The sequence below is a fragment of the Medicago truncatula genome, chromosome 8 (genome assembly GCF_003473485.1).
Source record: "Medicago truncatula cultivar Jemalong A17 chromosome 8, MtrunA17r5.0-ANR, whole genome shotgun sequence".
In the NCBI taxonomy this organism is placed as follows: domain Eukaryota; kingdom Viridiplantae; phylum Streptophyta; class Magnoliopsida; order Fabales; family Fabaceae; genus Medicago; species Medicago truncatula.
In genome coordinates, this window is record NC_053049.1 from 38,018,827 (window position 1) to 38,307,184 (window position 288,358).

Consider the following 288,358-nt stretch of genomic DNA (forward strand, 5'->3'; position numbering starts at 1 on the left):
TTGCCTCATGCGCCCCTGCACATGGGACAACATTACATGTTGCCTCATGGGAACAACTAGTAGTAGCTGTTTGCTTGTGTTTTCAACCTGTATTTGTTGGAAACCTCGTACTTTCACTCTCTTAAACTTTAAGTAATAATGCATTATAAATAGAGACCCTTGCATACTATTTTATTCATTTAGAAAGCTAGTGGTACAAGGCCATAGCATCAAGAGCTTAAAGGCAGAGGATCCCCAACCTCCTTTTGTTCTTCCTCTATAGTATGTTTTTATATTGTTTTGTAATGATGTATGTTGTCATGTGCAACTAAACCTCTTTGATTAGGGTCCACAATGAACTACTTCTTGTTAATAAAGTTTTTATTCAATTTATAATATAAAGTCTAATTCAATTCGTATACAGAGGCGGACCCAGGTGCAGCTGAGGGGGTGCACCTGTACACCCTGAGTTTTTACTACTTGCACCAATAATCCTACTTTTATGTTATTTGCACACCCTCAAATTTTTGCTTTGCACCTCCTCACCCAAGAGGCCAAGACTTAATCACACTCATGCGTCTCATTGAATGGTGACATTTGACTTTTAAATTTTAATGTTATTAATTTTATCATAAAAGGACTTTAATAATGTTATTTTCTTTGATATAGTAGACTTCCCATGAAGCCAAAACGCATAACATTGAAGTGATTTCCTAAGGCTTTTGACTCAATTACTCACGCCACATCAAATCAAATGCACTTGTTATTTCCTTGTAGATAAATAATATTCCCTCCATCTCAAAATAATTGAGTTATTTGAGAAGAAAAAAATTGTTCCAAATACACTCTAATTAATAATAAGCAATTCAACATATTATATTTTATATTTATGATAATGATGAATGCATTAGCACTTAACAAAGATATTCATCCATTTTTTCTTTTCTCTTTTTCACCACTACATTTTCTCTTAATATATGTGAAATAAACAAAAGACTTCGTTATTTTGAGACAAAAAGAGTATAATGTAAACAAAAAAAAAATCTTTCCACTCGCTAATTTCTTGTCATATTTTTACTCTTTATCTTTTGTATATAAAGATTATGATTATTATGTATGTATGTATAAATTATAATTTTAATAATTGATAAAGTTAAAATTTCGCACCCCCTGACTCGGGGTCTTGGATACGCCACTGTTCGTATATGTATGTTTTTATACTGTATCTTAGATGGAGGCAGTAAGATTGACAACCTGAATTTCATTGGAGCAAGATAATAGTGAATTACTTGGTTTCTAAATTAATTGAATCTAGGTATGAATTTAGGGCTATAACTCATCTTAAGGGAACCCCGCAATTGTAAATATTTAAATAGCGGGGATATTAAAATAAACTTCCACTAATTCATCAAAGGTAAGTTATAAACTAATAATTACTCAATTTAATTTCCCACAAAGATAAAGGAGATTCAAGAATTCCCTAATCACCGTTACACTTCTGAATCACAACAACATAATCTCACATTGGGTAGGACAATTAAAACTCTGCAACCACTCTAATCATTTTTTTATTTACTTTTCAAATAACTTCCGCTAATTATCGAATTAAACGACAAGCCACATGAAGACAATAACTTTACTACATTATTACTTGATACGATTTGGTGCATTGTCTATTAAAAAAATCCATCAATGATAGCGGAACAATTAAAATCAAACTACAGGCTTGAAAATATGTTTTTTTTTTTTTTTTTTTAAGAGTAGGCTTGAAAATATGTTATTACTTGCAAAAAGAATAAATACAAATTTTTTTATTTTAGTAGTGATGTAACTCTTTTTCCAATACCATCTTCATTCATTATAGCATTGTTACAATTGAAAATCCATATGTAAGAAACATCGTCTTGCTTCAAACTACCAGAGTATTACTTGTTTGATGCAGCATACTCCATCAGGGCATTTAGGTATTTTTGTGGTTTTAAAGAGCAATTTCAGAAGTGAAAATAACATTTGAGTCTTTCTCAAGCGTTGTAGTGAATAGTTGAGTTGGGACTCGATGGTATGAATTTCCCATTTAATTCTAAAACAATGGTAGACACTTTCAATGGTGGAAGCAAAATACTAACTCTATATTTGAGTTTAACCGAGGGCAAGCATATTGGGTCGTTTGTGAATTAGCACAAACAACCTCGTAAATACTAAGTGTTTTTATTTGCGTCCCACCATATATCATTGACTTATTATCTAATGAAATGCTATGAATTTATTTCCTTTAAAAAAATGGTCATGTTAACTTTTGCCCTTAGGGCACATGTTAAGCATTAATTTTATTCCTTTAATGGTAAAAATTTATTGAAAAATAATTAACATTAAACATTTTGAACAATAAATTAACACAATTTCCAACGAATAATTTTTATTAATAAAATTCTTAACATACACTCTAAAGACATAAGTTAACATTTCTCTTAACAAAAATTGAAACCTAAAAATGGTTCTAGGTTGACAAAACCATATGGAGCATAGATATCACATGTAGTGAATTTGAAGCGGCGCTATTAAAGTCTGTCCCCGCAGTATGCTGAGCGTCGTCATTAATAAATCACATACTCGTGAAACATGTGCTCAAATTAAATGAGAAAATAAATAACACAACACTCTTAACTAACACTTCGTTTTCCTTAATTTCTCTCTCTCTCCCACTTTTTAATATTCACCCCTATACTTTCATTTTTCTTGTGCTTTAATTTACGTGTTGCAAGTGCTTATAATATTCCACTCACACACTCAAATAAATCCATTCATACGTATTATATATAGTGTAGTACTAGTGATGTATCACTAACGCTTCTTAATACTTTCTCCGTCCACAACACTTCACTGTTTATTGTCTCTCCATAACTCTCTTGGAAGAAAGATGAAGAAGAAGAAGAATTTGAACTTGGAACTTCGTCTTTTTCCTCCTTCCATTTCTGATATTTGTCCCACGTAAGCATCTTCTTCACCTCTTATCTCTTTCTCTTTCTTTAATTCTTGTTTCAGTTAATGAAGTAATTCTTATTTAAATATGTGAAATAAAATTAACATGTAGTAGTATTTGGGACATACGTGGTTCTAACTTCTAATTAGGTTTTTGTTTTCTTTTGGTTTTATTTTTGTTTGTTCAATGAAGAATGAAAGAAGAAGAAGAAAGTGAGAGTCCACAAGAAGATCATCAGCAGCAGTACAGGCCATTGACCATTGTCTATGATGGCAAGATTTCTGTGACTGATGCTACTGAGATTCAGGTTTGTGTTTATGAAAGTTCAATTTCTGATTTTGAAAATAAAATAACTGAGATCTCTTCTTTTTTGTTTTTACTTTTTATAAAAATAATATTGTTTTATTTGCTAATCTTATGTAGTTCTTAAGGTACTATATCTCTACAAATTAATATCTATGTGAGCATGAAAAAAGTGAATAACTAATGATTAATGAACCATATCATGTAAAAATATTGCATATACTAGAAAAATAAAAAATACATATATAGCTAGCTTTGTATTTATTTTCTCTTAAAAAAAATGCATATGGTCTTATCACACATAAAGGTAGTGTAGCTAGATTTAGTTAGTGTTTATATGTGTATGGATGTATACAAGTGGTTAATAATTCATACAGCACTTAGATTTTCATCTCTCAATATGTTTTATTTTTAAGGAAAATGCTAGTACCTTTAAGTTATTTCCTTAAAAAAAAAGCACCTTTTAAGTTATTGTTTAAACATTCAAAATAGTAATTTTTATATTTAAAAAGGGAAATTTTAACCGGTGCCTCCGGGACATTGATTAAGGAATTATAAAAGGAAATGTTTTTTTTTCTTATGTAAATTGTGTATTTTTTACTTTTTGAAACTTGAAAAAGTATTACTTTTAATGCTAACTTTCTTCTTTCTAACTAATGTTTGGAGCACTGGTGGTTAACATGACCCAATTGTGTAATAATGACTTTTACATGTGTTTGATTTATATTTTTAAGACAATTTTTTTTTATTATAGATTCCTTAAACAATGTCCTTAGGGCATTTGTTAGCAAGTTTTTTTTTTTTTTTTTTTAATTTAAAAAATATGGTTGTTTAATCCTCTTGAAAGTGACCAAAAGTTTTTTGTGAGCAATCCGTTTTGGTTGTAGCTAGTTGATTTAGCGGTGATTACCTCAATCAAACTTTCATTCAAACTCTCTCAATCATCTCCGTTTATCTTCTCTCTTTTAATCAAGAGAGAAATAAAGAGATTGATTTTATAAAATAAAATAAAGAGATTAAGAAAATACCGAAGGAGAGTTTGATTAAGAGGATCCAGTATTGTCATTGCATATATGTGAGTTGCTACTAGCTAGCTAACTACCACTTCCCCCCTCATTTTGCATAAACTTTATTTTCTATTTTGATAAATTTGATTAATTTATTATAAAATGTGTAACAATGCACTCCCCCTACTAGTGTTAAATATAACCAAATATTTTTTTTTTAACTAAATATAAATTCTCACTATATTTAATGATGTCTATTCTAAATTACCTTTCAATTAATTTTATTATTATTTTTAAATGACTCTTCAATCATCATAAAACTAATTTTTATGAAGAACACATTTGAGAATGCATTTAGATTTTCTATAAAATCCACAATATTAATTATATAACTAAAATTTTAAATTAAGTAGTTGCAAAGTTAATTTTTACTAGTACTAATAATCAAGACCAAAGATTATATGATGAATGTCTACCCTAAAAGACAAGTGAGAGAAAAACTACAAATTTAGTAATAAAGGGAAAATTCCTTATAATGAAAATAACAAATTGGTGATTGTTAAGCAATTCCAAGACAAACGAAAGATATAAAAAAAATCAGTACGCGGTCTACATCTGAACTGTCCTTCTGAATGAATGAAAGCTGGCCAAATTTCCAAATGCATTGCATACCCATTTGTTGACTCCAAAATTTGGGCACAACTATATATATATCCATGTTTTTTGATTTTTTTTCTTTCTTTATCAAGAAAGAGCTTTTCTTTTTCAACTCACCTTAATATAAATAATATATTAAAATAATAGCATCATCATCATTTAGTTAGGACTAGGAGGCACGTAGCTAGACCCACTATTTATTATAGCTATTCAATTTTCACGTGCCATATTGTGTCACTCAAGAGATTCCCTATCGTCAATAATAGTTTGAATTAAAATTGGAATTAAGTAGTTGGGTAATATAATGTGAATTATATATATATATTGCAGGCCAGGTCCATTTTAATGCTTGCAAAAAAAGAAATGGTGAGGACACCAACTGGATCATCATCAGAGCCATCTTCACCATCAGTGTTTAATTTGTATAGCCCTAGTACTTCTCTTTCCATGCAAAAATCGTTGCAGAGGTTTCTCCAAAAGAGGAAGAATCGGATTCAAGAAGCATCCCCTTACCATCTTAAGATAAATCAGCAGAATTAATTAATTAATCAAAAACTACAAATTAAAATTTTGCTTTTGTTGTGTTAGATCACCTATATACTAGTAGTATATCTTTCAACAAAAGGTCTATGTCAAGTTTTTCAACTGCTTGTAAATTAAGTAGCATTTGTTAATCATACATCCTCGTGGACATGCTGTGAAATCTGCACAACTTTTGCCTATTGTTTTAAGGTTTTAATATTTAATCAAAGAAATTCTACGGTTCTGTCCAAGAAAAATTGTGAAATATTGAAATCAAGAGTTAAATAGACTAAAAAATAATAGCAACTAGAGTCAATAGAGATGAATATGGTTGGTAAAATGTTAGCTCATACTTGTAATTAAGGGTATGAGTTCAACATGACTTTTAAATATGGTTCAAGAAATAACTCTACCAATCCAAGAATTTTAGAACATCTTAAAGTAGATCAAGTATATCTTCATTGATGTACCACAATCTTGTGACATACTATTTTTTTTATTCCTATCTCTTCTATGATAGTAATTGTACGTGTATGTATTATGTGAGAATAGTACAATGAGTACTTAAAAACATAACCCACAACTCGGATTACGTGAAGTATCCCTAGACTTGGAGCATCGAGCTTCATAGGTTAAGGCAGCTGTTTCTTTCTTACTTCCATATCTCAAAAAAAATAAAATCCGTTGCTTCCATCCATTAGAAGTAATCCTATTTGAGGTTTGTCAGACACTAGAGGTTGATACATTTCATTTCTCAGTCGAAACAAAACCCTGTTGGTTCCATATCTCTGTTTCTATATAGTTTCGTTTCCTTCATTTTTGAGTTCTTAGTAAGCAAGACATGCATGATCCATTTATTCTTCCAATTTTTACTTCATTTTCCTTCATTCTTACTCTTTTTATTTGTAGTTTTTAAGTTGGAAGCAACAGGTTGATGAAGCGTAGATTTTGGGCCTCAAATCTCATATATGCATTTCAGAAAGAAGTTTATTTATAATAATGAAGAAAAAAAAGTAGCAGTTTCTTATGAATCATTCTTGCTTATTATGCAAAACAAATTTTTCTATTGGAGCATGAGATAAGAACAAAGGTTACTATATACTAGAACAATCTCTCATAACTAGGAGCAATTCTCGGGCGGTCCCACTCCGTGACAATATGGTCTCGAGTTATATCTCCTTGATGCTATACATCATTACTTTCACAACACAATTTATCATGTGAAAATTACATATAAAAATAAAAACATCACTAAATTCCATGTGAAAGAATCCCTACCCCACAATTTTATCTGAGTGTGTAACGGAGCCAAAAACAGAACAGAGTGGGGTTTACACATGGTGACAAATGATGAGTCCGCACATCAAATGTTAAATATGTCAAAAAATGAGGAATCTTTGAATTTGGTCGGAAAATCATGGCTCTTGATCTACTTGATCTCTCAATTATTATCATACAATATAAAATATAATGTATTGTAACATCTTAGATAATAAAACTGTAAGTATCTACAAAAATATTTGAAATGTTGAGGCGCATATTCAAATTTAATTTTCACTTCACAACTTTAGTGGATCCATTTTGAAGAACAATGATCCATTTTAATATAACAAAATTTTAAATATATATTTTTTACTATTTTTTATTAACAATTTCGTTAACATATATTTTTAAACCCTATTATAAAATATGAAACAATCCAAAATAAAATTAAAATATGTGAAAAATTATGAAAGTCGATAAAGTATGATTATTTAAAAGTGAATTTTATACTCTAAATTATAAATAATAACAAAATATTTAAATTTAATTATCGTTCACATTTAAATTATAAAGAAATGAATTTATTTTTCTTAAATGATAGTTCAAAGTTAGTATATATCATAAAAATATTTATTTATGTTAAAATAGATTAAAGTGTAGGACATATTTAATTATTAAGGGAGGGGATTGCAATTCAAGCATCTCAAAGGGGTGGGGAGTATAAATTTTACTTTTCAAGGGAGGGAAGTGTATATTTTAACATAAGAGGGGAGGGGAGTGTAATTCAAACATCTATTAGAGGAGGGGAGTGTAATTCAAGCATCTCTTAAAAAAGGGGAGTGTAATTTACTCAAAATATAATCGTGCACAATAGTCGTTACGATATAACAATAACATTATTTACTATACTAAAAAAACTAAACAAATCTTGGCTTTGTTCAATTACCAACTATTCAAAACATTTTTTTTTTATTATATAAATTAGTGTCTCCTAGTAACTAATTCATCCTCTTTCTCCCCCAATTACCACCATCCATAAATATATGACTTTTAGGTATGGGGTTTATTCAAAGATTCAACCAATTCAAGTAGGACATTTTTGGCAGTGTTTGGCATCGGGTTTACCAATGGCTCGGTGTCTCTTTCATTTCTCCAAATGATAGTCGCGACCATTCTCATCAATTTGGTCACATGGCTGGGTTACCGAGAGCTACACATTCTTTCTTCAAAGTTATATGGCATGCTTGCGTTTGGACACTTTGGAAGGAACGAAACAACATAATTTTGAAAAACAAAGCATGGGATTTGTCTCAATTATTAGACGATGTAAAGTTTGTTGCATAGGCTAACTTCAGCTTTCAGTTATAATGACTGGTAGCGGCACCCTTTAACTTGTATGGGTGTTATGGAGTAGTTTCTATTCATCTTTGTAGATGTGTTCTATTTGGTAACAGATACTGGACTTGTATTTCTTTTGAGGAGCGTTTCTCTTAGCACACCTTATGCAAGATGAATCGTTCTTGGTGATTATTAATTTTTTTGGTTTCTTAAAAAAAAAAAAAAAAAAAGGTAGGACATGTACATCTGTGCGTATGTCCCACGACCTTGTTTGACAATTTTTATGCTCTTCATCTTTCTACGATATGTGTGTCTGCGTATTCATGAAGTATCTCATATTTTTCCGAAAATTCTTAAGATCATGGTACTTCTACAATACATATCTGCCGGTATCAGCAGAATATCGGTATCAATATGTATTTGATACAAATACTTCCCTAATTTTAGAGTATACGACTTCATAGGTCAAGAGTAGCTGTTTCTTTTTTCCATTATCTATGTTTCTGTAGTTTCATTTTTTTAGTTCTTCTTATTAAGCAAGACATGCAAGACCCATCTGTTCTTCCATTTTAACTTTATTTTTCAGATTTTCAAAGGTGTAAAGCTTAGATCTTACTCTTTTCTAATTTTATTTGGATTCAATGTGTTGGAAGCAACAAGTTGATGAAATGGGTTGCTCTTGAACTAAGGTGGGAGGAACCAGAATCCCCCTTCTAACTTTGTTCATTTGTAGCTGTACATTGTTTAGAAAATATCTTATATTTTTGTTAAAATTTATGGTAGAATAAATTTAAAGTGAAGTCTCATAAGTACATCCTAGATAGATATCTATGAATTATGAGACCTTTCCCACCATAGACAACCATTCTGTCTGCGGCTTCGTTTCTATCACACCTAACCTGCAAGAGGCTATTATATATCTAGTTTGCATTCCTTCCCTAATACTCTAAATTCCTTTGTTACAGACTACAAAAATTAAAAAAGGAAAATCAGTTCAATCTTTTTTGTGCTAATGTTGATGAACAAAACTAGATTAAGAATTTGTATTTCTTGTGAGTTGAAGCAGAGATATCATAGACTTTGTTTAACAAAATTAGAAGATAAAATAGTTGATGACAAATAACTAGTCAACAATAAATAATCGAAATGATTGCTGAAATTTTGTTATTTGGCGTCACATCTAATAATAACATCCGGTTATGAGAAGTTTCTAATGACTTAAAAAGTAGAAGTATCTTATGGATCACTCATGACTTATTATGCAAAATAAAGTTTCCTATTGAAGCACCAGACAAGAACAAAGTTTATTCTAAATTCCTATTAACATCCGGTTCATGATGCGTGTTTTCTTCTCAGGTGGCTCCAGCCATTTAGGAGAACAATCTCATAACCTGGGAGCAACTCTTTGGCGGTCCAACTCTGTGACAACATGGGCACGCGATATCTCCTTGAGTGAACGGCAACCGCATAGTGCCATAGTTAGTTCAAACTCATCACGAAGTATCTGAAGCACTTTCCTTACACCAGCTTCACCATCAGCAGCCAATGAGAACACCACAGGTCTTCCAATCTGATCGATCATATTTCAGATCAGAGGTAAATATATAAACACAATCAATGTTGGGCTAGCTTTAGGCCCATGTCGGATAAACAACTTAATTTTGCGCTTATCATTTTTCCTCTAATGAAATACTTGTAAACCACATCTCTGATTAATTTGATTATTTAGCATTTTCTTAAGCCCCTGGTCTTTAGTCCAAATTGGCTATAAGCTGGTCTTCAGTGATAAGACATTTTATACATTTACCTTTTCGTTGAATTTGGAAATGATAAATCTAAATGATGGAATATGCTTTAGTATGAAAATAGGGCCATATGCATCATTTTATATCTCTAACTTAAGTTTGATTTTCTATGATGGTTGTAAGTTGTATAGAATCATGTACTTACAAATACACCAGATGCTCCGAGAGCTAGTGCTTTAAAAACATCTGTCCCTCGACGGACTCCACCATCCAGAAAAACAGGAATTTTTCCATCTGCGGCTTTCACAACCTATTCAAGACAAGCAACAAAAACCTAAATAAAATCCATTCAATAGTTAAAAGTAAAATGTGACATTAATAAAGTAGCATTTTCCACATCTCTAAGAGATTAATAAAGATGGGAAAAACTAGTAACAACAATATTTCCAATATGTTAATTATTTTTAGAGAAAACATTATTCACTAGGATCATAAAGTGAAGAGGAAAAGAAGCAGTGGTTTAGACATATATATGAGTAAGGAAACAAGGCAATGAAAATGAATGGTGAAAGTTTTAATGCTGTGATGATAATGAGTAAGAAAGATTCACAATATTAAAGCTTTAAAGTTTTAAATTTTAAATGCAAAATACTTGATTAATTAAAAATAAACAAAAAATAGACAATATTTAAGTTCCACAGTCAAGAAAGAGGAAATGAGGACCTAATACACTTTGAAGAAGAGATTTGTTTCTATTCGAAGTAAAAAAGGGTAAAACCAATTGCTATAAAACAGTCGTTGTGGTAGGATCCGGGCAAGAGTTTCAATTTAAATTAATATGAAAATTTTGTGGAGGTGTTTAGTTAAGATGATGTACCTCTTCTAAAGCCATAATAGTTGCAGGGACATAGTCAAGTTGGCGAGCACCATGATTGGAAACGATGATTCCAGCAGCTCCAGCTTGTATAGCTAATTTTGCTGCATTATCAGCATAAGAATGTTGAATTATATTCAAGATTGTAAAAACATTCCTAACAAATATCAAATGGACATGAAGCATTAGAGTGTTTGTGTTTAATAGGCTTACTATCTTCAGAAGTAAGTACACCCTTCACTAAAATTGGCAACGAAGTGATTGTTTGAAGCCATTTCAGATCCTGCAATAAGGTTTACCATTGTATTAATTAATCACTTCCATATGCAAAATACTGACACAGGCAAGGATATCATATATATATATATACATGTGAAGTATCCAAGTCACCTTCCAGTTGAGTGACCGGTCAATTTCACCAGAAACATAAGAGGCTAGACCAGAATCATCAGTCTGCAAGGTGATTACAAAAGTAAATCACGACAGTAACAACAATAACAAGACTATCAGTAATGGAAAAAGCCATCTGATTTCTGAATTTCATACTAATCACAAACCTTATCAAGCTTTCCAAGTTCCAACCCTTCAAAGTTTTTCAACACAAGGTGCGATGGCATTGTAAATCTGTATAAGAAGATTTATCAGTTCAATTATGTTGATCTATGTAAAGTTTTGTAGAAAGGCTATTGCTGTTGAAATTTTCAAATGATTCTCAACCTGTTTTTAATATCAGCCTCCCTGCGACCAAGAATTGGAGTGTCCACAGTAAGCGCAATTGCCTTGAAACCGGCAGATTCAGCTCTTTTCACAAGCTGAGCAACTACATTTCTGTCTTTAATCACCTAAGAGAAGATAAGAAAAGAACAACAATAGATTAAGTTATAAAACAAGATAGTTGACAAGGTTAGATAATCATATCATTGCTTGAGTAACTGTAGCAAGAGAATAAAATTATGGTATTAATTATTAAAGGAAGTGTGCAGAATTGTTCTATAAGGCTATTTAGTCAATGAAAAAGAATTGCCTTATCAAACCTTATGATCTTTGCTGGTATAAATTGCAGGAAAAATGAAAACAACAAATTTTCCAGTGGAAGGAAGTGAGAAGGAATCAAGTCTTAATTTGCCACCACGTTAAAACATTCTTACAAGTGCAATGATAAGACTATACGACAAATAAAAAATTCATGTTACAAATAAAATCCTGTTATAAACATCACAGGAATTGTTTGTGTATTCAATGAAGAGACATTGTGACAAACACATGAATTGGAAAAGGCAATATACTCACATAGAGTTGGAAAAAGAAATGAGCGCAATATACTCACATAGAGTTGGAAAAAGCGAACCCCAGGTCCTGTTGAAGCAACCTCCTCAACACTGGAAGTAGCCCATGAGGATAGTGTCTGTTACAATAACATCAATACAACAATCATCCAGAAGCTAATTAGGCCTAACAAGTGCATTGGGATTAAAACAAAAGCGGAAAACAAATATGATGGAAACCAAACCATGATTGTGCCAGCTGCTGATGCTGCCCTAGCAGTAGCATATTCTCCTACGCAAAATTGCAGTAAACATAAATAGTTTTCAATTGGGAAAAAAGTTAAGAAACAAGAATTTCTATATGATAAACAGTTGGAACTCTGTATGGGAATACAATACATAATCTATAGTTAGCATTATGATAGTACTGTGATTGTATATAACAACAACAATATAACACAGGATGCAATGCCAATATCATCCTTATAATGTAACACAGACCAACGAGTTCAATAATCGATGACATTGTACCTTCAGGGTGAGCCATCTTTTGCATGGCTGTAGGAGCAATCATGATAGGCATCGATATATTAAAGCCTAATACAGTTGTTGTCAAATCGATCTTGCTTACATCCCTAAGAATTCGCGGCCTGAACCTGTTTTCACAAAACACAAATATTGAAAAAGGGTTTCAACAGAACAAACAAATGAAAATCAAATAAAAGAAGTTTGTAGGGAGATTACAGAATCCTGGAGAATGCATTTCGGTTCTCTTGCAAAGTCCATTGATCTTCTGCCCCTGATACAAAGTAGTCGTAAACCATCTTCGGCAATTTTTGCTTGGCAATTGCCTCATACTCATTCACATTAGTTATCAAATCCATCTTCCTAAGGTCAATAAAACAGAATGATTAAATAACATGAATTCATTCATACCACTTCTCTCCAAAACCAAAGACACTACGTAAAAAATCATTATACCAACAGTGTATATCAATTAATTCACAAAAAAAAAAAAAAAAAAAAAAAAAAAATCACTACATAACTTCAATTATCATTTATGAAACAACACAGAGTGGTATATTTTATGAAAAAATAAATAAAAAATGAAAGAAAAGTTATAATTTCATGTAAACTAACTTCAAGTTTAAATGTGAAACCCCAATTTCTGGTATTTTTCAGATTGATGAGTATTTGCAGAAACAGAAGCAGTTCTAATATGATACAAGACTATGATCCAATATAAATATATGCATACTGTTTAGAGCTACAAATAACGTGGAATTAAGCAAGAAGAATAAAACGCAAATAAAAGTTATAATTTCACGCACCTTTGGATTGAAGAGGATGAGAAGAAAAAATGTTGAGAAAAAGTAAAACAAGAAGTCTGAGAGTGTAACAGAGGCAAAAACAAAACAGAGTTGGAATTATTATATAATAGTGACAAAATGATGAGTCATTATCAGCAGATCAAACGTGAAATATATCATACTAATTATGTCTCTCTCATCTAATTATCCCTCAATTATTGTACAATATCTATAGTTTATAAATTCTTATTAATCTATTAAACTAATATCTTTTTTTGGTAAATATTAACAAATTTCTTTTTTCCTTCAAAAAAAAAAAACAAATTTCTTAATAATTGGCCTTTCTCATATTCTGAAAGTAAATCAATAAGAATTTGTCATTTAACTCAGTTAGTAAGGACAATACATAAAATATGCAATTCAATAATAATAAATAATCAGTGTAAAATTAATTTACACCGATGATCCATCGCTTATTTTCTCATAGTTTAAAAATTACATTTTTATATATACATTTTTCTTTATAGAAAGAAAAAAAACTATATTCAATATTTAGGGCTAGAGACAATGAACCAATTTAAAGTATGGAAGATTTTAAGATTCAAAAATCTCCTTTGAATTGGAACCTTTGAATCCAAAAATCTCCTTTGAGCTAAAATTACTTCTTCTTTATGGGTATAAATCACTTTAACAAATGGCATACAAATTTAAAAAATATTATATATTATAAAAAATATAATACGTATTATTAGTTTATTTACAAAATGTTGTATAGTACTTAATTTGTCTACTATTTATCTTTCTCGTACTTAATTTGTATCCATCGATCAACTTAGTCCTTTTTTTTTTTGAAATAGTCAAACCCTCCCTCAATTTTCTTCACATTTATCAAATGAATCCCTCCATTAAATCTAGATGTTAGACACGGTGACGTACAATGTTAAACGAAGACATGTCTGCCCGCGTCACCTCCCGTACAAACATGGAATATTTTGATGGCAAAATTTGATTGCAGTAAAAAAATCATCTTCAAACCCAAAGATAATTAATTCAATTCAATAGAATAATGCTAGCAACATGGACTTCACCCTCTTTTGTACCAAAAGAAAAATAATGTGTGTTAAAGTGTTACAAACACTCCTTATTTGAGTTGTTCCAGAAATCATGCCAAAAAAAAGATTGTAAAGTACGAATCAAAGATTCAATTCATATATTATGTAAAAACATGAGTTTGAACATTGCCAACTTAAGTTGGAGATGTCCAGGTAAATTGTATGAAACAAAGAAAGTATAATAATGTCACTTTGGATAACGTAGTTATTCGACCAAATATGATATGATACAATTGATAGTAGATAATTGTCCTAAAATAACAATTGATACTAGATAATCAAATCTCTGAAGTATGTGATTAACAAATTCATCATAAGTTCGGTGTATGGATGAATGTCAATTGAGAAAATGTAAGTCTCTTAAACTGATCTCAACTCTGTTACAATCAATTTCTTGATGAGTACCCCTACTCATGCTCCAACACTAAAAAGTACAGATCTCACAACCTTGGAGAAATTCTTGGGCGATCCCACTCTGTGACAACATGGTCACGAGTTATGTCCTTAACCGAACGGCAACCACAAAGTGCCATGGTTCTTTCAAGCTCATCATGAAGCATCTCAAATACTTTCCTTACACCAGCTTCACCGTCAGCAGCCAATGAGAACACCACTGGTCTTCCAATCTGATATATTGCATAAATGTTAGGCTAGTTGTGTAACACAGTTATTGGCGCCGGTTGCCCGATAAATTAATGGCCAATATTGTTAATTGTTTTAGTAACTAGATATTTACAGTAAGGAATTCAGGTTCATCAAATTTTCATATACTTACAAATACACCAGCTGCTCCAAGAGCCAATGCCTTAAAGACATCTGTCCCTCGACGAACTCCACCATCCATAAAAACGGGGACTCTTCCTTCTGCAGCTTGAACAACCTACTCAAGATAATGCAATTATTATTAGTAAGGAAAAAAGGCAATGAAAAAAAAATATTGGAATGATTCAACAATATAGCAGCTTGAAATTTTAATGCATCATACAAAATTAGCTAAAGTTAAACCAAGAATGATAGCACTAGAGACCTAAATCAGACCTCTTCCAAAGCCATAATAGTTGCAGGGACATAGTCAAGTTGGCGAGCACCGTGGTTGGAAACAATTATTCCAGCAACTCCAGCTTGTACAGCTAACCTAGCTATATTATAAGAATATTGTGAAATTAAATTCAAGTTTGATAAAAATAATTCTAACAAAGATCAAATTAATAAGGTAGCATAGCATCATAATACATGATTTAATTGGAACACACTCTCAGTTAAAAAGTTTGTATATATACTTTCAATATAGAAAGTTTTTATTAATCGTTGGATCATTAAATATGTTTGTATTTAGTTATAACTATCTTGAAAGTTACATATAGGATCGATATTGATTTATTGACAATGTAATCAGTGTTACACTAACTGTGTATCAAAATTAAATATCACAATGTAGTATATGTTTGATGAGCTTACTATCTTCAGCAGTAAGTACGCCTTTCACTATGATTGGCAATGAGGTGATAGTTTGAAGCCATTTTACATCCTGTTACAAGGTTCACCATAGTATATTGTGAGTTTGTGAATTCCACATTTAATTTCACGGATTAGAAAATCATATATGTGAAAGTTCTATATATTATAACATCACCTTCCAGGTGAGTGATTGATCATATAAGCCATTAACAGCAGAGGTGTGACTTGAGCCTTCACTCTGCAAGATTAAATCCAATTTCTCAAATAGTAAATAACAACGGTAACAAGATTAAGATTACAAAAACAACAACAACAAAATATTTGATCTAAAATTATCATACTTATCACACACCTTACTCAACTTTTCAAGATTCATGTCTTCAAAATTCTTCATTTTCACGTATGATGGCAATGTAAATCTGGACAAAACTTTATAAATATTGTTCAAAACTATTGAAGGAAATTATATTTTTAAAATAGAAGACTTATTCAAATGAAATTTTTCAATGATTGTTAACCTGTTTTTTATGTCAGCTTCCTTGTGACCAAGAACAGGAGAATCTGCAGTGAGAACAATTGCCTTGAAACCAGCATTTTCAGCTCTTCTAACAAGTTGAGTAACCATATTTCTGTCTTTAAACAACTGAGTGAAAAAAAATAACAAACAAAATAACGTGTTCAACAAGGAAGAGACAAGTGACACCAAACATTGAAAACAAAATCATAAAAACAAGAAATACGAGCAATATACTCACATAGATTTGGAGGAAACGAATGCCAGGTCCGGTTGAAGCAACCTCCTCAACACTAAAAGTAGCCCATGAGGATAGTGTCTGTCACAAAGTACAAACTTATGAAAATGAATCTCCCAGGTATACTTGAGAGTAGATTATTAATAAATATGATAGAAATCGAACCATGATTGTGCCTGATGCTGATGCTGCTCTAGCAGTAGCGCATTCTCCTGCATAAAAATTGCATGATTTGTTTTAATATAGAAGTGTTTTTATATTGTACTAAAAAAATTCAATGTCAAACACAAAGAATCAACGACTTCTTTATTACATAACAACAATAGCAAAATACATGAAGCAATGGCATTATCTTAAACAAATGAGTTTGATAGCAATTACACCTTCAGGGTGAGCCAACTTTTGCACGCCTGTAGGAGCAATCATGATAGGCATTGATATTTTGAAGCCTAATACCGTAGTTGTCAAGTTTATCTTGCTTACATCCATAAGAATACGAGGTCTGAACCTGTTTTTGGTAAACACAAATATTGAAAGAAGGGATTCAGTTTAACAGAACACACAAGAAAAATAATTTGTAGGAAATTAAGTAGATTACAAAATCCTTGAGAATGCATTTCGGTTCTCTTTCAAAGTCCACTGATCTTCTGCTCCCGATGCAAAGTAGTCATAAAACATCTTGGACAGTTTTTCCTTTGCAATAGCTTCATAATCGGTAACATTTGTTATATTCATCTTAATAGTTACTTTTCTTTAGGGGGTTGGATAGCTCAACTGGTTTGAGTCAATGGTTAAGGATCAGGAGAGCCCTGATGAAGGAGAAAAAAATATTAATCTAACAACTTATTACTGACTTTGACCGTTTCAAAATCAACAGTTACTTTTGGTTATGTATGTCCACATGATCTTCTAAAAGAAAGATCAAAATAGTTTACACATGACAACTAGATCATATATATTTCAAACTTCATTAAATAATTTCAAATGAATGCATAATAAGTTTTTAGAATACCTAAGTAGATACTATAATTAGATTCCATAGCTATGAATTTCGGAGTTTATATATAACTTTGTGTTTTTGATCATTAATATCTTATGACAATAATCAACGGATGGATTAATGAAATTGTTATTTATAATGAGTTATTAAATGGAGTAATTCATCTCATAATTACTCTTGGAGTCAACAAATCACCACTCGTAGACTTGTGAAGGAAAACGGAAACAACACAACTAGCAGAGGAGGAACGAAACACCATACAAATAACTAGATAGAAGAACCAAAACTGAAAACAACTAACAACAGTTGATTCTTTAAAAAAAAAACTAACAATAGTTGATTATATTATGTGTAATAAACAAATGTGAAGCTCATTCTAGAGCACAATACCCTCAATTAAACTTCCTAAACTTATTAACCTCAAAACAGTACCACAAAGATAAACCGTGTGATCTTAGATGCGAAACTAAAAGAACAATGAATGAATGCTACAAAACAAAGAATACAAAAGTATGAACCAATAAATAAATGATAGTAAACAACTGAAATAGCAGCAGCTAAAAAGAAGAATGAAAATAACAACACAAATGTAAGATGAAAGGGAGATAGAACCTGTGACTTGGGCTGGTGAAGTAAGGAAGAAGATGGAACTAATTAAGATAATGAAGAAGAAAATATGATATAAAGAAAAAGTCAACAAAATTTGAGTATTATAGAAAAGAGACTAGAAGAAGTCAAGTAGAAAGTATAAATAAAGAAACTGAAAGTGACACTATTAGGTAGGATTAGTTATATATAAAAAGAGTTAGACAACCATATGTGGACCATCCATGAGGATAGTTTTTCCTTTTTTTCATTGGATATAAATTTCCACCTAGGTTGATGTCAAAATATTTCTGGCCAAAATATGATGTGATTTGTTTAATTGTTACATACAAATGATGAATCTCGTTTAATACACATTTTGTTGGTAAACCAGAGGTATTCTCCCACTCGTAAGTGCAGAGACTAATCACCTCAAGTAAAGTGATATCTATTTAAAACGTTGACCATTCCTAACAAATGTTTTTCCATACGCAACCGTCTGGGAATAAAGCTTGAACCAAATCTATATATTTACACTTGTTTCACACTAATTTTTTTAATGATTATAATGTTAAAATAAAATCCTGCCGATTTTTTTTTTTTTAATAATTTAATGGATAAAAAGTTATCTTTCATCTTATCGAAATTGATTTCCTTCAAGGAACCACCAAGCAATAAACTTGATTGTCTCTCCTAAAGAATCTCAACAAATATTCGATATGTGGTTGTTTGCTATATTGAGAGTGACTTCCCTTAGCAAATGAGTGACAAATATGATCAGTTTAGTGAATTTCTTTTTTGATAGAATGGTCCTTTTTTTAGAAGTTTCATGAATTTACATGTTAGCTGAAATTATTTTGCAAATACTTCAGGTTACTAGAGCATCATTTATTTTGACAGAATGGTCAAGCTAGCCATGTTTCAAGAGTTTACCAAATTGGATCATGTGCAAAGAGATAAGTCTGGTTAGAAATATATACTCTATAATGAACTACATGCAATTAAACGAGAGATAATAAGAAAGTGTCATTAATTATAAATTCATATAGTATATCAGTTTCTTGATGAGTAACTCCTCCTCAAGCTCCAACAGAAGCATAATCTCATAACCTTGGCGAAATTCTTGGGCGGTCCCACTCTGTGACAACATGGTCGCGAGTTATGTCCTTAAGTGAACGGCAACCACATAGTGCCATGGTTATTTCAAGCTCATTATGAAGCATTTTAAGTACTTTTCTTACACCAGCTTCGCCATCAGCTGCCAGTGAGAACACCACTGGTCTTCCAATCTAACAAGTGACAAGATGAAAAGTAAATATTTGGATATATCAGTTGGAAACAGGTAATCTAATTGGACAGTAGTAAACTAATTAGATTTTTTTTTTTAAAATTATGACGGTAATCTAATTTGGAAACAGGTTTCCTGCTGTAACTGTGCGACACCGCTACTGACTTTGACGTCCGATCTAAATCAATCGTCCAGATTGTTTATTCTTTTTTTAGTAAATGAGTAATCTACTAATCTTAATCTTTTGATCTCAAATCAATAACTTGATTACTTAGTGTGATGACATACGACTATTTTGGCATAAAATTCAGACCTTAATATACTTACAAATACACCAGATGCTCCAAGAGCCAATGCTTTAAAAATATCTGTCCCTCGGCGGACTCCACCATCTATAAAAATAGGAACTCTTCCTTCTGCAGCTTGCACAACCTATTCAAAGTAATATATTGAAAAAGGAAATCATTGTACAGGTCCAACAAATGGAAATAAAAAAAAAATTCAATTATTAGGAAACGATGCAATGAAAAAGAAACCTTACAATGATTCAAAGTATAGCAGATTAAAATATTAATGCATCATAGAAAAATAACTAAAATTGCATCAAGAGTGATAGCATTGGAGACCTAAATCAGACCTCTTCCAAAGCCATAATAGTTGCAGGGACATAGTCAAGTTGGCGAGCACCGTGATTGGAAACAATGACTCCAGCAGCCCCAGCTTGTATAGCTAACCTAGCTACATTATTAGCATAGTTGTGGAATTAAATTTAGGATTGATAAAACAATTCTAACAAAGATCAGATGGATAAGGAAAGCATAGCAACAAAATATAAGATTTAATTGGTATGCACTATCAATGTAAAAAGTTTTTAAACTGTCATTCAAACCATTTTGAAAGCGACATACAATTAGTTGTGATTGATTGACAATGTAAAAAGATTTACACTAACAGTGGATCAAAATTAAACTTTTGAATGTATCCGTTTGATAAGCTTACTATCTTCAGCAGTAAGTACACCCTTCACTAAGATTGGCAATGAAGTGATTGTTTGAAGCCATCTTACATCCTGTTACAATGTTGTCAATAGTATATATTAAGACTACATTCAATGTCACATATTAGAAAATCATATATACGAAAGATCTATATATAATTATTTCACCTTCCAAGTGAGTGATTGGTCATATAGGCCATTGACAACAGATGTATGACCAGAGTCTTTAGTCTGCAAGGTTGTATCCAATTTTCCAAATAGTAAATAGCAAGATTTACAATATTAAGATGAAAATAACAGATACACCATACGATTTTTATATTAATCACACACCTTATCCAACTTTTCAAGATCCATGCCTTCAAAATTCTTCACTCTCACGTTTGATGGCAATGTAAATCTGTAGAAAAGCCCATTAAACAAATCCGGAAAATATATTTTTAAAATAGAAGACTTGATAATTCAACTGAAATTTCCCAATGATTACTAACCTGTTTTTTATGCCAGCCTCTCTACGACCAATAACTGGAGAGTCTGCAGTAAGGACAATTGCCTTGAAACCAGCATTTTCGGCTCTTCTCACAAGCTGAGTAACCAAATTTCTGTCTTTAAACAGCTGAGAGAAGAAATTAACAAATAAATTAGGTTATAACACTAATAAATTAAAATTTGAAAATTTAGAAAATCAAATTAATACTAGTGTGACTGAAGCAAGGAGAATAATATTTTGTTATTAAAGGAACTTATAAAAAAAATGAAGAGGAAATTATTGCATAAAAGTCAAAAGTTACGTAGTGGAAGGAAAAAGAAATGTTTTGTCAAACTATTATAATGGTAATAATCGAATATGAATTCCCTGCAATCGCACAATCACTCGGTTTGAATACCCTGCATTCACATTCTGACTTTATATTTTGAACTCAAATTACCAAAGGCGGAATGTGAATCGTCTAATCTTGATCCTATGGTCCCAATCGTGTCATTGTGTTAAATGTGTGATCCATTGACAGCAGGAAATCAGGATATGTAAAAATCACAGTTAAATAAATACAAACAATGAATTTCCATGAGGCAGTATCAATGAAGCATCAACACAACTACGGAAATTAGACACGGCAGAGGCACTGAAGCGTGGACGTTGGTGATAATTTGAGAAAAAAGAAGTGATTGGACAAAGTCACATGGTCAGTGTCATATCAGCGTCGGATACTGGACACGTCTTTAACCTGAAGTGTTGATGCTACATAAGATAGATAGTATGCAGGAACCAAGACTTAATTTGCCAACTTATTAAATCATTACTACAATTGGAACCCAAAAACTACATGAAATTCATACTACATCAAAAGTGAATTCATTATTTAAACTAAGTTGCTTGGAATGTTCTGTGTTCAAGGACTAGACAAGTGACACACCTCTTAGAAAATAAATCATGAAGGCAAATACTCACGTAGAGTTGGAGACAACGAATGCCAGGTCCGGTTGAAGCAACCTCCTCAATACTGGAAGTAGCCCATGAGGGTAGTGTCTGTCACAAAATTATGAAAATGAATCTCCCACGTAGTAAATACAACGGCTTTAATTTTAATACACTGTCAACAAATAACAACCAATCATATATGTTACTTTAGAAGTAGTTATAGTTAAAGTCAGAATTTTTTTAGAATCTAAAATAATTGATGTAAAAATTATTTACACTTATGTGTATATAAATTAAAGCCAAATACAATATTAACAAATCTTTTTTCACACTGAACCAAACCATGATTGTATCAGCTGCAGAAGCTGCTCTAGCAGTAGCATATTCTCCTGTAGATAAATTGCATTAATTGTTTTAATTTACAAGTTTTTTCTATAGGGGCTTCAACAGAACACACAAGATTAAGTTAAAGGGAAGATGAAGATAAAATAAAATAAGTTAGTAGATTACAGAATTCTTGAGAACGCGTTTCGGTTCTCTTTCAATGTCCACTGATCCAATGCCCCTGATGCATAGTAGTCATAAACCATCTTTGACAACTTTTCCTTTGCAATTGCTTCATACTCGTTCACATTTGTTATATTCATGATCTTCTTAGTAGTTAAGTTGCTTTATTATGTTATGTCCAGAGGATCTTCTGAAAGTTATATTAATATGTACAATTATTCAGAAACTTGAATTCAAACCAAATCAATTCCAAGTTCAAAAATGCTGAGCAACATCTATGAATACAGTACTACTAGATCATATATACTTATGAAAATAGAACGGAAATCCGTACAACTAACATTGGAGGAACAAAATAACTTGACACATAAGTTGTGTGTTATGGACACAAACACGGACATGTCAACACCATTAATAATTTAAGAATATGGAATTGATTGAATATACCATATGTATCGAGTTCGACATTGACCAACCCGTGTCGGACACTGAACACGCTTTAATCTAGCACATGACTAATGAAGTAAAAAAAACATAGTACAACTAAGAATTGATTGTGTTATGTGTAATAAACACATATGAAGGGCATTTTAGAACATAGTATAACGTGTGATTAGGATTCTGTTATTAGAGATAAAGTTGAGTAATACTTGGTCAAGAGTTAGCTATCCACCATAAAAAAATGCTATCATTCAATGACTAATTCGAGGGGTAACCTTGGCGCAACTGGTAAAGTTGTTGTCATGTGACTGTAAGGGGCTGCGTACAATACACCAAATGGTGGGACCCCTTCCCGGACCCTGCGTATGCGGGAGCTTCAGTGCACCGGGTTGTCCTTTTATTCAATGACTAATTCAGGATTCGTCAATCTGGTATCTTTTTGTTGAGTTATAGATGAGCATTTGCACAAATAGGACCAACTCTAATTAACTCCCTCAAACTCTAACAAGTAAGCTAGGACTAGATTATAAGCAATAAAGTGTGTGATATTACATGCAAAACTGAAGGAACTATGGATTAAGACTACAAAACAAAGAATACAGAAATATGATCCAATAAATAAATGATAGTATACAACTGAAAATAACACCTGATAAGAAGAAGAATAATGAAAATAACAACACAAATGTAAGATAAAGGGGAGAGAGAAGAGAACTTGTAATTTGGGCTGGTGAGGTAAGGAAGAAGATGGAACTAATTAAGAGAATGAAGAAGAAAATATGATCCAAAGAAAAACGTCAACAAAATCTGAGTATTATAGAAAAGAGACTTGTGTTGTGTATGATTGGTTCTACTTCTAGAGAGGTCAAAATTGATTCTAGAGGTGTAGAATTGATTCCGACATATTTAATTGTTTTATAAGTAGAATTGATTTTGTCTCCAGAATAGACTCTACTTGAAGCTAAGATTTCTAACTTTTGATTCCATAATTGATTTTTACAAACAAATCTATAGATTAACTCACTTTTACATCATTGATTCAAACACAAATACCTCAACACTTTAAGTCAAAATCAATTTTAAATCAATTCACTGAAAAATCAATTTTACAAAAGTAGTCAAAAGTATAAATTGAACGTGAAAGTGACACTATTAGGTAGGATTAGTTATATAAAAAGAGTGAGACAACCACATGTGGACCATCCATGAGGATGTTTTTTCTGTTTTTTATTGGATACACATTCCCACGTGTGTTGTCAACAGTTTTGTGGCCAAAATATGATGTGATTTGTTTTGTTGTTACATACAAATGATGATATGGTTTTTCATTTTTATAGAAGAAATTTTAAAAATATAAATATTTGCACTTATTTCCTACTAAATAAATATTTTAGTGATTATACTGCTAGAAATAAAATAGTGGATAAAAAGTTTTGTTTTGTAACTCATGATTCATCTTTTCGAAATTGATTTTCGTTCAAGGAATCGCCTAGCAATAAACGTGACAGTCTCTACCAAAGAGTCTCAACAAAGTATTCTGTTACATGAATATAAGGGAACAACAGAGGAGCTTATTTATTTAATCAATCCAAGCCAATACAAAATTGAAAGAACAGAAAAGACAGAGGCAATATGTTACATGCAGTTTAGTATGCTGAATTTTCCCCTTCACTTTCAATCAGTAGAAGAAATTTGGAAATCTAGTGATAGGTACTCTAATCATCAAAGCAAGCTGGTGGTAAATTCTGCAATTATTTACATTATGAATGCTATTTGGTTTGCAAGAAATCAAATTAGATTAAAAAACAAGAACATCCCTTGGAAAAGTTCCATTGCCTCTATTACTGCTTTTGTATCCTTGGCAGGTAACATCTCAAAAGCTGTCTCAAAAACAAGCTATTTATTTAAGGGAACAACAGAGGAGTTTATTTATTTAATCAATCCATGCCAATACAAAATCGAAAGAACAAAAATACGGCAATATGTTACATGGATCCATTCCCGCATTCCATGCATAACTGTCACACATAACCAGAACTGTCCTAATTAAAACATAATCTATAACAGTCCTATTTCAATAATCAGGAAACCGACGCACTTACATTGGTCTCCTACGATATTTTTTATAAATGATTGGTCTAACATATTAGAATAGAATTAAATTTATATAATATATCAGTTTCTTGATGAGTACCCCTACTCATGCTCCACCAATATAAATTATAGATCTCACAACCTTGGAGAAATTCTTGGGCGATCCCACTCTGTGACAACATGGTCACGAGTTATGTCTTTAAGTGAACGGCAACCACATAGTGCCATGTTTATTTCAAGCTCATTGTGAAGCATTTTAAGTACATTTCTTACACCAGCTTCACCATCAGCAGCCAATGAGAACACCACAGGTCTTCCAATCTGATATATTGCATAAATGTGAGGCTAGTTAGAATTTTTTTATACTCCTTTAATAATTAAATACTAGTAAACAACATCAACGATAAGATTATTAAAAAAATTATGAAGGTAATCCATTTTAGAAAGAAAAATATCTGTACAATAATTGTGTGACGCAGTTATTGGCTTCTGTTTCCCGATTAAAATTAATGGCCGAAATTGTTAATTACATTAGTAAATAGATAATTTGAGTTGTTTAATATCAAATCAATGGCTAAGATTGATTACTATGTAATGTGCACATGTGTGTGCTATTACTATTGTAGGGAATTCAAGTCCATCAATTTTTCTTATACTTACAAATACACCAGATGCTCCAAGAGCCAATGCCTTAAAGACATCTGTCCCTCGACGGACTCCACCATCCATAAAAACGGGGACTCTTCCTTCTGCAGCTTGGACAACCTATTTAAAGTAATACAGTGAAAAATAAATTATTCTGCAGGGCCATCAAATGGAAACAAAAAAAATGCATTTGTTATTAGTACGGAAACAAATTAATGAAGAAAAAGAAAATTCGAATGATTCAAAATATAGAAACTTGTAATTTTAATGCATCATATAAAATTAGCTAAAATTAAACCAAGAATGATAGCACTAGAGACCTAAATCAGACCTCTTCCAAAGCCATAATAGTTGCCGGGACAAAGTCAAGTTGGCGACCACCGTGATTGGAAACGATGATTCCAGCAACTCCAGCTTGCATAGCTAACCTAGCTATATTATAAGAATATTGTGAAACTAAATTCAAGATTGATAAAAATAATTCAAACAAAGATCAAATTAATAAGGCAGCATAGCAACATACAGGATTTAAATGGAACACGCTCTCAGTTATAATCATTGGATCATTAAATATGTTTGCCTTTGGTTATAACTATCTTGAAAGTAACATATAGGATTGATATTGATTTATTGACAATGTAATCAGTGTTACACTAACTGTGTATCAAAATTAAATATCACAATGTAGTATATGTTTGATGAGCTTACTATCTTCAGCAGTAAGTACGCCTTTCACTATGATTGGCAATGAGGTGATTGTTTGAAGCCATTTTACATCCTGTTACAAGGTTCGCCATAGTATATTGTGAGTTTGTGACTTCCACATTCAATTTCACGGATTAGAAAATCATATTTGTCAAAGTTCTTGATATTATAATGTTACCTTCCAGGTGAGTGATTGGTCACATTGGCCGTTAACAGCAGAATTGTCACCAGAGTGCTGCAAAATATTTGATCCAAAATTTCTCAAATAGTAAATAACAACGGTAACAACATTAACGTGACAAAAACAACAAATTATTTAATCCAAAATTTTCATACTTATTACACACCTTAGCCAACTTTTCAAGATCCATGTCTTCAAAATTCTTCATTCTCATGTATGATGGCAATGTAAATCTGAACAAGACTCCATCAAAATTGTTCAAAACTATTGTAGGACATTATATTATTAAAATTGGAGACTTATCAATTCAACTGAAATTTTTCGATGATTGTCAACCTGCTTTTTAATATAGCCTCCTTACGACCAAGAACTGGAGAATCTGCTGTGAGGACAATTGCCTTGAAACCAGCATTTTCAGCTCTTCTAATAAGTTGAGTAACCATACTTCTGTCTTTCAACAGCTGAGAGAAGAAAATAACATAAAAAAATGGTTATAACACTATATGAAAACTTAGTTGATCAAAACAATCTAGAATAATGATTTGTTATTATAAGAACTTAGGAAGAGGAAATTATTGCATAAGAGCAATGAATTACTTATTACTTGGTGGAAGCAAAAGAAATATTTTGTAAAACTATTATAATGATAAAAATTAAATTTGAAATTCCTGAATTCAGATCACTCATTTTTCGATCTGAATTCTGAACCGTCATATCAAAATTGAAGTACTCACATTCTAACTAGAGTTGCTAGATGGACCCACAAAACATAATAGGAAAAATTTGATAAATCGGCCAGATCGCGAGGACCCCCTTGCATCTACTCATGTGGGGGAAAATGCCAGATCGCGAGGACTCTCACCGCAACCCAAAAATATACGATTACTTTTGGGCATATTTTTATAACTCAGTCTATGCTAACATATGGTCCTAGCAGACCAGCCCGTTAGACTGAGGAAAATTTGACACCTCTAGTTATCACTTTGTTTTTTCGAATACAATTTACTAAAGTTGGTAGCTAAATTCAAGCAGTGAATTTCCCTATCGCAGTATGAAGGAACCAGACCTTAATTTTCCAGTACATAACATGACTAGAAGTGGAACCCAACAAATTATACGAAATTCATATAAAATCATGTGTTCAGCAAGGAAGAGACAAGTGACACATATCATAGAAAATAAAATCATGAAAAGAAGAAATAAGGACAATATGCTAACATAGATTTGGAGGAAACGAATGCCAGGTCCGGTTGAAGCCACCTCCTCAACACTTGAAGTAGCCCATGAGGATAGTGTCTGTCACAAAATACAAACTTATGAAAATGAATCTCCCAGGTATACTTGAGTAGATTATTAATAAATATGGTAGAAATCAAACCATGATTGTGCCAGCTGCCGATGCTGCTCTAGCAGTAGCGTATTCTCCTGCACAAAAATTGCACAATTTGTTTCAATTTATGTTTCTATATTATAGTAAAAAAATTCATAGTCAAACACAGGAAGAATAAAGGACTTCTTTATTAACAAAAAGTACATAACAATAGCAAAATACAGGATGCAATGGCAATATCTTAATCAAATGAATTTGGTGAACAATTACAATTTACACCTTCAGGGTGAGCCATCTTTTGCGCGGCTGTAGGAGAAATCATGATAGGCATTGATATATTGAGGCCTAATACTGTTGTTCTCAAGTCTATCTTGCTTACATCGATAAGAATTCGTGGTCTGAACCTGTTTTTGGTAAACACAAATATTGAAAGAAGGGCTTCAATTTAATTAACAAAACACACAAGGTTGAAAGGAAGATGAAACTCAGAGAAAAATAATTTGTAGGAAATTAAGTAGATTACAGAATCCTTGAGAATGCATTCCGGTTCTCTTTCAAAGTCCACTGATCTTCTGCTCCTGTTGCAAAGTAGTCATAAAACTGCTTGGACAATTTTTCCTTTGCAATTGCTTCATACTCATTCACATTTGTAACATTCATCTTAATTAAACTTCTTCAGTTTATTAACTTCAAAACTTTATCCACAGAGATCAACTGAGTGATCTTGGATGCAACACTGAATGAATACTGCAAAACAAAGAATACAAAAGTATGATCCAATAAATAAATGATAGTATGCAACTGAAAGTAACACCATGTAAGAAGAATGAAATTAACTACACAAATATAAGATGAAGGGGAGAGAGAAGAGAACCTGTGATTTGAGCTGGTGAAGTAAGGAACAAGATGGAACCAATTTAAGAGAATGAAGAAGAAAATATGATATAAAGAAAAATATCTACAAAATTTGAGCATTATAGAAAAGAGACTATAATTGATTTTGTTTACAACTCAAGTTAGGATTTTTACCTTTTAATTCTATAATTGATTTTTACACACAATTTTATAGTTTAATTCATGTTTATACGAATATATGCAAATACAAATTATTTTATTTTCAACTCACTTTTAGTCATTACCAATTTTTCAATCATTGTCGCCCCAAATCAAAAAGAAAAATAATATTTGTACATCTATTTCATGATAATTTTAATAACAACCTTATTTTTCTCTTTTATTGATCTAAAACGGTGGAGAGAGAAAAGAAAAAAAGAAAAGATAAAAACATCATATATGAATATGAGAAACACTTTAAAAAGTCTAACGCGAAAGTGACACCAGCTCGGACTGGTTATATAAAAGAGGAGTGATATTTATACAATTCATTTTAAACAACTTTTAAGACAACCACTTTTCCTCTCTTCTTATTGGATAAAAAGAATAGAGAGAGAAAGAAGAAGAGATAGAATAAAAAGAGTGAGCCAACGTTTGTGACTTGTTTCCCTAAAAAAAAAAAAAAACGTTGTGACCTGGGACCATACAAGAGGACCGTTTTCGCTGTTTTTCATTGGATACAAAGTCCCACGTGGCCAAAATATGATGTGCTATGTTTACTATGTTAAGAGTTGTGTTATTTAAATATCCATATATGTGACAACTTTTGTGACAACCAAAATTTTACAAAGAAAATGAGGTATTGGCACAAAAACCAAAGCAATAGAGAAAGAAAGTAAAAAGATAACGTGAGTATGGGAGAGAAAGTTGTCATAAAAATTGTAAAAAATGGCTCTTCAAATATCATTTTTCTAAAAAAAAAAAGGGTGTCGGTGATATGGTTTTTAGTTTTTACAGAAGACTAGTAAAATACTCATAATTTTGCAAGGATTTCGTATCATTCTGATAATTATATAAAAAATAACTACATGATTAATTTTGTCAAATGTTTAAAAATATTAAATGAAAATTATTAATATTAATGTAATATCTCAGTTAAATATTTTTCTCTTATATATACAAAAATCTATTAAATAGTTGAATTGCATCGGTTGTGGATTTTATTTGCTTATATGCGAAAACAAATTTTTATGTACATAATTTGATAAATGTTAAAAATGGGGTTGGTGTGGGAGGTGGGAGATGGTTTGATTGTAATGTTGGACGTGAGGTAGGAGATGGTGCACAGACTCTATTTTGGTGGGATCTTTGGATTGACGGGTTAGTTTTGAAGTATAGTTTCAGTCACCTTTTTGATCTTGTTACTAATAAAATGACAACGGTGGCTGAAATGTATTCACTTGGGTGGGGGGTTGAGGGTGTAGCTTGGCAGTGGCGGCGTCGTTTGTTAGCTTGGGAGGAGGAGAAGGTGCGGGAATGTTGTGATATTTTATATAATATTGTTTTGCAGCCTACTCATCCTGAAAGGTGGATTTGGCACTTACATGCCTCCAACAGTTATAATGTCACAAGTGCTTATAACCATTTGTTGACATCAACCAGCAACAACTTGGCGATTACTCACATCACTGAAATTTGGAACAAGGAAGTGCCCCTGAAAATCAGTCTTTTCGCTTGGCGCTTGTTATGTGATAGATTACCAACAACGGACAATCTAATCAAAAGACACATTTTACATCTGAATGCTCAGTTATGCGTGGGGGGATGCAGTACAATAGAAGATGCAAAGCACTTATTCCTCTCTTGTGAATTTTTTGGCAAACTTTGGTATGGTATCTCTCACTGGCTTGGTTACAACATAGTGTTTCCTGAAAATGTGTCAGACCATTTATATCAATTTGGCACCTTTAGCGGTTTTCTAACAGGAAACACTCAGCTCTTAATCTTATTTGGCTATCTTGTGTGTTGGTGATTTGGCTTGAAAGGAATGCCCGGATCTTTCACCAAAAAGAAGCTTCTTTTAATCAATTGTTAGATAAAGTTAAGCTTCAGTCTTACTGGTGGCTGAAAGCAAATCGTCCTAGTTTTGCTTTCTCCTACCATTCGTGGTGGTTGAATCTTTTACCTTGCTTGGTAATATTTTTGTAACAGGGTAGCTTTCTTTTTTGAGCTTGTTTTTGGCTCCCTGTTTTTTTATATTACTTGTAATTGACTCTTTTAGTTGGGGTTTTGGCATTCCTTATACTGAAATCTCCAAGCTTTCAGTAATTTAATCCATTTTAGCTTCTAAAAAAAAAAAATTTAAACATGGATATTAGAAGAATAGAGTGGGGAATCTGCTGACCATTACCATGACTGTTTATTCCTGGCATGTCTCATTGGTTAAGGAATTAGAAAAATAGATAAAAAAAAAATAATCATATGGAGTGGGGATGTTTCTAAAAGAAAGATGGTTACAGTTGCTTTGAGGAAAGTCTGTTCTGATTATGATGAAGGAGGTTTGGGTCTTAAATCTCTTATTTGTTTGAATGAAGCCACAAATTTGAAACTTTGTTGGGACCTCCTTAACTCTGATGAACAATGGGCCACCCTGCTAAGAATGAGAGTACTTAGAGGTTCTAGTTGCATCTCATCATGTGTTTTCTTCAAAATTCTGGAGTGGTATAAAAGCTGAATATCAAAATGTGATGAATAATTCAAACTGGCTCATTGGTAATAGTCAGCAGGTGAACTTTTGGACAGATTCTTAGTGTGGGGAAGATCTTGCTTATCAGTATCAAGTCCCTGATACTCTTTTCAATTTGTTACCTCCTAAGGTCAGTAATTATATTAATAACGTTCAATGGAACATTGCAGAGGAACTGAATATATTTTTTCCAAATCTGAGAAACCTTGCATCTCAAGTTATCTTGCCCATCACTGAAACACCTGATATGTTAGTCTGGAAGCATACTGCAAATGGGGAGTTGCCCTTAAAGGAAGCCTATAATTTCAAAAAGAAAAGCCTTGTGAAGCTCCCTTGGACTAAATCAATGGCCAAGCCAAAACAAACACAAAATAACAATACTGCAGACTATCTAAATCCCTTAGGATAACTCGAGGCACTGCAACAACTACCACAAAAGGATTATGCGAAAAAGGTCTAGAACCAATCCTATACGCAGAAAGCAAAGTCAAGTCGAGTCTCTAACCACCAATCCAAGAGACAGATTCCAACCAAAATTTTGTCCAAATGAGAGCCACAACTATCCCTATAGCAAACAAAGCAGCCCAAAGTTTACCTTCATGCTACAGCACTAAAGGTATTACCCTTTTTGGACCTTGTAGTAATCATTGAATTGTTTCCTGTGAAGTTTTTGGGGTTACTTTTCTTCTTCAGTCTTCCTTTCTCTGCTTAGTGAAGTTATCAAAGTCTGAATTAACACTTAGATACAAGGTAGGATATGGAGCAACATCATCAGCATGATCAGAGAGAGAATCTTCCTCCTCCTCCACCTCATCACCCCAAAACCTTTTCAAAATTTGCACACTTTTATCAATTGCATTACATCATTAGAGATGCAAGTTCCTGCTTTCCCAGGAATATCATTGATTCTCTTGTCATGGGAGATAAAACATGTGTACTGTCCCATTGCCTCAAAACAGAAGGAGCAACCACTTTACTGGAGGATACAAGAGATGTGCCATAGAGGTAGAACTAGAAGCTAAACTGGGGAAAGACATTCTCCCAGTGTCAGAAAAAGTTTCTTGCTGACTAGTCTCATGTATCACAGGTTGTGGGGGTTTTGCAACCTTAGCAGGTGCCTTTAACCCTGTGTCAGATACTAAACTGTAATATTTGGTGTTGGTTGTTTAGTATGCTGAATTTTCCCCTTCACTTTCAATCAGTAGAAGAAATTTGGAAAACTAGTGATAGATAATCTAATCATCAAAGCAAGCTGGTGGTCAATTCTGCAATTATTTACATTATGAATGCTATTTGGTTTGCAAGAAATCAAATTAGATTAAAAAACAAGAACATCCCTTGGAAAAGTTCCATTGCCTCTATTACTGCTTTTGTATCCTTGGCAGGTAACATCTCAAAAGCTGTCTCAAAAACAAGCTATTTATTCGGGAACAACAGAGGAGTTTATTTATTTAATCAATCCATGCCAATACAAAATCGAAAGAACAAAAATACGGAAATATGTTACATGGATCCATTCCCACTTTCCATGCATAACTGTCAGACATAACCAGAACTGTCCTAATTAAAACATAATCTACAACTGCCCTATTTCAGTAATCAGGAAACCGACCCACTTACATAGGTCTCCGAAAATATTGTTTATAAATGATTGCTCTAATATATTAGCATAGAATTAAATATATATAATATATCAGTTTCTTGATGAGTACCCCTACTCATGCTCCAACAATAAAAAGTACAGATCTCACAACCTTGGAGAAATTCTTGGGCGATCCCACTCTGTGACAACATGGTCACGAGTTATGTCCTTAAGTGAACAGCAACCACAAAGTGCCATGGTTATTTCAAGCTCATCATGAAGCATTTTAAGTACTTTTCTTACACCAGCTTCACCATCAGCCGCCAATGAGAACACCACAGGTCTGCCAATCTGATATAATGCAGAAATGTGAGGCTAGTTAGAATTTTATTATACTCCCTTTAATAATTAAAACAGTAGTGAATGACATCACTGATAATATTATAAAAAAAATTATGAAGGTAATCCAATTTAGAAAGAAAAAAAATCTGTACAATAATTGTGTGACGCAGTTATTGGCTTCAGTTGCCCGATTTAAATTAATGGCCAAAATTGTTAATTGCTTTAGTAAATAGATAATTTGAGTTGTTTAATCTCAAATCAATAGCTAAGATTGATTACTATGTAGTGTGCACATGTGTGTGCTATTACTATTGTAGGGAATTCAAGTCCATCAATTTTTCATATACTTACAAATACACCAGATGCTCCAAGAGCCAATGCCTTAAAGACATCTGTCCCTCGGCGGACTCCACCATCCATAAAGACGGGGACTCTTCCTTCTGCAGCTTGGACAACCTATTTAAAGCAATACATTGAAAAATAAATTATTCTGCAAGGCCATCAAAAAAAATATTGGAATGATTCAAAATATAGCAGCTTGTAATTTTAATGCATCATACAAAATTAGCTAAAATTAAACCAAGAATGATAGCACTAGAGACCTAAATCAGACCTCTTCCAAAGCCATAATTGTTGCCGGGACATAGTCAAGTTGGCGACCACCGTGGTTGGAAACGATGATTCCAGCAACTCCAGCTTGTATAGCTAACCTAGCTGCATTATTAGAATATTGTGAAATTAAATTCAAGATTGATAAAAATAATTCTAACAAAGATCAAATTGATAAGGAAGCATAACATCATAATATAGGATTTAATTGGAACACACTCAGTTAAAGAGTTTGTATGCTTTTTTTTAGAGGAAAAAGAATTTGTATGTTGTCAATGTAAAAAAAAATTAGTGTCAATCAATTAGAATTGTTGGGTCATTAAATATGTTTAATTTTAGTTCTAACTATCTTGAAAGTCACATATAGAATTGGTATTGATTTATTGACGGTGTAATCAGTTTTACACCGACAGTATATCAAAATTAAATATCATAATATATCTGTTTGATAAGCTTACTATCTTCCGCAGTAAGTACGCCTTTCACTATGATTGGCAATGAGGTGATAGTTTGAAGCCATTTTACATCCTGTTACAAGGTTCGCCATAGTATATATTGTGACTTCCACATTCAATTTTAAGGATTTGAAAAACATATATTTGAAAGTTCTATACAATATAACATCACCTTCCAAGTGAGTGATTTGTCATATAGGCCATTTACAGCAGACGTATGGGCAGAGTGCTGCAAAATATTTGATCCAAAATTTCTCAAATAGTAAATAACAACAGTAACAACATTAAAATGACAAAAACAACAAATTATTTTATCCAAAACTTTCATACATATTACACACCTTAACCAACTTTTCAAGATCCAGGCCTTCAAAATTCTTCATTCTTACGTATGATGGCAGTGTAAATCTGAACAAGACTCCATCAAAATTGTTCAAAACTATTGTAGGACATTATATTATTAAAATAGAAGACTTATCAATTCAACTGAAATTTTTCGATGATTGTCAACCTGTTTTTTATGTGAGCCTCCTTACGACCAAGAACTGGAGAATCTACTGTGAGGACAATTGCCTTGAAACCAGCATTTTTTGCTCTTCTAACAAGTTGAGTAACCATATTTCTGTCTTTAAACAACTGCGGGAAGAAAATAACAAACAAAATAATGTGTTCAACAAGGAAGCGACAAGTGACACACAACATTGAAAATAAAATCATAAAAACAAGAAATAAGGGCAATATACTCACATATATTTGGAGGAAACGAATGCCAGGTCCGGTTGAAGCAACCTCCTCAACACTTGAAGTAGCCCATGAGGATAGTGTCTGTCACAAAGTACAAACTTATGAAAATGAATCTCCCAGGTATACTTGAGTAGATAATTAATGAATATGGTAGAAATCAAACCATGATTGTGCCAGCTGCTGATGCTGCTCTAGCAGTAGCGTATTCACCTGGACGAAATATTAGTTTATGTTTCTATATTATACTAAAAGAGTTCATAGTCAAGTACAGCGAATAAAGGACTTCTTTATTAACAAAAAGTACATAACAACAAAAGCAAAATACAGGTTGCAATGGCAATATCTTAATCAAATGAATTTGGTGGCCAATTGCAATTTACACCTTCAGGGTGAGCCAACTTTTGGCCGGCTGTAGGAGCAATCATGATAGGCATTGATATTTTGAGGCCTAATACAGTTGTTGTCAAATCTATCTTGCTTACATCCCTAAGAATCCGCGGCCTGAACCTGTTTTTGGTAACCACAAATATTGAAAGAAGAGTTTCAATTTAACAGAACACACAAGGTTAAAGGTCAAATAAAAAAAGTTTGTTGGAAATTGAGTAAATTACAAAATCCTTGAGAATGCATTTCGGTTCTCTTTCAAAGTCCACTGATCTTCTGCTCCTGATGCAAAGTAGTCATAAAACATCTTGGACAATTTTTCCTTTGCAATTGCTTCATACTCATTCACATTTGTAACATTCATCTTAATTAAACTTCCTAAGTTTATTAACTTCAAAACTTTAGCCACAGAGATAATCTGAGTGATCTTAGATGCAACACTGAAGGAACAATGAATGAATGCTACAAAACAAAGAATACAAAAGTATAAACCAGTAAATAAATGATAGTATGCAACTGAAAGTAACACCATGTAAGAAGAAGAGTGAAATTAACAACACAAATGTAAAGAGTAAAATGAAGGGGGGGGAGAAGAGAACCTGTGACTTGGGCTGGTGAAGCAAGGAACAAGATGGAACTAATTAAGAGAATTAAGAAGATAATATGATATAAAGAAAAATGTCAACAAAATTTGAGTATTATAGAAAAGAGACTATAATTGATTTCGTCTTTGGATTCTAATTGAAGTTAGGATTTGTACATTTTGATTCTATAATTGATTTTTACACACAAGTTTATAGTTTAACTCACGTTTACATGAATATATCCAAACAAAAATCATTTTACTTTCAACTCACTCTTAATGGACCAATTTTACAAAATCAATGATTGTCGCTCCAAAACAAAAAATAGATCGTAAAAAGTCAAGTGCTGAAAAACACGCGAAAGTGACACCAGCTAGGACTAGTTATATAAAAATAGTGAGGCAACGTTGTGACTTGTTTTATTGCTGTTTTTGCTGTTTTTCATTGCATACTAATTCCCACGTCTGTTGTCAACAGTTTTCTGGCCAAAATATGATGTAACTTGTTTAGTTGTTACACTTATTTCCTACTAAATATTTTAGTGATTATACTCTAGAAATAAAATCCTGGTGTAAAAAAGTTAATGGAATCGTCCTTTTATTGAAGTTTTATTAATTTACATGTTAGCTGAAATTTGTTTTGCAAATACTTCAAGTTAGACTATAGCATCAATTTAATTTGATAGAATGATCCTTTTTTTTAAATAATATAATGATTTTAACATTATATAAATTCTTATTGAGTGGGAATCCACTTATTGTAACAACAAATATTATGTAGCATGAGATAATATTTAGGAAAGTATTATGTTAGAAATGGTATCTAATATTGGAAAATATAGAAGAAAAACAGAACTATTTGTTTAAACAATCCACAAAATGGAAAGAACAGAAAAACAAAAAGGCTGTATGCTACACAGATTCCCTTTCAAGTTTTGGAAAGCTTGAATCCTTCCCTCCCAATCTTTAATCCAAATAACAAACTATGTTCCTTTTTCCCATAACTCCCCTATTTAATACACGAATACATAATATTACTAGGGTCTCCTATGATATTGTTTATTAATCACTGGTCTAACATATTATTATAGAATTAAATGGCTATAGTAAATCAGTTTCTGGATGAGTAACCCCTCCTCAGCTGCAACACTATAGACTGGTATCTCATAACCTCGGAGCAATTCTAGGACGGTCCCACTCTGTTACAACATGATCGCGAGTTATGTCCTTAAGTGAACGGCAACCACATAGTGCCATGGTTATTTCAAGCTCATCATGAAGCATCTCAAATACTTTTCTTACACCAGCCTCACCGTCAGCAGCCAATGCGTACACCACAGGTCTTCCAATCTGATATATTCGAGATGAAAAGTAAATCTATAATACAGGAAAAATTTGCAGCAAAGGTACTTTAAGGTAGTTTATTCTACGAAATTAATCCTTCAAGTTTTTTAATTTCTCAAATTAATCCTTTAAAATGTCATTCCGATCGCAATTTTTTAATTAATTTTTTATTAAAAAACTTGAAATTTGGAACTAGTTATATATTATCTCCCTTTAACAAAACGCAAATAAACCACATTACAATTAGATTATTTAAATTGTTCATCATGATAGTCAAATTTTCATATATACTTACAAATACACCAGCTGCTCCAAGAGCCAGTGCTTTAAAAACATCTGTCCCACGGCGGACTCCACCATCCATAAAAACAGGAATTTTTCCTTCTGCAGCTTGTACAACCTATTCAAGGTAAAAAATTGGAAAAAGAAATTATTCTATTAGACCAACAGATGGAAACAAAAAAAGCAATTATTATTAGTAAGGAAACAAGACAATGAAAAATAAATCTTGGAATGGTTCAAGATATAGCAGCTTGAAGTTTTAATGTGTTGAGATAAATAGAGTTAGTTAAGGTAGTTAGAGTTGGTTAAATGTTAGTTAGAGAGAACTATAGTTAGTTACAAGTAGTTAGGATAATTGAGGTCTATAAAAGGACCAACATGTACTCTCTCATTAATCTTTTTCAATACAATTCATAATGAATTCTAACGGTTTTCCCTATGTTTCTTCCTATCATTCATACTTCTCCTATGAAGCTAATCTCAATCTCATCGATCCTATTATTTCTGATATAATGCATCATACAATTTAGCTAAAACTAAACCATGAAAATAGCACTAGAGGCCTAAATCAGACCTCTTCCAAAGCCATAATAGTAGCAGAGACATAGTCAAGTTGGCGAGCACCGTGGTTGGAAACAATGACTCCAGCAGCTCCAGCTTGTATAGCTAACCTAGCTACATAATTAGCATCAGATTAGGTTCTGGAATTAAATTCAAGATTGATAAAAAAAAAAAAATATATATATATATATATATATATATATATATATATATATTCAAACGAAGATCAAAGGATAAAGAAGCATAGCTTCATAATATATATCTGTTAAATAAGCTTACTATCTTCAGCGGTAAGTACACCCTTGAGTATGATTGGCAATGAGGTTATTGTTTGAAGCCATTTTACATCCTGTTTACAAGGTTTGCTATGAATATATTATGACTTCTACATTCAATGTCAGGTACTAGGAAACCATATCTGTGTGTGTGTGTGTGTGTGTGTTTTTGTGTGCGTGAAAGATCTATATATCATTATATCACCTTCCAGTTGAGTGATCGGTCATATATGCCATTAATAACGGAGGCGGGACTAGAGTCTTTATTCTGCAAGGTTATATCCAATTTCCAAAATGTTAAATAGCATCATTAAGGTGACAATAGCATAAAAAGTCATCTGGTTTGAAATTTTCATACTAATCACACACCCTGTCAAGACCCATGCCTTCATAGTTCTTCAATCTCACGTATGGCGGAAATGTAAATCTGAACAAAACTTCATCAAAATATTCAGGAAAATTTAATTTTATAATAGAGAGACTAATCAATTAAACTGAAAATTTTCCAATGATATTCAACCTGTTTTTTATGTTAGCCTCCCTGCGACCAAAAACTGCAGAGTCTGCGGTAAGAACAATTGCCTTGAAACCAGCATTTTCAGCTCTTCTCACAAGTTGAGTAGCCACATTTCTGTCTTTAAACATCTGAGAGAAGAAAATTCAACAACAAATTCTGTTACAACACAAATAGTTGAAAATTTAGATAATCAAAAGTCAAAACTACTACTTGTGTGACTGTAGCAAGGTGAATAATATATTGTTATTAAAATGATGGCAAAAACCCTCCCACGGTCCTTTATCTTATTTTATTGTGACAAATTAGTCTTTTATCTTCTTCTTTTCTCCAAATAGGTTATTTAACATTCGTAACGTTAATTAGTTCATATCATTAATTTTAGGCAAATTGTTCCTGCAATTCTTTAAGTTATTTTATTGTAACGAAACTGTCTTTATGTTTTTGTTTCTCCAAATTGGTCTTTCAACTTTCATAAAGTTAAATTAACAAGGTTGACCAGTTCTATATTTCATTATAGATGATTTTGTTTGTCAATTTGGAATTTGGATGTTTTGTTTGACCAGCAGACATACGTCTCAGCTCTATGGTGTTGTCAAGGACTTTGGTTATGGTTATAAAAAATATGGGCTCAAGTCTCAGTCGGTGTGTTGATCTCAACAGAAATGTGTTTTCTACAATATGGTATTTGGGTAAGATGAAAAAAGAATTATGAGCGAAGAAACGCCTGAGCTATATAAGGAAGAAGAAGAACATTGCATTCTTCCTGGAATATTGCATTCATTGCATTCTTCCCTTCATTTTTTATTTTTTATTTTTATTTAAAAAAAACTGATTTATTTATACTAACATCCACATAATCATTGTAATGGCTACATTTGCATTTTAACAAAAATTCTTAAAAAGACCAATGCTGTTAATGTTAGCAAAGTTTTTTTTCCTACCAAAATGTTGTGAAAGTTAAGCTACCTATTTGGGGGGGAAATGAAGGGACCAAAATCAGACTACTCACATTCTATCTTTGCATTTTGAACTCAATTCACCAAAGATGGAATGTGGGTCGTCCACACTTGATCCGATGGTCCAAATTGCACAATTGTATTAAATGTGTGATTCATTGACAGCAGGAAAAAAGGACCCTTAAAAATAACAGGTAACTAAATGCAAGCAGTGAATTTCCCAGTGGAAGCATGCAGGAGCCAACCTTAATTTGCAAATTCATTATAGCATTATTACTATAACTGTAACTCAAAAAACAATATGAAGTTCATATATCAAAACTGAATTCCTGACTGATTTAAACTAAGTTATGTTTACTCATCAAGAAAATGTCGGTTTGTTCAACAAGGAGACAAGTGAAGTAGTGAACACACTTCACAGAAAATAAAATCATGAAAAGAAGAAATTAGAGCAATGTGCTCACATATAGTTGGAGGAAACGAATGCCAGGTCCTGTTGAAGCAACCTCCTCAACACTAAAAGTAGCCCCTGTGGCTAGTGTCTGTCACAAACTTGTGAAAATGAATCTCCCAGATTGTAAAAAAATACAACAATAACAAACTTTAAAACACTGAGTTAGATTCATGGTAAATCATGTACATTGAAAACCATTTAAATCTAAATCATTTTTTTATGTAGTTTTCTAAATAACGCCTCATACTACTCCATGTTCATTGTTCACCCACTTTACTTGAATTCTAACCATACATTACATCGCTTGACAAGTAAAAAAAGTACAATAAAAGGAAACATGTAAGTAGGCGTATACCATTTTCCATTAGAGTAAAATAAAGTAAAAGATAAAAAGAAGATATACTTCTTGATTTGGAATTAAACTAGAGTAGAGAATAAATATGATGGAAGTAGGCGTATACCATGATGGTGCCAGCTGCCGATGCTGCTCTAGCAGTAGCGCATTCTCCTGCATAAAAATTGCACGATTGGTTTTAATTTACAAGTTTTACTATATTGTAGTAAGCAAAAAATAAACTTCAATGTCAGAAGACTGGATGCAATGTCAATACCTTCAAGGTGAGCCATCTGATGCTGGCCTGTAGGAGCAACCATGATAGGCATTGATATTTTGGAGCCGAATACAGTTGTCGTCAAATCTATCTTGCTTACATCAATAAGAATTCGCGGCCTAAATCTGTTTTCAGCAAACATACAAGGATAAATTAAATAGCAGATGAAAATCAAATAAAAGAAGTTTGTACGTCGATTACAGAATCCTTGAAAATGCATTTCGGTTCTCTTTCAAAGTCCATTCATCCTCTGCCCCGGATGCATAGTGGTCGAAAATCATCTTCGGCACCTTTTGCTTCGCAATTGCTTCATACTCGCTAACATTTGTTATAACCATCTTCTTATCTTAATAGTTACTTAGTCTTTATTATTATTTCCACAGGATGTTCTGAAAGTAAGATTAAAATGTGAAATTATTCAACAACATGAATTTTAACCAAATGAATTCCAAAACTAAAAATAGTAACATATGAAGCTTAATTTTTGTAGAACCTGTGGTATTGAGTGGTGAAGTAAGGAACAAGATAAGAATGAAGAAAATATGATATGATGAAAAAAGTACACAAAATCTAAGTATATAATAGAATATATAGATAGAGAAACTACACTGACATTGGGATAAATACCATTATGGAAATGTTAACCCCGGCCACTGCTTAAGAATTTTAAATGATAATTTTTTTATAAAAGTTAGGGTTATCAATGTATTGTAAATTGAAAACGTTTATCTTTTAAAAGAATAATTACTTAATTTATCATGCTTAAAAAGTGTCAGAGACACTCTTTAACGAGACCCATAGCATTACGTCAAAAAATTCAATAAGAAAAACAGCTAATTAGCATTTATTCATTGGATAGAAATTTCTGTGGACCATGTTGTCAACAAGTTTCTGGCCAAATTTGGACCGCATTGTCTCATTCTTTTGTTCACGTAATTAGTACAATTATTTTGGGGTTAATGATTGCATGACAAAGATGTACGAAAGCCCCAAAACAATTTTGAGATTCATTGTATCTTTGATGGGTAATTTGGGTGTTGGAATTTTAGGACTCTTATGAAAAATCATCACATTCAGGTTATACTCTCATCTTATTTTAGGGTTCCTAGGAGTATATTTATATTTAATTTTTAAGATACAATCATCACATTCACATTTTGGGGTATTTTTGAAAAGATACACATCGTTTGTTACATTTGTTTCAATATTTTTAAATTTATTCTTATCTATTTGTTACATGTGTTATTTGTATTGAAAATTGAGAGTATTTTTTGAAGAAAAAAAAATCCAACTCAAAAGTGTTGAGAGGGATTATTTTCTTTATATACTAGTGTTGTACCCGCACGCACGGGTTGCGCCGTTGGCGCATGTTTTTTTTTGCCAATGTTTATAATTTAATTTGGGAGTTTTTTAAAAAAGCTAATTTTTTTTAAAAATAATTTTCTTTGGCAGTAATTCTATTTTGTTTTTGAATAAGTAAGATTTAGCTAACGTATAATTATCATAAATTCATATAAATGGTAGCTTAGTGAGGAAGTAATAGGAAGCAATGTTCCCATCGTAAGTTTTGACAAAAGTAGATGGGAGGTATTATAAAATATATTTCCGATTCAACATGGTACTTAGAATTAAGTAAGATTAGTAGTATTGGATAGATGATTTTAAATAGGTAGATTTATGGTAACACAAAGTAAAATGCAACTTCATTAATGAACATATTCAAATGTGGATTACACCACTTGCAGATGCACAGGTTGTACCATTGGCGCATTTTTTTTCATCATTGTATAAATTAGATTAATGGAATAATAATTTCGGTAAATAAGAATGTATAAGGACTTTGGACTATCACCTTAAAAAAGAGGGACTTTGGACTATTTTAATTTTTATTATAGATTAAGAATATAGAAGATGAACTTTTTGGAAATTGAATATATAAATTTAGGACATGATCCTCTTAAAAGCATGGATCCTACCACTATATCCATTGTTGAAAATTTAAAGCAAATAATTTATTTTATATATATATCAACGACAGAAGATACTCTACATGCATTTTAGTTAAAGAAGGTTTAATATTTGTCTAATATTTTTTTTTTTGAAGAGGCAAAAATGAAGCATATATTAACAATAAAAGCTTCGTTCCTTCCGCACAAGGAGTGCTAGAAGGAAGCGAGCATAATTACAATAGAATTCAGTCAAGGGCTCAATACCAACAGAAAAACAACTACCCTATACCCAAACACGGTAACGGGCAAGCAAACCAATTATGAACCCCTAACTCATGAACAACGTTAGCTGCCTTCAGCCACCAGAAAGAATGGTTTTGAACCTGTACAAACAACTGGTAAATAGTATTTTCTGTATTGTTGAACTGCCTGTTATTACGCTCAGTCCACAACACCCACACACAAGCCAACCATAACAATTGCATAAAAGAACGTTTTTTAGCCGCATGACCTAACAGATAAGAAAACTGAACAAAGTGGTCAACAACATCGAAAGGGTCGACCCCAGAGACTCCAATCCAAGCTCGGACATACTGCCATAAGTTTCTAAAAATAGGGCAGGAAACAAATAAATGTTGAACTGTCTCCACCATCCCACAACCAGACACACACAGATGCGCATCCTGAACCATGATCCCACGAACCGCCAAGTTAATCTTAGTTGGCAACCGATTCCGAAGAAGCCTCCACGCAAGAATAGAAACCTTTAGCGGAACATTTTTGTGCCACACCAAATTGGAAGCCTCATCGACAGTAGAATTACCACCTGTAGTCAACATATCATAAACAGAACAGACAGAATATTTTCCGGAATTGTCAAGTCTCCATTTCCAAGCATCAAATTGAGAGGCCTGCAAAGTAACGTTAGCAAGCAACCTAGAACACTCCACTATTAAAGCCTCCTCCCAATCCCATAAACTCCTCCGTCACTTCCACGCTTCACCACCCTCCGCCCACCCCAACATAAACATTTCCTCCACCGTGCTAAATTTATTGACAGATAAATCAAATAAGCGTCTAAACCGTACCGACAATGTAAAACCACCTAACTACGGATCAGTCCAAAAATAAGTATTTCTACCATTCCCCAACACTTTGGAGACGCAGCTACTAAACCATTCACCGTCCACTCCCCCACCACCATCACGCACGCGTTGAAGGTCGCGCCACCAACCTGAAGCCCTCCGCCCTCCATCCTTCAAAACACCACCCTCCTCACCGTAACGGGCCACTAACACCCTATACCACAACCCCTCTCTATCAACTAACATTCTCCAACATCACTTCCCTAGAAGAGCCAGATTAAATTCACCCATACTTCTCACCCCCAATCCTCCCTCCTCGTTTCTAACACAAATAAACATTGTTATACTAATATCATTATTATTTAATATATTGATGACAAATAATACTTTATCAATGACTTCTCAACAAAAATTATTTTATCAATGACAATTTATATCATGTATCAAAGTTAATATTCTCAATGACAACTTATCTCATGCATTTAAGTTATTTCTAAAATTTTATAAGTGATGTCTTGTCTCATTTATTTGCCCAAAAAAAAACTTGTTTTCTGTATTAGATTTAATTTAACCAGTAACAACTTCTCTTGAGTATTTTAATTCTTTTTTAAATTGTAGTCAATGATTTGTAGAAAATTATTTTATCAATAACCACTCAACAAAAAATATTTTATCAGTGACAACTTGTCTCTTTTATCAAAGTTAATTTCATTTGTGACAACTTATCGCGTATATTTGAGTTATTTTTAAGATTTTATAGGTGACAACTTGTTTAGCGTATTTGCTTCTAAAATAAACTTGTCTTCTATATGAAATTTAACTTTATTAGTGACAACTGATCACTTTTTTCATGCATTTTAGTTAAAGAGAGTTTAATATCGTTGTATAATAAAAGTTATAGTATAAATAATCAGTGAAAGAAGATATTCTATGTAACGCCCTATTTTATTATTTATTTATTTTATTGAGTTTAGATGTCTTTTTATAATTTAGTCGATTTATTTTGATGAGTGATATTTTGTTATGTTATATGTTGGTATTTATTAGTATAATATATTATGTTATTTGGTGTGGAAATATTATGTTATGTGGTGTAGGAATATATATGTTATTTGGTGTAGAAATATATATGTTATCTGGTGTAGAAATATATTTGTTATTTGATGTGGAAATATTATGTTATTTGGTGTAGAAATGTATATGTTATTTGGTGTAGAAATATATATGTTATCTGGTGTATAAATATATTTCTTATTTGGTGTAGAAATATATATGTTATAGAAATATATTTGTTATAGAGATATATTTGTTATTTGTTATAGAAATATTTTATATTATATATATATTAGAATAGAATATTGAGACTTGGATGGCAGATTTGGAAATAAGATAAAATAAGTAGGTTAAGGATTTATATAAATGGGGAGAGTTAGAATTAGAAAATAAGGATTAAGTGAAACCTATTTTGGAGAAAAAGTGAGAAAACCAAGAGAAGAGAGAAGTCAGAGAAGAGAAGAATCTTGTGAGAAGAGGAGCAATCTTGTAGAGTTCGATCGATTAACCTAAAATAAGGGTGGGACTAACTTTCTCTAATTCTAAGTTGTATAATTCTGAAATTGAGTTTAGCATGTTGTAGGTTGTAGTTATGGGAATTTGAGAATTAGGTTTTGAAGTTGTAATTGGTTGTTAATAGAGTAGAAAATCCGTTGAATTTGTGTAGAATTGATGTTCAGATCATGGGTTATTTTTAGTGCAATGTTTTATATGGTTTCGAGTGCCTTAACATGTATAGAAATGGTTAGACAAGTTTTTGGATCAAATTTGGGCATAAGGAAGTTAAAATTGGGATTTTGGAGTGAAAAGTGGGTTTTTCCCGAGTTGCTCTCTGACAGCACGTCCTGTTTCGTGTTCTTGCGTCCTTTGGTGTAAACATGAAAGTTGTAGATAATTGAGTTAACTTTCCAGTGGCTTTGGTTTGACGTGAAAATGATTTATGGTTCTTGAGATATAATGAAAATACTCCAAAGAGGTCTAGTGAAATTTTATGAAAATTCAGCATAACCATTTCTAAATTAATCCAAAACTTAAGGAATAATTCCAAACCTCAAAACTAGAAGTACTATGAGTTCAATTAGGGTGTTTAAGAGTATTTAACTTATGTTGTGATGGATCTAATTTGGTTTGACGTGAATATCTTTGTTGGATAATTTGAAACGCATATATTATGTGAATGTTGTTGTTGAATAATTTGAGTTACATATATTTATGTGGAAAAGGTATGATATAGAAAATAATGTTGTTATACCATTCAAGTTGTTATTATTAATGATGTTATGTTGTGAAGTTGTTGTATGTTGTTGTCTCTGCTGTATTGATTATTAAATCATTAAGTTGCATATGTTGGTCAAGTTGTTAAAGTTGTAAGTTGTTGTCAATGTCGTTAAAGTTGTTGTCGATGTCGTTGAAGTTGTTGGTTGTCGTTGCATTAGTTGTTGAGTCCATGCATACTCATTTACGTTGAGGGTTTGATGCCCTGTGAGCTTTTGCTCTTTAAGTTGAGGGTTTGATGCCCTAGGAGTGTATTTATGCTCAATATGTTGGGGGCTTGATGCCCTGGATTGGTACCACATGCATGATTAAGAAGTCGAAGTTGCATTGTCGAGTCAAAGTCGTTGTTGATGAGTTGTTAAGTTGTTGATGAGTTGTTATCCATGAGTTGTTGAGTTGTCTTCTATCCACGTGTTGTTAATGAAGTGCTTATGAAGATTATATTATGTTGTTTATGATATTGATTATGATGTTGTTATATTGTTTATGATATTGATTATGATGTTATGATGTTGTTTATGATGTGTTGTTTATGTTGTTATAAGATGATATGTTGTTTATGTTGTTATAAGATGGTGTTTATGATGTGTTGTCTATGTTGTTATAAGATGGTGTTTATGATGTATCGTTTATGTTGTTATAAGATGATGTTTATGATGTGAATATTATGTCGTTATATGATGATGTTTATGATTTGATTATTATGTGCTATATGATGTTGTATATAATGAGATGAATATGAAGTTAATGATGATTAGAAGTTTGTTGAGTTATTAATGAAGTATTATAAGAAGAGTTATGTTATTAATTGATGAAGTTTAAGTTGTTAAATGTTTTTGATGAATTATATGCTTATTATTATTGAATGTGAAATCACACCCCCTTCTGCTTGGAAATGTTGCCCTCACAATTGGATAACTTGCAGGTAACCAAGAATAGTTGCGGTCGTGAGTGGATTCTCTCAAGTGTGTCTTAGGTGCTCTGATACGTAACAGGATGGAAATTTTGTTGTTGCTTTCTGTTCCTTACGTATTATTTTATGAAGTTTTATGAACATGTCGTTGGAATAATTTTATGAGATTTTACCTTGAGGCCTTTGTGTCAAGGTTGTTTTAAACGTTGAAATAATTTCCGCTGCAATAAGATTTAATTTGATGATTGAGATAATTAGTAATTTTATTATATTCAGATTTGAAAGAAGTGTAGCATCCTATTTAGTTGTTCTACTTTGATTTATGCAAAAAAATTTAAGTTGGGAAAACGGGGTGTTACATTCTACATTGAATCTTATTTAATAAATCGATAAAAAATATTATTTTATCAATGACCACTCAACAAAAATTATTTTATTAGTAACCGCTTGTCTCTTTTATTAGAGTTAATTCTATTTGTGACAACTTATCATTTACATTTGAGTTATTTCTAAGATTTTATAAGTGACAATTTGTTTAGCGTATTTGATCCTAAAAAAAATTAATAATCTTATGAAATTTAATTTTAGTAGTGATAACTTATCACTTTTTTATGCATTTTAGTTAAAGAGAGTTTAATATCGTTGTATAATAAAAGTTTATCAGAGTTAATTTCATTTGTGACAACTTATTCCGTACATTTGAGCTATTTCTAAGATTTTATAAGTGACAACTTGGCTTTCTTATCAGAATTAATTTTATTTGTGACAACTTATGTTATACATTTTAAAGTATTTTTGAAAAGATACATATCATGTTTGTTACATTTGTTTCAATAAGAGTATCTCTCTACCTCCATATACAAAATAGGTAATGTCAAATAACAGCTCAAAAGTCATCTCATTATGTTTGGACAAACACAAACTTCTCCACAAACATTTAGGCTTTGTTCGGTAAAAATAAGCTATAAGTTAGCTGATAGCTGATAAGCTAGCTGATAGCTGAAAAGCTAACTGATAGCTGATGACTGATTGCTGATAGCTGAAAAGCTTGCTTATTAAAAATAATGTGTTTGGTAAAATTTGCTGTTGAAGTGGCTGATAAGTATAAAATGACTTTTTTTTTTTTTAATATACATATAGACACACACATTTTTTTTGTAATGTATTTATTTTTTAATATTTTTAATTATAGTTAAATATGTTTTTGGTCCCTATAAATATTCAAACTTTTGGTCTTAGTCTCCATAAAAAAATTCTTCGACCTTTAATCCTAAAAAAATATTCACCGACAATTTTGATCTCTGCTTTATGAATCCCAAAAATAAGAGAAAGGTGGAAACAAAATGTGAGTTAGAATATATAAAATTTTACAACATACAATAGACTAGTTATTTTTCCTTTAAAAAAAAAAAGGCTAGTTATTTTTTGTATGGTGTACGGCAAATTAGTTATAGCAAAATACAAAGCATTTTCTTAAAAAAATACATATATATATATATATATATATATATATATATAAAGTGCTCCTTAAAAAAAGCAACGTGGCATTTTTTTTAAGAAAAAAATGGGGCGGTTATAAAGACTAACATAGGTAGTTGTTTAATTAAAAAAATAATTAATTTAAATTAATAGGGTTAAAGTTGGAAGAAAATATAAAAAGCTATCAGCTATAAGCTAAAAAGCTACTTGAAATAGCTTTTTAAAAAACGCTATAAGCTCATGAAAAAAGCTTCTTACCAAACACGCCACGTTTTCATCTAACGAGCTTATAAGCCAATCCAACAAGCTATAAACTAACTTTTTTGTGTTACCAAATACGGCCTTAGCTTCTGCATCTCAATTTTTTCAAAAATTCTCATGTGTAACTAGTGTGATATCATGCATGTTTTAGGAGTTTCATGCATGTTTTAGTTGATATCATTGACAAATCTCATAATCCGCCACTTTTCAACACCACTTGTTAAAACCCACACTATCTTAGATTGCACGTGTTGATATAATAAGGGTAGAGAAAATGGTTTTGGTTGCCATCAAAGTGACCAACTTCTTTATACTTGGGTTGCTTTTTTACAGGAGTATAATAATAACTCAGCGTGAGTTAACTCACGCAGCCTGACTTAAGTCACGCATAAAATACAATGTGCGTTAGTTAAGTCACGCAACGTGACTTAACTAACGCAGGGGTAATTTGGGCAAGGCTGCAGGGCGCGAGCGAAATGTGCTGGGGGGAAGAGCAGAAATCCATTTCCAGGGCCAGGGCTGAAAATGGATCTTAATGTTAACATTGGATTAACCTTCACTCAAATAGAATGGGGAAACGAGCGTAAGCATATTTTGTCTGTCATCTCTCCGGATAAATCTGTGTCCATCACCGGCTCTGCTGTGACTAGTAAACCCTACGAGATGAGTGTAATTAATAAAATATTCTAAGTAATTTTTTTTACAAAATATATTTTTTTCTTTTTGAAAGAACTAAAATTAATATTTGAAGTGTTAATAAAATGTGTTGTTAATGACCAACATCCCATTTCATGGTAAATTTGTATAAAAGTTGATTCGATAGGAAGTTGAATTCTTATATTGTCATCGTAAGAAAATTTAGCTCAGTTCATAAGAACAATGCATGACGAGGTCTCGAGTTCAAAATAAAAAATAAAACATAAAAAAAATCAGTTTTTATTCAACAAAAACCAAAGAACTCCTAGTGATAACCCAATGAATAATGGAAGCAATAACAAAGTTTTGTGATGAAGCTATTGTGCTAAGAACCCTAAACTTGATTAAGAAATCAACAAGATTGTGTCATTTTCTCCAACTCCACTCTCTGTTCCTCAAATCCTCCCTTGATCATAACTCTAACATCATCTCCCATTTCATCTTACCAGCTTCCTCCATTTCACTCTCTTACGCCAATTCCTTCTTCCATTCCTTACCCATCACCCCTCCACTCTTCGCTTGGAACACCATAATCAGAGCTTTCTCTAACACCCCAACTCCATTTCATTCTCTTTACCTCTTTCGCCAACTTCAAAGTTCCCATTTTTCACCAAACAATTTTACGTACCCTTTTGTAATCAAGGCGTGTGCTCGCTTTTCGTCGATTTATCATGGTGGGATGATTCATTCTTTGACGATTAAGACGGGTTTTTGTTCCGATTGTTATATTGGTAATGCCCTTTTGAGGTTTTATGCTGATTGTGGGGAAATTGGGTTTGCACGTATGGTGTTTGATGAAATGTTTGATAGGGATGTTGTTTCTTGGAGCTCGATGATTGGTGCGTATGTTTGTTCCAAGACTCCTTTAGAGGCGTTTAATGTGTTTCAAGAGATGAGGGTGGCTGATGAAAAGCCGAATTATGTGACGTTGGTTAGTTTGCTTTCGGCTTGTACTAAAACGATCAATTTGTGTGCTGGTGTGTCCGTTCATTCATATATTATAAGGAATCATATTGAAATGGGTGTTGAGTTGGGGACTGCTTTGTTTGAGATGTATGCAAAATGTGGGCAGATTGATAAAGCACTTTTGGTTTTTGATTTGATGCCTGAAAAGAATTTGCAGTCGTGCACTATCATGATATCTGCTCTTGCAAATCATAGCCGTGAAAACGATGCTATTTCTCTGTTCAACCGAATGGAGGATATGGGTTTGAAACCTGATAGTTTGTCGTTTTCGGCGATTCTATCTGCCTGCAGCCATATGGGACTTGTTTATGAGGGGAAAATGTATTTTGATAAGATGGTGAGATTGTACAACATAAAGCCAACTGTTGAGCATTATGGATGCATGGTTGACTTGTTAGGAAGAGCTGGCTTGCTTCAAGAAGCTTATGATATCATAAAGAATATGCCGGTAGAGCCTAATGCTGTCATAGTGAGGAGTTTTCTGGGTGCTTGTAGGAATCATGGGTGGGTTCCTAATTTGGATGATGATCTAATGTCTAAACTGGAGTCTGAATTGGGGGCAAACTATGTGCTAGCTGCAAATCTTTTTTCGGACCGTTCTTCTTGGAAGGATGCTAATGAGTTGAGGTTGGTGATGAAGCGGAAAGGGTTGAAGAAAGTTCCTGGTTGTAGTTGGTTGGAGGTGCAAAATTGATATCCAAAATGTAAGATATTGGTGCAGAGAATAAACTATGGGTTATGAAATTATGAATCAATCATCTTGCTACATACTCCCTATATTCATTCATTGAATTATTGATTGCAAGCAGATGCACACACAGCCATCGACGGTTAGCTGTTAGAACAGGAGTTAGGACTGACCATAAATTGTAAATGTAGACGAGTTAAACTTAGGGATTAAGCTTGTTCTTTCCAAGTAATTCTTGTTCATGTTAAATCTACAAGTTTTGTTTAAATGGCATTTGAAGAGACAAGACGAAGCAGTTCTCCCTGAATTCGCTGACTTCGTCGCCAAAATTGCGCGAAGCCACAGAGATGTAAATTAATACGAGACATGTTAGTTAAGAAATAATTAATGCAGTTAAAAATTCAAAAAATATCATAATTAAACAAAACAGAGCACATAAAATGAGATAGATGAGGTAATCTACATATCAATAATTGATATTTATTTCAACAAAAATTATTATTTTTTAAATATATAATGGATAATGGATTTTACATTAAATTAAATTTTCAGAGTGAGAATCCACTCACTACTATAGTTACTTTTTTTTTTCTTCCGAAAGTAACTATAGTTTACTTTTTTTTTTTTTTTTTTTTTTTCTAAAATATGGTTTTAGTCTCTGCAAATATGTCTCGTTTTGGTTTTAGTTCCTATGAAAAAGAAAAATTATTTTTAGTCCCTGTAAAATTTTTTGTTTTTGAAAATAGTCCCTTTGTTTTTTAAAATAGTCCCCAGGGACTATTTTAAAAAACAAAAAATTTTGCAGGGACCTTTTTTAAAAAAATTCGTTCAGTTATAATGTGTCACGTATGCAAATCATCACAGAAGTGGGGCCAGGGACTATTTTCAAAAACAAAAAATTTTAATGGGACCAAAAACAAAAACAAAAATTCACAGAGACTAAAATCAAAACGAAGCATATTTGCAGGGACTAAAACCATATTTTAGTTTTTTTTTTTTGAAAGTACTAAATTCGTTGCATACATTTGATTTCATAAATTTAATCGAAAAATTATAGATGTTTGTTCTCTAGATTAAGCTAGCCATGTTTGAAGTGTTTACCAAATCCTAGCGCTGTAATGACTAATGAGCCAAGTCTAGTTTCAAACTTCTATAGTAATCTACACTACATTTATAGTATAACACAAAAAATTCTACACTGCATGCAATGAATAAAGATCCAGTTACTGGTGGATGGTATTCATGGCTTATGTAACAACAATTTTAAAACATGATATAATAACAAGAATGTGATATTGTAATTAAAATTAAATTGCTATAGTTTTTTTTTTTTTTACTCACGTATATTAGTTTCTTGATGAGGACCACTCCTCATGCTCCGACACTATAGAGGGATATCTCATAACCTAGGAGCAATTCTAGGACGGTCCAACTTTGTCACAACATGGTCACGAGTTATCTCCTTGATTGAACGACAACCACATAGTGCCATGGTTATTTCAAGCTCATCATGAAGCATTTTAAGTACTTTTCTTACACCGGCTTCACCATCAGCAGCCAATGAGAACACCACTGGTCTTCCAATCTAACAAGTTACAAGATGAAAAGTAAATATATAAATATATTGATATATCATCTCTTTTTAATAACACACTAAATCACATCACTAATTAGATTTGGCTTAATTGCACTTTTCCTCCCTATAGTTTGTCAATTGTGCGATTTTGCACCTCATAGTTTTAAACGAGCGATTTTGCTCCCTATAGTTTTCCCCCTTTCTGATTTTATGGTCCTCATGACATTCAGTGCTGATGTGTCTGTTTTTTATCAATTAATGTGTGTCATGTGTGTAATTCCATTTTTAAAAAAATAAAAAAAATGGTATTTTTCAGATTTTGAGAGAAGGGGGCACGTGATATTTCTTCATAAAATCTGAAAAATCACGTGTCCCCTTCTCTCAAAATCTGAAAAATACAATTTTTTTTATTTTTTTAAAAATGGAATTACACACGTGGCGCACATTAATTGATAAAAAACAGACACATCAACACTAAATGTCATGGGGGCCATAAAATCATAAAGGGGGAAAACTATATGGGACAAAATCGCTCGTTTAAAACTATGGGGTGCAAAATCGCACAATTGGCAAACTATAGGGGGCAAAATCGCTCGTTTAAAAGAATGCCAAACTCTACAATGTATCAGTCTGCAGTGAGTACAATTGCCTTAAAACCAGCACTTTCAGCTCTTCTCACAAGTTGAATAACCACATTTCTGTCTTTGAACACCTAGGAGTAGAAAATATATCAGCAATAAATTAGGTTATAACACTAATAATTGAAAACTTAGATGATTAAATTAGTACGTATTTGTGTAATTTTCGCAAGGAAAGTAATATTTTGTGATTGAAAGAATTTGCAAAGAGGAAATTATTGCATAAAAGCCTTAAGCTACTAATTGGAAGGAAAAGAAATGTTTTGCCAAACTATTATTATAACAAAAAGCCTTATCTTCTTCATTTTCTTCCAAATAAACTCTTGTATAAATAGAGTCACTTGTATTCATTATTGATAACATGTTGATCAATGAAGAATATAAGGGACTCTATTTATACATAAAGTTGGTTAATGATAAATGACACGTCATAGAAAATAAAATCATGAAAAGAGTAATTGAAGGCACTATACCAACATAGAGTTGGAGGAAACGAATGCCAGGTCCTGTTGAAGCAACCTACTCAATGCTGGAAGTAGACCATGAGGATAGTGTCTGTCACAAACTTATGAAAATGAACCTCCTATGTATTAAATGCAACAATAACAGAATCTTTTCTGCAGTAAATGAGATTCATGATAAATCATGTCCATTGACAAACCATCTAACTATCTATAACTTTTTTAATGATTCCAATTTTACATATAATTTTCTAAATAACACTTGAATTCTGAACATACATCTGCCAAAAAGTAAAGTATATTATAAACTACAAGGAATTAGTATACTTCTTGCTTTGGAATTAAACTAGAGTCAAACACAAATATGGTGGAAATCAAACCATGATGGTGCCAGCTGCTGATGCTGCTTTAGCAGTGGCATATTCTCCTGCACAAAAGTTGCATGATTTATTTTACTTTAAAACAATATTTCTACATCACAGTAAAGAAAAAAACTTCAATGTCAAACACATAAAGAATCAAAGGCTTCTGTATTAAGAAAAAGTGCATCAATAGCAAAATACTACATAGATGCTATGACAATATCTTAATATAACATAAACCGTTGAGTTCAATGACATACCTTCGGGATGTGCCATTTTTTGGAAGGCTGTTGGAGCAATCATGATAGGCATTGATATTTTGAGGCCTAATACAGTTGTTGTTAAATCTATCTCGCTTACATCCCTAAGAATCCGTGGCCTGAACCTATTTTTCAGATAAATATATATAGATAGTGAAACGAGGGCTTGAATTCAATAGAACACTTAAAGGGAAGATGAAGATCAATTAAAAGAAGTTTGTAGATTACAGAATCCTTGAGAATGAATCTCGATTTGCTTTCAAAGTCCACTGATCCTCTGCCCCTGATGCAAAGTACTCATATATCATCTTTGGCAACTTTTCCTTTGCAATTGCTTCATACTCATTCACATTTGTTATATTCATGATCTTCTTAATAGGTAAGTTTTTATTATGTTATCTCCACAGGATATTCTGAAATTAAGATTAAAATGCACAATTATTTAACACCATCAATTCAAACTAAATCAGTTCCAAATCCAAAAATGCTAAGCAACATCTATGAATATTATGTTAACTCATCAGTTATGTGTTACTGACGCAAACATGAGTACCAAACATGACACACACATTGACATCGGTAATAATTTGAGAAAATGGAATGTAAGTTGTAACCGTATGTGTCGCTGTCTGACAAGTAAGTTACGTGTGAGTGTCATGTTTGGAACAAAACCTGGCAAGACAAAGAATGGAATTAACACAAATGTATTATGAAAGGGAGACAGAACCTGTGATTTGGGATGCTGAAGTGAAGAAAAAGATTGAACTAATAAGGAAAATCAAGTAAATATGATATGTAGAAAGAAGAAAAAAAGTCAACTAAAAATGAGTATATAGAAAATAGATTAAGAAATCTAGTGAAAGTATAGATAAATAAACTGAAAGTGACACTAATAAAATTGTCTATATATGGATTCTTCTTCTTGAGTCTTGGGTTAGACCTCAAACATTTAAATGAATTAATTTTATAAAATTAATTTGATTGAGTTTAAAGTGAAGTGATTTATATTTGGATATTTCAAATCTAAATGAAATTTTCATGTGAAATTTTTTCCAATCTAATGCCAAAGTTACTTTTAGTCCATACAAGAATTTTCCCAATCTAATGTGGACAGAAACATACATACAGCACTTGTATAATTATTTTATTTTATCTTTTACGTTGAAGTTAAAAATCTCAAAAGTAAATTATAAAGTCACAAGAGTTGTACTCGGGAACCTTGAGCTTGTTCTACCTGCTATATATTATATTATATTGATAACAAAATACAAGCTATATATGATACAACATTGTCCAATTACTCGCAAGGATTACAACTTAATGAACTTAGAAACTCAAACTTCACAAAAAAAAAAAAAAACTAATTAATTAGCACTTATATCTTTTTACAACAATTAAATTGGATGTTTTAACAACACATGATCGTTTAGATGAGATGATGCGAATCTTTTTTATTTTAACCAAGATCTTGGATTTAAATCCAACGTTAAAACCCTTAAGGAGAGTTTGTCGTCCATTTATGCCGCACTTGCGTATGGAGGATACTCGATTTAAAAAAAAAAAAAGGTAAGATGTTTTAACAAAGCAATCATGGAAACATTATCTATACTCATTCAAATGCACCATAAACTCACGGTTAAACATCTAATTTGTTTACATGGTTTTCAATGGTATTGTGGTCCATATTCACCAGGGTAATTTTATTCATAATCACATGCCTTCACATGGGAAAGTGCATCCATGTAATACATAGACTGTTTGTTAATTTTATGTATTTGGTGAGTTCATGAATAAACTAAAAATTGTTTATCAACATTTCAAATACTTATAAAATGTACTAGTATGTTATAACATATTTTTTTAGGTATATACATTAAACATAAAAAAGAATCTTGGACCACATAAGGTCAGGTTTTGTAACACACGTATGAAGATGTGAGATATGATTTGCCCCATTATCCAAGAATCCACCCAACCCCCCAAAAAAGTAAAAAGAAAACACATAATTGTATTGTATCTGTTGATGTCATAAACCATATGATCCACAAATCCATGAAATGTACTCAAATAAAATACAAAAATGACAGCTACCTATATTGTACATAAGCAAGTAATTTCTCCATAGAGAGTCCACTCCCTAGTACTGTGCTTTAGTTTCTGAGCCACTTTGCAATCATTCACATTCACTCTTCCCAATCTCATTCATGGCTTCTTCAAAATGGTCATCATCTTCAGGTTTCAGCTTCTCAGAAAACTGGCTTGTGATGGTAGCCATTACCCTCATTTGTGGAATTTTTTGTTACATAATCTATGATGCAATAATGGCTACTGCATCAGAGTTGCTGCAACGTTTGCTGGTAATTTCTCCACTGCTATTAATCATCATTGTTCATTGGCTTTCCACTGGTAGCCAGTTAAACTTTCCCATGCCAGGATCTGAACCAGGTGCTATCCATAGAGCTGGTGGTTCTCCTTGGGGTGTTGCCTTTGTTCTTTTGTTGCTTTTCTTTCTTATTTCCTACCAACCTTCTCTGCATGACCTTATTTCTTAGCATATGTGTGCTGCTATGATGTATTCTACTGTATGTTTGGATTGTGGCGACTTTGGTAGAATCGCGTGATTTTGCTAAATTCGTCGTGAATCTAAACATGCATTAAGCTAAGCTTAGAAAATGAAGTGCATGTCACTAGACATGAGATGTAGGGGTTGTTGGAGTTATATTATCAGCTTCTTGTACCTCATAATGAAGTTGTTTCTTACAAACTTTTATGAAATGAGATCATAATCAGCTAGATTTGGGCTGTGAACTTGCAGTGTTATACTATGAGGAAATCAAATTGCAATGGCATAATAGCAGTCTTAAACATCAAAAATTGGTCGTAAATTGGATTGTCAAGTAATTTGATTACACGCACGCATTAACTGATTTTGGTCGTCTGATCTCAAATCAACTGTGAAAATTATTTAAAAATGATTTGATGAAGGCATAATGTGAGCTGACTAATCTCAAATTGATCTGACTTTACTCATGTGTTAATGTTCATCTGTTCATATAAAATTATGATATTGTAAGAGTAAAATATCATATTTCTCATTTTCGTAAGGCTTGTATGAATATAATACTATTCCGGTCTTTATTTGATTTTGTTGTTCTGATTTGCTGAGAAGTTGTTAATATAATATTTTTTGAGTTTGATGCATACAAACAAAAGTAAAACTTAATAAAGTTTTTTTTGCTTCAGTTTACTGGTTCTTCTTTCCTAGTGGCCACTAGTGTCACTCTCATATAACCATATAACCATTTTACAATCGTTTCGTATCCCTTAAAATTACCAAGTCCAGTTTTTCCTATTGAGGTCACACTTCAACCTTTATCATGGGCAGGACAATCAACAAGTTTGATACAGTTTCTAGATAGTTTGATATCTTGGCCACATTATTATGAACACGATCTTGACCATCATTGTTGGAAAAGTCCCTCAAATTTTAGGCTAAAATCAAATTTAGGTGAAAGCTAGTATATCTTGTTTTTTGCTAGCTCAACTGTGTGTCAATGCCAGCACTTTACTAGCTAGTGTTTCTCTTATTCAGTATTGTTTATATCTTTTTAACTTTTAAATTGACTAGCTGGTAAAAATCAATTATTTTTCCCCCATGTGAAATACAGCAGCCATCAGTTGGAAAACATTGAAGATACTATAACTGATCAGTGATAGTTGAAACTTTTCTAGTCTTATTTGCTCTAAAGATTACAATTTTCAACACCTCAAAACTAAGAAACCACAGTTCCAAAAAATATAGTTAGCATTGCATAATTTACATCCACAATTCATAACTCTCAATTCCTTCAAATTGCTTCTAAATGGTAAAAAAAAATGCTTGTTATGTTGACCTTGCGAATAACAAGACAGTCAAATTAAATGTCAATGCCAAACTGGTCCATCAAGATCCTCAAACACACTGCATTGTAAATGAACTTTGACCTCAAGTATGACATACAGCCGACCTTGGTTTAAGTTCCATACCAAAACATTTGGCACTCACTGTGGAGCACACCTTTTAGTTATGACAGCGAACCTTTATCAAAGAAGAGGAGGTTTCGTTCTTGAGGCAAATGTTTCTGCAACCAGCAGAGGGAATGCTATCGTTGCATCACAATGTACCTGGTTTAGTGAAATAAAAAGACATAGTTTTAAGGGATATAGTACGGCAAAAGTTTAGAGTATTCTGTAAAGAAAACAAGTAGCGAAAGTATATAGGATGTACCTTAACAGTTTTAGCAGATCCTCGTATTTTCCCCCATGAAACAGCCTCATCTGGACGAGCTCCAGAATCACTTCCATCAAATTCTTGTGCAGTATTAATAAAAACTGCATAGTCTGCACCATTGCGCATCATATTGGCATTGCAAATGTGATGTTTTGGAAGGCCGCCTCCTAAAATAATCATGCCCGTCTTGCTAGGATTTGCATGTACAGCTTCACCATTCATGGCCCTTATATCTGTTGCATTGCCAATTATTTTAGTAATGATTCCAATTGTTTCAAAATCATCCATGCAGTAGAGTAAAAAAAGAATGGAGTAAAAACCTTGCACTATGTCCACAATCAGACCAGGGTTGTGGAAGGAATGGAAGTACAGCATGTCACCCAATGAGCCATCGGTTAATCCTGGACAATAAACTGGAATATTGTTCTGCAAAACACCAAAAAAATATCAATGGTGTTATATTATGTGCAATTTTCTGATACTCCAGTTATTAAGTAAATAAGAAAATCGATACAAATAACCATGTTGCATTCTGTATGTAACACAATGCAAGATATCTAGAAAATTAACAGCATAACTATCGAAAAAGAAACTAGTGTAAAGATTTGAATCAGAAATGAAGTAGAGAACAATATATTTTGCTGAAAATCTAAACTTGATATCATTCTTGCCTTATATGCCCAGTAAAGGTAGGAGTTTTCATTGTTGATCTCTTTTCCCAATCGAGCTATTAACTTAGACGGTGTCCACAGCACTTTCTGCCAAATAAAATGAAGTGACAGGGAAAAAAGTTTAGTGAAAACTAAAAAAGAACCTTCTTTTTCCAGCAGAATAGATGTATTCAAATATAATTAGCATGACCATAATAATTAAACAATATATTTTTTTTATTAATTTTCAATATCTTATACCAAACAAAATACAAATATTAAACTAAAAGTATATTATTTATAACTTATAATATTACACCAGAACAATCAGGATCAAAACCAATTATTAGAAACCATACCTCAACAAGAACATAATGCATAAAACACTATTAGCTCCCTACCAAAATATAGCAAGTGAACACTATTCCTCAACAAAATGCACTACTTATATCAGAAGTCAGAACAAATGCCAGTCACACTATACAAATACCAGCCTGCATCATCATTTTTCAGATGATAATCCCCACTGCCACACACCATACAACACTAGTTTGATCTCTCCTCAGTACCATGGTGTCGTTGGATTCAATTTTAGTTTCTACGATTACCACTCAAAACATGCTTATTAAGATTATGTTACTATGTTATATTCTTGCCTGCTGCAATTGAAATGCCAAGACCAAATCTACCGCTATTCCACAAACTACTTCCCCACAACGAAAACCTTATATACCTCTCGACCATTGTTTCCATGCCAATATATAAACAATTAAATCAGGGACACCGACCAACCTGTAGAAGCTATTTCCTGCCAGATAGCCATATATCTCTTCACTTCCAAGTTGCAACCACACCTTAGTGTCTAAATGTACCAGCCCAACTATTATTATGTGGATACTGGATACTATACTACACTTTCGACCACAGTCACCCAGGCAGCAACCATAAGTCATTTGTTCGTAATTTTACTCAACCTTTCTCTGCCGGTAATTCCTTTCCTACAAATGTACTGTCTACTTTTTTAAGTCCAACATTGTTTAAAAGAGAGAGCTAGACTTTCTACAATAAATCAAGACTTTTATGGTGAACAAAATACTTCATGAAGTTCCACATTGCTTAAAGGAGATAACTAGTTGAAGACTTTCTACTATAAATTAAGATTTTCAAGGTGGTAATCAAAGGAAAAGTTTTAAAATTTAGAGCAGATTTTTGCGTTTTTTTTTTTAAAAAAAGGTCCAACCCTCAAACCACCAGTACTCGGAGTCTTCCGGATCAGACATGGGTCTGGTTCCCAGTCAAACCATCCGGTTTTGATTACCTTCACAAAAACTGAACCACGTAATAATTTTTGTAATGAAGGAAAAGTAAAAAATAAAATACCTCTTCCTTTTGCTCCTTCAACATTTGATCAAAAATAGGAATAATCCAGTCCTCAAATTTGCAATAATTGTCATTAGGGACCAATAAATTACCGATTCGATTCAATCCTTTTGAGCGAAGATAAGCTCCAGGCAAAGAGAACTCTCCTTTATATGTTGGTGCAAGGCACTTTATAAGATCTTCTTCAATACCACCTGTAGTTGTAACAACTACATGAACCTGTAGAACAGATGCAACAAAAATAATAAGACTACCATGTCATTCACAAAATTTAAAAAAAAAAAAAAAATCACTTGGTTTAGCGAGTTTTCAATTCAATTAATATAAGCTATATCACAAAAAAAAAAAAAAAATAGTAATAATAATAATATAAGCTATATCACAGCTTCATCAAAACCACCAGGATCTTCAAATACATCTAGTAAAAGGAAATTGCAATAGGCAATCTCACATTACAATCTTTTCATGCTCGACCTAATATACTATACTTGGTGTAACACCTAAGCTAGGAAGGAACCATCACCCATATACCTTTATACATGTATATACTAGCTCATAGTCATGCATGATCTTGTTTATCATATTTCAACACACGCACGCAGAGTTGATTAAAACTAGAAAATTTTATAATTACATCACTATGAAAATTAGTGGGTAAGAAGAAACTGAATTTGTTTAGCGAATCTTGTTCTTCCCTAAGTGACAAGCAGCATATAAGAAATTCAAGGAAATTAGCTTAGTGACAGTGTCAAGTCGCTTGGCGATTAAGCATGGTGAAAAACTAGATGAAATCAGCCGAGCCATGGTGAAAAACTGAGCAAACACAGCGAAATACAGCACAAATACAGACAGCGAAAATCAGAAATTTCAACTCTTCGCACATTAAGGCGGCCATTTTCACTACATAACTAACCCCCTGACTTGATATTGAATAAATTTAAAGTTCAACATTAAAGTTTGAACATGTAAACCCCATTTGAGATTATCCAACAGGACTCACATATTCCAAAATTAACCCGAAGCTTCCCCGGCTTCCATGTTCTTAGTTGGTGGTGACACTGCGACATTTTAGATTTTTTTTATTTTTTTTAAAAGGAAAAGATACATTCATATAATAATCACAACCCAAAGCATAAGGCATATATGAGAAAAATTACAATATTCAACAAGATTTCATCAAGTGCAGCCAAACCAAAATAAAAGCCTATATAGCATAAGACATATGACATAAAGACTTGCTTACCTTGAATATCACAGATTTTAACTAACACAAGCCACTAGACCTATATAAAACACAAAAGCCCCTATGCAATCAAAACAAGGCAAAGATATCCACAGTAGCAAATTCTATAATTATGATGCTAAAACATTCGCAGCCATCAGTTCCTCATGGATAAAATATTGAATTCAGCACTAAAGACCTAATCTGAAGAAAGATATTAACAGTTTTTGCTCCACACCACCTCCTATATTCGTCTTTTTTTAAAACGGTCGATGTTAGTAATTAGTTGTTAGATTAGTATTTTTCTCCTTCACCCAGATTTAAACTCAGTACCTCTAACTCATTTAACCCTTAGTTCAAACTAGTTGAGTTACTCAACCCCCAAACAGTCCAATGGATTCAAGAGCAATCAGCTTAGTGTGAAATTAAAAACTTTTGTCAGTGGCCATTTAGATAAGCAAATACATAATCAGAATGAGAATGAGTAAATGACAAATTAAACCAAAAAAATACACTCACCATGTGATGCTGACAAAGGTAACGAACAACATCTCTAACACCAGAAGAGATAAGATTAGAAGTGAAACCCAAAAACACTTTACATGAAACAGATTTCCTATACTCCAAATCCTTCTTATCTTCATCACAATCCTCATCAATAGGTTCATCAACCAACCTCCAATCTAGCTTCAACCCATGTTCCCAAAAACCACAAAGGAAAAAACTTTATAAGCAAAAAGTCAAATCAATATAAAAACAAAGATGGGTTAGTATAAAATAGAAAAAATACCATTTGATTAACGACTTTAACAGCATCACCAAAGTTAGAAGCTTGAAAACCAGTGGTGAGCATTGATTTGAGAAGCTGTTGATAATCGACGCCACGGTTGAAATCATAACCCTCGATTTGAAGACACTTTCCTGCGAGGTTTTCGGATTCTTTGAAGACAGTGGAGTGAACTGAGGACATAATTGTATCATCTTCTTGCTTTGTTTCACTCATTCTCGTACTCTTCGTTTTCTCTTTCACGGTCTCCAGACAGAAACACGACAAAAAACAAGACTTCAATGACTCAAAAGGAAAACAAAAACTTATGATAATTAGTAAGAAGAAGAAACAACGAAGCCTCCCACGTTTGTCACGGGTTGAAAACAAAACGGTTCGAACCGTTAGTAATGTCACAAAAGCGGTTCGAACCGGTGCAACTTGGATCCGGTCGGACCGTTTGTTATAGAGAATAAGAATGAAGAAGGAGATGGCGATTTGCTCCAGAAGAAGAAGGTTTGTGCAAGGAATTGGAGAAGGGTTAACACAAATAAAAATCAAAAATTTACTGGTCTGTTAAACCTAGAGTAGGGTTTAATTTTATCGGACTTTTTCTCATGGGCCAATAGTAAATAAATTACCGAGATTTTTTCGGTTAAATATGTTTTTGTCAATATAAATATTTCAATTTTTCGTCTTAATCTTTGTAAAAAAATTCTTCAACTTTTAATCTCTCAAAATTTTTTAAATCTTCGTAGAAATTTACGTGAATGATTTATGTGATATAAACATACAATCTAACAGTCAAATTTAAAAAATATACATCAAATAAAACGTTATTGAGCGATGTAACATTAGTGTAACTTGATCCTCCTATATACATATATAAGCATGTATGTATATGCCATGTGCTCCAAATTATTTTTGCATGTATTTCAATGGAACACACACACACACCAATGGATGTCTTAACTTAAAAGATTAGGTGACTCTTAAGGACTGCAATGGCAGGGTTTTAGACGTGCGTTTTTCTAAAAGCTAGAAAGTTATGCTTTGCAATTTTCATGTTTAAAGTGCATTGAGAAGTGGAAATGAGCCTCCAAAAGCTAATGCAAACACCCACTAAAAAATTGAAACATACATGATTTTGCCTAGCAAGCTGAAAGTGAGCAAGTTAAAGAGTTTGAAAAGAGAAACATGACAAACTCATAAAGCGATCCAGGAGTCAATTGTGACCAAGTTCGAAAGTTTGAGAACTTTTGCATAGAACAATTTGCTAAGTGAATCATAAGGCGGTATAATGACTCAGTACTGAGCTTGCAAAAATCCAACAATGAAGAACGCACCAAATTCACATCCAAACATATTATTGAGAAGAGAAAACACACGAGAACGAGGTTGAGCTTAGGAGCTTTAAGGTGGATGCATATCTTGTGGATTTAAGCCATATATGCAAACTTCGTCTTTTCTACTTATCTTGTTGGAAGTTACTTTGACTACGTGAAGTCGAGTTTCTCGTTATGATGTGAGTAAGGGTAGTTTGTTATGATTCTAATGTAATTACTTGATCTGACTGGTTACATATAAATTTTGTTTTGTTATATCAATGAGTTTATTCGCGCACTTACTGATTTTCCGATGTTAAACTCTAAAATTGATTATTTGATTTAGAAAGTGATAGACGTATACATTTTTTTTTATCTAAGGGACATGAAATAGATTCATTTGTAGATGTTAGTTGCGAGATATGAGGATAAGTTTACTATCATAGACTACTATCGAAACTTAATATTATAATATTCTTTAAATGAAAGAGACATCATAAGTTAATAAGTACGATGAATCTCATATTATATGAAGATGTGGCTATAGATGGCATCATAATCACTATTAGAAGGGTATGCTAATGAAACCAATGTATGACACACACCTTTAAGTGGAACTAATTTCTAAAATATGAGATCCACCATGATTTAAGCCAATTAAAAAATGAGAGTTGAAGAGAGTGTTAAAAAGAGTGTTGCTAACACTACTATTGTTCATAATTTATATGTATTGGTGCAATAAAAAGAACAGAAAACGCAGCGAATGTTAGTTCATATGATCAATTTCCACTCTTGTTAACCCAATTAAAATATGTTGGTAAAAAAACCCAATTAAAAAATACCACGCGTAAAAGAGAATTATATAATTCAATTTGGTCGAGCGGGATGACAAATAAATAAATAAAAAGGTAAAATTGAGGGGTACACAAATATAAAACTTGGAAGAGAAAAATTTACCCACCCCCCCCCCCCCCGGTTACCAAAAGAAAAACGGTTTTTATTTTAATTGAAAAGAAGAGAAAAAAGAAAAGAAAAGAGTACAAAGGTCCCATTTGGATTGATTAGTTTTTGGGTCTTGCTAACCATTGTCTTCAGGGTAATGGTTAAGGTAATCAAGATTAGTAGTTTTATATTGGAAACAACAATTTATTAACTTTTTACAAGTTGATTTGACTACTTTTTATCATTTTCCAACACAAAATTTCTATTTTTGTTCCTTTATCCAATGTCCCAAGGGCAATGGTTAGCATTTTCCTTAATTTTTTAGTTTATGCAAAACACCTTGTGCAAATAAGTAAGGTTTTATATAATATTCATAAGCTTGTCAATGTAGTTTATGACAAAATAGATTATGAAGATACATTTTTCGTTAGCGAGAACTTATGAATTAACAAAAATTTATTTATTTGCATAATTTTTTTTTTATAAGCTACAAAAATAAGCCAAGCCAAACAGGCCCAGAGTAAAGGTGGACCAGAAATTTTCCACCAAGGAAAAAAGACAAGGACCTGATTAGGGTTTTAAGCGGGGCTATTGTTCTTTGTTACCATCATCAGGTATATTCAAAATCATGTTCATCTTATACTCGCGTTTTTTTGCTTATGCATTCACTCTTAAGTTGTTTTCATAAGCTATCTTTGAGAACTTATTAAAATAAGCTGAAAACGGCTTATGAACGTGTTATAAACTGTCTTCATAAGTTCTCCTAAACACTCTCACAAGGTGAAATTATAGCTTTAATAAGTTTATTAGAGACAAACAAATATATCTTTCTTTGTATATGTATGTGTTTGAGTATTTTTGTTTTGATTTCAGGAATTGTGCAAAATGGTTGAGACTGGAAAACGATACAGTTCACATCGAGACCACGGCAAGGATTAATATTAAGTTATGTGAGATCTATCATTAACTTCTGATATCTTGCTATGCACTAGTATTAAGATCCGACAATGGGTTAAAAATCTATGTCTGACACTTTCTAAATCAAAAGTTTAATTTTGAAGTTTCACATGAAAAAAACATTAAGAACATAAATAACTTATAAATACAACAAAAATATCTCTATATTGAAGAAAAAAGGTTGAAAGATTATATATTCGCAAGAGACCATTGTCGACACCCTGTGAAGCCCCGATACTTCAAAATGGATGACGTACCGTATCCCCTGCGTATCCTGCACCGATACCTGCCCGATACTTCCCGATACGTATCCGGAGAGTATCCAAATATTAAATTTTATTTTTTAAAAAAATAATTATCCGATACTTTCCGATACATCCCGATACGCACGGATACTTGTGTTTTTTTATATTATTTTGATTTCTGTTTTTTTTTTTGTGTGTAAAAAATAAGAATAAATTACTATAATATATATACATTTTCTTTATCTTTCTTTGGTGCCCGTACGACCCACACCACACCACACAACCAATTGCATCTTTCCCTTTCTCTTAATTGTCAATATTATATTTATATTAATGTGCTACGAGCATGGTTTCTTGTGTTTGTTAATATACTTGCATATTAAAAAAATGGTTATAATTATATAGTACATTTAATTATATAATTTTTTTTATTAACGTATCCCAGCCGTATCGTATCTTGATTTTTGAAATTTTTCCGTATCGGCGTATCGGTGCAGTGTCGTATCCGTATCGTATCTCGTATCCGGGCTTCACAGTCGACACCACATTAATGCAATTTGGTCAAAATACAAGTGAGGTGGTAAATTAAAAAAAGGTAAAATTAAGAGGTCAAAATTGTTTTTTTCTTTTTCATTTTTAAGAGCAAAATTTCTTCATTTTTTGTTTTTTTTAGGTAATCTAGTGATTAAAACTCACCTATTTTAAGGTGAATAAGTGGGATGTTCGGAGTTCGACCCCAATCCCTACATATAACAGCATGCATGTTCCTGTCAACTGAGTTATGCTCAAAGAGACAAAATTTCTTCATTTTAAACCTATGTTTTATAAGTAAAAGTAAAACCAAACTCCTTAAAAAACAAAAGAAAAGGTAAAGCAAAAGGTACACTTAGAAAATCAAAATTGCAATAATCACTTAAAACACAAAAAAAAAAAAAAAAAAAAAAAGTTTTAATTGAAAAGAAAAAATAAAAACGAGAAAATATACAAAGTAAAGACGGAGGAGAATCTTTTCACCAAGAAAAGAAAAAGAGAGAACCTGATTAGTGATTAGGGTTCTGTTAAGGGAAGGATTAGGATTTTTTTGCGGTTTACTGTTTTCTATTAGCATCATCATCAGGTACATTCAAATTCACGTTCATCCTATTCTCGCATTTTTCTGCTTATGCTTATGCTTATGCTTATGCATTCAGTCTCACTTCAGTTCTACTGTTTTCTAATTTTAGGTTTATTATGAGTATACATGTTTCTATTTATCTGTATTAATTTTCCTACTTTCATAAGTTATACTTGTCTTGATTAATTTGGCTTAATATGTATCTGAGTATTTTTGTTTTGCTATTAGGAGTGAGTTCTGTGAAATTTTGTAAAATGGTTCAGACTGGAAAACGATACAATTCACATCGAGACCGCGACCGCGACGGGGACAGACAGAATCAAAAGAGACGTGTGAGCGACAAAAACAATAATCAGGGCAACGATGAATTGATTGTTTATAGGATACTATGTCCTGTTGAAGTTATCGGCAGCGTTATTGGTAAGAACGGTAAAGTGATAAATTCGATAAGACAGGAAACCAGGGCAAAAGTCAAGGTTGTGGATCCATTTCCCGGTGCAAAGGATCGTGTTATAACAATTTACTGTTATGTTAAGGAGAAGAAAGATATTGAAATCGACGATGAGTTCGATGATGTTAGAAAACCTTTATGTGCTGCTCAAGATGCTCTTTTCAAGGTTCATGTGGCTATATTGAATTCCATTGATGCTCTTGGAGATTCTGATAATAAGAATAATAATAAACGAAAGGATAAAGATGAATGTCAGATTCTTGTTCCGTCAAGTCAGTCTGCAAATATTATTGGTAAGGCCGGGGCTACCATTAAAAAGCTGAGAAGTAAGACCAGAGCAAATGTCAAGGTTACTGCCAAGGATGCTGCTGACCCATCACACTCATGTGCCATGAATTTTGATAATTTTGTCTCGGTTAGTATATTCAATGTTATCAACTTACTGTGGAATGATTTATTGCATCGGTTCATACCTTCTCTGAAACTATAAGATGTACAGTACTTTCCTATTGTTGAAACATGTCTTTTTCTAACAAGTAAATAAATGCTCTATATTCATAGAAGCAGCAAGTAACTTTGAAACCTGGAATAAATGCATTAACATGCAAGGTTAAAATTACTTATTTTTTAAAATTCTATCTGATCCTAAAATCCCGAATCATATTCACATTTAAGCACCATGCTGTCATGTGTTTTACATTGGTCGCTGGTTCTCATATTTTTCTCACTAGGCATGATTCATGTATCAAGTATTAGAAAATAGTAAAATTCATTAGACAGAGATCATCGTGGAAGCATTGTTTCTGCTCGAGAATGAAATTTTTCTTGCTAGTCATGATTCATCTATCAAGTATTAGAAAATAATAAATACACAAAAATTCATTAGACATAGTGATCATAGTGGAAGCATCTTTTGCATGCTGGAGTTATTGTTTTCCTTAAACAAAATTGTAAATCAAATTTGATATGAATGTGTAATTCATTTTTCATAGTATCTTAGAAAATTCTGCAATTTCTATATCTTTTTCTAATCATATTTTTACTCTCTCTTTTTTGGCATTTTAAAACAATTTCTTTTGCAGTGAACTTTTTTTATCTTACTATATTCTTGCTTTATTTTTGAGTAGATCACTGGTGAATCAGAAGCAGTTAAAAGAGCACTATTTGCAGTTTCTTCTATCATGTACAAGTTTGGTCCCAAGGAGGACATCTCTCTTGACACAAATGTACCAGAAACCCAACCCAGTATTATCATTCCCTCGGAAGTTACATATTTTCCGCCCGGTGGACTGTATCAGCCTTCCGATCCTATAATCTCGTCTGCACATGTTCCTCAATTTTTAGGCGCAACAAATGCACAAGATCTGCATGGATATGCTGATGCAGGAAATACTTGGCCTCTGTACTCATCCGCCCTTCCAGTAATGTCTGGTGTTGGTGCTACTCTGTCTGAGGAGTTAATTATTAGAATGTTATGTCCATCTGACAGGATTGGGCGTGTCATTGGAAAGGGAGGGAGTACAATTAAAAGTATAAGGCAGGCAAGTGATGCTCGTATTGATGTTGATGATTCCAAGGCTAATTACAACGAGTGTTTGATCATCATAACTGCAACAGAGGTGCACTGTCTTCCATTTTTATTTATAAACTCAATAATTGCTGGAGATGTTACTGTTTGTAGCGTTTGTGATATATTATAGTGTGTGTTTGATTAGTTTATTTGCTTGTGAAAGTTAATAAAAAGTAGGCTGTAGCTAGCCAGAGCTTTGCACTAAAAAACATTTTTGAGTGAAAATATCAGGTCTATCGTAAATATCTTGACGAGGTTGCCACTAACTAGTTTGTTGAACTCTTAATTTATTTTCATGGACAAACTATTATTTTATTAAGTGATGAGTTTCAGGGGATGACTATATATCGTTATTAATTAAAACAGGTTAAATCCATGGTTGGAGATATTTTGTAGTTTTTATTACTTGTTAGGCATTACTAGTCGATCACTTCGTGCTAAGTGGCAAGTGCCAGCAGTTCCATAGCCTTGAAACTACAGACATTAATACTCATTTAGGAAGCCTACACTGATAGGATCCACTTGTTAGAAAGAAACAAGAAGACAAAAAAAACAAAGGGCCTTTTAAGAAAATATAATCAGAACAAGAATTTTACTCGTTTTCCCTGGGGTGGGAGAGAGGGGAATTCCATGATGTTACTCAGTTAAAGCTAAAATATGTTGTTTTCATTGTGTTTGCATTTTGAGAATAGTGATTGAGTACTCTTTGAGGTGGTAGTCAAAGTATGTAGTTTCTTTATCACTCTTCATGCTTGAAGTATTCTTCCTTTTCTCCCTCTTAGTCTTGAGCCTATATACGGTTAATTTCAACCAGTGGAGGTGTACTAAACTTCTCTCTTTTTTGTTTTTGACAAGAGGTGTACTAGACTTTTAACAAGTAATGTTAGAACTATAATAATATTGTTTAACACGTAAAGTTCTTCTAATAATTGCTTTTCATAATTAGTTTTATGCCTGATTTTCTAGTTTGTGTACAATGCTGTTCTCAGTTATTCATGCTCTGGTTAAGATTATCCTTTTCCTGGTATATATTGATTATTTAGTCTTATTTTATCATCTAGCGGAAAATGTTCACGTGTTTTATGCATTTTGTAGTCGCCGAGTGATTTGAAGTCCATGGCAGTTGAAGCTGTTCTGCTGATACTAGGGAAGATAAGTGAAGAAGATGATACCTCGGTGTCAATTCGGCTTCTAGTTCCATCAAAAGTGATAGGTTGTATTATTGGTAAAAGTGGCTCAGTCATAAATGAAATTCGGAAGATAACTGGGGCTGATATTCAAATTTTTAGAAGTGATAAGCCAAAAGGTGCAGATGTCAGTGATGAGCTTGTTGAGGTTTGGATGATAAGCCAAAAAATCTTCATCGCTTTTCTTCTTTCATCAGTATTTATTCAGTAATGCTATTTGGTATTGAAGTTCTTGTACAGAAAGTTGTTGTGAATGTTCGGTAACCAATCATAGTTAGAGGAAAAAAGCAATGTTGAGAAGCAAATTAGGGACTACTGAATCACGAATCATTTCACGAAAACCCATTTCATTTTACACATCTGATATTTATTTTATTTAATATTATTTTTTAGGTGGGTGGTGCCATTGGTTGTGTAAGAGATGCACTAATCCAGATTATCTTAAGACTCAGAGACGATGCATTGAGAGAAAAGGACATTGGCCATAATCCTTCTACAGGCGGTGAATCCTTCTACTCTAGCAGCGCTGGTCTTTCATTCCCATCTATGCTGCCTTCTATTTCTTCTATTTCTGCTCCACTGGTTTATGATCAGAGGGCTGAAGGTGCAACTGGCCTAGGCATGCTTGCTTCAAGCAGTCTGTATGGATATGGATCTTTGCCAGTATGTCTCTTTCTCTTTTGGTGTGCTATATGGTTGTTTTGTAACTAGTCCTTAATCTTTATGATGCTTTTCTTGCAGGCATAACATGGTCTGTTTTTTCTTTTTATTAATCTTATTTATTTATGTTGGTTTTCTGTCTTGAAGTTCTAGGATTATTCAATATATTATATACGGAGAAGGAAAGTATTTTTACCTATTTCATGTTAAATTTCCCTGTCAATGTTATTAATGGTGGATGACAATTTATGGTGGCAAGCCAAAAATATGCAATAACTGGATGGCTGATGGCTTTGCAGCCTCTGTTTGACATATACAAATATTCAGTATTTGTAGAGCTGTTCCTTTGAAAAAATGGTTTATTAGAGCTGTTGCTTTTATTCAGTATTTCTATTCTCGAGGTTCTGCTCGGAGCATCTTTTCTCTAGTACAAAATGCTTATAGATGCTTATAGTTATAACAACATATCTATATCCTGTTTTGTTTCAAATTGTTTCTATGTTACTGATATCTTCTTTTGTTTGATTCTATGTAGACGGGGGAAGATGGCTATGGATCTATATCTTCATATGCTTCCAATCTTTATGGAAAGTTAGTATATATTTTTTATAAAAATTATTTAAATTTAAATACTTAAAAACTGATTTAGTGTGTGACTGGATTGAAGTGCACATCATTAGTTTTGGTTGAACATGACATCAGTAAAAGTTGGTTTGCAAAGAAGTGATTCTTGTTTGGATACCTTTATCTTATAAGAGATACTTTTGGTCATAAACATTTTCAATCCCACATAAAAGCAGCCCTCTCGTTTCCACTAATTCTATGACACACTTGCCAGCTGGCATTTTCTCAACATTTTGTATTGTGGATGAAATCCGGTTTGAATCCTGTAAACATGGGTTTGGGCCCAACCTAACATGCACAATCCTTAAGTTTTTCTCCTTAATTTAATAATAAATGCTCCAATGTTAAATTGTTTGAACTTGTGTTTTTGTTGTACCTTTATCAGGCAGAGATTGTCTCCCGCATCAATTCTGGATATGCTGATTCCTGCTAATGCTGTTGGTAAAGTGTTGGGTAGAGGAGGGGCCAATGTAGCCAATATCAGGAAGGTTGGTTCACACAATCTTGAATTTATCAATCGTTTATTCTATTACAAGAATAATTCATTTCTTTTTTAATTTGTCTATACTTATAATGAGACACTAATTTATTTACTCTCTCATACCCTAATACGTGTATGCAAAATTTGCTTCATTTGACACTTAATGGGTTCTTTTATTAATGCCAGATTTCAGGAGCAACAGTAGAGATTTCTGACACCAGATCTGGCCGTGGTGATCGTATTGCCCAAATATCCGGCACACCTGAACAGAAACGTGCAGCTGAAAACTTAATCCAGGCATTTATTATGTCCACCTGAATTTTTGAAGTTTTTTCTGGGGCAGTTTTGAAGGTGATAAGTTTAATTCTTGAAGCATGTCCGTATTCATCTCCTTAGTTCCGTTAAGTTAGTCTGTTGGTCTTGGAGAGACAATATTCTCTAGGGTTCTTCATCTTGGATCCTGCTTCTTCCATATCAGCGGTTAACATGATTGTGCTTGATAATCCATTTCTGGTTTTGTATGTAGGAATAATAGTTCCGTTCCCTTTTATTTTCAATATCTACTCTCATCTATGTTTTATCTTAGAAATCTGGGATCTGTCTGTCCTTTCGTAATGTTTGTCTATGACTACTGTGGAGTCATCTCTATCTCCATACATTATTTTCAGAGGAAAACCATGAAACAGTTTTATTTTGTTTCTGGTGGCTCACTCTCTTATGCTCCTTTCTTGCTGAAAATATCTGCCATACTAATGCAAATGAGATGCTGAGTCTCTAGTAATCTCCATTGTCTAGTATCCTTGGTTATGCAAGTAGTTTGGTCAAAACAGGGAAGTTGCATGGTGAATCTGAAGAATTTCAGAATGCTCTCAATCATTTTCTTCCCCATGATTCTATTTCTGTATCTTGCAATTCTGTCATGTCACAATGGTATTTGCAACTAAATATAGCCATGTCCTTGTTATCTCACCAAGTGCATATACGTATAAAAATGCTTTAGGGCAGATCGTATTTTGTCAAATAAAAGAAATCCGGTTAGACAGAGACGATAAATATAGAGATGTAGGAGGATACAGCGTCTTCCTCTTCTTTGGTGTATGAGAAAACATAAAAGGTCACAAAAGTACAATGAATCGCCGTTGTCAATGTCATTTGATCATTGACTATCGGATGGACGAATGGTATCCTATGTCTTATCCAAAAATGTCCCTGAAACATGAGAGACTTCTTGCAATTTTTTTTTGCCATATAGCACACTACTCATACTTTTATCTGAAAAATTTATTTCGTAACTTGTGTACTTGTTTTCACTTCTTACCTGTCTTGTCATGGACACCACTTGGCTCTCAAAGGAATACTTGGTTCCTGCTACATTTTTTAGGGGTAAGACCAAAAGGTATATCCACCATGAGTGTGATATTCTGTCTGGTCGGCCTTTGCCACAAGGTGTTTACAGAGGCTTTTGATTTATGAGCCCTTACAATTGGGATAGTCCCCTCACATGGAACTCAGTTTGACAGCTGAACCATGTGCCTCACAATGCCCAGCTTTCTCATTATTGTAGTAATTTCTTCCAATATGATTCAAAATTGCTTCATTTGATTCCATAACTATAAAGGATGACTCTTTAATTCATTTAAGGATCACTATCTTTACTCCCAACCCAACTAATTTTGGGTTAGAATTAATGACTTTTCGTGACCTGGTCAATATGCTGTTCTATTTTCAGAGATTCACCCAAGTAAAACTAAAATCTGTTTGCATTAGCCTGGGTTTATTCATATATCGCTTTCTGTATAAAATGTCTAATTCTAGGATGCATTAGTTAATCTTATTTGAGCTACATTTCTCTCGCATCCATACTGTTATCTTCTAGTGGAACATTGTCTCATCCAGGTTACTTGTTGACTTGTTTAAACTTCAGTGTGCTCAAAACTCCCATTCTCCTTTTAAATGTGATGGAGTTCGTTTTATCTTTCTTTCCACAATATTCAACTAAGCAGATATTCATCTTTCATACTCATTTAAAAAACATTCCGATCTGTTAAAGGTTATGCTACTATGCTTGTAGACCAATTCTCTCGGGTTAGTTCGCTAGATTTTCAAACAGTATATTTTCCCACTCTTAATTCTATATTCATTATTATCCATTATTTTTTCTCGAGCTTTCTGCTGTCATTCGTATCAGTAAGAATGTCTGGTTCAATTTGAGTTTGGTCATTTGGCTGATGGTTTAGTTGATATAATTAGTAGATTGAGATTATGCAAACAAACATTTAGAATTGGAGATGAATCTGTCTATTATTTCTGCAAGAGTCGGAAGGAATTTAGGGTAGAAGCTACTTGAAGCTAATGTTAGAAATGCACTTGTTAGTTCTTAATAATTTTTTTTTGGATTGAAGTTGGTTCTTAATATTGTATGTAAACTTATTACTCTCATCTTGCACAGTGAGTCGAGTATGTAGACATTGTACATACAGCTTCATGACTGTTATGTCATGTCATTCATACATTGATTCATATATTCATATAATAGATACACAAATAAACCATAATTCATAATTGGTTTCATATCTCCTTATTAGTATTTGCGTGGTACAGCAATCCTTTGGGTTTTGCATGCATTTCTTTATGGTAAAATGCTCAGTGTTGATTTAAGGCTAGTCCGTTAAATTCAACTGTTCCAAGCAAATTATTTTACATAATTATCTATATTATGATTTAAATTTGCAATATTGATTTTTAAGTTAACCAAATAAACACATTGATGTGTATTTATCTAATATTCCAGCCATCAAGAAATGATAATCAAATACATCCAATTGAATTAATGTTGTGAACTGCATCTTATTTTGAATAAGTACTCAAAGTGGCATCAATGTACATATAGATTTAGTTTAAATTTTGCTATTACTTGATTTATATTTAAAAAGTAAGTATATAATTTTTTTTATTATGCCAGTATTAATATTTACTTACTCTGATAAATAAAATGTGTTTCTTGTGAATCGCAACGAACGGTGTTTGTGTGGTATTTTGGCTGTTTTGGTTTGTACTTTTTCAGGATGGTTAATAGGTTTGTTTGATTAGATTTAGACCAGTGCTAAGAACACACATGAACTACCGTTGGATGAGAATTGTTTTATGCGTTCCGTGGATTGCTCCACCTGTGAAATAAGCTGATATTGAGTTATGCTCCAATCCAAAAAATGCCCACTAGGTCGTAACTCTTGATAGGTTTTGTGGGATCGAGATTTACAACGTTATAAATCCGAGGGGCTTGAGCAATTCACGAGACACACAACAATTCTCCTGTTGGATATCATAATTCTCGATAGGTTTTGTGTGATCGAGGTTTACGATGTGATAAATCTGAGGGGCTTGAGCAATTCATGAGACACAGAACAATTCTCTCGTTGGATATTATCTTAATGCACATGTTAAATTGTAATCAAAGTACAACTAGATGTGTGATTTTATTGATTCAAACCCTTGCCACAAACAATATTACTCGATGCAGTTCTCGATAAGATGAACTAATAAGTGAATAAAAAGTGATTGTCAATGTGCCACCATGTCCTTTTCAGTTAGAAGTCCTGTTTTAGAACCTTCCCCTTCTCAACCTCCCTTTCACAGCACTTAACCATTTTAGTGTTTAGAATGAAATATTTTTGTGGTGTTGGACCATTTTTACTAATGAAATATGATTGAGGGATATGTTTTGAGGACAAATTTAACAATTACGAAAAATGAGTTTATGAAAAGTGGAAAACCAATGCAGACGGCAACTATGCCTTATCAAGTTATCACCATCACCTTTTTTATTTATTACGTACACGAAACTTGATGTGGATGGAATGAAATCCTTTGTAATAAAAAATGCCAAAGGGATCCAAATCTATCCAGATAATATTATAATAATTCAAGGAAAAAAGCAGTCATTATGTTATCCAGATAATACTTTATTATTTGATTAAAATTAATAATTATAAACAATGTAATTGTGGGTTTGTTTTTCTACACACATGTGTATTAAAAGTGAAGACCCACTTAACTACCTTGCTCTGTCATTTTTCTTTTATGAGCAAACCTTAGGCAAGCGGGCAACAAGCTGCGCCGCTAGACCTTTTTGGATTGCAAAATCAATCCTCGTAAACACAATATTTATGAACTTAGGAGACATGACATTGCTATGCGTGACCTTTTGAACTCTATGCAGAAGGTCAACAACCTATGGTGCTAGGAAACCGAAAGTGTCAAAAGCAAATGAAATAAAAGCATGTTGATTGTCAGAACACGCTTTCTCGTGTTTGGCCACCTTACTTGACGCAGCTTTAAGGGTTCTCTGTCCTACAATAAAAGGCCCGACACCTAATCCCACAAGTGGTGAAACCTCAATCAAGTCTACACATACATGTTTTTCACCTATCCATCCGTACACCATAACATCCACAGGCCTTAGTGTTGATCTTCTTTCTATCAGGTCAGTCAGAAAGTTCACTGACGCCTCCTTCTTCAGTGATACTCCTGCCTGTCTGAATAAAATAAATAGATTTTATCAAGTAAGTTAAGGTTTTGTTTGGAGGATTAAATCATAGTTTACATTTGATATATCTTGCAGTAGTAAAGTAATATACAACCTTTATTAAAATCTTGTCCTGTTCCGGCAAAGTTCCTTCCCGGCAGTGGCAGATGGGTCGCCACTTGCAGGTATGGCACAATTTTCAAGCTTATCAGGATGACTCAAAAAATTTCCATTATCGTAAACAGACAAATTTTTGTAAGACTATATAGTAAGATAAATGAAAGTTAAATGTATTAGGGAAAAAAAGTTAAATATGTCTAGAAATTCGATTCAATTCATTTTATTACGCAATAAAAAAAGTAGTGACTTTTTTGAGGGGAAAAAGTAGTGACTTGCTAATATTTTTTTGGTATATAAAAAAACAAAGAAAAGAGAAAGAAAAAAAGAAAAAAAAAACTAAACTACTACTTTAAAAACTGCACGTATCAGCGAGAAGAAAGTCTTTTAAAGTAATTTGCTAATATATATAGCAACTTTGATATTAACTATTGCCTAAAAACCGTAAAAATTCATGTGATGTATTATTAAAATTTACTCTTTTTTAAGGAAAGATTTTTTTTTGAGAAAAGGGAAATAAAATTTACTTTAAAAAGTTAAGCATATAAACTACTAACTAAAATTGTAAGTTTATATGACGCACATATACTTTCAATACTTTTATCACAATTTTTTTGGGTGCAAGTTTATATATACTTTTTTTGAAGGAGTTTATATATACATTTTTATAAGCTGAGTATTTTTTTTTAGTGTTCGAGGTTCAAACCTTAAATCTTGTATATATTATGCATTGTCCTTATCAATTGAACTAAGTTCACGAATACTATAAACTAGTATTTGAAATAACATTTAATATATTTTCATTAGCAAAAAAAAATTATATACTCTATTGTAATTCTTAATTAGTTTTTATTTTTTTATTTTTTATATTTCTTTTGGTTTTAACCTTCGATTTTTCAAAAAAATAAAAAAGGTAAGTAAAACATAATAAAAAATTGCTCCAATTATTAATCGAGTTCTCCTAAACAATTTATTGTTTGATGGAGTTATTAACCACTTAAACTCAATTGTTTGGTTATTTGGTTTTTTATATTAACAATTATTTGTATTTTTAGTAAAAGTAATATATTTTTTTCAAATAGTTGAAATCCCTAAAAAAAAAGTTAATCATTCAATAAAATTAAATGGATTAAAGATAATATTTGTTTACATTTACGTAAAAAAAAGAAAGATAATATTTGATTACACAATCAACTAATTCATCTAGTTTTTCTTTGATCCAACTTTTCTGTCTCTGTGTCATTCCCTCTCCTTATTACACATTCATTCGTATATACCTGCCAACTTTGATTTACATCATCATTTACACATAACATCAATCAAAACATACAATTCTGAGAACAGAATTTCACAAAATTTATCCATCAATGGCATCAACAAGACAAGTACAGTGTTTGATGCGAAGATTTTACAGAGGAAGCCGAACTTATGGTGTTGCCACACAACCAAACGCTTCTTCATCTTCCCAAACAATCATCGACAAAGAATTTCAACACAGTGCCCACAAGTATATATCTTTCTCTTCTTTTGTTCTGTTCTGTTCTTAAAGACAACATTTTTATTTCTGGGTCTCTCTTTTTCTTTTCTTTTCTTTTCATAATCTTCTCATTCATCACGTTAAACTAATTCACCTTCATAATTATGTTTAACTAATCATGTGTTTTTTAAATCAATCCATTGGGTTGTTTGAATTGTAAGCTAACTTACAAATACACTCTATTTTCTTTGTTTTGTGAGTATTGAAATAATCTTTTCTGTTTGATTTGCAGTTACCATCCACTTCCTATTGTATTTGCTCATGCAAAGGGATCAGCTGTGTGGGATCCAGAGGGAAACAAATATATTGATTTTTTATCTGGCTACTCTGCAGTTAATCAGGTATAAATTCAATGGATCTTGGTAATCGCCAAGGCTTTATGTAGCTCCCACAATTTAGACTGACATGACACTGACGCATGTTGTTACATTCCATTTTCTCTAATTATTACTACTTGTGTCAGCATGTCTGTATCCGTGCTTCGTAAGAATTTTTCTAAATAATAATAGTTCCCAGATGAATGAAGATGGTTTCTATACACTTTTCGATTTCCTTTGTGAAGTGGAGTTTATTGTTGTGGCCAAATCCCGTTTACCAATGCTACTGCTTTTCCTTTTTTCATTCCTTAATTTTTCGGAAAAGGTGATTGCGTGAAATTTGAAATGACTCAAGTGTATGTCATTTTGCTTCAGGGACATTGTCATCCTAAAATTCTGAAAGCTTTAAAAGATCAGGCGGACAGGCTGACGGTGAGCTCACGAGCTTTCTACAATGATCGTTTTCCGGTGTTTGCTGAGTATTTGACAGCCTTGTTTGGTTATGATATGGTACTTCCTATGAATACTGGTGCTGAAGGTGTGGAAACCGCATTGAAGTTAGCAAGAAAGTGGGGTTATGACAAGAAAAAAATTCCCAACGATGAGGTATAACTATGAGAATCATGTGTTAATTGTTGTAATTTCTTGATATTTTGTTTTTTTCATGATTGTCTGGTGAAACTAAGTATTCGTTTGATAGGACCAGTGATATTTATTCAGTCATCGTTATTTGATTTTTATGAAATAGCTTGTATGCAAACATTTTCTATTCTATGAGCACATAGATCTGTTATTTATCATCTGACTTTTTTTTGCTAATGGACACTTGTTGCAGGCTCTTATTGTTTCATGTTGTGGCTGCTTCAATGGTCGTACATTGGGTGTCATATCTATGAGTTGTGATAATGAAGCTACCCGTGGTTTTGGTCCTTTAATACCAGGCCATCTTAAAGTTGATTTTGGTGATGCAGAAGCCCTCGAGAAAATTTTCAAAGGTTCTGAATTATATCATGCACCTTTTTTTTGCTTATCATTATAATTATCTTTTGCTTAGCATGACATATATTTGATATATACTAATTGAATTTTCTCCCTGATGAACTGCAGAAAAAGGAGACCGCATAGCTGCATTTATTTTAGAACCTATCCAAGGGGAAGCTGGGGTATGTTTTGTTAGAATGCTTATTTGATTAGTCTGGCAAACATTCAATATGTTCCTTTGTATGTTTTGTTAGAATGCTTATTTGATTAGTCTGGCAACATTCAATATGTTTCTTTGTATGTTTTGTTAGAATGCTTATTTGATTAGTCTGGCAAACATTCAATATGTTCCTTTGTATGTTTTGTTAGAATGCTTATTTGATTAGTCTGGCAAACATTCAATATGTTCCTTTGTATGTTTTGTTAGAATGCTTATTTGATTAGTCTGGCAACATTCAATATGTTTCTTTGTATGATGTACCATATATAACTCGTTGTCTAGCGTTTTAAAAGCTTGTCACTTGTTTTATTTGTATTCCTTGACCATGTGGGAGTACTGTTTTTGTATTCCGGTGTTACTTTCATTGTATGTTTTGATCCATTTATGCAGTATAATAGTTTGCTTGCAAGAATGTAAATATGATGTATGATGCGAGTCATGATGATACACTGTGACAGTCCATATTTCACCGGTTTTCATTCATAATCTAATTTAATGATTGTCACTTAAGTCATCCATCAAACTAATTTTTTTAATTGTTTTTTCAACATTAATATTATGAAAATTGTGAATTCTATTTTGCATCTTCAGATCTATCTTTCTTTATACTTGCATATTTCATCCAGTAGAATGGCCCTCAAATTATGCAGTCACTTTTTATTATGTTTTACTTTTCTAAACATATCATCTTTTCCACATTTTTTGATATAAACGTTATTATTTGTTTAAAGGTGAAAATCCCCCCAGATGGTTATTTAAAAGCTGTTAGAGATCTTTGCTCCAAATATAACGTGTTGATGATTGCTGATGAAATACAAACTGGATTAGCAAGAACAGGGAAAATGTTGGCTTGTGAGTGGGAAGAAGTTCGTCCGGATGTAGTGGTTAGTGTTCACCTTTACCTTTTATATATTCTATATCTCTTTATTCATCCCTTGTAATTCGCTAAAAACATCATCCTGTCGTCACACGCTTAGTAAAATATGTTGCAACTCATTGCAAATTTATTATGCATCCTTTTAATAATGTTTTTCATTATATCAATAATCAGTCATGCGTAATTGATTCCAAAAGATACCTTACTTCCTTTAACCATATCATATGATTCTTTGCGATGCTTGTACTTTTGTGTTGGTAAAACAGAGAATATTATGGTTGGATTGGTTTCTCTGTAATTTTAATAATAAAAAGTTGCTTCATGACAGAGAAGCTTTAAGATACAGACTTTTAGCCATATTATATCTAGTTTTTCCTTCTATTCCTGCGAACATGTATTAGAAACTTGTCTGAGTCTTAGTCAATGGAATTTTTTGATATTGCCATTTGCAAGTATGCAGTTAGGTAGATGCATTTAACTAGGTACCACTGGATAGACCTGACCATCCAGCTTATGTGTGTTTTTTTATGATAAAGAGAAACTTATGGTCTTTGCTGCCATCTCCCTTTTTCTTTTTTTATTTTGTAACCTTTCTCTGAGGTGTAGTTTCCTTTTGATTCAGGTTCTAGGGAAAGCATTGGGTGGAGGAATTATACCGGTTAGCGCAGTTCTTGCAGACAAAGAAGTGATGCTTTGTATAAAACCTGGACAGCATGGAAGGTTTAATTTCTTATAACTTTTTTAAATACTCCATTCGTTTATTGTTTTCTTGTCAATAGTTGTCAAACATAGAAGGTTCTGCTGAGCATCTGTTTCCGCCCTTAAACCCCTTGATTGGTCTTATGGCGTGAGTGAAGAAACAAAACTCCACCTTCTGTTGGAATCAGAAGTCTTACAATATTTAGTTTGTTTTGTTTCCTCCCTTAAACCCCTTGTTTTGTTTCTTAGTTCCATTCCGGTTGATTTGATTAAGTTGAAAGGTTTCAAAAAGGTGTGCTCATTATGAAATAGATTTGTGAATCCTCATATCCATGGCGGTTTGCATGTCTTGATTTAACCTTGTAATGGTTATTTATTTTTAAAAAATTCATCCTATGGGAACTAGTGAAATTGCACTCATCACTTTTGCATTGATTTCTTTTTATGTAACTAGCCGATAATTTCATTTATTAAAATGAAATTAATTGTTTATTAAAGAAGGAAGTGAATACTTGTAGTGCTAAAGCTTTTTTTTCTCTGTTACTTTTCACAGTACTTTTGGTGGAAATCCATTGGCCAGTGCAGTTGCCATTGCCTCACTTGAAGTGATCAAAGAAGAGAGACTTGCTGAGAGGTATTAAATGCATTGCAAAATCTTATAATGTCAACAATATACTTGTTATAATACAGATTTGAATGAATTTATTTCCTTAGGCAACATCTGCATGTGGAATAAAAGCTTTATACTATGCAGTACTAAGTTAGTGTGATATATTGATTTGGTTCATTTATTCTGACTTTGTACCACTCTCTTTAAGATATCGATGCGAAAAGTATGCAACTGATGTCTTAGTATTGGACAGATCTACCAAATTGGGAGGTGAGCTTCTCGGTCTGCTGGAGAAGATTCAGAAACAATACCCGGACCATGTGAAGGAGGTGCGGGGAAGAGGGCTGTTCATTGGAGTTGAGCTTAACAGCGAAAGTTTGTCCCCTGTATCAGGCTTTGAATTAAGTGAAAAATTGAAGGATAGAGGAGTTCTTGCCAAGTCAACACATGACACAATTATTCGCTTCACTCCCCCACTGTGCATAAGGTAAGAAAGTGATGGAAACCATTTAAGCAACGTCTTAAGTTGAGTTCACATGCACACTAAGGATATTGCCTATTTGTAACTTTCACTATTGCCTCATTTATATTTATTCATCATTATAGCGTTGAGTACTTAAAGTTATGCGTCTTGGAAAACCTTGTTTTCATTTTTCACTAAAAGCATAATTATGAAGAGTGGTTTATCATATTCAGATTTTAGAACAAAGATTTGATTAATGTGAATGGTAGAAGACTAGATAAAAGAAGTAATGCTTCTGGCAAATTTGTGTCATCCTTTTTGTCCTTCCAAAGGATTAGGTTTCTTGTGTATTGCAAGTGTCGCTAATATTTTGTTTTAGGATTTGACATAAAATTAATCCTTGCAGTGCGGATGAGATCCAACAAGGTTCTAAGGCCCTTGCTGATGTGCTGGAAATTGATCTACCAATGTTGAAAAAGATGAAGCCAAAAGATGCTGCTCCTCCAGCTGGCCCTAGTGCATGTGATCGTTGTGGTCGAGTCGTGTATGGTTAACCAGATAATGAATGACTGGCCTATGAATTTTATAAACCTTATATTTTACTTTTGTTTGGAAAAGGATATCTTATCGATTCACAAATGTTATTTTATTCAAGAACAGAAAGAAACGTGTAAAAATGACCATATCATATTTATGAAATTGAAAAATGTCACTAGGTCCTTGAGATCACTTATTCCCAGTGTTGTCTATTTCTCACCAGATCACATAATTTTTTATTTTATTTTTTAATTTAGTTCATACTATGAGCTGAGTAGTGCTTAACAGGGTGTGTAAATCACAGTACGAATGAATGCCACATTTACAACAGTTTAAAATATGTTGTTCTTGGTTAAATAGAGCAATGTTGCTCAAAGTTATATTGTCATTCAATTATTGTTTTTTTTTTGTCCTTGTACTTGTCATTTGATTTAAGTCTTTCAACTGAATTTAGTGTTTGTTTCATCCTATTCATATGTTTTGTGGGATCCATTTCCATAAACAGTTCCATTTCGTACTGTTATAAAACTGTTACTTTGCACTCAAACTTAACATCAATGGATTTTGTGAATTAACATTAGTGGGGACCAAACATGCATGTCTATTATTGGTTCTATAATGTTATCATCTATAGGTAGGAGGTTATTGTTTCCCCACCACAGTGTCATGTGATGAAGTACGTTTCAGCTCAAACTTAGATTCAGATTGCACCACAACTTTATGATAAAAACATTTGATGCAACTAATTCAATGAGAATTTTTTGTCAAAAAACCATTGACCCAATGTCTTCTTTTGGGTGATTATTTACCACTTATTCTTTTTGTCAAAAACAAAAATACTTCTTACTACTTCACAATCGTTGAATTTGAATTTATTACTTTGATGTTACACGCTCAACTCAAACTGAGCTAGCATATAAAGTGTTCTTTATCTTTATTCCATTTAAAAGATGAAATGATTTGTTGTTATGCCCATTATGTGTAAGAATGCAGCTGCTGCTACCTCCACTCCCACATTATGTCAACCACATCTTCACATTTTTAAATATATAAATAAATACCCCTCTCACTCTGTCCTACAAATCATCCAAACACCTTCATCTTTTTTTGCTGTTGCATTTTTCCAACTTTTTAGAAAATAATTTCGTAATTTTTTTTTAATCTTCTAGACCAATGTTCACCTGCAGTGCCGGAACGTTTCTCTTTAAGTCCCCGTAATATCTCTAATGTCCCTTAAATATACATGCGGTAGATAATATTGGATGTACGCTTTTAAAAAAATGTACATTTGGTTTTAAGGGGCTCTAAAAACATTGGGGGCGCAAATAGAAACGCCCACAGAGCTGTTGGGTCGTGGTTATCACAGACTGGGGCCTCAAGGCCACCTATGTATCAAAGGCAAAGGTAGTTGATTGCCCTTTAGGCACCAAGTGATTTCTCACAAGCATCTCCTTAACCGTAGTTAATAACCGTTCAATAATTTTTAAATAGGTTAAATCAATTTAAATTTTAAAAAGGTTAGATAGATAATTAACTACCGTTTGACACTTTCTAGGCGCTTAAAGAATAATTTTCATTCAATTGCATTTTCTTTACTATTTTCATTTTTATGCAATCATATGCTTTTGCTAATACTCGTTAAGCAGCTAGAAATAGAATTATCACCTCTCAATAAAAAAAATAGGTGGTTTTTAGGTTTGGTTCAGATATGTGGTGCTCAAGTCCCTTTCAATGCTTGGGCATCGCTTAATGGTTTGTATTGATTGTTTGTATGACTTTGTGTTTATAAAATAATTCTCTTTGGCACACCTTGTGCTAGACAAGTTGCTTTTGGTGTTTAATATATATTCCATTTTTTATTGTTCAAAAAAAATAAAAAAAAAATAGAATTATCATCAAATTTAAAGAAAGGGTCGTATTTTCAATATACTAACATTTAAGTGGGTGTGCTCAAGTTGTTAAATGTTAATAAAACAAATTTGATCTAGCAAAACCAATTATTAGTTAGATTTTATTTACCTTTTAACCAATCTTCGAATTACAAACCCTTATTTTATGGAAACCAAGGGTTAAAAACAAACAAAAAAAAAAAACTTCAAATCATTTTTTCCTAAGGTACAAATTTGGGTTGATGTGTGTTACTAGCAGAATGAAGTGCCACTAGGGAGCAAATACAACGATACACTAATTATAGTAACTTTTAACTAAAAGTAAGACACTTTGTCTCGGATTTTTTTTTTTCATTCAAAAAGTGATAAATAACTAATTATTAACTTTTAACCAATCAATTTGTGCATATAACTAATGAGTACTATAATTTTTGCTAAAGCGAAACTAAAACTATAATCTTTTCCGTACTGGTTTATGACAAGATTGCTTGTTCAACCTCTTGAATTGATGAAACTTCGAATAATAGATACAAAAAGTGGTACCATTCAATGCTTAGAAACCTCTCAATTATTTAAGTTTTTTTCTCAATAAGTTTCCTCTATCAAAATTAATCTTATTCAAATCTATTCAAGAATTTTTTTTTATCATCCACTGTAATAATAATCGTAAGATTGTAGATTCAACACTATTTTAAGTTCACTCAAAAACAAACCCTGATAAAAAATTATGTTAAGGGATCAATTCGGCTTGGCCGAACTTGAGCAAGTGACTCAACCAGTTGAATTGGGACTTGATTCTCTCATGTGAATGAAAGGTAGGATGACCTTTAAATATTGGAAATAGAAAGATAAGATGTTTTAGGGTGTGAAATATCACACATGAGAAAACATAGAAGATTTAGCTTCTTCCGGTGGACACAAAGCTCTTTTCCCAGCTTATGTAGTAGTGTTGTGCTACTGGACTTTAAAAATGAGGGAAAAAGTAAATTCAGATGTCAAATTAAGTAGCTTTTACATTTCTCCAAAACACAATGATCTTTGCACACATACATAAATAAATAAATATATTTAATTGTATCCAAAAATACTGAATCAAATTGAATGACTTGAAAATGATCCCAACCAACACTTGATGCCAACAGCTAGCATATATATCTCAACTGCTTTGGTGAAGGCAAGCTTGAATTGGAACACATCTTGCTGCTAGTACTCCATTTTTCGAAAGTCCTACATTGAAGGACACGAAAAACAAAACAAAAATCACATTAAAAACATACTATATCTTTTGTTTAATAATTGTAATATGTACAAGTAAATTCCATTAAGCAATTCCAAGATGCTATATAAGCATAATAATATTTGCCCTAGCATGGTAGTAAGATGGAGCTGCAAAGCAGGAACTAGTATTGAAATTCTCAAATTAACTTGAGCAACAGTAATATAATCACTGTATAAATTGTTGACCTGTTTATGGTAACCAACCTTACAAGATTTCAGTACTATATACAATACTTATATATATTCTACAAAATAAAACTTGCATTCATTAACCATTTGGTCTGCCACTTGGCAATTAGATCCTTGAAATAGGGCATGATGCATTGGGAGGAACTAAGTTGTGAGTGGAGCAATAATAAATGGTAAGCAAAAATGGTTACTCCTCCAACCCTAAGTATAAATAACATAGATGCTATATTCTTGTATAAAGTGTGCCACAGCCAAAGTAATAAAAATCAATTTCCTTCACTCATTTCTTTCTCACTAAACAGTCTACAGTTCTTTGACTTATTTCTATTAAAAATTTAACTTGGTTTTTAGCAGTCATTCTCCATATTTTCTGTTACATTGATCTAGCACCATTCTGCTCAATATTTAAATTGTATACCTCACGTTTTACCAAAAAACAAATAAAAAAAAAATTGTATACCTCACTTTAAAATAGTCCACTATAGATTTTAAAGAATTATCTACAATTCTACACTGATTTTGTCAATCTTTCTTGAATGAAACAGGTGGTGAACACAACAAAAATGACAGCAAGGATATATACAAACATAACACATTCATCTAGCTTTTCAATTTTTTCCACTTTACAACAACCGCAGTAAATTATGATACCATATAGATCCATGGTGTGGCAGAGTATCAGGTATTCCAGGAGAATGTAAACACAACTAGAAAAAATTGAAGAGTACTAATCATGAAATTTGCCATTCAAAATAAACTACAAAATACCACTTAATCTAAAAGAAAAGAGCCATTATTATATATATTTGAAAAATAAAGGTTTGCTTCATAATACTTTTCATAAGGGTGTCTTTGGATGTGAAGACAAACTAAGAGGTAGAAAAAGCGTGAGAAATATCCAAAAATTAGTTTAGATTTGATTTATTGTTCCGTAAAAAAGAAACATAAAAGAAATAGAGAAGTAAGAAATATTGATTGCTTTAAAAGTACAGAAACATCTCTAATTTTAAAACTTATACAAAAATAAGTATATAAACAAATGATTCAAGGGATCAATTTATTCTTAAAATATGTTTTATCTTCGGTTGATGATAAATGTTTGAAAAAAATAATTTTTTAAGAAATTTTATAACTAAAAACATATCAACAATGACTTTAATTATTATAGGTTTGAAAAACAAATGGGGAAGGGATTTATTATTAGCAGTGGTGACACTAATAATCTTTTTACAATAATGTAGTATGGGATTTAAACATTAGGACTGATCCAAAGACTAAGCATTTCAAATTAGGGTTTTAGACCTCAAAATTTTAGATATAAAAAAGCCTAAAAAATTTAATTAAATTATGGTCAAGATGAGAACCTCATATCCTCCTGATTCATATTTGAGCCTTGGACTCACCAAAACTTTTTTTTTATTTTAGTTTTAAAGCTCTCTAAATTTTTTAGACCTCTTAATATTTTGGGTTGGCCGTGTTAAATACGTCCATTGAAATTACAAAATCAAATTCTTGCCACAATTTTTTTTAAAGGTCTTGCTACAAAGTTGGAACCTCATGAATATTCAATTATATTAATTTCATCATATATTATTAAAGGTTTATATAATATTTAATTATATCATCAATAAAAAGTGATTAGTCAGTGATTAAACTCTACGTTTTCACAATACAAACTCTAAATTACTCGGTTCAATGATATAAAAACTCTTGTAAAAAATGAAATTGATATAAAACTCTAAACATGGATTTATCATCAAGCTTAAAATACAGTTAACCATGGCTCTAAAGCATTTCAAGTCTATGAAGGTACGTAGATTTTATGGACTTCTTTTTTTTTAAAAAAAAATCTATAAAATCTATGTTCGCTTTGTATATAGGTTGGTTACACAATTCAAAGATGGAGTTCAAAATATCACTCACAAGTCACAATCCCAAGGTTCCCATTTTTATTTTAATTATATATATTTTTTTTTATAAAATACAATGCCATCAACATGGTTCAAAGAAAATCTCATTTCTAGTTGCTAACTCCTTCCCATGCAATAAAAAATGTAATTTTTTTACCTTTCCCAATACTGGCTTCTCAAGAGAACCAAGTTACAAACCTAAATGCCCCCAAATAAAGAAGTTTAAATTTTGCATTCTGAATTTATTAAATCCTGCTGTGCATAAATAATTAAATGGAAAAATATCTTTCTATTAATTATTCATCTCATAATTGTAATACAAAAGAAAAAAAATAATTAATATATTTCATTACTTTTGTTACAATTTTCAAATTTTGAAACCAATCATGATGCCACTTTTTTTTTTAAAATAGAATTTAATTTGTATCTACTGACATTGTAATTTTTTTTCACACATGCATTCATATAAATACCTATTTGAATATATGCTTTGATAGGACACATACATAAAAAGTTTTTCGTGCTTAGAAAAAATCTCTATATAATAATCTCAAAATGTATTTACATGTAACTTATACCATATAAACACAAGTCACTATAAAACAAAAAATTTATTGAAGTCATCATAACAAAAAATGTTACTCCTACTATGTAAAATAAATACAATAGTATCGCTTTCAATTATTAAATGGGCTAGCTGGCTAGTTTGAGAGACTGTTTCTCTCCATGCGTGAGTGTCAGTAGTGAAATGTATGTTTTACTACGTGCATGGACCTTTCAAACATAGTGAAAAATCCCCTAACCAAACCAACCCCATGGCCATGACCCATCCATGTATGGTACTCCTAGCTATAGCCTAATAACTAGGCTCACACTATTTTTCCCTAGCTTACAGAACCTGACAATTAATAAGCAATTCAGGGTCATGTCATGTGGGTGCACAGAGGTTATAAACAAACAAGCGGGAAAATAAATAACAAATTGGGATTGTAAAGTAAATTTAGACATTCATTTTGGCCCAAATTAAAGTCAGTTTAATTAACATTACCCTAGTGAGTGAGTAACACATGGTTATGTATTTATGTCACACAAAATAATAAAAGCTGACATGCTATTTAGGAGGGAACCAATAAGAGCACAAATAAGGAGACAACCAGCCGATACATCCCTATTCACGGCAACCCATGCAGCAGAAGGATGAATGAATCAAATGGAATCAAATCAAAATCAAAATCAAAATCAAACAAAAAGACATCACTAAATACATAATTTTATGACCAATCCCCAACTTGTCTTTTATTTATCATTCATTACCTAGATACAACAAACCATTCACTCTTTGTTATGGTATTGCACAAAATAAACAGTACTATAGTACATCCAAAAATATTCAAATCAAGACAAGCACAATTATAATTGTAAAATTCAAAATATTTAATAATGTCACTTCATGGTTTACCAAAGGCAAGGCATGTACATTGGGGAAGAAATCAAACCAACAAAAAACAATGCAATGTGGTCAAACAATAACATTACTAGAAAAACAAATCATCTAGTACCAGTTCTTCTTCCGGTTTATAAGAGAAAGTTAGATCAACAGAAGTTGATGTATTTAGTTTAAATTCTGAACCAAATACAACAACTGTAATTGACACGATTTTCTCTTGTAAACAAGACTAAAACGAATATTTCACAAGTATACATCAACAAAAAAAAATTAGGCTAAAAATTAAGAAATGACAAGTAATAATAAAGAGAGAAAAATTGTTTTTATGACGTACCTGCTAGAAGAAAATGGAGGAAAAGTGAAACTCTTCAGTTTTTGGGTTTCCCTTTCTGATCTGAATAGAGCTGCAAGCTGCTACCATCAAAAACAGATGAAATCAGATGGTGTTGAATCTGGTGATGGTGATGATGATTATTCTCCATTGTAGGAGCAGCTGAAGGTGAAGCTGAAGCAGGAGAAGAAGAAGCAGAAGCACCTCCTCCACCTCCTCCCATGAAAAAAGGTAGATTGTTGGATCCATCTAAAGGTGAAACTGCAAACCTTTGAAGATGAGACAAAAGAGACGGTGAATTGGACTGAAGGGTCCCCCTATTATAACCAGCAAGGCCCGAAGAGATTGTGAAATTCAGATTATAATCATTGTTGTTCCCGCTTGGTTGAGTAGAAGAAGAAGTAACCACATTTTGCATCATATGATCTGGTATGAATGAAAATGGATGCTGCAAATGATGCTGATGCTGATCTTGAGAATGATTCTCACCACTAGTACTGAATGGTGAAACTGAATTAGACATTGTCATTGATTGATGATCATGAAGTGAATGTCCTAATAGATGATGATGATGATGTGCCCTTGATGATGAAGATCCTGGAAATACTTGACTAAAGTAATGATCCATTGGTGCTGAAGAATTCCATTGCTGCTGCTGCTGCTGTTGCTGTCTAGCTTTGTTGAAAAAACTAGGTTCTTCAGCTGACCCTCTTGGACTATTTGTGGTAGTAACAGTATTGTTGATTCCACAAGTAAGTAGTTCAGTGAATGAAGCTGTTTGAGAAATGGAAGAGGTCACATTGTTGTGATGCTGTTGATGAGTATTGTGAGATTCATGATTAATCTCTTTGTCCTTCTCCTTAGCAGTTCTTTCTCTTGCTCTTTCTCTAGCTTTGACACGGCTCACACGAACATCAGATCTTGAAAGAGACAAACCAGAACCTTTACTTGTCTCAGAAGTGCTACTACAACCAGATTTAGACAAAGAAAGATTCTGACTTTGATAATTGTTTTCACCATTCTCAACAACCATTTCAGAATCATGAACTGAATCAACACCTTGTTCACTTGGCTGATTATTACTATTATTATTATTATTATTATTATTATTATTATTATTAGGTGTATCACCAGAGAATAATGAGTTGTTGAGTGAAGGTAGTTCTGAAATAGCATCAGAAGCTGATTTTATCAACCATTCAACAGCTTTACTTGGTTGGTCATAACCAAGTCTATCTTGAAGATCATAAAACTGAATAGCTGTTGTAACAGAAAGCCTAACCCTTCTATCTCTTAAACCCTTTGAAGTCATTACTTTACTATGCCTATCTTTTCCACCAGAAGCTCTTGAAACCCTTATAATTCTTGAAGAATGATGCCAATTATTGAACCTGTTAAGATTTGCACTTCCATCACATCCTCCTCCACCTCTTCTAATGATATCTCTTCCATGATTTTCTTCCTCATTTTCAACTCTTGGGAATTTATGTTGGGCTTGAATCTCATCCTCCTCCATACCACAATCATGCCTTTGCAAAAACAAACCAACTTGGTCTAACTTCACTTTATTATTTATCTCAATCTTAACTTAAATTTCTCTCTGGTTGTGCAGTGCAGAGAGAGAGAGAGAGAGAGAGAGAGTGTGTGTTTGTGTGTGGGGTTAGCTAGGTATATGTCCTTTGCATTGATGATGATGAAAATTCAGAGACTGTTTTGGCTGTGTAGTGATAAAAAGGCCTTTTTTACTCTCTGATATATCACGGTCCAAGTCAGGAGGCCCTTCTTTAGCTTTATGCAGTTTTGCAGAACAAAACCCTTTCAAAAGCAAAACCTCTTCTCTTCCTGCAAAACTCAAAACCAACCACACCATTAAGGCTTAAGCAAACCAACTCAAAATAATTACTTTCTATCATCATTAAAAAAATACTCAAAATTAAATTGCATTAAATTTTCAAAACAAAATTAAAATACACTGTGTAATGTATTGTCTACATTCTTTCTTTAACAGTACACATCATATAAGATCTGATTAGTAGCTCATAGCATAGCATAGCATAGAGCCTCAAAAAACCTATATATTTTATGAAAAGCTAAAAACCTTGTAGAGCCCTACATATATATGTACCATGGATCTGAACCATTCAGCTTTGTTTTTAAGCTAAAAAAGCAGCAAAATTTGCATAAGGGTATCCGATCTAAGCCAAACCCTTTTATAGCTTCTGCTAGTATAGTATTTATAGCATAGCATATACATTAGAAAGCAAACTATAATACAGCTACAAATTAACATTTTTTTTTTTAATGAAACACTATTGCTCAAATAAATAAAATGATTAAAAAAATGTTGAAGGGTAGGTCATTACTAAGAACAATGTTTGGTCGGAGTTTTGTGACAGGTGTTGAGATGTTAACAAAAGACAGAAAAGAAACCCAGTTGTTGTTGATTACTCAACAACTGCAGTGTCCCTTAAACTCAAACAGCTCACAGATCTGTGCACTTGTGCTTCCATTGAAACAAAATACAAAATCTTAAAATGAGATGTTCCAATATTTGTTATTATTATTTTTTTCAGATCAAGTAATACCCCACTAAGCCAACAAAAGAACCCATCAATATAAAATTCACAAGAAGCTTCATTGTTACAAAAATCAAAGAAAAAGATGAAAGTGGCTTCATGTGATAGGTACGTAGGAAGTGAATTAAAGACAAAAATATGAGATAAGACCTTATTCTTTGCTGCTGATTTTCATGAATTGTTGAGATGGTCTTTCCTTGTTTGAGTGTGTAAAATGGTACCTTGAAATGCAAAATAAGATCATAAAATTATTGTTTTTTCTTTTTGTTTTTGTTGTCTCTTTCTTTGAAACTTCAACACAATACCTCAAATCAACTTAACATATTTTTTTGAGTTTGATTACAGCTTACAGATTTTTTTTTTGTTTCTTGAACATGTAAACTATGCTTAGAGAGAGAAAGAAAGTGATGTACACAACACAAAACAAAAATGTTTGTTCTAGGGCTGGTAGTTTGGTGGGTGAGAAATAGAAAGAAAATGAAGAAAGAAAAAAAAACCAAGAATTGTGTGATTTGTGACAGGTAGAGAGAAACAAGTAAAAGAGTTATTAAGAAGGAGAAGGATTGTAGTTGAAGTTGAAGTTGATTGTCCTCGCCATTGGAACAATGAACGAGCTTATCGGAAAAGACCAGACACGGTGCTGTTTGTAACCTCCTCTCCTTAATATTTGTCCCTCCTTTCTCTTATATTTACTTCAATACCTTATCTATCTATAGATAGTACAATCAATCAATTATTATTATATAACAAACTTTATAAAAACCAAATTAATAAATATATCAAGGAAAATAATTTAATTTGTATATATAGTGAAAATAAAATTATTTTACACTTGCATTCAATGGTATGTTGTCACACCCTTTAATGTAGATGCAACTTATAATACACAAACTATGTCAAAATCCAATGTGAATTTCGCGAACATCTAGTGGTACGACGAATCTTGGACTCGAAAATCACGGGTTTGAGTTTCGTGATTTGGAGAAAAATAAATGTAAATACATTTATAAATGTCGTTGAGGCTGAAGTTTTTTTTTAACTCGTACTAAAGCATATCTCCTCACACTAAGCACATAACTTATGTAAATACATTTGTAAATGTCGTTACAGTTTATTTTAGGCTAAATTGCATTTTTGGTCCCTTAACTATTTAAGTAGTATCGCTTTGGTCCCTTAATTAAAATTCGATTTATTTTGGTCCTTTAACTTCTATTTGTTATACATTTTGGTCATTTCCGTTAGTTTTATTCAAAAAAGTTAGGTTTTCTTCATCTTCTTCTCCTCTTTTTCTTCTTCATATCATCTCTGTCAAGCTTCAACAACAAAAATCCTAGAAAAATTCCAGAAGAAAATAAAGAAAACCTAACGTTTTTGAATTAAAACTAACAGAAAGGACCAAAATGTGTAACGAAGAGAAGTTAAGGGATCAAAATAAATTGAATTTTAATTAAGGGACCAAAGTGATACTATCTAAATAGTTAAAGGGCCAAAAATGCAATTTAGCCTTTATTTTACCTCAAACTAAAGCACATCTCCTCACCCTAAGCACATAACTTGCCATCCAATAGCATGAATATATATATATATATATATATATATATATATATATATATATATATATATATATATATATATATATAAATGGAGAGAGAGTTATGAACCCTCTCTTACTTACACTCTCTCTTACGCCAACTCTCTTATTAGGTATAATCCATGTGGAGTAGCACATATTGAAAATAGATCTCACATAAAGTGATGAGATCGACATCGATTTCATCCAACAAGAGAGTGAGTGTTAAAGAGAATGCTATAATGAAAGTGTTCCTAACATTTATATATATTGTTTAATTTTAATTAAAAAGTGTGGACACAACTTAAAAGTCAAGAGTGTTAAACAAACACCCCTAACATCATCAAAATTAACAAGAATAAGTTAAGAAAACTATGATCGAGGCTAATTCCATAACAACTACTATTGATGATTCTTTTTTCTCACTATGATCGAGGGTAACTCCATAACATCATCGAAAATAACGAGAATAAATTAAGAAAACTATGATCTGGGGATAACTCCATAAAAATTACGATCGAGGATTTTTTTCACTATGATCGAGGATAACTCCATAACGTCATAAAAAATAACAAGAATCAATTAGGAAAACTATTATCGAGGATAACTCCATAAAAACTACAAACGAGGATTTTTTCTCTCGCTTTGATCGAGGTTAACTCCATAACATCATCGAAAATAACAAGAATAAATTAGGAAAACTATGATCGAGGATTTTTTTTTTCCACTATGATCCATGATAACTCCATAACATTATCAAAAATAACAAAAATAAATTAGGAAAACTATGATCGAGGATAACTCTATAAAAAGAAGAGGAGTACCTCATATTATGAAGAAGATTTGCACAATAATTATCTTCTCTAAAAACACAAGGGATAGAAAATTAGGATGGATGAAGATGGAGAGTTTTAGAAATTAGGGTTCATGGTTCCCCAATCTAATTCTCTTCCTTTTTATAATTTAATTAATTCATTTTTTAATAATTAATCAATTAATTTTTAATATGTATACAATCAACTATTTCAATTAATGACATGAAAAATGAATAAGCCAACACACTCATGTCATGTCACTGCCACATCGTTAATGGGAATGAGAAATCTCTAAAATTGTTAGGGGACTTGAAAAAACCCAAAAAATATAAAATAGGAGGACAGAAATAGTGGTTTTAAAAGTAGGGGGACTAGAATTCCGATTAAGTTAAAATAAGGGGATTTATTGGGTGTAAGCGGTTCGGACTAAACCAACGAAACCGAAAGTCCAAACCGAACCAAATCGAAAAAATATCCGACCTTGTTTGGTTCGGTTTGAAACCGATCCGAACCAATCAAAACCTTTCTAGTTTGGTTTAGTTCGTGATTTTTCATTTCGAGATCCGTGAAACCAATGAATCAATCCGATGATAACCCCACTCCTTATTTTACTAATATTATCCGGGAACTTCTATGGTACACTCACAATTTTGAGTGTACCGGTACTCTTGTTTCACAAAATATATAAATTAACGATCAATTTAATGAAATAAAAAGGTATTTGTCAATATTTATATTTTATAAAACATCATTTCATAAGAAAAATCATCATTTCATTGTTTATAAGGATCATATTAAAAAATTTACATTTTGTCATAAAAAATAATCAATATTCATTGTTATGAGTAATAAAAATTCTTAAAAATTAAATTTTATTTCGTCGAAGCTTTTGGTAAATAAAATTTAATTCTCTTAGTTGTCAATGATAGAAAATAATTATTTTTCTTCAAAAAAACAACTAATTTATTATTAATTTTACGACTTGGTGTACCGATACACCCAAATTTATTGGGTGTACCATAGAATTTGCCATATTATCCTACCTCACACAAACTTATGATTAATCCCAAAATTAAAGTCCAACATAAAATACTTTTTAATTCATTCACTTTCTCTCATCGTTATCTTCATCTCATCTCATCAGTCAGACTCTTTTTCATTTCTACTAAAAAATAAACCCTAGCCATCAATCACACCAAATCAATTGTTCATCACCATCGGCCACCGCTGCAATCGTTTATCTCTTGGTTAGTTTTTATCATGTTTATGCCATTGATTTGTTATTTTGACTATGTTTAAATTTTAGGATGTGCTTTTTGGAATTTTTGTGTTTGTCGATGAATGATGCATGTATGTATCATGGATGATTGAAATATTTAAGTTTGATGAAGTTGTTTTTGAAGAATGATGGGTGAATGAATTTTGATTCATATGTATGAAATATTGATTAAGGTTAGTTATGAAAAGTTGTTTGAAAAATAGAAAACATGAAAAACAAAATATGAAATACAATTATACAAAGTTCTATGAAATATTTTTGTGAGAATATGAATTTCTTTTTAATTGTATTATTAAACAAACCGATCAACCGAACTGAACCAAACTGATTAGTTTGGTTCGATTCCTTTTTGAAACAGTGAAAACCGAACCAATCCGAATCGATGAAGATTTCATCGGTACAGACATTTTTTTGATTGAAAACCAATTCAAACCAAACTGTTACACCCTTGGGATTAAAAGTGCATTTAAGCCTAAAATATAATAAAACACGGAGAGAGTTATATTCAACGGAGAAGTCCATAATTCTTTTTTTTTTTGATAAAAAAGTCCATAATTCTGCCCAAACTACATTAATAGATCTCAAAGGAGTCAAACCTTTCCCCAAACGGCCATTAGAATCACGACTTCTAACAAAAAATTAGGCACGGTTTGGTTTTAATTTATATCACTGTTTATTTTGAAATTGATTCATGTAATTTGTGGACTAGTTGATTTCAGTCCATCAAATACAAATGACACTGATATTTTCTAGACTTCCAATCCAATGTTTGTTTATAAATATTTGAGACGAAAAAATTGAAGACCTTAGGGGCCTGTTTGATTATGTTTTAGTTTTTAGTTTTTAAATACTATTTTGAAAATCAATTTTTAACAACTCTTTTTAAAAATAAAAAAACACAGAAAAAGCTGTTTGGTTTATATTAGTTTTAAATGTTATAAAAATTATTTTTTTATTTACTAGATTGCCATTAATGAAAATTAATCACTTTTCCGTATTTTTCTATTTTGAAAAGAAATGAGAATTGGAGAACTGAAAAGCAAAACGGCATATACTAGTTTTCGGTTTTCAGTTTTAAAAACAACAATTTCTAAAACAGTTTTTAAAAAAAGTTTATCAAACAACTTTTCAAATTTTTGAATTTTAAAAAATAAAAAACTGTTTTTGGAAAGCGAATCAAACAGACCATTACTTCTTTTTTCTTATCTTTCTAATTTTTTACAAAAAAATTTATACTACTACGTGAAACAAGTTATATGAATTTGTTATCCATTCTACTTCTATTCAATTTAATTTAACCATTTACTATTATGATTGTAAATAACTGCTATTGTGAGAGAACTCTACCCACTACCCACATATGTACGTACATATATATTGGACACATTTGAGGTGTTAACAGTTAAGTTATCATGATTTCTTCAAAAAAAAAAAGTTAAGTTATCATAAATTTTTCATGTTACATGTTACGGTCCCCTCTTATTATAAATTTGGTCCATTGTTCAAATAAGGGGTTGTATTTCCGGCTTTCCGCGTATAAGATTTTGTTAAAAAATGATACCGAGCCTTTCATTAACCACATGTCACCATTTGAGTAAATATTTTGAATTGTTGGTGAGATTGACGAAATAGTATTGACCACGTAATTTTGTTAAAATTATGTATGTTTTGTCAAAGTTATAGTAGTGTATATATCGGGATTTTGACAAACTCATCGTTATTTTAAACATGAATGTCTTGTTTATACAAGCACATTATAAGAAAAATATATATTTTTTTTCTTTCGATAAGCATTATATAATTAAATGCTATTAGGTAGGTAATTATCTTATGAATGTCCTTCAGAGAATAGGTTATGGTGTGTAATAAAACTATAAAATAGTTGGCTCTAGTGTTGGATTATGAGAGGAGTTAGGGGGACCGTCTACATCGAGGCTAGAACAACCACTCAAGTAAGAGAGACATCACATTCTTACCCAAAACCTTAAGACAATGGGTTTATGAGTCCTCTTACTTATAAGGTGTTCAACCTTTACTATTTTATCCGATGTAGGACATATAACTCACACTTACAAACCAACATCTAGTGGGTTTTTAATAAAGCTCAATTTCTAAACCCCGCATCACAATAGTTTTGTTGTTACTACTTGCACTTGAAGAAGTTGCATAACAATTTCCATACTTTCGAATAAGGGTCCTTTAATTAGATTAATTAATTATATATCTATGGAGAACGTTAACTATATCAATGTCCCTGAGATATTGGTTAAGCAAACAAAACAAATAAGATTTCGTAAAAAAATTGTGCAATAATTATTTGATCAAAAATATAACTTATATTTTTAAAATAAAATTTATTATTTATGAATTCCTTAAGAAATGTGTCTCTCCGATTAACAAGAGCTTATATTTATTTAGATGTAATTATCATGATTCTTCTAGCATGGTCGATACTCTGACGCATGAATTTATAAAAGGACTGGCTGCATTAATCAAACACTTTCCTTACAATTAATTAAAGATAAAGGGACCCTCCTAAACGAAATACGTCCAAAAATTAACGCCAATTGAAATTAATAGTACATAGATTTTAGGTATGTATTCATTCTCCTTCCTTAAGCAAGCCAAAGATTAGAACAATTATATTTGACAAATTAACCAGAGGTAACACGGTTGATAGGGAATTATATGTAATAAACACATATGTAGAGAGGAACATATGTCAGAAGAATATGGCTAATTTGGCTATTGGGATGGTATGCCCATAATCCACGAAAAATATAAACGTTTTATAAAATTTAATCATAGCTACTTAAAATATTACATATTATCAAATATCAACATGCGTATACATATATATAGATTTAATCGAAAAATATTCCAACAATTTGAATGAAGATGAAAATGATAGTAAATTTTGTCAAAAAATTAAAATATGAAAAGGATAGTACTGTAATCATCAAAGGTAGAACGTAAAAAAAAGCTTATTATTCGATCCCCAGTCCCACCACCAAAATGTGGGAGTTCAGAACTAACCAGGCTACTAGAATTAAACACTTTTTTAAGAAAGAAAAAAAGTTGTTTAGTTTAGGGTTTTATAATCTTCACGATGCTTCATGATACTTTAGTTTAAAATTAATAAAGCCCATATTTGAGCATTTATGAATTAATTAATGGGGAAAGGGTGTAGTTGTCCGTACGATCAATGATGTTATCTTCTCTTTCTTTGAGTGTCATGTGGAAAGTTGTATGTAGTTGCAGGAACACAACTTGATGGGCCATCTGGATTGCAGCAAAAATCCACTAGCTATCTATGATAGATAACTTTGCTGGCACCAGAAAAACAATTGGAGATAGACCAACCATTTGTAGTACAATTTGTACAAGAACAAATAACCGAGATTGTAGTACAAATGGGGTTACTTTGGTGATTATTTTTTACTCTTATTAGACATGACATTATTTTGAAAAAGTTAAATTAGTTAATCGAAATTGATATAGGAGAGAATCGAAATTGAGATTTTAAAAGAAGTAAATTTTAAAGTATCATGTCGACACTACCAAATCAACATAAGTAAGTTCAATATTAGATTAAACATTAATTTGGATTTTGAAACAAATTTTTCCGCTTCTAAAATCTTTATAATTATAATCCTCAAGTTATATTTTGTCAACCTTTTTTTTAGATAGGCAAAATGATAAAATCATTGTAAATAAACTCACACATAAATATGAAGGTGTTGGGGTTCGAACTCCGATCATAGTGTCCGACCTAACAATTTCAGCATTTTATCAGTTGAGTTAGAATTTGTAGACTTTGTCGACGCTTTTAATCTCCAAATTACATCGCATACTTCTTTTTTGGTTAAAATATGGTTTTAGTCCTTGCAAATATGCCTCGTTTTTGGTTTTAGTCCATGTAAAAAAAAAATTGTTTTTGGTCCCTGCAAAATTTTTTGTTTTTGAAAATAGTCCCTGGTTGTTTTTGAAAATAGTCCCTCCAGGGACTATTTTCAAAAACAAAAAATTTTGCAGGACCTTTTTAAAAAACAAAATATTTTGCAGGGATAAAAAACTACAAAATAGGTTCAGTCATCATGTGCCACGTATGCAAATCATCACAAAAATGGGGTCAGAGACTATTTTAAAAAACAAAAAATTTTGCAGGGATCAAAAACAATTTTTTTTTTTACATGAACTAAAACCAAAACGAGGCACATTTGCAGGGACTAAAATTATATTTTAGTTTTTTTTTTTTTTTTAAGAGATTACATGGCATACTGATTGCATGCATCACTCACAAAATTATCATTCATGGTTTTTAAGGTATTTGATTCATTCAATGTTTGAGATTTTTTAACTCAAAACTTCCAATTTTTAAATTATAAATAATAAATTAGTAAAAATATGTGTTAATAAATTAGAAAGCTTCCATGTCATTAAAAAAATTACATGGCAAGTGTCATGTGGACTTATGCTTGCCACATAGGTTGATATTTAACATTAGAGACTAAAATTTTGATGGAAAATAATTTGGAAATTAAAGTCGATGAACTTTTTTGTAGGAACAAAAAATAAAAGTTAGTTTCTTAAAAAAAAGAAGAAGTAATTTTATATGAGTTAAAAACATATTTAACACTTCGTATTAATATTATCAGCATGCTTAAGTAGTTTCACATGAAGGTTGAGAATGAATCGAGTAGAATCGAACTCGTTCTACTCCAATTCGGTAAGAATTAATTCAATTTAAAATGCGATATAGTTGATACAATTTAATTCAATTGATTAGGTTTAATTCGTTTCTTCCAATCATATTAAAAAGTTTTTTTTCTTTTCAAAAACGTCAAAATATTCTGTAGAGTTTGATTGTGCGGTTGAACGTGATCATTGTGATAGGGTAGAATTACAAGGATGAAGTTTTTGGATGAAGGGTTTTGTGACACGCTCGAGAAAAGGTACTGTAGAAGTGGAGCATTGGCACGTGTCAATGTTATAGATCTTTGCGTTGGGTGCTGAGTTCTTGAGTCAGTTGCACGTGTCACGGTCTTCGTGCACCTCTCTCTCTCTCAGATCAGATGATACTACTTACTAGTATCATATCATCACACCCCATTGCATTGCACCTCCTCTAGGATCACTCACAAATCCATTTCCTTTTTGTTTAATTGCATATTTATTTTGTTGGTAATATTCATGTATTTTTCTCATGCAAATACATGTTAAAACGAAGAGATGACAAACTAGGTCGGACATTCAAGTATTTGAAATACTCATGTCGTCGAATTTGCAACATCGACGATGCCAAAGTTAATAACTGAATATACATTTGCTTAAAGTTAATTTTTCAATCTGAATCAAATAAACACAACACTAAGACGTGAAATAAAAAATACATTGCACAAAAACGGAAAATCAAAACAAACAAAGTCATGCAAAGACGACGAAATTACATAAACAAATGAAAGAAGATTAAAACTATGAGGTAATCACTTGCTTAACTGATTAAAGAATAAAAAACAATTCGGATAGAATTCACCCTTGTCAAGGTGAATAAGTAGGGTGTCTGAGGGTCAAGTAGCCTATCATTTAGTGGATGATACCGTGATGCTCCCTCTTTAGATATATAGCATTGCTTTTTATTTAATTAAATTTAAATTTTGAGATTTAACTCGATCACTTAGTTAAATATAACTTTTTATTGCTAAACAAATTTTAAATTTTTAAATATATAATTTTTGGAAATCTCTCACAGCTTTCCAAGTGATACTTGATAAACTATATAATATGAAATTACGAATGATAGTGGTGCCATAAAATTTTATGAAATTATTGGAGATTCCATCCAACCCACGTTGAATCCATCATGTTAGATAGAAAGCCAGCATATATGAGACCCTGGCAGAAGACATAAATTTATTCTTTGGTTTTTAATAGATTTGTAAACAAATACCAATATTGAACTAATTAAGTATTGTAACAAAAAAAATAGGTATTATGAAATTTGAGTCCCTTAAGCCGATAAAAAATTGATTGGGAGGGACGTATCACACCTTATATGTTTCATCGTTTGAGATTAGTCAATGTTATATAGAATAATAATAAAAAAAAATAAAAAGTTTTGTAAACTCTATATATATAGGCATTTTTACTTAATAAATTTATAATTCCCTAAAAAAAAATTATAAAGTGATTTGCCTAAAAAAAGTTATAAAGTGATTAAGTTTTTGTATAACTTGGTATGAACAATGTGTTGGTCTGAAAAGGCTGAAATTATTATCTCCACCTGTTTGACTTATATTATATATATTAGTAATCCCTAAGCTTCATAAAATAGGTGCTATACCACTTTAGGTTAAAAAAATCAGAGACATGTACATATATTAATGCAGATTCCACATGACTCAAATCTTTGATGAATTTAGTTATAAAGTATAATACAGTTTGCTCAAGTTATTCCAACAGGATCAACAAATATGATATGCATTCCTTCTAATAATGGTTCAGATTTTGGCACAAATATGCTCCCTTTTATGGCATTCACAGATCATGACCTATACTAAAGCTGTTTAGCCTTTGTTTATTTAGCTACGTACAATAAAATCACATGATTTTCGTTTGTTTAATTACAAAGCCTCACCTTTGCCATGTTTGCAACTTTGCATTAAACCTTAATATATTGAACATAACCAGAGCCTAGGATTATAGAGGAACCTTATAAGGTGTATAGGGCACTGCCCCAACCCGCATGACATTAAATATATGATATAGTGCGTGTCGAGTTGAGACTATACTATTATTTATAGTTCTATCAAAAAATATAATTATTTATTGAGCCATATAAAAAGTATTATTATTTATCGTAAGAAATAACAACTTTTAATTTAGTAATTGTACTATAATGGATGGTTTAGAATGCCTTATAAATGTGAGGTTATGGGTTCGAACCCGGATCACGACGTCCGGCCTTGCAATTTCGATATTTGTCAGTTGAGCTAGGACTTCTAGATCCTACAATGTTTGTTTTAATCTTTATACTTTGATGAACTAAATCAAATATTTTACATATTACACATGGACACCATTTAATATCAATAAATTTCAGAAGAACTAAAATAAAGGAACAAAGACAAAGCTTCTTAAAAAAAAAAGGAACAAAGACAAAAAATAAAATGTCGTATATTTACAATGAATAAAAAATAAAACAAATAAATACTTTAATAGGGGCTAAAATCAATTTTCTGGACATGGTCCCAAAAATATATCAGTTTTTACGTTTAATATCTCTATAATATTTGTTTGTTATTATGATGATGATTGTACATAACTTTTATTGTGAGAGTGAGTTACCTGCTTCCCATATATATGTTCATATATTCGAACCATTTGTGGTGCTAGCAGTTAAGTTATCATAAATTTTCCACGTTATATATAATGGTCCCCTCTTATAAATTTGGGACAGTATTCAAAGAAGGTTTGTATTTACGGCTTTCCGCTTATAAGTTTTTGTTAAAAAATTAATGACACTGTCTACCCAGAAACAAGGTTTTTTTTTCTTTCTTTCTAGGCTGCTGAGTTTTAATGTTTGAAGATGGATGAATGTTGATGAAGGTGAGGTTGAAGATGATGAAGAAGAGGAAGAAAGAAGATGAAGAAATGAAAATAAAATCAATAGTTTAAATTACGAAAAGTATCGAATGATCCTCATCAAGCAGACCGGTAAGATAAAATAGATCTGTGTAATTCAATGATCCTCTTTGAAAAAAGAATCGAACAATTTATATTACGAAAATTAATAGGGTCTATGATAAACCACTTTTAAAGTTTGTTCTACCTTAGACATTTTGAGTTAAAATTAACAAAATAGGTCAAAATTGACTGATGGAGTTAAAACTAAAGGACCCGTGTGGATGTTTTAAGAGTTATAAAACGAAAATGAAACTTATAAAATAATAATATAAAGTGGGACTTACATTTTTTTAATATTAAAAAATTAAAATGTATTAATATAAAGTTATTGATAGTTGATTAGTGAATCTCATTTAAAAAATTTGTATGAGATGCTGAGTTTAAGAGATTGAGTGCTTATTAAATATTACTATTAAAAATTTATAATTGTGCGATCAATTTAAATACTAAAAAATAAGTGTCTTTATCGTGGATGCTCTAATAGATAATTATCCTATCAATGTCCTTCATAAAGTAGGATATGGAGTACACAATGAGCGCAGCATAAATGAAATTAAATTACGAAACAGCTAGCTCCGATGGGTTTAATAAAATAATAAAGCTCAATTTCTTAAGATGGAAACAATATTCTCTTCGTGTTTTGGAGGTGTGGTTAACCCAATTCTCATCCTTTTTTTTTGGTTGCTTATATCAATTTCTTATCCTTAATAAGGCCAAAATAACATAATTTATATTTGACCAACAATGTATTGATTTAAGTGATAAGAGACCAGGATCTCTTAAATGATAGTCAGGAGTTTGATTCCTAGTTCATGCATATGTAAAAAATCTGGCTGAAAGAAGAGAACTCACATTGCATGCCCCATTGATTTCTTGATAGAAATTAGTCATTGTTAAGTGGTGATGGAAACTTCCTACCAATATCATAATATTAAAAAAAACTTATATTTGTCAAGCAACAATCTTAAATAAGACAAATATTAGATATAGTTTGATATAATGTTTCCACCGTTTTCTACTAAAAAAGAATCACATATAGTTTGAATATTTTTTCTGTATGTTGAATTTAATATTTTTAAACAATTTTGTTCAACTGTTTTTTCTTTTATATAAATTTGTTAAACTTTTACCCCTTTCATTCGATATTAAATAGTTTAGTTAAACATTTCATAAAGATAAAAGAAAACATATAAGTAAAAAAGAGAATAATATTTATTAAATTATCCTGATCAAGTATTACTCTATAAATCTATTTCATTATTCAGTAGTGCTGAATAGTACAAGACGAATGCCCATGAGCGGAATTTGAGGACATCAAGCGATGGAAAGGAAAACATGGGGTGAGAGAATATAATTAGTTAATGGAAATAAAAATATCCAAGGGTGGTAATAGCTTCGTGGGCTTCTCGTGCATGGTTTCTGTCGTCAAATAAAGCATTTTCCTTCATTATTACAATAAATGCAAAATTGAAGATATTAATTTGAAAATGATGAAAATAATATTAAATAGGGGATACAACCGGAGAAAAAAAAACTAATATTATATTGAAAATTGAAAAAGAAGTTTTTTTAGACCTTAGATAGAGGCCATCTGAAACTCACATAAAAACAATGTGATCCCAACAGGTAATTTCTCTCCTTGATTAGGGAAATAATTGTGTTGTCATGTGGGGGAAAGAGTATGAAATGCTGAATCAAGAAATTCATTTGTGTAAAACTCTCACACTGAGTTTTCATGTAAGTAACCATTCATTTCAAATGTATAGTACTTGGTCGTTGCCTTTAGAAAGAACATATTCACTTGGGCTAACATCTTTTCCCATTTGAAGTTAGATGTTACACAATCTCATTGTTTAAACATTCTGTTAGTTAGTTGTCTATTTTGCTAGAAAATTATGCTTCCCTTTGAGTTTAAGTGTACTGCGCACGCGCGCGCACACTACTATCTATTGATCAATAATTTTCTTTATTTAGTCCCCATGTATTAACTTTTTCATAGCCATGCATACAAATGTGTAGCAGTAAGTAAAATACTCTAGGGGGTAAAAATGCTAGCATAAGAAGCAAGCAAGGAGCCACTATAGAGTGTTTCATTATACTCTTGAATCTCACTAGCTGGTTGAGTACCATACTCAGCACCAAGAGATACAATCTGTAAAATTAAACCATTCTCAGTCACTTTGATTCCTCCGGGCAACATCGTACGTCTTGGGGATCCTGGTGGTCCTAAATAACTATTCACTGAAATCCAAAATTGGCCTCTTGAATTTCTCTTGATGTTATCTGGTCTTCCAGCAAGTAACATGAATAATTCTGATGAATTTGCTCTTGGTCCTTTCAGCCAAACTCTTTGAACTCTGTTTGATAGATATTCACTAACAAGTACAAATGAGCCATCTTTGCTTACTGCCACACCAGACGGCACTGCAAGATTGCTTAGCAACACCGTCGTTTGGTTTGTGCTTGGATCATATCTCAATAGGCTTCCTGAATTATCTCCACTGGTTATCAGTGTCTGGAAATCCCTACAAATAATCAAGTGAAATGCACATTTAGTATTGTAAGGCAGAATTGACATTTAGGTGCAAAAGATTACATTGTAAGTAGAAAAAACCATGCTTACTTGAGCTGGAAATTGGTGCTAGCTTCCGTAAAATAAACGATTCCAGTGTCGGAATCTACATCCAAACCATCAGCAAACTTAGTAGAATTGGCTTGTGCAGGTCCAACTAATTGAGTTACATTTGCTCCATCCGGACTAACCTTAACAAGACCATAATAAGCATCAGCTACGTATAAATCGCCCGTCTGATGATTGAAACTCAGCCCTAAAGGTCTTCCACATTTTGCTTGGACTGCTGAGAAATCTGCAAGCCCATCACAGATTGTCTTGTTCCTGAACCAAAATAAAAAAGGAATTCATTAACTAACTTTCATTTATAAATTTGTCACATTGTTTATTCAAAAACTACTACGATTTTTGAATCTAGCTAGCTAATAGTTGATGATTGATATATTTATTTACCTGTTTGGCGAAGTGAAAGCGTATTCCTTGAAACCTTCATTTGGACCAATATATTTAAAAATTCTTCCATCAGAGGAGCCAACATAAGGTCCTCCACCATTTCTATCAAATGCAAGTGACTCAGGACCCGTCACTGGTGATGGTAGCTGAAGCTTCTTCTGTAATATAGCTACTGATTGAGAACACAATATGAAGATAACAAGAGTTGTAGTGACAACCATTGCCATATTCAACATGATTGTTGATAAGAAGCTGGATCTTTGATTGATGTAACTTTGTAAGGTGTGAGTTTTAACTATGAACTCAGCAATATATATTCATAGGCATGGCATATTGGCATCATGCCATGCATGCAGTGTAATGGGTGGAAAATGTGATATACCAAACTCATCATTACTAACCTCATGAAAAGAACACACAAATTATGCAATGCATGCAAGACTTAACTTGTCAAAAGAAAAAACGTTCATAGTTTGTTACATCTTTTGATTGGTTTAATAGTTATGTCATCATGAACTTAGCATAACATGTGAAGACATGTGATCTTATTGGTGTTAATGATTCTTTTTTTTGGTGGTGCCGGGGTTTGAATCCCGGACCTTGCATATTTTTATGCATTGTTCATACAAACTGAACTAAGCTCACGAGGACCAATGCACGGTAATTTTGCTAATACAACTGTAATAGAAGAAATGTGGTCGATTTTGCAGTTTTGTTTGCAGATTCATTATCTCGTGAATTTGTGATTTGTGAAAACTCCTCTTCAAATGTAACATACTTAATGTGTACAAAAAGAATGGACTGGTATTGATTCTTTCTTAATGTGTATAAGCACATAGATTTATTTTATTTTATTTCTAAATCACATAGAATCGTCACGTCCCCGTGAATTTAATTCAGTTGATACGAACGTTGCATAAGTAAATGTAAGTTGCTAATATTTTTATGTGGGTGTAAATTAACATCTCTCCATATATATATATATATATATATATATATATATATATAGTAAGAACAAGTCAACATTAGTCGAAGTCTCAAGCAAGGCAATAAGTTAGCACCATTTCTTTTATTTTGGTGGCCGAGGGTCTTGGTTCCCTAATGAGAGTGACGGTGGACAAAGGGGTTTTCAAAGGTTCCATGGTGGAGGGGTAATTGTATTTCATCTTCAATATGCAAATGATACCCTTTTCAGTTGTAAACCTTGTGTGGAGAATCTGCGGTGTATTAAGGCGATCCTATGTTGGTTTGAATTGGTTTCCAAGTTAAGAGTCATTTTTTTCAAAAGTAAGCACTTTGGGGTTAACGTGGGGAGTCCTTTCTTGAAGTTGGCGGCTGATTTTTTGCATTGTAAAGTAAGTTCTCTCTAGTGGATGTTAATCATAGGAAGAAGTCTACATGGGATCCAATGGTGGAGGTGGCGGCGAATAGGTTAAAATCTTAGGTGACCGGGTAGTTTTGATTGATTGGTTTCAATTCTATCTCTCATATTTTACTTATCCTTCGGGGTGGGGCATCCTGTGGGAAGAAAATCCCTTGGGTGACAAAAACCCTTTGATAAACACAATGAGAGTTAAGGGGAATACAAAAAATGTTGAGGTACCAACTAGTTTTAAAACTTCAAACAAGTATCCATATAATCATAACTAAGACAAGGTTCATATGCGTAGAAAAAACGAGACAGTAGTTTTTCATATAGTAAGAAAATCACTAACAAACATCAAGCTCAAACTTTATGGCGTCAACACAGATAGAACAAACATAAACATCCTACAATCTTAAACAAGTACTATAAACTGAAGACATGCGTGTTAGAAATGTCCCTTGCGACAACTCTTTTACAGTTTTACTGTATTGGCAAAAAATTCAGCAGTATCTATCTGTCTTGGTTTTAAAGACAAAATTGTCTTCAACAAAAGCTCTAAAACTTAAGGTAGAATTATCCCCTACCGTGTAGTTTATGGCTTCTGATGTTCGGAACACAAGAAATTGAATAACTCAAACAAAGAGAATGACAGAACTGTATAATCAACAAAAAAGCCTTGATCTAGGTCAGATAAGTTACATTCTGCTACCAGAATGTATTTCAAAATCCCAAGAACCAGGTATGAAGCTCAAGGCGATTGAATAGTCACTCAACTAGCTGGGCATCTTGATTCCCAGATTGAATTAATGATAAACTCAAAATATCCAGGAGTCGATGGCAACCTATAAACAAAGTTAACATCAGTCCAACAAAATTTTGACGGAGATGATGCAGTAGTCAGGGAAGAGGGGTGAAAGATACAGAAGAGCAAAAAGCGTGGAAAAGTACAAAGCTGCATCATCACAGGCTGACCATAGGAAATAGTATAGGATGGGGACACTTACATTTGTTTAAAATAATCCTTACAAGAAACTTTCAATGTTGAGTTCTACAAAGGAGCAGGGATCAGGAATGTCGAAGTTGTTTAATACCTGAAAGAATACACACCAAGCAGAATAATTTGTACATGACTCCAACTACATACAAAGGCATTTGTTTCCAGAGATACAATCTACCCCACGGGAAAATTGATCTACCCACGGGAAAATTGAATACTTAAGAAAATGCCCCTTTGGTTATCATTTTAACTCATAAAAATTCCATTGCATGACTCAATTCAAGAAAATATACAGTTACCAGAATATATTATAAAAACAGGAATGCAAAATTATGTACCAAACAATTGGCCATATTAAATCAAGATGACACAATTTCAGTGATCACAAATACCTCTGGATGAACAATGCCAAAAGTCCCAACTTGCTTTCCCTTGTAAATAATTCTAGCTTGTCTACCAGCAAGAAACTCGGGTTCCTTCAGTACGAGTCGAGTTCATAATTTAGAAGTCAGAAGCAGAATAAGTGTTCCTAACAAAGGGAAGGATAAAATAAAAAACAGAGGGATCCTATGTAGTAATTAATATACACTTACATCTGACCGCTCAATATAATATCCTGATTTATCACCAGGTGAAACAAAGAAAATCCCATTCTTTTCCATTACTCTGTCCACCAAGCCATGAATTATCTGCATATCATCCATTGATAAATTTAAGTACAATGATCCAATTTATTATTCTCTCATCTAGGTAGAATGTATGCTAACCGTGAGAAGCAGCAATATTTATTTTGAATGACACTTTGTTAAATTATAGCAAGTGTAAATTAAATTCTAAGCTGTTTCGGATAAGAAAAATCTAGGTTCACTCATTCTTATCTATAATCAATCAAGTGGAGCTAGTGATGTATTCAACAAGCGAAAAACCAAATAAACTGCCATGAAGTCATCATAAACTATACCTCAAATCCTGCATTAGCACCACAGTATAGTGCAGCAAGTTGACGGAGATTTTTTGCACCAACATCATTGTCATCCAAAATAGCTATATCACCCACTTCAAAAATCTGAACCAAAAATTTTCAATTCATATTCATATAAGATTAAAAAATAGAAGAGTGAAAAAAAAAAAATGATAAATTGAATTATCTGATGCAGAGGTAGAGTTGATTAATTTTGTCTGACTGAAGTTTAAATCTTTCAAATTTGCACATGCTAACGTATTATCAGGTCATTGGATGAAGATAGCAGACTAGCCTTAGTTGTCGATTTCAGAAATAAAGGAAATTTAAGATAAATCAAAATCAACTGATTATACATTTGACAATAGACTTGCAGCGTAAGATACTGATAATATCACAATCTTTTTAAAAAGGAAGTTGGCACTGACCAATAATTAATATAAAGCAAAAAATAAGGACAATAAACATTATCCTTTGTAGCACTAGTCAAATTTGCAAACTTGATTTTGGCAAGGGGAATTGGAGAACAGGGAGACTTCTAACCAATAGCCAAATGCATGTTCATACATGAGGGATCATATAACCGTTTTTACTGTTTTTGGAAATGGAAGTCTCTAAAACGACTGACGGAGTAAAAGTCCTATTAGTCAAGCATGGCAGAGGAACATAACGATCGAAGAAAAAATGGCTCCTAAAATCAAGGGTCGTAGCATTGAAAGTGCATAGGCAGTTTTGCAGCCTCGCAACTATAAATTGGCATTTACAGATAACAGAACTGAAGTGTCCACACAATCACACCTTAAAACCATCTGAAATCAGGTTATTTTAACTTCTTTTTTTCCAGCCAACTCATCACTTTACTGTTTATTACAAATTTACAAGTCATTTAATGCTTCTTTCTTTGACTCGATGCTTAAGTTTAAGAATCTAATAAGGTTAATTTCTCCAATACAATACATGATTCATAAATATTACACTGAAAGGACATAAGTTATAACTAATGCAAAAGACCCCATACAATATAGTATCAATGGAACTGAGTTTTCATGGGAGTATCACACTTTCTAGAATATAATTACTGCATAGGATCATGATAACAGGATCTAAGACCAAACAGAATAAGTTAAGTAATACCTTTATGGGTTTTGGGTGATCCTTGTTGTGAGCAACAGTTTTCAAAATACCAGGCATAAGACTAGTCCGTACAGCCTGAATATATTAAGTAAAAATATAAATTTAAATTAAAGCAAAAAATTAAACTAAAAAGATCAAATATAAATTTGAACATGGAGAAAAACCACTACATCACTCATAAATACAATTATCCAGTTATATGCTCAACTTTTTTTCAAAAAAAAATTTAAGACTAAAAACAAATACAGATTAGATTATCAACAGATAGAATGGACTGCATCCTAAGTGCTCAGCAAGTGGGGATGGTTAAAAGCAATAAACACCATCAACATAGAGGGCCCACCAAAATGTCAGGTCAACACAAATGAGTAGACTGCAGATAAAATAGAAGTGTTTGATCCAGTTGAGAATGTCAATTTCAGATATTAATCCAAAACAGGAAAGTGGGAGCATAACCCATTCAGCAGTACTAATATAAAGGAAAACCATCAGATTTGACAAACTGATTGGTAGATGGTAGCCAGGATGAAGCAGCACAGCTGTCTTGTAATGTATTCCATGACAATTCTTTTTTTGTTTCTATTTTTTGGATGAAAAGTAGCATGAACAGTGTTTCTAGGGGAAAACACTTTTATACATTTGTATACTTTATACAACAGATCATGAAAATAAAGGACGAGTGACTCCACCAAATCAAACATTAAAAAAAAGAAATATTAACAAAAATAAAAGCTATTGAAAGAGATATGTAAAAGAAACAGTGAATACTATTAGTAGTTTATCCAGCAACTGGAATAACAACCTCAAGAGAATAATGCAAAAAGATCAATACAGAAAGAAAAAAAAAAACCATTTTAAGAGATTATGTAGTTATTGCAATTAAAAGAGTTTAAGTGTATGAACCTCGAAGTCTGAAGACCTAGGGTTTCCAATGATAACCGCTTTGGATTTATCATCTTTGCGGTTTAGCATGGAAAAGTTTTCTTTCTTGGAGCAGAGTATGAAGGTCAAAACCTCCGTGAACCCGACCATTGCAACCTGAAAAATAATTGGCAATCAAAGGATTCAGGTAACTAGGCACTTCATGAAATTAACGATATCATTCAAGAATATTTCAGGTAGTAATTTATTCTGTTGCATTAGTTTTAACAAACACCATAAACTGATTGGCGTATTTTAAAGAAATCAAAAGCATGCAACTTTAACATGCTTCAATTAAAGGAGACACAAGATCTATATTTTTCTTCTATACCTCTTTTCTGATAAGATCGCTCAGCTCCTGCAGAGGAAGTAGTGTCAAGGAAGCAGCTAATCTCTTAGACCCCTTATTATCGATTATTGCTTGATCCTTAATAGCATTGAATCCATAAGCTATGGCAACATCCTGCAGATAACAGAACCAGAAGAGGCCTTGTCTGTAAAACATATATGTAATAGATCCAATATGCATCTGTGAATGATTAAGCGTGCCACTGCCAGTACCTCCATAACATCACATGGATGAAGAACATCACTTCTAGTAGGAGGTACAGATACAATAAAGTTGCACTGTTTATTGTGAGATGTAGATTGCTTAGCATGCAATTGCATCCGGTTTAAGAACTTGGTAACCTGAAAAAATTGGGAAAATTATGGCACAAGAATTAAAATATTAATTTCAGTTTCTATCAGAAAGCATAATCATTGAATCTTTCATTAAAGACAATACACTGCCCATAAAAAGCCTAGCAAAATAGAACTGAAGGTAATAGTGAACATCTGAAGAACTCAACCATAGAAGTAAAAAGGCCAAACAAAGGAATACGTAGTCACCCTGTATTATGTACAGATCTTTTAAAAATATTTTTTTCTTGATTGTTTGCAAACCTTTAGTTCAAGAAATAAATTAACAGGTAAAAAAATTTCATGCTGTAAATTAAAATCTGGAAAGAACAGCAGGAGAACACTCTTTTATTTAAAAAAAATAAAATGACTGTCAAATATGAAATGCAGAAAGATTAATTGTAGGAAGAAAAGTGACACACACACACACACACTACTGTGAACAAAACCCCAAAAAAGTTAATAATCTAGACTAGAGTCATAACTCACTAATAAGGATAACAAAGATGATCCAACAAATACTGAACATGTATAATAAGTATGATCACCAATTGTAAATATAATTTATAATGGAAAAGATCAATGTATGCCTGAAGTCAAATTAATGCTGATAGAAAGCTTACAAGCAGTCAATATGAAGGAACGTACTTCCCAATAAATTTTTAAGAAATAATTACCTCTTCTGCCTCTAATGATACTCCGACCAATCCAGTAATGTAAGATAGAGAAACTTCCATATTGTAGACGGATAAATCAGGGTATATGTGAGATTTTCCATCAGAAGAAATCACTTTGACAGGTTCAATGACAAACTTATTTTCACAATATTCCGCGAAGGCTGTTACCTAAGAAATCAGATAATAGTTGTCGTAATCCAAAATATTGTAACACCATGAAAAGGTAAACAAAAAAAGTCAGCAAAATTCACAGCTCTACCATTGTATTTAGAACAATTTTTGCCTTTGTCAGATCAGTAGCAGTGCATTCAATAAATATGTTCTTTGTCTCCAGAGTGATGGCTGAATGCGCACCATTGATAATTGGGGGTAAAGATAAAACAGTTCTGTCAAAAATTCTTAGCATATCAATAACTGAATTCGCAACAACATTACTGAAAATTAAAGGCCACATGTCACAATTTTCCATTTACAAAAAAGTGCAATTAACAGAAAATAAAGGGGAAATAATTAAAAGCATTGCTACAAATTAACCAGACCAAAATTCAGTGGAAAAACATCTCATTGAAGAATATTTGACAAGTCTTTTCAGTTTATGCATCTGTAAATGAAATGACTACAATTCACGTGTTAGTTTGTCATGAGTAAAAAATTCAAATGTACAAACGTAGTTAACTTTTTCGTTGTAGAAATTTATTACATCTTTGCAAAACATACAATGAGTATATTATATGCTTTAAATCTGAAATATTTAAAATAAATTAGAATTTCAACCGATAGGGTGTCTTACAAAAGTGACATTTTATTAGAGAGGAGAAATAATACAACTAGTGGAAGACGAGGATCCCCACTAACGAAAACAAACGAAACAAATTGGCCCAATCCTCAGGCACTGACTGTGCAAACATGGCTTCATATTAAAGGTAAATCCAAAAAGTCATATTTCTTGTATAGAAACATCATAGTCTCTGCTTTCATAGAAGAAGTAACTCAATCACCTCTGAATTTTCAGTGAAAAATCTCAAGGCGTGAAATCAACCCCTCTACCGTACACATCAATAAGAAGTAGAACAAAAGTATGCACAAAGACACAGTTCCTCCCAAAGAAAAGAAGGTACCCTAGGCCTTGTTAGATAATAGACAGATTTGAGTCACCGCCAATGCCGCTATCTTCTAATGCCAAGCAACACCAAAACTAAAAAAATCATATGCAACCAATGGCAATAGGATTTTAGAATAACTAGCATGATTTGTTCTTGTTTAGAAATTAAAAACATAGAACGTGTTTGAAAATAAATTATTAATCACCATGCCATAAATTTTATAATTATACTTTGTTCATACATCCTGAACATTATTTAACAGTCTATAGAATCATAACAAGCATTTACACACCAATGTCTTTTTGTAACATCCATTCACAATAATATTATTAGTTTAGTGTAATGTAAATTAGCATGCAGCCATGCATTCCCATCCGTAAGCAACAATCATAGTACAAATAATAACCATAATATGCTTAAATACAAACAAAGCTTTGTGGTAAACTAGTATTACCAGAATGAGAGCTAAATGATTTCAAAGTTTTGCAAATTTAAAAATGAGGAAACAATGAAAATATAATACCTCTTACTATCATATATAACTGGATAAACAGGAGAGTCCTCAATTATATGCAAGAATTTCTTCAGTTTCAAATCTGACTGTCAAAATTAAATCAAAAAAGTATTCAGACACATCTCAAAGGAAGTATGTCCAAACAGAAAAACAGAATAAATGAACACTTTGTTGGGTGCACTAAAATGACTCATAAGCTTACTCGTGCTAGGTTCATAACAACTTATACTATATATAAAGCAAGGAAACAATGTTCAAAAAACTCACTTTGTAAAACTCCATGAGCTCATCAGCCCTGAAGCTCTTTTCCTGCCATGCCAAGAACAGAGGAACGAAAATCATTAAATGTTTGATTTACAGCTTGATTAATAAATTCATAGACCAATTTTTTTTTCTTTCTAATGTGATTTCAAACATATGCTTTAATAGAAAATGAATGCCCCAGATAAAGTTACCTGTTTAAGAGGCGTAAAGTTAATACTCAAAGGTGGTAAAGCCTGGCAAAAGAAAAAACATGAGAGAAAACATTATGTTGATGACCTAGAGAACAAGATATCATCAAATTCGTAAGAAAATGGCAATTAACTATTAAGATCTCTCTTGGTTAAACTGCCTTAAAAGAATTCAAATACGGGGCTCCTGAGTTTGAAAGAAATCAACCTCGTAGGTAAAAGGACCTTCCAGTTTATCCAGATCATGAGTGCCAATGGCAACAAGAGTTCTTCGCCTGAAACAGAATGAAAACAAATTGAACAATCATTCTTAAAGTGCAGTGATATGAGATTACAAAAACATATAAAAATAAACTAATGAAATGATATACATATATACAATATAAACAAAAATTCAGCTCAGAGTACAGAAATAACCTTTTATGCACTAAAACTTATGTATGATATCAAAAACTCAATAAGGAGAAAATAAAGGCACGCATGACAGCATTCAAACTCACAAGGCTATTTTAGTTTGAAGAATCTAGAGAGAATGCAACAGAGAGAAAGGTGGAGACAAAATTTAGGTGATATATTTGTTTTACAGAAAATTACCCAAACATATGAATTCTGCTAAACTAATTTATACAGCTACAACGGCTTGCTTTGCAAGCTATTCAATCCACAGACACTTACAACTGTTGTAACACTACAAAATTATCCTTCACTAGAAGTCTGCTACGGAAGCATATTTGACTAAAGATGGCTCTAAAATGCTTAAGTAAACAGATAGGAGCAAGTACATCACTGATATGAGAAACAGGTAATGTGCAGCATAAAACAAATAAAGTGGCGATTCAAATCACATTACCGACAAATATTTTGGTGAAGCTTGTCTTGGAGATCAATAAAGCTGTTGTATCTCGCTTTATCAAAAGTTAAACCTCTTAATACAGCACATACAACATACGGACGAATTAGAGATGTCTGCAATGAGACAAAAGAAACAATTCATTTTCCACTTAACAAAGGCTTGTACTAAAAAATTGTGTATATGCACAGCATGCCTACCTCTGGCTTTACATGTATTTTATGCATTGCATCCTTACTAATGTCAGCCAATTTGTAAGTAGGGATTTCCTGGAACCCACAGAAAACTCGGAGGGCTTGAGCCAATCCTTCAAGGCAGAGTAAGTCATATCTGAGCAAAAAGTAAACAGCAATTCAGCGTGACATTTTGCTTTAAAGAAAACTAACACTTTTTCCACATATGATTTCAAAACAGTGACAATGTGTGATGATTTGCTTCAAATGGTTACATAATTAAGTGAGTTATTGCTTTGAGAAAATGATGTACCACATCATTCATAATGAGTATTCCAACTTTGTTTTCCAACAATATGATAGGAACCTCAAGGATCCTACCAATGAACTAACAAAAGAAGAAAAAAATAGTGAATAAAGAAAATAGGGTGGTTTATTGATACGAACGAAAATAGTAAAATAGTAGAAGAGAGATTCTCTAACTACTCCCAGAGCAAAGCTCCGACACAACTCAGAGAGGAATCCTACTCTGGCCCTGAACAGAAAACTCAATCTGTCATACTCTAAACTCCTAAGAATTCCCCTTTATATACAAATAAAGAGAACATTCTAGTATTTAATTCTAATGGGCCTCTTATTATTAAATCCTAAATCCTAATCCTAATGGGCCACTTACTAATAATTACTTAAAACTAACTAACTAACTACTAATTACTTAAAACACCCTCTCATACTAGGTCCTAACACAATAGGGAAGCAAGCACTATCACATCCATTCCAATTTAACCAAGTATCAAGTTTGAATTTTTATCGTCAATATCCACTGATGTACTCAAAAGCTTATTTCAAATACAATATAGATTACGAATCCCAAATCAAAGTAAAAAATTAAGAGGATAACCAAAAAACTTAAACATTAAAAATCTAGATTAGAGTTGCAACATTTACTCAATCATCATGTCATTAACACATTTTGTTGATTCACATCACATCTATAACACAAACAGAGAATATAGGTTTAAATATGATTTTAGTCTATGCAATTATAAGGATTTTGGTATAAGTTCCCGCAAGTTTTTTTGTTTGGGTTCAGTCCTCAGTTGTTTTTGGGTCCCTCACGTCACCTTGATGGGCCACGTGGCTTGATTATATTGCGACACGTATGACTTCAGGGACTAAAAACAAGTGTTTTAGAACTTGCAAGGACGGAACCCAAACAAAAACACTTACTCTACAAGACTAAAACCATAAAAACGGTATAATTGCAGGGACTATAATGATAGGGGGTGGGTACCTATTAGCAGGAATTTCAATTTTATAGATAACTTCTTCATCCTCATCAGCTTCTTCTTGTTCTAAATGCTTCTCTTTTCTTACAATTGCTTTTTCTGTAGTCTAATATAAAATGATAGTGTATTAATTAATTAACGAGATTATGATGATAATTAGTTGGAAATTAAAAGGGAAAGTAACTTACAACATCGTCAAGCTCAATTCCAAAACTGAAGCATAGGTCTTCAAATTCCTCTTGTGCTGGAGAAATGGAAATTCATGAAAATAATTGAAGAATGATATTAGAGATTGATTGAAAGGAGAAGAAATGGAAGGTGACTTACTGTAAGTTTTTCCTAGAGCTGCAAACAGACGATCCCGCCCTACACTCACGGTAGGCATGCTGTAAGATCTTCTCAAAATCGCGACTTCTTAAACAACTTATGGGATGAAATGAAACAAGTTAGCTAAACCCAACCCAAGTTTTGTGTTACTTTTTTTTTGTTTGTTTTGGAGGGGATGTTTTAGGTTTTTATATTGGGCATTATTTTTCTTGTTTTTTTAATGACGATTGGGAATCGATCAGGCCGGTCTACAGAGACCTATGGCCTGGCCTGTTTAAGTCTGATCTGGCCTGACCTATTTATTAAAAAGGTTAGGTTTAGGCTTTTTAAAAAGCCTATTTAAGTAAATAGGTCAGGCTTAGGCTATCAAAAAAGCCTATGAAGCCTAATAGGCCGGCCTATTTATGCATGTTAGGCTTCATAGTGGACTTTTTAAATAGGCTTTAAAACTTTATAGTGAAATAGACTTTTAAGGCCTTATAGTAGTGATAGACAAGTCTTACACTGAAATAGACTTTGAGGCCTATTAAGCCTATTTAAAAGTAGATAAAATGAAATGTTTAGTGACTTTAATAGTAATTAGGCTTGTAAATAGGCTTTCAGGCCAGGCCAGGCTAGGCCAAAAAAATAGGCCTATGAAAGACCATAGGCCAGACTCAGGCCTGCAAATTTTTTCGTAAGCCAGACTCAGGTCTATCAAAGCCTGGCCTGACCTATTCCTAACCCTATCAACCAACACATCATAGGGCTCCCCTCAAAAATAAATAAATCATAGGGCTCCAAGGATGTCAATGGGGCGGGGTTGGGACAAGGAATATTTTTCGTCCTTGTGTTCCACCATTCAAATTGTTCCCCGTCATGGAAGTTGAGAAACGATACTCATTCTCATTTCTGCATTATATTTGGGTTTTTTTTTTTCCCTCATTCCTTTCTTCATGCGCGCAATTTCTTTATGAGATCCACATTTATGGATAATATTAACATCCCTACACATTGACATAAATTCTAACATGATTTAACTATAAAATTATCATAAGAAAGCTAACATCACACATTAGACTTAATAAAGTCTAACTTAAGACGTGAAAGAAAAATTGAGATTTTTTACACTTCATATTTTTAAAGAGTTGATATCCAAAATTTGATCCAAACTAACTACATAAAAATCAGGTCTGGGTTTGATCGTTTTTTTAAGTCATCTAAACTGAACCGAAGCACAGTCCTTTAAATATTTTGTTTGAATGATTTTTTTGTCTCACAACCAATCCAAACCAAACCGTATCGCTTATGAAAATGTTGGGGAGATACAATTCTAAAAGAGTAAATCGTCAAATACCCCCTCGAAATTGCAGGTTTCATCAATTACCCCCCCGAAATTAACAAAACGTCACTTACCCTCCCGAAATTGCATAACAATGGTCAATTTCGTCCAACCGTCCATTTCTGCCGTTTGAATGGTGACGTGGCTGTTAACTGACCAAATGGCACATCCACGTGAGACACTTGATTAAGACACGTCATAGGGGGGTTTTGCCTAGTTTTGATTTATTTTATTTTTTAAGTTTTTTTTATTTGCAACGGTAACTTCTTCTTTGTTATATACATAACCATAATTTCCTCATTCTTCTCCATCTCAATTCAGTTTCTTCCTGCTAAATCGTTTGAAAATGATGGGTGGTGGATTTGGATATACAAATCAAAGGAAAATGAAAGAAACAAAAAGTTCTCATTCCATGGGTGAAAGCATGAACCTTATTACCCTAAAATGTCACTGTGAACGAGTATCTGTGGTTAGGGTTGCTGGAACTGAATATAATTTTGGTAGAGAATTTTTCTCATGCCCATTTCCAAAGGCAATTGAACCCTAATTTTAGTTTTTCCATTTTTTCCCAAATTCGTTCCCTTTCTGTAATTTTAGGGATTTACCCCATTATTATATCCAAATTTGAGGTTTATTAAGTTGTTGGGTAATTTTGATATGTTGGGTAACTTTGATTTTGATTTTTAGGATCATAAGTACAATTGTAATTTTTTTGTATGGGTTGATGTGGTTGAGGCTTTGGGGCTGCTTAATGGGACACTTGATCAAGATGTCTGGAAGGTTGGACTGTTGGATTAATTCATCAACGCATGGAAAATCATCTGGATTTTGATTTTGTTCTGGACCTTCTTGCCTTGCTTGAGACTCTTGACCAGATACATCTTTTGGCTCTAAATCAACTCTTGTTTGAGTTCGTGTTTGAACTTCCTTAACAAGTCCTTCGACAAATTCCATGTCAGCATTCTTCACCGGCTCTTTGGATACTTTACATGCACTTGTCTGAGTTTCAGCCAACATCATTGCTTCTTCAATCTCTTTCCTTTCAGCTTCAGTGATATGCTCCACCTCTACACCCTCCATAACATAATGTGTAACGTATACGTCAACACAATTTCCATTTAGCTTTGCAGCGTCAACCATGTTGATAACGTTACTATCAACGGACAATGGCCTCAACCCCAAATCATAATCTTCACCAAATTCTTTCCTCATCCACTGCATACCCTCAACATTTCCATAATTAGCACACTCCACAACCATTTTTTTAAGATGTATGCAAACGAGGTCTGGGTCTACATCCCACACATGTCTTCATTTCCCTGTATATTCACGATTACCTCTTCCATTTCTTACAAACCTCCCTCCATGATACATGATAAGTGATATGTCCCGATTCATACTATACATCCAGAAAAATAACATTCAATCAGAATAATAACAGCTTAACCCTAAAAAAACAAACATCTAATAAACATGCAAAATCAAAGAAATTAATAACATTCAAATGCTATAATATCACATATAAACAATAATAGGATGATTAAAATGGTAAAAGATATCATTTCCATATCAACCTTATTTGTAAAAAAAATCTAATCTTTAACATGCAAACTCATTCAAACGGTAAGATTAAGATATAAAACAGTAAGATTTTCACCATTTTGGTAGGTTTTTTTAAAGCAAAAATAGAGCAACAAAGTTTAGAACTTATGAGAAGTGTACCTTTCGTACGTGTTGCCTTACGGTGATAGAATGACGACGGTGACACGAGCAAGAACAAACGCGAGCAAAAGCAGTTTTACACGACGGTGACAAGCATAACGGCGACGATTACGTTGGTTCTGGTGACTTTTGGTGTACACGGTTGAAAGGGAGAGAAAAGGACAACGTTATTTTGGAACTGCAAGGGTTTTGTTATTTTGGAACTGCAAGGGTGAAATTAGTGATGTAATTGGGGGAAAATAATAAAAAAGTATTAAAAGTAACTTTTCACATTAAGTCATTTACCCCCCCTGCGAGCAAGTAGTGACACGTCAGCATCAAATAGCCACATCATCATCTTTAACGGAACAACTTAACAGAAAGACGAAATTGACTGACGTTATGTAATTTCGGTGGGTAATTGACGTTTTGTGAATTGCGGGAGGTAATTGACGAAACCTGCAATTTCGGGAGGTATTTGACTATTTACTCATTCTAAAAAGAAAAATGAAAGTAACTATATATAGTAATTTTGTCTCAAGAATCATATATTCAAATGTTTAGAAGTTTAAAAATTGCTATTTTCAATATTAAATCTCTACTTTTAATAGAATCCGCCAAGCTTGAGACTTGGGAGACCGTAAAACCTCTTTCATCGAAGCAAGAGAGAAATGGGGGGTGACTTGGTGCTGGAAGAGAAGGAGAGGAAGAAGATATTGCTTGCACCAGCTTCCATTGCTTAACCTCTTGCTGCAAACAAGCTTTTCAAGAAAACCCTCAAGCTTGTAAAAAGAGGTAGGTATATATCTAACCTCTTTGTATAATAGGACCTTGCAACTGCAGGAGCAACAAAGAGGCCTAAATGTTGTGTTTTAGTGATGACCAGGCCTTCAAAAGGTGAACTATCTCAAGATGTACAAGAAAACAATAGAGAAAAAGATGAATGTGCGTTTGAGATGATAATATTGACGAAATGAATTATACTAACCATCACTTCTTTAGAATTTAAAAGAGTACTCGGCGGTTGGCTATCATTCTGCCAATATTGTCATCTCAAACATACAATTGATTTTTTTTTCTCTCATTTTTTTAAACTTATAACATATTATTTACCCTTAGAATTTAAAAATTCTAAAGGAGAGTAATGGATTTAAATTTATTCTAAAGGTAAATTTTTCTGAACAATATTGGATTAAAATTTACATAATTACAAAAAATTTAGTTCCTAAAGGTAAATTTGTTGATAAAAAAGTCCAACCAAAAAGCATATGTTAGTTAACTTGAAGTACACGGTATAAATAAATGAAAGAAGAACATAGAGCAATATGTTGGATTCAACTTGGTATATATGAAATGGGGTATACACGTACATATATAATGGCCTTGTTCAATTTATTTATTTTTCGATGACATATATAGGACTCGTCTCGAGCTTAACTTATGAACTAGGTTTGTTCCCAAGATCGAAACCAAGTTTTCTTTCTTCAAGTAATTTTTCCATCTCCTCCATAGGAACTCCCTTAGTTTCTGGTACAAAAATAATAACAAAAACAATGGCCATACAACTAATTACTCCAAAAGCCAGGAATGTCCATGCAGTCCCAAGAAGTTCTATGACAGATAAAAAGGATTGAGAAACAATGAGGTTAGAGACCCACACTGTTGTTGATGCTATTCCTCCACATATTCCTCTATACCTTAAAGGGTATATTTCAGAGTTGATAACCCATGGAACAGTTCCCATTCCTGGTGAAAAGAATATTATGTAGACTGCTAAACCAACTATTGCCAACCATCCTATTTTGCTTGGACATCCTTGTGTGTACCAATCCCTATGTTGTGATGCGCAACGCTCCTTAGACGCGTCATCTTGGATTAAGCATGCCCCTGGTTTTAGCTGCAAAACCAACATTTGATACAAGATTATGTATAAAAGCTCTTAACAACAATGAATATATAAGAGCATAATAAATTTAAACTACTTTGTTTACCCTATCGGTGGAAGCACAGAAGCCACAATTTGATTCATCTTTAAGACAAGTCATACAATCCCATTTAGCAGGGTCAATAGCTTTAGAGTAACCAGGGCAAGTGGAATTGAAGTTAGCAGTTTCAGTTGGACTAATAAGTGGTGAGGTAATCGCAGTCTGATGAAAAACAACGGTAAGAAGAATTAGCGATCCTACAACTCCTGTCAAACTTATTAAAGCGAGTTTCTTTCTCCCGCTTTTTTCAATCAAGTACATGCTTAAAATGGAACCAAATGCATTTAGTCCAGATGTTATGAGTGACAGAAGAAGTGCCGTTTGATTGGATGCAAAACCGGCTAACTGAATAATGGCTGGACTGTAGTACATGACAGTGTTGATTCCAACAAATTGTTGGAAAATTGCAAGTCCCATTCCTGCATATAAACCTCTCCTTACAGCTTTGGTTTTCATCATTTGTACTATTGTTATGTTGTTTGAAAATTCTGCTTCCTTAATTTCCTTTTCAGTTGATTCACTTAAAACTTTGATCTCAGCTTCAACTTCCTCAGGTGGATAAATCTTCTTCAAAATTGCTATACTTTCCTCTTTCCTTCCCTATTACATATTGGCAAAACCAATCATAATGTATAAATTTTCGCTATTATCAAAGATGAAATAAAGTTAAATTGTTTTCATATTTGTTTTATCATACAGAGCTTAATGAGTGGAAAGCACTTATGTACGTGTCATAAACCATTTTTATAAATTAGCACTTATGTACGATAAGTTTATATAAACTATGGATAAGTTAGTCTATAAGCACCTTAATAAGGAAAACAAAATCTTAGAAAATTGATGATGATGATGATGATGAATGAGCACTAACCTTTCGGTATAGCCAACGTGGTGATTCTGGGAGTGAAAACATAAGTGCAAGTTGTACAACAGCTGGTACTGCGGCTATTCCTAACATCCATCTCCATGTTCCAGGCAGCTGATAATAGAAAGAAAAAAAAAAGTAACTCAGATTCTAACCTTTCAAATTTGACGGAATCATTGGAAATTCTGAGGAAATTAGAATTTTATTCTCTTCATTTTTAAAAAGTTGAGGGATCAATTGCATAATATGCATAATAACATCGATTTACAAAATTTTAAAATCTCAAGGACCAATTTACAAATTTGAAAATTTGTTATGTGGTGATATACATATTTTGGTGGGAAAATGTGCATATATAATGTAAAAACTAACAACTATAGGTGAAAGAAATAAAAAAAGTTCAAACATCCATAAGAACATGAATGTATTTTATTTTTTTATATCAAAAATGCTATTTGGACACTTTGACAAAATACATTTTTGTGATTAATTCAGTTGTGAAATTGATGAACGACATATTTCAATTTTGTGCTATAAAAATTCTTTTTTATAAGAAAAAAATAATTACCCTTCGCCTTGTAAATACGGTGAACAATACACAAGTATTGTATTTGTGTCTAGGATTTGCGTCCAAATAGCATTCTTGGTTTTGTATATAGAGGTTGTTGAATTAATCAGTTACCCTGGACAGTCCCAAATTGATGATGTAGGAAAGAAATTGTCCACCAGTGATAAGGAAACTATTGAGACTAACAAGAGCGCCTCTAACTTTAGTTGGAGAAGCCTCAGAAATATAAAGAGGGGATGCCATTGATGCCATTCCAACACCAAGACCAACAAAAACTCTACCAACAATTAGAATTGTTGGGTTAGGTGCAATAGCCATGATTACTGATCCAGCAAAGAATAGTCCATCTGCATAAAGGATTGTAATTTTCCTTCCAAACCGATCATTCATCCATCCACCACCTGAAGCTCCTATAATTGCACCAGCAATTGCTGTACTCACTATTGCTTCCTGTTTCACCATAGTAATATATTTTTATTAACATCAAGTTTTAAAGTAAAACATTAGAACCTATTATGCCCGGCTACATTAAAATTGGAGAAGTATTTGTATTGTATCAGATACCGATATTATTCGGGTACGTGTTGTTGTGTATCCCAAACTTATCAACTTTTTAAGTATTTTATCAGATACATATGAGATATATACGCAGTAATGTATTCTAAAAAATATGAGAAAAATTTATGGGACATTAGTGAAGATGTCGAACCATATATTTTTCAGCATGGTTTTTAAACCATGCACACCCGATGATGTTGAACTTCTTGAATTGTGTCTTGTTGAACCTGATTTAGGCCATGTTGTATCATGAATTTCAAAAAAAAAGAATTATGGCAACATGTTCATATTGTATCATACCCGCGCCACGCATACTATATATGCATTCGGGATTCATATTAGAACTATAGTATAGGTTGTGTGCTACATGCATTACCTGCAACCAAGTTTTTCTCTCCACTTCCTTAAAGTCATCTCTGATATACAAAAGTGCACCAGATATCACACCTGCAATAATATCCATAAATGGTCAAAAACTCAAAAATGAAAACAAATTAGAGAAATGAGAAAAAGAACATTATGGTATGATAATTTACCAGTGTCATAGCCAAAGAGAAGACCACCAATCCCTGCGGTGAATGCAAGTTGAAGGATATATGGATTTTTCTTTGAAAGAGCCAAACATTCTACGAATGCGGATTTATCAACCTCTGCAACTGCCCCCTCCATGTTGTTGTCTTGTTTTTTACAACGATTAAGAAAACGTACTTGTTTATACTTCTATACTTATGATACAAAACAATATCGATGCCCATATATATATATAGAAAAAGCCAACTCAAAACAACGTTTGTGCATGAAAATTGAACATAAGCAGAGAATCACAAATCCAGAGAAAATCTTGGAGAATAAATTACAGGAAATCACAGAGACAAAAATAGAAAAGGTGCGACTAATAAGGAAAATTTTGTAAAGTTGTGATTTGTCATCTCTTAACAACCAAACATGCATTCATTTCGGAACTATCTAGAATATCATTTAAGTAATTAAATTCTGAAAAAAAAATGTATGGTTGCTTGGAGCATATTTCTATAAAAAAATTTAGGTCTTCACAATTTGCACAAAAATTGATTAATTGATCGAATCAATGACTAAATAAATTGATGATCTTTTTAGGACTATAATATTTGGTAAATTAGAGGACCAAATTGTGTCGACTTGTACAATTTTGAAGACTAAAATGACGGGTGGTGCTTACCACTTTGTTTACATACAAAAGAAAAGATAATAATTCACTTAAATTTATACGTGTCAAATTTTTTTTCCCTATGAAATTGATTAATTTTGGGCCTCCTGTTAGACCCAACCACATATTCTAATATGATATCAGAGCATCCTCGAGGATCAGTTGGGTTATTTGTTATCAGGTTTCTGTTATCATCGTCAATCATTTATATCCACGCACCAAGGCCAATAATGTTGGACGCAAAGGGGTGTTATGAGAAAATCTCAAGTCCCACGGTAGAAAATATGACTCTTGATAATATTGTACATTGAGAGGTATATGTCACCTTACAAGCTATATTGAAATGAATTAGGCCCAATATAAAAAATCCTACAATAGTATTAGAGTCTTTCGAAGGTTCGTAGGACCACCTGCTATTAGGATTTCGTTATCGGACTACCAACCATTTATATAATTATATCTACACACTAAACTCAATAATGATGGACGTGAAAGAGTGTTAAAAAGTCTCACATTGAATTAGATATAACTTAAATATGTGTTTATAAATAGGTACAATCTCACTTTTACAAGTTGGTTTTATAGAGTTGTATTAAACCAAACCACATATTCTAATAGTTCTATTTCAATCTTCATTGATTCCTTTTCCTCAGGAAGTCTCTGTGTTTGATTTGTATAGTGTAATTTTGGAGGGTAATTGCACGGGTATCAAGTAAAGTGTAAAATAAGAGTGAGTAAACACCAAGCAAGAATCCTTGCCATCATTGTGAATGAACGTGAATAAAGAATATTGAAAACAAAAAGACAAAACGATTAGATATTTGAGATGTGAAACAGTGAAAGCTCTAATTTACCAAATGTTGAGTAGCATAATTTTATATTCACAATTCATTCCACTTATTTTTTAAGCTGGTAATCCAAAAAAGCATAAAGTCAAAACACTAAAAATATGAAAACATTATTAATGCAGATCCTAAGAAAATAGTCATAAACCTTAAAACTAACATAAACTAACTCAACCCTTCTGGGAGGCGATTCTCTTATTCCAAAACTTGAATTGCAGAGTCCTTTGTTCAAGCATCTTCTCCACTTCCTCAATTGGAACACCTTTGGTTTCTGGTACGAAAACGAGGACAAAGAAAATTGCTATGACAGCAACAATTCCAAACAACATGAATGTCCATGCAACTCCAATAGCTTGTGTGAGAGATAAAAAGGATTGAGAAACAATAAGGTTTGAGATCCAAACACTTGTTGAAGCCATTCCTCCACAGACTCCTCTATACCTTAAGGGGTAAATCTCAGAGTTTATGACCCATGGAACAGTCCCCATTCCAGGTGAAAAGAACAGTATATAGAGAGCCAATCCAATCAGTGCAAGCCAACCCAATTTGCTAGGACATCCTTGTGTATACCATGATCTGTGTCCTTTTTGACATTGGTTCTTTGTCATGTCATTTGAGATCAAGCATGCACCTGGTAACAGCTGCATATATAATACTATTGATTAGCTTTAAAACAAAAATACTGAAGCTGGTTTTTCATGATTGAGTAATGATTACCAACAAAATCCTACTTTATGATATTCATATAAGAAAAATACATAGTACTTCCTCCGGTCCTATTTACAAGAGAAAGTTGACTTTTTAGATACATTGAATAATGTATGTATCTAGTCAATAACCTAAACCAAATACATAAATTATTTAATGTATCTAAAAAGTAAATTGTTTCTTGTAAATAGGACCGGAGGGAGTATTATAAATGTCCTACCATAGAATAGAATGTCCAGAAAAAATGGATCTCAATCAAAAGATAAATTATTAAGGTAAATAATAAATATATAACCTGTTTGGTTAAACAACTTGATTAAGCAATTATAGCATACATTCTTATCATGATTATTTATAAGTTCTTTCTATAACAAAAGATAAAATCCAATCTAATTGTTTTCATATAAGCTATCATGCAAAGTTTATGGAAATAAGTTAAAAATGGCCTATGGAAAGAGGAAGATTGCATATTTACCTTGTTAGAGTCGGATGCACAAAATCCACATTTTGGTGAAGCCTTTAAACACGTTGTGCAGTCCCATCCGCCACGAGAAGGAGTAAAAGCAGGACAAGTGTTGTTGAAACGATAAGTTTCTATTTCACTTATCATTGGAGAATGAGTTTCCGTTTGTCGAAAAGTGACAGTAAGAAGCACAAGTGATAAGACAACTCCAAACAAACTAATCAAAGCTAGCTTCTTTCTCCCGGTTTTATCGATGAAATATATGCTTATAAGCGAACCAAACGCATTCAACCCAGCAGTGATAAGAGACAGAAGCATTGCGGTTTGATTAGATGCAAAACCAGCTAGCTGAACAATAGTTGGGCTGAAGTACATTACGGTATTGATTCCTACAAATTGTTGGAATATTTGAAGGCCCATTCCTGCATACAAACCTCTTCTCACACTTGTAGTTTTTAAAAGTGTGATCATACTTATCTTTTCTGAAGATTCAGCTTCCTTCAATTCCATTGCAACTGATTCCTGTAAAGCCTGAATTTCAGCATCAACTTCTTCTGCTGGGTAAATCTTTCTCAGAATTGCTTTTCCTTCCTCCTCTCTACCCTGTAAAGACAAAACCAACATTGTTATTTAACGCAAAATTCTGTCACATGGTGGTTGTAGCATCGCTAAAACACTGTTTTGTAGCGGATTTGAACAAACTATTGATTGACAACATTGGACAAAACAATGTAGTTTCTCACAAAATGATAAATCACAAATTAAATAAGTCTACAATATAGATGATTTAACTAACCTTTCGAAACAACCAACGAGGTGATTCTGGCAGCCAAAACATTAGTAGCAATTGTAGTATAGCAGGTAATGCTGCTACACCAAGCATCCACCTCCATGTTCCAGGTGCCTGAACAAATCAATAATCAATAATGTTAAGGCAGATAGAAGATTATGAAATGAAATATTTAATGAATGAATCACAAATTTAGTAAAATAAAAAATGCATGGATCATACAAATTTTTAGATGATAATAATAAAATTTCAAAACAATCTTGTAATTAGAAATTCTTAATCACAAAAGTTCTTTCACGACAATTTCAACCTAAAAGGACTTTCCTATTTTAAAATTTTATAATTATGTCGATCATTTTAAAGCTTCATCAATAAAAGTGTCATGATTAACTTATTTTTTTTTTACAAGGCACAAACAACATGATTTCGATATAAGGAGAAAGAAACAAAAATCATGATCTAATATAATAGTTTTCATACCTTAGTGAAGGCCAAGTTGATGAGATAGGAGAGGAATTGTCCCCCAGTGATGAGAAAACTGTTGAGACTTACAAGGGCACCTCTCACTTTAGCAGGCGAAGCTTCTGAAATGTACAGTGGAGAAGCCATTGAAGCCATTCCAACACCAAGTCCGACAAAAACACGGCCCACGATGAGAATAGCAGGGCTGGTTGCAGCAGCCATGATAGCAGACCCTATAAAAAAGAGGGTATCTGCAATCATAATTGATCTTTTCCTTCCGAATCGATCATTAATCCAGCCACCAACTGCAGCACCTATTACTGCTCCAGCAAGTGCAGTACTCACTATAGCTGACTGTCAAATTGAAAAATTTAATCATTATTATCACATTTACAATTGTATTTCAACATGCATGATTCTACCTAAACATAGATTATATCATGTATGCATTCAATTCAAACCATGCCAATGATGAAAATATCCTATGCATGGAACTTGAAAGAAGATCAAACTTAAAATGTTCTTTATTGTACAAATTATAAATTTGTAAAACATGCTTGTTACTACTGATCACAAACCTTACTTTTTCTTAACTTTTCTAATATATTTAACCATTCCACAATGTTTTGTACTATCAATTTGCAAAAGGTACCTCTTACTAATCACGAAAAGAAAAGTCTACTTTCTTTTTTCACCTTATGGTTTTTATAAAAGAGCAAAAACTACTACCTTCTAATACAAGTTACACCTCACGTGCAGTTTATTTTTAAAAAATTAACTATACTAAATTATTTGGAATTTTTAAATATGTTTATGATCTAAACAAAATTGTAATTGAGTCTATTAACTTAGAAGTAATTTGTAATTAGGTCTTGTTAAAAGTTTAGAGATCAAGCTACACATAAGATATTTTTTCTTTTATAAAAAAAACATCTATAAAAATGATTTTGATAGCTACTATCTTCATGTTTTGAGTAAAAAAATCTTCTTATTTTAAACCATTTTTTAATTCTTTTTTAGATTATCTTTATTTGAAAGACGATAACAAATGGATAAAAAAATTCTAAGTAAAAGTGATTTTCTCCTTTAAACAAAAGAATATAAAAGTGATTTTTCTCCGTGTCAAACAAACCTTTACTCCATGTGCCAGTGAAATCTATGGTTTAAAGAGAAAAAAGAAGAAGGAAAAAAAAAAAACGAAATAGAATAACAATCAAGTAGTAGTTGCATTTTTTCAATATGATTCTCTCATTCATTTCTCCTACGTATATTCTTAGAGACATACTTACTTATTACAAATACAATTAAAAAATGTTTTAAGTACACAAACATAAATGAAAAAAAAAATTAAAAGAAAAAACAATTGAACTTTATGACTTAATTCTTTATCAATTTTTTTTTTATATGTGTCCAATTAAGATTTGATTTATTTCCAACTAGGTATCTCCTCTATGATATTACTTTTTCGTTATTATTTGTATCCATCCAAGTTAATATAGTAGGCCACGGGTCCATGTGATAAAGTGCTTGCTATACTATGAATAGATTGATAACGATGCAGCTTGAGATTAATATGTTAGAATTTAGGGAAATAACATGTGTCAATTTATCTGGCATGTTATTGTCTTCAAACCCAAAGGAAGAAAAACCGAAAAACTGATTTTATATTTATCTATTTATCGCAGAAATCAAAAATAATTTTTTAATAATCTTAATAAATAGTTCAAAAATGTAGGAGATATTAAAGTAAAATAAAAATAACTAAAAACTGATTTTGTTTTGATAAAAACATAAAACAGAATTACCCAAATTAAAGAATAAAAACAACAAATATCCCTAAAAATATTCCGGATTATTCGATATTTAGTTAGGAAGTATTATCCAATAAATAAAAGAGAATCTTCGCATGTTAATCTTTTTAATTAAAATTTTCCGTAACGGTCTTCCCATGATCACCGATAAACAAGAAAAGAAGATAAAGATGATCAATATTTTTACTAAACCGACTATTAAAATTTAATTCCAAAAAAATGGTATAGAAAAATTGAACTTGTTTAACAAAAGAGAGAACCATTAGGTTTTTGTTGTTGTTGTACAGAGTGTTAAACAGAAACGTACGTACATAGAAATTAAATTAAAACACATATAAAGAATACACATTCATATCATATGAAAGAAATTCACCTGAAGCCAAACTTTGGTATCAACAGCTTTGAAATCATCTCTGATGTACAAAAGAGCCCCAGATATGACACCTGCATGTTACAAAACAACCAACAAAAACGAGTAAAATTAATTATCAACCCATCATAAATAGTAATATAATTAATTAATGAGAAATTAATATCAATAATAGTAATGAGTATCCTGTGTCAAGGAGACAAAAACAAAACAAAACAAAACAAAACATGTTACATAGACTAATTACCAGTGTCGTAGCCAAAGAGAAGGCCACCAATACCAGCAGAAAAAGCAAGACGAAGGACATAAGGATTTTTCCATGAAAGGGAAAGACATTCTCTAAAAGCTGAGATATCAGGCTTATGTACTCCACCTTCCATTGTAAAAAGAGGTTGGTTGAGGTGGTGGTGGTGGTGAATTAGTTCTTTGGAAATTGAGAAACAAACCACCGTTTGGAAGAGAGAGTATATACAAAATATTTATATATATAATGAGAGAGCGATGAATGATTTCCACAAAGTCAGAGAAAACAAAGTGATACTAATGTTGAGAGATTGGGGTCATATTTATAATAGTAGAACAACACAATTTGTTTCACTCTAACCGTTTTTTCCGGAGGAAATCAAGCCAACTTAAATATATTTTGTTTGAAAGGGATTCCAATTAAATATTCTTTTCTAGTTTTATCATCCATATTTTTTTATTGTATTTCATAGTAAGTATACATATTTTGTTGTATTTATCGTATTGTAAAATATAAATTTTAATCCAGAAGTTTTAGCTCAACTGGTAAAATGCCGAAATTGTTAGGCCGGATGCCATGACCGAGGTTCGAACCCCGGTACCTCTACTTGTGTGTGTGAGTTTATAATGGTTTTGTCATTTCGTCTATCTACCAAAAAAAATATATATAAAAATTTTAATCCCCTAAAAAATATAAATTTTATTAAATTTATTTTATTCCTAAAAAAAGTTAAATTTCAATTTCAATGTCAATTAAATTTACTACAAAATTTTAATTATAAATTTCATAGTAAGTATACATATTATGTATTTGAAAATAAAAATAGTCACACTACATTAAATTTGATTTTGAAGATAGTTACGTATATTCAAAATTTAATCATATCAACTTCATCATATATCACCATAAATATTTGTTTTCGCACATATATATATATAACAGAAAATAAACTCCATAATATGTGTGACTCAACTAGTTAACAAATTTTTATATATATAACAGAAAAATATTTAATAAAAATATTATATTAATACTCATAATTTTTATTCGGTCAGCCAAGGTTATAGATGGTTGGATCAAAATTTTAATCAACACGTGGTGCCCAATACTACCTGAAGTTGGATTTGGCGGCTACAAATTACCGACAATCTGCGGCATTTTTGTTGGCTAGTGATGCATGGCAGTTGCTCCAATACTTATTGTCATAGATGTGGTGTTGCTCTCAAGAGTGATTTGCATATTCTACGGGATTGCCCTAGAGCAATGTCTATTTGAAAGGATGTTTATCCTATCAGTCCTAACAATTTTTACATGCAGGATTGTCAGCTTTGGTTTAAACATCATGCTACAATGAAGGCAGGTACCAAGTTCATAGTAACTTGTTTTGAGATTTGGAGAAATAGAAATGAACATATTTTCCAAAATATGCAGAAAGATACTTGGTATTTTGTCAATAACATAATCTCTTATCATGCCTCTATGGTTTACGCTCTTGGTACCATTAGTAAGCATCACATGGTCCGCCAGGTTCGTTGGAATCTCCCTCCTGAAGGCTATATTAAGATCAATGTAGATGGGTTCTTCTTTTGGAAATCTCGGTAATGCAGGTTTTGGAGGTCTCTTGAGAAACGATATGGGAATTTGGATTCAAGGATTTTCTGGTTCTTGTGGTCGAACATCTAATTTACTAGCTGAACTTTCAGCTATTTGGAAAGGACTTCAACTCGCAGGGGACCTTGGGTATCGATTTATCATCATGGAATCTGACTCTCGGACATCTTTAGATCTTATTTCGGATACTGATCATAATGACTTTTTATCCTCTTGCAAACTTGCTTTCTCTCATTAGGAAGCTCTCTTCTCTTCCTTGGTCGGTTTCCTTTAATCATATTTTGAGAAGACAATGAATGTGCTGACTGGTTGGCCAAATTTGGTGCTAAAAATGTTGATTCCTTGAAGATATGGATGTCTTCTCCACCTCAGCTAAATATCTCTCTGCTTGCGGATGCCTATGGGATATTTAGACAGCGTTTTGCTTAGTTTTATTTTTTTTTTTTAATTTTCCCCTTGATCAAAAACAAAATACTAATAATTTTTATTTAACATCTACAAACATTCTACAATATTAACAATCTAATTATTTTTTATATTTTTTTTTTGAGGTGTCCGGTGTACGAACCTCAGACCTTATATATATTATATATTGTTCTTAGCAACTGAGCTAACTCACATGGACTATTTTTTATATAACTATCACAATGTTACGTCGAGTCTTTTACTAGTTTAAAATTGAAATTTGAATAAGAATTGAGTTGGTAAAGGTATTTCTGTCCAGAATAAGGTCCGACCATAGATAAGGATAATTAAATTTTGAGTTGTCCTTGTATAATAAAATAAATATTTATTTTAATAATATTTGTTGGATTATGATGTTATTGGTATGAAACTTCCATCTTTTTTTTTGGCACACATGAAAGACCTTTTAATATCTTAAGACCCCTACTTAGGTCACAAGCTTGCGTTATCAAGCTCGACGAAACTTTCATTTCTATTAGTCACCGGAGCCCATAAAAAACTATGAGGCATGTTCTCCCCTTTCAACTTTTATTTCAATAGTATTATCATTGTTATAACAAATTTTATGTATAAAAAAAAATAAAAAAATAATCTCTTGTCATTAAAAAAAAATCCAAATTTTATTTCAATATTCATGTTGTATGTTTTTAAATTTGAAAAAGAGTTTTTTCAACAAAGATAATTTTGTAGGTAAAAAATGTCTAACTCAAATTGATAGTTATTCGGGGTACATTTACCCAAAAAAAATGTTTGTCTAAAATTAATTATCCTTATCATTTTTTTACGACTAAAATTAATTTTCAGTTTATTGGATTGAGTGTGTATTTCAGTCGCCTTGTGCTCCCTTTGATCTCAGAAAAATAAAGGCATCAAAACTGAGTAGCTCATTTGATTTTTCTTTCATATGTACTTTATTTAATGGGTTTTTAATAAAAAAATTAATTTTAATAATAAGAAAATCTGAAATACCCCACTTGTCACATTTATAAGCAATTATTCCCTTTTCAAATTTATTAAATAATTGATGTATTGAACTATATTATAGTCCAGATACATCAATTATTTAATTATTTTTTTTGAAGAATTATTCAATAAACTTAAAAAGGCAATATTTGCTAATAAATGTGACCGGAAAGAATAATTGAACTTCAGAATTTTATTATTCTTATATTGTCAAAATAAATAAATCGCACAAATTTAGCTCATCCATCAAATGCTGATATGGCATTAAGACTAATGTAAAAGGATAAACAAGGTACAATCAAGCCTACTAAAATGTATAACGATATTCATATACAACTTTATATGTGTGTATTTATCTTCTCTAATATATATCCTTTTTTTGTTCGAAATAATGGTCTTAGCTTCAATTCTCATGACCGGTATGCTTGAAAGCGTCATCTACTTGCAGTTGTTTGTTTGTGATGAGTGAATCTGTTTTTGTGTTGGCAGTTGTACACAATTTTGCTGGATAGTGCTCGTGTTGTGTGTGCATTTTTCCTATTCTTTTAAACTAGTGATGTTGTAGTTGTAGTTGTACTGTATCTAATACCCGTTTGGGTTGATTGCTACATTTTGTTGTGGTTTTGACGAGGTCGGGTATATGTTCCTCAATATTTTGTATTCTCTTTCATTTTTGTTTAATATACTTCGGGTGTTGCAAGAGGTTTCTCGCTCTCCCATTTGCTTAAAAAGATATTTCATTTTTTTTTTTATTTTCATTTAGGATACTACTCTCTTCGATAAGTGTCATTTTAGAATAGTACACTCAATTTGAGGATGTGAATTTTTAGAGTTTTTTTAGTGTCATTTTGGATTAGTAACATAGAAGTAGCGAAGTGGATTTTTGATGTTTTTTTCTTAGTATACTCTCATTTTTTTTAACACACTTTTTTATTCAATATATTTGATTTCATATATTTCTTCCGTAACAAACAATTGATATAAACTCACTTGGGTTGGCCTAATGGTATTGACTTGGAATCTGGGTTGGCCTAAAACAAAAAACTACACACTCTCTCCCCAATAATTTTATGGTCATACTATATCTCTTCCATAACAAACAATTGTCAATAGTCTAAATATTGTTACACTATTTAGACTCTAAACGGTGTAACAGTTTTTTAAATAATTGTAAAGCAAAATAAAATAAAAATTATTTCAATTTCACATTAATTAAAATTTAACTTTGTTCTTCACTTTAGCAAAATAAGCAAAGTTTAACTCCCCTGCAACTCCTTTAATCAACATGTAGGCTTCATCTATGTCTTTGTTGACATATATTTGAATGTTGAGAATACTCCTTTATAAAATTTAAATATTGGTGGAGAAACATCATTTACAAATCAACATATATTTGAATGTCTTTTATTTTTTCCATTAGAATCGTTCTTTTATTATCAACTTGAAATTTTTAACAAATTTATTGAATTCCAACTCTTCATATATCTATTTCTATAGGTGACAAAATTCTGTTTAAAAAAAAAAACTTAAATTTTCTAAATACATGCCATTAATTAGTTTTATAGAAAAGGCATTCTAGATAAACTTATTTCAACTTCATCCTAACTTTTTAAAATAGTTCATTCTAGATAAAATTATCTCACTCTTTGGAAAGAGTATAACAGCAGAACAATTGATATTTGCTTGGGCTCGTAATCCATAATAACTAGTTATTTTTCGTTACATTTGTTTATGGGGGCATGAATGTTTGTGCAACTTCATTGTCATATGAAGATGCTTAGGAAGGACTATTCAGTGAAATAATGCGCAAGTTGCATGCTCACATGCTCTTCCATTCGATATGTTTTGCCATATATGGAAATCTGGCTAGCATTAGCTTAATTTTAAGCTCGTTCTTTGAAAATGTGATATTGACCTATATTATTTTCAAATGCAAAGTATATTTCGAAAAAAAATCTATGACCTAGTTTATAAAGTAATTAAGAAGAATAAGAAATTGTCTTAGAAACGTTTCTTATGAAAATTTGATGGACCTAGTTTATGTTGTTATGATATTCTTAAAATTAAAAATATATTAATCATAAACGTTAATTTACCATTATCTAAAAATTACTCTTTCAAAAGTGAAAGATTTATTCATTTTCCCTTTATATTTATCAATTTTTTCCTATATTTCCACCCCAAAGTCCTCCACTCTCTCGTCCCCTCCACATATTTTAAAAAAAAAAACAAGGAAACCGTCAATATGTGTCATGAACACTTATATGTTAAATGTTAAGAACCAAATATAGTAAAGTTATTTTAAAACTTATGTAGCCAACATTTTAAAAATGTAAATTAATACTATTTTCACAAAAATTACTTTTTTTTTTCTTTAACAAGTTTCCGTACACTAATTAGCATGAATCTTTTCCTAAAGCTTGATGCAAAGTTGTGGGGTTAATGTGTGACCTTTGAAAACTTTGAGTCCATATATGAAGGTTCATTACATGTTCTATGTTTAATTAAATGCCTTTAAGAGAGAGAGAGAGAGAGAGAGAGAGAGAGAGAGAGAGAGAGAGAGAGAGAGAGAGAGAGAGAGAGAGAGAGAGAGAGAGAGAGAGAGAGAGAGAGAGAGAGAGAGAGAGAGAGAGAGAGAGAGAGAGAGAGAGAGAGAGAGAGAGAGAGAGAGAGAGAGAGAGAGAGAGAGAATGTCCTTCTTTAAAGAGAAAGATGGGAAAAAAAAGTGGACCGAATTTCATCCACTTTGGCTCTATCACTCACTCCTGTTCAAAAGGATCTGGCAAGGGGCACCATTCAATAATGAAGATACCCTTTGTAGGTAGTTTTCTTTGAAAGTGGATAGCTTCAATAATTTGGTTGTGTTCTATCATAAAATTGATAAACGAACAAACGCCCAACTTCACACATTATTATAATATTCGAAACCATCCAATCTTCAAGTTGACTATAATTAATTGAATTTGTTTCATGATATTTTTTTCCGTTCGAGATTCATTGAACGACCAAACCCCGAACATAGTCACAACGTCGATGACCAACATTGAGTTACGAATTGTGGATGAATGGGCTGTCTACAAAAAGTATTATGACATTCAAATTGTTCCGGATCACTATGTCAAGACACTTATGAATTTGACCTTAGTGAGCTTACATGAACCTCCTAAAAGCTCCATGCGCATTGATACACACATCACGGTTAGGTCCACACGTTCTATTATGACCCACAACGAATTTTTCCACCAAATCACCTCAACTCTATATAAGAGGATTTCATTTAAGAGAAACATTCATCCTTACATCACTCTCCAACTTAGACCACTCGCTAATTTGAGTTTTAAAATACTTGCAGATACATCACTCTCGACGAAAACGTCACACCTCGTCCTTCTTTACACTTTCTACATTCAAATTAGCTGTAGAGTACTCTAAAGCACAATATTAATATCTGACGAATAAAATTAATATTAGACACAAAATAACAAATTATAAATTTATTTAAATAATTAACCACTACTCACCTTTAAGGCTTTGTTAGTATTTCCCTAACAAGCTTGTCACTCGAGAGACTTACTATATATGTTTACTTCTAAGGTTTTGCTTTGCTTTATTTTGTGCTAGTTCCATTAGATCGAGCGTTGGTCCCTTTCATGTATACATGATCATACGTAACGATAATACTACAAATATTATTCGAAATAATAATTATACCTAAAAGTTACAATAATGCAAGCCCTTTCAGTGGCTTTATAAAGGTCAACGGGAAGTACTTTTGACTAAAAGCACTATCAATTTTCGCTAAATACAACTTCAATTATAAAAGGCTAAAGAGATCAAGTTTGATGAGGGAGCAGATTCAAATTTACAAAATTACACTTCTCTATATTCGATGTGTAAGTTAAATAATAATCATTTGCATGGTAGCAACAATCGGCAGTTTTTATTACCGTGTTCTTTTATTATCAAATTAAATAGTCAAGTGACGAAATTCACACGATCTAAACGATAAGAATTGAAGAATTATGAGTTTGAACACACGTCACATTTTATCCAATATTCCTGCAACTTTTTACACATGAGTTGTAATTGCAACACAATTCTATATATGAACTCTTAACATGAGAGAAATAAGTCTTTAATTAGGCGTTGGTTAGTGTTTTTGTCCCATCAATAAACTATGATATTTTATTGTAAGCTTTGGATATATATACAGCAGTTCCGGGTAGAATTCATATTTATGTGTCATGCGTAACCTATTTAGTAGTTAGTGGTTCAAAGTCGTGAAACTATTACATGTGAGGATGCAAAAAAATTCGCAAGCGGATACAATCCGCAGCTGACATGGAACATGTAGCTTAACATATATATACTCATGAATTAAACAAATGAATATTTCAAGTACCTGCAGTTACTAGGTATACTAGGTACGAAGGCAGAAGTAAAGATTTTTGTACCTGCGAACATCGTTAGTAAGCTAGTAAAATTATCAAAATGTCACACTATTCGTATAAATATTACATACATGGAAGAAACATTAACCTAATTTGTGTTTACCGTTTATCAATAATATAGTTGACAAAGTAATAGGATAATATATATTGACCAAAAAAAAAAAGGTAATAGGATAATATTCTTTCTGGTTATTATTAAAAAACAATAAAAGGTTGTTGCAATATGAGAGAAGAAGGGAACATGATTTATTTGTTATTATTATGTATTTTTATTAAACAAATATTTATTTTTTAATTTAAAATCTCAACCATTGGATATTTTTTTGCCACATGTCTTGCATCCAAACCCTAAATGGAGCATAACCGAACTCATATAATATATATATTCATCATAAATTTTTATAAAGTCTTTTTTTTTTTTACATTTTTAAAAAAATTATAATTTTTTTAAAGAAAGTCTGTTCATTTAACTTTTAATTTACAATATGTTTTTTTTAACCTAACCAAGAGTAAGGTCTGTCGTAGATAATCTAACGAAGGAAAGTATGAAGAGAAAACAATGTAAAAAAGATAGAGAAAAGGACTGCGAGAAGAAATTTAAAATTTATTAAGGAATTGGACTCTTTTTTCTTTTGAAAGGATTAAGGAATTGGACTTGTAATTTAGTATTTTATATATACTGCTTGTAAAATATTTTTAAAATTTACAATTCATTAGTTTATGAATTCAAAAGAATGTGAAGCTGTTCCATCCGTTGAAATAATTAAATAGCTAAGAAGTAGAGTTTAATAGCAATTCTTGTTGCATTGGTTTTGCCAAGATGACCTAAATTTCAGTTCCGTGTCTCCATCTCCATCAAGAACTGCCTTCAATAATTAATTCACCATGGTTCCACGTTCTTTCTCCATGTCCCTTTTCCAAATATATCGAGCATGTAGAAAGAATCAATCCTAAGAAAGTGATATTTAGCTTTATCATAGAAGTAACAAATTGTTGAAAAAAAGAAATTATCGATGCATGCATGCATACCAAGAACAAGATTGAAATAAAGTGTGAGAATTATATTCTTCTTTTGTTTTTGTTTAATACATACATTGTATTAAAGATTTTATTTGTCTTCTTGCTAAAGCACGTACATTCATAATTAGATTGATATAGCTGATCCTTTTATGGTATGCATTATTTATTCTTTATTGGTATGAATGGAATTCAGACAAAGATTTCAGATTATATCATCATCACATGTTGTAGGTATGGGAACCATTTTATTAGTATTTGATATTAGTTTGACAAAACTATAATATAGTTTGTGGGCTGAAATTTTGTTGGGACTCACATGAGGGTACTTTCTTCTCCATTTCGAAAATAAGACCATTACATTTTCCATCTTATGAATTTCTCGGATGCCCTATTTAAATTCTAAAATCTGAAATATTTCAATATGTTTTATGGGGTTTTTATGCAGTTCGGATTCTAAAATCCGAAATCCAAACTGCATAGAGCGCGTGAGAAGTACATAGGGTGGAAAAAGAAACAGCGTGGAAATAAATAACCGAAAAAACTACCAAGTTTTGCACAATTTTATTGCACACTTTCTTACAATTTGTGTGTACTTTCAATTGAAATACTATATACAATGTTGAACAAACATTCCACATTTTACTATTTCAAGACCTTTGTATGAACAAATATAGTTCTTTGATAACATTCCAACATAAAACATTATTTATGTAACACAATTAACTTAAATTAACTTAAATTGACTAAGTCTTCTGTGTCAACACTTCACCAGAATCAGAACTTCTCTGCCAAAACTTAAAGTTTAGAGATCTTCTTTCAAGCATATTCTCCACCTCTTCCATAGGAAGCCCTTTAGTTTCTGGTACAAAGATAATAACAAAGACAATGGCAGCAACAGTGATGAAGATAAATATCATAAATGTCCATGAAACTCCAATAGCTTCTGTCAATGATAGAAAGGATTGAGCAACAATAAGATTTGAGACCCAATTGGATGTGGATGCCATTCCTCCACATATTCCTCTATATCTTAAAGGGTAAATCTCAGAGTTAACCACCCATGGCACAGTTCCCATCCCAGGTGAAAAAAATATGATATAAAGTGCAAGACCTATTATTGCAAGCCATCCATATTTACTAGGACACCCCCTTGTGTACCATAGTCTATGCTCTTTATGACACTCATCTTTTGTGGTGTCATTGGAAATTAAACATGCTCCAGGTAGTAGCTGCATAAAATTGTGCCTGTAGTGTTATAATAATAAAAAGACAATGTCCTTGATTGGCTAGCCTTCGTAATCCAATTCACCTAAATTTTTGTTTATTAAGAAAATATTATAATGTAATTCTGATTTGGTTTAGAAACCTTGTTACATTTGATGTGGAATTACACCAATGAAGTTGGAAAACAAAAGTTGTAACAAGGTTTCTGATCCAAATTAGCAATGTGATTCCGCGTCATTAATGAATATGAAATACTTCAAAAATAAGTCTCAAACTAGGATGAGGGGAAAAATCCTGAAACTTGTGAAACAAGGAACTAAAAAAATCCTTGATAGAGAAATTGCAGGGGAGACTAAAATCTTGTTTCAGTTAAAATAGAGGACCAAGAGTACATTTAAGCCTAAGAAAGAGAACTAAGTTGATAGGATAACGTTACCTTATTAGCTCCAGAAGCACAAAAGCCACAATCTGGAGAAGCCTTAAGGCACTTCATACAATCCCATCCACCGGGGTTTAGAGAAGTACTGTAATCAGTGCAAGTATTGTTGAAGTGGGAGGTTTCGATTGCGCTAATCATCGGCGAGTGAGTCGAACTCTCATGGAACACAACAGTCAAAACAACAAGGGACAAAACAACACCAGACAAACTGAACAACAAAAGTTTTTTCCTTCCTGTCTTATCTATAAAGTATATGCTCAAAATTGATCCAAATGCATTCAAGCCAGATGTGACCAATGACAGAAGAAGTGCTGTTTGATTGGATGCAAAACCAGCTAACTGAATAATGGCTGGACTATAGTACATGACAGTGTTGATCCCTACAAACTGTTGGAATATTTGAAGTCCCATTCCTGCATATAAACCTCTTCTCACTGTTTTAGTTTTCAGCATTTTGATTATGCTCGCTTTATCAGAAGATTCTGATTCTTTGATTTCTAGTTCAACTGATTCCTTCAAAGTATTAATTTCAGCTTCAGCTTCTTCGGGTGAATAAATCCTTCTTAATAGTGCTTTAGCTTCTTCTTCTTTTCCCTTTCGAAACAACCAACGCGGCGATTCAGGGAGCATAATCATCAGTGTGAATTGTAATAGAGCCGGTACTGCTGCTACTCCTAACATCCACCTCCATGTTCCTGGTACCTGAATAAATTACCATAACATACTAGTTTGGAATGTGAATAAATCACTTCTCTGATTCTCTATACATTTATCAGAATAAACACAACAAATTTAACGTACTATATAAGCTTAAATATGACTAGCAACAATGCAAACCAAATTGCAGTACTAAAAGCAGAAATCTCAATATTCACAAAGACTAAACACATCACATGTTGTATTATGAACAAAAAACTGTAAAAAAATGTTGAGTTTGTGAAACAAAGTTGCTCACTTTTGTGAAGGCCAAGTTGATGAGGTAGGAGAGAAACTGTCCCCCAGTGATAAGAAATCCATTGAGACTAACTAAGGCACCTCTTACTCTAGTTGGAGAAGCTTCTGAGATGTATAACGGAGAAGCCATTGAAGCCATTCCAACACCAAGACCAACAAAAACTCGACCGAGAATGAGAATAGATGGACTCATTGCAGAAGCCATTATTGCTGAACCAATAAAAAAGAGTGTGTCTGCAATTAAAATCGCTTTTTTCCTTCCGAATCGGTCGTTAATCCATCCACCAACTGCAGCACCTATGATTGCTCCAGCAAGGGCCATACTCACTATTGCTTCCTGTATTATTTACATTTTTTGTGGTGCATTTAGCAAACAAGTTTGAAGTTTTTGAATATTTTGTGTCACTCATTGATTGTAAGTATAGAAATAGTTTTTGTTATATGTTTGAAAATTAAAACAGGTAACTGGTTATAGTAATTAGTAAGTCACTTGTTCAAAAAAGTAGTTAGTAAGTCACTATTATTTGCAATCTTCTTTAACATACTAACATTGATTTGCGAATGTTCATGAGGCCATTAAGATCTTTTTTCTTTCATAGGAAAAAAACAAAAATTAAAATCAACACAAAAAGTTTGGTTAAACAACAATATTCTTGACATGTAAATTTAATTTAAAAATCACACAAATACACGCAAAACTAAATCGGTGACTACATAAAAAAAATCTTAATAAAAGATAAAGAATATTAATTTTTGTACCAAAAAAAAAAAATTACTGGTACTTACAGCATTCCGTAATATTATATTTTTTTTTACTGGCACATACAGCATTCCAATCATATGTTAAATTATAGAAGTACGCTGGGTTTAGGAGGACTACACCACACACAATTAGTTGGCGAATATTTGGTACTATTCCAAACACTTATCCTATTATCCTAGTCGTAAGTGAATATATGAAGGATAATAAAAGAAAAATATTTTCAAATAAAAATTATATGGTTAGACTACGCTCTGCACTACACAATGTTATGTTCTTCTGTGTTGTTTTTGAAGGAGAACTTCATTATTTATTGCGGTGTTATCTCATTCGATTGATTAGTATTTACAGTTGTGTGTAGAGGATATTCGATTCACACAAAAAAAATCAAATAGATGTCGGTCTACATACAAAAGCATGTGATATTTTTTATTCCACTATTTATTTTGGAGAAATGATAATTATACAAGTATTTTGTGACAACTCTTTATTATTTTTGACTAATAAAAAAATAGATATTCTCAAAGATTATCACAAAAAAGTTGTACAAACATCCTTTCGGAGATTTCTATTCCCCTGTTAGATTGAAGCCATTCCAACACCAAGGCTAACAAAAACTCGACCAACACAAAAGTAAATTATCTATATTAAAAAATATATATATTTAGTGAATTTCATGTGATTGGATAAGAACTTAACACATTTTATAATTATTTTTCATTCTACCGAAAACATCGTTTTCGTCCAGATGTGAAGAGTTAGCATAAAAACAAAGTAGTTATTAAAAAAGAGTATATGATAGAAGTTCAAGTATGTGAATATTATTATATTCTTTCTTTGATGCAACCCTATCTTTTGTGTGCAAGTTGATTTGTAATTTGTTAACCTTAACCTTAATGATTGTTAGGGACATTTCTGCCCAATAAGAATGAGCAAGTTCCAACTTTGTAAAGATAAAAGGAGCTGGAGGTCCTCGTTCCATAGAGAGAGACTCACATAAGAACATACAAATATTTTGTACTTTCAAATATATTGAAATTATTTTCTTTCAAAAAAAAATATTGAAATTATTAAAACTTGTTCTATCTCTTTCATGTAATATGATATTGTTATTTTAATTTTTCTATAATATCAAATATATATCAAAATATAGACCATCTCTCTAAAGTTATCGTCTCTAAAGTTATTATCGTCTCCAAATTATTGCAAAAACACACACTCAATGATGTTAGGGGTATTTCTGTCCAATAAGAATGAACAAGTTTTTGGTGTAAAATACTAAAATGTTAAATAGAGTTAGAGGTCTCCGTTCAAGAGAGATAGATATAGATAAGATATTAATATATATAAAAAAAAAAATTGTTATCAAAAGATATTTAAATTATTTAAAGTCGGTTCATATAGTTTTGTTAACGAGTAACCTGGGACATTCTTTAAGCATTTTAAATTAAAAAATTATTCTTTAAAATAGTCAATTGTTAAATTTTCATTTTATACATAAAATAAACAACTTTTTATAAAAAAAAAAAAAGTTATCATTTAAGACCATTAAAAAAGCGCTCGTTAACATTTCTTTGTTTAAACAAAAATCTTATGTTTTTTTATATAGAAGTGGAGATGATTTCAATGAGGCAAAGAAAAAAACATTTGTTTCTTGCTAGTTTAGATGATAATGATGGAAATGAAGAGTAAGTAAGTACCTGAAGCCATGTCTTTCTATCTACTTCTTTGAAATCATCTCTGATATATAATAGTGCCCCAGATATGACTCCTACATAAATGAAAAAACTTAAAATAAAACCAAAGACAGAGGAAAACAGAGTAATAATATGTGGAAAAAAACACTAACTAACCAGTGTCATAGCCAAAGAGAAGGCCACCAATACCAGCAGAGAAAGCAAGTCGTAAGACATAAGGATTTTTCCATGAAAGAGACAGACATTCTCTAAAAGCAGAGATATCAGCCTCTGGTACACCACCTTCCATCTTGTTTAATTAATTTTAGTAAAATTGTTGAAGTTGGTGATTGATGAATGAATTAGGGAAGCAGAGAAAAGTGTTATGAGAGTAACATTTATAGAGGGAATTGGTTTAGATAGTGGCGCAACTAGCAATCAATCCTATAGGCTCTTTCTCAATTTTCTAATGGATATACTGTCCTTATATTAGACTCTATTTTAAAATATTATATATATTATCCTTAAAAAAAATTATATATATTAATATATCCTATCTACAAAATTTACAAAGTGGATATAAATATTTGGTGTCACTTTTTTCTTCTTTCAATTTACTATGTAAACTACTTTATTTATAACCAGACACCATTTTTCTATTTTATTAATTGTATGTTTATTTTATCATATAATATTATACAAATATTATAATTAGAATAGTTTAAATGAAGAGTACAACTGAAAGATAAAAAATAGTCCAAAACCATGTATCTCTTTTATAAATAAAATGTGAAAATTATTCTTTTTTATTTAATTAAATAATCAAATTTAGGTAGCGTGTGAATTATCCGACTATTGAGGATATGTGACGTCTTAAATTTAATTACGTGCAACCTCCTCACATACAACCTCCTCATAATGTGACTCCATGCTCGTAGCTACTTCGGTTAGTGGTGCTACAAACATGGAACACCCATGCTCATAGCTACTTAAGTTAGTGGCGCTACAAACATGAACATGAGTAAAATGTCAAATTGTCAAGTTCTGTTAAGTCTTGCGTGATTCTTACATCCAAAGACCTTTGTAGACCTAGCAAGATTCGACTAACTCACATTTAATTGACGATGGGGTATTGGATATCGTTTTTACAGTGGTCGCTTTCGTGAAGGGGTCTGTTTTAGGTGGTGACGTGTATTTTGGTGGGTGTTGTCATAAGGGTATTTTTAAGGTGTTTATTTTCGGGTGTTCCGGCTATATACGGCGTCTTTTGTTTGTATTCTTAATTTCACCGATCTTTGTTCGTCTTGAGCAGTGATCTAGTTGTTTAATAATATTTGCTGTTAAAAAAAGCAAAGAAGTTATGAACTCACATTACCTTCAATTCAAATATTTGCCTATTTCAGATAGCAAGTCACTTATTTTAAAATGTAAACACAATTATAAAGAGTGTAATTATTACTACCATTTAAAACTCCTTACTTATCTTCAGTTCGAAATTTGAATTACCACAACCTTTTTTCCTATAAAGTCTTAATTATATAGTGTAGTTTGAGATTGGGAATAGTTGTGGATCATCAAAAAACAAAACGACTGAGCGAAATTCAAAAGCATCGCGTCTCTTATAAAACATGATTTTAAAAACTAATACAAATTCTTTAAAATTCATTATACTAAACTTTCATGGTTTGATAAAAACAAAATATAATGAAGTGAACAAAAGTTATAAAGTTGAAGCTGCCGACTTGAAATCAGAAAAAACCAATATATACGAAAATTAAACGACAAACAACATCCTTGGACTTTGATAGAAAAGAAACCACAGTCCAAAATAGCCACCCTAGCTTTGACAGAAAATCATTTTCCGTAATAAAAAGAGTATATATCTTTGGCAGTGCATGTGTATAATGGATCATTCATTCATTACATTAAAAAATGGATCATTCAACTTTGAAGCCTAGCGTTTGTTTTGACATGATTTCTAATTGTCTTTACTTTTGAAAGCGACGTGGTTGAAAGAGAAGGAAAAATGACATACATGTGTTGATTTCAAATGAATTACAAAATTTCTTATAAAGAAACTTAAAAAATAATTTATGATTGTTAAGGACAAAATTTTAACAACAAATAAGGTTACATGTGATTCAATTCAAATAAGGTTGTTTTATATGTATATACTTTTAATCGAAGTGAAAAGCTCAATAAAAAATTAATATAAACCTTCTATTTTAGGGTTCCTATACGAAAGAAAACCCATCTTTTGCTCAACAAACTCTCTCTTTCTCCCTACCATTTTCGAAACCCTAAAAAAACAAATCCAAAGGTGATTTTAATGTACCTAACTCCTAAATTAGAAAAATGCGCACCCCTTTTCTTTTTCCATCCTCCATAACATGCCAAATTAAAAAAATTCACATAATTGATACAGGAAACCAAATTAACATGTCCTCAACTCAATACAATATTATTTCAATGTCACATGACTTATGTTAAAAAAAATGGATATAGAGATAGAAGAGCTTGAGATAATTTCACGTTCATTAAGAATTCCAAACAACTCATCAATAGAAAGAAGAGATTTAGATATCAATGACAACTTACATTACATAAGTTTAAAGGACATTATGTGCAATACATCAACAAGATGTTTATTGTATGAAGGAAATGTTTTTGACTCGGACATTGCTATCAAGAACGGATTGGTTAAGCGTGCAGCTTCGGTTTACTTACAATCTACACGGCGCTATTAGGAAATGTTTTGCCTGTTTTTCAGTTTCTTAATCACATTAGGAGGTTTCATTCATTGCCATGAAATTTGGTAAAGGAAATGCTCTATTTGATCATAAAATAATTTCTAGGGCTTGACCCTTTGAAGTTAAGATGACATTGTATATAACATAACATTATAATTATAATATGATAATCATAATTAGCGATATAATTTTTTTGTAAATAGTTGATATATATTGCGTCGAGCAATACGCAAGGTACATATAATAATCAACCTGCATACATACAGTGCATATATACTCCCTCCACTTTATATTTATCTATACACAAATTATTTTTCCTCATCTAAAATATTGAGTTATGGGTTACATCTCCTGATATTTTTGAGATAAATTTGAGTTGTTCTGTCACCTCCGGTTATGATTCATAACGGGGAAGAACTGTTGTATCGTGGGAGGATATGCGCTTATGAGGCGGATAAAATCCTCAAGGAGAGTGACAATGTCACGCCTCAGGTTACTTAACAGTGTGTTGTTTTGCAGGTTTCCTCTAATTTAATTTGTGAAGATTTTGATGGAGCTGTATCAACGACTAAATTCGATAAGTTTCTTGAGCCTTATTTTACTTTATTATTAGTCATAAGTTTCTTATTTGTGATAAATTCCACATCTAAATTCTACAACAAAGACAAACAAACAAGTATTTTTAAAATTGGGTTGTTGAATTTGGAAGGAAGAAAAAAGACTATATATGGACCATTATTCTTTAATGTTAGAGAATGCATTTGCAATTTTTTAAATTTAAGGATTAACATGAAACATTTGTTCAATTCTCGGGCATCAATTTGTTTTTTGTATATATAGGATGTGCAACATCCCAACAAACGTAGTTCAATTGATATGGATATCTTGTTGTAGGACTCCATTTGTGCACCCTTAAGATGGGACTGCCACTAACATTGGTCAATCTAATTGTAACACATAAGTCAATTCAACTATTATCTCTCGTTATTTCACATATTTTTATGTTTAAAAAAAATTATTGTCATGTGTCACACTTGAATTGACGAATGTCATATGACATTATGTTACAAAAGTGCAATCCCTCATTTTATATGCAGGGAGCGATGTTCGAACGTCGGATTCCCCACTTATTCACCTTAAAGGTGAATTTATAGTCATTAGATCACTTAAAAAAAATAGAATGTGTCATGATTAAAAAGAGAAAAACAATGGAAAACAAGTCTTATAACACATACTTATGAATAAGGGTCTTGTTAATAAGAGTATATTAGAAAGTTATAAAGTAAAATAAATGAAAATTTTAAGTAGAAAAAGTCATTTTCTGAAGTTTTATGGTGTTGAATGTGATACACTATTTCTGAGATATATATATATATATTTTAGATTTCTTAACAAATCATTTATGACACTTATTAGCATTTTCTTATAATTAATTATGAAGAAGAATTTCCAATTCTATTAATTATGTTCCCCATAATTTAAATTAATAAATAAATAGTAAAAAAATTAATATTATTTTTCAATTTATTTAATATATATGTGTATCCGTTTAATCGCCCTTTATTGTTCAAAATGAATTGTTTCATTTTTGTAATTTTCGAATTGTTCCAAAATTGTATAAATTGAATTAATTAAATTCAATTTTTCTCGTTCTATCTCAAAACAACCATTCACTTGAACCTATTTTCTTCTATTTTTTTTCTTAAAGAAGCTAAATTAATCTACCCAAATTAACACCGAGAAATCGAGCTTGAAACATTGAGAAGAAACATACTTCGAGACCTCAAATCAATATCATCATACCAACTCAAATGGGTTCAAGGATGAGTGTTTTAATATTCATTCTCACCCCTCCTATCATTTATATTCCCCACATGCACCACTTTTGTTAAATACATATCACACTTTAATTACGTACAATTTCATTTTAATATTAGAAAAAATAAAAAAAATACTCCTAATTAATTTTTATTTATTGATGTTGAACATTGTTTTTAACTGATGTTGACTTTCTCATTTCATAAAGAAAAAAAAAATTGATGTTGATTTTCTTATAATAAAAAATGGCTTAATACATACTTTGCTCCCTCAATTTATTTTTTAATTTCATTTTGATCCCTTAAATAAACGGAGGTAAAGTTATGGGACCAAATTGAGACGGTTTAAAGTTATGGGACGAAAATGAAATTCAAAAATAAGTATACCTTCCAATAATTTTTTTTTTTTTACATTTGACTCATTAGAAGAAAAAAAAATTGTTATAGTATAATATACCATCCGATTTTGGGAGAAAGAAGTGGTGGTAATTTGAAGTTCGATTAATAGATAGGAAAGTCTAATCAATAATTATTCTACTCAATAATTAAATTTAGATTCTTGTTATATAGATTTTGGAATATATTTCTTTTGTATATGTTAATTTCATTATTATTGTTATTATTATTATTATTATTATTATTATTATTATTATTATTATTATTATTATTATTATTATTATTAATGTTAAATTTTGTTTTTAATTGAAATTATTTTGATTTAGATTAAAATTATAGGTATAGATATTAAAATTATTTTTATTAGGCTTAATACATGATTTGGTCCCTCAACTTATTTTTGAATTTCATTTTGATCCCTTAACTTTAAACCGTCTCAATTTGGTCCCATAATTTTACCTCCGTTCACCTAAGTGGTCCTTTCGGTTAGTTTTTTTAACAGGAGGGACCACTTAGGTAAACGAAGGTAAAGTTATGGGACCAAATTGAGACGGTTTAAAGTTAAGGGACCAAAATGAAATTCAAAAATAAGTTGAGGGACCAAAACATGTATTAAGCCATAAAAAATTAAGTGTATGAGAATAACGTTCCAGACTAAGACGGTAGTATATTAATGAAGGGGGCTGCTAACTTGCACCCACTTAAAAACACTAAGGTGTAAGTTAGCAAACTACACCGACTTGTTATTTACCAAAAACCACATTTGTCATTGTCTAAATCAATTATAAATAGAAGGGTAATTTAGTAGTTTCAAAAACATTACCTAACCGTTTTTAGCTATAAACCATTGTCCCAGGTATAACAAATTCTATCTACCGTTGTCGTCGAATTAAGGTTACTTTTTCTTGTCTTTTGTTTGTCTTGATAAAACCACTGAAAGCATTTTTTTTTTATGAAAAATCAATTTTCACTTGTGTATTAATTAATAAAATGTTCCAAAAAAAAAATGTTACTTGATTAATAGTTATCAACAGGAGTTTTGTTTTGGACATTAATCATAAACTATTTTTATTTTGTTTCTAGTTAATGCACTGATGGTGTTTATGCATGCCAATGTCTACTAAAAAAAAAAAAAAAAAGTAATCGGAATCCTTAAAAACAAGTAATCCAAACTCCCTGCAAATCTGCCGAAAAAATAGGAGAATATATATTTTCTTAAGCTAGTTACAAAACTGTCTTTCTATTTAAAATTAATTAGAAGAATATAAACAAAAGAGTATTTTAGTAATATAAATGGATGTTACTTGCTAATTTGCACCAAAATATTTTTAAATAGGTGTGAGTTTTTATTTTTTAAGGAAAATAGGTGTGAGTTGACAACCCCCTTTAATCAATACTTATAAATATATTTATATTTACCTTCCTCCTAAAACATAAGTGGAAGTAACCAAAAAAAACATAAGTGGAACTATAAACCAAAACTTCGATATTCAACATCTATCTTTTTTCAATTAAATCAAACATATGGAAGTATGTGGACTTTTTTTTGCACCATTTAGCATATTGGTGTTACATTTATGGGTCCCACATACAACACTTTTGTTAAATACAACTCTCGCTTTAATTGCCTACAATTTCATTTTAATATTAGAAAAAAATATATATATATCCAACAGATACCACATCTTCTTTCTATCATATCACTATTTATCATAACTATCACAACACTTTATTTATCTCTATCTCTCTCAAAATGTATACACCTCTAGAGGTGTACACCAAACATTTTCTATAGCAAAGAGCCAATAAATTTTATAATTTGTAGATCTTAATTAATCCAATATTTCAAAATTTAGATAACTATTATTTAATAAATTATTGTTGAGCTGACCATGACGATATATAAATATTGATGAGACCCGTTTTTTTTTTTTTAAAATCTTTATGATATGTTAGGTTAGAAAGATTGAATATTTATTAACTAATTATATTAAAAAATTTATAAAATGAGTAATATGTACATGTGAAATTTACTTTAAGTTTTAATCGTCATTGTGAATGTTGTTATAATGGAAATACAAATGCCAAGCAATATTGATACAATTTTACTAAAACAGTATTCATGCTCTTTGTAATTTTGAATAATAAAAAAAAATAAAGCAACTTAAAAATTTTACTATGGCATTTTTTTTCATCAAATAAAGTTTAGTTGAGTTGAGCTTCGGCGTTCACTAGGGTCAGATCACAAAATTCAAAGACCGCTTGCAAATATATTTAAAAGTCACCTACCAATGAAATCCTCACAAGGACAACGAGAGTTGAACTACGGCATTGCAAATGTGTCAATTTCTTTTCAACTGAATCAACCCTTCATCAATACTAACAATTATGTTAAGAAAATAATTACAATAATTTAAGAATTTTATCCTTCATGATATTTTTTTATTTTAAAAAACTAAATTTATTCCATGATAAATTTGAAGCCTTTGGAAATTATTTACACACAAAATAATATTTACTTTATTGCATGAACGCCCTATATATACCCCCTCTCTTTAGTCATCTCTTTGTATCTAATCATTTGTAACAATATGGATATTGAGTCTTCATCAATTTCATCCACAACACCATTAAAGAACATGACTCCTCGAGAGATGGTCACCCACCTTGCCTCCTCTAATGTCGTCGTTGTGTTTAGCTCCACCGACTGCTGTTTTTCCACCGTCGCCAAGAACCTCCTCTTCAGCCTTGCTGTAGGCCCCACTGTCATTGAGCTTGATCGGCACGCTTCCGGCTCCGCCATTCTTGCTGCCCTCTACCAGCTTTCTGGTGACACCCGCCAGCCACTCCCTGCTGTCTTTGTCTGCGGAAAGTTTCTTGGTGGTGTGGAGATCTTGTTGGCCAAACACATCAATGGTGCACTCATTCATCTTCTTAAGGAAGCTAGAGCTCTTTGGCTTTGATTAATTTAATTTTATTTATGTGATAAGCTATGCTACATTATTATTTAGGATTTCAGGCAATTAGCATATATGATATATATTTATATATGTAGTTGTGATTGTGTCGATAATGCATGTTACAAAGATTTCAGAGAGAACTGGGTATTTTGACAAAAGCATATATGCATGGTATAATTGTTGAATTATATTAGTCCCGATTTACTTTTAATGCTTATTTGATTGTATAAATAATTAATTAAGGGTATCTAGTTTAGTCTTAGATTTCTTCTAATACTTAACCCAAAAATGTTCATCCTTACAACTTTTGGAGTTGGATTATTTGTCTCCACTTTCAAATTTTTGCTTTTAGTCGGAGTTATTAGAACACATTTGAAGATCTAAGACAAATTGTAATATGAGGCATTTTGAAAAATATAATAGTACTATTTTATTAAATTTACTAAATTTTGTTGAAGTTTTACTTTTTAGGTGTTTTGAAATACAAAATCATTTATTAAATTAGTTAATGGAATTTTTTAATATTACTTTTTAATTGAAAGTATAGTCAATCGATTTAATATTTGTTTGGAAACTATTAATTTTAGATAAGATTTTATTAATTTTAGTTTAGAAAATTGTAGAATATGAGGTTTTTATTAAATTTTAGAAAATTTTAGATAAGATTTTATTTAGATATGCTTTTAACCCATGAATCAGCCTTGATTTTTATGATATATTAAAATTGAGAACAACTGGTAGTACTAATGGACGATCTTATGTATTTGCATAGTATATTTGTTTTTCTTCATAAAGAAATTGCATAACAGATACTATGAATTAATATATAAACACACACATTATGTATATCGTAAAAAAATTTAACATCTTTTCTATTTGTTTTTGGGATACAAATGAGAAAAAAATGTCCGGTCGCCGGAGTGAGAGGTTTAGTTTGGCCGGAGAAAAGCCATGAAATTGGCATGCAGCTAATATTGGTCCATATATATAAGAGGGAGAAATGTGTACAAAATTTTCTAAAAAGATTTAACAAGGTTGTATTTTTAAGTTGGATTCGAATTCATGCCATTTGTTATGTTAGAAAAATATCTTACTATCTCATTCAAAATTTCTTGAGTGTGAGTGTGTGACAATTAATGAGTAATGATTGGAATAATTAATTATTTGTGTGTACATTGTATGTGATGAACATATGAAGGACATGACATGTTTGGTTACCGTATAAAATATGCATATCATGCCATGCGGATTGCAAAGAAAAACCGTTTGGCCTACTCGGGGAGTATCTGTTTTGCTTTTTGTTCTGTTATAAGTCAAAGACTGCACAATGACCTCATAGCATGTTAAAATAACATGCCTCACAACAAAATACATAATCTTTCTCTAAGATCCATACTTAAAATTCATCAAAGAGACACAAAACTAGCTTATATGTCGTATATATTTGAAAAATAACTATATTAATGAAAAATGTATATTTAAGTATTGGTGTAGAAAATGGAAGAATAAACTAAAAACACAGAAAACTGTATTAATAGTTTAATACTACAATTTTATCTCAGAGACAAATTATTTGGCATGAAAAACATGTAGACTACTAATAACAATTTTATTTCCTATGTTTGTCCTCATTCGATTTTGAAATCATCATTGTAATAATTTCATGTTTAATGCTTTTTCTTTTTTGTGGTAAATCGTATACTACGTCATGAGTTGGATATGAAATTTGACAGATGACTCTACAATATTTCATTTCCCATAAATGGAACTAAACCATATAAACCCAATGAAATGCATGTTTGAGTAGCTTTGAGCAATTGTAACAATTAACTTCTTTTTAGGTAGAGATAGGTGGTATATATACTTAATTGATTTTAAGATTCAATTATAATAGTTTGTGATATGTTTGAATGATGGATATTCTTATTGAAGTGGAGAGGCAAATTTCTAAATGAAATAGTCAATGATTTTCACTAATTCGCAAATGCATCCCTAAAATTAAAATGTGTCAATCAAAATGGTTCTTCCCTTAACTTCTATCATCATATGTTGTGATCATTCACTTTAAAAAGAAAAACAATTTCTTACGCTCAAAATCCCTCAAAAATGGAAGAAAAAGAAAACCATAGTAAGGTAACATTTTCGGCAGTTAATTCTTTCTTATTCAATGGTTGCACTAACCCTGTTATTTCCAGTATACAATGTGACATTGTAATCAAAACTCAGCCACGCCAAAGCCTGGTTATAATCAACGGTTGAAACTTGAAAGTACTACCATAGCTAGCAACTGCTAAACATCGTTGTTGACCACCAACTATTGGATTGACCGTCAGAACTGGTCACCTCCCAATTGGGGACATCTACGTAATATCATCCCTTATTATAATAGTGTCGTCATCATTCCTTGTATTGTATTTATACTACTAGTAGTAGTACTACTACTCTTTTCCCACCTACTTTACTTTCCATCTTCATCTTCATCTTCATTCCTTAAAACTAGTAATTGATAACTCCATTTTTATTAATATCATCAATTTTAAAAATGTGTGTGTTATATCTCTCTTCAAAGCTATGGATCTTTTTTTTTTAAAATATTACGAGGGGGCCAAATTAATTTATCTTTTTTTTTTTTTGACAAATTAATTAATTTATTGAAGAGATTGAAAGTGTCAAAATAAAATGAAAATAAATTTAACAATCAATTGATAATGTTTTGATTTTATTGTTTCTACTAATATTTTACCCAAAAAAAACACTTATTTGAGATAGCAAAATATATATATTACTAGGGTGATCAAATAAAACTTTTACCTACTTATTAAAACAAAATATATTTTTTTCGACCAAAAAATAAAATAAAACAATTTTTTTGGGTAGCCGAAATCACCCCAATCCTATGCTCCTGACTATAATACTAAGAGACACACCTTCATTGCTATTGTTATTAAAACAAAAAACAAAAAACAAAAACATAAAACATAAAAAACAAACAAGCATAATTTCTTTTGAGACATAAAATGATCTTTTGAGAAATTTGAGTCCTTCATTCCAAAATCTCATTCACCTTTAACAAATAGGTGGCGACGGCCATAGAATGTTTTTCAGCGAAGATGCTGTGTATTTCTTTTCTCCGTAGAGCAGAGATAATAGTGACCATTCTTGTTGAGAATACAATTTCCAGTTATATCCTTTCAAGAATTATCAGGTGATCATTTTTCCTTATCTGTACATTTTTGTGGTGTCACTCAATTCTACATAGGCTATAATGTGAGATAGTGCTAACGTATCTCATTATAATTTATAATTTAGGTCACGATTTTTAACTATGGTTGTTAAATGATAACTTTGCACGATTATAATGCAATGCAATAGATTCATTGACCACACCTCTGTTAACCTTGTTTCTGTTAAAAATGAAAAATGAAAATACAATAATTTGATTGATTTATTTTAAGATTATCCGCCAACAGATCAAATTCACACAAAAGGAACACTTTCAAGAAAATCTCTCTACAGAAACTAATTGTGTGTTTGGATACACATTCCAGACAGAATTGTTGACCCAGCAGAAGGATTCAAACTTATTCAGCTGATATGCAAAGCTTTTATCCCGTTTTGCCAGTAATGCCAACATTATAGTAGGAATATAGGCATAACCTAATTATATGTCTAGCTGTAGTATAATTCTATAGAACTTGAGGCAGAGGCAGCATTTGATCAAATAAATTTTTAATTAGGATTTAATAATATTCATATCAAGTAATAACTTGGTCGAAATAAGAAAGTTACTTGAAATTCTACTTATAAAAAGTCCATAAATAGAAAATTTAATGTGACCACAGACAGACCAAAAGTTAATGAGATTTAACTATGGATCTTAACTGCCATATCCAAGAGTACATGATCCCCAAAGCACAGTATACAGAGATCAACATAAGGGGAAGAAATGCAAGCTTATCACCCAAAAGCAGAGGGTGTAAAACTTGGCCCCATATCTCTACAACTACAAGACCAACCAGATATATCTTCTCTATCAAGCCAATAACAAAACCATTATTCCTCACATCCGCACTTAAACTACCTTTAGATTCAAATTGGCCAGCTTTTTTCTTTGTGTGAGCAGTCGACACTCCTGTTTCGGCACTGTCGTAAAACTGTGCTGAAAAGCCAGACCACATCAAAATGGAGTGAAGAAGCAACAACAGAATTTTGATAGGATACTCCTGTGCCTCAAAGAGTAGCGGAAAAAGAGAATAGCAGGATACTGCACACACAACATATCCAAAAAAAATGATTACAGTATTGCTTCTGAAAAGTATTGCTTCTTGGTTTTCTTTAATCTTTTATTATGCTTGATCAATCTACTTTACAGACAAGTTCACTCCGATAGAGTTTTATCCAACTAATTATAAGTTATTATCAGGAATGCAAGATCAGAACCAACTCAAACTCAGACATTACAAAAAGAGATAGTAATTGACCCTCTTCACCAAGCAATCAATATCCCTGTGTGAAGTTCACTTTAATAAGATCATAAGGAAAGATGGTCACATAGCAACCAAATAATAGGAATCATCTGATAAAAGTTTAGTAGAAAGATGTCACAGAGCAACCCAAAAATAAAAATAAGAATCTAACCATAAAAATTGCCAAGTTAAGACTCCAAACTTTATTTTAATAATTTGGTTATGGACCTCATTTTCAATAAAATTATCAATGAAATTACCAATGGGAATAAGAAAGCTTAGGGCATAAATGACATGCTTTTGTTCATTTTACTTTCATATTAAAGAAAAAAAACTGAAGAAAAAGAAAACCTTATAAGTTAGCAAACAAATTAACGAGCATTAGCAGCATACCTATTGACAACAAAAAGTAATGCTTTGCATCCTCCGGGGTTTGTGCTGCAACAAAGGCGAGTGGAATTACAAAATGTAGTGATGCCTTCTCATGCACATGCCACCCAAAAAGAAAACCACAGGTATACGCATATGATATCCATCTAGTAATCTTTTGTGGCTGTGGATTCTTCCAAGCCTTGAAAAGACAAGGAGATAAGGCAAGCAGAACCATTATAAATGTCACGGATGGAGTGATCTGCATATTAGTTTACAAGAAAGTGAATATTTTAATGAAACATTTGAATGACAAAAAGCGAAGTGTTAAACCTTAAAACTAAACACAGACATTAACCAGTTATCAAGCTCAGTTGCAGATGTCAATTGAATACATCTGGGAAGTCGCAACAGCTGGCCAAAAATGTGTAAAATGTAAAAGATAATATTATGCATTCTACTGCCTATTATAACATAATATTTCCCAAATATCACTTTTTAACATAAGCCTGGTGTCCAATAGTTCTGCCTGTCATTTGAACATTTATATTTATAACGTCTCAATTTTGTTGGGGACAAAATTTAGAGTTTGCTCTTATATTTTTTTATCAATGTTTCTATTTTTGGTCAATATGAACAACCAATGATCAAGCTCAGTAACTAACAACAATTGAACAGCAACATCTCAGGTGTTGCAACGGCTAGCTTAGAGTACATAAAATGAACTAAAATTATGCGTTCAACTACCACCAATTATAATGTTTCACGAATGTTATACTTTGATGTTGAACTGTAGCTATTTTGAGTTACCAACTTTCAGCTGCGATGTGACAATTTACATTTATAAATCTATATTTCTATTCTTAGAAAATGAGATGAGGGTCAATCTGTAAATCAGTTATACTTTTCAACAAGATAAAAAAAATTCAATCTGTATGACATGGTCATGGTGCATGATTACAATCTTGAAGTGATTAAATATAACAACAGCGTTCTCCTAAAACTAATGAAAAGCAGGCAGCAAATAAGGCATTCAAATTATGTATTCTATTCTATTGCAAGAATGGGATCAGTTTAACATAGGTGATAATAATCCCTTGTGTGCTTTTTTCTCTATTTAGCAACTAACAAATTTATTCAGAGAACAGAAAAACATGAACGTAAAACTTACCCGAGGTAGAACGCTAAAAGGTGAGGAATCACCTACTAGCCCTGCAGTGAATGAAGCTGCTGGTGTCTGGATATTAAACCCAAGTTTTCTGGGTATAAAGGCGAGTCCTTTGTCTGACATGATATAGAACACCCAAAAATTCGGGGCCCAGTATGCATGGCAAAGCCCCCTGCCAAATGGAAACAATCGTTGTATGACTTGTTGTATCTGCAATTCATAATTTGAATGATCCAAAAAAATGAGTATATGAAATTATTCACTTTTACTCGGTGAAATGAAGTAATACAAGAATTTAACAAGGAGGGATAAATGTCATTCAATCACACATGAGCATGCAAAGTCGGTTGTTCACAATTGGAAAACTAGCGAAAAGATAGTATTACACTTTGTCATGTACTAATCTTATCTGGATACATAACTCCCAAGGTTATTTAATTTAGGTTTCTTGTTATGGCTAATTGGAAGTGCTTACAGTTATGATTTTACCCCAAACAACTTTCATATCTTCGAACATTTATTTCTGTGGTTAACAATCAAATGTTGGTTAGCAATCAAATGTTCTGTTATATCCCAATTCCCACACATTCACAAGAGACCTTAGTGAAAACTGCTGAACTTACAGGGTTCGAATGCGAAGTAAGTGACAAATAAATGGGAGAAAAATGGATAATGGTAATGAATATGTGATTGATTGGTTTCAATGTAATACAATAGCATAAACTAATATTCCTATTTATACTTGAAATCAGGTCAGGCACTAGTACTGCCAGTACAAACCCAGTCTTATTAATAGAATATGAATAATTGAGTAATAACATAGTATTTGAACATCAATAAGCCTTATTCCCATTGAGTAGGGCCTGTTTTGGCATGCCATAGTCTTGAATCATGTAACTACGGAGTGTCATGATGTAACTTAATGTTCCTTAACATTCATCCACCATATCATTTCCCATAGGGCTTCATTTTTAATTTCAAATTTTGCTCATCAGAACATGCAGAGGTTGTCGTACATACCCGACATCCACAAAACAAAGTATGGTAATCAAGAAAACCACTAAAATTCCTATAAAGCTTATTTCAGAAAATAGCCATCAATTTAGCGAACGTATTTACAAGCAAGGGGGAACAACATCAAATATGAGCACACCTAAAAATATTTACCTGTCCAAGGTGGAAAAACGGCCCGAATGCAGATGCAAACACCACTGCAACCAAACCTCCCATAATCAAGAGTCGACTAAAGCCTTTTACGATTCCACCCCAACAATAGTGCCTCAACAAATAAATAAAATACACAGGCGCTGCCACTGCAAATAAATGTTTAAAGCACAGAAGAACAGCAAAAACAAATCCACCTAACAAATCCCTTCCTTCCTCCAAATACGAAAGTGAAATCAACAAAATCCCAATGAGAAATCCATTGTATTGGAAATGCACATGGTCCACTATTAAAAGCATGGGTGACCAAATAACCAATGACCAAATCAACTTTTGCTTTCTCGAATCCAATTTCCTAGTAATTCTATAAACCCCGTAAAGAAGACACAAATCAGAAAGTATTACAGTAAATCTTTGGAAATAAACCACTGTATTGGAGCTATAATTCAAACCCTCCTGAAGGTGCACTATTTTAGGATCAACAAGATGAGCAAAAATGGATAGAAAGCGTTCGAAATATGCAAAGAATGGCGGGTAATCTAGAGTCCATGGACTGGTCTCGTCAAAGTACCACTGTGAAAGAGGGAGTGAATGTGTCAATGCCAGCCAATTGCGGTGCACCTCAAAGTCTGTACTACGGTAAGATGGAAAAAGGAGAACTTTTATACAGGCAGCTAACAGAAAAAACCACCAGAGAGTTGTTTTGGGGCTACTAGAGTCGTCGAGTTCTTTGAAGCTTAATTTCTCTTTTCCCATGCTGGAATGTTGTATCTCTCTTAATATAAGAGAAGATGTTGTGGAAATCCTATTAATGCCCCAGCCTGGTTAATTGACAAATCACCAAAGTAAGGGTAAAATCTGTCTTTAACTTACTTTATTCAACCAAATTACCACAATTAACTAAGATGATGTCATGTAACTACAAATAACTAATAGTTTAGTTCATTTGCTCTTCATAAAGCCATTTCCATTTGATGCCAACTAAATAAATCCGATTTTGGTTGACACGGAAAACGAAAAAAGTTTTCTTTTGTACAAAAATGTATAATCTAATGTCAGATCTACAATCAATTGGAGGCAAATTTTCAATTTCAAATTTCAAATACTCTTATATTGTCATTCACTACTCTTTCATAATTTAATACTCTCTCATTCTCTCTCTTTCTCTCTTTCAAAAAAAAAAAATCTCTCTCATTCTCTCAACTGTCTCTCCTCTCTCATTTTCCTTTTCCTCTTCTCTCTTTGACAACAAGAAGAACACGGCAGGTATAAGAATTCATTTTCCTAATATCATTAATTATTTCATTTGTTGTTGACCTTCATATCATGTATATTCAACAAAAACAGTCCTAACACAATTTTAAAATTATATCAACAACAAAAAAGCAAATATACAAAATATATTCATTTGTAAATAAAAAAAAAAAACTATGTTTTTAGTTAAACCACAACAAGTAAAGTAATAGCATAAAGTGAATTTTTTTTAGAAAGAAATGAATATTATTTGAGTCATATTACAAGAAAATCTAAGTGAAATTTTTGTTAAATCATAACAAGTAATAACAGAAAGTGAATATTGAAAGTGAAAAAAAAAAAAAAAATCTTTTGATTTGCAAATAAAAATTTTTTTTAAAAAAAAAAAAAAAAAAAAAAAAAAATCTGTTCTATCAAAGATTCATTGAAAAAACAGACTTTTTTTATCAGTAGCATCGGAACAAAAAAAGATTCATCTACAAAAAAAAAATTACATCTCTAGAAATAAAACAAAATCACATCCAATTTCATATTTGTATTGTTGTTGTTGCATGTAATGGAAACAAAATATGTAAAAATCTGGACAACATACAAGATTGGGATGAAAACACGTAAGCTCTTTCCCGGCGCGGTGGTTGCAAGCTCCGGGGTGGTGGTCACCGGCGAAGGTTGTCCGTTCCTGATATTTTTAAATGGGTTTTGTAGAGAAGATGGAGGGGACTCTTTTTATGGTGATGGATTTTCAAAAATGAAGATGGTGGAGCAATGTAACGACCGCCGGAGACACTGAAGGAGGGAGGAGGCGGCGGCTAGGGTTTATTTGAGAATGAGAGAGTTTTCCAGATTTCTTTGGTGAAGAGAGAGAAAATTAACTTTGAAATAAATACGGTGTGTGTGGAATAAAGTTAAATGACAGAAAATAAAATAAAAAGAAAATTATAAAAAATACTCTAGGTTTGTACGAGATAGAAAGGGGTAAAGGGGGTATCGACTTTTTTTATTGCAAAATTAGTGTAACATAATAAAAATAAAAATAAATAAATTCTTTAAAAAATATATAAAAAATAATAATAATAATTTCTTTATCAAATAATAAAAAAATAGTAGTAGTTTATTTAACCTCTAAAAATATAATTTAATAAATGTTATTTTACACACACATATATATATATATATATATAAGTTTATTTAACCTCTAACGACGTGTTTTTTTACAAGATCTAAAGACGTGTTGTTACATTAATTAATGAATATTAAAATTTAATTTTTTTTTATATTCATAAAAACATAACGTAAATATATTTCATTGTTACATAAAAATAATGGTAAAACATTGATCGTTTGATACATACAACATACCAAAGAGAGTAGTAGAAAAAGAGTGATGTGTATAGATTTGAAGTGAGACAGTAACTGACGATGTATAAATAGTTTAAGAGACAAGTTTTAAAAAAGATTGACAAAATATATCATACAAGGGTCAACTCATCACTTCAGAATTTTAAAATAATTCGCAAAAATTTTAAAAAATTATTATAAGACATGCTGATATAAATTTTAAAATAAGTATTGAACATATTTTGGTAGTGGTCGGAGTTTGAACCTCGGATCTTGGATATATTATGTATTATCCAAACCAACTGAGCTAAGCTCACGAAGACATAAGTATTGAACATATGATTTGTCATCACTGATATATATTATAAAATAATTATTATACACGAGACAAGAGATACACTAATATATATTATTAAACATTATTCTCCTTCCTTCAAAAAAACATTATTCTCTTTTTTTTTTTTTTCAAACCATAACGTAAGTGAAAAACTAACTTAAAAAATATAGTAGAATTATACACAGCATTTGTTATCATTGAGTACAAATTCAAAATAATTATAACACAAAGAGACAAGTTTTAGCCGATATGAATTTTAAGATAATTATTAACCACATGATATATATATATATATATATATATATATATATATATATATATATATATATTATAAAATATTTATTATACATATTTTTATTGTTAACTTAAAAAAAAACTTTAATAATTATTATTATGGCAAAATTGTCACTGATACAAATCTACTAACATCTAAATCTTATAACAATATCTAAAAAACGAAGTCCAGCAAAATAAATAAATTAGTCTACAGTTATCAGTGGAAATTAGTTATACATGACCATTATCTGTAATTAATTTTAAAAAAAAAATTAGAACATAATAAACAAGTTGTCGCTCGTATAAATTTCAAAATAATTATTAACCATGTGACATGTCATCACTTATATATATTTTTTTTTTAAGAAAATCACTTTTATATATTATAAAATATTTTCTTGAGGGATTATATTGTAAAATATTTATTATACACGAAATAAGTTGTCATTGTTAACTTTAAAAGTTATTATTATACATGGGCGAAGTCGTCACTAATATCTACTTTTGAAGGTCTACTTTTGAATGACTTCGATTATAAATGATTGATCTACAGTTTCAATACTTGTAAAACTTATTTATTAAAAAAATCTCAAATCCAAACCAGATCTGATACATATAGTCACTTATGGTGTTGTTTATGTTGTTGAATGCATAAAGTTGAGAAGAAATTACACAGATCTGATACTTATCTTTTAGTGTCTCTTATGTTGTTTTTGTTGATGTTGTTGCATGTATGAAGTTTGAGAAAAAATTGCACTCCATTGATGTAGTAGATGCAGATGAAGAAGTATTGTGCATATATTTAGGTGCTATAGTGACAATTTCAGTTAATAGGCAGTCAAAAACATGGTCTGAACTCTAAAGCATCCTAAACATTTGAGTTTTGAACTGAGTGATGGGGTCAAACGTGGTAAAAATTTACAATGAAACAACGAAAGTGTTAGACAACACAGATCTCAAAATTACTAATTTTCAAGATTCCTCCTTTTGCAAATATAATTTGATAGAAAGATAGAGGAGAAAGAGAGCTTCAATAGTATGCATTTCGTTTGGAAAAAGAAGGCTGGTCAGAGTAGTTAGTCGCCAGAAATAGGGTGGCAGCGGCTAGGGTTTCTAATGCGGGTGGAGAACACTTGAATGAGAGAGAGAGAATGAGAAGCTGAAATGAATATTTGGTTTATGATTTTCTTTGTTTTAGTGTTATAATTTGGGCTATTGGCTATTAATGGGCCGAAATTTAAAGAAGTCCGTCCTATTTTCTTTTAACTCATTTAAAAACTAAACTTTTTTTATCTCAATATTTTTTTTGAAAGTTCCTTTTAAAATTTTGACAAAAAAATAAATAAAAATTCTCTTTCAAATATATGGTATACGGGAGAGAGAGAAGTTGTTATCTTCTCTTTCAAAATTAATACCACTCAATTAATTTTTATTATATATTTAACTATTTAAAAATATTAAAATTATAAAAATAATATATTTAACTATTTAAATTTCAAAATTACTTTTCTCAAAAAAAAAAAAAATATTAAAACTATGGTTATACATGTGACTATTCACCAATATTTTTGCTCATGTTAGTTATTGATAAAAAAATTAAAACTATGGTCATACATGTGACTATTCACCAATAATATAATTTTAAAATGGTTATTATATATTGGACAAGTCGTCAGTCTCACAAATTTTTAAAACAAATATTATACATAGAAGAAGTTGTCATTGTTGAAAATTTAAAATAATTATTATATAATGGACAAGTCGTCACAAATAAAAATATAGAAATAATTATCATCACCGTTAAACACATACACGGGATTGTATTTATTAAATGTTCAAAATAAATACTAAGCTACATATTATAAAATAATTATTATACATGAGTCAGGTTGTTTTTGATAAAATAAAATAAAATAGTTATAACACAAAAGACAAATCGACGTTGATATAAATTTTAAAATCTTTATTTCACACTTGATAAGTGTTCAATGTTCAAATTTAATAATTATTTGACACAGGTCAAATCGACACTGATAAATTTTTTAGCATAATTGTTATAGACGATATAAGTTTTTTTTTAAGGATTATAGACAATGTCACTGTTGAAAATTTAAAAATCTATTATTATACACATGAGATGTTGTCAATAACATAAAATTAAAATAATTATAACGTACAATACAAGTAAACAATTATATAAATTTTAAACTAACTATTCTATATAGGACAAGTCGTCATGGATACAAATTTTTAAATAAATATTATACATAGGTAGAATTGTCCATGGTAAAAATTAAAAATAATTATTATGCACAGTACAAGTTGTAATATATATAGTCAAAATGTCATTGATATGTGAGACGTGTTAGGATTTCAGAATTTGAATAATAGAAAGAGAGTGATAATGTGTATAGAGTTGAAGTGTGGTAGTAGTGTGTGTGGTGTAGCGGAAATTTTAAAAACTATCACAAAAAGAAATTTACAATTAATTAATAAATGTACAGAATAAGTTGTCGTTGACTAACTAACTTTTATACACATAACCAATTGTTATTTATAAAAGACTGGTCTTTGCTAAAACGTTCATGCTATTTATAATATCACCTCACTTTAAATCTATAATGATATTGAACCCTCATAAATTAATATGCACGGGATAAATGAACATTGACTAAACTTTCAGAAAATAAAATAAAATACACGGGATAAATTATCATTGACTAAACTAACCTTGATTTACACAATAAGTTGTCCTTTATAAAAACTGTTCATGCTAAAACCTTTAAATTATTTATAACATCATCACCTCAATTCAATTCTACAACGATATTGAACACTTATCAACTAAAATGCACAGGATAAACAGAGATTGAATAAAATTTCGTAGAAAACTGAAATGCATCGGATAAGTGGTCATTGACTAAAATTTCAAAAGTAACATAAATGCACGAGAGAAGTTGTCGCTAACTAAACTAACTTTGATAAACAATATTTAGAAAAAATTGGTTTTGCTCAAATGTTCCTGTTGTTTATGATGCCACCTCACTTCAATTCTATAATGATATTGAACCCTCATAAACTAAAATGCACGGGAGAAACGAACATTGACTAAACTTTTAGTAAAAATAAAATATACGGGATAAATTATCATTGACTAAGCTAACCTTTATTTACACGACAAGTTGTCCTGTATAAAAGTTGTTCCTGTTAAAACGTTTAAACTATTTATAACATCATCACCTCAATTCAATTCTACAATGATATTGCACACTTATCAACTTAAATGCACAGGATAAACAGAGATTGGATAAAATTTCGTAGATAACTGAAATGCATCGGATAAGTGGTCATTGAGTAAAATTTCAAAAGTAACATAAATGGACGAGATAAGCTGTCACTAACTAAACAAACTATGATAACCAATATTTATAAAAAATTGGTCTTGCTAAAATGTTCCTGTTGTTTATAATGTCACCTCACTTAGATTCTATAATGATATTGACCCCTCATAAACTAAAATGCACGGGATAAATGAACATTGACTAAACTTTGAGAAAAATAAAATAAAATACACGGGATAAATTATCAATGACTAGACTAACCTTGATTTACACAATAAGTTGTCCTTTATAAAAACTGTTCCTGCTAAAATATTTAAACTATTTATAACATCATCACCTCAATTCAATTCTACAACGATATTGAACACTTATCAACTAAAATGCTCAAGATAAACAGAGATTGAATAAAATTTCGTAGATAGCTGAAATGCATCGGATAAGTGGTCATGGACTAAAATTTTAAAAGTAACATAAATGCACGAGACAAACTAAACTAACTTTGATAAACGATATTTATAAAAAATTGATTTTGCTAAAATGTTTCATGTCACCTCACTTCAATTCTATAATGATATTGAACCCTCATAAACTAAAATCCACGAGATAAATGAACATTGACTAATCTTTCAGAAAAAATAAAATACACAAGATATATTATCATTGACTAAATTAACTTTGATTTACACAACAAGTTGTCCTTTATAAAAATTGTTCATGCTAAAACATTTAAACTATTTATAATATCATCACCTCAATTCAATTATAAAATGATGTTAAACTATTTATAATATTACATGACAAGTTGTAATTTTTTTTTTTGAGCAAAAGTTGTAATATTATAATAAATTGTTGGATATTATTTTTAATATCTATAAAGACTTAAAATATACACACAATATCTCATTTTCCATTATATTCAAATATTATAACACTGTTTACGTTTCAAGTTTAACAAATTTAAATAAACTTATGTTATGTAAAAATTGTATTATATTTTAATGTGCATTATCATATTCTGGAAAATGTAACAATCATTATAGAGAAATAACTGCCCATCACATGTAAAGAAGTTATATTAACATTTTCAAAACCTAAAAAAAAATATTACATCAAATTTTTAAATAACAATATATAACAACCATTAAAAAGAAAATCAGACTGCTTTAAACAACAAACGGTTACTGTACCCGTGCGTCAGCACGGGTATGTTACTAGTTTAACGAAAAGTTAATGAAAAGTTAACCCAATTTGATCCTTCAGAATTTTCTCGGGCACGTCCCTGACAAAAATAAAACTCAAATTGATGTGAGATTTTCATACAGAGATAAATTAGTTCGTCATTCATTGTAACAGAAAGATAAATGTTATTTGCATAAAATAGTTAGGAAACATTGATTGAAATATGTAAAAGTAAGTAAATAACATGTATTGAGGATTGATTCATATTTATTAGTAACACAATTAGACCATTGATTCGCGCGCTACAGAAGAAAATGTGAAGGAATTCTTACAGTTTCTGGAGGCTGATGACCGACTCCGGCGAGATTTCCGGCGGTTAGTTGAGGTCAGACTGTGTCTCCGATCCAACTTTCCTATAGGAAAGGGCTGGCCATTAAACCCCAATTTAAACCCTGATTTAGAAGAGTCTCTGGCGACGGCGACGGCGAGGGAGGGCGATGGATGGCGACGGAAAGTTCTTTGAGGAGGAGAGAGAGGGAAGTGTATGAAAACTGAAAAATGATTCTTAGTTGAAAAATTTAATATTGGCGTAAAATTAAAAAATTTCAAGAAGGAAGGAAATTTCTATCTAGAAACTGAATTTTGAGTTTGTTTTTTCCATTCACCTCTATAAAAATATATAGAGGTTCTAAAAAGTTTTGGAGTATTCTTGTTGACACATTGCCATTAGCCTGAAAAACACTGGTAATTTATCCAAATGCTACTCGGTAGTTAACTGCCGAATTATGAAACCGGATGCAGTTAACTACGGAGGAAAACTTTGACAGTAAACTAGCGAGAAAAACTGAAAACTTCAGCAGTTAACTGCCGAGTAAACCTCAAACCTGTTTTTTTTTTTTTTTAACAAAAACCATAAATTGTCACTAATAATATTTATTGATTTTGAATGTTTCAATCATTATTTTGGTACGTTTCAAACAATTGCAGTATTATACTTATACGTATATATCTTAATAAGAATAACATTTATATCAATGTAAAAATTAAGCATTTGAAAATGGTTTTGCACATTACTTATATAAAATAATAATAAAAAATCGTTAAAATAATTGTGCACAACGATTTTTTTTAAGGTATAATATGTTGTTATATTTTCTACATTAAAATAATTGTGCACAAATATTTTTTTTTATTTAAGTAATTTTCAAAACAATATTCAAATGCTTAATTTTCAAAACAATAATTTTTACACTTATTGAAATTAATTACTAATAATTACAAATATAATTATTCTATCATTTGAAACGTTTTTGTTGCATTTTTTTTATTGAATCATCATTTTAGGTCCATTAACTACCGATTACAGATATTATTTGTAACACCCCGTTTTCCCAACGTGAAAATTTCATTTATTTAATCGGAGTAATTCACAAAAACGGAATGTCACACTTCTTTCCTTAAAAACATAAACCGAATAAATAACTATTTATCCTTTAAAATTCAATAACAAAATCTATAATACTTCGCAGCGGAATTTCTTCAATAACTAAAAACAGTCTTTGGCATTAAGGCCTCTTTATAATTATCTCATAAAAATCCATTCTAAAAACATAGTTATAAATCTTCAAAACAATACGTAAGGAATAGAAAGCAATAACAAAGTTCCCATCCCGTTACGTATCAGAGCACCTAAAGACACACATGAGAGCTAATCCACTCACAACAGCAACTTAAACTCGATCACCTGCAAGTTACTCATACGAAGAGCAACATTTTCAAGCAGAAGGGGTGAGATTTCACAAAACAATAATATCAAGCATATAATTCAATAATTATATTTAACAACACAATAACTTCATCTATTAGTAATAATAATTCTTCATGTATAATCCTTAATAGTCCAACCAACTTCTAATTATCATTTACTTCATATTCGCAACATTATAACATAATCATATAACACGTATTAACCAAATCATAACAACATAGATCATCCCATCATACTCATTCAACATAACATCTTAATCATAATTCATATACAACATAACAACATCTTAATCATAATTCATATACAACATAACAACATCATTAATTCGTAATAATACTTATTCATCAAACATCTCATTATCAATTCATGAATAAAAGACAACTTATTAATTTATCATAAACATCATAAAGTACACTTAACAACTCATAGATATCATCATGTAATCATCATCACTAATAACTTTAAAACAACACAATGTAATCAACATCTTACTATAATAATAATCATATATAACACAGCATAATCATCGCTTAATAATAATAATCATATACAATACAACATAAATCATCATCTTATAATGATATGAACAACACATATTAATCATCTTAATTATATAATAACAACATATACATCATCTCGTCATAATATAATAATATAACAACAACATATTCATCTTCATATAATAATATAACAACAACAACATATTCATCATCTTATAAAAATATAATCAACACATACTAACACCATAATCAACATCATAAATCTTCAACATAAACATCTTAAACATAATCATCTTAAACATCATAGCATCTTTGATAAACAATTACCAAGTAATCACAACATTCGATCATCATCAATAACATAACATAATATTCACTTAATAATAATTAATCATATATAGATCAACATATTCATCACTTAATAGTAACAATTATATACAACATCATAACAACTTAACAATATCATAATCAATATCTTGCACAACATAGCAACATAACAATATCATAACCAACATCTTAAACAACATAGCAACATAACAATATCATAATCAATATGTTAAACAACATAGCAACATAACAATATCATAATCAACATAGCAACATAACAATATCATAATCAATATGTTAAACAACATAGCAACATAATAATATCATAATCAATATGTTAAATAACATATAAGTAGAAGACAACTCGACAACTCATAGATGATAATTCATCGACGACTTAACAACTCATGGATGATAATTCATCAACAACGACCTTGACTCGACAAACGTGACAATGCAACTTAGACACTTATATGCATGTGGTACCAATCGTCATCATAAGTATTAATATACTTTCATCGTGCGGAGGACAAAGCTCCTAAACGTGGTGAGGACAAAGCTCAATGAAATGCTATGCATGGACTCTTAACAACAAAACACCGTAATCAACATATCATCATGCATCCAATAATTTGGAGTTAAACGTCATCATTTCATCATATATATATAGACATCATGCACTTAGTTAAATAACAGCAGTAGCACAGTCAAGTCACACAACAACAGAGAGATATCAATATATCAATTGCAATTCAATAACATCATAACATTTCATCATATCTTACATAATGTGTAATACATTAACTCATGCTCAATTAATATCAACATATCTTAAACAGCTTTACAGACTGCATTAAACGTCATCATTGGTCTCAATTACCATAAGGGGGTTCATAACAGCAACAGAAACAACACAAGCAATTCACAACATAACAATATTAATGCGAAGCATCAACAACTTAAACATCAAACATCTTCCACATAAGGCATATAAATATTTCACATAACCAACAACAGCAACATAGGCGACACATAAACATCTCAGGATATAACAATATCAAATGATAATCAACAACAACTCATGCAACTTAGTTAAATAACAATAGCAGCATAATCAGATCATATCAACAGCTTAATATCAATTCATTTTTCAATAACTTCCTGATCATTCAATAATAATTCAAGTAATGCAATCAATCAATAAATCACATTATAAACACTTAGCATTTCAATATAGCTTCACAATTCACAATCATTATCTTTAATAGGTCACACTATGTACCTAAAGTTCATTTCTAACCAATCCAAGCAACTCAAGTCTCACAATGCACTAAAACACTCAATTCTGGAAGTGCCCGCGAGGCGAGAGCATCTGCTCGCCATGGCGAGTATAAGCCAGATTCCCAACTAAGGTTGTTCCGGGTTCAATCTCATTCTAAATCATTCTCTAATCAATAGTAGGCACCTAAAGGTACTCAAAGGCATCTAAGGTTCAACTCAAAAGTCAAAAACTCATAATTCGACATGCTCTCTGGTCAAGCTCGCGAGGCGAGGGATACTACTCGCTATGGCGAGCTGCAACATGCAACTCGCGAGGTGTAACGCCCTAGTTATTTATTTAATTAATTTTAAACTATGTGGAGTATATATATATTTATATATGATGGTTTGGTGATTTATGTGGAGTATATGCATATGCTTATATTTATATGTGTGATTTTGGGTGATTTATATGGTATATTATTTTATTATATGGTTTATTTAATAATAATTAAAATAAGAATGAAATGGTAATTATTTTGGTGTTTGGGGAAATAATAGGAGTTATTAGAAGTTATGGGGAGTTAAGTATAATTAAAGGGAGTTACATTTTGGTGGGAGGTTAATACAGAGAAGTTGGAATTAGTTTTTACGTAGAAGCAGTTTTGGGAGAAAACAAGAGAAAACCAGGAGCAAGAGAGAAGAACCAGAGGAACCCTTTTTGCTGCACATTTCTTCTGCAAATTTAAGGTAAGGGTGGGGTTTACTTCAATGGTGTAGAATTTAAAGTCTGATTTTGAGTTTAACAGGTTTTGGTAAAAATTGGGGATTTTGGGTTTTATGATGAAATGGTAGTTTTGATGTTGTAAGCAGGAATTTGATGTTAGAAATAGGTTCTAAGTGCATACAGAAAGTTAATTTGCATCTGTAAACTGATTTGGGGAGTGATTGGAAGAAAAATGGGATTTTTGGGTAAAACCAGTTTTCTGCCCGTACAGAAGTTCATCGCTCGCCTCGCGAGCATCTGTGCTCGCCATGGCGAGTGAGCAACTTCATCGCTCGCCTCGCGAGCAATCCAACTCGCCATGGCGAGTAGCCCAGATTAAAACTTAATTTTTGAAAAGTTGTTATAAGATGTTTTGGGGATGGTTTAAGGTACCTAGATGATTTTAATGATGAATGGTGGAAGTTTTAGGTTAGAAAGATGAATAGGGAACTTAGAATTGGAGTTTGAGTGAGAAAATGTCACTTTTTCCCGAGAGCACCTGTTTTTCACTCGCCTCGAGTTCGCCTTGAACTCGCCATGGCGAGCTAGTGTTTTTGTGTACTCGCCGTGGCGAGCAGATGTGCTCGCGAGGCGAGCTAGTGCAGTTCCAGAGTGTTGTTTTGCTAGCTTGATTAGTAGTGGTTGGTGTTGTTGTATTTGAGTATGGTTGCGTATAATTATACATTATTGTGGTTGATTTGATTGCTGAATTGATGATTACTGATGATGAATGAAATGTATGCAAAGTATTGAATCATACATATTGTTTAAGTGGAGTCACATGGAGTTGCATTGCATGGTCAGTTGTATGTAGATATACACTAGTAGGTCCATTGCATATGCATAAAACAGCGGTGAGGGCTTCGGTCCTGGAGTACTAGTTGCTCAACAGCGGTGAGGGCTTCGGTCCTGATGAATGCTTTAACCATTCAAAAGCGGTGAGGGCCTCGGTCCTGATTGGTACCACATGCATAATGCATCTCATTCAGAAGTCTAAGATGGTGTCTTAGCAGTGGTCATGTCATTTGCATGAGTCTCGGTTGTTATTTCAGTTATTATCTGGTTGATATTGATGTTGGATATACATTCATATATATATATATATGTATTCATTGTGGTTCTGGTGTATTGTTGATGTTGTTGTGACTTGTGAATAATTATGGATATTTGCAAAATGATATATTTGAAGTTATAGGGTGTTAGATTCAATTGAAGATTTAATATCTATATTGTTGTTGTGAATCTCACCCCTTCTGCTTGAAAACGTTGCCCTTCCTATGGGTAACTTGCAGGTGATCCTGAGTAGTAGGTGGTGGCTCAAGAGTCGTGTCTAGGGCTCTGATACGTGGGATGGGAACTGTTATTTATATTCTTGTTGTTTCTTTTCCATGTATCGAATTTTGAATTTGTGATGAGGAGCCTTTATTGTCTTTTGAATAATGTTGTTGAATTAAGCTAAGGCCTTTAATGCCGTAGGATGTTGTTGGATTGAAAACTATTCCGCTGCTATGTTTTCATATTTTATCAAGTGGTTTGATTAAATAGTTTTATTTTCTATTTAACAATTTTGAAATTGCAATGTAGCATACCCGTTTGGTGAAATACTCTGATGATTATTGTTATTTATTTACTTTTGGGTAACGGGGTGTTACACGAGGCGAGGAAAGGTTGCTCGCGTGGCGAGCGATGAAGTTCATCCCTCGCCGTGGCGAGGATCATAGCTCGGGAGGCGAGCGATGAATGTCGCTACGGGCAGAAGTGCAGTTTTTCACAATTTTCATCAACTAACAAGGTTCTATGCCTAATTTCAATTCCAGAATTCATCATAATCATTATCTAAGGTCTATGGATAGTTTCTACATCTTTTTAACAAGTTTCCACCGTTTAATCATCAATTCTATCAATTTCACCTAATTTCCGATTCCTCTTAAACTCATCCTACATCATGTTAAATGTAACCGTTGATTCACATACTTAATAAAATTGCAAAGTTAGTCTCACCCTTACCTTAAAGTGAAGAAAATCGCAGCCCTCTAGGTCTTCTCCCTCTTCTCTTGGCTTTCTCTCCCTTTTCTCCAAAACTGGTCGTACGTACGTTATGTTTTTCTAAACTAGGTCTCTCCTATTTATATAAATCTTTAACCTACTTATTTTTCTCTTAAATCCAAATATTAATATTCTATTCTAATATATACTACTTATTTTTCTCTTAAATCCAAATATTAATATTCTATTCTAATATATACATATATATATATATATAATATTTCTATAACAATAATAAATAACAAATATATCTCTAAAACATATATATATATATATATATATATATATATATATATATATATATATTTTCATAACAAATGACATATATTTCTACAACAAATCATGTATATTTCTATAACGAATCATATATATTTCTAAACCAAATAACATATATACATTTTTAAATCAAATAACACATATTATATTTCTAAATCAAGTAGCATGTATATATATTTCTAAATCAAATAACATATATATATATATTTCTAAATCAAATACTACATATATTTCTAAATCAAATAACATATATATTATATTAATAAATATATAACATATATCATAACAAAATATCACTCATCAAAATAAATCATATAAATCACACAAATCATATAAGTATATTCTAAACTCATTTAAAATAATCAAATAATTAGAGAGGGCGTTACATTATTCATCACTCATATTTCTTCATTTATGACAACAAAATCATATGAATGAAATCAGAAAAATAATTATGTTTAATTGTTTAAAAGGATTAAAGAATTAAATTTAATTAAGGAAAATTTAGGTGTATTTCCTTATTTAATTTCAGGTTTGAAATTCCTCGGCAGTTAACTGCCGAAGTTTTCCTCGGTAGTTGACTGCAGTCGGTTCTTTAAAATTTTGACAGTTAACTGTCGAGGGGCGTTTGAGTAATTTACTCGTGTTTCTCAGCAAAACCAAATGTGTCAACAACAATACTCAAAGTTTTGTAGCATTCTTACTATTAATATGAGTAAAAATAAGATAGGTCGGACCGGATTTTGTATGCCTATTATCCATCATATACTCATTTTTTAGATTTTGTCTGGCCTTTTTAAAGGTTTGATGAAGCATAAAAGCTTATTTAAAAGTCTGTTTTACACTATAGTCTAACAATGTCTATAAGCATACTACTAAATAGATAAAACTCATGAAGGCCTAAACACACACAAATAGGTCTTCTACTAAATAACAAAATCTTAGAAAACCCTAATCACACTAATAAGTATGCTACTAAATAACCAAATCATATGAAGGCTTAGGTTTGAGAAAAAACTTCAACAATATCAATAATGGAACTATATTATAGATAAAATGCTTAATAAGCCGGCCAAACGGGCTTAATAGACTTTTTTGTAAGCTTTAGCCTCACCTATTTAATTAAATAGACTTCGTAAAAAAGTTTTAGTCTAACCTTTTTATTAAACGAGCTGGGTTGATCTAGGCTTTAAATAGGCTATGTCGTAGGCCCCTATCGTAGGCCTAACTTGTTCCCACCCCTACTCACTATGCCTCGATATATTTTGATTTTCAAACCAAAACATGGAAAATTGAAATTTTATTTTGAGTAAGCATATACTTATGGGTCAAGTTTCATTCCCTAATTTTTTTTTATCATGTTTATAACATCATAAGAACCTACACCGTTAAATTTTAAAGTTTTTAAACGAGAGAAAAATTAATTACGAATTGTTTAATAAATTCATAATTAAATTTTTATGTCGAGATTTTCCACTTTTTTATAGTTTTTTACGCTTTAAAAATTTGTAATTAATTCATCCTTGTCGAATTCTCATTTTATATGGAAAGTCATATTTTAACGTTTTAAACATGCATTTTGTCGAATTCTCATTTTGTAATTAATTCTGCTTAAATCTTATGTTTGATGCACCAAAGGGATATGATAAAATAAACCATTTTCCTATCCTATCTTGACTTTCCTTTGTAATTTCTATCATGAGTATAGGCTGGATTAGAAATTATGATTAGAAGATCATTCCTTATTTATTATCCTGATATTCTGTCATTTTTAAAATATTGTCATTTTTAAAAGAATGATGCTATATGGTACGACCCTATAATTACACGAAAGGTGCACGACAATGTTTTTTTTCCTTAATTTGCTTCCAATTCCATCATAAATGTGCTTTTGCTTTTTATATCTTAAATGAATAAAACAATACTTAGTCCTTAGATAGAGGTAACATGGCTCACCTCTCGGTGAAAAGTGGAATTTTTGGCATTTGAGTCAAAACTAGCACAGAGTTTATATAAACATATATATTATATCATAGGATTGATATGCATGGACTAGCACAACACTTTCACAACTTCACAAGAGATATGTATATGTTGGTACAACACTAGCACAACACTATCATAAAATAAAAGAGAAAAATATGTTGTCGTGCAACATGCACGAAAAATTATGTCGTGCTCTTAATCATTATCCTTTTTAAAATAATGATAGCATGTATTTTCTATTATAATTAATAATATGTCATTTTTATAATATTTAATTAATTATGAGAGCAATTTTTTCATTTAATTATAATGATATCATTTTTGTTATCATGTGCGCATCAAACACATGATAAGATTAATGTTATCATATCTTTATCATATCTCATCTCTATCTAACTTTATATCATATTTTGCCTCTATCATATCCTGACCATCAAACAGATCCTATGTCTGCAAACAAAAAAAAAAGGGTACATATTTTGATTCAAAATTAAAATTAAAATTTGTCTTCTTTCTATAATTGTATTCTTTGTTCTTATTATCATCGTATTATTAGTAACAGAAGGTTCAAACCTTAAAAAGTAGAAACTAACATAACTCAATAAAATTTATGTATATATAAAAAAAAATTGTTTTTGTTTTTTGAGGGGAAGTTGATAATCTTACATATATACAAAGAATTGATCACAAAATAATATGTATATATAGTTGAAATTTTATCAGGAGGATAAATTTGATTTAGATGAAGGAATCATGACACAAAATTAACTTTCAAACAAACTTTTTGAAATTTGATCGAGTGAGACGAATGATTCATTATTCATAGCATTTCAATTTCAATTAAGTATCACCTTATGGATTCTTGTTTGAGGTTTATTTCAAATTAGGAATCATTCCTTGGTTATTACCTAAAAGGTATTATTTTTTTTCTTACTTTCTTTTTCGGAGTTGAATATTGGCATATGATGCCAAAAAAAGAATAAAAAAAAAAAAAAAAAACACAAACAAACTAAATTGTTTCTGTTGATACCAAGAAATTTTTCATTCAATATGAATTAATCTAATTAGTAAGTACACATTTTCTCGGTGTGCAAAAGCACTAGCATATTCATAATAACATGTCATCAACTTAATTTAATTAAGCCACTAACATATCTGTACAACAAGAAGTATGAGACACAAGAAATGAAAGTGGGAACAAGAAACAACATCCTCTTTGGCATAATTTGGAAGCTCTCAGGTCCTTCTTCAATGATAGGCTCCAACCTTGGAAATTTAGAAGAACATTTTTTAGGGGTTCTGATGAGAGCAGGAGCTACCTCACCACAATTTTGGATACCTCTCATATTCATCTTCACCATCTTCCTTACCATATAATTAATCAATCTTAATCACAAATTGCAATTGACAAAACTAACCCTTGTTCCTTTGCCCTTTTTTTGATCAAAGGAACTCGATAAGCCTTAAAAAAATGTTGATTAAAGTTGTTATTGGGGTTGGCTCAATGCAAAAAGAGAAATGGAACCATATATTTATATATTTTGGGGCAGTGAATATTTTTAGTTGGTGAAGCCATGAGAGTCATTGGTTGAAATTTGTGACAACCCATTAATGTTTATTTTTTTACCTAACTTAGTGTTTGAAAATACCTTTGTTTGGACTGAAATAGATTTCACAGCAAAGCATTTTATGACCAATCTAGAAGCAGCATAAAAATAGCAAAATGACTTTAGGAAACATTCTTTTTTGTTTTTGTTTTGGTAGAAAGACTTAAGGAAACATTATATTATAAATATGGTGTGTACAACTCATTTTTCAGTTTGTCGTAAATATGCCAATCTATCGTTGTATATTTTCTCTGTCTCTATATCTAAACACCCTTTTATTAGAGACAAAGGGGATTTACATACAAGGACGGAGGGAATATTTAATTGGATTTATTTTACACGTCAACTTTACATGTGGAGTTTTATTTAATTTTTCCCACTGTTTTTTCTTTTTTGGCAGAAATATTCTGAATTTTCTTAATTATTACTATATCAAAGTAGTGTCGAAACGGTCACAGTAATATTTGTCTTCGCTTTTTTGTTGTGTTTAATCGCACATTTATTTTATCAAATCTACTCTTTATTTTTATTTTTATTTTGAAATGTATCACATTTAAATAAAAGTTTAACTCCGCCCAAAAAAAATTAACTAATATTTCACAACTTAAAATTATATCCTTTTGTTGCAGCCAATTTGGTTGCTTAATGAAATCTTGTTTACGTCAAAACAAAAACAAAAAACAAAAAAAACAAAAAAAAAAACTTAAAATTTGCTCAACATAGAATTCGATGAAAAATTACTCAACTCAAAATTTGACTCAAACCAAAAATATAAACGCAAATGTAGATATTCATGACACGAAAATTAAAACAATAGAAAGAGAGTAAGAACACAATAAAAGTTTGTCCATTGAACATAGCTCAGTTGTTAGGACAATGCATTATTATATGCAGGGGTCAGGATTCGAACTCCGGACACCCCTCTTGTTCAGCTTATAAGGTGAATTCTAGCCACTAGGCTACCCAACAAAAAAAAAAATTAAGAAAAAGATTTGTTTCAAAAGTTGTCGCAAAATAACCGTACAAATATCATCTATCATAAAGAAACATTGTTCATGTTATAGGAGAACACTCATCTGTCTAATTTAACTAACTATTACATTACATCTAATACGGGCAACAAAGTATATTACATTATCAAGTATATATGGTACTTGAATCGCATCGAGTAGTTTCACACTGTTCATGTTATAGACTATCTCGGTCGTTGATTTAAAATAATCAAACGGTTCATATTAGCCCGTCAATCATTTTAAATTATTTCAATCAAAGGACCTAGATTTGTAACAACACAGAAAATTCAAATCGCTATATACGTGCAAAGCTTTTTTGGATAACATCGAAATTAATTCAGATCGAGAATTAGAAAAAGCAAATTGAGTGAACATATCTAAGAACATTGAAAAATAACAATGCAGTATGAGTGTGTGTGTGTGTTTTTTTTTTGTTATTTTGGGAGTTATGCATCTTAATCCAAAATGACCATTGAAAACTTATGTTCAAAATCTTTATATAAAATTGAAAACTTATATTACACACAAATTATGTTCTCAATCACAATGCCATAATGGAAATTTTCAAGAAAGTATGTAAATTATTCCCTCCAAAATAATTTAAAGTGCTTTAAATTAATACGAATATAAATAATAATTATTTTTTGAAGTGTAATCATTTATATATTATTAGCTCAAAAAGTTTTGAAAGCTGTGTGCCTATGTATCCACCACCACAATGAATGTTGTGGCCAACTTCTACAAATGCCCTGAATGACACGCTATTTTTGGATAAAAATGAAGGAAGCTTTGGACTTTAGTTATGATAGCATTTTCTTTTCAATGGTTTTTGTCACTTCTACCGACACTAACAAGATAAATTGAACAGTTTTACATAAACATTTAATAAAAAGTCACTATATTGTTGTTTTGCTTTATGTCATCCCCAAGATATAATCTCATCATGTTTGAAATGAGGAGAGATTTCATGCATTGTGAGGATGAAATAAACACAAGTGGAAGAGTATTAAATGGCTACTACACTAAAATTTATCAATGAAAAGTATAAATTTGGAACTCAACGTACCAAACAAAAACCATATCCAAAAGGATATTATAATTTCCATCCAGGTTTTGACACATACCAAACACTGTCCCACATTAGAAACAAAGTCTTGTAAGTTAGTATGTCATCCCATTTAATAGCAAAAGCTGGAGGCGGCACTAAAAAATAAAAATTGATTTAATCCTCAAAGATTAAGACCCTTGACTCAATTTAAGCCTAGTTAATTACTTCTAGCCATCCTTTATAAATAGAACCATGTTCTTATGCTTCAAACACATCCTCAATACAAAACATTTTCATTCCTATCTATCTCTTAGCAATTACACCTTTTGTCCAATTCAACACTTGAAGTTAATTCACATTAAGAATGGCAAGTTCTCGCATTGCAAGGTTTTTCATGGAGGTGGCACCACCACAATATGTTTCTGTTATGAGGCATAGAGCATCAAATATGATGGAAACAATTACCGAAGAGGATAGGGAAATTAGCTCACATGATAGTCTAATCTCACTACCTAAAAGTTCATCTGTAATTTCAGCTTCATCTTCAGCATGTGCCTCTTCTACCAATGCAAGAGTTAATACTAGGTACTTTTTGAATGAAGTTCATAGAACACTCTCAAGTTTGAACAATTGAACCACTTTGAGGCATATAAAGCTGCTATATTTCTTTTTATTGTTCTTCTTCTCTTCTCTTTTATGTAATGATGTTATCATGTTCGACGTTTTATATGAACAAGGATAGTTAAGACTTGAGAATCTAATGTAACATTAGGAATTCATGTTCAATGTTTTGCTATGATGTACATAATTATTTTCTATCAATAAAAACTCAAATCTACCACAAGTTTTGGCATGCATAACAAATGTGTAATAGCATCTTTGTTACAAGATTTACCATTACCAAACCTATTTTCTAGGAAACCTTGTTTGTAGCAAATAAAATTTTGTTGTATAATTTCGTTGATCGTACCCGATGTATCTGGAATGAATACATGTATGACACTTATGTGACACTCTATTTTTTCTCATTACTTCATTGCGAGTAACACTTGTTTGTAGCTTTCTCATATATCAATTAACACTTGACATATTTAGGGTGTTCAAATTTTAAATTTTAAATGATTATGATGTTCAAATTCAAACATATATAAGTTAAAACTGCAAACTCATCCAAGAAAATCATAAACCGCACGATATCAAATATGATTATATGTGTTTGGATGTCCAACAATCAATCTAAAGTCAATTGGATCAAATTAAATCGGTTTCTTTTAATGAATCGTTTGAACCAAACTGAACCGCATACAGCGGCGAAGCTCGCACAATTTTTACGAGGGGGCCAAATATGAAGAATAAATAAAATATATTTTAAAACTAATATATTAAACTTAATTAATAAATAAAATAAATTTACAATAATTTTTACTTATATTTAATGAAACGACAACGAAGAAAATAAAAGTTAAACAATAATTATTTATAAAATTTGAGCTTTATAGAGTTGTAAGAACTTAAATTTATCCATAATTGACACTCAACTAAATATATTATCGATATTTGTACAATATCATCTCTCTTTAAACCAATAAAATTATTTGGAGTAGCCAAATAATATATTAATGGGATAGCTACATATAAACCTATACCAATTGTTCAAGTTTTTTTTCTTCTTATTTTGGGGTGGGCCAATGCTACCCCATGGCTATGAAGCCAATAGCCCCTGACCGCATATCATATATTTTTTTAGTATCAATTGTTTTTTTTTTTCTTTCTCAAATCCGATCGAAACTGCACCTTGAACACTCCTTCAAAAAAGATGACACATTCATATAGGAGAAGAATGGGAAAAAAACAGCACATGAAAAGAAACTCCCGTATTTCAATATATTTACCATTTAATTTACAACATTCTGATTAAATAACAAGAAACCAGTTCAATTACAAGTGTTTTCGATATATTGGAAAATTTGTCTGTACATACAAGTAATAATATCCTCAAAAAGACAATTTGGCATGTATGCGGTAGCATAACACAAATGTTCTTCTAAACACCAACAAATCAGTTTCTGCAATTTCTTAAGAGTATTGTGTACTATTAAAAATTTCGGAGTCTCCCACCGTTGATAAACATGGCTTCCTCCCTTAAATTATGTTTTGAATTGATGGAATATGGTGGAATAAAATGGGATAGAATGGTTTTCATTGTTTGGATTTTAAAAAAATGAATGGGATCCATCTCATCCCATTCTATCATTTCTTCACATCTTTCATTCCTCTCAATTTGGGAGGTATACGATGAAATGGAGCTTTTAATCTTATAATTAAGCTTTTCTTCCACTATTTATTTCATCATGTACTGAGGAGTGCTATTTAAAGGGAAAGAAAGTGTCCCAAATTAATCAAGAAAAAATATCCACCAATTAAAATGCTTGCTTTTGCACAATATATGGAAGGGAGAGAAAATGTCTAACATGATAGAGAAAATGAAAATGCACGTTCGGTACAATTTCAGGTAAGTGTTCCCACGAGATCCATCATTATTCAAAAAAAGAATTAAAGGGGTTCTTGAGGTTTCTCGCGTCTTCTTAAAATAAAATAAAACAATAATTTATTGGGGTGAAAATAAAGCAACTCCTCCTTTTAGTTGCTTGTATAATTCATGGGTTCAACTTCATTGAATTTTTAAGGAACCTCATTGAATTATTAGTGGGTGAAAATAACGAAGTAAATGATGGAAAATAAAATTTATGTAAACGATATATAATATAAAGTTTTAATGATTATAATTAAAGATAATATGTAGTCAAGGTTCAACTATTTCAATGATATAACTGTTATGATTCAATGCGTATTTAAAATATTTATATAAATTAAATTCGTAAGATATATAATATGTTTTATTTTTAGGCAAATTCTATGGTACACCTAACATTTTGAGTGTACCGGAACACCAAACATTAAATTAATAATTAAATTGATTGTTTTTTGAAGAAAAAATAATTATTTTCTATCATTGACAATTATAATAATTAAATCTTATTTACCAAAAGCGTCGGTGAAATAAAATTTACTTTTTTTGAATTTTTATTGCTCATAAAGAATATTGATTATTTTTTATGAGAAAATGTTAAAAATTTAATATAATTCATATAAACAATGAAATGATATTTTTTTTCTCATGAGATGGTGTTTTCTAAAATATAAATAATGACAAATAACAACTTATTTCATAAAATGATCATTAATTTAAAATTTTATGAAGGAGAGTATCGGTACACCTCAATTTGTGAGGTGTACTGTAGAAGTTCCCTTATTTTTATCTAACAATGTGTTTAAATAAGGGTAAAAAAAAGGAGTAAAAATTGTATAACTACTTCCATTTCGCTCACTTTTCAAATGATGATGAAATGAAAATGTTAGTCCTCTCAGTTTCACGTCCTTCATCCTCTTTCACTGTAGTCCGTTCTTTTAGGGTTAATAGTGTTTTTCACCCCTGTAATATATGTCATTTCCGGTTTTCGCCCCTATAAAATTTTCGGTTTGATTTGCACCCTCGTAAAATTTTTATTTTCCTGAAAACACCCCTAATAGGCCATTCAAAAACCAAAATTTCTTGAAAAAAAATTCTGAAAATGGCCTATTAGGGGTGTTTTCCGGAAAATAAAATTTTTACGAGGGTGCAAATCAAACCGAAAATTTTATAGGGACGAAAACTAAAAATGACATATATTACAGGGGTGAAAAACACTATTAACCCGTTCTTTTATGTTTCATCAATATAAATAGTGATGCCTGGTTTATGCACCAATTTGTTCTTAAAAAAAAAAAGACTTCTACGGTACATTTTATAGTACTTCTACTTTAAAAATTTATAATTTAACGATTATTTTATGAAATAAAGAGTTATCTATCAATATTTATATTTTAGAAAACATCATTTTTATAAGAAAAAACATCATTTTATTGTTTATAAGAATTATATTAAATTTTTAACATTCTCTCATAAAAAATAATTAATATTCTTTGTTATATGTAACAAAATTTCAAAAAAAGTAAATTTTATTTCGTCGACGTTTTTGGTAAATACGATTTAATTATTGTAATTGCCAACGATAGAAAACAGATCTTTTTCTTCAAAAAAACAACTCGTTTAATTATTAATTTAATAATTTGGTGTACCGGTAGACTCAAATTGTTGGATTACCATAGAATTTGTCCAAAAATATTATATATCAAGTTGGTACACCTGTATGATCATCTAAAAATGGTAGTCAGCACTCCTAGACCGTGGTTTTTTTTTTTGATAAATATTACTGGATTAATTGTTATTTTACTCTTTTTTTTTCTCTCCTTTCCACGACTTGTTTTTTTTTTTTTCAATGAAAAATATTAGTATGTTAATTTTTTTCTCTTCTTATTACGACTTGTATCTTAGACCTCAAACTCCTTAACATTTAATTCAAACTAGTTAATTGAGCAACCCAACCTCTCTAACAACAATATTGTATCTAACCAATAATCAATCACTATCTAATTTTCCATCTGAGTTGTCCTTCAGACTCTCCGAAAAGTAACTTAAGTACGATCTATCCGGTTTACAATTTCATATATTCTAGTTGCTGGATGAAAAATGTATGTTGATAGATGGATGGTAATATAGCATTTGGGTGACATTAGAGAGAAACATATAAAACAAGCACTTGAATGTTATATAAATAGAAATAGCGCAGCACTAGAAATAGGGTTTAGGGTTTCACACCTAACAATTTCAATGGAGAGGACAATGGAAAACACAATTAGCACCTTGGAGGAAATAACCAGAGAAGATGGAAAACTGTCGATGGAGTTGAGAGCGAAAGTGGATCGTTTCAAAGAGTTATTTGCTGAACTCAACATGATGAGCAAAATGCCATCTATGGAAAACACAATTAGCGATTTGGAGGAAGAGACTAGAGAACATGAAAAAATTTCATTAGACTTCAAAGCAGAACTGGATCGTGTCAAAGAATCACTTGTTAAACCCAACAATATCAACATACTCCATCTTTGGAAAACACAGTTAGCTCATTCGAGAAATTAGCCAAAAAACATATAAAATTGTTAATAAAATTGACACCGAAAGTGGACGGTTTAACAGAAAGGTTTGTTAAACTCAAAAACATCAACAAGGAGCAGCCACCACCACCACCACCACCGAGTGAAGCAAATTTCAGTACACTTCTTTTCTCTCATTCAATTCTTAATTTTTTCTTTCTTTCTTTCTTAATTTTATTTTATCTTTTTTTATATGTTATATTTTGTATAATTACAAACTCGTGAGCATTCACTTAATTACTTTATTATGTTTAGGTATTGTATATATTATATAATTACTAACTCATGAGCATTCCATTCATTTACTTTGTTAGGGTTTGTTTTGAAGCAAGCAAGAATCATTAAAAAGGGAAAGAGACACGTCAATGTTGGAAAAGATGGTTTGATAGACACACTAGAGATTCCATTAGATGGTAGTGTGAAAATTTTTGCTAAGGTAAGGCATTTGTACCATGCATATGTTCATGTTATGTATTTTGTATCTTTTTTAGAATATATATATATATATATATATAACTACGAGCGTCTTTGACTTTGTATGCAGGGTGACGACTGCAATTTTATAACCGATGAAGACTTAAAGAATGCGATTCTTTACTTGTCAGAACATTTAAAAGGACTTACTCTTGAACAAAATTGCAGACAATTTCCTGCACAAGGCCAAGATACTAGTGAATAGTGACCAAGAGTAGCACACTGGTTGTGAGAAATTTATTACAAAAATTGCAACAGTTATCAATTTGTTCTTTTAAACTTGAGCTTGGTTTTGTTATGCATTGTTTGAGTTGTCATTGTAACCATTAATTATTTATATAATATTCAAGTGCTTTTCTGATATGTTTCTCTCTAATGTCACCCAAGTGCTACCCCTATCACCATAAACATATATTTTTCATTCAGCAACTAGAATATATGAATTCGTTAACAGGATGGATCCTACAACTCGGATGAGAAGCTAGATAATGATTGGTTAGATATAGTATTGTTCTTAGGCACCAATTTAATTATTTGTTAGATATATTATTGTTTTTAGCGAGGTTGAGTAGCTCATTTGGTTTGAACTAAGTGTAAGGAATTTGAGGTCTAGGGTTCAAGTCATGACAAGAATAGAAAAAATTTAACATACTAATATTCATCATTAAAAAACGGTCTAGGAGTGCTAACTACTATTTTTAGATGATCTAATTATTAACTGGAGTATAAACTAAGGGAGGAAGCCAATTATCAACGGTGGGAAACTCCGAAATTTTTAATAGTACATAATAATATGAAGAAATTGCAGAAACCGCTTTGTTGATGTGTATAAGAACATTTGTGTTATACTATCGCATGCATGCCAATTTATCTTTTTGAGGATATTAATACTTATACAGATTTTTCCAGTATATCGAAAACACTTGTACAGATTTTTTCAGTATATCGAAAACACTTGTATTTGTATTGGTTTCTTGTTTTTTTTTTTTTTTTGCATTGGTTTCTTGTTATTTCATCAGAATGTTGTGAATCAAAGGATAAATATATTGAAATACTGGACGTGTTGTGAATCAAAGGATAAAATATATTGAAATACTGACATTAACTTTAAACTTTCTCTCTCTAAAAACTTTCTCTAAACTCTCTCTAATATAAAGAGAAATTATATTTGTAATATCATTTTGTAATAAGTTTTGAACAATTTCTCCTTCATACTCAAATGAGTGGTATAACATTTCGCTAAAAAAAAAAAAGAGTGGTATGACATGACATTGATAGTTATCTTTTTTAGTGTAACATGTTTTTAAAGTACTAGCTCATGTCCAATAAACTCTTTCTTTGCCTTAAAACAAATTAACTCTTTTATCATAACATATCGCTAAAAAAAAAATGAGTGGTATGACATGAAATTAATTATTATTTTTTTAGTTAATTAGTAATAAAACTGAATGAGACATGTAAATTTGATTCAACCAAAAAAAAAGAGTGTGTGTGAGGGCTTCCTAAAATCAATAGAACTAAGATCTATTTTCTTAATACACATCGCGTCCAAAAAAAGTTGTAAATTTGATTCAACCTCATAATTACCCATAAACTTACTATTGAAGAATTCCTAAAAAAAAAAAAAAAAAAAAAAACTTATTATTGAAGGAAAAGAATTGAACAATCTAATCGCCTCCAAAATTGTTAGATAGCCAATGAAAAGAATTGGAGAAATACGATTTTTTTCACAAAGGCAAAATGAATTCAAGAAATATAATTAAAAATATATACTTAAATTGAAACACTCACTATGAAGTACTACATGGCTTAAATTTGACAATATAACAATGAGAATGAGGGAAATGTTAATGAGTGATTTTGGAGTATTTGTTAAAAAATCTAAAAAAGCGAATTTACATTGAAACGAGCAAATGTCTTAAAAATAATTATTCGCATTATAAAAATAAGGATTAAATATGTTTTTAATCCCTATAAATATGACAACTTTTCATTTTAGTCCCTTTAAAAAAATTCTTCAACTTTTAGTCCCATAAAAGTTTTCCATCTTCATTTTTGGTCCCTCATTTAAAGTAAACTCATATGTAGAATTCATATTTTTTAAATAAAAAATTGCAAAAAAAATTATAATATTATAAGAATATCTTCCAAAAAAAATTAGAATTTTTTAACAAAACATGAATTAAATATGAATTTATATATTTTTCTCACGGTTAAAAATTCATATTTAATTTATGTTTTGTTAAAAAATTCTTTTTTTTGTTGAGATTTTTACAATATTCTACACATTTTTGCGCAATTTCATTAAAAATTACAAAATTTAACTTAAAAATAATGACAAAAAGTAGCGATTGAAAATTTTATAAAAGCTAAAAGTTGAAGAAATTTTTTAAAAGGATTAAAATGAAAAATTAGTATATTTATAGGGACTAAAAAAATATTTAACTCTAAAAACGAACATGTAATCGTAAATATCAGATGATATTTGCATTTGGTGGCTGACTCTCCTCTATGTCATCCACAGTACATCATCCCATCATGTTAAAGTCGGAAGATATTTCATCCATTGTGAGGATGAAATTAACACAAGTGGATGGAGTCAATAAGAGTACCTCCCCTACAACCAACTCAACTCAAATGTTACACTTGACAGTAACTTCCAACATTCATGTGAACATGTTTAACCAAATCTGAATCACCTTGAAAATAATCAAATTAAAGTCACTCAATTTAAGAGTAATAATATTTGTAACTGTTATTAATAATTTTTGTGATAATTTTTCTCTTTTTAATCGGTCAAAACAAAAGAGAAGAAAAAAGAAAGTACGAAAATAATATAAATTATTCAAAAAAAAATTAAAATGGTTTTATAAATATCATTCTCATCACCAAAACTCAACGGCCAAAATTTATGCAAATATACGTTTAGAAAACTTCCCTATAATTGCTGCAAAAAGATGAGGAAAAAATTATAATGATGTATAGTAGAAATTAACCCCATCAACGTCTAAGTCAATATCATTTCCTTATATGTAGAAACGTGGAAGAGTATTAAACGGCTACTACACTAAAATGTCCCAATGAAAAGTGTAAAATGGAACTTAATGTACCAAACAAAAACTATATCTTAGAGGATATTAGAATTTCCATCCAGGTGTTGACACGTACCAAATAGTTTGTCCCACAATAGAAATAAGTTTGTATCACATTTAATAGCAAAAGCTGGAGGCGGCACCAGCAAATAAAAACTGATTTGACCCTCAAAGATTAAGACACTTGACTCAATTTAAGCCTAGTTAATTACTTCTAGCCACCCTTTATAAATTGAACTATTCTTATGCTTCAAACACATCAAAATACAAAACGTTTTCAGCTCAATTTTCATTCTAATCTATCTCTTAGTGATTACACATTTTTCCGCAATTGAACACTTGAAATTAGTTCACATTAAGAATGGCAAGTTCTCGCGTTGCAAGGTTTTTCATGGAGGTGGCACCACCACAATATGTTTCTGTGATGAGGCATAGAACATCAAAGATGATGGAAACAATTGCTGAAGAGGATAGGGAAATTAACTCACAAGACAGTGTAATTTCACTACCTAAAACTTTGAGGCAAGCCAATAAAACAATGCAAGACAATCTTTGGTGGATGTTTCGATGAGTCATGTAAAGCTGCTATATTTCTTCTTCTTTTATCTTTTATGTAATGATATCTTGTTCAATATTTTATATGAACAAGGATAATTAAGACTTAAGAGCTTAGAGTAACATTAAGGATTCCTGCATCTGTATTTTGTTTTGATGTTAAGGCATGCGTATGAGTAAATGTCCTCTTTCTGCTTTGACAATCTAACAATATTACTTGTTGAAGTATTTATAATTTAAAAAATGTCAATCAATTATGGTGGTGCAAATATGTGGCGTGGGCACCAGATCCTTTTAACACATCATGATAATAAATATGAATCCATAAAAATCTAAGCAACACTGTAACACATCATGATAGTAAATATGAATCCATAAAAATCTAAGCAACACTGTAACACACCCTGGCCTCGAGTAAAACCAATTAAAGAAACAAAATTATGTGTGGATTATAGTCAGCCACACACACTTTAACATAGCAAAGGATGCACATTACTGGTGGTTGAAGACGGAACTCGTTTAAAAATTAAATTAGTATTGCATTGCACGTATATGGTTGGAATAAGTAGGACTGCTAAGGAGATAACCTCTTGTTTAAGCTGATTTAGAATCAACAACAGAATAATCATGTAATCATCACTTTGAAGGACATGTAATTATTTTTCATAAAGTCATGTATAGTTCATATTTAGTTGGAATACAACACCATTGAAAACGCTAAGAAACGGCTATCTCATACTGTCAGCATTTTTTGTCAGACAGATCCATAATTTCATATTTTTCATGGTCATAGTTAAAACAAAGCTAATAATTACATGCAAACTTAAGTGTATCTACACTAAAATGTGAAAAATATAATTAAAAAATAATCCTGCAGATTTGGATGAACACTTGTCATCGTTATTGATATATAATGGCATACATCTACCCCGTCAACAAAATAATCAACTAGTACAAAAGACCTCAAGAAATACAAGAAATGGAACACCACTGGGAATATTCCCTGATAACACGAGTTCAAGCCCTGAATACTTCAGTCTGTCATTTCCATTGTAGAACTTAGAACTCTCATTGTTAGTCGAATATTTCAAGGGATTACTTTGATGTTTTGAAGCTAACATGCTTTTCCCTTACGTGTTCGTGAATAAGCTGCTATTCCTATTAAATATATTTTTTCCTTTCACTGTGCTCAGCTAAGAAGATTCTAATTCTTGGGTTTCTTTCGTGTCTTCGAAATTATCTCCTTATATTTTGTCAGTGCTGCCAACAAAAATAAATAGAAATGACACTGACTTTATAAAACATCAAATCTAAACCCAAGACAACATAAAGGAAAATAACATCTAGAAGCGTCGAGTTAGTTCAAGTCCATACACGATATAATTTATCTTGTTTTAGAAATTTTCTCAAGCAGACAAATGTAGTGAACATGGAAAAAGGTGTGTAAGCATATACCCCTAAAATGCAATCAAAATATTTACCTGATTGGTAGGTAGTATCGAGTGCTTCAATTTGACTGGACGGAACAATATGGTCCAGACAAGAACCACCCTCAGCCTTTCCAATTAACTTCTTAAATCGTCGAACCTGGAATGGAATAAGATTTTACGAGTTCGGGAATGATTTAGGACAGAATATTTGTGATCTGTATAGTATTTGACAAATTATATAATTCACAGTCATTATAGAGAAATGGGACAGTTCCTATTGTGGAAAAAGATGGTGGAGTCTTGTCTAAGGACATGAATAGAGTAAGACTCGTAAAAAAACCAGTAAGGGGTGTTAACAGAGATAAATCAAATAGTTAGAAGCAAATGGATATAAAAAAAAAAGAAAAAAAAAAAAGGTCAAACAATCATGAGAGATTTAGAGGTAAAACCTAAATGGTCTATCTTTAGATTTTTAGATTTCATACATGATGGCGTTTTATGATACCAGTTAATTTTATATCATATATCCAATCTCACCTTAAGAGAAAAAGTTTAGTTGTTTTTAATATAACACCGCTGTCAACAGATTCTAACAGTGATAGCCAAGACTCAATTACAGAACGACAATTATTGAACAAAAACAATTAAATATAATTTTATTTTTTTACAAAGATAACAGATCATACATAACTTTATTAAGAAATTAAAAATAAAAACACAAATTGGTATAATTATAAATTCTAATGCTAAGGAAGCTGACAAGTTGAACAGACTCCGGATTGTGATTCATTTGGGCCCAAAACGTCACTGGTTTATTAAAGGAGAAAGAATGCAGTTTATTCAAGGAGAAATAAGAGGCATGTTTGCAGATCAATAAGACCAAGTTGAAAGTTCTACAGTGTTGTAATGAAGGAGATTCTCTTATTGTGTAATAAGAGGATACCAGGTTCCTATTAGAGACCCCCATTCAAAATTGCAGTAGTCATTCGCCTAATCTTATACTAGTATACAACTTTTATTAATAAATAAAATTTTAATGTAAAAATGGAAGAATTAAAGCTCAAATTATAGCTTCTTCTATTGGCTCTAGTGCGCTATGAAATGAGGATCTAGCATAAAACAAGGAACATGTTTGAGATGATAAAACTTCATACCTCATCTTCTGACATCAATGTGAAGCAACGCCCAGTCTGGACAGCTCTTGCAGTCCTGCCCGCCCGATGAACATAAGTTTTTATGAATTTGGGCACGTCATAATTAATGACATTTCTTACCCCTTCAACATCCATCTCACGAGTCAATGCATCAGAAGATAGAAGCACTTGAAACACCCCTTTACGGAATTCGTTCAATGTCTTGCTGCAGAAAATTAGCAACTTTTTTTCAGGTCAAGGACTAACCCTCGCATGTTCTGTTTACATTGGAAAATTATCACTTCTCTTTCAAAGTTTTCTTGGTAAATTAATTTGGTCAAAAGATATGCTGATCCAAACACACTAACCTCCAAGACCTGAAGTTCTTTGGGAACAAGTTTTGTATGTAATCTAAACAAGTGCACTTAGCATACATCGCTCGAAATATCTACTATTTATTATGTGTCAATAAAACTTACCTTCTTACACGTTGATGTTGTAAACTAGAATACTCCTTGATATCAATTCGCAGATCTTCAAAACAATTTAGCAATTGGCGGAGACGATGTGTTGAATCCACAGATTTTGTAAAAACCAGTCACTTTTCTTCTCCCAGGGATTTCAAAAGGGCAATTAAATATAAAGGCTTGACCTTTTTTTCACAAATCTACAAAAATATAAATCTAATTACAAGGTAGCTGCAGATTATAATTCATCCATTTTTAAATTAAAGAAAATGCAGATGTGTGTTGTCATTGTCTGTGTATATGCATATATGTAAGTGTGTATTATATAATATGCCAAATTAATAATTAATGGTGAAAGAAGAATCCAAGTATGCTCATCCCACCATCTATTAAATGGCAATTTGAGTGTGTTCAAACAATAAGACTATTTGACCGTGTTGCAAATAGTTCACTGTGGGTACTCATGATGAAGGTTTTTTCCATCTCATAAAACTATTTGCACGTAAGTATAATAGGATCGTGTCCACAGGAAGTTGCGTATTTCATAAGCATTTTTACAATATTTGTCACATTAAGTGTTTGAGTATAAATTATTTGTTTGTGTAAAACTATTTTCCTAATCGACATAAAAGTAAAATGAGAAGAGATAGGGCTATTCCGCTTGCGGTCAGAGACATCAACCAAGCGTAACAGCTGCAATCTCTCGATCGATTAACAGATTCTAGCTTTTTAAACTATATTATCACAATCACTCGACAATATCATTCGTGTCCAAATGATATCGTTATTTCTAAGGGATCTTTTAAACATCGATTTCCCAAACATTTAAACGATCACAAAGTCGATTGGATAGTTTAATCGACGATTTCCCAACCGATTAAATTACCCAAAAGCATTAAGTCCTAGATTAAAAGTGATTATCAAATATTAACATCAATGTGTAGAGTGATAACTTAAGATAGATTGTTATTCTATTTATAGATTCAAAATTATGTGTCCATATCATTTTGAATCTCAATAAACAATAAAAGCAAGAATAACAACAATATTGAATAAATAGGTAGAACCATATATTAAATGATCAAAAGATTACATAATAGCTTGTTTGAATACCTCAAAACTACAAGAGTAGATGTAGCTACATATGTCTATGATAGCTTTGCAAAGGATGAAGATTCCATGACAAGATCCATGATGTCTCAACAAATCTTGGCTTTAATCTACTCCTAACTACCTTGCTTTGTGTTTCTCTCTCTAGAAAAGCCCTAGTCTCTCTAAAAACCAGAAAAATGTGAAAGATAATGTAAAAGAATAGTTGGAAGAAGAAGAGAAAAATATTTATATGGGCCACTTCTACAAGATTTCGCTAATAGCTAACTATTTCGCTATTAGCGAAATGTGTGAAATATGCCTCTGCACCAATGGAGTTGCTCCACGTGTCCCTTATCCACTTGACTTTCCTGAAGTTCGCCTCCAACTTCCCTAATAGCAAAATTCCCTGTGAGTTTTTCGCCAATAGCGACTTTTTCGCTAATGGCGAGTTTCTTGAAGTTCTTCTTCCGACTTCGCCCCCAGCTTCGCTAATGGCGAAACTCTATGCCATTTTCACTAATAGCGACTTTCTTGTGAACTTCGGAAATTCTTGCTCCTTGCTTGTATTTTCCTGCACAAAAAGGGTAAAGTAAGACATGCAAAGCATAAATGGCATTTAGGCACATAATTGAAGCTTTTCTATCAATAATTTGTAAAACAACTCATCAAACGTGCCTAAACTAACACATGAATTAGATCATTTTGAGCACTTATCAGGTACGCTTAGATGACTTACTTATATATTGAATTCATAAAAATATAGCATAAAAAAAAGTTAAAAAACTACAAATAGTAGCATACTCGGGGGGGGGGGGGGGGTCGAGACTTGTTCATTTCTACACTTGGTACTCAACTGAGCTTCACAAATCTTTATGAACTGACAACATTTTTTTGAAATGACAGTGTTATATCCTGATGACTTTACTCAACAAGAGAAAACAATTTCTAATCTATGTCAAGAATTTGAAACAAAAAAAATAAATAGTTTACTTCTCATTTGGTTGACTCTTCCATATCAATTGCTGCAGGTGAGAGATCATTTTCAGGCATGGAGATTGTTTGGAAATAGGCCGGATAATGAACTTCTAGTTAATGGTTTGATTATTTGTATTAAGAGAAGAATTGATGAAAAGTGCGATACATTGATAAATTTCATGATATGAATGAACGATGTGCATGGCTTTAGGTAAACATTATGATGTATTTGACTATTATGATTTACAGAAAACTACATTGACCTCCCTTGAGGTCTCCCTTTTAAGTTACCGTCGTTAGTGCTCTGTCAACAAAAACTTAAGAAAGTCGCGGTGTTTCTACAACAAGCAGAAGTCACTTCCAGGTTCAAGTAGCATAGGAATTTGCTTCTTCCATGAAGACATAAAGACATAAACGTTGTTTCAGAACTATTGGCGGCGTGTCAATGCAAGTTGATGTGTGCCGCCGCTCCTCGCTGTCCAAATCAGAAGAGTCCTCTCCAAATCAATTTCACCACTGTCTATGTTCTAATAGAAATTTTTAAAACCTCTTCCCCTAATGTACTATTGAATTGCACTGCTATGTGATTTTAATAAATAGATGGAAAGTTGAAAAAGGTTTAAGATGTGTGCAGTGGCGGTGTAGTTTTTTCTTTTTGACAGAGCGGTGGAGTAGTTAGTCAAAGTGAATATGATAATGTACAATGGTCACACCGTTACACTGTAGCAGAGTTGTTGTACATGGTAGAAGGAAATCAGAATTGTTAAGAAAGAATTATACCATTGATGATATTTATTGAAGAGTAATAGAATATAAATTGTAGTTACGTAAACGGTATTATGATAATGATAGCATTAAAATACAGTGAAGTTAGTTAAAATTTGCTTATATTTATACCAGAAAACAAAATATGGATACTTATTGCTTATAATCGGAACGGAAGAGAGAATCTAATTAAAGTAAATGGCATTGAAAGCAGCCTAGCTACAGTATTTCTAAATATTAAACAAGACAAAAGACCCATGCGATGTCATACCAGTTTATAAGATTCCAAATTTTCTTCTGGGAGCCGATAACGCATTTGTCCAGCTTTCAATAATAAAGGGTGGTGCAAATTAAGCTGGATACTGAGTTAATGTCGCAGATAGAACCATCTTTGCCAGCCTGGGATAAGGCTTGTCCTTGAACCCCCTCTCAACTCCACTTCAGAAATAAATATCATATAGATAAATAAACATGTATATGTGCACTAATATAAAAAGTATGATTGGTATTAGACCTTCATTACTCTAAATGAAAATATAAAGGCAAAAATAACTATAAAAAGACTAACTAAAGATCCATTTGGGTTGCAAAACTATAATCTCATTACTGACAGTTCCAAAAGATTAAATCTAGAAATCAGAGACATGCTGTTACAATATTAGTGTTCCAAGTACTATTTTCAAGAATTCAATGGCCTATTGAGCTATTATTAATGCCACAATAAGAAGTATAAAAATTTAAAACCATAAAACTGGCTTTACATTATCAATACAGTTTGAATCTGTATAGACCGGCTTTGTTTAACATGCACAAACAGAATGGTCCAGCACCATGCACAAGTAACTTTTTCACCATCGGATCAAAAAGTCAAATCATTTCTCATTTAATTTAATGGTGGAATTTATTGATCCAATGGTAAAAACTAGCTTGTGCATGATGCAAGACTTGTCTCACTTATGCACCTTAGAATTGGCTGTATATACAATATAGCAATTTTACTATAATAAAATAATTTCTAGGTGTGGAACATAGAGGTGACATTTTAAATCACATCATTTGAAAGAATAACCAACAACTTGTGCATCATGGATAAGCTACCAATGGAGTATAGCTAGATCAGGCAGAAGAATAAAGCTTCGTGTTTGTTTTCCAACATGATCAGAATTCAGTGGCATTCGCTTCTATTAGTTAATCATGAAATGAATGTTTTAAAGACAAGTGAATAACGTTTGAACTCACCATCTTCTTCTGGTTCTTAATGCACTAGCAGAACAGGGGAAAAAAGAAGCAGACGGTAGGGAAAAACCATCATCATTAGATTGGATCAGTTCAAGCACAGTAGGCAACCATGATTGGTATGCCTCACGAAGCAATCAATCTGTTTCATCAACAACCTGACATTATTTCCCTCATTATCATATCATATACAATAATATATGAGAAATGATATTTGAACAACCATTTTCTGACAACTTTTGCAACAATTTTCTCTCTCATACTCACATTACTTTTTACTTTATCACTCTATTGTTTTGGGTTTCGTGCAATTACCAACTTTTTCTTTGTAAATTATGGTTGTCCCGAAAGTTGTTAACCAAATGGTTGATCAAATAACACTCCTCATAATATATCACTACCATAAAAAAGGAAAGGCTCAAACAAAAACAAACCAAATAAAATTGGTTTTTGTTTGGCCTATTAGGGGGTAAATCAAAACAAAAATATTTTACAAGGGGTGAATCAAAATAAAATTTTTACAGGGATGAAAATAAAAAATGACCTATATTACAGGGGATAAAGACCTATTATGTGATCGTTTTCTAAAAAAAAATAAAGAAATAGCAAAAAAATTAGGAAAGAAAATTGCAACAAATTTTTTTGCTCTAAAAAGTTGTCTAAGAGACTTAAAAACTTATATATCAAATATTAGATCGTTTTCTAAAAAACTAAAAAAAGATCAAAAAATTAGGAAGGACAATAATATGTTGATGTAGGCTATAGCGATAAAGTTTCTAAGAAAAATTACACTAACCACCCCTGAGGTTTATGTTAATATATCCCATCTCCCCTCTATTTGTTCACTTGACAACAACAACAACCCTTGTTGTTAAACTCTCGTTTACCTTATGTTGAAATTACATTTTATTTTTGACAAATTCCATCAAAATTACATGTTTTCTCTTTTAAACATTGATTCACAGCCCAAAAAAAAAAAAGATATATTTATAGCCCAGAAAAACATAGACATGGAAGAGGCCACAACAAGTTCAGGGATCACAATTTATTTTTAATTTCATTTTTTTAAGTCTTGAGGTTACCGGTATGCGTTTTATTGGATCAAGTTTCTCACAATTGGATGGATAATACTATAAACAATCATGGGGCTACATAATAACCCACGAATAATTGGAGTAAATTAGACCAAAAAAAACTATTTGTGAATTCCTTACTCATAAATTGCAACCCTAAGCGTGTGAATTCTTGTGTTTGTTTCAAGTTCATCTCAACAAAACCGTGAGAAACCTTGTTTCAATCAGTGGCATGTGGAGCAAGATAGTCTGAAAATGGTTGCAAAAAGAGAAGTGACACAGGAAAAGGGGATAGAGTTCGGTCATTGAAACAAATGATCATACAAAGCCAAATTCATGTCGATGCATAACAATATAAGATGTTGCTTTGATGGAATAATCACGGTGTTAACTTGTAAGGGATGCAGGTATCTATTTTAAGATATCTCATGGAGGTTTGTGTCAATTTTAAAACTAGAGGGGTGTTTATGTCGTTTGAAGAGGCTTCAGAGGAGGTCATTGTAATTTCTCCAAGATTCTATTGTTGTAGTGACATTAATATGGTGGCGGATTTTCTCTTTGCATATTTTTATTTTACTTCGGTTTTTACTTTAAAAAACCCATAACAGTAAAAAAAGGAAACAAGACTTGGTTTAAACCATCCTTTAAAAAAAAGACTTGGGTTTAATCACATGATTGTGTAATTCATTCGTTTGTTTGTCATGCTATATTATAGTTTTTTTGAAAAATTATTTGTGTCCATCCTTTATCCTTTATACACCTAGAGAGACATGAATAGAGAGAATGACATGATAGATGTGAGAAATAAGTTATGTGATGAGAGAGAGGGATAGAGAGGGAGAGGGAGAGGGAGAGGGAGAGAGAGAGAATTAAGTGTTTAATGAATGTAGAAAAACCAAACGGTACACATGTTGTAGTTTTTCTCTCTCGCAAAAGCAAGATAATATATTTTATCACTAGTCAAATGTTCAATACAAATGATAACGTTACAAAAAATACGAAGACTAACTAAATATATAAGTGATAACGTTACTAAAAAATATACAAGCAACCCTAATTGGACAATGAACAATTATATTGGTTTGTCTTAGTAGACTATGATTTGAAAATAAATGCCTACATCCATTAATTATAACACCGAAATTCAATTCCAACTCAAATTCCACATTTTTTATTTTATTAATTAATATTGGTTTTAAAAGAATCATTTGAGTCAATTATTTTTACATACTAATGACACTTTCTATATAACATTCTCTTTAACATTCACTCTTTTATTAAATGAAACTCAGATGAGATATCATCACTTTATATGAGACTAGTTTTCAAAGTGTGACATCCATATAATTTTTAACAAATAAAAAATGAACGTAAGAGAAAATGATAGAAAGAGAATGTCGTAAAAGTCATACGAAGTAGGCATGACAATAGGGCATGGTGGAGATGTGTTTTATATTCTCCGTCCCTATATCCGATTATCATATACTTATCCGTTACCCTACTCATATCCAACGGGGATGAGAAATTGAACCTCATCCCCGTCCCCGGACGGGTTCAGGTATCCCGCCCCATCCCGTCCCCACATTGAATAATTGTTTTTAATAAAAAAAATAGAAGTTTTTTTTGCAACCTTTAGAGAAATGTTGTAATGCGTTATCTAATAATATGCTCACTTTAACATTTGTTAGATTAATTGATTTCGTTGCTCCTTTAAATATCAATAGTAGTTTTTATATAATGACAATTATCAAACAAAATAACATACATATCAACATAAATGATTTTCTGCATTCAGGACGAGTCTGTGTATTGGTTTGGGGTGTGTACCTATATTCCTGTTACTCGTTCCATATCCGTATTTTAAAATCGTGGAAAACTTAAACTCATACTCAAACCCAATAAAAATGGAAAAATGAGTCTTTGTTGTCATGCCTAATACGCACTGAACTTACAAAAAATTGCTTTTCTGGTTTAAAAAAGAAAAAAATATTGCTTTCTAAAAACTACATGCACCATAGGTTTCGTAATCGCAGTGGGGGCCACGCGCTGACACTCGCTTTATATCGCTGTAGCTGCTATTCCACTCTTCCACTACGAAATTTCATTTGCTTCGAAATTTGTAGAGAGAGAAACAGAGAGAGAGAGAGAGAGTGATCATGAGGGAAGAGGTTATCAGCTCCGGCGGCACCGTTGATCCCACAACCGCTGCCAGGTACAATCTTCTCTCTCTCTCTCTCTCTCTCTCTCTCTCTCTCTCACTTCCGCTTAATTCTTGTCAAATTAGGGTTTCGTTTTGCTTCAATTTCTAGATTCACGCTACAATTGTTTTCAATTTTCTTTAATTCGATGGTGAAATGCTATGAGATTGTTGTCATTGTTAGCTTCTGCTTGAGAATTAGATCTAATTATGGAATAATTGTTTTATGCTGGTTGCGTTAAGTTGATATATGCGTTATGCACCACTTTATTGATACCGTTGTGCATTTATACTTACTATACAGTATTAGTTAATTTTCTGTGTATATCTATGTCTTTATATTGAATCAATCTTGTTTGAGGTGGTCCCTGAGGTTTCTATTTAGTGGTAAGAGTTTGACTTTATAACCTCGAGGAACAGAGTTCAAATCCTATGAGACAGTTATAAAATGGCTGTGCCACTGCTATTAATAATAATCTTGTTGGACATGATTGAGAAGTAGGTTTCACTTAAGTATCCTAGGTCGGTGGAACAACTTGATTGGTTTGTGCCATAATCACTTTGGTCGCTACCATTTTCCTCAACCCCTTTTGGATAACGTCACCCTCTTCTCATACACGAAGCCCTCCCATGGTATAGTTATTATTAGGAACTGTTTCGAGATTCCACATGAGAAAGTGGTGCTATTTATTGTTCTATAGACATGAACTAATGAAGCTTAAGTTCTTAACTGTCCTACCATATATTTCCTTTGGGAGCCTCACTTGTTTGACTTGCCGCACACCAAAGGCTAGATTCTTATCTATTCTGTCTTCTTGGTATAAAACAGAAAGTTTCTTAATATTGTTTATGAATCTGAACTTAATACATATGTGGTGATGTATGACTAGAGATGATCCTTTAAGGTATTTTTATTTAACATTCGATGTTGTTTTGTCTAGATGATAGTCATTTGACTAACGTTCTCAAATGACTGATGATTCATTCATTTTAGCAGTTCTGCTGGAGCATCCTCCCCAACTGTTCCAATGAATGTTGGCAGCATAGATGGGTCAAGTCATGGACAAGGCTCTAAAGCGGCTTCTTTATCATGTGTTGGTTCACAACCACCATGGACTTCGATAAGCACAAGTGTTGGTGGTTCTGCTTTTGGTTCATCACGATCTTCATGTAGGCCATGGGAAAGGGGTGATTTATTAAAGCGTCTGGCCACTTTTGCTCCTTTAAATTGGTCTGGGAAGCCTCAGGTTTGGACTGACCATGGTCTTATATAAATATTATCGTGCTCACAAACAGCTCTCACACACAGTTTCTCTTGTGATGGTATTTGTTTATGCTTGTCATTCATAAAACAAACTTAGTGTTATGCAATCTAAAGGATTCATTGTTATGTATGATATTTGTTTTGTCATGAATGGAATATTAGTCTTTTTACTTCATATTTCTTCCATTATGATTATTTTTTCCTATGAAGGGTTTATATTTATCTCGAGAATCCAGTCATATCACTGGGTGCTTTTATTATCTTCCGATGCTCTACCACCCCCATTAGGGGGCCTCACTATAACAAAAAAAGAAAAAGAGAATGGGGGCTAAATCTTTGTGGCATTGTGCAGTTCATTCGTTTCTTTGGTATATTTGGGTGGAGAGCAACTTACATGTTAAGATTGTCACTTGCCTTTGGTGTTGTGCTTTTGTATTTTCAAGAGTGGGGTGTTTCTGAATCTAATGTTTAGAGAGACTGGGAAGCCGCCACATATTTGATTCTTTCATGTCATATCTCTCTATTTCCGTGTTCTGTAGAATATCTTATACTCTCCCTACTTGTACTTCTCTCTTTATTTTGTAAATTTCTTCCATTATCAAATTGAAGGAAATTTGTCTTTTGTGATTCCTTTAGGCTGTTGAAAAAATAACAGATTCCTGGCACTCTAAGCTTTTGACTTTTTACGTGTATACGCAATGTGTTTTAGCCTGAAAAAGGGAAAAGAAATAAATTTTTGCTATTATTTATTTATCTGTAATTACTTTCTGGGAAAAATTATTTACTTTTGTGATTTTCTGAACAAAATCATAGTCAAGCTTTCAACAATAAAAGTGATGCGAGAATGTATTCTCTTATTTAAATTTCTTCCCTGCACATTATTCCTTGTTTTCAAGTTCTTTTTTCCATGAAACAGGTTTCATGGTCCAATTATTTTGCAGTAATTGAAAGTATAATATAAATCTCATTTGCAGTAATTGAAAATTTGGCAGTATGCACAATTATTTTGTCATGTTGTTTTCTCACTTATTTGTCTGAACTCTGAACAGAAATTCCTTTCAACATATCATATTCACATAAAATTAACGTCTGATAAATTATCTCGATTTGTGATGCATAAACTTATGTTGTGGAGTATGTGTAGATAATATGTTACATTTGCTAATTCCAATGTTCTAAGTAGATATGAGGCAGTCTCCAGAAATCTCATGTCCTTAATTTCGTCCAGGTCATCGATTCATTGGCTTGTGCTCAGAAAGGTTGGATGAATATTGGCGAGGACAAAATTGCCTGCGAGTCATGTGGTGCATGCCTGAGTTTTACATCATTGTTATCTTGGACAGTTGCTGAAGGTTAGTGCTTGCACATTTGCTATTTAAGTACTTTCAGCCATTCCATCGTGATTCCAAACTTCATCATTTCTCTAAAATGAGTGATTCCAAACTTCATCTTTTCTTTAAAATGAGGCATGTTAAAATAAATAGGATGTAGAATAATTACGAACATTTAAAACCATAGAAAGGCCTATTTAGCTGTTGTGTATATCGAACACATGCAGAAGTCAACTTGATGAGAAGAGGATCTTGGTATAAATTACAGGATGAAATTCATCAAACTAAAACAAAGGGCTTTACCTTTAAAGGAATACTGATATTAATTTTTAAGCGCTTCGAATATATAGAAACTCATTCCTTAATGAATTAAACGGAACATTGAAGTACTGTTGCCTATACAAGGTTCCTTTGGTCAAAAACAATTTAGGTTAATGCTTTTTATTATTTCTTTTCTATGAAAGTCAACTCAAGGTTTAAAACATATATTATAGTTCGTCAATATGTCTGAAATTATTTTACAGGATATGATCATTTGTTTTTTTTATTATTTTTCTCTGGTGTTCAGCTCATGTCATGTCTGTATCTAGGAAATATGATTTCTGATATGCAAAGTTACAGGGCTTCATTCTTACATTAACAAGTGTATCACCCTGTGTTACTTGTTCTGTATTTCTGTTTATCCATTTTCACGTCTTGGTGCATTATTTACCCACTGCCAGACTCCAGTTTCATTTTCCTGGTCTCTGATAGATTGTAAATATCTGAGTTGTGCATAAGATGGCTTTATAATCTGCATTTAAGCAATTTATGTTCACCTCCAAACCTCCAATTATTTAGTTTTTATGCATTTTATTTGAAACAGACAGATATAATCTTATTTTGAACCAGTTTGTCAAGAAATTTTTTATCCGATAAGTAAGATAAAGAAAATCTCTGTTGTTTTTTATGTTCATCATCTGTTTTAACTTATTTTTTTAATGTACTGGCCAAAGCTCAAGATGCCAGTGAATCCTTTGCCAGGCAGCTGGATTCCGGGCATAAAGCTAATTGCCCTTGGAAAGGAAACAGCTGCCCAGAAAGCCTCGTGCAGTTCCCTCCAACTTCTCAGTCTGCCTTAATTGGTGGGTACAAGGATAGATGTGATGGACTCTTACAATTTCACTATCTTCCTGTGGTAGCAATCTCTGCAATTGAGTTGATGCGTGTTTCTCGAGGCCCACAAATTGAACGCTTTCTATCACAGTCTCAAAATTTTATGTCAGGAACAGACTTTAAGCCTGAGAATATATCAGAGCTGGAAAGCTCACAGGATGAGGCATACTGCTCATTTACTCGTGTAAGACATTTTCACATTTTATTTATATTAGTAGTTTATATGATACATCTTTCGCTTTGCTACTTAATCATATGCTTATTTTCTCTACATGTATCTTCCTTTTGGCAGGCACAGAAGCTTATAAGTCTTTGTGGGTGGGAACCAAGATGGCTCTTGAATGTTCAAGATTGTGAAGAGCACTCTGCTCAATCTGAAAGAAATGGATATTCTTTTGGTCCAAGCAAGACTCAACTCCGTCTTGCTCAAGATCCAGGGCCAAAAGCAGTTTCTGCTTCTACTAAAATGGATCCCAGAAAGGGAAAGGAACCATTTAAAGAGTCCAGCCTTGAATATAGGTCACCTATGCTTGACTGCAGCTTATGTGGTGCTACAGTTAGAATTTTGGATTTTTTGACTGTTCCTCGTCCAAGTCGTTTTGCACCCAACAATATAGATAACCCCGATACCAGTAAAAAGATAGGATTAACCCGTGGAGGAAGTGCAGCTAGTGGAATCAATGGTTGGATTGCAGCTGATGATGCAGAGAAAGATCAGACTGAAGATCGTGATGAAGTTGCTACAACAAATGAGGGGAAATCGTTAGCAAACACAGATTTGGATTTAAATCTTACCATGGCTGGGGGTTTTCGTTGCACTCCTTTTGGCAGGACAGCAACATCTGAAAATATGCATGATGTAGACATGGGAAGGGATTTAATGATAGGTCAGCCTTCTGGGAGTGAGATTGGGGGTCGTGCAGCTTCATATGAATCACGAGGACCAAGCTCTCGTAAGAGAAATCTTGAAAAAGGTGGAAGCTCTGATGACAGGTTAGTTCTTAGGTCTCAGCAGCAGGCTGATAGTGTTGAAGGAACTGTCATCGACCGTGATGGTGATGAAGTTACTGATGGCGGACAATATTCAGCCGGTCCTTCAAAACGTGTTCGTGACTCTGATATTTTTGACACTTATTGTTCACCTCTTCAAAGAGATTCATCTGGTGCTGGTCCAAGCAATTCATTGGGCTTTGAGGGTTATGTTACTGGCAATCGAGTTTCTTCATTCCATCAAGGTAGTGACGGCTTAATAGGAATCCAATCTGCTAGAGATTCAGCCCGTGCATCATCTGTCATTGCAATGGACACAATATGTCATAGTGTGAATGACGATTCAATGGAAAGCGTTGAAAACTACCCGGGAGACCTTGAAGAGGTTCATTTGCCCTCCTCTAGCACCTATGGCAACGTTGACATGAACGAAACATCTGAGCTGAATAACAGCAATGCAGCTCAGCAAAGCACTTGTTTACAAACAGCTCCTGAAGTTGTCCGTGGTGAAGTGGGAGTTAGCAGTACAAACTACGGGGAAGAAAATTTTAATGCAGAAACTGTGACTGCTCAGGCTCGAGATGGATTTAGTCTTGGCATTAGTGGAGGAAGTGTTGGAATGTGTGCTAGTCATGAAGCTGAAATCCATGGGGCAGATGTATCTGTACACAGAACTAATAGTGTTGTTGGGGACATGGAACACCGAGTAGAAGATGCCGAAAATCAGGGACAGACCGGTGAATCTGTTCCGGATCCAGGTCTAATGGATGAGATCATCCCAGATGATATAAACAGAGAATATCCTGTTGGTGATAGCCAGGAGATGATGTCTCACTCTGCAGGAAGGGCAGACAGTGGTTCAAAAATTGGTTGTTCTACAAAGGCAGAATCTGTTGAAAGTGGTGAAAAGATTAGTCAAAACTGCAAACTTCCACCTGCTAACAATAGTCATCCATCCCAATCTTGCAATGCTAATATTTATTCAGATTGTGGAACTACAAAGGAAGAGATCATGAAGGATGGTAAATCATCTTTCACCAACAATTGTGCTCTAGTTGGGTCAGATTTTGCCACTGCAAATCGTATTGGTAAGCTCTATATTTTGACGATCTCGATCTTTTTATGTTGTTACCCTCTCTGTTAGTGCTCGAGAAGGTAGAATTTAGAATTTAAGAAGAATCACGAAGAAGAATTGAAGTGTCAGAAATAGTATGAAATATAAATTACCAAAGAAGTTCATTAGTGTCAGTGAAAGGCTACAAACTGACTTTGACAACTCTCATAACCACTAACTTCGGTTTCTCTTTTATAGTTAGGGTTTTATTTACTTCTTTTAGGCTTTTGCAATTTATCCCTTTAATTGCATATATTGCTCTCCTATTTTATACTGCTCGACCACTACTTCCAACTAAAACATGTAAAAACAATTTTAACATCAAAATTGTCCGAGACTTCCGATGCTTTGTGGCATTGAATGCAGGGTGATAAAATGCCAACAAAAGCATATGTGTTGTATGGTAAAGAAGTGGATGTTGTGGTAGTTAGGTGGAGTTGTGAGCTGATAAGAAATTGATGCATTAAAGAGAAAATAAGGGTATCACATATTGAGAAAGAAGCCCCATTAAGAGTTGGGCTAGCCATTACATATGAGCTACATTGTTGCTGGGCTATCATTGATTGGAAGCGTTGGGGGTTATAGTGTATTTGACGGAGGCAAAATATGTAGTTGGGCTATCGTTGATTGGAAGTGTTGGGGGGTTATAGTGTACTCCCTCCGGTCCTATTTACAAGTAACAATTTACTTTTTAGATACATTAAATAATTTATGTATTTGGTTTAGGTTCTTGACTAGATACATACATTATTCAATGTATCTAAAAGGTCAACTTTCTCTTGTAAATAGGACCGGAGGGAGTATTATATAAAGGGAAAATAAAAAGAATAAAGACTTGAATAATGGCCGTGCTTTGATATGATTGATGATTTTTAAGGATTGAGACGAAATCTTCATTTATTGTTGAACCTGAATCTGATTTTAAATCAAATAGGGAAACAAATCATAATAACTAAGAAATGTGAAAAAATAATTTTAGACATTCTAAAATAAGAAATAAGTAACTAATCCTGTAAGATAATCTAGGGTTAAGATAATATCAAGATATTATATGGTATTTTTGTATTATTGACCCGGACAAAGACAATTGTATGCAATATGGCGTTGAACTATTAATGTGGAACTTACAGTTACAGCTGTTCAGAAATAAATGTGGATTCCTTGATTTTGTAATTTCTGTCTAGGCTTCTGTTCTTTATTGGTTCCAGGGCCTTTTAGCTATTTTCTTATACTCTGTTCAGATTTTGATGGATGGGCCTCTCCCTGTCACACTTATCAATTGGTACATATTTTTCGTCAGAAAACCATTGACATTGTTTATTATTTAGGTCCTCCAAAAGGAGATAATAACTACGAAGAAGCTGTAGAATTTGATCCTATCGTATATCACAACCAGTATTGCCCTTGGGTAAATGGAAATGTTGCTGCTGCTGGCTGTCCTAGTTCTTTTCCAGGCACCGGTAGTGATGCAATTGCACTATGCGGTTGGCAGTTGACTTTAGATGCTTTGCAATCATTAGGGAATGCAATTCCAACAGTACAGTCTGAGTCTGCTGCATCTTTGTACAAGGTTGTCTGTCTTACTCCTAATTTTGTTTTTCCATCTTTTACCTAGCTATGAATTTATTTCATTGTGCTCAATAAATTGGAAGCTTGGTTTTCTTGTGCAAACTACTTTTTCATTGATATTATTGGTTACATCATTGTTTTTCATACATTACATGTCGAATTTGATTTTTGGATATACATAAGAAAAGAGGATAGAAGATCTAAATATTATTATTGTTACTAGTAAAAAATCGCTGAGGGTGTTTACAATATATGCATGCTGTATCAGATCTATCCTTATTAAGGAATGATAAGGTTAATATCTGATAAAATGTATACAAATCATATTTGTCCTAATTACATGAAACTGCTAAGAAAAATCTGTACAATAATAGAGTCATTTCACTAGGCTTGTTTACAAATATTGAGAGATTCATTTCACTACCCATAAAATTGTCTCTCCTGTGGATCATGCATGAATTGGCTACTCATTTTAATTGTATAAGCTATGTTTGGCCTAGTGGAGATTAGATATATTTGTTTTCCCGCAAGACTTAGATTCAGGGCCTTCAATTTTAGTTTTAGGCTCTGAGCATCACTTCCAATGGTGCACTAGTGAATTGACCACCCGACTTCCTTAAGAAGATCAAGGATCCACGTCCTTTAGGAGATAGAAAGATCTTGTTTGGAATTTAGTTGCTAACTTCTCTCTTAGAAGTTGTGCTCAACCTCATCACCTTCAATGATAATGTCATCTATGCAGACATGTTTTATAAAGAGAGTATCATCACCTTCAATGATAATATCATCTATGCAGACATGTTTTATAAAGAGAGTATCATCACCTAGGCCTGGCCTGTACGTCAAGGATACCATAGCCTAACTGAACCTCTAAAACCAAGCATAGAGACCCGGATAGATTGCATGAACCCATATAAGGCATTCCTTTATTTGCCGCATACCTTATTTCCTCCATTGTTGGAGTCATGAGTTCCACATATATCTCCTCCATGTCTCCAAGCCGAATTGCATGTTTAACATCAAATTGGTTTTAGTTCCAACCATAGAAGTTGTTGCCAAGGAGAAGATAATATTTATTTTTGTCACTGGACCAAATTTTTTCACATAGTTAATCTCATATATCTGACTGCGACCCTTTACAATTTGGTTTTCCTTATACTGGTCTAGAACACCATCAAACCAATATTACAGTGTATATCTATCTACAATCACCCTGCTATCTTCTCTGGCTTCTCAATCCCACATCAATTTCCCCCGACACTATCATCTTTTCATTCACGGAAACTACTATCTCTATGTCTGCCATGTGTTCAGAGTAAATTAATTCATTTATTGTGTATGTTTACACCTTATGTTGATTAATTTTCACGGGTTCATGTTTAATCACTTGAATCTCTTCAGCAGAATGATCCGCAAGCACCTCGTAAAAAGCTCCTACACAACCACTCCATGAGCAGAAGTCATGGTCAACTCTGAGATTTTGTTCCAGTATTCGGTGTTTCCATTTCTTTGTAAGCGGGTAATCTCATAGGTTAAAAAAGTTGATAAACAATGTGGTTTTGCTTTACATTTTTCAGCTTAAACTCTGCTATGCACCGCCTTCTCCAACTATTTTTTTGTTGTCCTAATGTTTTTGCAGGATTCTAGGTATATTTATCCACACTACATATGGTATTGTAGGCATATTTTGAAGTCTCTAGCCAGTGTTTGTAAGGTTGTAGCAGACATGTTGCTTTTCTCCTCCTTTGCAGAGCATAGAGATCTCTCCCATTAATCTATATAAGACTAGAGCTATTATCAAATAACTATTTGCGTCAAAGACCTGTAGTTTGAGCGTTGAATTGTAAATACTGAAAATGCCAGTTTTTTTAATTATAGAATTGCGATCAGGCCTTTGACCCTTTTCAATCAATGCGAGGAACGATCATTGGGAATTTTCTTATATATATTTCCCCATATTTGTTACAATAATAAAAGCTGTACATTTTACTGATGAGCCGGTTAAGAGCGATTTGGATTTCCTTCCGGATGCTGTAGCAAATCTACACCGCCTGATCCCAAATAGTTGAAAAAGTATAATTGGAACTGTACGATCTCAAATCAAAGATTAAGATCGTCTTATGTGTCAAACTGTGTGACTTGCTACTGCAGGTATTCCAATTCCGGTTAAGAGGATGTGAATACTCTCATCCACTTATCGACCGATGTGATTATGAATATCAAATTGAAATGAATTTGTAATTTATTTTAATGGAAATGAGTTTGTGATTTTTATTTGGGTATTCATAAGCGTCGTTGAATTTGTTACAAGAAAACTGACTGTTTTTCGGTCAGTTTAAAATCTAATGACTGTGATCCTGAACATGACTTTTGAGTACCCACTGTTCAGAGTAGTAAGTGGCATGAGAAACCTAATAGTTCATATCCACTGTTCAACGACACCTAATTATCTGCCCTAGGAAAAGTCAATTCTACAATACTCCCTTGAAGTGATATAAATTTAGTTCATATCCACTTCCATTTTTTATATTTATAATGAAAATAAATTCTTCCGTTCTGTTAAAGTTGTAAAAAAATAAGGGATGGTCCTAGAAAGTAGAACTGGAAATCAAACCACTATATGGGAGTTAACAAAGGAAGGTTTGGTAAAAAAAGACGAAGTGCAGATGTTCTATTTTTCTTTATAACACAAACTCTTCCTAATATGGTTAATGAGATGACATTACATGCAATAAAGGTTATATCATATGGTTCCAGAAGTATAGTACAAGCTAATTCTTGCTTCCGTCATATACAAATAAAATACTAAACCCAATCACATTATTTTATATTAACTGCCTAAAGAATAATACCCAGCCCACTAAAGCATCCAATAACTTAACTTTATAATACAAACATAGAACAAACAGTGAATCCATCAGAAACTATTTGTACAAAGGAGCTGATGTTTTCAAATCTCCAAATGTAGAGCCAGGTGTTTGTCCACAACTTTCACGACAAAACTGAGTCATCAATGACCGGTCAAAAGGAAACATCTTCTGAAATGAATGCAGCCCATGCATCCTGTTCATTCATTTTTACTTACTTTCAGCATTGACACTCATTCAGTTAAATTTAATTCAATAGCATGATATTTATTTATGTAAATTTACATACCTGAAGAATGGAGAAAGCCTGCTCTGCTACGTACTTGTGTAGGAGTGTTGCTCCTTTTTGTTGCAGTTTGTCTGGATGTAGGCATAACCTTGCTTTCTGATAAGTCCTCTTCACCTGTGATTTTTCCATTAGATTCACAAGAGGAATAGTGTGCCAGCCACTCTCAGGCCATAGAATCTGATAATGGAAACACACAACATGGGGTCAAATTTATTGTTATCTTATTAAGTTAAGAGGCATAAAATAAAATTAAAGAAAATTTCATTAATTATGAGTACCGAGAATTCAATAACAAAAAAAATCTTACATGATGTAGTGTTGAAAGCAGTAGCCGGATGTCGGTTTCTTTGCCAGATGACCACATTCTTATGTCTTCATCCAACTTTTCAGTTTGTGTCTGTTGTTTCTGCTGAAAAGAATAATAGAGATACCATTCTAAATCTTTCTTCTTAAGGAAAATCCAAATACAAACCATTGTCTTATATTAACAACGGGTAGAATCTTTAACTAGTTCAGAAAATATAATAGTTGAAATCACTTTCTATAATTTTTAGTTTCTTCTTAATCATAGCACATATTTCTTTATTACTCTAATTTGATTTAGTTTATGGATTGTGTTGATCAGACCCTTTGTCCAGGCATCATGCAAATAAGAATATATTCTGCCATTTATTATTAGTATTTCGAACTATTTTCATCAACTAGTAAAATGTCAATTTTTCTTTTCTTTCCCCAAGTTGGTAAAGCAACATCATATTTCAAACATTTATTTAAAAGAAAAAAAGAATCCGATTAAGATTTGTATCAGTTATTAGCAATATATAGTTTTACCTTAGGAGGTTGAACTTTTCCAATTCCATAATCATGGTATTCACTTGCATCAGGACTTCCTGCAACATATGATGAGTAACAAACATGAGATAAAAACATGAGGTAGCTTGCTTTTGTCTCTTTCGTCAACAAAATTTGTTAACCTTTGAGAATTTTTATCTGTGTAGCATCAACACTTCAGATCGAAGGTGTGTCCCGTATTTGACACTGACACAAGCAGTTACATTACATTAATTGATTTTCATTTTCTTAAACTATTACGAGTATCTATGTGTCTGTATTAGTGTTGTGTTCAGTGTTTGTGTGAGTGCTTCTTAATTTTTTACTATCAGTTAAGATAATCAATCACCTTGCATTTTAACAGTCTGTTCATTGCCATCATATCTCATTCTTGACTTTTCATCAGGGCTTCTTGATTGAAACTTCTCTTTGGCCCATGCAATTGCTTCATCGATGTCTGACGCTTCACAATCTTCCCTTCTGAGGCTGGAGTTAATTTCTATGACATAAGAGCTCATAACATCGTCATCATCGCTGTAATCATCATCACTTTCCCCATCATCATCCTGTTCTGTAATTTGTTCTGAAAGCACATGATCATAAACTGAACATTTAGACTCAGATGGGGAATTTAGCTCACAGTCATCGGCAAATACTTTGGCGCCTTGATATGAATCAGATCCAAGACTAGTAGTTGCCGGGGATGAGACTAATTTTGAGAATCCTTGAGGAGAGCTTTTGAAGTTTGTCTTGTATTCATTATCCTCGTGTTGAACTCCAAATGAATGATCATTGCATGAAAAAAATGACACCCCTTGTTTACTTGGATATTCCTCGGACACCATAGTTGATGAGTTCCATTTCAACGGGGCACTGGTTGGCCTATAGTAATCACAAGAAAAATATTAACATACTAACATTTGTCATTTAAAAACAACGGTTCTCCAACTTCATCAATCTCTGCTCCATCTAACATCTTAAACAGTTTGTATAAAGTAAAATACTATTAACACCACTCTGTTTAAAAGGGTATAAATGTCAATTAGCAACATATGAAAAAGAAAGCCGTTAACAGTACAGTACCTTAGCTTTGAAGCAAGAGGAGACAGTGGCACTTCTTCTCCCATTGTTGGCCGGCAAGGACTTAATTCCTCCGAACTCAGCGCAGACGATGAGTTCGCCTTTGACAGAGACCCTGACCGCTCTCTCGATTTCCGGTCATCATCCGACCCGAATATATCATTGAAAAATCCTTCGTTTTTCACCGGAATCCTGAACACAGGCAAGCTCAGGTCACACTTCTCTACCGGAGGTGTGAACTCCGGCATCCTGAAAATTCCTTCGTAAAGAGAGCCGGAGCTAGAGCATTTGTGAACGAGGAGGGATTTTGGTGGGCCTCCAAAGACATCGGAGTAGTCATCACTATCAACAGGCTCAGAATGGGAAAGGCCGGAGCTGGAGTCGGAGAAAATGGACCTGGTCCTCCGGTAAGATGGTCGATCTTGCACTGATCGCCGGCAAGGGTGACCAAACAATGCGCTCGTACTCCTTGACTTGTTCATTTCCGGCGAAGTTCAACGATGTTGTTGCCGGAATATTCGCCGGAGATTTAGCCTTTTATTTAAGTTTTTAGTTTTATATTGTTTGATATGGCGCGTAGACTAGTTATATAGAGGTAGTAGACTAGAGTTAGTTGAAAAACTTGAAAAGATCAAAACACAAAGGTGGAAAAGATAAAAAAGTTGTACAAAAAGAAGATTTGTGAAAATATTATTAATTGACTTTTAGTCTTTTCTTGCTCACAAATAATGAATCTATGATATTACTTTAAATCATTTTTATGTAAATAGATAAAAATTGTTTTTATTTATAAGTGTATTTGCAATATTTTTTTTAAAAAACGTATTTGTAAAGAAACCCATTTGTTAGCAAAAGAATAAAATCCATTTGTTAAGACAAAAAGGGTATTAATTTAGGTATGTATTTAGTTTAAAAAATATTTTTTTAATTTATACATTTACTTTGTAATAACAAACTGTATGATTTTGGCGTTTTTCTATCATCAAATGTTTGGAACCATTTGAAACTTGTGTTTTTGTGCTTCATATAAACATCTTCGAATAGATTTCAATCTTCTAACATTCCTTCCTTCTTATACATACTTTTTTTTTTTTTAAATTAAATCAATATGAATCTCATACTTTAAAAATGAATTTTTTATAAAATGGTGAAACTCAGAGTATTAGAAAGAAATTGATCTCTTCACTCCTTTTTCAATAATTATGCAAAAACAATCTAATTTTTTTTTGGATAGACATAAAAGTAAAAATGTACTCTTGTATCACTTTTAATTATAAAAAAAAATTGAGATGGAGAAAAATATTATTCGGGTATCGACGTCAATACTATTTTTACAAATGTTAATGAGAGTATTTTGTATTGTTGTTTTAAAAAATCTTCTTAAATTTGAGAGGTCTTAAGTTGAAGCTCTACTAATACATTTGAAAGAAAGTAAATGTAGGAGCATCATCCCCCACCTTAATTTTTATTAGCTTACAAAAACAAACTAATTTTAATTTATATTGTTAATGCACAGTATTTTACATGATAATGTGGCTCAATACTTTGAGGGGGAAACATACAAGTTGCAGCGATAAAAATGAGAAAACATATAAAAACAAAATGACAGTGTTGTAGTTACAGATAAAAACATATAGCTAAAACAAAAAATGATTTCATCTGCTAAATAGACTGTGTGATTTGTTCATATGCTACCATTATTTTTGCTTTTTTCCTAACGGTTAGTCGGTTAGTGATAATTGGAAGAAAATGCAATTGTGTGTGAAATTTTCTTTCCTTACCTGGAAAGTGTGGCACAGTACTAGTCTCATATGCTCGAATAGAAAGTCCCCACAGACAACATCATAAGGGGGGCTATGCTTTTCTTTTCTCTCTTTTGCACTATGCTTTTGATTTCATTCTTTTTTATTTTCTGGTGGGTCATGGAATTCTATGTGACCCTTTCGGTTGTCTTCATGCTACGAGTTTGTCAAACCGTGATTTTTTAGAATATGTAATGTAAATGAGAGAGAACATGACCATAGGTGAAATCACATAACATGATACCATGATTAAAAGTATTCTAAGATTGTCGTCATTAAATAATTGCTTTTAACCGTGGACAATATGTGTGGATGAACAAATAAAAGGTGGAGAAAAGTTTGCCAGTGAAGGATGATTGATACTTTTATTTTTATTGAAAAAATGATCGATACTCAAAAGGAAACAATGCATGCCTTATATTGATTTGTGATCAGAGCCCTTTACTTATTCCATTTTAGAGATTATAATCAATGCTTTTGGTTTTGAAGTGAAATACCACCAGCTAATTAAGCTAGTGGCCAAAATGATTATATGGTTTTGTATTTTTACTATAATTTTCATTCTTCTTTTGTTTGGATGTATAAATGATATCAATGTGTCTAAGAAGAGATGGACAGGATCCCCATCATGTATTCTTTTGTATTTTAACTTTTATATATATATATGAATATCGTGTGTCTTTTTTTTTCTTTCTCTGTGTGGTGGAAAATCATGCCTTTACATTAAAATATTAAATGTACCGTAAATATTCAATCTAAAATGAAATATAAACAAATAAGATATTTGAAAAGTTGAAGTATTTGAATTAAATTTTTAACCATATACATCGATTTTTCAAAAAAATTTTGCTTATATATTTTTTTTTTATCCTTCAAAAAAAAAAAATCTACCGCAATTGCTTATTTTAGGCCTTTGAAATTAAAATTTTAGGACATCTCATCGACAAATATGTTGTCACCAATAAAAACTTTCCAAGAACTAATGAATTCAATTGATCTTTCTGACCCCTCTAATCGATTGATGTTCAAATTTTAGGCAGCTCAATAGCGGTGAAGGACAGAGATAACAGTTACTTATAATTTTGATTAGAACACTTCATTACTACTGCAAAAAAGCATCCTCACTATATTACAACATATAAGATAGACTGACTAAGGTACCAATATTGTAATTTGTAATACAAATATTTTCAAATAAAGATAGATCAGAAATGTCAAATATGTTATTTGAACAACTATTTATAAGATAACTTATATGACAATCAAAGATATACAAATAAAAATAGATATTGACACACAAACCAAAACAATAAAGAGAGAAAGTGTAAAAACACAATATAAGTATATAAGATAAAGTTATCATAAAATAGTTGTACAAATATCATCTCTCGATACAAATATTTGAGTTGAAGACATGTTTCCAAAAGCTTTGAATACTAAGATTACAATGATATTACACTTAGTCAATTGCCAATTTAAATGGAAGTATTGACAATTTGTTTTTTTTCTTAAGTATTGACAATTTGTTAAAACTAAAAATAGTAAATCTACGAATAAATTCACAACATTCAACATTTTATTCTTCGCAAATTTCATTGATAAGAAACTACTTTCAATCGTTTTATAGTTACCTTACATAAAATCAAAATTAGCTTAAAAGTAAATATATCATTTGATACATAAAATCAAAGTTAACGGGGCACTGCCCCCAATCCACTTAAGATGCATGTATGTCCTGCGTAGATTCAATTTTTTGGTCAAGTAGTCTAGTGGTTAGAAAAATTCACTTTAAAGATGAATAAGTGGGATGTCTGGGATTCGAACTCCGCCCCCTGCACATATTGTGTATTATCCCTTATCAAATAAGTTAAGCTCATGGGTACGATTCAATTATAATTAAACTCACATCATATCATATTATTGGATTTAATTGAACTTATTTTTAAATTCAGATTTAAAATTCCATCGTATCAAAATTTATGATTGAATTAGAAGTATATAACCTATCCAGTCCCTTGTATATGATAGAACCTAGTAATAATTAGATATTCTAGAGTTTGGTTGGACATCGATATACCTTTTAAACAAATTTATTTAAATTTTATTTATTTTTAAATAAATTAATATCAAATATGACATGACATTAAATAATTATCATTTTCACACCTTGGTTGTACTTATATATCATATAATTAGAGCGAAAAATGCGTTTAAACCTATCATTTATTACTTGGGTAAAAAGATATCATTGCCATTTGCTAGTCTAGCCCTTTAGAAAACACGACCTTTAACGTTATGAACATTGCACATGATTCTTTTTTCTTGACTCTTTTGTACATGAAAAGTTTAATACCTTTAATCACACTGCATGCACCAAAAGCAATCAAAGCATGCGTTTCTCTTAATAAAAAAACAAATAAAACTTGCATTTCTCTACCATTGTCTTCCACCTTTCCTTGCATTATTTATTTCTCCTATCTTTTGTGATGGTTGACACTTCAACTTAATTAATTGTAACATGTTATCAAGGCTGGATGACAAACCAAACATTGCGAATCTCTTCAAAATATATCCCTACTTATCAACGTTCAAATTGATATAAAAATTTGCCATTCATGATCAATCACTAGCAAAAAAGTTTAGCAATCAACTACTCCCTCCGTTCCTTTTTAAGTATCGTTTTAGTGCAGATTTTTCGTTCCTATTTAACTGTCGTTTTAGTATTTTAAGGGCATGATTTGTCAATTATATTTATCTTTTTCAATAAAAATAGTTAATGTTATATATTTAAAAAATTAAAGTTTGTTTTTTTTAAACAAAGTTTGTTTCTTGTTATCTTAAAATTTAAATAAAATTTTGTTACCTATAATAATGATTCCATGAATAGTTAAAATTCTATAAATAAGACGAGTAGTTGTTAAAAATTTCAAGTGCAAAATAAAAGAACAGATCTGATAGGAAAATTAAATAATAGACTCCATGAATGTTCAAAAGAAAGAAAAAGTAGAAGACTCATTGGAACGGCTGATGGGAGGTGAAGATGGAGAAATACTTGAAGACTTGTTTGACAAGATAGAAGAACAATATTTAGAAAATTGACAATTGTTTGTTATGAGAGAGTGTAAAAAAAAGGAATTTGTTGGAGAAAAATATAGTAACTAACAAATATTTGTTATGAGAGAAAGATAATATATTAAACTTATTGGAAAGAGAAAATGTGTGCAAGAAAATAGGAATATATTGGTGGATTAAAACGAGGATAAAATAGAAAGAAAATGTGTAAAAATACACTTCATTATTTTTGTGTTAAAATTCTAAAACGACATTTAAAAAGGAAAGGAGGGAGTAGGTCACAGTCATGAGATTTGGCTCAAAGGGGAGTCAGGACTAAAGAATGAATTATATCTTCTTTAGTCTCTCAAACGGGTTTGTTAAAAGACTCCTTCATACACTACCAAAAAAAAAAGACTCCTTTATAAAATCTATTATGACTTAAATGACTAGGTATACACTCATTTATTAACATACAAGACCAATTTAAAACTCCAAATACTAAAAAGGCTAATCTAACATAATGTTAAACTTAAAGGAACTCATTACGTATTTATGGAATATAATTAAATAATTTTAAAAACCTATCATATATTTTGACAAGATTAAATAAGAAAATTTTGTGGTCCTTGGCCCTCTTTTTGTAAAAAATGATAAAGTTGTGCATAAGCACCAATAATGCCAGAAGCTCAAAACCCATTTGAGGCGCTTTATTTTTTTTATTTTTTTTAAAAAATATATGAATTGTTCTACCGAAAGAATCAACAAATCAGAAAAATAAAAATTAAAACGACAATGTAACCAAAAGAGTTTTGTTTTTGTTTGAGTAGACCAGAGATTAGGGTAAATTATTTTAGAGTTTTTCTCGTTATAGCTTTGTATGCTCATTGTATTCCCTAATTTACTTATGTTGTTTTTTCGATCACAAATTTTGGTGCTTGCATGCTTAGAAAATTCTTCTGATTACAATGCAAGCCTCATGTAGGTGATATTTTTGGTTCATTTTGATTTTAGTGATGGACTTTGATACGGAGGGAGGGATCGTCTCCCGTGACTTTTTTTTCATGTGTGATCCTGACCATCTATTAAAGAGGTGAGATAACATGTTTTAATATTAAAAAAGAAGATAGTGTAATTAATGATGAGATTTAATGATGGTAGAAAACAGGAGAGTTTTTCATTGGAGAGGATCCTCTCCTTAATACGGAGCAGTTGGTTTCACATATGTTTGGAATTTGGATGAATATGGAGTTTTGTAAAATCACATAAATACCGTGATTTTCTTACAGCCCTAAAATGTAGTTTTTACTTTTTACTAAGTTTGAGGTGACTTGTCAAAATTCTTGTCAATCATTTTTCACATTTGCAACAACTTGGAAAATAAGTTTCCTCATTTGGTTCAGCAGAAATGCAAAGAAGGATAAGAAGTACTAAGGTAACCCAATTTTGCTTTAACATTATTATTGCTGAAGATTACAATCAACCATTTTTTGCACTTGAATTCAATAAATGCAAAATAATAACACTAATTTTTTTTTTATGATTGCGTTTACGTTTTCATATTTTAATAAGAAAATACTAGTAAATAATTGTTAGATTAATAATTTCTCCTTCATCAAATTTAAATTCGGATTCTCCAACTCTTAACTCAAACCAACCAAGCTATCCAACCTTTTTTCATTTGATACTACTTTGTAGTAGGAGGGCTATTATGAGAATATATTATAAGAGGAGAAAGCATTCTCCCTTTTGATGTTGGCAAGTATTCATGATTGTGAAGCTCATCCACCTTGATCAATTGCTTTAGTCTTTCTGATGCATGTTTTGGTTTGTAAATGATTTAATTTCCTGATGGTTAAATGGTTTTATCTTTAATTTTACAGTGTGTTGAAACTGTAGAGAGGTCGAGTCCAAAACAGACCCTATTGATTGAAATAGAGATAACAATTTGATCCAATTAACCAACCCTCCATCCAATTATAAATTCATCAAGTTCATCCACTAAAAAATGAAGTAGAATTCACCCCATAATAATACTTTAAACAGACATCGTTATTCTGCATTTTTTTAACAATAAACTATTCAGGTTTACTTGTCAAAAAATAAACTATTCAGGTTCTTCTTAAAAAAAAAAAAAAAAAAGAGTATTCAAGTTAAAAAGAAAATTGATTTTTTTTATTGGTACGAAGTTTTCATGATTATTTGGTAGTGACTAATATCTATAAAAAAAAACATGTGGGACACACAAGATGAGTTTTTTTTTCTAACCGATTTTTTTCATATCAACAAGGAGTTGAAATCCTAACCACATGTTTAAAAGGATCAAATCCCTTACCGCACGCACCAACCCATTGTTGGGGGATTGAAAAAATATCTATTTATTGAAAATATTACAATGGATGAATATGGATGATATTTATATTTATTGAATGAGTTAGATCGAATATTTTTGTAAAAATAAATGAATTGATTGTTAACGGATTAGTATGTTTTAATCCATCAATTACCTACCATTTAAATCCAAATTTGAGAGAATGGTCTAGAAGGTACAATCGATTGATCCTAATAACAGTCCATGTAATTACAAATAAGATTAGAATGATAACAAAACAATAATACTTTTTTCTTTGTGATAACTTTTCAACCAAGGAAGTTCATTATCAATTCATTGTTGTAAGGAAATGATTTAATTTACAAACAAAATTCATAGTATATTCTGATTGAATCTTGAAAGCTGTATCCGAAGAACTTCTTAAATCTACACCTAATTTGAAGTAATTGGGTGGAAAACTACAATTGATAGTCAAGATTTTTGAGGTCTATTATGTCTGTTGACTGATTTTAAATGGCAAAAGCTGTGACTGTGACCTATTATTAGTATATTGCAATCCATGATGTCAACAAAAGTGAGCAAATTTGTGTTCATCTACCACAACCATGCAACTCGTGAACATGTTGGAAGTATATAAAGTTCTTTTTAATCAAGTTACAGGTTTGAAGTATCAACAGGTTTAGCCGTTAAGTAATATCCATCAGACACTTTTGTTTTAAGGACTCGAACATGAGACATTGCTTAAATGTGAACATATGTATTTATTTTTATTTTTGGGTACAATGAATATCATCATGTCAGCAACTTGAATGAGTCAATACACGTGATTATCCAATTTCAAGTCCTAAGTCAGTTTACATTTTATATTTTAGGTCGTTTACTTGCAAAACAAGATGGCCAATTGAACTAATACTCAAAGTCAAGATTTTGAACAATTCCACAAAGCAACCTTAGTACTGATGTCATGAAATATGTTATGCCTCATATGAGACAAAATAATATTTTTACATAAATAAATAGCACTGATGAGGAGAAGAAAAGTGGTAATTGAAGAAGAACAGTATACAAAAGAAGATCATGGTTACATGCTGCATAGATTTTAGCAACAAAGATTTGGAAATAAGCTTCTTTGTTTTCAAGCCTACTGTAGTAATTGTTGACCGTCTTATTCATGAAATCAAACAATTTTCCTCACGTGCTGAGAATCTTGGTTGTGTACAAAGCTCAATACTTAAGAGCATCCATGGAAATATGGTATATATTTCCATCTTTTATTTCTCTTGTTTTTCTTATATTTTGGTTCATAGCTAGTATTAAAAGAAATTGTACTCATACTAGATCATATGGTTTGGAGCATGGCAAAAACGGTCTTATGATGAAAAGGATAAATTGACAGCTGACCTTGTAAGTATGACCTCTGACTAATTGACATTTATCTGTTATATGATCACATTATTTTATCTCTTTTTTTCCTCTTACAGCTATCAATTCTAATACATGTAACAAGAATGGCTGTCTTGGTTGAACACTATTTCCTCAATGCATATGCTGGAGAATCAAGAGATGGTTCTTCAACTATAAATTTTAGTACAGGTGATATAATCTCCATGAACTCAATACTCACAAATATCAAAGACCTTAATGATTTGTGCTATGCAATCCTTGCAATATTTAGGTCACGTTTTTCCCAAATACAAGGTAAAAATTCAGGCCTTTGCTTGAAAGGCCAAAAGTTACCTAATGTTGTATGCATTCATGTGTGGAAGTCACTACAGTTTTGTTACTCATGGATTCTAAATCCAGATTATAGAAATTGGATGATTCCATATCTTGAACGTTTCTCCATTAACATGATGAAGTATGATATTTTTCGAGTAGTATATGTTAGTGGTGACAATATAGTTAATCTTCCTTATGATTATAATGTTCATGAGATGTTGGAAAATGAAGAAGAGAGTAGACATGGACATGTTATGCAGAACTGAGAATATCATTTATGCTACAAAGATTTGTATATTGTTGTATATTTTTCTTGTTAAATCGATTTATGGATATTGTGTTTGGAATGGCTTCAAATGGTACATGTGGCTGAAGGTCTAAGATGTATTTCGTCCTAATGTGACATTGTGAAATTACTATTTTTTTTATAAATACAAGCTTAATGGTTTACTTTCATTGGTACAAACAAACTAAGAAAAACTAAGGTAGTTCAAATACATTTTTCAACACAAACTTTATAGGAGAGAAAATGTTCAAACAATTTAGTTTTTTTTTTTTTTTTTCTTTTCAAACGATCTAGTTTCAAGACTTACACATTAAGAGTGGGGAAAAGAGGTATTGTGGATTCAAATTCACTCTCCAATACGTCGAATATTTTCACAACTTTTTATCATTCCGGTTGCACTTATGAGACATAATTACGACTTCTTTAAATAATGATTTTTCACACTTCAACTTTTATTTTTTAGAGGTACTTCAATATTTTTTTAAAAGCTCTCTTTTATCAACCTTGTTTATATAAATCTATAAATTTACAAGAATTTACTCGTTTCAATTGATAAGCCTCATAAGTTTGAGTTAACCTTTTTTTTTTCTTTTTGAAGGAAGTTTGAGTTAACCTAAACGGGTCTTAAACTCAAACTAGATATAACCATGAGGTCAATGGATATATTATATAGATTGACATTGACGGAGTAATTTACACTGACATCTATTGATACACAAGTAAGATGATGTTATAAAATAGTATATTCATAAATATTGAATGTTAATGTAAAGCTAGTATATGTGTAAACTATTACAAATATACTGGCTATATTAAAATTCAATAACCATTACATATTTTATTTTTGCTAAAATACGAAACTTTTTTAAAAAAAAATCCTAAACTAGATTTTTCATTTTCCCGAGAAGGGGTAAGCAAAAATTTGGGGTGGCAAAATGGATGGATGGATTGGATTGATAAAAAAAAAACTCATTAGTCCAATACAATCTACTTTTTTTTTTGTTGAAAAAAAATTTTGAATCCATCCATTATTAGATAGATTTTAATGGATGAATATCCATCTAATAAAATGTGTTTACTTTTAATTTGTTTTGCATTATTATTTTGTTAATAAATCAATGCAAAAAGTAAAAAATATTCAGCATAATATATGCCCAAAACAGTTTTTTATATCAAACCCAAAACATATTTTAAAACTAAATATATATTAATAGGTGGTGGTGCACAAGCGTTGACTGGTGGCCACCAACGTTGATCGCGCGTTGACCACGGCATACGGTGGATCATTAATTTGATTCTTACATCCATTTAAGTGGACATCGCTTGAACTGTTGCAAAAATAATTTCGGTGTTTCCATAATAAAATGTTTGAAAACATAAAAAAGTTGAAAATGAAGTAGTAGTTTTGAAATTAAAAAAATTAAATAAAATATCAAACTAAACACGTTTGCTCGTCTTTATCCTTTGAGCTAAATGGGCTTTCTTCCGAGCCAAATGTACATATTGAACCATAGATTAGACAATTGATTTTCTCACATACTCAATTGCTCTTCCACACTAGTAAAAGACTATTATATCTCCAGTGGCAATTAACTCCCAGTGGCTTCCCAACGTAAGAGCCGGCGACAGTTAACCGTCGTTGGGGGTATGATGGTCTTTTAATAGTATGGGTGAGCAGCACTAGTTTATGCTAGGTGAGAAAAGCAATTTTTCATAGTTTATGCTAGGTGGGCTGATGTTCAGAGGTGTTTTTTTGTTGTTGGGTTATTGTCTCCAACGACCTTTAATTTGAGTAGGGAATTTTCTTTTTGAGCCCTACCAACTGATCACACACCCTACCATTCGAATCCTAAAATCCGAAAAAATAAGTGATTTTAAATCTTTTCCGCACATTGGAAACCTAAATTCTGATATACTGTAGGGAGGGAGAGAACTGTGTGTGGATGAGTGGGGGTGCAAGATAGAAGAAGCGGTCTTAGAATTATTACTACCTTGATTGGGCCAAAGGAGAACCTAAAACAAAGGAATAATTGAACCATCACGGATGAATCATGCTAATATGTGCACTCTCACGGCACTTGTTAGGTAAGCAAAAAAAATTTTAAACATTCACTTGTTCAAAAAAATAATTTTTAAACATTCAAAAAAGTTGAATACATACATGTTTTGACACCATTTTCTATGATAATATTTTCATATTTCATTTCCTTAACAAGTGATATAAGGGCATTTTTAGCATTTTTATTGTTTGAATCTTGACTAACCTTGTCTTATTAGTTAGATATTTGGTGTCACTTAAATGCATTAAACGTTGGTGTACTTTATCGAAAGTCATTTTTCTCTCGAATACAAATGCTACTTATTATGAGATACACCCCCTGAAAAAATGAGACTTTATAGATCATAGGTATTACAATTATAGGATAGGATAGTTTTACCATATACATATACCATCTTATCTTAATGAATTAATGTTATCAACTATGGACTAATACTTAAAAATCGACCAAAATTCTATTGATGATTGACATATTTCAGCAAAAGTAGAAATTCCCAGTTTTCCTGATAGCGAACTTCAACTAATTTGTTACTACTTTTTTTTCTCAAATTGAATCAAGTCTCTTTCACAATCACATGACATGGAAATGAACATGAACTTCTACTTCTACATTCAGCGTCATTCATTATTATTCTTTTACGTAATTTTCAAGAAATAATTCATAATAAATTACCTACAAAAGTGGTCAACACTAGAAATTACCTCTAATTGTATATTTTGATGGCACTCGTGTTTTAATTTTAACCACACTTGTACATTTTGATAGACAAAACAATATGATTAGTTATACTCATTTTTATAAATATTATTTGAATAAAGTACATTGAGTGTGTGTTTGTATACACGGCCACAAAATGCACGGTGAGTAGAATCTCCAATTTGGAGCTTTACAAAAACAACATTGAGACTTGAGAAAAAATTGCCAAACATAAAACCAATTGAGCATTGAATAGAATTAAAACGACTTTAATCCCCAATAGACAATGATTTTACTTTACATCATCATCATGTTGAGGCAAGATAAAATAAACTAATTATCAATTTAGAGTTGAATCTTAGACCCGCCAAAATATTTATACCATTGAATTGAATCTTTCCAATCATTTTAACCCTTGGCTAATTTGATATATTGAAGCATTATAATCAAATGTCACACTTTTAAGGGCACCTTTTAGTTGGTAGCTTAATTGTCTTCATTCTCTTTTCATGAGCAAAATACTCCCTCCGTTCCTTTTTAAGTGTCACTTTTAGAGAAATTTTTTGTTTCTATTTAACTGTCACTTTCAAAGTTCAATGCAACATTAAATATTGTTTTACCAATATTGTCCTTAGTTATTTATTGCGGAGAGAGAAATATATGAAATGAGATATTAAATGAATAAGGTCATTATAGTAAAAGTATAGTTTATTGCATCAAAAATAGTATCAATTGTTGATATTCTTGGTTTGTGTAAAATGTCAAAATGTGACAATTAAAAAGGTACGGTGGAAGTAGTAAATAGTTGGGGTATCCTCCTAATCATGTCGTTTATATTTATGCTTTTGACTTCAAAGCCAACCCAAGAGAAAATCCTTATTACTTGACAAAAAGGGAATTAGTAAATTAAAGCACGAGGAAGCACTTTCCACATCTAAACTGCCTGATTTTTCAAAGATTAGGAAAAGAGAAGCAATCAAAGGGTCCCAAAATCACAAAGCTATTACTCCTTTTTCCTAGTCAAAATTCAACTTTTTAAAAAGGGCCCACAAAAAACTTAGTATTCTGTCTTGTGAAATCATTCCCGCAAAGGTCCCACGTGAATTTTTTCTTTTTCGGGACTTATACGGAATAAGGTGTACCGGTACTTCTACTTCAAAAATTTATAATTTAACGATTATTTTATAAAATAAAAAGTTATTTATTAATATTTATATTTTGAAAACATCGTTTTATAAGAAAAAAATATCATTTCATTGTTTATAAGAATTATATTATATTTTTAATATTTTCTGGTAAAAAATAATCAATCTTTTTTGTTATATGTAACAAAAATTCAAAAAAAGTAGATTTTATTTCGTCGACGTTTTTGGTAAATACGATTTAATTATTGTAATTGTCAATGATAGAAAACAGTTCTTTTTCTTCAAAAAAAACAACTCGTTTAATCATTAATTTAATAATTTGGTGTACCGGTACACTCAAATTGTTGGGTGTACCATAGAATTTGCCATTTATATATTATTTACTGTCAAATTTATAATTTCATTCTAATTCAGTTCAACACTTTTTATTTTTCTACAGGTCACGGGAGTATAGGATTCGACATTGAAACTAGTCGGAACAGAATTCGCTGAAAAAATTTGTGGTTGTTTATGGAAGATGGTGCATATTCGTCAATTTGAAAGAGTATGGGAGCGACAAAGAACTAAAAGGATGACCATCAAAAAATACATTTAACTATTTAGATTAAAAATTTTAAGATATTGAGTTTATGAGTTAAATCTTTTTTATATATATATTTCTTCCATTTAGCTCATTTTAAATTGATCTGAGACTAATCACCATTCATATTTGAATTTCAACGATACATGTTTAAATGTTAGTATCTCACAACACCATATTTAATCAATTACACCTTGATGATCTCGCTCCCTTATCCAACCGAACCCGACTCTTATATCATTTGTTGAGGAGTCAAGGTACATGCGAGCAACAACAAGTTAATGATAAAATCTCCTAAGACATCTCGACACCACATCTTTGTCTAAAGTTTTAAGACACCAAGTACATAGATGGCCTTTTATATGTCATTTGTTTAATTCCTTTTTAATTAGTCTATAATCATTCACATTTAAACTTTATCGATCTCCCTTTCAACGGTAAATTAGTCTCCATATTAATTACTATAGTTGCACCGCTGAGACGAATTAACGATGCAAATTATAAGACAACTACACAATAAAAAGACTTTCATACAAAGAGTATATTTGAGTCCACTACACTCACCACCTCACAAAGTTGCTACCCCCAATCAAGGTCGTTCCTACGAATTTGGAGGCTCGGCTCTGTAAGTGAAAATAGACCCGTAATAAAATAAAAATGTTTTTTTTAAAGAACAATGTTCTATTTAAACATTTTAAAAGATAAATACAATGTGTCGTATATATATATGATACACCCAAAGATGAAAATCACTACTGTATACATGAGGATCCTCATACCACCCTCCAAAAAAAACACTCACCTAACACCAAAAGTAAAATGGCTCGATTCTAATAGGCCTAGCACAAGACAACAGAAGAGGAAAAGGAAATCAAATCGGGGAAGAAGAAAAGGAAAGTCCGATGGAGTGATGGTGATGGAACGCGTGGTATCGGAGAGAAAGAGAATAATGAATTTTTGTTTTTAGTAGGGTAGTACTTAGTAGTTCTACTGGGCTATAATTTTTTTAAGCTCATACCATAGGGAGACACAGTTTCATTAAGTTCCTTGCACACCCCAAGGTCCGGTCCTGCCCCAAATTTTTATAAGTGAGCATTATTGTCAAGAATTTAGAAAATTGACGACAATATTGAGATTAAAACTATAAATTAAGTTTGTACCAAAAAAAAACTATAAATTAAGTGTTTTGTTTGTCAAAAAAAAAAAATTAAGTATTTTGGCAATGATTGTGCAGATTTTTTCACTATGAATGCATTCTTTAAACCTTTTACTATAATAATTTTTATGAATTATCTTATTTGTAATAATATCATGTAAAATTTAGATTCTTTTTCGTTTTTAATGGAAAAGAAGAAGATATCCAATCAAATAAATTCATTTTGGTGTTTTGAAAATTGGCCAGATATACAAATTCCAGTTAACACAGCTCTCAGACCATGTGCCAGAATCTAATGTGAGAAAACGACTTTGCCTTAGTTTTGAGATATTGCTGACAAGATTTGCTTTGCTTCACGATAAGTCACACTGTATAAGGAAAGGAAAGGAAAGATACTCAACGTACCATTCTCATCAAACCAAGTACGTACACCCCCAATCATAATATAGTCAAATTACAGTACACATTACACAGGAGTTGGCAATGGCAGAGAACGAAAACAAAAAATATATGAAACATTTTGATTTTGAAGACACATTATATGTCTTCTGTCTCAATTTTTAAATAAAATATAAATAAGGTGATATTATCAAAAAATTATACAAAGACAAAGGTATTTGGAGCAAAATTGCTATTTTTTTTAGTTGATTGTGGACGCAAAAATTAATCACTACTGTGAGAAAAATGAGAGAAACAAACAATACTTTCGTTTGAAAATTTTATAAGAACTAATAGTTGAAGAAAAATTTTATAGGACTAAAACGAAAAGTTTGTATATTTTAAGAACCAAAAACATTTTTTTTTGAGAGAATAAGGACCAAAAACATATTTAACCCTTCTTTTTATTTAGGGTTAATTAAGTTTTTGGTCCCTATAAATATCTGCACTTTTGTTTTTAGTCCCTATAAAAATAAATCACACTTTTTAGTCCCTACAAAATTTTCTGTTAGTGTTTTTAGTCCCTGTTAAATTAATGTTTAATTATGCTTAATCTTCTAAATTTTTGAAAGATTTTTTACATAAATGTTCATAACATCGTAAGACACTCTTTTGTAAAAATTTTTAGTTTTTTAACATGTAATGAATTAAATATGAATTTTTCTAAAAGTCAAATTTTCAAGATTATATTAATGAAAATTTGGACCTAATAATAAAATTTTAAGTTATTTTTTGCGGAGAGACTTTGTATAATATTCTAAGTAAGAATGTGAAAAATATGTTACAAATTTAAAAGTTTAAGCACAATTAAGCAAATTTTAATTTTACGAGGACTAAAAATATGTGTCGGTCCCTATTAAATTGAAATTTGTTTAATTATACTTAAAATTTTATATTTTTAAATGATTTTTAACAGACATGTTAAGAACATTATAATAATCTCTTTTATATAAAATTAGAATTTTTTAACATGTAATGAATTAAATATAATTTTTTTAAAACGCCAAAAATTCAAGATAAAACTAACAAAATTTGGACCTAAAAATAAAATTTTGAGCTAATTTATTGTGACGGAACCTTGTATAATGTTTTAAGCAAATATGTAAAAAATCATTAAAAAAATTTAAATTTTAAGCATAATTAAACAAATTTTAATTTAACAGGGACTAAAAACACTAACGGAAAATTTTGTAGGGACTAAAAAGTGTGATTTATTTGTATAGGGACTAAAAACAAAACTGCAGATATTTATAGGGACCAAAAACTAATTAACCCTTTTATTTATGGTTGATAACACACTTCTGGATGAAAAGAATAAGGGTTAGATTCTTTGAATTGTCCCTTTGAAAGGTTTTTTAGTTTTTGTTCTGTTTAAAAAAAAAAAAACTAAATGTCCCATTATGGATTGACTTAGTCTTGTATTGAAGTGAAATTCTCTCTATTTTTCTTAATTGTTTCATCTCAACCTTACATTAAATATTATCTTTTCTTTATAATATTATATATCTATTTATCTCTCAAGTTTAACAGCGTAATGTAACAATTAAGAAAAATGGAGAAAATTTCTCATATCAAAGTCATGATGTATTATTGTTGATTTTTTTTAAGAAGCTAAAATTATATTAGATTACCAAAGAGCCTAGACTTTTTAGCACAAGATGTGCCAAAAAAAGAGGACTAAGTCAAAAAGTTGCAAAGTGCAAAAAGGGACCATAAGGAGAAAGAAAGATACAAAATGAGCAATAACTTTCAAGCATAATTTTGGATTAAGCTACCAAGAATAGTAATCAGAAGAGAAAGTTAGATAATTCGTTTTCAACCACCAAAATGTCTAAAGGTTAATCTTGTCAAGCCGCTTAAATAAAGAGTGATCCGTATGCTTGAAAATTTGGTTGTTTCTTTCCCTCTAAAGTATCCAAATGCAAGATAACCAAAAGAGAAGTTGAGTTGACTGCTGCTGATGTTTAGAAAATTCTCCTAAATATCTAAACTGACGTAAATGATCGATAATGATAGCTGGACACACATGAACAAAATCAAACCATTGCAAAACCATATGCCAGATTTACATCCATTCAAATAGATGATTTTTATTTTTTTTAAGTGAGCTAAACAGATGGATAGCTTTAGCATTTCTTGTTAATTAATGTTTATTTTTCTCATTTTTTTACTCTATAGATGGAGTACAATGTTTAGTTTTAGTGTTCTCATTTTCAATCCAAATTAAATGATTAGGGAATATGTTTAGTTTTTATGTTTTATTCTTAGGCAAAAGTTACCCCTCTTGTTTTTCCTTCTAATCATTTTTTATTCTCTATTTTCAACAGGGGTTTATTCTCTATTTTTATCAACCCACCCCCACCCGCGCGGGCACATATATATTAATATAACAAAAAATAGTTAATTTAAGAAAATAAATTGAGAGAACTTAACTAATTTATTCTTTAGCCATTAATCACCTTTCATTCAACTTGTTTTAAAAGGTTCCACTTACGTGCCATTATGACGCACTATGGCAGGTTACATTAGCCAATCAGAGTGTGCCATGTGGCACGTCTCATTTAAATAAGCAAAAAAAAGTTGATTTAATGGAAAAATCTAGAAACAAAACAAAAATTTCAGCTGCCCTCCTCCCCCTTCCTCCTTGCGACAACTCGCCATCAACAAGTTTCAGTCGTCATCCATCATCATCAGCTTTTTGTCTATCGCTGTTCGCCGCCTCTGTCGACCGTTGATTCTCCATTCACTTTATGTTGGAGCAACTTAGGCTCAATTTGAGAGTTTTGAGACTAAGGGAAGGGAAGACTTGTAAAAAAAAAAAGAGGAAGAAATAGAAAAAAATGGAGAGTTATGGGAGGGGACGGCTTTTGGGGGTTTAATTTTATTCTTAATATAAAATCTCGCTAATTTAAGGGAACTAAACAATTGTATTGAAGGAGGAGTTTGGAGGGTTTTGAGGGGTTTATGTAAGTTTCCAGATTCAATCTATGTTATTGTAATACTTTCAAAATTGAAAATACATTAATCATAACTATTAATTTATCACTCTCTTTAAAAACACTATCAATTTTTTGAAAGGATTTCTCTATTTTCTCCACAACCCTCACCTTCCTGCCCCTCCAAACTCCCAAACAAAATCTTAGGGTCACACGACGAAGCAACTTAAGGCTCTGACTGAACAAAGTCCTGAGAGTGTTAACTCCATTGATTCATACGACGAATCTTCTGTCATGTTTGTTATTGAGTCTTCCTGTGCGACGACACTTCTGTTTATTAGAAAATGTTTATGATGCTCACTTGTGTGGTATAACTAATTTAAATACATGACATAACTTCATTTTATATTTTAAAAGAATTTTAATTTTTTAACACACTATTCTTGCCATGTTATTAATTAAAAAAAATGGTATTAAGTAGAATTCAACTTAGTACCCTTTTTATTTTACAAAATTCAACATAACATCTATCTATAGTAGTATTATCGTAGTACTGCAGCGGCGTGTAGGGTGGGAAACCTTTATAGGTCTCCTACCATGCATTACCTCTTTTTTTTTTTTTTTAACCTTCTGACATTTCCTAACCGTTAGATTGGTTAAACACACCATAGATCAAATACACTTGATTATCTTTTCATTTGTCTTCTTCCCTCTCAACTCTCATGAGCTTTTACCTTTCTCTGATATCCCTCTCTGTTTATTCTCCCTTTGCCAATTACACTATTTCTTTGTTCCTTATAATATGAACATCGGGTTTGATCCAGATTTTCCAACCATCTAAATATCCATTTTTTCCTTCATTATTCTACTCTTAATTGTTCAAAAAAGTAATACTCAGATCTGAAATAAATTTGGAAAAGAATGGTACTCAAATGCTAATCAATTTTCCTTCATTGTTCTACTCTTAATATTTCAAACAAGCCCAATAAATAAAATATTAAAACTTTCATATTCATCAAAGATAAAAAAAAATAAAATTGCAGATTTAATCAATTTTTTGACAATTCCTTTTAAATGATAATCAAATTGGAATTCAAATTCATCTTTCAATAATACCGATTTGGCTTTGTTTTGTTTTGATCGTTCAATAATTCCCTTTGGGGACATCCGAAGTTGAAAATGAAGTATTTTTTCTGCAAATTGAAATTAAATATAGCAGCAGATCTGTGTTCATGAAGTTTGAGAAGCAATCTCAAGTTATTTAAGTGAAATATAATTATGAGGAGCAAGCAACATGCAAGTACAAAAGGAGCAATTGGATTTATATTGTGATGGGGAAGGAGATGAAGATTTGGGTGTTCTTGTGGTTGCTGCAGTTGTTGTTGTTGGGTAAGAGAATGAATGATTCCGATAGAGAGGAGAGAGAGAATGGAAAAGTGAAAATAAGACGAAAAAAATATTCAGTGTTGATGGTGTAAGCTAAGAATCATGGAACTTTATTATCCAATGGTTAACATCTATTTTGCCAAAAAAAGAAAAAAGAATCAAGTCTCCTATGGTAGGAGACCTAAAGAGGTCGCCTACGAGTGGCGGAGCCACTCACAAGAGTGTGGGGGCTCCTACCTGCACAATTCTTTTAAAATGCATGGCTATTATATATCCATACTAGTAGCTTTGAGGTAATTTTAGGTAGTTAAAATTTAATTTGTTTGCTTACTACCAACACAACCCATGAAAGAACATCTCACCTATTTAATTTTGTCCCTCACAATCATTTGATGATAAATTTTGTAAAAAAAATCATTTGATGACAAGTATAATTAAATTTAAATTGTATATTTTGGATCATAATACTTTTACAATTGCAATTTTATTTTAGTTCAACAATCAATATAACATGGTAATGTAAGAAATAATTGTTGCTTTTCATTCTTCAAAAACATTCGTATATTTTTATAATTTAAAAAGTACTAAAGTATATTACAATGTATACATATATTCTTAAAAAATTATCATATTTTTTATATTATATATATGTCAAATATTGCCTCCACAATTTAAAATTTCTGGCTCCGCCACTGTCGCCTACCGTAGCCTTTGCCTAGTAGTGCATATATGTTTCAACAAAACACATCAATAAGGACTTGTGTCAATAAAACAAATAAAAATAAGGACCAAAATTGTGCACGAGCTTTATACAGAGCCATTTTCTGTATGCGTGTGTAGAAAGTGGTCAAACATGTACGCGTTCAATATATATGTCACATATACAAAACAAAAACGCATGAAAAGGAAGGCAAGATGGTCAAAACCTAATCTTGGTTGGGCATCAATGTTATACACGGGTATGGCAATACACCATGTGTCCGTTTTTATTTTTTTTAATTACTAAATAAGTTGAAGTGATGATTTTATGTGAACATAATCCACTTACTTTTTTATTCAAAAAATAGTGTGTTACAATATAATATAAGAGTAAATAGTCAATTTCCCTCCTGAAATTATAGGTTTCGTCAATTATCCCTCTGAAATTAACAAAACATCAATTACCCCTCTGAAATTGCATAACGTTAATCAATTTACCCCCTCCGTCAAATTTTTCTGTTAACTGTTTACAGTTATGATCAAATATCCCCTCTGAAATTTTACACTTACGTAAAAAATGCCCCCTAAACTTAAAAATTTATATTTTTTTTATCTTTGACTCAAAAGATATTAAAGACAAACAATTAACAATTATTGATCATATAAATATTTATGGAATGTATGTTTATGCAACTATTGGTCATATAAATCTTTATGGAATGTATATTACTCTCATGTGTTTTAAATATATACATATATAGAAGATTTTTTTTTACACAAGTTGGTAATTATGTTAGAGTATGCAGTCATAAAGTCACAAGTCTTTGATAATTGTGTGTTCATAAAGAAAATTCATAGGTTAATATATGCAGAAGGAAGAAGAAACAATGCTTAGGTTTGTGAATTTGTAACTTAATTAATGATATAATTTTTATAATGCAGGAAATGTCATATCTATTAGCTGCAACATGTTAAATAGATTATGTCATATACCTTCTGCATGAAGCCTGTATATTACATTGTACCACAAAGTTATGTGATAGATATCGATTTTCTGCTGCTATGGCATTCTTGTCTTGGTTTATTTCAACAGCTTGATATCTTTTTAATGTTTGGTTTTTAGTTTTACCTTCTTTGTAAAAAAATTATCTTGCTCCATGTTGATAAATATGAAATATGAATGAAAATGCTGCACATGACAAAACCATGATTTCTTTCGCATATATTCATTCATTTTCTTGTGAATAAATTTTTTATGACAATAGGTACAATATACTACTTGAAGAACTAAATGTATGATTTTTGGTAAGAAAAAAAATCTAAATTTTTAAGTTTATGGGGCATTTTGCACATAAGTGCAAAATTTCAGAGGGGGTATTTGATCATAACCGTAAACAGTTAACAGGAAAATTTAACAGAGGGGTAAATTGATTAATGTTATGCAATTTCAGGGGGATAATTAAAGTTTTGTTAATTTCAGAGGTGTAATTGACGAAACTTAGAATTTCAGGGGGAAATTGACTATTTATTCTATAATATAATGTATAATTTCGATATAATATTAGCATGGTTTCTGATTTGATTAGTGTGTTATAATGTATTTTGTTTTTTCAGAAAAGTTAACAATGATGAAGCATTTTTCTTGGGCTCCTAAAATGAGCAAATAATATTATATTTTTTGAGCTTTTGAATCATATGCATGGATAACATTAAATATGATTTCTTGATGAGGAGTAACATGGTAAATGTATATACTTTTTTAAGGCAAAAAATGGATATATGTTGTTGATGATCAAGGGGCATATATGAATTTATTATTTTTCATAGATTCATATTTTAACATGTCTCAATAACTAGGATAGTTTCTAGAACTTTTGAATGATATACAAAGAAATTTAAGAAAACGTGAGATCTTTGGATTATTTGACATGGAGGAAGGAAACCAAATTCAAAAGACACTAGCAATCTAGCGTGCGTGGTAATGGTATGGTCCCATAAAATAAAATGAAAATGGATTAGGTAATGACTGTGGTCAAAGAAGAAAGGGTGAAAGAAGGAGCAGTAGGAGTCCACATTATAGAATTCCAAACCCCTTCAGAGTGGTGTCTTTGGCTTCTGTGCAATATCTGACACTCTCTAAATAATTTCATATTCCCCACTCCTCCTCATATCAAATTAAATTAAATCAATTACATAAATTAAAATTATGAAGTATGCTTTGGTGGATGTGTTTGCAGAAGTATCTTTGACTGACCAACCAAGGAATATTTTCATACATCATATTTCACCTGTTTTGAAATAAACGTTGTTTAACTTTTTTTCCATGTAAATTCAGAAAATAAATGAATAAGTGAAAAAAATAAATTATTAGTTGTTCCCTCGATCTCTGATTATAATAAACTCTCTTTATAAAATGTTATCCCTAAACATAAACTCATGTAAATTGATTATTAGATAAATGGTCATGTTAATAAGTGTTTTCATGATATTTGTTAAATAAATTAAAATTGGTAGTTTTTTTTTGGGTTCAACATTTTTTTAATTTTTAAAAAAGTCAAATTCATTAATTTTTACCGTTTCACGGTACAATATATCTATGTTGTTTACTTAACCGATATTTTAAGATCACTTTTTAAAATATCTCTAATTTAAAAGATTTTAATATGCATTTTCGCTATAATTGAGCTTAAAGAAATATCATCATCTTTATATGTGTGAAAGTAATGTATTTTCTCCGGTCATTTTTATAAACAAAAAACAATATTTTAAGCTCATTCAATAATTAATCTAAATACATTATTCAATAAAGTTGAAAATTTGTTTTTTTACTTATAAATATGAAAAAAAACATAATTGACACTTGACGAGTACAATTTGGAGTATCAAAATCGAGTGTCCTTCAATTCAATATAAGAAAAATCACACAAACCAACCGCTGCTCTTAAAAATAATAGTCGTTTAAGATTTATGCATTAAAATAATTAATTATGTTGATTTCAATAATAAAACTAGTATTATTTACTAAAATATCGTTGTTATTTGTAGTTAGTGAAATAGTTAAGTTGGATGAAATTCAATAATAAATACTGCATTGATGTTATGAAGTGACAATTATTTTGCGTATAGAAAAAAAGCAAAAAAACCAATATTTTGAGACATAGAAAGTATATATAATTAGGGAGCTTCTACGGTACACCTCATAAATTGAGGTGTATCGATACTCTGCTTCATAAATTTATAAATTAAAGACCATTTTATGAAATAAGTTGTTATTTGTCATTATTTATATTTTAAAAAACACGATCTCATGAGAAAAAAAAACATCATTTCATTATTTATATGAATTATATTAAATTTTTAACATTTTCTCATAAAAAATAATCAATATTCTTCATTATGAGCAATAAAAATTCAAAAAAAGTAAATTTTATTTCATCGACGCTTTTGCTAAATAAGATTTAATTATTATAGTTGTCAATGATAGAAAATAATTATTTTTTCTTCAAAAAACAATTAATTTAATTATTAATTTAATGTTTGGTGTACAAGTACACTCAGAATGTTGGATGTACCATAGAATTTGCCATATAATTAATTTCTAATCCATAAAGCCCGGCGATTGTTGTCCACGACCACGAGGTAGGTTACGTGGAAAGAGTTTAATTATGTAATACCGAAAAGAGTTTATCCATTAATAATACTCTTACTATAAGATAGTTTAATTGATCTTATACATATAGCGTCAAAGTGTCTGTAAATATATATCCTCCAATTATCAACACGCATTCCACCACCGTACAAAACAACACTGATAGTCATCTTCTGATGAGGTACAATCAACTTCAATTAACAATAATTTTTTTCGTCTCCAATATTTTTTTTTTTAGGGTTAATTAAGTTTTTTGTCTCTATAAATATCTGCAGTTTTGTTTTTAGTCCCTATAAAAATAAATCACACTTTTTAGTCCCTACAAAATTTTCCGTTAATGTTTTTAGTCCCTGCTAAATTAAAATTTGTTTAATTAGGCTTAAAATTTTAAATTTTTTAATGATTTTTTACATACTTGTTTAAAACATTATAAAAGGTTCCGCCACAATAAATCAGCTCAAAATTTTATTTTTAGGTCCAAATTTTCGTTAGTTTTATCTTAATTTTTTGGCGTTTTAAAAAAATTATATTTAATTCATTACATGTTAAAAAATTCTAATTTTTTATGAAAGAGATTATTATAATGTTCTTAACATGTCTGTTAAAAATTATTTAAAAATATAAAAGTTTAAGTATAATTAAACAAATTTCAATTTAACAGGGACCAACACATACTTTTAGTTCTTGTAAAATTAAAATTTGTTTAATTGTGCTTAAACTTTTAAATTTGTAACATATATTTTTCACATACTTACTTAGAATATTATACAAAGTTCCTCCGCAAAAAAGTAACTTAAAATTTGATTATTAGGTCCAAATTTTCATTAATATAATCTTGAAAATTTGACTTTTAGAAAAATTCATATTTAATTCATTACATTTTAAAAAACTAAAATTTTTTACAAAAGAGTGTCTTACGATGTTATGAATATGTATATAAAAAATCTTTTAAAAATTTAGAAGTTTAAGCATAATTAAGCAGATTTTAATTTAACAGGGACTAAAAATACCAACAGAAAATTTTGTAGGAATTAAAAAGTGTGATTTATTTTTATAGGAACTAAAACAAAACTGCAGATATTTATAGGGACGAAAAACTTAATTTTAAAACCCCTCATGGACCAAATTATCATCTTTTTGTTTTAATTGTTTAATTAAGAAAAGCTTTTCCAACCGAGATTACCGGGATAATTTGTGGCCACCAAGACTTGGATGAGTGCTTTCATTTCACGTGTGTGTTTGAACTTTGAACGCCGACTAGGACTAATGTGTATTTATTACCAGCATTGCAAATAAGAAGATTATTACGCTATCTCATTTTAAGTAAGAACATTAATTATACAAATAAATTACATTTGAATGGGACCTAATGTCTTTGTTTTGAATTGACACTCCATATGTATATGCTGAAAATTTGTGTTCACTGGTATAAATCAAACGGTTAAATATTCATATATTTGTTAGCTTAAATCAATTAACATTTTTTTTAAGGAAATCAAATTGATAAACTTAATTTCCTAACATTTATAATTTTTTTCTTCAAAATTCAGTGTTAAAATTTTAATTTCACTGCTAACTACCCAAATAAAATACTTTTAGAATGAAATAATTGGATGATGCAAATTCCTAGTTTTTATAATTTTAAAGTATTCAAAATTTAAAATACCCGTTCAGTCGTTAAAGAAGACAGACAAAAGTAAGTAATGGATGCCATTACAGTATTTTATGTCTGTAGGTATTTTCTCTCCAAAAAAGGTACTGTAGGTATCTGTCTTTTTTCTTCGTCTTTTAATAAATAGTAATTGTTATTTGTGAAAAAATGTACCCTGGGTAAAATATTATTCCCTCGTTATTTATATGTGTCTCTTTTTGCACATGAACAGTTTTAAAGAAAATAATTATTTATTATATTATTAAAGAAATTATTTATTATATATACTATATTCATTTATCATCATGTTTTTTTATGGACCCTCATTTACTATTTTTCTGCTATTATTTGGAACTATTTTAATAAGTGAGTATTATTATTGTTAAAAAAAAACACTTTAAGTTATTGACAAGATAAAATATCAAATGATTTAAAATAAAAAAATATTTAAAATTATACAAATAATATGAGGAGGGAGTAACAAAATTTTCCCTCATTTTTTTTATTTCTTCCATTTTTACCTCATTATTAAAATTAGGCTTAAATATGTATTTCATCCTTGCAATTAAACGTCGTTTAAAAATTGGTCCATGTAATCGCTAATCCTTGCAAATTGTCGTTGCATTCTTTAATCATTTAAAACTTCATCCCTCAACCAAGTTAATCACTAATTATGAGTGTTTTTGCTGACGTGGCAAAACGACTATCCAAAATGGCCATGAAAAGACTATTTTACCCCCCTTATCTCAATGAAAATCATCACTCCTCGCATCATTCTCAAATCCCCAATTATCAAACCCTAACCAATTCCAGGATCATACCTTCAATTTCTCATTTTAACGGGAAAAATTTGGAAAAGAGATTCATCAAACTCGCCGAAATCTCGTCAATAAACATGTTTCGAGAAGAGCTCGTCGGAATCTCGCGTTAGGAGAGAAGAACTGGATATGGAATCTCGCCAGATCTAGAATTCGCGACGGTTGTTAGGAGATAAGAACTGTGACCATCTCTTCTCTTCTCTTCCGACAAACCCTAACCTCCAATCTCCGTCGCCATCGCCACCGTGACCATGCCGATGAATACACTCATCCACCATAAACACGTTTGATTGAATGTGTAGTTTGATTGAATGTGTTTGTGATTGTTATAGGAGATTACTAATTGCGATTATGCTAAAGGAGACATTGTTTATGTGCAGAATAATAAGATGAATCTTTACTGCAAGATTGGGGGAATGTTGATGATGGTTGGAATGTGGTTTCATGGACAACTGTGATTTCTGGGCTTGTAGCTTGTGGGAAATTGGATACTGCCAGGGAAGAATGTTTTTGAGAAGAGAGGATGTCGTTGAAGAATGTTGTGTCGTGCACTGCTCTTGTTGATATTTTCCAGATTATTGAACAATAGTTTCATATTAGAAGTTGTTAGGGTTAGAAGAGGTGATTTTGGATTGTGATTTATGTGTTTAGACAAGAAGAAGAAAAAAGAAATGAAAGAATACGGTGGAGAAGGGAAGAGGAGAGGAAAATAAGAGAAAATGGAAGGGTAGTTTTGTCATTTCCGTTTGGTCTCAGATGAAGAGGGGCATTTTTGTCCATTCCCATGCCCTGATGCTGAGTCAGTCAAGTGAAAACCAAATTAACAGCGCCACGTCAGCAATCAGATGACATGGCAGTGATTAACTTGGTCAAAGGACGAAATTTTAAATGATTAAAGAATGCAAGGGCAATTTGCAAGGATTAGCGAATACATGGATCAATTTTTAAACGACGTCTAATTGCAAGGATGCAATACATATTTAAGCCTTACAATTATAATGGGACAATTTCAATCGATCGTCTAGTTCAACTCACGATATTAATACTGTTACACTCAAGATTGTATGTGTTTGTCCATATTTCAACGCAAGATTCCTTCTTTATATGTGTAAGTTTTAAATTATGGTTATCACTTCATTTAAAATACAATTTAGATAGTTAAAAGTTACACCAGAAAATGTTTGTTGAACTAAAATGAGTTTTATACAATGCCTCTAAGGTTTTGATGATAACAAAGTATAAAAAACCAATTAGATATATTAATTAACATGTGTTCAAGAGTGCATGACTATATAATTAAATTCATAATATGAAATCAAGTTTTGGTTTTTAAGAACAAGATTTTGAGCACATTCGAGAGCATTTGAAATCCGCGAGAAGTTGAAGTTCTGAAACAGACTCTGAAGAGTACAAGCATTTGAAGGACTCGGACTCTAAAGACCAGAAGACTCTGATGAAGTGAAGCTTCTAAAGACTCAGACTCTAAAGGCCACGTCGGCATCAGAAGCCTTTGACTGGTTTTGTAGTCTTATGATGGAATATCACTGTCAAACTCTAATAGTACAATTTGTCTTCTTGTGACCACGTGCAGAAACAAACAAAGAACTTCAAAGGCAGTTGGAATGAAACAAATAATTCTTTTGAAGCAAATAAATTTCAAATGACCTTTTAAAGACATTAACCAAATCAAGAAACATTCAAATGTCTTTGACGAAGTTTCTCAAGGACTCAAATTCATGCACTGTCACTCTCCAACGTCTCTCAGATTTCTATTCCATACAAGGAGTGAAGACTTTAAGAACAATAACAACTCTCTAAACTTTTGCAAGTGTCCTCACTCTCAAAATCAAAAGCGCACAAACACTTAAAGAATTTCTTATAAACTTTCATATCTTAAAAATCCTTATGTTTAAAGTCGAATATGAATTGTATTGATTACACTTATGATATTATATCAAGTGTAAAACCTAAACAATATTTTATTTAGTTAAGTTAGATCGTAGAAGTCTCTTTCAATTATGATTGAGTAGAGAAAGTCTCTTTCTTATGTGATTGAACAATATAAATCTCTTGTTTGTGTGCTTGAGTATTTTAAATTTTTAAAGATTGTAGTGATAATCTCTTAAAAGTACTAGATAACTAGACTACGCTCAGTTTGTGAGAGAAACTAGTATAAAATGTTGTGTGTCATCTCTTTCTACGTGTCTAATTTTATCAACTCAATACTTAGGGTGTGTTTGGTTTGCAAAACCGCAAGTACTGGACAGAACAGTACAAGATAGAACAGTACAACATAAGGCAGCACAACACATGACAAATTTTTTATGGCATTGAATAATTTTTTGTTTTATACGATTTTTGAGGGACAAAATGCTATTTTGGTATTTTAGACAACTTGTACGTGGGACAAAAAGTTGTGCTGTGGTTTGGCGAGGGACAAAAATATGAGTTTTTGTCCTGTCCCTTGCCTCCAGTTTGTCCTGTACCTGAAAGAGTTTTACAAATCAAACACTGGACAACTAGAGTTGTTCTGTCATGTCCTTCATTTTTTAGCAAATCAAACGCACTCTTACTCTTTTTCTGACTAGCTTTACAAACACTAATTTATTTTATTTTTTTTATAAAAAATCAACACAATTCAACCTCCGCTATATGTTTTTTGAGTTAGGATTCTCTCTATTTATAAAAATAAACAAAAGAAGCAATTGAGAAAGAGATAGACATAAAAAATAATGGTGGATTCCTTCACTAATTAAGTTTCACCACCATTAATTACAAGATTCCCTTAATTATATTTTACTTTTTATGTATATTTCTCTAAATAGAACAAATAAAAAAAATTATAAATGAAGAGGATATTTACCCGGGTTTTTCTTGCCTTCGATGTTAACCAAATTTTGAACAGAAAAAATAGAAATTGGATGGGGTGATTCCTCGGCAGGAAGGGACAAAAGTGTGTCTGAAAAGGAAAATAGATGTTTTTTATGGACACAAAAGTGGGCCCCACCCCACAGTTATGATGACATGGCAAGATCACAGTTAGATACAACAATCATCCTTCTTCCCCTTAGTACAGTAGAAAACACAGTTGCATTCAACACAACACATTTTCTTCATTTCACCCAACACAACACAAACATAACACAAACACTTCTTCCTCTTCTTTCTTCAACTCTCTCTCTCTCTCTCTCTCTCTCACACACACACACACTCATGTGATGTTATTATTATTGTTGTAGTTGTTGTTATCATTCATTTAATAGTCAAAACTCATTACAAGTAAAGTTGCAATTGAACTCTTTCACCATCATCTTCTCTTTTGCATTATAGCTGCTACCTTCCAAATTAATTACACACAAACAGAAAGAGAAAGATCCAATGGAGTATGAGAGAATAGAGAAACCTCAGGTTTGTTACTAACATTCCTTTAGCTTGATTTCATCTTCTGGGCTGTTTCTTCCATTTTAGCTCATGCTTTTTACTTGTTAAAATTTGAATCTTTTTTCTCTTTTACAAACTGGGTTGCTCAAAAAATGCTCCTTTTTCCTCTCATAAATTTGTTATTATTATTTCTAAGTTCTAAACTTCAAATTTGGAAGTAAATGATCATCAACTTTGTTTCCCTATGAGCTCTGTTAAATTGATTCCTTGCAAGTGATTTTTTTTACTATTTCAAAAATTATACTTTTTGTTGCTTCCTTTACTTTTGTGGTCAATGGAAAGCTTAAATTTGTCATAATTAATTGTTTAGTGAGCGGGAAAAGAAGATGAAATTGAGAGAAGAATGTGATTCAATTGCTCTCATTTTTCTTATGAGGATGTGGGTTAAAATTTTGGGGGTGGGTAAGAGAGTACTCATGTGATATGTAAATGTATCTTTGTAACTTTGTTTTTGTATAGTGCTTTAAGTTGGATTTTACATTAAATCTGATAAAAATTTGTTCTAGATTATTTATGAATTATGAGGTTAAATATGGTGTGTGTTCTTTTTAAATGCAGACTGGAATAATTTCTCCCAGTAAACTGAGGATGAAGTTATTAGGGCCTAGGAAGAAGGATGGATCCAACAGTAACTCTTCTAGAACATCCCCTTCCAGGATTGAGGATCCTGAATTTGTCAATAGCCTACTTTCCTCTAACGACTACAACCTTGATTATGAAGGTTGGCTATTGCGATTGATTTATTTAGTAATGCATATCTTTGTAATACTAGCATTTTGGATTAAAGGCGTGTCTGGTGTCTGACATGTGTCTATGTTCGATACCGATACATGCGGTTACATCCAGTTATTCCACTTTCTCAAAGTGACAATGTTAGTTTATGTGGTTGTACTTCATAAATGCATAAACATTTTTACTATGTATTAGACAGCATTTATCCCGGACCGTGTTGTGTTTGTGTGTGTATGTGTTTGATTGTAGGATTTTGTATTCTTTTGGAACTAACTAAAACATATTCCTTCCAGTTACATCTCCAAGCTTAGAAGCTTTGTCATCAAAGCCATCGAGGGATGCAGTCCTGGACCTGAGACTAAAGGAGGCAATGCCTGGGGAAAATGGTGACACAGGACATGTAAAGATGCAGCATTTTCATAAGGTTGACACTGGAAGTTCGAGCACAATTCATCCGGTGAGGACAACAGAAGATGAAAATCTTGATTATGACAGTCAAGCTAGCTCATCTAGTTTCGAGTTTGACAAAGGAGAGAGACCAGTGAGCAATCATGTAAGTAGATCCCTGTTGAGACCTATTCCTTCTAAGTGGAATGATGCTGAGAAATGGATAATGAATAGGCAACATATACAAACTAGAAAGAACAGCATACAAAGCCAAGCAATTCGCTTGCCAACAAGTATGGCAAGGGTTATTCCAGAGTCCAGTAATTTTGATCATAAGCTCCCGACAAGCAAGGTTACAGAAACAAAACGAGTTGATTACTGTCAACCAACATCACATTCACATATGGCATTCGAGAAATTCTCTTTTGTTCCATCCGATGCTCATTCGGTATCTGGTCAAGCACATGGAAAACTATCTGTAGTGGAATCTTTTCCCCAAAGCAGAGATTTAATGGAAGTAAATGAAGCGGATTCATCTTGTACAACAAGTATCGATGACCAAACAGGTATGGCGAAGATCTCATTCTACCATATAATATTAACACGATTTACATATGAAAATCTAAGTGAGCCATTTAAATGTCATTCGTATGTGTAGATACTAGATACTAAGATTAACAAGTTCTAATGATGCAGCATTTCCCGGTATAAGATCTGTTGCCATGAGAGATATGGGAACTGAGATGACCCCATTGCCAAGTCAAGAACCTTCGCAGACAACCACTCCTGTTGGGTCGGCAACTCCAATTCGCAGCCCTACTTCATCAATGCCTTCAACTCCTAGGAGAGGTGCACCAGCTCCAACGCCTTTAGGCTACACAACCGATGAGGATCCACAGTTTCGAAATGAAAACAGCCGAAAGCAATTGTCCGAAGAAGAAATGAAGATAAAGACTAGGAGAGAGATTGCAGCCCTTGGTATGCAGCTTGGGAAAATGAATATTGCAGCGTGGGCAAGTAAAGATGACGAAGAAAGTAAAAAAGCTGGTCGCGACGCAGATACTCAAGAACAAGAAAGAATTGAATTTGAAAAACGTGCTGCTTTGTGGGAGGAAGCTGAAAAATCTAAACATACTGCAAGGTTTCTATTTACTCGCGTTACCTCTAGATAAAAGTAAACCTGATTTTTGAAATGTAATTATGACACACTAAAACTTGCAGATTAAAGCGTGAGGAAATCCAAATTCAAGCATGGGAAAGTCAGCAGAAGGCCAAATTAGAAGCCGAAATGAGAAGAACCGAGGTAGTTATACTTTTGCAGAGTCTATTGATTGGGAATAAAATTCTTGCATATTTTACAAGTGTGATTTAAAGAGATTATAAAGCATTATGAACTAAGGTCTAGTTTAGTTAGCTTTAACTTATGAAAGCTTTTCAAGTAAAATAAGTTTATTGCGCCGCCCTTATAAAAAAGTTCGTATAAATTTGGCATTGTTTATTGAAAAGTTAAATCAGAGAGCTTCTAAAAAAATTGAAGCTAAAGCTAATTTCAACTCATGCGAGTTGTTTAATATTTTCGCCGTTATTATATATATATTTTTTGTACAAGGCCGTTATTTCTACACTCTTTGAAGATCTCTTGTATTCAGTATAATATCAAATCCATATGGTTTTATTTCCATTATTTAATTGCAATATGAATTTCGAGATAGGCATGTAAAAAGTATTTATTTACTGCACAAGATTGTTACATTACACACTGATTGAAACTATATGTGAATATAGGCCAAAGTTGAGCAAATGAGAGCGCAGACACATGCAAAAATGGTGAAAAAGATTGCTATGGCAAGGCAAAGGTCAGACGAAAAGCGTGCACAAGCTGAAGCTAGAAAAAATAGAGAAGCAGAAAGAACTGCAGCTCAAGCAGAATACATACGCCAAACAGGGAAAATGCCCTATTCCAATTACATTATGTGTTGTGGCTGGCTGTGAGATATATGACATTGCGGGTAGCGGAAAATGCATCTCATTCCAAGATTGCTTATCTTATTACCTTGCAGGATAGGGTCGTAGAAAAATTGCATATCTTCATACCATAACCTTGTAATTTTCAAACACACCTGAGCGCAAGTTGCTTACATAATAGCGATTTATGAGTGACAATATTTTAAAGTTTGTATTTTTCATTTTTCAAGAGCTAAATGAATTGTTTGCTCTAATATAACATTGCTGTTAATATAAATGTACAAGGTAAACAAAGCCAATGTCCCAGAAATATGGTGTAAAAGACTGCAGGGACATTTTTATTGCCAAGGCACGAGTTGAAATCTGCAATTCCTCAATTATCAGTACTTGGTGGGTGTGACTTTTGCCCTAGATTCTTTGGAGTAAAAAAGTGAATGAAGTTGGTTGACTGATAATCAAGATTCAAAAACCTAAACATAACCAATACTTCATAATACAATCAACAATAATTATTTTTATTTTTGGAAACTCGGCATCCGGCGTAATGCCTTACTAATTCATGGGGCCAATTTCACACTCCTTTAACGGACGGCTCGATTGAAGCTAGAACAAAATCCTATATATGGACCGACCCAACATAAGAATGTTACAGCCACCTAGAGCATTCGAAGCTCAGACCTAAAGAGGACACTCTTAGATCTCAAGTCTAGATCACTATACCATACCATGTTGAGTTTGTTCTAATTAATTATTACATGTATAACTTCAAATCCCATTAAAAAAAAAAACTTGCTGCTGCGCCGTTTACATTACATTATTCATTAACAACAAATTAGGTGGGCTTGAATCTCAAAACTTTAGCAATGAAAAACGTTTTGACATGTAAGGAAAAAATAACTACTGCTTCAAACCCCAAGTAAGAATATGCTAGCTTCCATTTTTATGGTCAAGATGCTCACATTCCTTTTATTGACTAGTCATCAACCAACCTAAGTTATGGGCCAAATACAAGTTCCCACAACACAAGGCTGCAAAAGTGATTATTTTTGAAATATTATATGCCAAACAGCCACCAAAGGTTCAAATTCCTAATGAACTTGACTCTCTTCTAACCACGAGAATTGGAAAATGAAATCAAGTCTTCGAGGACCACAATCAGCTGCTCATTAGGACTTGGGACCTCCGCATGAATATTGCCATTGAAAATCACCTATATGCTCATTCATATCATGCAAGTATCATTGAGTCCTTCCCTAAAAAGTAACATCTACAATACTCTAAAAAAAATCTGTAGATGGAAATAAACCAAATAGTAGTATAACATAATTGATCTATATATTTTATGTTTTTTCATTTTTAATTTAGTCATGGATTTGGATGATTGCTTTAAGGTGCATCAAATATGATCATGTTTATTACTCTCTCCGTCCTAAATTACAAGTCTCTTTAAAGAAGGAAAAAAAGTCAAAAGATAAATTGCTTTACAATACCAACAAAAAATTAAATGTCATTTTCATATTATACAATTTAGACATGCAGCATGGCTGACCTGAAAAATAAATGAAAAGAAAAAATAACACACAGTAGCATCTCATTTTACATAAGTGTGATTCTATTTCATCAATCCAGCGGTGTATAAGAGCTTCCACAAGGACATTTAATCTATATAAATAGATTTACCAGACATTTTAGACCATCACGTCTACTATATGCAAAAAGAAATAGTAGCATTTTTAGACATCACGTTTACCCGACATCAAACAACATGGGGAAAACATAAAAGGAAGAAGTTTCCAACTAATAGTGCCAACTGCCAAGTGCAAACATGTATCTTAAACGACTCCATCAAGTTTCCTTCATTGGTCTCACTAATTTTTTGACAAAATTCAAGACCGTGTTTGTAATCCTAAGGCTATTCGAAAAAAGTTGGTTTTGCGCGGAAAAATAAAGTAGTGGATTTAATTCAATAATAATAAAGAGAGACCGGAAAGTAATTCTCGTCGACCGTTGTTACTCACAAAACAATATTTTTGTACTTAAAACGAGATTATTTTCTTCGCGGGAAAAGATTAAGTTAAAGATACCGATTACTCTTTTGCGTGGTATGAATTACAACTTCGAAGTCCTGTTTTGAAAAATAATCAATTCTTACTCGAAAAAAGTTATTTTTAGTAGAAAACCAATTTAAAGGTACTGTCGGCTTTCGCGCGCTCGTTACCGGATTTTAAGCGTTAGCTTTCGCGTGCACGTTTATAGTAATGTGCACGATATGGCAACGTTTTAAACAAACCAGGTGACAAAATGCTATAGTAGAGGGAGGAATGAGTCAAATATTTAAATAGATAAAGGAACATAGCTATAATCATGAAAGAAGCATCTCTGAATTCTGATATTTCTTGAGTTTAGGTTGCTCTGATCTGATCACAATGTTGGCGGCCCATTCAAAGAAAATAGTGCTGAAGAAGAAAAATTTGGAACAAACATTTCCCATTTAGGCCACTATTCACAAATAGCTGAGAAGTCTTTGGAAAGATTTACCTCTGTAATATCGGCTTTTAAATATACCTCCGGCCCTCGTGTCAGCGGTCTTCGTGTTCCTCTGAAAGATGTTTGCAACAGTCATAATAATAGGGTAATGTATTTCCGCTGGGATGCTGGATTGTTGTACCTTGGAGTTCATATCAATATCATGATTAGTGGCCGTATAAATACATGCTTATCATAGGCCTGCAGCCGTCGACTTGAGCCAATATGCATACATGCCAAAACCAACAAAGACTAGAAGAGTAGCTCCTGATATTCGCAACAACACTCACAATACTAGGTAAAGTATTTTGTGACCATCTATATACCTGTTTATCACAGGCCAAAAGCTGTGGACTTGAACCAATTTGCATATGTACCAAAACAAAGACTAGATGAATAGCTCATGGAAATTACTTCCAGTTGTTTAAGAAGAAATTTCCAGATTTGATTCTGGTACGTCATCCTTCGGGTGCCATTCTGCCCTAGCCAGGACCTGTACTGAGTCAATCCAACCACTAATTTACTTGGGATAGTTGTCTGGATTGAGTTTCATTATTTAACAGTTGAAGCTTTGGTCAGGCAATCCAAAGGAAGATTTCGTATCACCATGCTTAGCATTTTTCACATTTGATGCTAATTGAAAAATAGAAATATTAATTTTCTATCACTGTTTCATTTTTGGTGTTCAGCTAGTTTTTTTTATCATTTACAAATTATGCAACATGGCATTTACCTTCAGATTCATTACTTCTGCCTCCTTTTGATGGGGCGGAAGGTTGAGATAGCAGGTTAAATAGAATATTTATCTTCTGAAACATTTGAGAGGATTAGTTAGAAAACATAATCAATTTATAGGATTGGTAATTAATTGATTTATATTTTTAATATTTAACGTTTGATTATTCTTGTGGCCACCGTACCGCACTTGAGAAAACTTATTGCCTTATCAGGTAAAGCTTCGATTATCATTTTCATCCTAGCTTGCTTTCATTATTTTTTGACACAAAAAAAAAAAGGTTATAGAGAAATAAACGCAAATAATAATCACTACATAAACGCAAATAATAATCACTACAAGTTGTTAAAGAAAATTGATACAATTTTCTTGATTATCTATGTGCATGTTTGGCCAACAAAAGCACTTCAAAAGTACTACCTCTGTCCCTAATTATAGGGCCCTCTTGAAAAAATAACGGAAATTAAGATAATGAATATTTGTATTAAATATGTTTGTAATTTTATACTTTAAGAGAGAGAGAGAGTTGGTTTATGTTTTCAACATGCTATTTACAAGTAGGGACGGAGTTAATATGATTTCGTGACTAAATCCCACAAGGCAAAGTTAGAAGTTTTCACGAACCCTTTAATCACTTGAAATACGAAACCTTATGTTATTCAGGTAAGGGAAAGAGTTGAAACCTTTTGTTGGAGTTAAAGGAAAGGGTTGATAACAATAATAACTTTTCAAGGTTTACGTCCATGTGATGAGAGGGCAATGTCATAGTAAAAGGAAAGAGGTTTGGTAGAAACCTAAACAAAATCGTTAGCTACCAGTGAAGATATCTCAAACAAACCAAAAGGGTGTCTTAGCAGAAGCAAAGGAAGTCAAGGATGAGTTTAAAATTTGCAAACAAATTAACACAATAGTTGCCTAAACAAAAAGTATGAATGAATCTAAATTGCCAGAGGAAGATTTGCCAATCCCCCTAGGACAAAATAACATTACCTTTACCCTTTGAAACATTGGCTATCTTAGCAACAAACATATATATATGTCTAAGAATAACATTCTATGTTTTTAGATAGCCTTCGCACCAAGACATGCAATGACTTTCAAAACTATAAACACAACTTTGCCATCTGAACGGAAGCCAAAAATAAACTATGAGATTTTGCTCCCGTCTTCACTCCTAACTTTCAAAACATAAGCAAACAAATTATTAAACTTAACTATTTCAAACAAAACTATGGTGCTATTAATAAGATACTAAAATGCAATAAGCAAAAAATCTTAACAAGTCAAAAATCACTAGACACTAAAAATACATGTCCCAGCTGATTAATCACTAGACACTAAAGAGACATGTCCCAATTAATCAGCAACCGAGAAGTTTAACCTTAATACAAATTATGAACTTATTATCCTGAGTTTTATGGGCATACACTGTTCATGTTATATCCTTTTTGTTAGTTAGTATAATCGAACTTGTTCACATTATTAAGAGGTCTCTAAACTGCATATTAGCAGAAGTATGAAAATTTTCAATCACAATTGCAACTTAAAACAATGTGTACCATCCTATAAGCAATAAATATCACAGAAAATACCCAGAAAATTCGCAACTGCATACTACCATATTAACCATACCATCAATTAAGCTAAATCAACACAAAATGAATACCAAACATCTTCAAATCTCATAGCAACTCAAAAAAACAATCATAAATAAGTACCAATTACAAAAACATAATTCCAAGTCACAAAACCTAGGGTTTCTTTCAAGTTTCAAAAAGTAAAAACAGAACAAAACGATCGTTGCTGATCTAAAGATCTTGAACAGTCAAACCAGGAGGAAGAGATTGCTTCAACTTATCAGCTTTGTCAGTATCAAACACACAAAGTGTGTACAAATACTTTGAGCAACGAACCTTGAACTTCACCACATCCTTACTTCTCTTGATTTTCACTGATCGAGCGTCCTTTCTACGCGCCGTCAGAAGAAAATCCTTGATCTCGTGGATCTGCTTCGCCTGAAAAAACAGTACAATACATGAAATTCAAATACGCAAAATCATCGTTGTAGATCAGAATCCAATTAACGAAAGAAAGTGGGAAGTACCATTGATGTGGTTTCTTGTGGCTGCAAATAGGGTTTCTTCCTCGCCTCCTTGGAATAAGCTTCAGAAATGGTTGTTAGTTCTTATATAAACCCTACTCGTTAACTCGGGTACCCGATTTTGACCTAAAGCCCAAAATGTAATTCATATGGGCCAACTCGGCCCAGATCTGTTCATCATTTTATAAAAAAACAATTGCTCTTCTCCCATCTTTTTTGCTCGTTCCGCTGAAAAATACACTTGCGTAAGTTAACTCACGCTGAGAATACACCTACGTGAGTTAACTCATGCTCGCCTATTTTAACGGGAATGAGCAAAACCAGATGGGTGAGGAGCAGTATTCTAATAAAAAATTCCAAGGGTACTTTATAATTAAAAAAAAATATAGCAAATATGGTTTAACTCTATACCAACAAGAAAAGGTTAACTCCCTTCCAAAAAAAAAAACCTAAGTCTAGAAAATTTTTACTCAAGGAAAAAAACTCTCTAGATAATTTGATAACTTTTAAATAGATTCTTAACTATTTGTCAAAAAAATAAATAGATTATTATTTTTTTGTTAGGTAGTCTCGTGGCTAGAATTCACCTTATAAGGTGAATAAGTGGGGTGTCCGGGGTTCGAACCTTGACCCCTACATATAATAATGCATTATCCTACCAACTGAACTACGCTCACGGGACAGATTCTTTCGTGACACTATTATAATAGAATGACCTGATTACAAAAATATATATTAAATTAGAGACTTTTTTTTTTTGAAAAAGTTAAATTAACCCACCTAAATTAAATCATAGACCTTATTGCAATACTTTTTGGTTTATGAAACTGTTTAAAAATACCTAAATAGTTTATGGATCTTTAAATTAATTAAACCAATAAAATTGTAAAATTTATAAGATAAAAAGACATAATTTGTTAAGGAAACCCAAAACAATTGATCAGTATTTGTTAATTTATTTGTAATTTATAGGTTTAAATAATTTTTTTGCTAGTATTAAATAATTTTATTTTAGTGTTTTTTTTGTTGTTGCTGGTTTTAAACCCAAAAACAACCCACACAATAGTTTTATTGGGATTTTTTTTTGTGGTGTCCAGGGGTTCGAACGTCAGACCTTACATATATTATGCATTGTCCTCACAAACTCACGGGACAATTTTATTGGGATTTGATAATATTAAAATGGATAGACTAATTTTATTTTAGTTTTATTAAATTTTGGTTTTAGTAAGGGGGTTAACTAGCTCAACTAGTTTGAGACTACGTTGCACAAACACTTTTGATTGAAGGCGTGTCATGATGTGCGACACGTGACGTGTCTGATATCGACACTTATGATTACATTAAATTATGTCATTTTTTCAAAATTTTATCGGTGTCGTGTGTTCGTATCAGTGTCGTGTTCGATATCCATTTCTAGGTCTGTCGAAGTCCTGGTTCAAACCTAGATAAAGGAGAGAAAACTAATCAAACAACTATTTTCAAACATATATCATGAAAAAAAATGTGCAGAAATTTATTTTAATAATCATTGTTATAGTAATCATGTGTAATTTTATTCAAGTGAAACTGAGATCTAACTTGAAGGTAGTTGACATCATTTTTGTCGATTGAAGCATATGCAATGGGTGCGTGTTAGGATTCTCACATCGAGTAGATCAAAATACTTGATGTGATACTTAAGGCATGAGGCTCTCCCACCTATTGGACTAGTCTTTTGGATTCCTTTAGACATATTCTTTAAAAAAAAAGGAAGTTTTTTGACATATATTTTTGTCCAAAGATTTAAGTGAGTTTTGGTTTGTTGCTAAGGCAGTTTTATAACATTATCTAATATCAAATTTAACAACGGATTTCTTACCTATAGGTATATTATTTTTAATCAAATGGGAGACAAATAAAGAACCAAACAAAACTAAGCTCTCAAGAAACTAACTCACATTGCATCAGCAAGAAGAGTTGAAGAAAGTTGAGTAGAACAAGATTGAAAATGACAACAACCTGCATAGAAAAGACATCATGCTTAGCAAACCAATCCGCACAAGCATTCCCTTCACGAAGAATGTGTGAGTAAAACTAAGATTTCAATCGTAAGATAAGCACCTCTTGATATTGGAAACCAACGGTGCACATGGGCGACTCAAGGGGTGGTCATCCTCCAAAAAAGCAACGTCGGCTGAGAGTCTGATTCACAAATAATAAAACAGAAACCAGCATTCCAAACCATATCTAAGTCGCGGTCGGTTGCCATTAGCTCTGCATTATTGTTTGTAGTGTGACCACAATAGCCAAAGCAGCCAAACAAACTAAAATTGCAGATGATTCCACCATAGCCCGAAGTTCCTGGGTATATTTATTACTGATCAGTATATTTAAGTTTTACAAATTTTATGAGTACTTATGCAGAAATGGTACACAAGAGAAAATCTTACTGCACTTAAACATTTAAAATATTACTCATAATGTTTATTTAAGATGCAAAACATGTTTTGTATTTTGAAAGCATAACCATGTGATCATAATATGCCTGCCCTTTGCGAGAATAGTTGATTCAATAATAGAATAAAAAGAATTAAAATAATTCTGGTTGAAAATGTCATTTTTGTAGGTGATTACATATTCGTCTAGTTTGGCTATATCTTAAACTCCAGGTGTCTGATTGATGTGTTCTTTGATTCCTTAAAAAACTTAGAGAATTTTCTACAATTTGTATTTAAGAATGAATTGAGAGCAAATTTGCCTCCTTTGATGGTGGAAAATGAATGGAATTGAAGTTGGCGACGTGATTATAAAAAGTGAATTGATGCAAAGAGAGAAAATGACAACCAGTACCACTAAGAATTATTACATTTACAGCATGTTAGGTAAAAAAAACTTATAAACTAGTTCAATAAATTATAAGATATCTTCTTGACATTATTACCAAACAATTTCTTAGAAACTCAAACATATCTCATGTTAGGTAGTATATACATCACGATAATTGCTATATTTGCAATCTAGAGTAGCTATTTCGTCCACAACCACTAACTTTAGGGGTGGTAGTGTGTTAGTCCCATAATGAAAATGCTACCAAAGTGGTTTTTTATTGCTTGCTTGCTTCATGTGCTAGCTAGTTCCTTTACATCACCAGTTGAATTTGAAACCACTCATCACTATGCAGAATTAGAACAAACTTCCTAATAGAAATAAACAATGCAATTTATTATACACTAAAAATCTCTACAGGTAAAATATGATTATTATACGACAAAGAGATTAAGTACCATATATGTTTCTTACTATCACATATATAGTTCTATTTTTGCAACTAATTTTATCTATATAAATTGATGAATAATTTAAATAACCAGTAAATTTTAATGCATGAACCTAATAATTTTTAAGAATTATTTGTAATGTAGTAATTTCAAATATAAAATAAAGTCTAAATCAGCCATACATAGCGTGACAGAAACAGATCGGCTGATTGAATAATTAATTTTAGTTTATCTTTGGACTTCTTTGATTTACATGTTATTGAGACTCCTCTTGGAGAGCTTCAATGTCTCATTTTTAATGACATTTCTTGCGATTGCATGTCTCGGAATGTTCGTTTAATCACTTAGTTTCTTTCTTGAGCTCTGTCCTTTTCTTGTAAAAAAAAAAATCCAAAACCAGCCAAGCACAATCCAATGAGGAGTAGGAACATCTAATTAATCAACGGGAAAGTGATTACATGTACAATAAATCTTTCCTAATTAAGATGAAGAAAGTTATGCATATCTGCATTATAGAGGCACATGCCTAACCTAAACTGTTCATGACAAAGAAGTGGAGATGGAGCACCAATTTTTACGGTAAAAACAACAATCGACACACGGTTTATGCACGTATTAAACAAGGTTGTCAGTTTGCTACAACTTTTTCGGTCAAGTTGTGGATGACAGAAAAAAAATATACCAGATGAAATGTATCTTCAAAAATAAGGGTGAGCTAGGAATTGTTGAATGCCAACCCTGCCTTGTTTTATTGGTGTTGGTGGATAGTGCTTTGTCACCATTCCATACCCTTAATAAAGCTCAAAATTGTGGTAACAAACAACCCCACAATATGCATATGTACTTAGAGCTACGCAATTAGGCCTCCACTCATAAATTTTGAGTTAAAGAGTCACTTTTGAGCCTAGAATGTTCTAAGTGTTGTCGCTAATCGCAAAATTACAAAATATCCTTCAAATGTACCTTTTGTTAATTAGATAAATCTAGTATGTTTTTCGGAAGTAAGTTTGGCCTTTAATTGTGTCTTCTGCAAGCAACTTTGATCTAAAAAATTACTAATAAAAGATACATTCAATGATGTTTTTACATTTTCGTTGACACGTTAGGGATTTTAGTGAAACTATATCGCGCATTAGGGGACAAAATGAATGTTTATTCTGTAAATTTTCATGAAAATGTGTAGTTTTGTAATTAAAACCAAAAACAAAACATGTTTTAAGCTTGAAATCTACCTTCATCAAGAAACCGATAGTGGTCATAAAAATAAAGAACACCTTAGATAGGGGTGGCATCATGCTTTCTAGATTCCAAAAATGCTTAGTACGGTAAGGAATGGACAAACGTACAGCTTTAGCTTTGCCATTCATGGAGCAAAGCAAAGCAAATCACAAACCAAAGTGAAAGTGTGAATGGGCCAAAACCAAGAATAATACAAAGCATAGGCCACTTTCACATTAATTGAAGCACAAAAGTACTCTTTTTTCTTCTCCCTCGTATGATCAGAGAGACACATCACATGGTTTTGGTGTCCACTTCATGTTCTAAATGTCACATCAACCTTCTCAAAAAGTTTTAAATATCAGAAAGGTCAAGAAACACAGCATCATCTTCAGTGTCATCTTCTATCACTTATCAACCACTTTCATCTTCATGCATGAAAGGTTTTACCAAACAATTACCACAGCAATCATCAAAGGTCAACAAATCCAACATCAACATTCAACACCATGATCTTTTATACTCTTCCACCACCTTAATGGTGGTTCTTACATATCTTTACACGTAAGAACATCATTTTTAAATTTTGGGGCGATGTGAAAATCATTCTTAAAGAACAGTTCTTACAGATTAAAAAAACAATTTCTCCACAATAAAACAAATTGTTGAGTTCAATCATGAGATCAGCTGAAAGTACGTTAAGAACTTAAGTTGAGTTCTACACAAAAGGGAGTAAAAATCCAACATGAGTTCTTGTAATGTAATACATGCCCTCAATGATTTAGCCACTGACAGGTAGAAATAGAGGTAACTTCAAACATAGAGTTCCAAAAGGTTACCAATATAGTGTACAAACTACAATGAGAAGATGCCATATAGCTAAGTGTTTAGCTCAATAATTGTTTTAGGCGGTAAAAACTGGAAAAAGAAAGGCTTATATCTGAGTAAGCTATAAACTACAACTAGGAACCGCTTCCCACCCTTTACAGAGGGTTTGAGAAGAGTAATAATAATACAAGAGAAGAAATTCACAGTATTTGTTGTCACAACATTCAGTAGTCTAAAGACCCCACAGTTGTTAGCCCGGTGCTTAAATTTCTTGAGTCCTCACGGCCAGTGTAGTCATCACAGATACCATTAGAGAGCCTCTGGGTTGGAGCTGAGTTCAGAAGCTCTAGACCATTGGTCCCCATTTGCTGCACTTCCTGAGGGGAAAGTATCTTGATGCACCATACACTATTTACAAATTCCCTGTCATCCAAATATCACGCGACAACAAGTTAACAATGAAGTTTATGTAATTTAGTGGTTCATAAAATTACCATATGATTGAAAATAGATTCCCTAATTTATCTCATTCATTATTTAAAAAATAAAACAAAGAACAAAGCAAGGAATGTGGAGTACATACGGCCATGGACCATCACCGAGGAGAAGAACATCATTCTCTTGATCAACAAATACAAGCTGCCAGCCTGATCTTACAGGGTCCTCCAACTCACCTTCAAGCCCAAACATACGAGCAAGCTCGCTGCGTAGCTCGGGGTAGTTGGAGAATTTGGTGATATCCAACGATCTTCCGAAGGACCCTGACTTGTAAACCTGTGAATAGAGAGAAATTAAATTATCATGTAAAAATGCAGTACTTACAATAAGTAAACTTTTGTGAAATACAACAAAGTAGCAAAAGAGTGAAAATCAAAATGTTGGTTCGAAAGAGATTAGTCCCAGCATAAAAAGCTCACCTTCACAAAGGTTTTGTTTTGTGGGTTTCCTTGACCTCCATTTTCTGGAGTTTGCATGAAGCCCGACTCACCAACGCCGTGTGTCAATCCAGGATTCAGTGAAGAATCAGCACCTGTGGTATTCAAGTAGGTGGAAGATTGAAAAGGTGCAGTTGATGAGTCACAGTTGCTATTGACCCTCTTAAGGTTAGACATCTCATTGTAAACTAGATGTGATGAGGGCTCTATGTTAAAACCAAACAAAAGATGGTTTTGTGGATCGGTGTTCCCTTCTATAGCACACTCCCTACCAGGAAATGGTGGCAAGGTAATAGCATTTTGAGACATGGTAGTCTGTGACTGCCCTAGTTGCTCCACTTGAGGCAGAACATAATGAGATGCTCCTGAAGAGAGGAGAGGGTCCACTGCAACGCGCTTGGAGGGCCGTGCAGTTGAAGATTGAACAGGAACCCAAGAGTTTGGTCTAGGAAAGTTGAGAAGGTGAGATGTTTCGTCATTGGAAAATGAACCTAACATATTGTGCAAAGGAGAAACTGGGTTCCCATTTGAGTCCGAAAAGTTTTGTTGATGGCCAATTGAAGAAATGGCTTGCATGGGCTGGGTTGATTGAGATGGAGGTGCGGAAACAAACTGAGACATTGTGGAGACGGCATTTGACATCTGTTGATGATCTACAACTTGTTGTTGCTGTTGTGATTGTTGTTGTTGCTGCTGCTGATGTTGCTGCTGTTGTTGCTGCTGTTGCTGCTGCTGTTGCTGCTGCTGCTGTTGCATATGATAATTTTGATTAGTGAATGAGTGCTGATGCTGAAGAAGCTGCTGGAATTGTTGTGTTTGGGCCTGAGATTGAGATGGATGCTGACTTTCTTGATTCTTTGGAAAAGCCTGATGAGGTTGAGATTGCTGCAACATCTGATTCTGCATTAAAGCAGCATTACCATTGGAGAAATTCTGCGGCTGCTGAAATTGAAGCAAGGAAGCAGGATGCTGTTTAGAAGGATCTAAGGTCCTCATATCCTGAAGTGCAGCAGCAGCCATAGCCTGGTACATATCTGGTTGCATATTCATCATGGACGGATCAAGCCTTGCCTGCATCCAAGGATTAACACCCATCCCTTGAAAATTAAGAGTCTGAAGCCCTCTATCAGCATCTCGAAGCCACAATAGGGGAGAATTCATGCCAAAATCATCATCCTTCAAACCTGCTAGCATTAATAGGAAGATCAATGAGAATAAGTAGATTAGTAAAAGGAATAAATGTCAGCATTTTCAAAGTTAAAGCTCGGTTAATAGATTATGGTCTGCTAGGATTTACATATTTGAGCTTATCTACTGGCACATGCACTTGTAAGACTGTTTGGGAGGGTTTGAAGAAATCGTTTATGACATGTCCATAAGTTTTCAGCTTATTTCCATAAGCTCTCCGCTCCAGGATAGCGTATGAAAACAGCTTATAGCTTATACGGTAACAGTTTGACTTCATTTTATCTTTTGTTAAAGAAATAGCTTATACATTATGCTATAAGCATGTAATTAAGTTTATCCAAACAGAGCCTAAATAGTAAGAAAAGTTCTTAAATATTTTTTGGCTTAAATGTGGCAGTATACATACCATGGAATGAAGGCAGTCCTGGAGGCCATGGTCTTTTAAGCCTAAGGGGGAACGGAGATGGATACATTGGAAAGGTTGTTAGTGGCTCAATTTCCCACAGAGATACTCTAGGTTGCCTCTCACCTGCTGTGGACTCATCCCAGCCAACCTACAATTCAAGTCAAATCCACAATTAAAAATGTTTATTCAATCCTCAATAAGACATAATTTTTTCCGAAGCAAGATATTATTGATGTTTTGTTTGGAGATACAAACAGCATTCAATTTAATGTTTATATAACATCAATGAAATATCATTATAAAGGATCCAATACATACCTTCACTGAGCGCCAATGTGAATTTGGCCACCGGACAGAATCCAGGTCACTGATGCCGGTTATTGTTCCCATGTATCTGCATGAGAATGTATTAATATCACAAACAAAATCACCAACTTGTGACTGACAATATCTATCCACTCAATGATGAACTTGATCATATTCTTACTTTAAGTATATATTCATATCCATATTCTTACTTTATCTCACTAGAACAAATTATTGAACATCATTACCAAGACTAAATTTGAGTCAAAAGGTAAACTAGCGTGCAAGCAATCTGTTTATGACACGTCTAGATAAATGAGTAAATATGTGTCCGTAATTCCGTATCCTGAATTGAATTTGAGTAACGTAGTGTAGTCTATACTTGTGACAAGCACAATAATTTTTCTATTAAATTAGGCTATGACTTATGATAACTTGGAAAAGTAAACCATGTTGATTTTAATAAATGATATTGCATATTAAGCTCCATTAACCAACATTTCAAACATAAGAAAGGAAAACATTTCCACTATCATTTTCAACAATTATAAGAAACCTACCGCCGAACACTAGATTCCTCTGTTTCAAAAAGCATTCTGAAGCGCATACCAACTGAAACTCGAGTATGATATACAGCCTTAACATACTTCGCTAGGGGAATGACAAATTCTGATGGGCTAGCACTGAAATGTAAGGGAAAAAAATTGTCAGTTTAAGTAGCCATATTCTAACTTGGAACTGGTAGAAATATATGATAGGTATACCGTGGGTTATAGAAAATGGTGAAACGACTGTTTGTTGCAGCTGCATGAGCTGCAGCAGCAAGCAGCCCCAAGTGCATGCTATCACTTGACAACACTGATGAAGGCATCATATGTTGTGGTCGACTAGCACGCCGAATGCCAAGAAGCAACTGATTTTTTTCATTCCTGCCAAAGAAAAAAGCACCATAAATCACACCAATTATATAATATCACAATTAACTATGCTTCACAAAAAATCATAAAGCCTAGTTTAGAAAAACTAAGAAAATGAAATGTAACCACACTACAATTGCAACCCATTGATGGAACATTGGATCAACATATGAACAAAGCATACACATAAAATGTCATAATAAGACTTATCCTATATTCTTCTGAATGGCAAAATGAATTACGAATTACATGATCTGTTTCAGAGCTTAAACAAGTCAATCAACCACTTAACTACCAAAGGTAAAATTTCAGACATACATGATAAAAAAACTACTTACCATATAAACAGCACTGAATCACCAGCAACAAGTCTTTTAGCACTCACAAAGACACTCCAACCTGTTGTAAGCAAATGCCTCTTCGGCTGGCCTGAAGAAAAAAGACACCAAATTTAAACCTTATAAATGGAATGTGAACTTATTTTCACCACCAAGTAATAAACATGAAAAACTTCTAATTGAAGTAAAAATAGAGAGAGAGAAAATGAGAGGCTGTTGAATCTCAGATTTATAACTTACCACGGAAGATATGTTTGAATTTCCAGTCATTACCATGCAAATCCCTTGCAATCAACTCTTGAGCAGGAGGTTGTTGTGTAAAGTCCTGTAGGTCATAATTATGAAGTCAAGTTAAAAGATTTGATGAACATGTTAACTACTATTTACAGCATAAAAGTGACAAATGTTACCAATGGAGGAAAAACTTTTTCAGCTGCCCGGCGAGGAACAGAGAAACCTCCGTGAGTGCTTGTATCACTGGCTGTCAAAATTTTGCAAAAGTAGTTTGTTGGCTGTTTATTTGCCGTTCCCAACTCTGCAGGAAGATATGCTTCCTTTTGCTCTTCCTGAAAACATTGTAATAGCCAAAAGTTAAAAAGTTGAATGTAGCCATATAATCCAAATATCTAGTTTCAGTTAAGAAATGGAATCATACAGGATTTAGAGGTTGCAAGGTCATTTGTGCATACACTTCATCTGTCTCCGTATCTGCCTGAATCCCAAAGAAATGAACAAATTGTTCAGGAAAAAGAGTGTTGGAACAAGAATATGTGAGAGTATGAAACAAGGAAACAAAAAAAAAAGTCTTATCACTGTAAAAGATTAAATAAATGAATAAACAAGCCTTACATGCATAGTCAGATTATGAAGTTGACAAATAAGTTGGGGAGGTAAGCTTGGATTTGGAATATAAGTATCAACTTCCCTGTTGGTAGATACAGCAACCTGAGCAGAAAATTGCAGATTTAGATCATTTATGCACATAGTTTATACAGAAAAATAACATAAAACTTTTCAAAAACACATAAAAAGCCGATCCATGTGTTGATTTCAGGGAAAGTCAATTCATTAACCTGCAACAGTTAGTGTTTGTGCTTAGGAGTAAGTTAAGCATTAGTATAAACACGGGTCATTTTAGTGGACGCATAAAGTCAGTTTTGTTAGTACAACCCGTCGCTTGGATGTTTGGATTCACGGCCAGTTTGACAAAATCAGTGGCATCATGATTTTCTTGTAACTCCAAAGTGTAGCTTTTGCTAAAATCACGCTCACCATAATTCTGCCAAACTCAGCATCAATCCGAACATACAAATTAGCAGCCCATTGCTTCACTTAAACAAATCAAAGACATGAAAAAGGAACCAATTATTATTACTTTTTAACACACCATGGTTTGAAAGAAAAAAAGATATTGAGAGCTTCAATAGTGATTTTTCTCTAGGAGCAATCTAACGCCATATCTGACTCACCTGTTCACTGTGACCTTGTGGAAAGTAAACCACACGGCTTCCATCAGCTGGCAAACAAACAAGAGGACCAGCACAAGCATGCCAAAGTTCTGAATCTAGAACCCGCTTTTCTCCTACAAAAAATGCATCCTAATTCATCAATATGAAACAAAACCTTCCACCTTAAACCCTCAAATGATAAAGGAATTTTGGCAAGTTCTTAGCAAAATCAAGATCTTAAAACAACAAAGTAACACCGTCATATTACAAGGCATACAAATTAATATCCTCAGCAATCATCTAAATCTAAAAGATGAGTAGAGCATTCTAATCCCCAAAGTGAAAAAAAAAAAAGTGTTATCAAAAAGGATTGAGAAAGTGAAATGGAAGAAGAGTAAGCAATTGCAAACAGAAATTCAACTACCTTCTTGAGGTGGAGGACTAAACCCAGCTGAAGAAAGCTTCATTTCAGCAATTTCAAACCTTAAATGTTAAAAACCAAACCCAAAATCAATGATTTTCAAATACACAAATTCCCACAAGATGAACCCCAAACCAAAAACAAATCCTTTTGGTCCCTTCTTTCCTACCCCACAATTTCATTCTTCTTATCTTCACCCCACCAAAACTCAAAAACCCAGATACTGAAACTACTTCAACAATCAACTACAATACAAGAAGATTCCCACCGATTTCAATGTTCAACCAAAATCAGTCAAACTATAGAACACAACCGTTTTTCTTCTACCCTTCATTCAAGTTCCAATCTTGAACCATGATACAACGTTTTCAGCTTCTATAACAAGTTTAACCTTAACCCGTTCCAGTAAAACCGGTTAATCTTGCTTAACCACCAAATTTAGCAATAAATAACCTCAAAAACTGAACAGATCTCAGCTAAAAGAGTAACGAATCCCAAAGAACACTAGATCTCAAGAAAAAAGAGTAGAATGAAGGTGAAGTAGAAGTAGAAAGACTACAGAGGAAGAAGGTGAAGTTAACGTTGTTGTTGTTGTTGTAGTAACTAGTAACAGAAAACGACCAAAGATGTTTTTGAAGGGAGGGGACAAGAAAACAGTGTGCTTGAAAACTTCTTTATAAAAAAATGAAAGAAATAAAAAAGTGAGAAGAACCGGGTCGGGTTTTTGTTCAGTAAAGGGTAATTAGTATTTTTTTGGTGACGGCGATGACTTTGGTCTTTTTGCGACTACTATTGTTTGACTCTGTTATTATTATGCTACGTTGTTGAGGTAGTGAAGACAGTTTCCAACCGCCATTGTTTTCTGGGGGGGTGTTTATAGTAATGAGAAGGAGAAAGGAAAAGGAAGGGAAGAGAGCGTGTGTGCCTGTGTGTGTCAGATCGGATGATTTCTTTTCTTTTTCCTTACTATCATGTACAGAGAGAGAGAGAGAGGGCTTCACTTACTTTCATTCATTCATTCACCGTTTTACAATTTCGCTTTTTGCTTTTTATCATTGTTTTCGTTTGACTTGCCTTTGAATATCTCTATATGTGACAACTTCTGAAACAATCAAAATTTTATAAAAGAAATGAAATATTAGCATAAAAGAAATGGTTGTTATATCATTTCTCTTTTCCTTTTTACTTCATAATAATAATAAAGCTCCTTGATTTGCAAAATGGTAGCAAATGATAAACATTTAAAATATGGATATTGCTAATGAGTTGTCCTCATGACAATGGTTAAGAAATTCATAAATAAAAAATTTGTTTTGAAAATATAAGTTTTGACTTTTAATTAAGCAATAATTAGAGAAATGCTAACAAGTGACAAGTGCTCTTACGACACTTGATAAGAATTTAAAGTAGAAATTTTATATTGAAGCTTGTGTATTCAACACATTGAATCATCAAAAAGTAACTTATCTCCATGAAAGTTATCAATTATTTCTATTTTTGGATCCTTAACAAGTGTCATTTGACACTCGTTAGCAAAATCCTTTAACATTCCTTAAAATATACTACAATTAAACAATTTTTCTACATGTACTATGTTTGGTAAATAATGAACAACATAAATAAAATAAGGAAATGCTAACGACACCGAATGATTTTTCTCCTTTAGTTTATGGAAGGATAGTCAAAGGCTAGAACGATCGAGTAAGAGAAAGTTGATTCTTTTTTAATTATATTGATTAAGAACGTGAGTCAAAGGATCTCTGACCGAGTCAAAGTTATGTAGAAATGGACAATGATGCTTAAAACCAATATTTCATGTTTGCAACACCACAAAGAGGGATGAGAGAGGTGGCACGATCATGGAGGGGTTGCGCGTCGAAGACATTGTCAACGAATCATGCCCTGAAGTAGGAGACTAAGAGCATAATGTCGGACACCGAGATTCCCATAACAAGAGAAACCAATGCATTTTCCTTAAAATTAGTTGAGAGGCTGAACACCGTAGGTCACGTTGTTTGGCTACCAAAGACAGTAATATTATGTATATTTCTTAAACACTCCATCACACACAAACTCTCAAAAGCAAATATTTAACCCACATCTCACAATACTCTAATAAGAGTGCATTGCTCGGCTAGCTATAGTGATTACATCAATAATAATGAATTTAACTCTTTGTGAAATACCTTATTTTCTTCTCTAAACTCTCAAAAAAAATCCCTTCAAGAAAATAAAAAGGAGGCAATTTAGATATTAATTACGAGGGGGAAGAAAAAAAGTGGCGGCCACTAGAGGGTTTGAATTAAACATGCATGGAAGGATACGGAATTAGCATGAGATTTTGTAGCATCATTGCAATTTGCAAGTGCAACTTTATGCAAGAAGCACTCACCCAAAGGTAGTTGGCCTAGCATGCCTATGCTGCTATGCACTCACCCTCAAAAAAAGTTCGCACTTAGAAATTAAACCTAATAGTAATAACTAACGAGCAACGTACTTGTAAAAACTTCATAATGATATATACTATCTTAGTTCAATTTGATTAGATTGTGTGTAAAAAATAGTGACATTCTCGATGTATAAAAAACAAGGTAATATATACACTAGTTTTTTTTCTCCATAAAAGTTATGCTAATAAGTGCTCTAAATGGATTGTTTAAGGAATTCATTATAAGAAATTTGATCTTGAAAATAGTATAAGTCAAAACATATTTAAAAATTATCAATTTTAGTTGCTTAAATAATATCCTAAAAGCACTTGTTAGCATTTCCTATAAATAAATCACCAATACTTTCCCATTTTCACCCCAAACTCACAACTGTTGATTTATCCATAAAACTGGTTTCTTTTCAAAACATTATTAAATGTTAGCAAGTGTTAAAAACACACACTGTGTGATGAAAACTGTACTTATTTTGAAGCAAACAAAAGAATTAGGAACACATGAGAGAGAGATGTACACAAGGATGTGTTGATCAGATATTTTGTAAATGATTGAATACTAGTTAACTTGATACTCTCAATTCAATTCTGATTAGGTCCACCCAATCCGTGTTTGAAGTGCTTGTTTGTGATCACTCTACTAGTGCTATAGTAGTAGCTGGAGCTGAGATATGAGACAGGTATTTTTGCTAGGTCCAGAATTTAAAAACTCCAGCAGTAGCAATTTTTTTAAATCTTCCTATTTTTAGGGAGACTGAACTCTAGTAATCTAAAATTCCATATTAGATGATATGTAATGTAAGTATCTTTATTAGCGCTTGTTTGTTGAGCCTTAACGTTTATTGTGATTCTGATAAGTTTTAAAGTCCAACTCACCTAAACTTTTGATTATAAGGAAAAAGTTTCAATTAAAGAATTCGAATTAAATTTTGAGTTAGTAAAAACACATAAATATAACCATCTTATTGATATGAATTATAGTTTAAATGAATTGAGGAGTTAAAAATCCAAAGTTTAAGTTCTAACTAGAAAAACAAATATTAACCTAACAAAATAACAATTAACATATTAACATTTATGATTTGAAAAACACAACTCAAATGAACGACAGTGGATTATTGTGTTGAATCGTGGATTCATAATATGCTCGCTCGTGAAGAAATAAATACAGTTTAAATGCATTAAAATCCAAACTGTCAACTTAAATCAAATACCAGCAAGAGTTAAGTTTTCTTAATTTTTATTGTGAAAAGGTAACCCCGACATCAAAAGTAAATAAGTACTACTTCTTTAACAACAGCAACTCCAAAACCATCATAGTTATCACTTTTAGAGTTCCGTTATTCAAGATCTTTTGACTAAGCTATCAGAGGGTGTCAAACACTGAAACTAATGATTAACATGTGATAATCTTCATTTAGTCTTTAATCATGATTAGCGTGACATGCTATTGCTAATCCAAAACTAAAAACTTAACTTGGAAATTGAAGTGTGAAGAAAACGCAATGATGTAAACATGGTAATATTAATTAATCTAATAATAATCCTACGGACAAAAATAATGAATGTACAGCGTACGATAAGAAGGGATGAATTCCATCCAATCAATTGAAATGGAATTGGAATTGAGATTGATGGGACTTGGCACCACTATTTTTATTGCTTGATCTTGTTGATGTCGTACGCTGAAGAAAAGGACATGAGGGTACCCCGCGTTTTATTGCTCTGACCCGAATACTCAACTATTTGTTGGTGGTATTTATGTAAATTTCTATACTTTTGACAGCGACTAATGCTTACACGAACGGAGTTTCAGATACGCGTCTGTCTGTTTTTTCTTTATTGCATTGCATTCTTCTGTTCTATTGTTCCTCTTTGGTTGCATTGTATCAGAACAGAACAGTGCCGGTGATTTTTTTTTTAGAAATGATATTTGTATAATTTTTAGACAATTTTATCTCTCATATTCACATTATCTACACATGCTTACACACAATCACCTCCCTACAATTCCCCCTTCAATTATTGCTCATTGAAAATATGGTACTACTAAATTGGTAAGAATATGAGAGAAGCACGTACACACACCCAAGTTTTGTACCTCTTATAGCATATACTAATAGTTTTTTTTTTTTTTTTTTTTTAATTCTATGATTGGAAGCGAGAGAAATGTATGTTGCAAATCAAGTAGTTCTTACAATAATAGTTGCATAACAACGATGATAACGAAAACAATAGAGAAAAACAGTTTGTAACTTTGTATCCATTACAGTTTGTTTTATCAATTTGGGAAAATTAACAAAATAGAAAAATCTGTAACTCGTGAAAGTTCACCATTAAAAATACCATTGGAGAAGCACAGTAACACAAGTGGGAGAGATGTGTAGGCAGGATTGTGAGTGAAAATTTACATGTTCTCATTTATTTTTTATCAAATCTGAACCATTAAACAAATCAAACGGTGTAATTTTTCTGCTTCATTGATGATGGATTTAATTGAACTCTCAACTTAAAAGTCGCCATGATTTATATGATAAAAGCAAATAGAGTTAATGAATTCATAAGGTTGCGAGTTAACGTTATCAAAATATATTTATTTAGGTCGTATAAGTAACTCATAAATTAGTAAATTATGCGTGTATTTTCTTTTAGTTATAACTATTTTTTTACATGACAAATATTAGTAATTGATTTTTTTCAGCTAATATTTCTCATTGTAGCAAAGACGATGATCAGATGAATCATTAGAAGCTTAGGTAGCATCTCATTTTCACACAGTCCGTTTGCTTTTTTGTGCATAGAAAGAGAAGGAAGAGAGCAAAAGCCGGAAGAGGTAAACAAAGTAGAACAACTCAGGTATTGTATTGGCACATTTCTGGATCCTTTGAATTGAAATTTCTCCCTCTATCTCTCTCGTTTTTTTATAAGCTTTATCTCTCTCTCTCTCTCCCATTGATAGAGATTATATGCTCATCTTTTTTGACACGACGCCTTTACTAGGGTGGGACTCCAGCGTCAGACCACTCACTAGTTTATGATCCATTATTTTCTTGACTAAGTAATGCTATGACCCCTGAAAAAAAATGGTATGACTATCAAGTATCAACCTAGTCATGTGTATATCATTGAAATTATAAAATATTAAATAGATTTGTATTTCCATTGATATTTAAAGGAACTGTGGTTAAATTAAATTGGCAACATCATCGTAAGTATAGGTCAATTGGCAGGAACATGCATTGTTATATGTAGAGGTCGAGTTCGAACTTCAAACGCATCACTTATTTATCTTTAAAAAGATGAATTCTGATCACTAGACTACTAAAAAAAATTGGCAATAAAGGGATTCACTTGAAAGTAAGTGAATATTGATAGAGATGAACTTGATAACCGGTCTAAATAGGAAATAGATTTGATTAATATTTACTATAATTTTATATTCATAATTTGGTAAAGTTAGGTTGTTAGTTTTTCAACACACTCTATAACACATTTAACACCCATTTTTTATTGAATAAAATTAACCTAGATCATATACTTTAGAAATTAATCACACATAAAACTATGAACTCATGAATTTTATTTAATAAAAGAGTGAGTGTTATAGAAATTGTTTCTAACACTCGTCATACTGCAAATTTCTTTATTGCAAGTTAACGATAACATGAATTAATGTAAATTATATTAAATAATAATGTTCATTGAGATGGAAATATAGCACAAATAATTTATCCAGACTAGCTTGTGTAAAACAAAAAAAAAAACAAAAAAAATTGGACCAGCTTTCTTCAAAAAAATATTTTGGACCAGCTATGTGCCCGTCTTTTCACATTTATTTTGTATATTGTTTTTAAATTTAAATTTGAAGAAAATATATTAGATTGTTATGGGAAACTTTTAGAAGAAAAAAACAACTAAAAGATAATTTGTTTTTAATTTTTTTATAATTTAGACATTGATTTCTATTTAAATTTTAAAAAAATGGACTGCTAGGGGTATTTTTGTCCAGAAAAAAGCTCAGACTAAGTAGTAGTTAACAAATAGTTAATTTTCGAGTAGCCTTTATGTAATGGTACGTAATAGATATTGTTTTTAAATTTAAATTTGAAAAAAAAAAAATAGTATTAGATTGTTTATTGGAAAAATTGTAGGAAAAAAATCAACTAAAAGACGGTTTGTTTTCCAATTTTCTTCTATAAAGGTTAATTTTGTAGAAATGTAGTGGTGGTCGTCTATTTTTATTTTGTAGTAAGCATACTTTTTGGGTTGATACTTAGATAGTCTTAATATGCAGTTATCTTTCTTTATTGGTCCCCGTTGATGACGATCGTGGAGTTGGGGAACTCACATTAGTTATGGTATTTATCAATTGTGTTTATCTCATGGAACAAACCACTTGTTTCTTGTTAGGTTCCACACTTCCATGTGGTGATTGTATGGACTGATCTAACACAAAAAATGTTGGCACATATGAGATTCAAACCTGAAATCTAGAGATGAACGCATTCTTAGGTCCCAATCCTTCACCACCAGACTAACCTCTCGGATTCTCACAAACACATTCTCACTAGTGCAACCCGTGTATGACTCAATTTATTATCTTTCAAATAGATTTATAATTTACTTTCTTCATCTTGTATGGATTGAATCTTCGGTATCTTATTTTTATGGAGCTCATGACGTAGATTGGACTATAACTTTCATAGTAGCGTGCAAACACTTGCGGATTCGGAGAAACAAAGTAGTTTTGATGAAGGATTTCAACATCCAAGTGACCATTGTTTTGTTATTGTGAAGATGACTAAAGTAACGGATGTTTTTCATAATTTATGGTAGAATATATCATGAGAGGGGTGGGTGAAGCTCAACTATGATGAATCTCAGAATAATATGTCAGGCCTATTGGTTTATTGAGAGATTCATATGGCAGATGTCTAGGGCTACTCATGAAGCTTTTAGTTTGTGATGCTTTTCATGCTGAGATGTGGTATTAGATCTTCCTCGCATGCAAGGAATCACAAGTCTTCATGTTGAAGGTGACTTTAAAGTCCTAATTGATACGGTGATACAAAACATTAACTTCCATGCAAACATATCTGCTCTAGTCTGTCGTATTAGACAACTCTATTCGTGTTGAAAGTGACTTTAAAATGCTAATTAATATGGTAATAGATAACATTAACTTCAACATAAACATACCCGCTCTAGTGTGTCGCATTAGACAACTCTCCAATGAGAATGGGCATGTCCATTTATCCCTATATAGAGCTTTAGAGTCTACTTTTTTACAACATTTTCAAAAACTTGCATGGCTATGAAAGTCCATCTAATTCCTTTTATTTTAGCCTTTGCTTACTTGTATTAAAAAAAAGTTGACTAAATTCTCATGCCAGACCCAATGTCTTGCTGTGGCAGAGACAAAGAGGGACATGAGAGATCAAGAGCTTTCCTATACCCATACCATACCATAGCTTTCATCTTTGAAATTCTTCTTCTTATAAACGGCCCCTTTTGAAATATCACAGCTGATCTTCAAAGGCGTTTATTCAGAATGAGACCTGTCAATAATTTATAAATTGGTAGGATCTTTGCTCTTGGACAGAAGAAGTCACAGTCACTTGTAGGTCCATGGATTTCGGTACACGGATTCAATTAAATGGACTAGAATAAATAAAGCCAAAAATACGGATGTACCGATCTAATGAACAATCAATTTTGGGCAAAATAATAGAAATGGGAGGGAATAGCTGGCAAAATGACAACGCATGTAAAGAAACTATCCTATAAAACGTCAAATTCTTGATTATGACTAAATACGAATTTTTTCCTTAACATTCCGGTTTCTAAATAAAATAACCATGATAATTTTAATTAGGATGTAAATATAGTATGTTCGAGGATCCTTTTAATCAATATTTAAACTTTGATTCTCACTAATGATTCATTCTTTTATCCCTAACTTGATGTTGATAGTTTCTTTTTATTGAAAATATTTCGTTTATTTTTTTTCTTCTTAAAAAAGATATATAGTTATTGGATTTGTGTACACTATGGAGGAAAACGATATTGAATAATTGAGGGGCCTTTTTCTATCAATTACATTTGTATGAATCACACAGAATTTGTGATTCAGATTTGTCCACTCATATAGTTCCTTATCCACTTGTGATCAGATGTAGTCAGCTAGCAAACGTAGACATCAATGGATGAAACTTTATTGGTTACATTTGATCCTTGCAATGTAAACACAACCCAACTTTACTATTAGGTTCCTTTGGAAGTTTGGTGCTTGGGATTAGATGTAATAGAGAGATTAGTATAATATAGTAAGATACGAGCATGATGAATTATTATCTAATCTTGTGGTTGATGCCCATCTATAAGAAATTAGACAACATATATTATTATATTATATATTTTAGATAAATTAAATATGATCTATATTATGTGTAAAAGACAAAACTACATGTGTGAAGTATTAAATTTGTTCAAAAACTAAATTTCCTTTTTTGATGATAATTTTATTTTAAATTTAAAATATTTTTAATATAATATTATATACATAAAAAATAACAAATTATTAATATTTATTTAAAATAATATATGCATACTTAAAATATTTAATATAATTTTTCAATTAATATATTTTATAAATTTTTTATTTAAAAAAAAAAATTAAAGTTTCTTTATAGTGTCAAATGGAGAAATAATTTTCTTATCTTATCCTGCGGGATTCTGACCTAGTTTCCTCAAGATATAATATTAACTAGAGAAGCAAATCATCATATGATGGAGTAGCTTCTCTAATTTATTAATAAAAAATAGAAAATAAAAGAAAGAAAAGAAAAACAAAAGTACAAAAATATGGAAGGATAAAACTGATGCTAAACAAATGTCGTAAGACCACCCATAAGTTGAGAGTTGAAATGATTTATCTTTAAATAAATTTTACCGTATTTTTTTGATCTATATATATCTTTGAGATTTAGATGTAATCACAATAAACTCGTCATCACTTATTAACGACAATATTTTCAGTCGGTATAGAGTCATTATCTAAATAAACTTTATCTCTACCTTTCAAAATTGGACGAGTACTTCTATTCTATGTCATGAATAATATTGGCATTTGAATTTGACGCATGAATGAGAACTGAATTCGCATGCATGTTTGCAACACTCACCATTCATGTTGCTTACGGTCACAATTTAATTCAATTATGGGCTAGAGATTGTCAGAGGAACAAGTCATGAGACCCAAGTCAGTAATTTGGTGTTTAAATTAAGGTAGAGATTCATAAAATTGTTAAGGACGAGTTAATCATGTGGCACATTGTTCATGCTAAATGTCTTTAATTGACACCTCTTCAACTTGCTTTAGAATGTACAATAAAGTTTCGACTATATGCCCGAAACAAATAAATAATTTCGTACTCAATGTGATATAAAATGCATATCCTCCTCGTTCTATCAATATCCTTCTCGGCTTAATCTCCTTTTTTTTTGTATATATATATATATATATATATTTTTTTTTTTTTTTTTTTTTTGAATAATACATGAGTGCTTGACATATGATTAGAGGTTCTAAGGAATGTCAACATAGTTGGAATGTCTTACAGCTTCTTTGATGTCATTATACTCTTAATTCAGGAAAAAAAAATCAATATGTGATCACGAGGGGTTGCGCAAAATCAATATCAATAAAAACATGAGCAATGTGGCCCATGTATTTGGAATTGCTTGCTTCATTCAATGATAAGGAGCCTCCATATTAGAAGAAATTGTAAATTTTTGGCCTCCAGTAATCCCTTGGAAGATTATGAATTTATCCAACACTCCACGTTAGCGTTCTTAATTGAGTTTAAATTGAAATATGGGGTCTAAGACGATGATCACGATAAATCCGATTTGAGACTCTATGTGACAACAATCCACACACCTTATAAATCTAATAGTATTATAAATCAAACACCTTATATATCGTCATAGCGGTGAGGAACCAATGATTAATATTATATGTCGGACAATTTTCTTTTTCTTCTCAATTTTTTTATCAAGTAGTTAGACCCACAGAGCATAAGTGTGAAGAAAAAAAATGGAGTTCAAACTCCTACCTCTCCATATCAATATTCACAAAGCTATTGACAAAGTTGCACTTATATAACATTTTTATTCTCAAATTTACTATCCAAGAAGAATACATCAAAGTGAACCCTAATATTCTATTAAAAAAAAGTGCAACCCTAACAAAATACTAGTACTAGTGTGTTGTCTGAAAAGGAAAAATCTACTTGTGTGGAGCCCAAATATCTTAGTCATGAACCACAATGGAGATAAGACTAATTAATTAATGTATTGACAAAGAAAGGTTGAAGGATCATTAATCAAAATTATTATCATTAGTACTAATAAAAAGGGTTTAAACGTGTCTCTTTTCAATAAAAACAAACCATAACCAACCCCATGGAGAAGAGCATAGCAATTGGTAGAGAGAGATGAACACAAGAATGAAACATGCTGACCACTTTTTGTTTGCCATATTTCAAAAGGTATATGTACTGGCAGCCAGGGGCACAACCAAAAAGCATGCCAGCAGCAATTCAGATCTTTTCTCTTGACCATGTTTTGGGTGACAAAATGGATTCCAACATATCAAAAGGGAAAATCCCATTAGGAGTTTTGTTTCAATAGTAAGACATGTTTCCTAATTAATCACATACTAATCATTTATGTATTATCCTGGTTAGTGAAAATGGACCTACATCTTGTCTTTTAATTGAATTAATTAAATATTGATTAAAAAGCAATCCTATTAAGCTCTAATCTCTCTTTCTCTCTCTATTGTGATAATACACGTGTGGCGACATTGCATTGGATTACCAGTCTGTATCTATCAGCAAGCAGAAATGAGTCACCCCATGATGTATACATGTGTCTCCTTTACACTTTCAAGTGTATATAGTTGGAAATTTTTGAATAAATCTAAACTTAAAACTGTTTCAGCTTTGGATAGCATATAAAATATTCAGTGTTACGTGGGAGAGGACAAATATATTCCTCAAGAGGTGGGATGGTCAACATTTCTTCTCATTGATTATTGCCTTTTGAGGGTATTGATATTCTCAGAAGAATTTAAAACTATTGGAGTATCCCTTAAGATACACACTTGAAAGCATCGATTGTTGTTTCAAAATTGAGTGTGAAGGCCTATGTATAGGAATCCATGCCTTAGTAATGGGACCACATTCCAAACATAGCTAGTGAGTTAGACACTTAGTTAGAAAGTGTTAAGACATAGAAGGTGCTAGTATTAATTAATTAATTTGATAGATAATCATGCTAATAAGAATTTGTTTGACTATTAGCATTTAGCACAATAGAACTACCATTGTTGGTATCTAAATAGTACTGTACTATTGCAAAGCACTTTTTAGGTCTAGCTGAGAAGATGCCATGGAGAATAAAATAAGGTCTATGCGTATAATGGAACAAACCTAGGATTTGATTAGATTCCACTTAAATACAATGAATATATTTGATTATATTCTTACTTGATCTCTATATTCTTCTTCTAATTTCGTCAACAAAAAAATATTCTTCTTCTTATGTCGAATATAAGCAATACAAAGCTATTTCCGCTGGTTCAAAATATAAATAAATTTATACAATATTATTGACATTAAAGTGATATCTATACAATCTTTTTTTGTGGAGTTGCATGACATTAAAAAATGTTGATCTTCGGTCATTTGTAGAAGAAATGAGTTTGATTGTTATGATTTGAATTTCATTTTGATAAAGACATATTGACTCCTAATATGTCCCAACTCATGATCTTCATGATTGTATCATTTTAATTTTAATTTTAAGTTAATTTTGGTTAATTTTGTTATATATTGATTTTATTTTAAGTAATATTTTTATTTTTATAAGATGTCTCATAAAATGTACTAAGGAATTGTTAATCAAAGAAATAAAAGATAACATGTATCTTTGTCAAGTAGCTTAGTGATTAAAAATTCACCTCAAAAGATAAATAAATGGAGCGTTTGGGGTTTGAATCCAAACCCCAACAAATATAGTACAATATCTCTATTAATTGAGTTAAACTCAAAGGACATATAACATATATCTTTCACCGTAGATTTTTCTTTATTTTATTTATATAGTATAATAATAATAATATTTAATATGTTTGAAATGAACAAATACATTATTTGTGGTGAGACAGAATGTAATTTAGGTAACACAGCTAATTTATAGGCGGTATAATTTTTGGTTAGATTTTCTTACCTTTTCACCCTCTTAATTATCAAGGTTCTCTTCTCCTAAAAGTCGGAGGGCTAAACAAAAAGATAACACAACTATCTCTTTAGAACGTGTGAAATATATTTTGTCCGTTTGTTTATGTACGAGAGTATAGGGATTACACTATTGTCAAAAAAAGACTAAAGGGATTACGCTTTAATCCTTTACAATATTTGATTTATGACTTTATGTTTAGGACTAAAAAAAGTATGTGTATATACTGTCATATTATCTAATATATAGGGGTTTAAGTCTTAACAATTCATGTGTTAGAAAAGAGAAAAAATTGTCATAGGATCAATGTTAATCTATCGAAAGTTGTTGTGAATTTTGACTCTCTTCAAAGGAGGATAAAGTTTAGAGTTGATGTTAAATAGATAAAAATGTTAAATATAAAACCTAATCCAAGAATCTTTCCCATCTTATAGACTACTCTTTTAAATTAGAATCGACTTAGGTGGAATGGTTTTAGGGTGTAAAAAATATCAACAAATGCTACCTTGCCTGGCATGAGAGAAAAGATACGAGAGGATCCAAATCCCTATTATTTGCTTTATGGAGCATGAGAGAAAGTTGAATGATGAGGTAAATTGCTTCATGTACGACAAGTGCTGCGCATGATTTTGTTAGCCAGTCAGAGATTAAATTATCAAAATTAAGTGAAGCACAATCAATTATTTATACTCAAAAGAAAAAGACTTGGTGAGAGAAAAGGACTTAAATTATTTGTACTTAAAAGTTAAAAAAGAACAGTAACTGGATCTGCAAAACAACAGTGGTAGACGGTAGTGATGTTATATGAGAAAAATGGATTTATCCAAAGTGAATTTTCTACTAAAGTGCAAACCTACACCTATAATGGTTCTTGTCTTTCTAGTAAGTCACCAGATAATCTAAACTAAGCACGCATAATCTTGTTTTATTCATTCTCTTTAGTTGTGTAATTAACATTATCCCATTCAATATTCTGACCATGTTAAAAAGTTAATTCAATCCCATTGGGGTAAAAATCAGTAAGGTCCGTTCCTGTGACCTTAGTTCAATTGATACGGAAAAGTGATAATACATTTTATTATATGTAGAAGTTGAAGTTCGAACCTTTGACCTCTCAATAATTTACATTAAAGAGAAATTTGTAGCAAATAAATCATTTGACAAATATAAGGAAAAAACAGTCGGTTTTGGACATGGATATATGGCCTAACCTAAATATTATTTAAACTTAGATTAGGAATTCAAGTGTTTTCACTTGGACGTTGAGGGTTTCTCTAGAGATGTCAATACAAACAACAATGATGTAATACTTTTACTAAAGGATACAAGAAAGTTGATTTTGTTGAGTTAAAAAGGTGAAGTGATAAAAATGTCAAAAGTTCGATCCTGCTTACAACATAATAATATTTTAATATTATTGATTTTTTTTTTCTAAAGATTTCTTTTACAAGAGATAATCTTATAACCTTGTACATGCATATTTTTGTTATTGTTGTCTATTTGATTTGAGAATTAACCAAGTGATAAAGCTTAAAGTATCAATGAACTTCAGTTAATGACGAGTGATTTTTGGAAAATTGACTTCAAATCCTGACTAAAACAATGCACAGTCAAACTTGTTTATCTCTCAATTGAATTTTGACTTATTAGGATCTCATTTGTCGGAAAATTACAACAACAAAAATTTGAGATAAAAAAATTAGGCCATTATTTTTACATCCCTATGGGTTTATCCCACGCCCTATTCGCATTCTAAAATCCAAAATATTTTAACATATTTTTGTAGGTTTTTGGAGTTTTTATGCAGTTCGGATTATAAAATTCTAGATGTATAGGCGTGTAAGAACCGGTGGGAAAAGAAACGGTCAAAAAATAAACAGACGGGCTTCTAAACACACCCAAGCCCAATTCACTTTTGTCTTGGAGAGGCCCATCATATTCATCGCTGCCACTTTTCACTTGTGTAGTATCAGAAACAAGTTCAATCGGAGAAGCACTAAGCTCAACGTGGCCGTGAAAAGCAAAATCTCACCGGAAAGCGCTGCCGGAGTTGATCTTCGACCGCCACAAACTGAGAAATTCGTCTAGGTTTTCCTCTTTTTACTATATTTATTCTTTTTTTCTTCAATTTTTTCTTCCATTCCCCTGTAGTGTAATCACCCCGACACTGTTTTCACGATGCTTTGTTTACTCCGCAACAAGTGCAAAGACTCAATGTGTAAAATGAACCTAATAACATTGTTAATCATTGAAATTGTGTGCATTTATGTAAGGTGTTATTGAAATTGTGTGCATGTATGTAAGGTGTTTGTGAAAATTGCTGACTAAGTTTTTGTTATGATTATCATGTGTACTGGCTGTATAGAGAAGATAAATAGGGTTATGGCAGGAAAAGCTGCTAGTTCAGCGGCAAAGGCGGTAGCTGCAGAGTATCAATATCCATGGCGTGAGAAGTTAGCGAAATACAAGGATGAATTTGCCAAGGGAGTATGGGGGTATTGGGAGCTAGGGGCATGGAAGCCTCTTAGTATTAGTGCTCGGCATAGGGCAAGAATTCGTAAAGAAGTTCTTCTTGCTGGGGAAGATTGGACTTTTGATCCTGAAAGGAAGGAGATGAAGACGAAGCGAAAAGGACATAAGGTTGATAGGATAGCTGCGGAGAAGAGGGCAAACACTGCTAGGTTGATGGAGAAGATGCCGGATATGCTGCTTGCTTACAAGAAGAAAAAGTGGGCGAAGAAGATGAAGGAAGAAGAGAAAGGCAAATTTTGATTTTGCTCCTTCGGTATGCCTTTCTTTGTACTTCAAATCTTTGTTTAGTTTGGAAGGATTTATGACTCACTGTGTGCTTAGAAATTTATTTGCTCGTGCAATGTTACACCTGCTTTTTTGGTTTTATTGTAAGGAGTTTTTAGGCTTCATGGATGATTTATATTTTGTTGTATTTCAATCTATCCATAATAACCCCTTACAAGAGTTTATCCTTGCTTCTATCACAGGGGAAAATGCATACTCCTTGAAAGTTATTGTTTATCAGTTCTTCTTTTAATCTGCTTTGATGAATGCATGTTGGAAATTGTAATTGCCTGTTAGGTACTCTGTGCTAAACTCCCTTACGAAGGCCAAGTTCTTGTTCTTGTGTTTAACCTAGGGTCTAGGGATATTATTAGAATTGGAAGTTTGGGTTACTGTCATGTCATTTTTCTTATATATACTCCATTTTATCAACTAGTTGGCTTCTTTTTTTGTGGGTGAGTAAAATGAAAATGCTAAGGTCTCTAAGCAACTGAGCACAGTAAGTAAATGAGAAGTGCAATTAACACACTTTTTTTTTTTATCCCTGAGTGAATATTATGTAGGTTTCACTGAATGATTTTGGTATGTTGCTTAATATTAAATTTGTGGTGGGAGAATAGTATCAATTAGTAACTTGCTAAATATTCTATTTAAATGACATAGTGTGATTAGTCTTTTTCAGGTTAACTTTTGGGTTGGATTTTATACATCAATTTGACGTTCAATTCAGTTCAACTAGGATCAGAACTTTGTAATAAAAATTTACTCACGTGGTTAAGAGTGTAGGCCAAACTTTAGTTTGAACTGCACGGGGCAAGGCTCTCAAAATTTGGACTTTGGAATACTAGTTATATGTGTATATTATAATTGCAAATAATGAAGCTAGGACTGGAAAACTTAGATTATACATTGAAACCATAGCATGCTAGATGCAAGCTATCATAGAAGACTCGGATGAAGCAGCAATACAAGCTTTGGTTAAGCAAGTAGCAAATTTTACTGGTACCTCTAATAATGACCCTTACTCAAAGATAGTATAATTTTGGGATCGTAGTCAGTCCCTTATGTAGTAACAGTCATTTATCGCCATTTTATGTAAACTTTCCAACTTACTAATAAAGCCGAGCCAAAAGATTGGCAAAGTTAAGTTAACTAAGGTTCTAACCAATAGGATCCTATGTGGGTAGGGTCAGCCCGCTCGACCCAACTTAACCCGATCCACAAACACTGGGTTGGGTAACCAAGTAACACTAGTTTTCATTTTGTCCAGGTTGTCTCCTTTGAGTCCGATATCAGGTTCAGTGATTTGAAACCCGTCCAACGCCAGCCTGATCGGACATAATATAATTTTTTCTTTTCTTTTTACACTACAGTAATGAAGTGATTTGTACACCCTTTTTTATTCACTCTTCTATTTTCTCAAGTTTACTTTTCGTTTGTCTCTTGTGCGGCTGCATGTTCTTCGCCCCTAACGTCCACCGTCGTACAAGAAGTCTTCATCCACTTTTGTTTGTCCCGACACTATCGTTGTATTGGTTTCGTTTGTTTGTCTTTAGTTTTTTGAGACCCAAAGGTTTTAATGCTAGCCTCAATTTTGAGATCCACCTTCAACCCTTCAAGTTCGATGGAATCCACGTCTCCCTGGTCTCTCCTTCCCTTGAGCCCATAAAAGTTGGCCAAGCCATTGTTTACTCTGTTACTGTATGGCTCGTTGTAGATAGGTTGCTGATTGTGTTCTCTATGACCAATGTTGTTGTTTGAATCAATTATGAGTTTGATGAAAATATGATTCAGTGTAATATTAAAAAGGGTGTGAAAAGTATGCACCAATTTCTATCTCAGCTGTATTTTTGTTGCGTTTTTGAGACTGTCAAGAGGCAATTTTTTGGCTGCTGCACTATCATTCTTTGGGTGTGTTTGGTTTGCAAAAAAGTAAGTACTGGACAAAACAGTATAAGATAGAACAGTACAACACAAGGCAGAACATCACAGGACAAATTTTTTATGGCGTTGAGTAATTTTTTGTTTTATACGATTTTTGAGGGACAAAATGCTATTTTGGTATTTTAGACAACTTGTACGTGGTACAAAAAGTTGTGTTGTGGTTTGGTGAGGGACAAAAATATGAGTTTTTGTGTTGTCCCTTGCCTCCAGTTTGTCCTGTACCTGAAACAGTTTTACAAATCAAACACTGGACAACTAGAGTTGTTCTGTCTTGTCCTTCATTTTTTAGCAAATCAAACGCACCCTTTGATTTTTGGCCAATGCAACAAGACAGCATTTTGGCCTTCGGTATAATTTCAATTTATTTATTCATTATTATAAGTTTATTTTAGCAAACTGACACGTGATTATGTAAATTTATTTTATTCAAAAATTAATTTCTCCAACTATTTTTTTAGCATTTATGGCTTTTAAATCATGTTAATAGGCCACAATATTTTTCTAGAAAGTATTTTTCTAGAAAAAGCTAGACCAAAAAATATTTTTAAAAATATCATAATCATGAAAAAATGAGCTTATCTTTCACGCATAGAAATTAGATATAAATAACATTTCAATTATTTCATCATTCCATCTCCAACAATCCAATCCTAGTTGGCTCTCTAGGTTTTCTCTTTCATTCAGGGGATGATTTTGGGTCAATATTACCCGAAATCACCCATCATCATCATCTTCTTTTTCTCCTTACTTTAATCTAAGCAATTGATTTTCAAATAGATTTAGGTTTTTTCTTCTTTGTCATTTCGTTTATTGTGTAGCGTTGTTTGATTTATCATCTTGTTGCGGTGTTCGTTTGTTTTTTTATTAAAAGACCGACCATCTTATTACGATGTTTGTTTGGTTTCCTATTAAAAGAGAGACTTTAGACAATTACATATTCAATCAATTATTTGGGCATCAACATTGCAGATTTGGAGGCATGATATTCTGATTACTTTGATTTTATCATATTATTTGCGATCTGTTATCGTTGTATGTTTGAGTTATGTGAGTTTATTTGCACATTCATCATTTTTCGTTTTTAGCTATATTAGACATGTTGTATTTAATGAACTCTATCAACTTGAATGAATGAATATTGTTTTGTTTTTGTAATAATAAAATAAATGAAAAAGTTACCATTAATTATCAAATAACTATGGGTCCGTTTGGATTAGGCTTATTCTGAGCTTATGCAAATAAATAAGCTTTTATAAGTTCTCTCTAACAAAAATTGTATTTTTATTAATTGATTTTTCATAAACTACATTTAAAAACTCATGAATAATACATAAAAGCTTATTTATTTGGCATAAATTATTTTGCATAAATTCAAAATAAGTCTAATCCAAACGGGCCACTTATTTTGATCAGATGGCTTATATTTGTTCCTCTCACCTCTCACAATAAGACACTCCTCTCATTTTATATGTCCTATATATATATATATATATATATATATATATATATATATATATATATATATATATGGGTTTGCTAGGATACACCCGCTAGTTTTTATTAAGGTGTGTTTTAGCAAAGATATAACTAAAAAGTTGTTAAATACACCTTAAGGTGAATGTTGCTAAAACACACATTCTAAAAAATAAGTGGGTGTATGTTAGCAACTTCTATAGGCTTTTGCTATGATACATCCATTTATTTTTTAGAAGGTGTGTTTTAGCAAGTTATAACTAAAAAATAGTTAAATACACTTTAACGTGTAGCTTGCTAAAACAATCCCACATGAAAACTAGTGGGTGTGTTCTAGCAAATCCCATATATATATATATATATATATATATATATATATATATTAAACCTCTCATAATTTAGTTTTAATTTTAAAATAATAACTTTTAACACCAAAATAAGTTAGGCCAAGGAGATCATTATACATCTATACTATGCTGTATAAAGAGAATAGGAAAAAAATTGTTGGTTTTTTAGTTATTTCATTTATACTCTTTAACAAATTTTGCTTATAATAATGTTTTATTGTTGCTATTATTAAAAAATATAAAAATTTATATTATATTTGTTATATTGTTGATGTCATTGAAAATGATAAACCTTACTTGTTAAGTTTGTTATAATTTAAAATTTACAAACATCTAATCGATATACCTCTAACGAAATTCAAAATTTTATAACAATATGTTTAGAAATATGCAATGGTAGCGCAATAAAAAGAACCGCCGATGTTATTAATAATAAAATCTGAATAAGGGAATTAAGAGCGAGTATCCATCTTTACCCGAGAAAACATATGGAGAATCAAATGCAAAAACCCTAGTAAAATAATCTTCTCCAAATTTTTGCATTCCGACAACTAGCACTATATTTTTAGCATGTCTTCATTTTCTTTAATTTTCTTTTTAAAAATATAAAATTAGTCAATACTACAAAAAAAAAAAATCTGCAGCCGGGAATCGAACCTGGAAATTCGAATTTGTGAACTATCATCATTCATCATATGCTAGAACTAGAATCACGTTTTATTTTTATTTTTATTTTATTAATAGAAATGGAATCACGTTGTGAACACCTAACACTACAATGATATCATTTTTCATTGATTTGAATACATTAATTAGTACTTCAGCATTCTAAATATGTAAAAACCAAATTAATTACCCAATCAAACAGAAGGGACTTTGTTAAAAGCAAAGAAAAAGAATTGCATATACCATGCATCCTAATTCATATGTATCTTACAATTTTGATAATGGAAACCCTTAAAAGAGTGATGAGTTCTGGATTAATTTCGTCAAATAAAGAAGCAAGTGTTGAATAAAGAATATTAGAGCGAATATTGATAACACTACTTTGTAATTCATTTTAACAAACTATTCTTAACAAACTATTTCTAATTCATTGAAATTCAAATGAAACCTACTAAAATATATTGGTTCCACAAAAATTTGATAGAGTTCCTATAAATTTTAACCGATAAAAAAATGGGTTAAAAAATGTCTGCAAAAAGTAAGTTGTTATCACAAGTAACAATATCGATGTGCAAACTAGTCCCCTCTATACGTTTGGGTGCAATGTTTGCATTGTTATTATCACAAGTAACAAAATCAATGTGCAAACTAGTTCCTTTTAATTAACATTTAAATGGTAATTTTATCTTCAAAAATGTAAATGGTAATTTTAAAATATAAATAATAATTTTTTTATCTTAACTATGATACTTGTACTTATTAATTTATGGGTAAAAATATTAAATGGTTTTCAATATCCAATCATATGTTTTGCTTTGTTTTACTCAATACTAGAAATTACTACGTGTTTTGATTGACTACGATTCTTTTTTCACGCACAATATGCATGAATTAAATTCTATTTAAAACTGTTTTATGTGCACTTGTGTCATATCAAAAAAAAATTAAGAAACTAAATCAATTTTTTCAAATTACCATATTAGTTTTTTCAACAAAAAATTATCAAGCATTACATTTAGAGTTGCATCTCATAAGTATTTCTAAGCTCCTACCTGTTACGCTGATAAAACTAGCACTTTTTTTTTTCCCAAGTGATTGTTAGTTTGTATTGTTGTGTTATTTGGGGATTGTCCCTTTCTTTTTTATAAAAATGTTTGATTTAAATTTTCAAAAGGTTAAAGATAATTAATTATCTAAATAAATTGAAAAGGATTTCATCGGATGGACACCCAAACTAATGTATGAGATAAGTTGGTGCCAGCTGTGAGCAATTCACAATAAAGTCCTTCTATATGTATCACATTAATATCAATATAAAGTATCAAATAAGGAATTTTTATTTTTTTTTGACAAAAAATAAGGAAAATATTTAGATTTTGTTTTTTCCGGTAAATCCAATTTGTATGCATTTATAACATTAGTTCAACTGAACTAAAAATAAATAAAATAATACAACCCAAAACATAGAGGGCCAATTTGGTAAAATAAAATGATAATAAAACATTTCTATATTAGAAAAAAAAAAAAAAAATGTCCATCCAAAACATTCAGGGAAAATTTGGTAAAATAAAAATGATAATAAAACATTTCTATATAGAAAAACAATGTCCATAAATGAAAAATGAAGGATTTTAAAATCAATATCAGACACAATGAATCTTTTTGTATAGTGTATATATAAATAGAGGAATAGGGGTAACATATATTCACGATCACTTTTCATTTTTAAACTTGCGCTTTTTTTGTTTTAGGGATAGTTGTGTGAAACAAGTGAAGGAATCATGGGTCGTCGCAAAATTGAGATTGAAATGGTGAAAGATCCCAACACAAGGCAAGTCACATTCTCAAAGCGTCGTACCGGCTTATTCAAGAAAGCAAATGAATTATCCATTTTGTGTGGAGCGGAAGTTGCTATTGTTGTGTTCTCTCCAGGGAGCAGGCCTTACTCTTTTGGACATCCAGGAGTTGATGTTGTTGCTGCAAAGTATCTCCAACAAGAGACTGAACCAAGTGATTCCCAAGAAAACCCCTCTTCTGGTGCTCCAGATATAGAAAAATTGAATCTAGAACTTGGTGAGGTGTTGGCACAAATTCGAGAAGGTGAAAAGCAAGTTGAGACTCATGATGAAATTATGAACCAAAACGATGTGACAAAGCTCTCCAATCTTAAAGAATTGAGAGATTCATACAAAGAGTTGCAAGATTGGATAAAATTGCGTCTTAGTGATATCGAGATATCAGGATATATGATGCTTCTTGCTCAGGATCCAGTGGTGGGGATAAAAGCGAAATCTGCAAAGAGAAAACGAAGAAGAAGAAGAAATTGATGTTTTGTAGTGCAAAAACTAATTTTAATTTATATTCTCCTTTATTAAGAAAAATGTATGTCCCTCATTAGTTAAAAAGAGATGGCCAGAAAACAATATGAGTGATGAATAAAATGTTTATTTTTGTTACTTTTTTTATTTATTTGTAGAAATCGAACTCGGTACTTGAAATTAATAGAAAAATGTAAAAAAAAAAATATTAATAGAAAAATGCCACAATTTTTATTATTGATTATAATAAGGTGTATCAAATTATTAAAGGTGGAATAATAACTTATTTAAATATAGAAAATACAAGTCCTCGTGAACTTAACTCAGTTGGTAAAGACAAGTCTGGGATTTAAACCCCGACCACCAAAAAAAAAAAATGGAAATTACAAGCCACGAAACATATTTCTAAATTTTGAGTAAAACAAAATGTCAATATGTACGAAAATCGTCAGCTTTATCATTCCATATTATCTTTTCTCTCTCGCTCTTTCTTTTCACTTATTTCATCGCTAGATTTTTATCTGTTAATTATGATTTGATAATCTTTTTATTATAGATGATTGATCTTGTATTCTTAGAATTTTCTCCTTAAAAAAATTATCATAGATATCTTCAATCTTTTTTTTTTTTGTGATATAGATAAACCTTTTTATATTGAAATTTGACACAAAAATAATCCGAAAAGATAAATTCGTGTCTTATTACACTTAAGACAATTATTTTTATATGTTTTAAAAATATAAATAAATTTAAAAATAAATTTCATATTTATAGAAAAAGTTTTAATTAGAAGATAATTATAGAAACTTAAATAAGTAAACTTTTTAAATTATTTTCCTAACTCTCTTTTTCAAAAGGGAATTTATTCTAGACATACAAGGAAGTTGGTGCTTGATTATACAAATTTAACATAAAACAATAAATAAGATATGATAATAGTTCAAGAATTTTTCTATCATATGCAAATTTACATATGTTAAGAAGTTTAAAAATATTCTTAAAAAAAAAAAGTCTAAAAGTATCGTAATGCCATTTAGGGAGGAAAATGCCCCATCATATTCATACTGTTGGAACAAAATGTGTTTCACAATGAACCTTATTAAGTTTTGATGATAACAAGGTATTAAAAATTGTCAATTGGTTATTACTAATAATTGTTCAAGTGTACAGGACCAAAGGCTACTCAAGTTATTTCAATAGGTCTTGGAAGAACAATGGAAAGAAAAAGAAATTCTGAGCATCTGAAGAAAACTGCTCCTGAAGCTAAACTGCTCCTGAAGAGATGACGTCATCAGAAGCAGAAAGTCATCAGAAGCAGAAAGTCATCAGAAGCAAAAGTTTTCATCAGAAGCAATATTTTCACCAGAAGCTACATTTGATCCTTTAATCAAACTGAAGATTCAAAGTTGCTGATTCTCAATTCAGTCTTATCAAAGAAGAACGAAGAACTGAAAGGGAGGTATCAACGGATATATGGATAACACTGAGCACTTGTCTCTCATTAATAGAGTTGACAAAGTACAAGTGTACAACCACTACCTCCACTACTCTGTTTTCTGTCTACGCTACAAGACAAAACAACAGCCATGCCTGCAGAATTTGTACAACTCAAGATGGGAATGAATTTGAAGTTTATTCTTCAAAGGACTACACCCAAATCAGGCAAAGGATCACTGGTGGATAATCAAAGGATTTCAAACGACTCTTTAGACGTGCTGATTATCTCAACGTCTCTTTCACGCCTCTATATAAAGGAGTGAAGACTTGAAGATAAAATAGAGATATACATAAGTTCAAAAGCGCCAAAACTCTGTCAATTTGATTCTACAAAGCACACTGAATTTCTGCACTGATTTGATACATCTTAGAAATTCAAAGTCTAGAGTCTTTTCTGTATTGTATTGTGAACACCACTGATTGTATATCAAGTGTTCAATTCAAACTCAATTCTCTGTATTTTTGTTTGATTAGAAGTCTCTTGCCTGCGTGCTTGAGCATTAGAAGTCTCTTGCTTAGTGCTTGAGCATTGGAAGACTCTTGCTTGTGTGCTTGAGCATAGTTTTGTGAAGTCTCATACTTAGAAAGTATTGAGCAGTTGTAATCTTTGTGATTATAGTGAAATCTCCTTGGAAGTGCAAGGGGGACTGGACTACTTCCGTGTTGTGGAAGGAACCAGGATAACTGCTTGTGTCTTTGTCTTTCTTTTCTCTGCTCTGTTCTTTTCCGCTGCAATCTGACTCTGATCATTTCATCAGAAGCAATCAAACTGCTTCTGAAGTTTTATCAGAAGAAGTATTTTTTAAGAGAAAAAGAAAACACAATTCAACCCCCCCCCCCCCTTCTTGTGTTTTTTTCACCTTCAATTGGTATCAGAGCTTGCTCTGTTATCACAGCACTTAACCGTGTTACAGTTCAAGATCTTTTAGAAAAACATGTCTGGAGATGAGGAATCAGTTACTCCAAAATACACAAGTGTCAAGCATGACTATGATACTGCTGACAAGAAAACAGACTCTGGAAAAGCTCCAAAGTTTAATGGAGATCCAGAAGAGTTTTCATGGTGGAAAACTAATATGTACAGCTTTATCATGGGATTGGATGAAGAGCTATGGGATATACTGGAAGATGGAGTTGATGACCTGGATTTAGATGAAGAAGGAGCTGCTATAGATAGAAAAATACATACTCCTGCTCAGAAGAAGCTTTACAAGAAGCACC

General features: G+C 31.8%; 29 protein-coding genes and 2 pseudogenes across 46 annotated transcripts; 11 read left to right on the plus strand and 20 right to left on the minus strand.

The window, feature by feature from the left end:
* Positions 1-2,665: 2,665 nt before the first annotated feature.
* Positions 2,666-5,705, plus strand: LOC120577353 (protein TIFY 5A). The gene is made up of 3 exons (XM_039828558.1): positions 2,666-2,967; positions 3,152-3,266; positions 5,257-5,705. The coding sequence occupies exons 1-3, from the start codon at positions 2,897-2,899 to the stop codon at positions 5,464-5,466; spliced, it is 396 nt and encodes a 131-aa protein (XP_039684492.1). The 5' UTR covers positions 2,666-2,896; the 3' UTR covers positions 5,467-5,705.
* A 3,453-nt stretch (positions 5,706-9,158) lies between these two features.
* LOC120577617 ((S)-2-hydroxy-acid oxidase GLO1) lies at positions 9,159-13,420 on the minus strand. Of its 4 annotated transcripts, none has more exons than XM_039829286.1 (12): positions 13,265-13,420; positions 12,678-12,821; positions 12,465-12,589; positions 12,179-12,225; positions 11,996-12,073; positions 11,386-11,510; positions 11,226-11,292; positions 11,059-11,121; positions 10,882-10,951; positions 10,672-10,772; positions 10,000-10,104; positions 9,159-9,619 (listed from the first exon to the last, which is right to left on the minus strand). In XM_039829286.1, exons 2-12 carry the CDS (start codon positions 12,815-12,817, stop codon positions 9,434-9,436), a joined length of 1,107 nt encoding a protein of 368 aa, XP_039685220.1. In that variant the 5' UTR covers positions 12,818-12,821; positions 13,265-13,420; the 3' UTR covers positions 9,159-9,433. The 4 variants fall into 4 exon arrangements, with proteins under 4 accessions (XP_039685220.1, XP_039685221.1, XP_039685222.1 ...); XM_039829287.1 differs by lacking the exon at positions 13,265-13,420 and adding an exon at positions 13,074-13,096; XM_039829288.1 differs by lacking the exon at positions 11,059-11,121.
* A 1,010-nt stretch (positions 13,421-14,430) lies between these two features.
* Positions 14,431-36,146, minus strand: LOC120577452 ((S)-2-hydroxy-acid oxidase GLO1). Its single transcript, XM_039828969.1, has 13 exons — positions 36,054-36,146; positions 35,682-35,916; positions 35,453-35,577; positions 35,234-35,280; positions 35,074-35,151; positions 34,838-34,962; positions 34,668-34,734; positions 34,499-34,555; positions 34,330-34,399; positions 33,876-33,976; positions 33,614-33,718; positions 33,083-33,271; positions 14,431-14,792 (listed from the first exon to the last, which is right to left on the minus strand). Exons 2-12 carry the CDS (start codon positions 35,816-35,818, stop codon positions 33,086-33,088), a joined length of 1,098 nt encoding a protein of 365 aa, XP_039684903.1. The 5' UTR covers positions 35,819-35,916; positions 36,054-36,146; the 3' UTR covers positions 14,431-14,792; positions 33,083-33,085.
* Positions 14,533-18,324, minus strand: LOC120577450 ((S)-2-hydroxy-acid oxidase GLO1). Its single transcript, XM_039828966.1, has 12 exons — positions 18,178-18,324; positions 17,164-17,374; positions 16,949-17,073; positions 16,731-16,777; positions 16,569-16,646; positions 16,332-16,456; positions 16,166-16,232; positions 15,989-16,051; positions 15,814-15,883; positions 15,394-15,494; positions 15,131-15,235; positions 14,533-14,981 (listed from the first exon to the last, which is right to left on the minus strand). The coding sequence occupies exons 2-12, from the start codon at positions 17,298-17,300 to the stop codon at positions 14,796-14,798; spliced, it is 1,104 nt and encodes a 367-aa protein (XP_039684900.1). The 5' UTR covers positions 17,301-17,374; positions 18,178-18,324; the 3' UTR covers positions 14,533-14,795.
* LOC120577453 ((S)-2-hydroxy-acid oxidase GLO1-like) lies at positions 19,043-23,713 on the minus strand (annotated as a pseudogene).
* On the minus strand, positions 24,624-28,753 carry LOC120577451 ((S)-2-hydroxy-acid oxidase GLO1). 2 transcript variants are annotated; one of them, XM_039828967.1, is made up of 12 exons: positions 28,633-28,753; positions 28,282-28,505; positions 28,038-28,162; positions 27,807-27,853; positions 27,647-27,724; positions 26,765-26,889; positions 26,595-26,661; positions 26,426-26,482; positions 26,251-26,320; positions 25,874-25,974; positions 25,558-25,662; positions 25,033-25,218 (listed from the first exon to the last, which is right to left on the minus strand). In XM_039828967.1, the coding sequence occupies exons 2-12, from the start codon at positions 28,416-28,418 to the stop codon at positions 25,033-25,035; spliced, it is 1,098 nt and encodes a 365-aa protein (XP_039684901.1). In that variant the 5' UTR covers positions 28,419-28,505; positions 28,633-28,753. The 2 variants fall into 2 exon arrangements, with proteins under 2 accessions (XP_039684902.1, XP_039684901.1); XM_039828968.1 differs by lacking the exon at positions 28,633-28,753 and having other exon boundaries at positions 24,624-25,218; positions 28,282-28,418.
* A 715-nt stretch (positions 36,147-36,861) lies between the features above and the next one.
* On the minus strand, positions 36,862-41,674 carry LOC120577602 ((S)-2-hydroxy-acid oxidase GLO1). Of its 2 annotated transcripts, XM_039829215.1 has the most exons (12): positions 41,531-41,674; positions 41,239-41,426; positions 41,038-41,162; positions 40,888-40,934; positions 40,437-40,514; positions 39,020-39,144; positions 38,869-38,926; positions 38,705-38,767; positions 38,504-38,573; positions 38,238-38,338; positions 37,677-37,781; positions 36,879-37,387 (listed from the first exon to the last, which is right to left on the minus strand). In XM_039829215.1, exons 2-12 carry the CDS (start codon positions 41,373-41,375, stop codon positions 37,202-37,204), a joined length of 1,095 nt encoding a protein of 364 aa, XP_039685149.1. In that variant the 5' UTR covers positions 41,376-41,426; positions 41,531-41,674; the 3' UTR covers positions 36,879-37,201. The 2 variants fall into 2 exon arrangements, with proteins under 2 accessions (XP_039685150.1, XP_039685149.1); XM_039829216.1 differs by lacking the exon at positions 40,437-40,514 and having other exon boundaries at positions 36,862-37,387.
* A 1,590-nt stretch (positions 41,675-43,264) lies between these two features.
* On the minus strand, positions 43,265-44,317 carry LOC120577580 (uncharacterized). The gene is made up of 2 exons (XM_039829177.1): positions 44,128-44,317; positions 43,265-43,812 (listed from the first exon to the last, which is right to left on the minus strand). The coding sequence occupies exons 1-2, from the start codon at positions 44,315-44,317 to the stop codon at positions 43,265-43,267; spliced, it is 738 nt and encodes a 245-aa protein (XP_039685111.1).
* Positions 44,318-50,034: 5,717 nt separating this feature from the next.
* Positions 50,035-51,408, plus strand: LOC120577581 (pentatricopeptide repeat-containing protein At4g21065). Its single transcript, XM_039829178.1, has one exon. The coding sequence runs from the start codon at positions 50,035-50,037 to the stop codon at positions 51,406-51,408; it is 1,374 nt and encodes a 457-aa protein (XP_039685112.1).
* A 2,128-nt stretch (positions 51,409-53,536) lies between these two features.
* On the minus strand, positions 53,537-55,625 carry LOC120577603 (peroxisomal (S)-2-hydroxy-acid oxidase-like; annotated as a pseudogene).
* Positions 55,626-56,679: 1,054 nt separating this feature from the next.
* LOC120577449 (uncharacterized) lies at positions 56,680-57,507 on the plus strand. Its single transcript, XM_039828958.1, has one exon. The coding sequence runs from the start codon at positions 56,904-56,906 to the stop codon at positions 57,249-57,251; it is 348 nt and encodes a 115-aa protein (XP_039684892.1). The 5' UTR covers positions 56,680-56,903; the 3' UTR covers positions 57,252-57,507.
* An 870-nt stretch (positions 57,508-58,377) lies between these two features.
* LOC120577448 (deoxyhypusine synthase) lies at positions 58,378-63,492 on the minus strand. Its single transcript, XM_039828957.1, has 7 exons — positions 63,012-63,492; positions 62,741-62,908; positions 61,000-61,218; positions 59,641-59,727; positions 59,290-59,395; positions 58,967-59,202; positions 58,378-58,863 (listed from the first exon to the last, which is right to left on the minus strand). The coding sequence occupies exons 1-7, from the start codon at positions 63,222-63,224 to the stop codon at positions 58,783-58,785; spliced, it is 1,110 nt and encodes a 369-aa protein (XP_039684891.1). The 5' UTR covers positions 63,225-63,492; the 3' UTR covers positions 58,378-58,782.
* Positions 63,493-67,414: 3,922 nt separating this feature from the next.
* LOC120577447 (KH domain-containing protein At4g18375) lies at positions 67,415-75,116 on the plus strand. The gene is made up of 8 exons (XM_039828956.1): positions 67,415-67,573; positions 67,799-68,436; positions 69,149-69,640; positions 70,687-70,926; positions 71,172-71,441; positions 71,974-72,029; positions 72,448-72,550; positions 72,730-75,116. The coding sequence occupies exons 2-8, from the start codon at positions 67,825-67,827 to the stop codon at positions 72,859-72,861; spliced, it is 1,905 nt and encodes a 634-aa protein (XP_039684890.1). The 5' UTR covers positions 67,415-67,573; positions 67,799-67,824; the 3' UTR covers positions 72,862-75,116.
* Positions 75,117-78,381: 3,265 nt separating this feature from the next.
* LOC120577437 (ornithine aminotransferase, mitochondrial) lies at positions 78,382-83,783 on the plus strand. Its single transcript, XM_039828866.1, has 10 exons — positions 78,382-78,692; positions 78,955-79,063; positions 79,415-79,645; positions 79,875-80,034; positions 80,147-80,202; positions 80,972-81,124; positions 81,740-81,837; positions 82,370-82,450; positions 82,680-82,913; positions 83,296-83,783. The coding sequence occupies exons 1-10, from the start codon at positions 78,553-78,555 to the stop codon at positions 83,441-83,443; spliced, it is 1,410 nt and encodes a 469-aa protein (XP_039684800.1). The 5' UTR covers positions 78,382-78,552; the 3' UTR covers positions 83,444-83,783.
* Positions 83,784-86,278: 2,495 nt separating this feature from the next.
* LOC120577367 (transcription factor TCP2) lies at positions 86,279-93,745 on the minus strand. 2 transcript variants are annotated; one of them, XM_039828616.1, is made up of 3 exons: positions 93,197-93,745; positions 90,474-92,312; positions 86,279-86,542 (listed from the first exon to the last, which is right to left on the minus strand). In XM_039828616.1, exon 2 carries the CDS (start codon positions 91,984-91,986, stop codon positions 90,508-90,510), a length of 1,479 nt encoding a protein of 492 aa, XP_039684550.1. In that variant the 5' UTR covers positions 91,987-92,312; positions 93,197-93,745; the 3' UTR covers positions 86,279-86,542; positions 90,474-90,507. The 2 variants fall into 2 exon arrangements, with proteins under 2 accessions (XP_039684550.1, XP_039684551.1); XM_039828617.1 differs by lacking the exon at positions 93,197-93,745 and adding an exon at positions 92,834-93,100.
* A 12,555-nt stretch (positions 93,746-106,300) lies between these two features.
* LOC120577384 (protein STRICTOSIDINE SYNTHASE-LIKE 12) lies at positions 106,301-107,736 on the minus strand. The gene is made up of 3 exons (XM_039828674.1): positions 107,422-107,736; positions 107,020-107,292; positions 106,301-106,921 (listed from the first exon to the last, which is right to left on the minus strand). The coding sequence occupies exons 1-3, from the start codon at positions 107,655-107,657 to the stop codon at positions 106,432-106,434; spliced, it is 999 nt and encodes a 332-aa protein (XP_039684608.1). The 5' UTR covers positions 107,658-107,736; the 3' UTR covers positions 106,301-106,431.
* A 1,396-nt stretch (positions 107,737-109,132) lies between these two features.
* LOC120577607 (phenylalanine--tRNA ligase beta subunit, cytoplasmic) lies at positions 109,133-119,027 on the minus strand. Its single transcript, XM_039829242.1, has 20 exons — positions 118,867-119,027; positions 118,728-118,783; positions 118,545-118,645; positions 117,278-117,407; positions 117,078-117,193; positions 116,436-116,502; positions 116,231-116,272; positions 116,043-116,084; positions 115,785-115,861; positions 114,418-114,544; positions 114,159-114,326; positions 113,362-113,490; positions 113,132-113,263; positions 112,783-112,917; positions 111,880-111,954; positions 110,746-110,850; positions 110,378-110,473; positions 110,177-110,260; positions 109,792-109,878; positions 109,133-109,629 (listed from the first exon to the last, which is right to left on the minus strand). Exons 1-19 carry the CDS (start codon positions 118,922-118,924, stop codon positions 109,810-109,812), a joined length of 1,809 nt encoding a protein of 602 aa, XP_039685176.1. The 5' UTR covers positions 118,925-119,027; the 3' UTR covers positions 109,133-109,629; positions 109,792-109,809.
* A 4,248-nt stretch (positions 119,028-123,275) lies between these two features.
* LOC120577286 (probable inositol transporter 2) lies at positions 123,276-126,533 on the minus strand. The gene is made up of 6 exons (XM_039828402.1): positions 126,401-126,533; positions 126,241-126,311; positions 125,421-125,756; positions 124,745-124,852; positions 123,871-124,473; positions 123,276-123,785 (listed from the first exon to the last, which is right to left on the minus strand). Exons 1-6 carry the CDS (start codon positions 126,531-126,533, stop codon positions 123,327-123,329), a joined length of 1,710 nt encoding a protein of 569 aa, XP_039684336.1. The 3' UTR covers positions 123,276-123,326.
* Positions 126,534-127,870: 1,337 nt separating this feature from the next.
* On the minus strand, positions 127,871-133,024 carry LOC120577308 (probable inositol transporter 2). 3 transcript variants are annotated; one of them, XM_039828456.1, is made up of 6 exons: positions 132,747-133,024; positions 132,503-132,573; positions 130,337-130,672; positions 129,863-129,970; positions 129,079-129,669; positions 127,871-128,536 (listed from the first exon to the last, which is right to left on the minus strand). In XM_039828456.1, the coding sequence occupies exons 1-6, from the start codon at positions 132,877-132,879 to the stop codon at positions 128,066-128,068; spliced, it is 1,710 nt and encodes a 569-aa protein (XP_039684390.1). In that variant the 5' UTR covers positions 132,880-133,024; the 3' UTR covers positions 127,871-128,065. The 3 variants fall into 3 exon arrangements, with proteins under 3 accessions (XP_039684390.1, XP_039684392.1, XP_039684391.1); XM_039828458.1 differs by lacking the exons at positions 132,503-132,573; positions 132,747-133,024 and adding an exon at positions 130,897-130,965; XM_039828457.1 differs by lacking the exons at positions 132,503-132,573; positions 132,747-133,024 and adding an exon at positions 130,780-130,889.
* An 8,846-nt stretch (positions 133,025-141,870) lies between these two features.
* LOC120577744 (probable inositol transporter 2) lies at positions 141,871-146,778 on the minus strand. Its single transcript, XM_039829649.1, has 5 exons — positions 146,484-146,778; positions 146,331-146,401; positions 143,872-144,207; positions 142,914-143,618; positions 141,871-142,482 (listed from the first exon to the last, which is right to left on the minus strand). The coding sequence occupies exons 1-5, from the start codon at positions 146,614-146,616 to the stop codon at positions 141,997-141,999; spliced, it is 1,731 nt and encodes a 576-aa protein (XP_039685583.1). The 5' UTR covers positions 146,617-146,778; the 3' UTR covers positions 141,871-141,996.
* Positions 146,779-153,867: 7,089 nt separating this feature from the next.
* LOC11433152 (glutaredoxin-C9) lies at positions 153,868-154,332 on the plus strand. The gene has a single exon (XM_003616178.3). The coding sequence runs from the start codon at positions 153,909-153,911 to the stop codon at positions 154,230-154,232; it is 324 nt and encodes a 107-aa protein (XP_003616226.3). The 5' UTR covers positions 153,868-153,908; the 3' UTR covers positions 154,233-154,332.
* A 3,674-nt stretch (positions 154,333-158,006) lies between these two features.
* Positions 158,007-163,549, minus strand: LOC120577389 (probable dolichyl pyrophosphate Glc1Man9GlcNAc2 alpha-1,3-glucosyltransferase). 2 transcript variants are annotated; one of them, XM_039828687.1, is made up of 5 exons: positions 163,243-163,549; positions 161,400-162,201; positions 160,236-160,442; positions 159,089-159,326; positions 158,007-158,493 (listed from the first exon to the last, which is right to left on the minus strand). In XM_039828687.1, the coding sequence occupies exons 2-5, from the start codon at positions 162,150-162,152 to the stop codon at positions 158,084-158,086; spliced, it is 1,608 nt and encodes a 535-aa protein (XP_039684621.1). In that variant the 5' UTR covers positions 162,153-162,201; positions 163,243-163,549; the 3' UTR covers positions 158,007-158,083. The 2 variants fall into 2 exon arrangements, with proteins under 2 accessions (XP_039684621.1, XP_039684620.1); XM_039828686.1 differs by having other exon boundaries at positions 161,400-162,217.
* Positions 163,550-191,664: 28,115 nt separating this feature from the next.
* On the minus strand, positions 191,665-200,955 carry LOC25501683 (DEAD-box ATP-dependent RNA helicase 1). Its single transcript, XM_024773825.2, is given in 8 exon segments — positions 191,665-192,193; positions 192,415-192,520; positions 193,518-193,722; positions 193,976-194,163; positions 197,067-197,157; positions 197,159-197,233; positions 198,035-198,189; positions 200,947-200,955. Coding segments are annotated over 8 exon segments (885 nt in total). The 3' UTR covers positions 191,665-192,137.
* Positions 200,956-201,140: 185 nt separating this feature from the next.
* LOC25501684 (uncharacterized) lies at positions 201,141-210,749 on the plus strand. Of its 5 annotated transcripts, none has more exons than XM_024773466.2 (8): positions 201,141-201,316; positions 202,296-202,548; positions 203,794-203,917; positions 204,892-205,235; positions 205,344-207,129; positions 208,484-208,725; positions 210,126-210,235; positions 210,364-210,749. In XM_024773466.2, the coding sequence occupies exons 1-7, from the start codon at positions 201,261-201,263 to the stop codon at positions 210,198-210,200; spliced, it is 2,880 nt and encodes a 959-aa protein (XP_024629234.1). In that variant the 5' UTR covers positions 201,141-201,260; the 3' UTR covers positions 210,201-210,235; positions 210,364-210,749. The 5 variants fall into 5 exon arrangements, with proteins under 5 accessions (XP_024629234.1, XP_024629233.1, XP_024629237.1 ...); XM_024773465.2 differs by having other exon boundaries at positions 201,142-201,316; positions 210,126-210,243; XM_024773469.2 differs by having other exon boundaries at positions 201,144-201,316; positions 210,129-210,235.
* Positions 210,750-211,370: 621 nt separating this feature from the next.
* LOC25501685 (J domain-containing protein required for chloroplast accumulation response 1) lies at positions 211,371-214,445 on the minus strand. 2 transcript variants are annotated; one of them, XM_024773471.2, is made up of 6 exons: positions 213,795-214,445; positions 213,061-213,593; positions 212,712-212,770; positions 212,188-212,286; positions 211,881-212,057; positions 211,371-211,787 (listed from the first exon to the last, which is right to left on the minus strand). In XM_024773471.2, exons 1-6 carry the CDS (start codon positions 214,271-214,273, stop codon positions 211,746-211,748), a joined length of 1,389 nt encoding a protein of 462 aa, XP_024629239.1. In that variant the 5' UTR covers positions 214,274-214,445; the 3' UTR covers positions 211,371-211,745. The 2 variants fall into 2 exon arrangements, with proteins under 2 accessions (XP_024629239.1, XP_013446492.1); XM_013591038.3 differs by having other exon boundaries at positions 212,188-212,289; positions 213,795-214,443.
* Positions 214,446-221,973: 7,528 nt separating this feature from the next.
* On the plus strand, positions 221,974-227,534 carry LOC25501686 (uncharacterized). 2 transcript variants are annotated; one of them, XM_024771909.2, is made up of 4 exons: positions 221,974-222,230; positions 222,315-222,380; positions 222,458-222,569; positions 227,322-227,534. In XM_024771909.2, exons 1-4 carry the CDS (start codon positions 222,054-222,056, stop codon positions 227,372-227,374), a joined length of 408 nt encoding a protein of 135 aa, XP_024627677.1. In that variant the 5' UTR covers positions 221,974-222,053; the 3' UTR covers positions 227,375-227,534. The 2 variants fall into 2 exon arrangements, with proteins under 2 accessions (XP_024627677.1, XP_024627676.1); XM_024771908.2 differs by lacking the exon at positions 227,322-227,534 and having other exon boundaries at positions 222,458-223,149.
* A 15,753-nt stretch (positions 227,535-243,287) lies between these two features.
* LOC25501688 (flocculation protein FLO11) lies at positions 243,288-247,065 on the plus strand. 2 transcript variants are annotated; one of them, XM_013591041.3, is made up of 6 exons: positions 243,288-243,603; positions 244,195-244,357; positions 244,662-245,321; positions 245,452-245,896; positions 245,977-246,058; positions 246,541-247,065. In XM_013591041.3, the coding sequence occupies exons 1-6, from the start codon at positions 243,574-243,576 to the stop codon at positions 246,745-246,747; spliced, it is 1,587 nt and encodes a 528-aa protein (XP_013446495.1). In that variant the 5' UTR covers positions 243,288-243,573; the 3' UTR covers positions 246,748-247,065. The 2 variants fall into 2 exon arrangements, with proteins under 2 accessions (XP_013446495.1, XP_013446496.1); XM_013591042.3 differs by lacking the exon at positions 244,195-244,357 and having other exon boundaries at positions 243,313-243,603.
* Positions 247,066-251,597: 4,532 nt separating this feature from the next.
* Positions 251,598-252,246, minus strand: LOC25501689 (60S ribosomal protein L38). Its single transcript, XM_013591043.3, has 2 exons — positions 252,087-252,246; positions 251,598-251,997 (listed from the first exon to the last, which is right to left on the minus strand). The coding sequence occupies exons 1-2, from the start codon at positions 252,087-252,089 to the stop codon at positions 251,791-251,793; spliced, it is 210 nt and encodes a 69-aa protein (XP_013446497.1). The 5' UTR covers positions 252,090-252,246; the 3' UTR covers positions 251,598-251,790.
* Positions 252,247-257,228: 4,982 nt separating this feature from the next.
* Positions 257,229-264,371, minus strand: LOC25501691 (auxin response factor 6). Of its 2 annotated transcripts, none has more exons than XM_013591045.3 (14): positions 263,352-264,371; positions 262,949-263,061; positions 262,329-262,424; positions 262,135-262,191; positions 261,890-262,045; positions 261,720-261,804; positions 261,480-261,570; positions 260,989-261,153; positions 260,785-260,907; positions 260,237-260,312; positions 259,919-260,066; positions 258,307-259,511; positions 257,973-258,163; positions 257,229-257,812 (listed from the first exon to the last, which is right to left on the minus strand). In XM_013591045.3, exons 1-14 carry the CDS (start codon positions 263,392-263,394, stop codon positions 257,614-257,616), a joined length of 2,748 nt encoding a protein of 915 aa, XP_013446499.1. In that variant the 5' UTR covers positions 263,395-264,371; the 3' UTR covers positions 257,229-257,613. The 2 variants fall into 2 exon arrangements, with proteins under 2 accessions (XP_013446499.1, XP_013446498.1); XM_013591044.2 differs by having other exon boundaries at positions 257,614-257,812; positions 258,307-259,508; positions 263,352-263,394.
* Positions 264,372-278,018: 13,647 nt separating this feature from the next.
* Positions 278,019-279,145, plus strand: LOC25501693 (uncharacterized). Its single transcript, XM_013591048.3, has 2 exons — positions 278,019-278,184; positions 278,462-279,145. Exon 2 carries the CDS (start codon positions 278,479-278,481, stop codon positions 278,866-278,868), a length of 390 nt encoding a protein of 129 aa, XP_013446502.1. The 5' UTR covers positions 278,019-278,184; positions 278,462-278,478; the 3' UTR covers positions 278,869-279,145.
* A 5,880-nt stretch (positions 279,146-285,025) lies between these two features.
* Positions 285,026-285,732, plus strand: LOC25501694 (agamous-like MADS-box protein AGL29). Its single transcript, XM_024772694.2, has one exon. It carries the CDS (start codon positions 285,104-285,106, stop codon positions 285,647-285,649), a length of 546 nt encoding a protein of 181 aa, XP_024628462.1. The 5' UTR covers positions 285,026-285,103; the 3' UTR covers positions 285,650-285,732.
* The last annotated feature ends 2,626 nt before the right edge of the window (positions 285,733-288,358 follow it).

Excerpts from the sequence above, each read along its gene's own strand:
- LOC120577286 (XM_039828402.1), bottom strand. The coding sequence starts at position 126,533 with ATGGAGGGGGCAGTTGCAGAGGTTGATAAATCCGCATTCGTAGAATGT. Across the intron at positions 126,312-126,400 it reads TCTCTTTGGCTATGACACTG|GTGTGATATCTGGTGCACTT; the intron begins GTAAATTATCAT and ends ATATTATTGCAG. Across the intron at positions 124,853-125,420 it reads TCAATTTGGGACTGTCCAGG|CTGCCTGGAACATGGAGATG; the intron begins GTAACTGATTAA and ends TTCTATTATCAG.
- LOC120577617 (XM_039829286.1), bottom strand. The coding sequence starts at position 12,817 with ATGGATTTGATAACTAATGTGAATGAGTATGAGGCAATTGCCAAGCAA. Across the intron at positions 11,511-11,995 it reads TTCGCTTTTTCCAACTCTAT|GTGATTAAAGACAGAAATGT; the intron begins GTGAGTATATTG and ends ATCTTCTCTTAG. Across the intron at positions 10,952-11,058 it reads ACCGGTCACTCAACTGGAAG|GATCTGAAATGGCTTCAAAC; the intron begins GTGACTTGGATA and ends ACCTTATTGCAG.
- LOC120577449 (XM_039828958.1), top strand. The coding sequence starts at position 56,904 with ATGGCTTCTTCAAAATGGTCATCATCTTCAGGTTTCAGCTTCTCAGAA.
- LOC25501684 (XM_024773466.2), top strand. The coding sequence starts at position 201,261 with ATGAGGGAAGAGGTTATCAGCTCCGGCGGCACCGTTGATCCCACAACC. Across the intron at positions 205,236-205,343 it reads CATACTGCTCATTTACTCGT|GCACAGAAGCTTATAAGTCT; the intron begins GTAAGACATTTT and ends TCCTTTTGGCAG. Across the intron at positions 208,726-210,125 it reads CTGCTGCATCTTTGTACAAG|CAGAATGATCCGCAAGCACC; the intron begins GTTGTCTGTCTT and ends GAATCTCTTCAG.
- LOC120577448 (XM_039828957.1), bottom strand. The coding sequence starts at position 63,224 with ATGAGTGAAACAAAGCAAGAAGATGATACAATTATGTCCTCAGTTCAC. Across the intron at positions 61,219-62,740 it reads ACCTTTGTCAGCATCACATG|GTTCATGTAGTTGTTACAAC; the intron begins GTGAGTGTATTT and ends TCTGTTCTACAG. Across the intron at positions 59,396-59,640 it reads ACCTTTACTGGGCATATAAG|AACAATATTCCAGTTTATTG; the intron begins GCAAGAATGATA and ends GGTGTTTTGCAG.
- LOC120577389 (XM_039828687.1), bottom strand. The coding sequence starts at position 162,152 with ATGGGAAAAGAGAAATTAAGCTTCAAAGAACTCGACGACTCTAGTAGC. Across the intron at positions 159,327-160,235 it reads CTTTTAGCGTTCTACCTCGG|ATCACTCCATCCGTGACATT; the intron begins GTAAGTTTTACG and ends ACTAATATGCAG. Across the intron at positions 158,494-159,088 it reads TTACTTTTTGTTGTCAATAG|TATCCTGCTATTCTCTTTTT; the intron begins GTATGCTGCTAA and ends TTGTGTGTGCAG.
- LOC25501685 (XM_013591038.3), bottom strand. The coding sequence starts at position 214,273 with ATGAACAAGTCAAGGAGTACGAGCGCATTGTTTGGTCACCCTTGCCGG. Across the intron at positions 212,290-212,711 it reads GAAAAGTTCAACCTCCTAAG|CAGAAACAACAGACACAAAC; the intron begins GTAAAACTATAT and ends TATTCTTTTCAG. Across the intron at positions 211,788-211,880 it reads AGGCTTTCTCCATTCTTCAG|GATGCATGGGCTGCATTCAT; the intron begins GTATGTAAATTT and ends ATGAATGAACAG.
- LOC11433152 (XM_003616178.3), top strand. The coding sequence starts at position 153,909 with ATGACTCCTCGAGAGATGGTCACCCACCTTGCCTCCTCTAATGTCGTC.
- LOC120577353 (XM_039828558.1), top strand. The coding sequence starts at position 2,897 with ATGAAGAAGAAGAAGAATTTGAACTTGGAACTTCGTCTTTTTCCTCCT. Across the intron at positions 2,968-3,151 it reads ATTTCTGATATTTGTCCCAC|AATGAAAGAAGAAGAAGAAA; the intron begins GTAAGCATCTTC and ends TGTTCAATGAAG. Across the intron at positions 3,267-5,256 it reads CTGATGCTACTGAGATTCAG|GCCAGGTCCATTTTAATGCT; the intron begins GTTTGTGTTTAT and ends TATATATTGCAG.
- LOC25501691 (XM_013591045.3), bottom strand. The coding sequence starts at position 263,394 with ATGAAGCTTTCTTCAGCTGGGTTTAGTCCTCCACCTCAAGAAG. Across the intron at positions 263,062-263,351 it reads TAGTCCTCCACCTCAAGAAG|GAGAAAAGCGGGTTCTAGAT; the intron begins GTAGTTGAATTT and ends CATTTTTTGTAG. Across the intron at positions 257,813-257,972 it reads CTCGGTGATGGTCCATGGCC|GGAATTTGTAAATAGTGTAT; the intron begins GTATGTACTCCA and ends TTTGGATGACAG.
- LOC120577581 (XM_039829178.1), top strand. The coding sequence starts at position 50,035 with ATGGAAGCAATAACAAAGTTTTGTGATGAAGCTATTGTGCTAAGAACC.
- LOC25501694 (XM_024772694.2), top strand. The coding sequence starts at position 285,104 with ATGGGTCGTCGCAAAATTGAGATTGAAATGGTGAAAGATCCCAACACA.
- LOC120577367 (XM_039828616.1), bottom strand. The coding sequence starts at position 91,986 with ATGGAGGAGGATGAGATTCAAGCCCAACATAAATTCCCAAGAGTTGAA.
- LOC25501693 (XM_013591048.3), top strand. The coding sequence starts at position 278,479 with ATGGCAGGAAAAGCTGCTAGTTCAGCGGCAAAGGCGGTAGCTGCAGAG.
- LOC25501688 (XM_013591041.3), top strand. The coding sequence starts at position 243,574 with ATGGAGTATGAGAGAATAGAGAAACCTCAG. Across the intron at positions 244,358-244,661 it reads CTACAACCTTGATTATGAAG|TTACATCTCCAAGCTTAGAA; the intron begins GTTGGCTATTGC and ends TATTCCTTCCAG. Across the intron at positions 246,059-246,540 it reads CCGAAATGAGAAGAACCGAG|GCCAAAGTTGAGCAAATGAG; the intron begins GTAGTTATACTT and ends ATGTGAATATAG.
- LOC120577451 (XM_039828968.1), bottom strand. The coding sequence starts at position 28,418 with ATGAATGTTACAAATGTGAATGAGTATGAAGCAATTGCAAAGGAAAAA. Across the intron at positions 28,163-28,281 it reads AATGCATTCTCAAGGATTCT|GTTCAGACCACGAATTCTTA; the intron begins GTAATCTACTTA and ends TACCAAAAACAG. Across the intron at positions 25,975-26,250 it reads CGTACTTACTGCTGAAGATA|CTAGGTTAGCTATGCAAGCT; the intron begins GTAAGCTCATCA and ends CTTATAATATAG.
- LOC120577447 (XM_039828956.1), top strand. The coding sequence starts at position 67,825 with ATGGTTCAGACTGGAAAACGATACAATTCACATCGAGACCGCGACCGC. Across the intron at positions 71,442-71,973 it reads ATGGATATGGATCTTTGCCA|ACGGGGGAAGATGGCTATGG; the intron begins GTATGTCTCTTT and ends GATTCTATGTAG. Across the intron at positions 72,551-72,729 it reads ATGTAGCCAATATCAGGAAG|ATTTCAGGAGCAACAGTAGA; the intron begins GTTGGTTCACAC and ends TATTAATGCCAG.
- LOC120577452 (XM_039828969.1), bottom strand. The coding sequence starts at position 35,818 with ATGAATGTTACAAATGTGAATGAGTATGAAGCAATTGCAAAGGAAAAA. Across the intron at positions 34,400-34,498 it reads ACAAATCACTCACTTGGAAG|GATGTAAAATGGCTTCAAAC; the intron begins GTGATGTTATAT and ends ACCTTGTAACAG. Across the intron at positions 33,977-34,329 it reads CGTACTTACTGCGGAAGATA|CTAGGTTAGCTATACAAGCT; the intron begins GTAAGCTTATCA and ends CTAATAATGCAG.
- LOC120577602 (XM_039829215.1), bottom strand. The coding sequence starts at position 41,375 with ATGGTTATAACAAATGTTAGCGAGTATGAAGCAATTGCGAAGCAAAAG. Across the intron at positions 38,574-38,704 it reads ACCGATCACTCAACTGGAAG|GATGTAAAATGGCTTCAAAC; the intron begins GTGATATAATGA and ends CCTTGTAAACAG. Across the intron at positions 37,782-38,237 it reads CTATTATGGCTTTGGAAGAG|GTTGTACAAGCTGCAGAAGG; the intron begins GTCTGATTTAGG and ends TACCTTGAATAG.
- LOC120577437 (XM_039828866.1), top strand. The coding sequence starts at position 78,553 with ATGGCATCAACAAGACAAGTACAGTGTTTGATGCGAAGATTTTACAGA. Across the intron at positions 79,064-79,414 it reads GCTACTCTGCAGTTAATCAG|GGACATTGTCATCCTAAAAT; the intron begins GTATAAATTCAA and ends ATTTTGCTTCAG. Across the intron at positions 81,838-82,369 it reads AAACCTGGACAGCATGGAAG|TACTTTTGGTGGAAATCCAT; the intron begins GTTTAATTTCTT and ends TACTTTTCACAG.
- LOC120577308 (XM_039828456.1), bottom strand. The coding sequence starts at position 132,879 with ATGGAAGGTGGAGTACATAAGCCTGATATCTCAGCTTTTAGAGAATGT. Across the intron at positions 132,574-132,746 it reads TCTCTTTGGCTACGACACTG|GTGTCATATCTGGGGCTCTT; the intron begins GTAATTAGTCTA and ends TGTAACATGCAG. Across the intron at positions 130,673-132,502 it reads ATACCAAAGTTTGGCTTCAG|TCAGCTATAGTGAGTACTGC; the intron begins GTGAATTTCTTT and ends TCAATTTGACAG.
- LOC120577450 (XM_039828966.1), bottom strand. The coding sequence starts at position 17,300 with ATGAATATAACAAATGTTACCGATTATGAAGCTATTGCAAAGGAAAAA. Across the intron at positions 17,074-17,163 it reads AATGCATTCTCAAGGATTTT|GTTCAGACCTCGTATTCTTA; the intron begins GTAATCTACTTA and ends TACCAAAAACAG. Across the intron at positions 14,982-15,130 it reads TTGGAGCAGCTGGTGTATTT|ATTGGAAGACCAGTGGTGTT; the intron begins GTAAGTATATGA and ends GCAATATATCAG.
- LOC25501686 (XM_024771908.2), top strand. The coding sequence starts at position 222,054 with ATGGTTACATGCTGCATAGATTTTAGCAACAAAGATTTGGAAATAAGC. Across the intron at positions 222,231-222,314 it reads AGAGCATCCATGGAAATATG|ATCATATGGTTTGGAGCATG; the intron begins GTATATATTTCC and ends TACTCATACTAG. Across the intron at positions 222,381-222,457 it reads ATAAATTGACAGCTGACCTT|CTATCAATTCTAATACATGT; the intron begins GTAAGTATGACC and ends TTCCTCTTACAG.
- LOC120577607 (XM_039829242.1), bottom strand. The coding sequence starts at position 118,924 with ATGCCTACCGTGAGTGTAGGGCGGGATCGTCTGTTTGCAGCTCTAGGA. Across the intron at positions 117,194-117,277 it reads AAATACATGTAAAGCCAGAG|ACATCTCTAATTCGTCCGTA; the intron begins GTAGGCATGCTG and ends GTCTCATTGCAG. Across the intron at positions 110,474-110,745 it reads GTGCTAATGCAGGATTTGAG|ATAATTCATGGCTTGGTGGA; the intron begins GTATAGTTTATG and ends GATGATATGCAG.
- LOC120577580 (XM_039829177.1), bottom strand. The coding sequence starts at position 44,317 with ATGTTAGTTGATAGAGAGGGGTTGTGGTATAGGGTGTTAGTGGCCCGT. Across the intron at positions 43,813-44,127 it reads CTCCAAAGTGTTGGGGAATG|GTGGTAATTCTACTGTCGAT; the intron begins GTAGAAATACTT and ends TGTTGACTACAG.
- LOC120577384 (XM_039828674.1), bottom strand. The coding sequence starts at position 107,657 with ATGTTGAATATGGCAATGGTTGTCACTACAACTCTTGTTATCTTCATA. Across the intron at positions 107,293-107,421 it reads GCTTTCACTTCGCCAAACAG|GAACAAGACAATCTGTGATG; the intron begins GTAAATAAATAT and ends ATTTTGGTTCAG. Across the intron at positions 106,922-107,019 it reads AGCACCAATTTCCAGCTCAA|GGATTTCCAGACACTGATAA; the intron begins GTAAGCATGGTT and ends GATTATTTGTAG.
- LOC120577744 (XM_039829649.1), bottom strand. The coding sequence starts at position 146,616 with ATGGAAGGTGGTGTACCAGAGGCTGATATCTCTGCTTTTAGAGAATGT. Across the intron at positions 146,402-146,483 it reads TCTCTTTGGCTATGACACTG|GAGTCATATCTGGGGCACTA; the intron begins GTTAGTTAGTGT and ends TCATTTATGTAG. Across the intron at positions 144,208-146,330 it reads ATAGAAAGACATGGCTTCAG|GAAGCAATAGTGAGTATGGC; the intron begins GTACTTACTTAC and ends TAAATAATACAG.